The 202,670-nt window shown below is 60.3% G+C and overlaps 60 protein-coding genes across 60 annotated transcripts; 35 read left to right on the top strand and 25 right to left on the bottom strand.

Annotated features, from left to right (window-relative positions):
* Window positions 1-5,565: 5,565 nt before the first annotated feature.
* PLICBS_008412 (uncharacterized protein) lies at window positions 5,566-6,718 on the bottom strand (the record flags this gene model as incomplete). Its single annotated transcript, XM_018324070.2, has 2 exons — window positions 5,566-6,283; window positions 6,342-6,718. The coding sequence occupies 2 exons, from the start codon at window positions 6,716-6,718 to the stop codon at window positions 5,566-5,568; spliced, it is 1,095 nt and encodes a 364-aa protein (XP_018177249.2).
* A 4,346-nt stretch (window positions 6,719-11,064) lies between these two features.
* PLICBS_008411 (uncharacterized protein) lies at window positions 11,065-13,518 on the top strand (the record flags this gene model as incomplete). Its single annotated transcript, XM_018324072.1, has 6 exons — window positions 11,065-11,117; window positions 11,300-11,316; window positions 11,404-11,564; window positions 11,738-12,934; window positions 12,995-13,432; window positions 13,492-13,518. The coding sequence occupies 6 exons, from the start codon at window positions 11,065-11,067 to the stop codon at window positions 13,516-13,518; spliced, it is 1,893 nt and encodes a 630-aa protein (XP_018177251.1).
* A 1,391-nt stretch (window positions 13,519-14,909) lies between these two features.
* PLICBS_008410 (uncharacterized protein) lies at window positions 14,910-15,895 on the top strand (the record flags this gene model as incomplete). Its single annotated transcript, XM_018324073.1, has 3 exons — window positions 14,910-15,388; window positions 15,503-15,605; window positions 15,704-15,895. The coding sequence occupies 3 exons, from the start codon at window positions 14,910-14,912 to the stop codon at window positions 15,893-15,895; spliced, it is 774 nt and encodes a 257-aa protein (XP_018177252.1).
* A 621-nt stretch (window positions 15,896-16,516) lies between these two features.
* On the bottom strand, window positions 16,517-19,029 carry PLICBS_008409 (uncharacterized protein; the record flags this gene model as incomplete). The annotated part of the gene is made up of 2 exons (XM_018324074.1): window positions 16,517-18,879; window positions 18,963-19,029. 2 exons carry the CDS (start codon window positions 19,027-19,029, stop codon window positions 16,517-16,519), a joined length of 2,430 nt encoding a protein of 809 aa, XP_018177253.1.
* A 3,114-nt stretch (window positions 19,030-22,143) lies between these two features.
* On the bottom strand, window positions 22,144-24,741 carry PLICBS_008408 (acetyl-CoA synthetase; the record flags this gene model as incomplete). The annotated part of the gene is made up of 7 exons (XM_018324075.1): window positions 22,144-22,206; window positions 22,262-22,666; window positions 22,728-22,988; window positions 23,040-24,202; window positions 24,382-24,408; window positions 24,569-24,592; window positions 24,681-24,741. The coding sequence occupies 7 exons, from the start codon at window positions 24,739-24,741 to the stop codon at window positions 22,144-22,146; spliced, it is 2,004 nt and encodes a 667-aa protein (XP_018177254.1).
* A 4,419-nt stretch (window positions 24,742-29,160) lies between these two features.
* PLICBS_008407 (uncharacterized protein) lies at window positions 29,161-30,079 on the top strand (the record flags this gene model as incomplete). The annotated part of the gene is made up of 2 exons (XM_018324076.2): window positions 29,161-29,560; window positions 29,631-30,079. 2 exons carry the CDS (start codon window positions 29,161-29,163, stop codon window positions 30,077-30,079), a joined length of 849 nt encoding a protein of 282 aa, XP_018177255.2.
* A 1,420-nt stretch (window positions 30,080-31,499) lies between these two features.
* Window positions 31,500-33,617, bottom strand: PLICBS_008406 (uncharacterized protein; the record flags this gene model as incomplete). The annotated part of the gene is made up of 5 exons (XM_018324077.2): window positions 31,500-31,991; window positions 32,074-32,328; window positions 32,402-32,547; window positions 32,763-32,965; window positions 33,016-33,617. 5 exons carry the CDS (start codon window positions 33,615-33,617, stop codon window positions 31,500-31,502), a joined length of 1,698 nt encoding a protein of 565 aa, XP_018177256.2.
* A 632-nt stretch (window positions 33,618-34,249) lies between these two features.
* Window positions 34,250-37,579, bottom strand: PLICBS_008405 (uncharacterized protein; the record flags this gene model as incomplete). Its single annotated transcript, XM_018324078.2, has 5 exons — window positions 34,250-34,550; window positions 34,615-37,239; window positions 37,293-37,337; window positions 37,387-37,429; window positions 37,483-37,579. The coding sequence occupies 5 exons, from the start codon at window positions 37,577-37,579 to the stop codon at window positions 34,250-34,252; spliced, it is 3,111 nt and encodes a 1,036-aa protein (XP_018177257.2).
* Window positions 37,580-37,950: 371 nt separating this feature from the next.
* PLICBS_008404 (mitochondrial 54S ribosomal protein uL16m) lies at window positions 37,951-38,812 on the top strand (the record flags this gene model as incomplete). The annotated part of the gene is made up of 3 exons (XM_018324079.2): window positions 37,951-38,382; window positions 38,440-38,581; window positions 38,634-38,812. The coding sequence occupies 3 exons, from the start codon at window positions 37,951-37,953 to the stop codon at window positions 38,810-38,812; spliced, it is 753 nt and encodes a 250-aa protein (XP_018177258.1).
* A 352-nt stretch (window positions 38,813-39,164) lies between these two features.
* On the top strand, window positions 39,165-40,345 carry PLICBS_008403 (replication factor C (RF-C) subunit; the record flags this gene model as incomplete). Its single annotated transcript, XM_018324080.2, has 3 exons — window positions 39,165-39,251; window positions 39,319-39,941; window positions 39,997-40,345. The coding sequence occupies 3 exons, from the start codon at window positions 39,165-39,167 to the stop codon at window positions 40,343-40,345; spliced, it is 1,059 nt and encodes a 352-aa protein (XP_018177259.1).
* A 1,140-nt stretch (window positions 40,346-41,485) lies between these two features.
* On the bottom strand, window positions 41,486-42,266 carry PLICBS_008402 (mitochondrial matrix cochaperone; the record flags this gene model as incomplete). The annotated part of the gene is made up of 2 exons (XM_018324081.2): window positions 41,486-41,917; window positions 41,979-42,266. The coding sequence occupies 2 exons, from the start codon at window positions 42,264-42,266 to the stop codon at window positions 41,486-41,488; spliced, it is 720 nt and encodes a 239-aa protein (XP_018177260.2).
* Window positions 42,267-42,877: 611 nt separating this feature from the next.
* Window positions 42,878-44,278, top strand: PLICBS_008401 (26S proteasome regulatory subunit rpn6; the record flags this gene model as incomplete). Its single annotated transcript, XM_018324082.2, has 3 exons — window positions 42,878-43,059; window positions 43,129-43,211; window positions 43,272-44,278. 3 exons carry the CDS (start codon window positions 42,878-42,880, stop codon window positions 44,276-44,278), a joined length of 1,272 nt encoding a protein of 423 aa, XP_018177261.1.
* Window positions 44,279-44,936: 658 nt separating this feature from the next.
* PLICBS_008400 (uncharacterized protein) lies at window positions 44,937-49,790 on the bottom strand (the record flags this gene model as incomplete). The annotated part of the gene is made up of 1 exon (XM_018324084.2): window positions 44,937-49,790. One exon carries the CDS (start codon window positions 49,788-49,790, stop codon window positions 44,937-44,939), a length of 4,854 nt encoding a protein of 1,617 aa, XP_018177263.2.
* A 913-nt stretch (window positions 49,791-50,703) lies between these two features.
* PLICBS_008399 (uncharacterized protein) lies at window positions 50,704-51,760 on the top strand (the record flags this gene model as incomplete). The annotated part of the gene is made up of 3 exons (XM_018324085.2): window positions 50,704-50,792; window positions 50,869-51,593; window positions 51,651-51,760. The coding sequence occupies 3 exons, from the start codon at window positions 50,704-50,706 to the stop codon at window positions 51,758-51,760; spliced, it is 924 nt and encodes a 307-aa protein (XP_018177264.2).
* A 302-nt stretch (window positions 51,761-52,062) lies between these two features.
* On the bottom strand, window positions 52,063-54,707 carry PLICBS_008398 (uncharacterized protein; the record flags this gene model as incomplete). The annotated part of the gene is made up of 7 exons (XM_065601387.1): window positions 52,063-53,307; window positions 53,362-53,674; window positions 53,896-54,107; window positions 54,158-54,286; window positions 54,344-54,411; window positions 54,467-54,589; window positions 54,677-54,707. The coding sequence occupies 7 exons, from the start codon at window positions 54,705-54,707 to the stop codon at window positions 52,063-52,065; spliced, it is 2,121 nt and encodes a 706-aa protein (XP_065457459.1).
* A 639-nt stretch (window positions 54,708-55,346) lies between these two features.
* On the bottom strand, window positions 55,347-55,843 carry PLICBS_008397 (ubiquinol-cytochrome c reductase core subunit 1; the record flags this gene model as incomplete). The annotated part of the gene is made up of 3 exons (XM_018324087.2): window positions 55,347-55,421; window positions 55,499-55,613; window positions 55,731-55,843. 3 exons carry the CDS (start codon window positions 55,841-55,843, stop codon window positions 55,347-55,349), a joined length of 303 nt encoding a protein of 100 aa, XP_018177266.1.
* Window positions 55,844-56,314: 471 nt separating this feature from the next.
* Window positions 56,315-58,429, top strand: PLICBS_008396 (uncharacterized protein; the record flags this gene model as incomplete). The annotated part of the gene is made up of 4 exons (XM_018324088.2): window positions 56,315-56,882; window positions 56,948-57,137; window positions 57,193-57,785; window positions 57,852-58,429. 4 exons carry the CDS (start codon window positions 56,315-56,317, stop codon window positions 58,427-58,429), a joined length of 1,929 nt encoding a protein of 642 aa, XP_018177267.2.
* Window positions 58,430-58,635: 206 nt separating this feature from the next.
* Window positions 58,636-59,592, bottom strand: PLICBS_008395 (uncharacterized protein; the record flags this gene model as incomplete). The annotated part of the gene is made up of 1 exon (XM_065601386.1): window positions 58,636-59,592. One exon carries the CDS (start codon window positions 59,590-59,592, stop codon window positions 58,636-58,638), a length of 957 nt encoding a protein of 318 aa, XP_065457458.1.
* A 1,097-nt stretch (window positions 59,593-60,689) lies between these two features.
* On the bottom strand, window positions 60,690-62,307 carry PLICBS_008394 (uncharacterized protein; the record flags this gene model as incomplete). The annotated part of the gene is made up of 5 exons (XM_018324090.2): window positions 60,690-61,024; window positions 61,089-61,593; window positions 61,651-61,785; window positions 61,847-61,933; window positions 61,996-62,307. 5 exons carry the CDS (start codon window positions 62,305-62,307, stop codon window positions 60,690-60,692), a joined length of 1,374 nt encoding a protein of 457 aa, XP_018177269.1.
* A 1,540-nt stretch (window positions 62,308-63,847) lies between these two features.
* PLICBS_008393 (amidophosphoribosyltransferase) lies at window positions 63,848-65,844 on the bottom strand (the record flags this gene model as incomplete). Its single annotated transcript, XM_018324091.2, has 6 exons — window positions 63,848-63,884; window positions 63,944-64,359; window positions 64,412-65,348; window positions 65,400-65,446; window positions 65,531-65,617; window positions 65,674-65,844. The coding sequence occupies 6 exons, from the start codon at window positions 65,842-65,844 to the stop codon at window positions 63,848-63,850; spliced, it is 1,695 nt and encodes a 564-aa protein (XP_018177270.2).
* Window positions 65,845-70,442: 4,598 nt separating this feature from the next.
* Window positions 70,443-71,378, top strand: PLICBS_008392 (uncharacterized protein; the record flags this gene model as incomplete). Its single annotated transcript, XM_018324093.1, has 1 exon — window positions 70,443-71,378. The coding sequence occupies one exon, from the start codon at window positions 70,443-70,445 to the stop codon at window positions 71,376-71,378; it is 936 nt and encodes a 311-aa protein (XP_018177272.1).
* A 1,088-nt stretch (window positions 71,379-72,466) lies between these two features.
* On the top strand, window positions 72,467-72,628 carry PLICBS_008391 (uncharacterized protein; the record flags this gene model as incomplete). The annotated part of the gene is made up of 1 exon (XM_065601385.1): window positions 72,467-72,628. One exon carries the CDS (start codon window positions 72,467-72,469, stop codon window positions 72,626-72,628), a length of 162 nt encoding a protein of 53 aa, XP_065457457.1.
* Window positions 72,629-74,974: 2,346 nt separating this feature from the next.
* Window positions 74,975-76,642, bottom strand: PLICBS_008390 (uncharacterized protein; the record flags this gene model as incomplete). Its single annotated transcript, XM_018324094.1, has 3 exons — window positions 74,975-75,347; window positions 75,399-76,339; window positions 76,400-76,642. The coding sequence occupies 3 exons, from the start codon at window positions 76,640-76,642 to the stop codon at window positions 74,975-74,977; spliced, it is 1,557 nt and encodes a 518-aa protein (XP_018177273.1).
* A 3,150-nt stretch (window positions 76,643-79,792) lies between these two features.
* Window positions 79,793-80,984, bottom strand: PLICBS_008389 (uncharacterized protein; the record flags this gene model as incomplete). The annotated part of the gene is made up of 2 exons (XM_018324095.1): window positions 79,793-80,281; window positions 80,745-80,984. 2 exons carry the CDS (start codon window positions 80,982-80,984, stop codon window positions 79,793-79,795), a joined length of 729 nt encoding a protein of 242 aa, XP_018177274.1.
* Window positions 80,985-90,435: 9,451 nt separating this feature from the next.
* Window positions 90,436-90,998, top strand: PLICBS_008388 (uncharacterized protein; the record flags this gene model as incomplete). The annotated part of the gene is made up of 3 exons (XM_065601384.1): window positions 90,436-90,686; window positions 90,778-90,892; window positions 90,942-90,998. The coding sequence occupies 3 exons, from the start codon at window positions 90,436-90,438 to the stop codon at window positions 90,996-90,998; spliced, it is 423 nt and encodes a 140-aa protein (XP_065457456.1).
* Window positions 90,999-92,333: 1,335 nt separating this feature from the next.
* On the bottom strand, window positions 92,334-93,155 carry PLICBS_008387 (tRNA methyltransferase, has a role in tRNA modification; the record flags this gene model as incomplete). The annotated part of the gene is made up of 1 exon (XM_018324096.1): window positions 92,334-93,155. One exon carries the CDS (start codon window positions 93,153-93,155, stop codon window positions 92,334-92,336), a length of 822 nt encoding a protein of 273 aa, XP_018177275.1.
* Window positions 93,156-95,389: 2,234 nt separating this feature from the next.
* PLICBS_008386 (D-xylose 1-dehydrogenase (NADP(+))) lies at window positions 95,390-96,725 on the bottom strand (the record flags this gene model as incomplete). Its single annotated transcript, XM_018324097.1, has 3 exons — window positions 95,390-96,072; window positions 96,135-96,572; window positions 96,662-96,725. The coding sequence occupies 3 exons, from the start codon at window positions 96,723-96,725 to the stop codon at window positions 95,390-95,392; spliced, it is 1,185 nt and encodes a 394-aa protein (XP_018177276.1).
* Window positions 96,726-98,175: 1,450 nt separating this feature from the next.
* PLICBS_008385 (uncharacterized protein) lies at window positions 98,176-99,690 on the top strand (the record flags this gene model as incomplete). The annotated part of the gene is made up of 2 exons (XM_065601383.1): window positions 98,176-98,999; window positions 99,054-99,690. 2 exons carry the CDS (start codon window positions 98,176-98,178, stop codon window positions 99,688-99,690), a joined length of 1,461 nt encoding a protein of 486 aa, XP_065457455.1.
* Window positions 99,691-102,160: 2,470 nt separating this feature from the next.
* PLICBS_008384 (uncharacterized protein) lies at window positions 102,161-102,819 on the top strand (the record flags this gene model as incomplete). Its single annotated transcript, XM_065601382.1, has 2 exons — window positions 102,161-102,171; window positions 102,219-102,819. 2 exons carry the CDS (start codon window positions 102,161-102,163, stop codon window positions 102,817-102,819), a joined length of 612 nt encoding a protein of 203 aa, XP_065457454.1.
* Window positions 102,820-103,481: 662 nt separating this feature from the next.
* Window positions 103,482-104,460, top strand: PLICBS_008383 (uncharacterized protein; the record flags this gene model as incomplete). The annotated part of the gene is made up of 2 exons (XM_018324099.1): window positions 103,482-103,736; window positions 103,804-104,460. The coding sequence occupies 2 exons, from the start codon at window positions 103,482-103,484 to the stop codon at window positions 104,458-104,460; spliced, it is 912 nt and encodes a 303-aa protein (XP_018177278.1).
* A 270-nt stretch (window positions 104,461-104,730) lies between these two features.
* Window positions 104,731-105,916, bottom strand: PLICBS_008382 (deoxyhypusine synthase; the record flags this gene model as incomplete). Its single annotated transcript, XM_018324100.1, has 3 exons — window positions 104,731-104,796; window positions 104,862-105,641; window positions 105,704-105,916. 3 exons carry the CDS (start codon window positions 105,914-105,916, stop codon window positions 104,731-104,733), a joined length of 1,059 nt encoding a protein of 352 aa, XP_018177279.1.
* A 2,508-nt stretch (window positions 105,917-108,424) lies between these two features.
* Window positions 108,425-113,878, top strand: PLICBS_008381 (uncharacterized protein; the record flags this gene model as incomplete). Its single annotated transcript, XM_018324102.1, has 2 exons — window positions 108,425-111,631; window positions 111,686-113,878. The coding sequence occupies 2 exons, from the start codon at window positions 108,425-108,427 to the stop codon at window positions 113,876-113,878; spliced, it is 5,400 nt and encodes a 1,799-aa protein (XP_018177281.1).
* A 473-nt stretch (window positions 113,879-114,351) lies between these two features.
* PLICBS_008380 (uncharacterized protein) lies at window positions 114,352-114,951 on the top strand (the record flags this gene model as incomplete). The annotated part of the gene is made up of 3 exons (XM_018324103.1): window positions 114,352-114,468; window positions 114,607-114,669; window positions 114,808-114,951. The coding sequence occupies 3 exons, from the start codon at window positions 114,352-114,354 to the stop codon at window positions 114,949-114,951; spliced, it is 324 nt and encodes a 107-aa protein (XP_018177282.1).
* A 778-nt stretch (window positions 114,952-115,729) lies between these two features.
* On the bottom strand, window positions 115,730-116,676 carry PLICBS_008379 (Rho GTPase; the record flags this gene model as incomplete). The annotated part of the gene is made up of 3 exons (XM_018324104.1): window positions 115,730-116,095; window positions 116,151-116,354; window positions 116,422-116,676. The coding sequence occupies 3 exons, from the start codon at window positions 116,674-116,676 to the stop codon at window positions 115,730-115,732; spliced, it is 825 nt and encodes a 274-aa protein (XP_018177283.1).
* A 1,354-nt stretch (window positions 116,677-118,030) lies between these two features.
* On the top strand, window positions 118,031-118,664 carry PLICBS_008378 (uncharacterized protein; the record flags this gene model as incomplete). The annotated part of the gene is made up of 3 exons (XM_065601381.1): window positions 118,031-118,166; window positions 118,246-118,294; window positions 118,520-118,664. The coding sequence occupies 3 exons, from the start codon at window positions 118,031-118,033 to the stop codon at window positions 118,662-118,664; spliced, it is 330 nt and encodes a 109-aa protein (XP_065457453.1).
* A 1,764-nt stretch (window positions 118,665-120,428) lies between these two features.
* Window positions 120,429-121,669, top strand: PLICBS_008377 (uncharacterized protein; the record flags this gene model as incomplete). The annotated part of the gene is made up of 6 exons (XM_065601380.1): window positions 120,429-120,526; window positions 120,574-120,653; window positions 120,711-120,733; window positions 120,795-120,813; window positions 120,868-120,987; window positions 121,050-121,669. 6 exons carry the CDS (start codon window positions 120,429-120,431, stop codon window positions 121,667-121,669), a joined length of 960 nt encoding a protein of 319 aa, XP_065457452.1.
* Window positions 121,670-121,853: 184 nt separating this feature from the next.
* Window positions 121,854-122,679, bottom strand: PLICBS_008376 (uncharacterized protein; the record flags this gene model as incomplete). Its single annotated transcript, XM_065601379.1, has 2 exons — window positions 121,854-122,270; window positions 122,323-122,679. The coding sequence occupies 2 exons, from the start codon at window positions 122,677-122,679 to the stop codon at window positions 121,854-121,856; spliced, it is 774 nt and encodes a 257-aa protein (XP_065457451.1).
* A 2,200-nt stretch (window positions 122,680-124,879) lies between these two features.
* On the top strand, window positions 124,880-126,937 carry PLICBS_008375 (uncharacterized protein; the record flags this gene model as incomplete). Its single annotated transcript, XM_018324107.1, has 1 exon — window positions 124,880-126,937. The coding sequence occupies one exon, from the start codon at window positions 124,880-124,882 to the stop codon at window positions 126,935-126,937; it is 2,058 nt and encodes a 685-aa protein (XP_018177286.1).
* A 721-nt stretch (window positions 126,938-127,658) lies between these two features.
* Window positions 127,659-128,369, top strand: PLICBS_008374 (uncharacterized protein; the record flags this gene model as incomplete). The annotated part of the gene is made up of 1 exon (XM_018324108.1): window positions 127,659-128,369. The coding sequence occupies one exon, from the start codon at window positions 127,659-127,661 to the stop codon at window positions 128,367-128,369; it is 711 nt and encodes a 236-aa protein (XP_018177287.1).
* Window positions 128,370-128,911: 542 nt separating this feature from the next.
* PLICBS_008373 (uncharacterized protein) lies at window positions 128,912-130,691 on the top strand (the record flags this gene model as incomplete). The annotated part of the gene is made up of 3 exons (XM_018324109.2): window positions 128,912-128,965; window positions 129,027-129,128; window positions 129,198-130,691. 3 exons carry the CDS (start codon window positions 128,912-128,914, stop codon window positions 130,689-130,691), a joined length of 1,650 nt encoding a protein of 549 aa, XP_018177288.2.
* Window positions 130,692-131,058: 367 nt separating this feature from the next.
* Window positions 131,059-133,706, top strand: PLICBS_008372 (uncharacterized protein; the record flags this gene model as incomplete). Its single annotated transcript, XM_065601378.1, has 2 exons — window positions 131,059-131,065; window positions 131,146-133,706. The coding sequence occupies 2 exons, from the start codon at window positions 131,059-131,061 to the stop codon at window positions 133,704-133,706; spliced, it is 2,568 nt and encodes an 855-aa protein (XP_065457450.1).
* Window positions 133,707-134,409: 703 nt separating this feature from the next.
* Window positions 134,410-135,378, top strand: PLICBS_008371 (mitotic exit network component; the record flags this gene model as incomplete). Its single annotated transcript, XM_018324110.1, has 4 exons — window positions 134,410-134,749; window positions 134,802-134,895; window positions 134,946-135,079; window positions 135,137-135,378. The coding sequence occupies 4 exons, from the start codon at window positions 134,410-134,412 to the stop codon at window positions 135,376-135,378; spliced, it is 810 nt and encodes a 269-aa protein (XP_018177289.1).
* Window positions 135,379-135,931: 553 nt separating this feature from the next.
* On the top strand, window positions 135,932-136,967 carry PLICBS_008370 (ATP synthase F0 subcomplex subunit OSCP atp5; the record flags this gene model as incomplete). Its single annotated transcript, XM_018324111.1, has 4 exons — window positions 135,932-136,093; window positions 136,246-136,557; window positions 136,654-136,746; window positions 136,854-136,967. 4 exons carry the CDS (start codon window positions 135,932-135,934, stop codon window positions 136,965-136,967), a joined length of 681 nt encoding a protein of 226 aa, XP_018177290.1.
* Window positions 136,968-137,490: 523 nt separating this feature from the next.
* Window positions 137,491-141,029, bottom strand: PLICBS_008369 (uncharacterized protein; the record flags this gene model as incomplete). Its single annotated transcript, XM_018324112.1, has 8 exons — window positions 137,491-137,839; window positions 137,897-139,138; window positions 139,189-139,648; window positions 139,707-140,334; window positions 140,462-140,558; window positions 140,617-140,734; window positions 140,792-140,830; window positions 140,906-141,029. 8 exons carry the CDS (start codon window positions 141,027-141,029, stop codon window positions 137,491-137,493), a joined length of 3,057 nt encoding a protein of 1,018 aa, XP_018177291.1.
* Window positions 141,030-143,283: 2,254 nt separating this feature from the next.
* On the top strand, window positions 143,284-144,516 carry PLICBS_008368 (cis-prenyltransferase; the record flags this gene model as incomplete). Its single annotated transcript, XM_018324114.2, has 3 exons — window positions 143,284-143,502; window positions 143,563-143,822; window positions 143,877-144,516. The coding sequence occupies 3 exons, from the start codon at window positions 143,284-143,286 to the stop codon at window positions 144,514-144,516; spliced, it is 1,119 nt and encodes a 372-aa protein (XP_018177293.1).
* Window positions 144,517-145,758: 1,242 nt separating this feature from the next.
* Window positions 145,759-147,940, top strand: PLICBS_008367 (uncharacterized protein; the record flags this gene model as incomplete). Its single annotated transcript, XM_018324115.2, has 3 exons — window positions 145,759-146,951; window positions 147,001-147,797; window positions 147,873-147,940. The coding sequence occupies 3 exons, from the start codon at window positions 145,759-145,761 to the stop codon at window positions 147,938-147,940; spliced, it is 2,058 nt and encodes a 685-aa protein (XP_018177294.2).
* A 5,893-nt stretch (window positions 147,941-153,833) lies between these two features.
* PLICBS_008366 (uncharacterized protein) lies at window positions 153,834-155,723 on the top strand (the record flags this gene model as incomplete). The annotated part of the gene is made up of 2 exons (XM_018324117.1): window positions 153,834-154,317; window positions 154,387-155,723. 2 exons carry the CDS (start codon window positions 153,834-153,836, stop codon window positions 155,721-155,723), a joined length of 1,821 nt encoding a protein of 606 aa, XP_018177296.1.
* Window positions 155,724-156,454: 731 nt separating this feature from the next.
* PLICBS_008365 (H(+)-transporting V0 sector ATPase subunit a) lies at window positions 156,455-159,266 on the top strand (the record flags this gene model as incomplete). Its single annotated transcript, XM_018324118.2, has 5 exons — window positions 156,455-156,583; window positions 156,643-156,721; window positions 156,778-158,808; window positions 158,858-159,037; window positions 159,094-159,266. The coding sequence occupies 5 exons, from the start codon at window positions 156,455-156,457 to the stop codon at window positions 159,264-159,266; spliced, it is 2,592 nt and encodes an 863-aa protein (XP_018177297.2).
* A 201-nt stretch (window positions 159,267-159,467) lies between these two features.
* On the bottom strand, window positions 159,468-162,665 carry PLICBS_008364 (endoribonuclease ysh1; the record flags this gene model as incomplete). Its single annotated transcript, XM_018324119.2, has 4 exons — window positions 159,468-160,799; window positions 160,880-162,011; window positions 162,323-162,420; window positions 162,513-162,665. 4 exons carry the CDS (start codon window positions 162,663-162,665, stop codon window positions 159,468-159,470), a joined length of 2,715 nt encoding a protein of 904 aa, XP_018177298.2.
* Window positions 162,666-163,375: 710 nt separating this feature from the next.
* On the top strand, window positions 163,376-165,350 carry PLICBS_008363 (uncharacterized protein; the record flags this gene model as incomplete). The annotated part of the gene is made up of 2 exons (XM_018324120.2): window positions 163,376-164,612; window positions 164,671-165,350. 2 exons carry the CDS (start codon window positions 163,376-163,378, stop codon window positions 165,348-165,350), a joined length of 1,917 nt encoding a protein of 638 aa, XP_018177299.1.
* Window positions 165,351-166,003: 653 nt separating this feature from the next.
* PLICBS_008362 (carbon-nitrogen hydrolase) lies at window positions 166,004-167,356 on the top strand (the record flags this gene model as incomplete). Its single annotated transcript, XM_018324121.1, has 4 exons — window positions 166,004-166,018; window positions 166,096-166,188; window positions 166,493-167,253; window positions 167,311-167,356. The coding sequence occupies 4 exons, from the start codon at window positions 166,004-166,006 to the stop codon at window positions 167,354-167,356; spliced, it is 915 nt and encodes a 304-aa protein (XP_018177300.1).
* Window positions 167,357-180,871: 13,515 nt separating this feature from the next.
* PLICBS_008361 (uncharacterized protein) lies at window positions 180,872-181,637 on the top strand (the record flags this gene model as incomplete). The annotated part of the gene is made up of 3 exons (XM_018324123.1): window positions 180,872-181,126; window positions 181,216-181,343; window positions 181,412-181,637. 3 exons carry the CDS (start codon window positions 180,872-180,874, stop codon window positions 181,635-181,637), a joined length of 609 nt encoding a protein of 202 aa, XP_018177302.1.
* A 174-nt stretch (window positions 181,638-181,811) lies between these two features.
* On the bottom strand, window positions 181,812-182,971 carry PLICBS_008360 (uncharacterized protein; the record flags this gene model as incomplete). Its single annotated transcript, XM_018324124.1, has 2 exons — window positions 181,812-182,633; window positions 182,699-182,971. 2 exons carry the CDS (start codon window positions 182,969-182,971, stop codon window positions 181,812-181,814), a joined length of 1,095 nt encoding a protein of 364 aa, XP_018177303.1.
* Window positions 182,972-183,856: 885 nt separating this feature from the next.
* Window positions 183,857-186,951, top strand: PLICBS_008359 (uncharacterized protein; the record flags this gene model as incomplete). Its single annotated transcript, XM_018324125.2, has 4 exons — window positions 183,857-184,353; window positions 184,413-184,747; window positions 184,801-186,761; window positions 186,823-186,951. The coding sequence occupies 4 exons, from the start codon at window positions 183,857-183,859 to the stop codon at window positions 186,949-186,951; spliced, it is 2,922 nt and encodes a 973-aa protein (XP_018177304.2).
* Window positions 186,952-187,387: 436 nt separating this feature from the next.
* Window positions 187,388-188,482, bottom strand: PLICBS_008358 (uncharacterized protein; the record flags this gene model as incomplete). Its single annotated transcript, XM_065601377.1, has 3 exons — window positions 187,388-187,899; window positions 188,050-188,221; window positions 188,366-188,482. 3 exons carry the CDS (start codon window positions 188,480-188,482, stop codon window positions 187,388-187,390), a joined length of 801 nt encoding a protein of 266 aa, XP_065457449.1.
* A 705-nt stretch (window positions 188,483-189,187) lies between these two features.
* Window positions 189,188-192,160, bottom strand: PLICBS_008357 (uncharacterized protein; the record flags this gene model as incomplete). The annotated part of the gene is made up of 1 exon (XM_018324126.2): window positions 189,188-192,160. The coding sequence occupies one exon, from the start codon at window positions 192,158-192,160 to the stop codon at window positions 189,188-189,190; it is 2,973 nt and encodes a 990-aa protein (XP_018177305.2).
* A 699-nt stretch (window positions 192,161-192,859) lies between these two features.
* Window positions 192,860-193,963, top strand: PLICBS_008356 (uncharacterized protein; the record flags this gene model as incomplete). Its single annotated transcript, XM_018324127.2, has 1 exon — window positions 192,860-193,963. One exon carries the CDS (start codon window positions 192,860-192,862, stop codon window positions 193,961-193,963), a length of 1,104 nt encoding a protein of 367 aa, XP_018177306.1.
* A 1,366-nt stretch (window positions 193,964-195,329) lies between these two features.
* Window positions 195,330-196,963, top strand: PLICBS_008355 (uncharacterized protein; the record flags this gene model as incomplete). Its single annotated transcript, XM_018324129.2, has 2 exons — window positions 195,330-195,737; window positions 195,800-196,963. The coding sequence occupies 2 exons, from the start codon at window positions 195,330-195,332 to the stop codon at window positions 196,961-196,963; spliced, it is 1,572 nt and encodes a 523-aa protein (XP_018177308.1).
* A 698-nt stretch (window positions 196,964-197,661) lies between these two features.
* Window positions 197,662-198,516, bottom strand: PLICBS_008354 (uncharacterized protein; the record flags this gene model as incomplete). Its single annotated transcript, XM_018324130.2, has 1 exon — window positions 197,662-198,516. The coding sequence occupies one exon, from the start codon at window positions 198,514-198,516 to the stop codon at window positions 197,662-197,664; it is 855 nt and encodes a 284-aa protein (XP_018177309.2).
* Window positions 198,517-200,413: 1,897 nt separating this feature from the next.
* PLICBS_008353 (uncharacterized protein) lies at window positions 200,414-201,013 on the top strand (the record flags this gene model as incomplete). The annotated part of the gene is made up of 1 exon (XM_065601376.1): window positions 200,414-201,013. The coding sequence occupies one exon, from the start codon at window positions 200,414-200,416 to the stop codon at window positions 201,011-201,013; it is 600 nt and encodes a 199-aa protein (XP_065457448.1).
* Window positions 201,014-202,670: the final 1,657 nt, after the last annotated feature.

Genomic DNA, 202,670 nt, shown 5'->3' with positions numbered 1-202,670 from the left:
CCCTTCCCAACCCCGGCCGCCGCGAAAAGGCAAATACGTAGTGATGCTTTTCCCAAGGCCACTGGGGCCGCGCCGCAGGGTCTCAAGTCCCCAGGCGTTTGGTTTCTGAGGCGCTTCACCTCCTTCACCCTGTAACACGCAGCCCGGCTGTACGTAGAAAGACGGAAGCTTCCGCTTAGATCGCCCTGGCTAGGGAGAAACGCAAGACGCGAGGAGAGCTTGTGCGCCGCTCCCCCCCTGGCTGAGGATGGTGGAGCTTCATCGCACATTTGTTGGCGTTCGGCCCTGGGCCCGTGGGTATCGCAGGGTCTCAACCGTCGGGTCGGCGGGGCCGCGACAGATGACGGTGGGTTCCCGGACTTGGTTCCCTGGAAAGGATGCCCGGTTATTTCCTTCGATGCCAGCCATACAAACTCGTATACTGTCCCTGCTGCAGTGATGGCTGCTCATGGGCACAAAGTTGCCATTGCTGCGGTCCGAGCCCCGCGCGTTGAGCCGAGGCAGCCATGAGGGACGTCACGCATTTTACCCTCGGAGGTTGTGTGCATCAAGCGCGGCGGGTGACGCCAGGAACTGCTAGAATGTACAATGCAGAATATCTCCGTGCGTGACGGCCCAGCGGTTGCCGAGCTTATTTGGCAGCTTGGCTCGCAATGCACACGCAAGCTTGGGTTGGCTGCCAACCTCGGTGACTGTTTGCTGCAGACCGGACACGCGCCCAGATGTTCGAGCGGCTCAACAAGGCGGCAGCCGCCAGGCTCCATCGCCTAGTACCGTGACGATGTGGCGAACGCGCCCTGGGACAGCCCCATTCCCACTTACCGGTTGCCGATATCTTGAGGCTTGGGTGCCGATTCTCCGATGCAGTCATCATCGCCGCTGAACAGGGCATGGCGGACGACTTGGAAAGAATTTAAGCCACCCAAATGCACTGGTTCTGGCGTCGGTCGTGGGCGCCACCAGCGCGTAGGGCAAGGCAAAGCCGAGACCTGATGTTGAGGCTGCCCCTGCCAGGCACTGAGATGCGTGGCCGAGGCCGGCCAAAGTGCCAGAATGGACTGGACCGACAGTCAAGGAACCCCGTACGTAAAGAGGTCGCACCCTCATATCAGCGGCCTGAAAAAATGCTCCGCCCGCCTGGCCTCCCGCCCGCTGGACGGAAAATGGAAGACTGCCGGTGCTGACACACCCGGCCGGCCCCAGCGCCGCCGCCCAGCAACCCCCCTCAACCCTGCGGCGACGGCGGCGGGGCCTGGGCAGGCTGTCTGGGCTTGGCTGGGCTGGGGCAGCCCGCTGCGTGTGTCCTGCGTTCAAGGTTGTCTGCCTGCCCGCCTGGGGGGCCCGGGGACTGTAGCCGCCACAGCTCAGGGCTGGCCCGAGTCGTGCGGCGTGAGCCCACCCACAATGCGCCCACACGCACGCCCTCTCCCCCCTTCCTCACCCCAGCGGGCAGCAGCAGCCTGAGCCACGCCCCCTCCCCTTCCATCGCCTTCCCATCATCCGTCATCATCGTCGTGGCCTGCGTGCGGCTCCACTCCCTCGCATCCCCACACCAGCCCGCGCCGCCGCCGCCGCCGCCGCCGTCGCCCAGAAACAGCACAGAGCACGGAGAGCCCAGCGGCCCAGGCAAAAAAAGAGATGCCCCCACACGAGGTCCCAGTCCCAGTTCGTCTCCAACAGCAGCAGCGGCTCCACCCTCTTCTCGGTCTCTCTCCTGAGTCGCCCCAGACGCCCGCTGACGTGCCACGCCCAGCCGCCGACGGATCTGGCCCTGCGCTGCGGTGCGGGCTGCCTGCAGGCGCAGACCCCCAGGGGGCCCGCCCGCCCAGGAAGGTTCCTGCCCCAAGCCCTGGCCGGCGACGGTCCCTGTCAAGCCCATCCTGCCCTGTCCGACATCCGCAGAAGCCAACCTTGGGACACCAGCACCTCCAGCGGCGGCGGCGGCGGCAGCTCCAGCAAGTCATCAGGCGGCTTCTGAGACGTGCGGTTGCGTCGCGTTGGCGTCCGTTCGTCTCCACATAGCTCCAGGACGACAGAGCCGCTGGAGGGCATGCCCGTCTCGGCGGCGGTCCCACAGCTGGAAGCTCAAGCTCACGCACGCTCACGAGGGCTCACGACCTGGCAACGCCTATCCATTGTCACGCCGCCGCCGCCGCCGCCATCGCGCTGTGACACCCCAACTGAAAAAAATGCTCGCAAGAAGGGGGGGTTCGAAAAAGTGACACACAACCACCATCCACGCCATGTCGACAGCCACGAGCAGCGCGCCAGCGAAGCACGAAGCACGCCTGGCTCTTAGCCCTACATTGGCCTCACCCGGATCGTTCGATCTCGACGTGACCGAATGCGTCAATCGCACCGCACCTCAAGCCTCGGTGACGCCTCCACACCCACGCAGCCAGTGTTCCTTGCGTGGAGAAGCAGCCACAGCTTGCCCTGTTCGTTCGTCACTTTTCCATGGGTATGTACGACGTGCTGGCACAGCACCTCATACCCGACGGCGCACCCGCTCCCGTGCCGGAACATCTCACGGCCTGGCCGTTGTCCTTCCCCTTGTTTATTTCCGCCAGCTTCGTGTGGGCGACTGACTGACCCGCGGGCGGCTCATCACGCCTCGCACCCCAAAAGCCGTTTGGGAAATGCTACGAATTCTCCGCACCCCAACAGTCTCACCGCGCTCGAACGCCGGGCCAGGGGCCATGCAGGTCCCATCTTTTGCAGTTCTACGGGGCCCGGTCACAGCGGGCAATAACGCCTGCAGCGGACCAGTTCCACGTCCAAAAAACCGGACTTGCTGCTGATGATGCCTCGCCGAGGCCAGCGGCAGGCCCCCTTCCCCAGATCCCCGAGGCGCACCGCGCATTGGGTGGATAGATGTTCTTTCATCAAGCGCAACCTTGCGCGGGCATGTTGCATCGCGCGTTCGTCGGCGGCGACCAGGCTAGGCAATTGCGTTTTTGTTGGCGCCCGATCACCTGCGCATCGGCGTCCGGTCCCTGGCCTTGCCTGCCTGCGTCGAACGCGGACGGAACCCCTGCAAGCACATCCATCGGCTCTGGGGGCGCGGCGCGGCCCACCTCACCTCCATGGGGGTGGCATGGGACCCGTCAAGTCGGGGCTTCTTCTGGAGATACACCAGCGCAGATAGGGTCAGGGTCAGAGGCGAGAACGGCCGGCGGACTGGCCGTGGTGCGCAGCAGGTGCGCCATGCCCTGCTGATGGGCCTTCGATGAGCCATCGACGGGTGATGCCATGTGCGTGTCTGCGACGTCTGCCCGCCCGCTCCCACCTCGTCACGGGCCGCCCGCCATGCGTGACGGCGGCGCATGCGCATGCGAGTAGGTACCGTACACACGTCCTCGTATATCCTCCCCCGTCCTCGATCCGTGCTCGACGAAGTCCCGTATGCCTCTGCCTCTGCCTCTACCTCTGCCCATACCCTGCCCTGCTCCGCTCGGCTGCTCTGCGCCAAAAACAAGGGCTGCTGTGGGTGCGACCCAGACCCTGGAATGCCAGGCCGCCAAGGCTCAGTGTCTCACCGTGTAATGACCTGCCACGGGGATGTTTTGGGGGCGCTTGGGATGTGCATCTGCCGTGTGTCCAGAAAAGATGCCTGTACGTAGGTAGTCAGACTGTGCTGCGTGCCACCAACAGCCCGCACACAGGGGGGGAAGGGGGTTCGGCGTGGGCACGTTGACACACGGTCGACTTGCCAAATGCAACGCCCCAGACATGGAAAAAAACCCTTGTCGGCGTTCCAGCCACACATCGTCAAGCCATGCATAATGAATCTGGCCTGTCACCACCGCCTCACATCCCCGGTACGCAGAGCACCAGCCACAGCAGCGCCCACCCATCCATGCGTCCGGTCGCATAAAGACGGTTCGCCGTCGAGGCGAACGAGGGCCGACGCGGGAAGCCCAGCCCCAGGGTTTCAGGGGCCGCCGAGCTCCCTGCGTCATTCCCCCCGGTCCCCCGTCTCCGTTCCCCAAGAACGACGCAACGCACAACGCAGCCAACGGGCTTTTTTTTCGCTTGTCGCAGCAACAACTCTCCCCCCCCCCGGCCAATGGTGGCATTGGAAACGCTTCAGTTGTGGCTGTTTCCATGTACGTACACGTACTTGCCTACGTACTTGAAAGCCTCCCCGATCCGCTGGCGTCCCCAGGGCTCCACGGAGCGGAAACACTGCACGATGGGTGCATGGGATGGGATGGGATGGGGATGCGGACAAGGCCTGCGAGGTGAAACGTGGGTGAAGGCAGGACGCCAGATTCGGCCGGTTTCGCGCGCGCCTTTTCCTCGCTTGTACGTACATAATACCGTTTCGCTCGTGATGCGGCGCCACTGCGGCAGACGACGTTCGCGGCGGCGCGGGCGACGATCATCACCCCCCTCCCCCCGGGCCGTTGCGATTGTTCCTTTTTGGACGCGCGCGCGCGCGAGCGCGCTTTCCTTTTATCGCGGCAAGATGGGGGGGGATGTCGTTGCGGCGTGAGTTCTATTGGAGAACATTCGATATACGGAGTGCCCGCCACCCGGATAAAGGCAGGCAGGTAGCCAACCTTACCTTACCTTACCTGCCCGGTGACAAAAGTATCCCGGCCCCGTATCTCGAAGATGTAGTAGGTAGAACTCAAGACAGAACCACCCTGAGATCCGCTCTCCAGCCAGCCACCCCGGGGAGCCCGGTTTGCTTTCTTGCTTTGGCAGACATCATACGATGGGCGAAGCAAGCGCGGGCTTGTCGTCTTCCTTTTTGATTTTCGTCCTTGCTTCTTGGCCTCTTGTCCTTTGTTCCCCGATGCCATTTTGTACAACAAGCGTGTGGCCCAGTCTCTTGGGCGGGAGCTGCTGCGTCACGCGGCCGTGACTGGCAAGGCGGTGTCTCAATTGCAGCACCATGTGTCTCCGGGTTCTGGCAGGCAGGCCTGCCTGCCTGGTGGACGGGCGGACATTTAAAATGCGTGCGGCACGGCGCGGGGCGGGACGTAGTCTCAGCACGGTTGTGATGAGGATGGTGATGATGGGTGACTGGGGCGGGGCCCCCCGTGCCGACGGATCGCTGCTGTCTTGGCACGGTTGCAGCGACAGCTCATCAGCTTCCTTTGTGCCTTACCTACCTACCCAGCTCGGACGCTTAAAGTATGTAACCCAGACACATCTCAAAAATAGCCACATGGGCTCCGGATGAGCAGCGTTGCAATTGTTACGACTCGCAAGCCGTTTTATCCAACTACCCTGTACCACCGAGCGGGTAGCAACGACTTGCAATATCTACCTACTATCAGGCGGGAGGCCACCACCTCGGGAGTTACACACATCACTCTTGGACGGTATGTCTTCTATTGCTCGCATTGCATTGTCGCTAGGAATGAAAATGACCGCCCACCTATCCTCTGCTTTCTCAGACCTCGGCCCACTACGTTACTAGGTAGGTAGCTTGCCACACGCACATCACCTTCCATACTCTGACCCGTGGGTATCCTCATACTAGTGGAACATAGGAAAGCCAAGCGCAACCAGAACACGGAACCTTACACATGAGCCCCCGATGCTTTCCCATCAGTTCTTGCCAGGCCCATCGTCATGGTCCGGCTCGAACTTGGTCTCGCCGAGCAGCTGCCCCGGCTGCGACGTCATGGCCGTCTGGGTGCTCGACTGCGGCTGCGCCTGGACCGTCGGCCCCGAGGGCTGTACGGGGGCCGGAGGAGGTGCCCTGCTGGCGGCGCCGGCCGTCGCGGCGTTGAGCCTCTGGTCAAGAGCTTTGAGGGCGATGGCTCTCCTCCGCTCCGCCTCCGCGCGGGCGCTGCCAGGCGTGCCCCGCTGCAGCGCCCTGTCGCCGCGAGCGGCAGACATGCCCGCCTGGGAGAAGGGCGTGCAGATGCGCACCGCGACGAGCACATCGAAAATCTGATCGGCCAGTGCGGCCACAAACGGCTTGACCGGGCTGGGGAAGAACTCGGCAAAAGCAAAAGTCTCGCTTGCGTCACCGCGCAGGGACGCCGGCTGCGACGAGTCGAGGTCGGGGAAGACGGTCTTGTAGAATCGCAGGTACGTCCAGCTCGTGAGGAGGCCGAACAGGGCGAGCCAAAAGGCTGCCCGCGACAGCAACGGCGTTAGGGAGAGCAGCGTCACGATGCCCATGTACACCAGCGGGAACCGCGGCACCCTGAGAGACAGGATGCCGCGGAAGAGTGTGACGGTATGCGCAGGGACGAGCTGGCTGAAGGCGACGAGGAAGGAGATTTGGAGGGACACGGTTCCCGATATGACGGTAAGACTGCAGACATACGTTAGCTCGTAAGTGTCGTCGCGTATGTGAGGCGGATTGAACGTACGTCCAGCTCTCGTTCCGAGTCAAGCTGAAGAAGAAGATCATGACGAGAAAGGTCAGGACGTTCGGGACCAGGCAGACCAGGACCACAAATTTCGCGAGCTCGGCCGACGACCAAGCCCGCTCCAGGTACCGGCCGCCATGGTATAGTGTCAGGCCCGCGATGGCGAGGGTAAACACGTTGCCCTCGACGAGCGCCGATGTGAGGAAGGTCCAGGGATATACAAGGGAGAGCTGCGGCACGAGCGTCAGGTAGGGGATGACGATGTGAGCCGTCTCTGTCCACTGTCGGTACCGTATCGCGGCGCTGAGGAAGGACTGGAAGAGGAGCGCGCCGAGCAGCGCCCTTGTGACGGGCGGGATGTTTATTCGCGGAGGCATGTCGGGCGAGCGGGCGTAACGGGCAGCGCGCTTCGCTGTGCTAAGATGTCATCCGTCCGGGGAGGGTAGCTGGCCGTCGCGTAGCTCGGTATCGTGGTGGCCAGCTTGGCGTCAATGAGGTTGGGAGTTCGGGGGCGGCGTAGTCCGTAGTCACGAGCAAGCTCCAAGGTACAGCGAGGCGCACAGGCCAGTCTAGCCACATTGAGCACACGACGGACCCTTGTTGCAGCCTCAGGCAGAAATAGTTGGAATGGGGAGCGACATAAAGGAAGCCTCGGCTCGCCGATTTTTGCGAAGAGACGGGACATTATCCTTGGCCGCGAGCGCAATGACGCGGTGACATGAGGCAACATGCCAGAATACTCGCTGACAAGGCGCCGAGAGCTTCTGGCTTTCCGCGTCACTGAGGCGCTGCCGGATCACGCTTTGGCGATGCAACCTCAGTCACGTGATCAGCGATCTCGAAGAACGGACTCGGGACGGCAAGAGGCATGGCACCACGCAACGGCGCGGGTGGAGCAGCCACAAGTTAGCCGCTTCGCGCGTGTCCGGGCCCCCATCCGTCCGAACTCGAACTGCCACGGGCAGCCCGTCCCAGCAGCCCCTCCGGTGTGGACTTCAATGCCATCTCATGTCAAAGTAACTGTACTGTACCCTCCTGCGAAGCAGCGCACGTCGTTGCGTCGAGGCTCAACCAACAAGCGGCCTGGGACACGAGGTGGCGGCGGCGGCTACATTTTACGGCAACCGCGCAGTGGCAGGATCGGACGGACATTTGACAGGGACGGGGGGAAATGGAAGGAAAAAATGGAGGCTTCGCTGTCTGATCGTCCCAGCCAGGGCCCGGCCTGGGCGCTCGGGTGCATGGAGGGGGCTCCTTTTTTGATGAGGGATCGCAGCCGCCGAACGGCATGGCGCAGCGCAAAGGGGTCGCCGGAAACGCCTGGTGGGGAAGCGGGCAACCGCGCGATCGAGGCTGGCCACCTCACGCCCCGGACACGGCTGCTGCATCGCCGACGGCGGCGCCGCAGGGTGACATGTGCCGTACGTATCATGTATGCCCGCATGTTTGAAGGATAAAAACACGCGTGTGTGCCTTTGCGTGTGCATTGCGTTCGGCGGGCCAGGGCAGCGTCATCATGGTCATGGTCTCGGACGAATCGTGCCCATCCCTCTGATCCCTGTGGCCGGCAGAACCATGCCTGGTCTGGCCACGCTATCCCTGCAGATTTGTGCGACGACGCCTCCGGGGAGTTTGCGAGGCTCGCTGGCCGACATTGGGGGCACGGGACGCGCAGGTGGCGTCACCGCCCCGTGCAAGTGGTCGCAGATCGCTGGCCCCCTGGTGTTGCGAGGAAGCTGGGCTGGGCCAGTCGACTGCTGGGACACACGAGCGATGTTCGTTCCCAAGGTACCTCTGCCGGGCAGCGCCGCCGAGCCCCGTACGGCGATCGCAGGGCCGTTGTCGCGAGAAGCGGCCGTTGCATGGGAAATGGACGAGCGGCAGTGCGTCGCTTGCGCCGGGGCTGGGGTTGTGCGGTTCGACGGGGGGCGCAGAGGAGTGTGCGGGAGTGGTTCTGTTATGGATGAGCCGGGAGAGGGACTGTCCTGCACTGGTACGAGCGGTACGGGTGCCTTGCCCTGTGGGCGCGGCCAACTGGTGCCAATGGCACAGCCGATCTGCATCAGTCTCAGATTCCACAGAAACGCCTGGTTGGGGCCGGGTCTGTTTTAGAGGCCCGGCCAGCTAGCCCTGGCCCTGGGGAAGGAAGCGGAGGGCTGGAGAGGGAGGTGGTGCGTCGTGCAACCCGGCGCCTCCAATCACAGCCGGCTGTCAACGGGTGCGACACGGTTGGCCGTTGGCCCTGGCGGATGTGGTTTCTCCCCAGGTACCTGGGATGCCTGGTAGGAAGCCGCTTTGCCGCGCAGTCAGGATGAACCTCGAAAGCTCATACAAGGTAGTCCGCATTCGATGCAGACGCGACAGTCCTCAGTCCTCGCGAACGTATGCACAGAGTACGAGATGGATATTGAGCCTGCCATGGGCGGCGCCCTGTAGGAGATGCGACGCCATGGGGTGGGCAGGTTCGGGCGGACGGCGGACGGCGACGAACACGGCGGAGCACCCTTGGCTGATCCGAAGAATTCGTGGTGCTTGTCGACACATTTTGAAGAGGAAACCAAAGTACCTAGTAGTAATGGAACGTCGGTGTTCGAATTACCCGTGCACGAGCGTCCGTACCTCTGCAAAGTACGGTTGCGCTGCGGGCTGACCCAGCTGACAAGATGAGCTTCCCTACTGGTACGTCGCCTGCGTGCCTGAGTGCGCGTGTGCGTGCATGTCGCTGGGGCCGCGGGGATCATCGGCGTCTCGGCAAACGCCCGTCAAGCTCAAGCACTTTATCTCGCCTTGGCGTGACGGAGGGCAGCCAACGGCCAGCCCTGTCGTCACGCTTTCGCCCTGTCTCCTCGGTATGTCACCGTGGCGCGAGCGAGTTGCAGTCCTCAGTCCCGGTGGCATCCCGGCAAGCAGGAATCCGATGAGGTGCCCGCTGTGGGGGATGCAGGATTCGCGCGCGTGTATCGTCCGTACCGTACCTAGGGACGGAGTATTGCAGAAGCGGTCCGTTTTGGCAACTGTCGGATGGGATGGAAGGACTCGGGCGAGTCGAGGAACGAACTGCCGCCTCGTCCGCCGCCGCAGAGGGCGCTAGCGCCAGACGTTTCCGCTCCAGCTGCGAGCTAGCAGTTTTGGGTTGAATGGATGATTGCTCGATTGACGGCCCGAGGGGGATGAAGCTAGTTCGACGATGCCAGACGGCGTTGAGGATCCAAGCGATGAGGTTGCTCCGAAGGCAAAGTTGAATGGAAAATGCTGCCTTCATGGGGCAACGGTGACGGCCTCGCGCGTCCCGTTTTAGGTACCGGAGGTGGCGGCGGCGGGCACGGCGGAGGAGCGCCGAGAGCGAGTGCCGCGTCGAGACAAGGACGATTATGCGGCTGCTCGTGGTGGATGCGCGGATGTGGATGCTTGCTTGGCGGGTGTGCGTGCGTGCGTGCGTGCGCGCAGTCGAGCAACAAGCGTCAGCCAGGTCCATCGCCAGCACGCCGCCAGAGCCCCGGTACGTACCTCGGTCCCCAAAACCCTCCACACCTCAGGTGGGCTGTGGACCCTGCCATGCCCAGTGCCAATTGTGCTCCAGGGCTCTCCAGGGCTCCCAGGGCTGTCCGTTCCATGAGGTGCCCGTCTGGCACGCCCGCGCGCCCACCACCCACAACCTGGAAGGTAGGTGCGATTTGATGCGCCCATGCACCCATGCACCACCACCCTCAAAGGCACCCACCCTCCCGACAGGGCCAGGAGGCCCACGGCCCATGGGCAGTTGATCCCTCGCGGAACCTTGACTTGCTTGAGCACCCTTGAGCACCCTCCAAACTCGTTCCCCCCCTTGTCGCCTTAGCGCACTCCGGCCCACCACCCCCCGGTGCCAGTCGCCTGTTGCCAGTTGCCAGTGCCAGTCGACGAGCGCGAACGCCAGCGAACCCGACGAGTGGAGGAGGATGGAAGATGGGAGGGAGGGCAGGCCACCCGACGCGGCGATGCAAGGCCAGCCAGGTGCCAGGCATGCCAGGGTACCTTCCCGCCCGTACCTCCACGCCTGCAGGTGAGGTGCCTGTCCGTTCCTCCTTAAGCCTCCGCCTGGCTGTCTGGCCGTCGGGCGGGTTTTGGCCTGCCCGGGGCTGGATACCCAGCGGAAACACGCCGGGGGCCGGGGGTACCATCGCCAGGTGCCCGCCAGACGGGAGTCTGGAAAACAGCCCGGGCGAGCAAGGGACGGAGTACTGAGTACCAGACAGAGCACAACAAAGTATGGGGTACGCGCTGGGCCACAAGCCAAGGCAGGCGTGCCGCCGCCCCCAAGCCCCAAGTCCAGGCCCAGCTGGGGACGGGCTCCCGAGTACCACGGTACCTCTGCCGGCCACGGGGCATGGCAAGGTACCTGGGCTGCGGTACCTTGCCTTGCCTCGCCTCGCCTCGCTACGCAAGGCCTGGTGAGATGTGGATTTCATCTCGCGCTTGAATCTTCACTCACTCACTCACTCCCGCACCCTCACCCTCACCTCTGCCTCAGCTCGACGCATCTCGTCGTCGCCGCCGTCGCCGTCGACATCGTCGCTCCCTGGCTGCCGCCCTCCGCTGCGAGGCTCGCCGTTGTCGAAGCCCTCGTCCGCCTGTCGCCTCCCTCGACACCCGCGCCTCTCCACACCCCGCCCATCAGCCGCGACCCTCGCCAGGACACCGCCGTGACACTGCCGCCACCTGCGGCGCGCGCGCCTCGCAAACCATGGTGGTGAAGGAGTTCCTCGACTCGGATAGAGTCAACTTTCTCATCTGGAGGTACGCACGCCCCTTCGGATCGATCCCCCGGCGCCCTCGTCGTCGTCCTAGGCCGACTCTCTCCTTTCCCCCCCGTGCCTGCATGCCCCGTTGCACTGGCTAGGCCCGACGTTGATGGGGCGCTGCCTATCGGCGCCGTCCCCCGGCGAGACGTTATTTTTCGCTGACATTCCGGCACACAGGTATCTGTTGGAAGGGAGTACGTGGCACCCCGACCCCGAAATGCGTCATGACGCCAGCCTGGCAGCCCGAGCACGCTTCTAACCGCCTCTCACTCACTTTGCAGACTATCGCGAGACGGCCGCCAAGTTCCAGAAGGAGTGGCACGTCAAGGAGCCGCACCGGGATTTTGACTTTGCCCGCCACGTCAAGGGCCACGCTCTCGTCTCCGTCGTCAATCGCGGCCTCCTCTACTATGCCTTGGAGCGCGACTGTATTCTCAATCAGGTGCGTTGTCTCAGCTTTTTGCGCCGCTCTGCGCCTTGATCCGGCCTTGCGCGGCGGCCGCCGCGCCTGCGCAGGCGTCGGGCAATCTGGCCCTTGCTCATGCCCGTTTCCCGCTCCCCCTTACCGCGCTGCCGCGAGACGGAGACGCCGTTACTGACGGGGAGGACGTGCAGCTGCCCCAGGAGTCGACCGCTGCGGCCGAATCGTCGCAGGTGGGCATCTTTGGGCCTCTCACGGCGCCGCAGCTTCCTCCGACTAAGCGGGAGGAGGCCGACGACGCTGCAGTACCGGCCGGCGAGGATCCCGACGCGCTGAGAAAACGGGCGCCCGAGCAGCAGCAGGTGCCGAATGGGTCGCCGGCAAAACGCCCGCGCCTCAGCAATGGCTACGACAACGGGCCCGATGCAGCACCCCTCGCAACCGCCACAACCACCACCACAGCCACGACGCCTATGGACGTCGACCACCCGCCCCATCCCCTCGACGACCAGCAAAACCAGGACAGCGCCACCAATCACGCCTACCCGTCACCGCTCGAGGGCGAGCAGCTGCCGCCTCCCGTCCCGCAGACCGAGGGCCCCGAGCAAGGCACCCAGGTCGACAAGGTCGAGGAGCTGTCGCCTGTAACCAGCTTCATCCGCCTCACAGACGAGGACCACGGCGCCGCAGCCGACACGACACCATCGCCCTCGCCCGCGGGCTCGGAGAATGCGCCTGTCCTGCTTCAGTGCGAGTGGAACCCCAGAGACCCATCCGTTTTGGCGGCTGCTGGCACCGACGCGCTAGCCCGTGTTTGGACGGTTTCGCGTGCCACTGCGCCAGAGCCTGGCCACGATCACGTGTCACCCCAAGCCCACTCGCTCATCGACCAGAACGCACCCAAAGCGACGACGGTGACGGCGCTGTCGTGGACGTCGGACGGTTCGGCCATTGCGGTCGCAACCGATACTGGAACGCGATGTTCCGTGAACATCTGGTCCCCCGACGGCGTTCTTGGACAGACGCTCGACGTCAGCGAAGGGCCCGTCATCAAGCTGACCTGGAACCCGACCAACACGGCCTTGCTCGCCATTTACCCAGCAAAGGGGGGCGGCGCGATCGTCAACGTGTTCGCGATTCCGTCGGAAGCAACAATCACGTACCATCTCCCAAGTCATGACATCGCCGCTACGCCGCTCGATGCAGCCTGGACGAGCGACTCTGACTTTCTCCTCTGCGGTGGAGACCTCTTGCTTTGCCTCCGATGCGTGGACATGAAAATTGTCCAGGTTCGCAAGTTTGAGACCAAAGACGACGATAGCTTTACACAAGTGCTCTTTGACTGGCGGTCGAAGCTCGCCGCGACGGCAAGCGACAAGGGCTCCCTCGATGTAAGACGGCTGAACCTACAATGATGTGCTCTGATTGTTGATACTGACGGATTGGCTTAGCTGTGGGATGAGCATGGGCAGCGCCGATCAATACAGGCCCATCAAGGCGCCATCACGACGATGGCGTGGCAGCCACTGCCGCCTTCACAGCCCGAGGCCGACGACGAGCGCCTTATCGCAACGGGCGGCGACGACTGCGCAATCCTGATCTGGAATGCGCGAAAGCCCGAAGCCAAATCGAAATGCTTCTTGACTATGGATTCGCCAATTGTTCGACTTGCTTTTACGCCGGACGGCGCCTTTATTGCTGGCGCAACAACGCGGCAGGTGTTGATCTGGAAGGTGGACAACTTTGCCATGCCGCGAGCGAGCTGGAAGCGACCGCCGCACCCCGGGTGGCTTAGCCCCAAGGGCTCGTCCGACACCGACGAAGAAGACGAGCATTGTTTGTGTTGGGACATGAGCGGACAAAAGCTGGCCTACGGCTCCAATAGTAGAGTGAGTGGCCCGATGCTCGTTGCGATTGATGTGTCTGTTTGCTAACCAGTTCCGTGCAGCTTGCCGTCATCAACTTCAGCCGGTAGCCAGACGCCGCGTGGCTTGTTCGAGTGCCAGCAGGCTCTGTGCACATGCAGGCGGCTCACTACTGCCTGCCAAGATGCCGGCGCCGGTCGTGAACACGATGCCTGAGAACAGTGTTGTACGATGATGTACCGCATCGCTACCCGCGGCCCGAGGCGTGCCATGCCACAGGAGCACGAAAGGACGGCCGCGAGGGCCGAATAATGTCTATTGCGCTCCCGCGACGGCGGCCATGGTCACCGGACCGTTTGTGACGAGGCACGCTGCCAACGCGTTGTTTCTTTTGTATACCGACTGTGAGGCGCGGATCACGATCACGGATCAGGGTCGGATTTGGGCTAGGATCGTGACCTTGGGCCAGGTGACGAAGTGACGAGACTAGAGGACGTTTTGGAGTTTAGCTGCATGCATTGTTTATGCTTCGACACGGCGCGAGACCGTTGGCAGGGTAAAGCCATGCCTGGAGGTCCGGATGGGGGAGGGTTTCTGATCGGACTGTGCGATTGTCTGGAAGTTTAAGCGTGGGCACAGGAAAACGAAACATATGTGTCGGATAGTGTACAAGTATATACCAGGACGGCGCACAATACGAGGAGTCATTCAGCACATTTTGGCGGAGGCAATGGCTGTTGCGTGAGTGTGTTGGAAGCTTCCCGCACAGCTTTGTGGGCGCCGTATGTGAGCCACGGATCGGGACGCGGAGGCTTTATCGGACGGCCGATGGAAGAGGGGCTTCGGAAGTGGTGGGGACTCTTTCTCCGCAACGAAGAATGCACGTTGAACATATGATGGTGTTGGAGCGTTGCACATCTTGCGTCCCTCCTGCGTGGTGTAGTAGCACCTATGCGGACGTACGTACAGTGCGTGCGCACGCCACACGGGTTCATGCAGGCCCGCCCCTCAACACCCCCGACCCCAGAACTCGGGTGTCTTGTAACTTAGGTACCTAACTCCCAAGACTCTCTCAACTCATCTCACTCATCGAAAACCTCATACGTATCGCCCCGGCGAATATAGGCGCGCCCGAAGCCCGCAGGTTCATTGGCGCTTACGGCAGTCGTGCAGGCGCGACGGACCGCAGCTGCGCTCTCTCCGCTTGCGCAAGGTGTGAGGGCTAGGGGGGGGGATTCGTCCCGCTGTGGTCCAGACGAGAACGACGGACCTCGCACTGCTCAGAACTTCGCCTGACGAAGAGAAGACGACTCATCCGCCACGATCAACTTGATTCGATCTCCGCGGCCACACTCACTTCACCAACCCGCCCCGTAGTGAGGGCAGCGACGACGGCCGTTTGAGCCCGCTATCTGCGCAGCCTGCCAGCTAAATACCCCCAGCGGGGGAGGAGGACATCAGCGAAAGAACCTGGCCCCCCCCCCCGCGCCGACAGCCAGCCATGTCCTCGTCCGGGACCGCTCACCATCACCACGGCGCGGGCGGCAGCTCCTCCTCCGCGGCGACAGCAGCAGCAGGAGCAGCAGCAGGAGCAGCAGCAGGGGCATCCTCATCCACGCCGCACCACCACCACCACCATCCGTCCCCCTACGCCGCCGCCGCCACAGCAGCCAGCACGCCCGGCCCCGCGCCCATCGCGCGCTCCGACTCGGAGGGCGGCTACGGCGACAACAACGACGGTGACGACGACGACGACGACGACGACGACGACGGCGGCGGAGTGACGCCCGAGATGCGCGACCGCCAGGCCCGCGGCAAGGATCCCTACAAGGGGAATGGGCACAGCGACTTTGACGACGAGGAGGACGACGGGGATGGGGATGGAGGGGATGATGGGGATGATGATGAGGAGGAGGAGGATGATGAGTTGGAGGTGGGAAGCGATGGCGTGACGCGCAGGCGGATGAGGCTCGGAAGGGGGTGAGTTATCGCCCAGCACTCCCCTCGCCTGCTCTCTCTCTGAGGGCCACATGTCCCCTGGCCGATGTTGTGCGACACGTCCGGCTGACTCTACCTTTTTCTTTTTGGAAACAGCATCAAGGCAGAGCCGTTCGAGGACCGCGAGCGCAGAGGCTTCGCCCTCGCCGTGCTCGACAGCCCGGAGCAGCTCATGATGTACGCCCAGGGCGCCGGCGACGTGCGTTTCCAACCCCCTCTTCCCCCTTTCTTTCTTTCATCCGCCTCACATCAATCCTATTTCCATCCAGCTGACGCGAAGGACAAACCCACGCACAGAGCATCCCCAGCCAGCGCCGCCGCTTCAGCGCCATGCTCGCCGGCTTCGAGCCGCTCCCCGCGTCGGCCGATAACAGCCTGTCGAGCGCGGGGCGGTTCCGCCATAGGAAGAAGAAGACGCCGCAGCAGCAGGGACAAGGGCAGCAGGCGAGGAGGGACGCGCGCGGTGGTGGTAGGAGGACGGCTGGATAGAAGAAGGAGGGGATGGGCCGCATCGTGTGTGGTACGGGAGCAACAGCGTCGCGGCAGACGTTGTTCCTCGGATTCTTATTACGCCATGCATCATGGTAGTCACAGCAAGGACGGGCACATGGGTAGGCAGGCCGGTAGCATACGACCGCAATGACACTAATGAATCGTATAGTCATGACGCTATTGTCCCGTCCCGTCTCTTTCTTTATCCATCCATCTATCTGCGACGCGAGGCCGGGCCTCCTCCGACCCGGCCCCGGCTCTCGATACTCCAAGACGACGAGGAGCACCGCAACTATGTGCATACGTACAGGGTTGTACACAAGATTTGTACGAGACGAGGAGGCACGTCTCTGCCTCTGTCCTCGCCTGCGCGTCGTGGCTGCTCATAAACCCCCAAAGCGCGAGAGAAGAAGAATTCTCCGCGATCCTGTATCTCCCCATTGCCGATGCCACGGCGTTGTATCCCAAAATCATTCCCAGTGCCCCTTGCAAACGCCGGTGTGATGATGCCCTCAGGGAGGAAATAACCAAAGAGGTCTCCCTGTGTGTATCCAAAAAAAATAAGCAAGTCCCCCCAAGAATGAATGATGCCGCCTCCCCTTTTCCACTGGCGGTGTTCTATGCGTATCTCATGCTTCGCTGTCGGTTCAGCCACCTCTCCCCGTCGTTGGTCGGCGGAGGGGGAGGCGGGTACGGGTAATAACCCTGAGGAGGGCCCTGGCCGCCTTGAAGCGCGCCGGAGGACTGCGCCCATTGCTGGTTCTGGTTCCATTGTTGCGGCCCGCGGTTCGGTGGCCCGCCACGGTTGTATGACGACGGCCAGTTGCTCATCTCGGGCGGTGTGGGCTGCTTCCGGCGGTACGAGCGCTTGCGGATGGCGCTCACGATGCAGCTGAGGATGGCGATGAGGATGAGGCCGCCGACCACGGACACGACGGGGATGAAGATGGACTTGTGGTTCTGGATCCAGTCGCCAATCTCCTTGGCCGTCGACGCGCCCTTGCACGCGCCGTTGGAGCACTTGCCGCCGGCGCCGCAGTCGGTACCGTCAAGGAAGTTTTGGTTGTACGTGACGCACTGGTTGGGCCCCATCTCGGGAGACGTGCAGGCGAGCAGGCAGCCGCTGTCCGGGCAGGCCGAGGTGTTGTTCATGCCCGAGAGGCTGCTGGCCATGTTCTTGCACTGCAGGTCCCGCGACGTGCATTGTCCGGACGCGCACTGGAGGCCGCTGCCGCACGAGTCGCCGTCGCTCTTGTGCTTGTCTTCGGGGCAGCTGGCGTGGTTGCCGGGACACGTCTCCGCGATGTCGCAGACGCCCGTGCTGGCCCGACAGACGGTGCCGTTGGTCGCGAACTGGCACTTGTCGGTGCAGCAGTCCTCGTTGCTCGCGTCGCAGACGGCGCCGCTGAGGAACTTGCACGTCTTGGGGTTGCAGCACTTGTTGTCCTTGCAGCCGGCCTCGCCGCCGCAGTCGCAGTCCTCGCCGTTCTCTACGATGCCGTTGCCGCACTGGCTGCCCGTGATAGTCTTGACGTTCTTGTTGTCGGTGAGGCAGTTGCCCTTGATCATGTTGGACTTGAGCCCCGAGCAGATGTTGCCAATGCTGCACGCCGAGAACTGGGTGATGCCCTTGCCCGTCGACGGGTTCATGATGAACTTGCCCCCGGCGTCGCAGCTGCTGCTGCTCAGGGGACAGCATGGCTGCGTCGACATGTCCGCTGGACACGTGGAGCTTGTGCAGTCATGGACTGCGCCAAACGTGTGGCCTGTTTCGTGGGCAAAGATCTGCCACTCCGTGTCCGTCCGAACGACGACGTTGGTCGCGGCAACAGTCTCGTTGTTGCCCTTGCCATCGCTGTTATCGCCGGAGCCTGTACGGCACAGCTGTCCGCGCCACGCCAGGCCGACGGCGGAGTCCGTGGCGCATTTGGTGAGCAGCGACCAGTAGGCATTGTCGTCCTGGAACTGACCACGCCACCTGGAAAAGGTATTGAGGCGATCGCTGATGGTCGTCTGCGGCCCGCAGGCGACGTTCCACGGTGTCGCAGCCGCAGCGGTGGCGGGACACGCCTTGTCGAGGATGGTGAGGTTCTGGATGCCCAGTGAGATCTTGAAGGTACTCTCGTACACCTCGGACGCCTTGTTCACCATGCTGATGACGTTCTTGGTGAGGTCCTCCTTGTTGTCAAAGCCCTCCCAGTAATTGCAATCCGTCGCGATGCCGACAAGGGCGACCTTTCTCGTGGTGGGACATCCGTCGACGGAGCCGATGGAGCTGACGAGATTCAAGCCCGAGCCGCTACCACCACCGCCGTCTATGGATTGGCGACCAAACAAGGAGCGGAACTCGACAGCGCGCAGCACATTGCGGCTTTGCGTCTCGGTGTGAAACTTGCTGTTGAAGTTGAGGGTATCGGCGTTGCACAGAGGCTCGTCGCCAACGCTTCGCTTCAGCTCGTTGTGCTCGTCGGAGGAATCCATGACGTCCGAGTCGCGCCATACTACCATGCGTTCCTCGCCGTCGGAAAGGCTGTCGATGACAGGGTCGTCGTCGCCCCGGAGCTTCTGGTATTGCTCCGCCGTCTGAATGTGGTGGTTGTCGCCATCGATGCGGAATGCGCCGTCGAACACGGGGTGGTCTCCATCGCGATGGACCGTCACTCGTGCCCACCCAGCCTTGGACCAGCCTTCGTGGCCAGGCCGCTCGATAAAGGCATCGCCGCGGTATACCCTGTGTTCCGTCCTCGGCACCTTTTGCACCTCACGCACGATACCGTCCTGGCCCATGATGGTGATGGCGAAGTCATCGTGTAGAATATCGTCGTTGGGCTCGAGGGCCAGTCGTATGCTCTGGCGCCCATTGTGAAGGGTGAATGTGAGGTCGAACTTGGAAAAGGAGTGGACGCGGTGAGAGGGGGTCTTGATGACCGGGTCGTCGACGAGGGAGACGTAGCCGACGGGGTTTCGCTTGACAGAGTATGCTAAGCGTGGGAAAGGTCAGTGCGATGCTGCGGAGGGAGCAAGGCGCGGCGGCACCGCGGTCAACGGCGGCAACGGGACGTACCCAGCGACGAGTAAGCACACAGCGCGACGCTGGCGAGAGCGGACGCCACGGTCCGCAGCGTCACCATCGTCACGCCGATGATGGACAGAGTCCCCGAGGATGGGAGGGAGGAGGACGCGGCGCTACTGCATCCAGGCTCGTTTTCGTATATATGCTTCCGTCGATGGTGATCGCTAGAGACGGGGAGGGGCCAAGGTATGCGTCAACCCGGCCTGGAAAGGATAGTGAGACGGTGAGAAAAGCGAGACCGATGTTCGTCGATGGCGGGCTTTCCCTGCGGACTGCTGGATGATACGGTAGATACTGGAAGCGGAACAGCGCAGCGACTGCCGGGGGGAAGCTGCTTAAGAAAAGAAGGATTCGGGAATTTCGGAGGAACGAGGGCGAGGAGGACGAAGGGTCGCAAGCGAGAGACGGCCAAGACGGACGGACGAGCAGACGGGCGGGTTGTTGACGGAATCAAGGGTGGACGGAGGAAGGCTGAGCACATCCATCAGCGCGAGCGCCCAGGACGACGGGTCACCACCCATACGAGCAGCAGCGCAGCGCAGTGCAGCTGGAGCGAGAGCGAGAGCACTGCACACGCAGCATGGATGGTAGTGAGCGTCAGGGGTGGGGGGGAGAGGCGAGCGCCATGGACAGGATCCAATGGGAGGCGACGGGCAGGGAGGCTTGGCTGGAGGGGCCACGCGGTCGCGGGCTTCTGTTTCGCCGCTTCAGCGGGTGTTCGTCCGCGGATGGGGGGGCCCGGGGGGGAGAGGCGCCCCTCTGGGCCCCCCCTTGGCACTTGGCGGGCCGGTACCTAGGTAGTGTCTCCAGCCTCCACTGGCAGCAGCCAGCCCAGCCCAGTCCTCCCGTCCTCCTCAGCAGCATGGTCGGCGCCTGTGAGAGTCAGTCAGGTCGCCGGGGGGCATGGCTGGCGGGCAGGCTGGTGGGTGCGCTGCGCCGCATGCGGATGGGGAACGTCCCGGGACGCTTGGGTCTTTTTTGGCACGACGCCTCCTCTGCGACCCGAATCCGCCCAGCCATGGATAAGGTGGGATCCATCCGAGCATCCATGCATCTTTTCGGCGCTGCTGCCCGTGCTGCTGCGGCTGCGGCTGGCTGGCTGGTCTGGCGGGATTTGTCCGCAGCAGCGCCCGGGATTTCACTATTACTACCATCACCCATCTGGCAGGGTGAGTGAGAAAATCTCACCCGAAAAAGCCCATCCAAAATATTACCTGCGCCCCATGTGCTTCTTTTCATTTGTTTGCCCACCGCCCACTTTCCCATATCATCCCCAGGCAGTATTGTCCATTTTGTCCCGAAATAGGCGCCATAAGGCGAGGCGAGGCGAGGCACGGCAAGGCAAGGCAAGGCCACGACGGCACGCAGCCAGGCCGGCCGCCTAACCGGCCAACCACCGGCCGCTGCCACTGTGCTGCGTTGCGATGCTGCGTGTTGGCCGGGCCTCTCCGCCCGCCTGCACGCAATACCTTCCTTACCGTACCGACAGACGGGGATTATTACGCCTGCTCACAAGCGACATGCCAGCCAGCCAGCCAACCACCTTCGCCAAGTGTCTTGTCCATTCGTAATCCATCCTGCCCTCTCCGTGGAGCGCTGAATGGCTGTAACTTGTCCCCGTCGGTCGCCGTGCCACCGCGTTTACAGTTGGCCATCCATGCCAACCCGCAATTCCTCGACAAAAGATGCAATGCAAAACCACAATGCAGCAGTTTCCTCTCGTCCCTCAGATTAAATCTCCTCACAGGATCTCTTCGAATGCACATTTTTTTTCTTTCTCTCTCATGCACGCTCGAGCCAATGTCCCAGCGCCCGGCATCAAATAACACGGAGGCTCGCCCGCCGGGAGGCTCAAACTGGAACTGTTTGACGCCTCATCCAGCTCCGGGCCCGCCAAAGGCCGCGGCCGTTGTTGCTGCTGCTGCTGCTGCGACCTGCATCTCGGCCGGCGTACCTCCACCATGGAACGCCTCACGCTCTCGGCGCGCTCCTGCCAAGCTCTCTCTCGTGCCGCACCACAGGCAATCCATGGATAAGGTAGCTATCGCAGGCATCTACCCCCGGAGGTTCCGTGTCAGCAGCACCGTCATCAGCACCAGCACCAGGTACCCATGATCCTTGGCACCGTAGACGAAGCTTTCCCATGTCTCGTACAGGGCCTTAAAGCCCAAAATAAAGCACCACCCTGTCAAGCCCATTGTCTCTCGACCGACCGTCGTGAGACCTACTGTGATCACGGCAGACATATCATCATCTAGCTCGCATGATTCCATCCGCTGTCGAGCCTGACCGCCAACCCCCCCATCCCCGCGCCCGTGTCTGACAACGCATCGAGTTCGGGGTCCTCGACCACCGGCCACACCACCAGGGTGCCGAGCCACGCTTGGCCTTCATCCAGAATGCCCCAAGTCCAAACTCTCGACCTCAAACACCACCTTCCAAGAGACCAGCCCAAGCCAATCGGGGAGTTCCCTGCCAACGCGGCGATGGTCGACTAATGCTCACTCACCTCAGTCCCGGCTCGTTCGTTGCTTTTCTGTCTCGAGAGAACCCACAAGCCACGCTTCCCTCGATGACGACGACAGTCTTCTGTCCCACCGCCCCGCTGTCCTTGGCCGGCGTCGCGAGGCGTCCCACGACTCGAGCAGGGCTCTGAGGGCTGCCTGCTTTTGCAGCGCCGTTTCTAAACCCGAACCCTAAGTCCGATACTGTCCATTCACCCATCGTGGCCCAGTGGCGAGACAGACATTCTTCCTCATCACTTGTTCTGTCACAAGCCGATCTGGGGCCTAACGCCAAGAGAAGCATGCACCCCAACCTTAAACACTATCCCAACGGCCGTCCCCATTGTCCTCGGTCATCCGGGCCCCACGTGGATTTGAGCTTCGTCAATTCTGAGAGCTGGCAGTACTATACTATTCACCTACAGAGATTCCGTCGCCGACTACTCGAGACTCCGTTGCGCGTCCAGCTCCGCCACACGATCCATGTGCTATCCACAAGACTTAACTCACATAGATCATGCAAGGCATGCCTTGGCCTATCCAAAAGGCCGACACCGACTTCGCTTCATATTCGTATATCAACAGCGTGCCTCGTCAGTTGGTCGTAACGCAATAATGGTATCAGCTCGTCAAATCAACCCGGATTAATCCCTCGTGGGTTTCGCTTTTCATTTTCCCTTGGCCTCGTGGACCGTCTTGATGATCTTGTCGACGATGCTGGGATCAGAGAGCTGCACAAATCATTAGCCCCTGGGTCCGTCCGGTTGCGCAGCCCGGATAACTTACCGTCGTGATATCACCCAGCTGATCCTCCTCGCCTGCGAGCACCTTTCTCAGGATACGGCGCATGATCTTGCCACTTCGCGTCTTGGGCAGATCGGGCACGACATAGATGGCCTTGGGAGCAGCGAAGGGGCCGATGCTCTTGCGCACCTGCATGATGAACTCCTTGCGCAGCGCATCATTGATCTCGTTGCCATCCTTGACGGCAACAAACGCGTTGACAGCCTGGCCGGTAAGCTCGTCGGCGACACCCACCACGGCAGCCTCAGCCACGGCGTGGTGCTCGATCAGAGCAGCCTCAATCTCAGCCGTCGACAGACGGTGACCGCTGACATTGACGACGTCATCGACACGGCCACGGATCCAGTAGAATCCCTCGTGGTCGCGGCCGGCACCGTCGCCGGTGAACTGGCAAAGTGTGTCAGTGACAGTTGCGGGCAACATCAGAGCACCCGTGAGGTAAACGTACATAGTAGCCCTTGTACACATTCAAGTAGGTGTCCATGTACCGCTTGTGGGCACCATACACAGTGCGGGCCATGCTGGGCCATGGCTGCTTGAATGCGAGCACACCGTCGACGTCGTTGCCGTGGATCTCTTCGCCAGAGACGGGGTCGATGATGGCGGGCTCAATACCAAAGAACGGCAGCGAAGCGGATCCCGGCTTGGTCGGGGTGACGCCAGCCAGGGGCGTGATGACGTTGGAGCCAGTCTCCGTCTGCCAGTAAGTCTACAGAACGTCAGTACTCACGCGTGTTTCTTTCAATTGGGGCAGACTCACGTCCACAATGTGCGACTCCTCCCTACCAACAACCTCAAAGTACCACTTCCAAACCTCGGCGGCGATGGGCTCGCCGACGGAGCCCAGGACTCGGAGGTGCTTCATCTCGCCCTTGACGTGCTCGTCGCCGGCACGCTTGAGCAGACGGAGGGCGGTCGGGGCGACGTAGAACTGAGTAACCTTGTGCTTGTCGATGATGTCCCAGTATCGAGAGAAGTTGGGGTAGGCAGGAGTGCCCTCGAAGACAACGGTCGAGACGCCGAGCAGCAGAGGCGCATAGACGACGTACGTGTGGCCGGTAATCCAGCCGACATCACCGCCACAGAAGTAGCGGTCGCCGTCATGGATGTCGAAGACGTACTTGCCGGTTATGGCAGCGCCAAGCAGATAGCCGGCGGTTGTGTGCATGACACCCTTGGGTTTGCCCGTGGAGCCAGATGTGTAGAGGAGGAACAGGGGGTCCTCGGCGTTCATGACCTCAGGGGCGATGTAGCTGGGCCACTTCTCAACCTCCTCGTGCCACCACAGGTCACGGCCGGCCTGCATGGGAACGTCGGCGCCCGTCCGCTTGTAGACAAGAACGTTGGTCACGTCGGGGCACTGCTTGAGAGCGTCGTCGACGATCTTCTTGGTGCCAATCAACTTGCCACCACGCTTGCCCTCGTCCGTGGTGATGACAACCTTGGACTTGGCGTCAATGACACGGTCGCGCAGGGAGTCGGCGGAGAAGCCGGCAAAGACGACAGAGTGGACGGCGCCAATACGGACGCAAGCCAGGATCGCGATGATGGCTTCAGGAATCATGGGCAGGTAGATTGCGACAGTGTCCCCCTTGCGGACGCCCATCTGCTTCAGAGTCCAAGCCGTCTTGGAGACTTGGCGCAAGAGCTCGCCGTAGGTCACGTTGCGGCCATCTTCAGCCTCGTCCGCCTCGTAGATAATGGCGACACGGTCGGGGTCTTTGAATGCATGGCGGTCAATGCAGTTGTACGAGGCATTGAGCTGGCCTTCGACAAACCACTTGACGTCGCCATCGGTGAGAGAACCGCTGGAGACGGTCTCGAAGTCGCGGTACCAGGTCAGCAGATCACGGGCCTGGTTAGCCCAGAACTTCTTGGGCTCGGTAATCGACTCCTTGTACAGCTTCTGGTACTCTTCGAGGTCTACGGACAGGCGCTCGTGGTCAGCGCGTGCCTGAGCAGGGGGCGTTGCGGACGAGCGGAAGAGCATGAAGTGGGAATGGCGTCGCGAGTCGCGACCGAAGCCGGACGACCGCGGCTCCCAGGGCGACGGCGCCGAGGACCGGCGCTGCAGGCGGGGCAGGGTGGACAGGTGGACTTACTGGCAAGGTGGGGCTTGCTTGGGTGCTCTGGCAATCAAAAGGCGTCAGCTTGGGTCATTGGGGGTACAAGCATTGGCGGAGCTTTGACGATGAGAGGTGTCGCTACTCAGGTGGCGCGGTCGCTGCGGAAAGCCATGACCACGCGCCGGGTCGTCACCTCGTCAGGAGGGATGGGGGGATGTCATACTCTCCAGCATCTTCTGGGGAGGATCTGTGCAAGAAAAAAATAGACGCGTTAGCAACACGCCCCGCGGCTCTTGACCAAGCTGTCCGCCTGGGTTTGACGCGGTCAATCTTACGGAACGTGTCCACCTCGTGCGCCTCGTGGACGCGAGGTCCCTTCTGCTCTTCGGCGACCATTCTTGCTGGCGGCTGCGTGCTTGATCTGTGCGCTGCGCGGGGCGGTTTTGCGCTTCACCGACGAGGGGCTGCCGTTTCGATGCTGCTGCTGTGCTGTTACGCGCGCAGTGCAATGCAGTGCAGTGCAGTGCGGGGTAGCTAGCTACCTAATTTTTGTTGCTCCCTGTCAGCGGCTGAACTGGATGCGCTCGCTGTGACGTTGCGCCGGCGCGGTGCACGACAGGAGGTATAAGTCCGCGAAGCAGGGTCGCACGTACTTTGGGCGCGCGCTTGTTCAATGCAAGACGCGGTCCGACGGAACAGCGTTTGCGGGACGAGAAGCTTCTCGCCGACGTTGGCAATGGAGGAGGTGAGGGAGGAGCGACGACAAGAAGTGGAGAGGAGGAGAGGAAGAGGAAGAAGGAGAGGAGCAGATTCGAGGAAGCAGTCGAGGAAGAGAAAGGAGGGTTGCGGCAGAATGGTGGGGGCACGCGAATCTCTTTATACGGTGGAGGCGAAGACGGCGTGGTGGTGCCGTGCGGGTAGGTATTGGGATGGATGTCTCTGCCGGGGGGACGGACGGCTGTGAGAGCAGCATCGGCAAGTGAGGGAGGCACTGATCAGAGGTGAGATGGATGCTCGCTCGGATGCAACGCGGGAGGCAGGGCGGGCAGGGTAGGTACGACGCGGCTGGACGGCCATGTCAGGTACCAAGGGCACGCATCGATGCAGAAAGGGTACCTGGCTACTTCCATTGCAGAATGCGTGAGAGCCTGGTTCCTTCCGTTGCAATCCTCGCCGTATCTGCCCAACGCGGGAAGGTTCAGTCCAGGGCGATGTTGCTCCCCATGCTCCCCGTCCGCCGGCGCGGGCAACAGCGACCGGGCCAGTGCGAGCCAGTCAAGCCAGTGCCAGAAGGTGCAGACGGTCACTGCTACCCCTCCGTGGGGTATGGTGGGCATGGTGGGCATGGTGGGCGGATGGGATGTGAGCTGGATCCATTCGGCGTGGGAGTGGGTGGGTGTCCCGCCGCCGCTCGTTACCTCGACGAGCAACGAGGCCTGCCATGCCCTGTCAGGCAGAGCCTTTGTATTGGGTGTGGTGCAACGCCTCGCCGCGGGCGTGCCTGCGGTGCCCCTCCCGCGGGCGTGCCTGCGCGCGCAGACGGGAGTGGATGGCGATGCAGTGGAGGCAGCGCGCCGGGCCTGGACAAACAGGTGCTGTACGAAGTACTTCCAAGTTGGCCAGCGTGCCTTGCACCCGGTACCCCGTACGGTCACAGGTCACTCACTCACTCACTCACTCACTCACCCACTTCGCTGACGACGACCTGCAGTTTGGCCCAACACAAGATCGGAGTCGCGGGCAGAGAAACGCAAACCTGGAAAGGGCCGGCCCAGCGAGCCGCCAGCTCGGGGCGTCCAATGGGCACCCGACCTACCTGGGTCGTTGGCTCGGGCAGCCGGGGGAAAGGGTGCTGGCGCCATCCCTGCCCCAACGCCTCCGCCGTCGATGCCCGTAGGTCTCATCCTTTCCCCCGAAGCCAGGGTTCCGTCTAGCAGCTCTAGCTCGCCCCCAGCCCGTCCCCCCGTCCACTTTAACCACGGGTATTTGCAACGCAGAGCATCGGCGGTGCGCACCGGCGTTCGTCTGCCAGACGCGGAGAACCGGGAAGCGTCCTCTTTTCGGGAGCCTAGATGCTTGGCCGTATCCCCTTACCCAGAGACTTACCGAGGATCCAGAGTGTTTGCGAGTCGAATCCGGGGACATGGGCCGCCACCTCGTCGACCTCACGGGCCCGATGACAGTTGTGCAACGCGACAGCGGAAGCGCCTCGCCGGCCGCCGGAGCTGCGGATCGCAGCGACTCGCCGTCTGCCGCGCGAGCCACCCGGGGCTGCCGCTGAAACGACCCCCGAGCTCCGTGCCTCGCTCTGTCGGTGCCAACAGGCTCGGCGTCGATGCCAGCTGGCCGCTCGTTGCTCCGCCGCCTCAGACGCGCTCGACACTTGACACCCAGAACTCGGTGCTTATGCCAGGTGCGGGCTATAAAAGGATCTTTGCTCAGCTAAGCCGCTGCAGCCAACCTGCATGTCCAGGTCAGGTTGGCGAGGAGGCGCCCGAATTGCTCGTTTCTGCTGCGGCAGGGATCGCCCAACACACCGTCCACGAGGTTGCACAAGTGCATCCAGATGTCCGGGGCATGCCAGCCGACCTGCGCCGCCTCCGCTCCTTCCCACGCAAAGAAGCGGCGAGGCGATCGAGGCCAGCCCATTCGGCTGTTGCACAAAGACAAGACAGACCCGTGGAACCCGTGGCGACAGCCCTGTCGTTTGGAGCCATGAAGCCGCCGCCTCCCCACTCTGTTGTTGCATGCACCCTGACACTAACCACTCCGTCCGCATCGCGCATCTGCTCAATTTCGACACGGCACGCCGCTATTCGCCCGCCCATGCTGCGGCCCTCGGGAGCCGCGTGGGCGTCTCACAAGGAACCCTGCGGTGCCGTCCCTCTCCACACTTTTAGCCCTGCCTGGGTCGTCAAGGATGGCCGTTGTTGTATGTCAGAGAAAAGAGGCACGGCCATGCGACAGAAAAAGACTCACGCTCAGTCAGGAACCCGCCCCAGTTGTTGTCGCCCGCTCTGGCACTCATCGTGGGGCACGCAGTGTCGCACAGACGAAAGGAATTGCTCGATTCGTCCGCCCGCAGTCGCAAATTTGCCATGGTGCATGTAACGAGACCGGCTGTCGATGACTCCTTCGTAGGGCGCTACAGGATACAACCATGTTTACGGTACGGCACGAGAACCGCCTGCCTGTTTGCCCAGCAACCACTGCGGCTGGGCTTGCGGCGGCCAGTGTCGGCGCTCCAGAGCACAACACTCGTTTGTGCTTCCTGACCGGAGCTGTGGACGCCCGGGGCGCCCTTGATGAGCTCCTCCGTTTCAGGAATGACGGCCTCACTATTTGCGCAACTGACTGATTCGACAGCCCCTCCCTGCCCCTTCTCCGCATTCTATGCCGTCACTCAGCCGCTCCGAGCTGATGTTGGATTTCTTGGCCTGCGTAGAAGCTGCACGCTGAGTCGGGGACTCCTGGTATGCGATGTTGTTTACCCGGTCACCCCGGACTGTCCGTGATTGGCACCCGGTGGCCCGGGAAGAGACCGGCAGGGTGGGCGGCAGCATGGGGGAGGTTGGATTTGGATTAAAGCCTCTACTGAACCGCTCTGCGGCGGCCAACAGGCAACACCTACAAATATGTAAGGGCATAGGGCCGAGGTGAGCATGCACGCCGCCCCGGATGCCCAGATTTCGCCACGTCCGCCGGTACCAGGTACCTGACTGCGAACACGATGCCAAGGGCGACGCCTCTGCCGCTTGGGGCATCGATGGTTGGAGATCCTGTTCCCATGACCCCCCGCGCTGCGCCACCGACTCTGTCTTTACGTCTTGGTCCGAAGGGGGGTTGCCAAAAGCCGGACGAACGATGGAATGAGCCAAACCTTCTTTTCGTCCCAAGCGGATGCGTCTGGAAAACGTCAAGGACGCCATTGTCGCCCACGATGGTGGTTTGGCGTAAAGCCACCGGCGTAGATGGCGAGGCCACTGACGACCGTCACACAGGGTACCTGGCGATGTCCATCGCAAGCCCAGCCAAAAGGTGTACCATCGGGGCAGATATGTCTCACACATGTCCGCAGCTATCGGGCTACCAGCTGGAATCTCTGGGGACTGGTCCAAGCACGGCAGATGGTCTTGATCCTCGACTGGACAGGGTAAGCCTGCCTCCAGGGTAGGCAGGTATCGCTGGACAGACCACCGCGACTCACCGAGCCGCTTCCTTTTCTTGTTTGCATCGTCGGCCAACGGGGCAGAGGCGACTCCCCTCGCGCGGGTGCCTGCGCCCGACGCCGGACTCAGCGTGGGAGCGTCTTGTTGGGTTTGAGCAAGTCAAGCCACGCCAGACGTGCATGCTGGGCACCCCACACTGGGGTCTCGCCAGCCGGCCCAGCCAGACTGCTAATAATGGAACGTTCAGATCAGATAGTGATAGTCGACGGAACTCTCGTCGTAGCCGAGAAACCAACGGCTAGTCACTGAATCGAGGTGGCTCACTCCCAGCTTGCTCAGTGTCGTCCAAACGGCTTGTTATCGTACATGAGAATGCCTAGCTGCGCCGAGGGCGACAGAGCGGGCGGCCCTGCCGTCTCCCAGAGCACGAACCACCCGACTCCCTTGAGTCCAAGATGGATACACTCGGATGGCGCAGCTGCGAATTACACTCGGACCAACACCCCCATGAATCGTGGGCGTTGTGCCTGCCGCTAGGGGCATTGAGCGTATCTGCTGCTCGTGGTTTTCGCCCTTTCTCGCTATCCTGTCCTCACCTGCTTGAACGACTTCAACGACGGGGATAGATGCGTCGACACCGGCCCCGATGGAGATCCCGATCATCATCCTGACACTGGCATCCACGGCCTGGTCAGCGAGCCCACTATGCTACTGGCCGAACGGAGACGTCGCCATCGGCCAGTTCCCGTGTGGCACCGGCGGCCACTCGACGTGTTGCGCGACGGGCTACGCGTGCCTCAACAACCACATGTGCCTGGCGGTGACGGACGAAGCCTTGATAAAAGGGCCGCTGTACGCGCGAGGCGCTTGCACGGATTCCTTCTGGGAGAGCTCCAACTGCCCGAGCTTTTGCAGGGCGACTGGCTACGATGTTTTGAACGGGCAGCAGGCCATGCACAGGTGTGACAACAACGACTTGCTCTTTTACTGCGAGTCGCGGTCGAAGCCCGACTGCGAGCACACTCAGCGGGTGATTGTCTATTCGAGTCAGTCAGCTTCCAGAGGCGTGGCAGCGTCTATCTGTTTGAGACACGTTACTGACTGGAGATCCGATAGCGACGCCCACTCCTCAAACGACCATCACGGCGACCGCGCAGAACCTCGGGGTGACTGGCCTGGGGACGTCAACTGGGACCCCGGCAAGCGCAACGCCAACGACGTCGAATCCCGTGGCCAGTGATTCGTCGAGCAGCAACGGCGCGAAAATCGGCATAGGGGTTGGCGTCACACTTGGTGTTCTAGGGCTCATCGCTGGCCTCGCGGCCCTCTTCATCATGAAGCGGCGTCGGGGCCGCGGACCAAATGGCGGGTCCCAGCAGAATATCCCGGTGCAGGAGCTGCCGGCCGACCCTATATTGCCGCCGGCCTCCATGACCGCCTCGCCGCCTCCTTCGAGCCCTCCTCCGGTGTTTTGGCCGAGCGACTGCAAGACGCCGTACACGCCCTCGTCGATTACGACCGCAGAGCCTTGGTCGCCGAACAGGCAGGAACTTCCGGGGCACTGACAGCGCCGATGAACTTGAGTTGGCGGTTTGGGTATTATCGCGAGGGAGATTATTGTGTGATGTTGGCAAATGGTGGTTAGGAGGGGCGGCGTTGGAGCGGCAATAATTCGTGTATATTTTACGGAGTACAGTACTTTCGGATGTGACATTGCGGACAGCTAATGAGATATGATCTTGCCTCAAATCGCCACTTTATCTTCGAGCCATGGAAGCCCCTCGTGATGCTCCTCGCCGTAGTCGTAGTACCTCTTCCGGACCACTGCGATTTTACATGCGGCGGAACGCCGGAGAGCCATCGTCGCCAACTCACGCTGTGCCAGATCTCCGACGCGACTGAAGACGACAACTCGCGAGTTAGACGGGCGCCGCCAAGCTCGCCGTCGTCCTTTGCCGGGATCACGGGCGCTACCTACCTACCCACGCAGCGCAGCGCGGCAACGTCTCAGCTCTCTCTCATCACTGCTCAGAGACTGGCGTGAGCGTTCCGCAGACGTCCGCCGCACGTTGGACGGCACACGCACGAGGAGCAACACCACACTGCGCGCGAGCGAGCGAGCGAGCGCCGCCCACGCGCAGCACGGGACACGCAACGCCCCAAGGACCCTGCACATGTCTGCATGTGCGTGTATCGTGCGGGCGGAAGGGAAATGCCCCCTTCCCGCCGTGTCACAGCCCGTCTGAGCAGCTGCATGTCTAGGCTGCCGTGCCTCTTCTTCCCTCTCTCTGTCCCTCCGTCTCTCTCCTTCTCATGCGCGCGCTCTCTCGTCTGAATCGAGGTGACTTGTGACAAGAGAAAAGAGTCTCGAGGCCTTTTTGTCTCGGCTTGAGGGGCACGATTTGGGCGTCACACATGGGCGGGGCTTTGCGCGGAGTATGTATGAGCATGTATGTCTGGCAACGCCACGGTATGCATGCGTGAGGTTGTGAGGGGTGGGTATATAGACGCGGGAGAAGAGGCCAGACGGTGACATGTCTTGGGCATGTCGTCGCCCGCAGAAAGTGAGGTCGCGTACCGATACCAAGAAGAAATAGCCGTACGAAGCGCCATAGACGATGGCATTTTCAATGAGTAGTGCTATTTGTAGAGCCGACTTTTGCTATTATGTAGTTGTAGAGCATATAGGAGCAATAGCAACGAGAGCAACGAGAGCAACGAGAGCAACGAGAGCAACGAGAGCAACGAGAGCAACGAGAGCAACGAGAGCAACGAGAGCAACGAGAGCAACGAGAGCAACGAGAGCAACGAGAGCAACGAGAGCAACGAGAGCAACGGGCAGCATGGGGGTTAGGTCGCGGCCGAGAACACATGCACAGGGCTCTAGTTGGCTCTACGAATCACACTCCTCAAGATCAAGCAAAAGGTCTCCAACAACAAATCCTCGCTCATCCAACACCATTGTTCCTCCTCCCCCAATCCTACTCACTCACGCCCCAGCTGGATCACACGCTCGCACAGCGCGTCGATATCGCCATTAAGCTCCGTGATGCCCACGGCGCGCGCCATGTCCACCACCGCCTGCGTGAGGTTACGGTCCACGCGCATCATGTCCGTCACCTCGGCCCACAGCTTCGCGGCCTGGCCCTCGAGCTCCTCGGCGCGCGCCTCCACGCCGCGCAGCCGCGCCTCGACGTACCGGTAGACCCCCCTGCGGCGGAGGCGCGCCGCGTCCTGGCCTCGCTGCGCGCGGAACTCCACGGTGGCGGCGGCGAAGGCGGCGAGCTGCACGTGCGGCGCGCGGCGGTTGATGCGCTGCGCGTAGGCCCACTGGCTGGCGAGGGCGTCGGTGAGGGCCTTGCCGGCGACTTGGAGGCGCTGATGGCGCTCGTTGAGCTCTTCGAAGATGTCTTCTGCTGCGATGCCGTCCAAGGAGCTTGGGGCGTCGGGGTGGGCGAGGGCGGCTCGGATTTCCTCCTGCGAGGGCGAGGCAAGCCAGGTCAGCGCCGGTCCATGGCTCCAGAGGTTCTAGACAAGGGAGGTGACGATATAGTCCTACTTCGGTGATGGGTACCATAGCATAGGCGTGGGCGGCGTTTCTCAAGCGCTCCTCCTCCGCATCCGCCCTGCCGGGGTAGTGCTTCGTGCCGCTGGCCGGCTCGACGCCCTGCAGCCAGCGCTCACAGTCCGAGTTGCCGACATAGCGAGGCGTCGGCCATGCCTTGGCCTCTTCAGCGGCATCAGCTCGCTGTCGAGCATCGGGATCAGAGCCCGCCTTAGCGATGCCCGAGTTCAAATCAGACTCGTCGGTCTCCTGGCTGCGGTTTAGTCCATCACCATCACCATCATCATCATAACGCCACACAAGCGGCATTCGCAACACATACATCATGGTTCTGTACAGCAACTCTGTCACCAGGACCGGTCGCACGCTCGCTCTCGTCCGCAGCGCCGTCGGCCCATAGGCGGAACGTGCAGGGCGAGATGCGTCCGTCCGCAACGTCGTCCTCGCCATCAGACACATCATACAACTCTACAAAACTCGGGCATCAGTCTTGGGCCGCCGCTCTCCGCTCTCCGCTCAGTGGCGGGTCGGAGTGTCGGTGGCCTGCTTACCGGCAAAGGAGGGCTCCGTCTTCTGATGATCCGGGCTGCTCTAGAACTCGGCATCCGAAGGGCCTAGAGGAGGGAACCCGACATGGTCAGCGTCAAGTCGCGGCTTTTTGATGGGATGTAGAGCGCCTTTACCGTCAATGTCGTGCTTGCCTCCGAGATGGGCCTGGCGCTTGATGCCTCGAACAATGTGCTCCGGGAGGCCAGGGTCATTGTCTTTGTTGGACGCCGCGTCTGCAGGAGGCGTGATGTGGTCGTATTCTGGGCGAGGGACAGTGAAGACGTCCTGCGTTCTTGGGCCGTCGTTGTTTGGCATCTCAGCGTCCACCGCAGCCGAGCTGATCACACATTAGCATCTACATTTCTTTGGCAGGAAGGGAAAACGTACAGCATATGATTGTCGACGATGTTGGCTTCATCCATCGACGCTGCAACGGCAGTGACAGCCTGGTCCGCGGAGCCTGGGTCGGTAACGGTCTCCCCACCGCGCATGGCGTTGTACGCCACCATCATCGAGTTGCTCATACGCCATTCACCGCCGTTATCCGAGCCCGCGGTGCAGCCCTCGACCCGAAGGAACGATTCGTCGCTGCCGGGCGGCGAGGGGCCAGCCGAGGTCGAGCTCGAACAGTAGTCCGGCGACGCGGGGATCACCGTCTCCAGCGTGTCTGCAAACCTCACAGTCTTTGGGGTCGAGAACGCCGCCGAATCATCAAACATGTCGTCTCCGGCGAGGTATTCAGTCATTTCTCCGGCTCCGTTACCAAGCTCACCTGCAGAGGCAGCGTGGTTGGTGGTGAGGGACGTAGTGTCAAGAGAGTGGAGGTCGTTGTTGTCCGTCGCCATGGCGGGATCGATGAGGTCGTCCTCGGAGACGTGACCAGCGGTGAAGCCCATGGAATATCCTCTTCCCTGGCTGTAGCGGGCGCTCTGGTCCGTACTATCAGGAGACCGAGCCGTGTGACGATCCTCGTTACCGCGAGGAGCCATCATGATGCGTTCTCCTTTTCGTAGTTCTGTCGAGAGTCAGCGGGAGGTTCGACAAACGGACACTTCTGCAAGATGACAAACCTCTGTCGGCTGCGAGTAGCGGTGCGTTGGAAGGTTGGATCGATGATTGTGAGCTTGAAGTATCAAGTGCGGCAAGGGAGCGGGAAGCGATCTTGGGTTGCAGCAGCCACGCGCGATGAAGTTGTGATGGCAGCGTCCAAAGAGCAGCGCGTGAGGTGCAAGGGAGAAACACGGTAGGACTGGTTCAGGTGCAGACGCGACTGGAAGTACGAGGAAAACAGAGGCGCCGGTACAGAACCGGTTCGTTGCTGGGGCATGCTCCTGGCTGAACAGGCCCGTTGAACATGCGCCAGCAGCATGGCAACCAGCCGCCTCGCTGGGTGCTCTCTGTTCACGCCGTCCAAATTTCACAAGCAGGAAAACACACGCCGGACGGTCCAACAAATGTTGACACTGGTGTCAGAGTTTGAATACCACGATGCTGCGCCACCGTCAACTCCAAGATCCCATCCCACCCATGCCCACGACTCGCAGTCTCAACACACTGCGCCCAAGACAAAATATGCATATTCAATACAGATGCAGTACCCTGCTCCAGACGGGGGGGAGGCTCATTTCTTTCCTTTCTTGCCCTTGCCTGCCTTAGGCTTGGCTTCTCCGCCGTCATCGTCCGCAGCATCCTTGGTTTTCTTTGCCGCCTTCTTGGCCGTCTTCTTCGCCTTGGGTTGTTTGATGTATTTGTCCTTCTTGAAGTCAATCTCGTCATCGTCTACATCGGGAGGCTCGGCCACGTCCGCCTCGTCTTCTTCTTCGATGGCCTCCTCCAGGTCGGGCGCCTCTTTGGTCTGCTTTTTCGGGGCCAAAACGTTGCTGGCCTTCATGAAGGGGACAGGGTGGTTCATGGCATTGTATCTGCAACACACGTTAGCTCAAGGATCCTTCAAAAGAAAAGGAGGGGGATGAATCAGCAACTGACGTTCTAGTAAAGGCAGCCTTTGTCTTCGTCTCGATGCTGACCTTCTCCTCCGTCATGGGTCCGACGCCGAGCTCCTGGATCGCGTCAAAGTCCTCGCGGGTGAGGAAGTAGCTGTCCATCAACTCGATGACATCGTCAACGCAATCCGTGCCTTCATTCTGTAACCGGTTGACCATTTGATTCCACAGCACGGGCATGTACTCCTGGCGGATCTCGTTATGATCACCTGAGGACTTGAGGCGCATGTGAGAATGTATCTCTCGGACATATCTGCCCAACTTGCCAGTCTTGCTAAAGTTGCCCAGCCAAGACGTGAAATTTGTGCCCATGAGTTGTCCGGCAATAAAACTCGCAGGACGGACGGTACTGAAGACGGCATGGGTTGGCATCAGGCTCCAATGCTGCTGCGGGCCATGGATCATGCGATCCACCAGGTCGCCATCGCTGATGCTCTGCGCCGCGTTGTCGAACAGCTCCAGAGCCTTGAGATTCTCCTCCCGTCTCGTGTAGCCCTTGCCGTTCAAAGCCATGGGTTTTGTGCGCAGATAGTTCTCCTGGATCATGAGAAAGCTGAACTCGTGGTCGTTGAAATACAGTTCAATCTTGTCGTTGAGGGTTGCTTTGCTGGCTGGAGCAAACAGCCCACCGGCAAGCATCTTCTGGCAAATATCCCACGGCTTCAGGACGACGTGCTTCTCCCAGGCTTTTGTCATGGCCTTCCCTTGGTCGTAATCCATGCTGCTTTGGTCGAGTTTCGCCGTCGAGATCATGTTGATGATTTGGCGAATGTCCTTGTTGCTACCCTCGATGAGTGCGTCGACCACAGGCACAGGCAACTTCAACCCTTCCCGGTGGCAGATGGTCATGATGCGCGACCTGACTTGATCGACAGTCGGCCGGTTGAATCTGATGTCAAAGGTGACATGATCGAAAGGCTTCATCTTGGGCAGCTTCCGTTCATTGCATATCAGGATAAGGGGGACTTCGGTGACTCTGCAGAATTTCGCCAATGCGCCGACACCGCCTCGATCGCCAGCTGACATACCGTCCACTTCGTCCATGACGAGAACGATCTTCTTCTTTGACGTGTCCACGGACTTCCCATCACCTGCAAAGTACCCGAGAAGCGATGTGTTGTTCATCACGTCGCTCACACCAGCCTCGACAAGCTTCTTGCTTCTGGTGTCACTGGCATTGCTCTCCAGAACATCGTAGCCCTCCAGCTTAGCGGCCAAGTGCGCGGCGGTCGTCTTGCCTATGCCCGGTGGACCAGAGATGATGATTGCACGTGCTCCGCCCATGCCGTCTGCACCCCGTCGCTGGAAATTGTACTTTTTCGACTTTGGCCAGTTCTTGAGCCAGGACTGGATCTTCTCGACCTGGCCCTTGTTGCCGCAGATGTGGCTGAGTTGCGTCGGCGCATACTTCGAGGTCAGCAGCTGAACGGTTGTCTTTGCAGCTTGTGGCGCTCGTCCGGTTGTGCCTCGGGAGGCTGCGGCTTCCTTGGCCGCCTTTGCCTCGGCGGCCTTCTTGGCCTTTTCTTCTGCTTCCATCTCGGCCACTTGCTGCTTCACCTTTTCTTCCTCCGCCTTCTTCTTCTCCTGCGCCTTCTGTGCACCTTTGCCAGATCCACCGTAGGCGGGTAGCTTGCGAATAAGGTCGAAGAGTCCGTTCTCGTCGATAGTCTTGATGTCGTGTGATTTGATCTTGGCCAATTTGCTAGGGCCAGCATCTTCACCAAGAACCACGAAGCTCGTTTTGCTGCTTGGTTGACCAGTCACCTTGCCGCCATAACGCTTGACGAGCGCCTGGGCCTCGTCGCGCCCAATCGTTTGCAAAACGCCAGTGAAGACAAAGGAGAGGCCACTCAGGCACTCGTCTGCTCCATCCGGGACATCCGCCATGCCCGTTGGCTGGGCTGATGCGTTGCCCCCGCCAGCAGCTGCCTTTCGCCAGTCGAACTTTGCGTTTGGGTCCTTCGGGGGAGGTGTAGGGGGACGGACTGTAGCGACGCTATCTAGGATGTCTTGGATCTGGGAATCTTCCGGCTCGTCTGCTTTCTTGGCCTTCGGGGCTCGAGAGTTCGCCGTGGTCGGCTTCTTTCTTGGTAGTTTCTCTTCTTCCTCATCATCAGAATCTTGCGAGGGGGTTTTACGTTTCCGACTGGCAGCTGTAGTCTTGTCGCTTTTGGCGGGTTCCTTGGTGACCTTGGGCCCAGTAGCGTTTCTTCCGCGAGGCGCGACTCTCTTGGGTTGCGGGAGGACCTCGTCCTCAGATTCTTCCTCGACGTATTCATCATTCTTGCGCTTGCTCCGTCCCTTGACATCAGCGGCATAGATATCATCGGCATCTTCGTCTGCATCCTCCATGTATGCATCATCATCCTCCGTTTTGTGTTGCTTATAAGACACCCCTTTCTTGGCTTGAGTGCCGTTGGTAACGGGGCCGTCTTGCTTCGGGGCGGACTGCTTCGTCCGAGGGCTGGACCGAACAGGGACTTCCTCCTTCACCGGGACCCTGCTTGAGCTTTTCTTCGGGGTCGTCGAGACTTTGGACTTTTTGCCGTCATTGGTCGACGCAAAGTAATCGTCGGCAGAAATTGCTACTCCCTTTGGTTCGACATCTCTGCCCAGGCGTCAGAGAACATCACTGCTTATGGGGGTGAAGCGGAAACTTACGCCTTCTTCTTCTTCGGTGCTGCCTTGGCTGCAGGCTTCTTCTCTCTGCTCAGGGTCAGCCAAGGAATAGGCGTTGCTATCAATATGGACTTACTGGACAGCCTCGTCGTCCTCGCTGTCCTCGACAACTTTGCGACCTTGGAGCATAATTAGCATGCGGCGATGTAATGGCTAGAGGGGCAAAGCATACCTCGCTTGCCCTTTGTCGGCTCTTCTTTTTTGGCCGGAGCTGGCTTTGGAGCAGTCGCACCGCCTTTCGGTGCAAAGAACGACCGGATGTCGGGCATCTTGTCCCGAGATTGACTTCTTCGGTTGTTCAAGGGGCAACTCAAAAGCTCGGGTTAGGGCCTCGAGGTCCTTTTATCACCATTGGCGATATGCTGCCTGATGCCCGAGTGCTGTCGTTGAAGGCAGCACGGCAGCCTGGAAATTGATGGCCTGGTGACGTGCACGCCAGACCCGCTCCAGGACGCGAAGCTGACGCGAGGTCCGTGACTTGAGCTTAATTGGCCTGTCCTCAGGCCTGAGAATTTAGGCCGTCGAGCCACCACCAATTGTGCTGAGTCAGCCATTTTGATGGTTCTCGGCTTGACTTGCGGGAAGATTTTCCGAAGCTCTGCGACGAACAGCGTCAACGACGGTACGACCAGCCGGCACGATGAAGCCCGTCAGCACAACAGCATTGCTCAATGCCTTCCAGGGGCTGAGGCTATGCAGCTCCTCGCCGCTGCAACAGCTCAGGGCGCCGATTCAGCACGCATCGAAAACCATCGCCATCGCGCCACGACTTCAGAATGCGAGAGCTTTCTCGACGACCGCCCCGGTCCTGGGCACCTGGCTGGAACCCAGCCTGAACCGCAAGAAGAAGATGGCCAAGGGACGTCCGCGTGTCGCGACGGGCGGCTCTACAAAGGGCACGACGGTCATCTGGGGCGACTACGGGCTGCGAATGATCGATCATCACCGGAGAATCAGCGCCAAGCAGCTGAAGATGGCCGAGGACACGATCAAGGTGCGGCTTCGAGGCGAGAAATATCGGCTCTACAAGAGGAAATGCTGCAACGTCGGCGTTTACGTGAGCGGCAACGAGGTACGAACTAGCTTGCGCTCGGGCGGAACAGGGACAATCATTGACCTGCGTCGGTAGATGCGAATGGGTAAAGGCAAGGGTTCTTTCGACCACTGGGCCACGCGCATGGCCGTGAGCCAGGTGCTTTTCGAGATCAAGGGACGAATCCACGAGCAAATCGTGCGAGATGCGTTCCGTCTGGCGGGCAACAAGCTGCCTGGTGAGTCTCAATGCTTAATACGTCAAGCTGATTATTGCTGACAATGTCGCAGGCCAATGGGAGTTTGTAAAGAGGGGTGATGCGCCGATGGTCGGCATCACGAAGCTCGATGGAGTTACACTCGAGGACCTCAAGAGACCAAGGCGGCAAATCGCGCCTGCCGAGCTGCTAGAGGCTTCGTCGCCGACGACCGTGACCGAGGCTGGAAGCACGTCCGAGGCGTCACGATGATTGTTTAGCTGTATTCGTACCAAAGCGCGGTCATGTACCATAGATTCTGTAACAAATGAGGCCCACAGTAGCCATGAAATCGAACATTTCGACCTTGCAAGCTGCAGACTAGCGGGTGAAGCTCCAGGCGATGGCCGTGGTGATTCCTCAAGTGCCTATTTGGGGGTTGTCCGGACGGGAGTGCACGGGCCACCCGCCTGGACAGTGCGAACCTAAGTGCCCGCCCGTGGACCTTCACTGTCACCCAGCCCACCTGCCTGCCTCCAGTGCACTTAACGCGCCGACGCGTCTCCGACCAAAAAAGCACCACGCCAGCTTCAACCTCCCAGCACGGGTGCCCTGAGTCGCAAAAATGGCCCTCATCGTCGACAAGCATCGGCCGCGGTCGCTCGAGGCCCTGACATATCACAATGAGCTGTCGGAACGGCTCCGGTCGCTCGTAAGTCGGCCATTCTGGTCGTGCGCGAGCCGTCCCGCGAATGCACCAGCTGACAAGCGTTCCGCAGGCTCAAAGCGGCGACTTCCCCCATCTCCTGGTATACGGTCCCTCAGGCGCCGGCAAGAAGACGAGGATTGTCGCTACGCTCAAGGAGCTGTACGGCCCGGGCGTCGAGAAGATCAAGATCGATGCGCGTGTGTTTCAGACGAGCAGCAACCGCAAACTCGAGTTCAACATTGTCGCCTCCATCTACCACCTCGAAATCACCCCGTCCGATGTTGGCAACTACGACAGAGTCGTCGTCCAAGACCTGCTGAAGGAGGTGGCTCAGACGCAGCAGGTTGATCAGTCGGCCAAGCAGCGGTTCAAGGTGGTGGTCATCAACGAGGCCGACCACCTCACGCGCGACGCGCAGGCCGCGCTGCGTCGCACCATGGAGAAATACTCGCCCAACCTGCGGCTGATCCTCCTCGCAAACTCGACGTCCAATATCATTGCGCCGATTCGCTCGAGAACGCTACTGGTACGCGTTGCGGCACCCACGCACGAGGAGATATGTGACGTCCTCGCCCAATCGGCGAAGAAGGAGGGCTGGGAGGTCATCAAGGGCCTGCACAAACGCATTGCGGAGGAGAGCGGCCGAAACCTTCGAAGAGCTCTGCTCATGTACGAAGCCGTTCACGCGCAAAAGTAGGTTGCCGTTCTTTGGCGATTATCCGGATGGGTACTGACATGACCCCTGCAGCGAGAAAGTAACAGAAAGCACGCCAATCCCGCCGGCGGACTGGGAGGCATTAATCGGACAGATCGCCAAGGAAATCATGGAAGAGCACACCCCGGCCAGGATTTTGCAAGTCCGGTCGAAACTCTACGACCTCCTCACGCATTGCATTCCACCGACGACGATTCTCAAGACCCTAACGTTCAAGCTGCTGGCACTCATCGACGACGGACTCAAGGGAGAGGTGATTCTGTGGTCCGCCTTTTACGAGCACCGGATTAAGACGGGCACCAAGGTCATCTTCCACCTCGAGGCGTTTGTGGCTAAGTTTATGCGGATATTCGAGATGTACCTGATGAGCATGGACATGTAAGGGGGACAGGGACCAAGTGTCGTGGCAGGTATTGGAGTCTGGCGTGTGTTCTGGCATTTGCAACCAACTACTTGTTTCAAAAGACCTTTTCGAGATGGATTGGCGCTCAGAACGGGCCGGGGCCTTGTGGCGGCCAAAGGTGTGTCCTTGCACGCAGTGTCGTACATAAGTATGTGCTATCCCTTCATCCCACCATGTGCACAGCATGATCTGGGAATTGAAAAGAGGAGTGCTATTCGTAGAGCCAACTTTTTGCTAGTTGTAGAGCCCTGCTACACTTTTGTTCTCGGCCGCGCCATACTCCCATGCTGCCCCAGTGATTTTTTACTGCGCACTGGCGTAGGCATGGGACGGCAGCGGCGCGCTGCCTATTGCTTTCGTTGCTTTCGTTGCTATTGCTCCTATAGGCTCTACAACTACATAATAGCAAAAGTTGGCTCTACAAATAGCACTACTCTTGATCTTTGTCGAGGAGAGAGAGAGATTCGCCCGGATGAATGGGCATTGGAAGACGGAATGCACAGAGGCTGGTCGTTCGACATGTCGCGACTGGCCGGCCGGGCGTCGCGGTGTGCTGCTTGTGGGACACTGGACATGTTTGGTCGACTGGCAGGGACTGCGTGGCGTCAAAGACTTTGAACGTCGAGCATTGTGGATTTCAAGGACTGAAGACGTCAACAATTGTGGACGGCGTCAAGACAGGAAGGACTATAACGATGGATGGTGGTATACATGTGCAACGAGTGCACAGGGTGGATTAGGAGTAGAAGGTAGTCTCGCGCGCGTCCGTCCCGGCCTGGGGAACAAGGGCGCGTCGTGATGCAGGCCGCATGCGCATGTACATGGAAATACCACTGTCCCTCCGAGTTTCTTTGCCCCCCCTTTATTTCCAAAGATTGTATCGTCGTCTTTCTTTTGGTTCACCCGCCATGCTAGACGCAAAACCCACGAAACGAAACGTAAATCCACCGTCATGAGAGGAGCATGATAATACATCTTATCCAACAACGCCGGCCCGGAGATCCCCCGACAACAACAGTATATAATAGTACAATGGTTCTTTTTTGGTGGCCCGGCTACCGCGTGGTGGTGCGGGCGAGCCGTGTGTTCATGTCATGAATGAATCTGACTGCGAGTCGTCTAACTGTTCTTGACGACGCCGACCTTGGCAGCGCGAAGAACGCGGCCGTTGAGCTTGAAGCCCTTCTGCTGGATGTGGAAGACGGTGTTGTTCTCCTTGTCGGGCTGCGGGGCCATGAAGGTGGCCTCGTGCTCGTTGGGGTTGAACTTTTCGCCATCCGGGTCTAGCCGCTCCAGGCCGTGCTTGGCGAGCGTCTGGAGCAGGATGCTCTCGGTCATCTTGAGGCCGTCGTAGAGGTTGACGAGGTCCTGGTTGACGGCGGCGTCGAGCTTGTCGGCGGGCACGGTGGTGAGGGCGCGGTCGAGGTTATCGACGCTCTCGACGAGGTCCTTGGCGAACTTCTGGATGGCAAAGTCGCGGGCCGTCTTGACCTCGCGCGCGGTGCGGTCCTGGAGGTTGCGGAAGTCGGCGACGGTGCGCAGGCACTTGTCCTATTTCCTCTCTGTAAGCACCTGGTCTATGATTATTTGCGACAGGGCAGGGGGCGCGAACCTTCCACTCCTTGGCCTCGTTCTCCTTAGTCTCGAGCGTCTTCTTGAGCTCGGACAGCGCATCGGCCTCGCCGGCCTCCTCCTTGGCCTCGGGCTTGTCCTTTTCACCCTCGGCCGGCGCCTCCTTGGCCTCACTGTACCAGCGAGCGACGGAGGGCTGGGCTGCCCGGGCGACGAGCGGTGACGGCATAGCGGACTGGAACTGGGACCGCAGCATGGGCTTGCCGGCGGCTAGCCTGGGGGCGGAGCGCAGAGCTCTGGAGGAGGAGGAGAGGACCTGTCGGAGCATTGTGGCTAGGCGAGGGGAAATGTGTGGTCGAAAAGGGTATCTGGGGGTCGGAATGGCGGTCAATTCGTCTCTTTTACGGCTGGGAGGACGAAGGGGAAGCTATCGCGTGAGCGGCAAAGGCAGCAGAGACAGCTTGGGATCGGCCCAAGACGGACGCTGAAATTTCAACGCCGGGCGCCGGAGGCGGGCGCAGGGGAGGCGGCGGATCAACGACGGTCCGCCACAGGGCGCTCGCTAGAAGCGGAAGGAAGCCGGCGCTGTGGGAGGAAGGAAGGTTGGAAGGGAGCTCGGCGCCCCGGTTTTCCGGGAGCTGCCATTGACTGCCTGGCCTGCGTCGCCGGGGGTGCCCCAGTGGCTGACGCGCGCTGTGGCTACCTGCTGCACCACCAACGAGGCTGGACGCCGACAGCTCAGACACTGGACTGCACCATCACCATCACCACCACCATCACCAGCCGTTACCAAACAGTCCGCTCCCTGCATCTACCGACGACGCAGCGGCGACTGATCTAGCAAAGCCCCAACTCGCGTGCCACCTCTCGCACTTCTCACACACTCCTCCTCCTTCGCCGCACCCGCCCGTCCGCCCGAAGAACACACACACATCCACAATGGCGGCCGGCGACTCGAGCCGGGTCCAGGAAGCCCAGAAGCTGGCCAAGACGGATCCCCGGCAGGCAGAGGCCATCTACAAAGACATCACCTCCAAGGCGCCCCAGGCGACTTCCGATGCCGCCACCAGAGAATACGAGACGGCCTTGATAAGCCTGGGCGAGCTCTACAGGGACGAGAAGTGCGTCTCCTCCACCGCGCCGTGCCACCGTGGAAGCTCGCAGAGATTGGACCGCTGACACCCGGACAGGAAGACGCAAGAACTGGTAGACTTGGTGCGCGAGAGCCGCTCCGTGTTTTCCTCTTTTGCCAAGGCAAAGTCTTCAAAGCTCGGTGCGTGCGGACCTTGACACTCTCACATGGTCCAAGTAGCTGACTTGCGCGCTCCCTCAGTCCGGCAATTGCTCGACCTCTTCAAGGATATCCCAAACAGCACCGACACCGAGGTCTACGTCACAAAAGATTGCATCGAATGGGCCACGGCCGAGCGTCGCGCCTTCCAGCGCCAGGACCTCGAGGTCCGCCTGGTCGCCCTCTACATGACCAAGCAATCCTACTACGATGCCCTGACCCTCATCAACGGCCTGTTGCGTGAGCTCAAGCGCCTCGACGACAAGCTCCGCCTCGTCGAGGTCCAGCTCCTCGAGTCCAGAGTCTACCACGCCCTTGGCAACATCCCCAAGGCCCGCGCCGCCCTCACCACGGCCCGGACGAGCGCCGCCAGCGTCTACACGCCGCCCATGCTGCAGGCCAACCTCGACATGCAGAGCGGCATGCTCCACGCCGAAGATAAGGACTTCAACACGGCCTTCTCCTACTTCATCGAGGCCCTCGACGGCTACCACAGTCTCGACGAGAGCGCCAAGGCCCAGGCCGCCCTGCAGTACATGCTGCTGTGCAAGATCATGCTCAACCTCGTCGACGACGTCAACCAGCTCATGGCCTCGAAGCAGGCTGTCAAGTACGCCGGCAAGAACCTCGAGGCCATGAAGGCCATTGCCCGCGCGCACTCGAACCGCTCCCTCGAGGAGTACGAGCGCGCCCTGTCGTCGTACCGCTACGAGCTGGGCAGCGACGCCTTCATCCGCAACCACCTGCGCCGCCTCTACGACGCCATGCTCGAGCAGAACCTCATCAAGGTCATCGAGCCCTTTTCTCGCGTCGAGATCGACCACATCGCCAAGATGGTTGGCCTCGACACCCAGCAGGTCGAGCGCAAGCTGTCCCAGATGATCCTCGACAAGGTCATCATCGGCGTGCTGGACCAGGGCGCGGGCTGCCTCATTATCTTTGACGAGACGCAGCGCGACGAGTCGTACGACGCGGCCCTGGCCACCATTGAGAAGCTGAGCAACGTCGTGGACGTGCTGTACACGAACCAGGCGTCCATGCTCGAGTAGACGGCCGGCTGGAGACGTGGGGGACCGGGATAGCGGGTGTCTTTTTGTATTGTATTATGTCACCGGTAGATATGCGGCGTTCAAGAAGGGCTCGCCCGACGAGCTGCGTGGCGTGGCGTGCAAAACAGTTGCGCTTGCATCCTCATCCGCCCTTTCGTGAGCCTTGCTCGAGAGCACCCACCTTGTGGTGAGGCACTGCTCGTGATGCGATGCGATGCGATGTAATGTGATGGGTATTGGCTTCAACGATTCATACGAACCAGGGTACAATGGCAAGTAAGGTATCTCCAAACAAGTAGCTACGTTTTGCCCTTATCCAGCCTGGCAGACGGACAGAAAAATGATACGAAGGTGGTATCTCGGAAACCAAAAAAGCAACCAAAAAACATCATACTCCCCAAACATTTGTTGGAAACCGCTGATAACAAACGCCTCGCCTCATGATGCGTCTCCCGTTGTGAAACGCTCAGAACCCAGTAAACGAGTGTAACAAGTAAAACCGACACTGCCAAATTCAGGTCCCTACTAGGCCAAGCCGAGCCAAGCCAAGCCGAGGCAGAAGGCAAGGCAAGGCAAGGCCCAGTAACCAAGAGAAAAGACGAACGCCAATTATCATAAACAAGATTTGTGTGTGTGTGTGTGTGTGTCATCTTCGTCGTCAGTGAAACATGACCCTCCCGGCGGGCATCATGGCAGTCGTCCCCTCGGCCGCGGCGGCCCTCTTCCTCTGCTCCTCGCCCAGGATGAGCGCAAACAGGCGCTTGGCCAGGGCGCCCTCGTCCCAGCCGCCGACCTGGGCGCGGAAGGCGTCGACGCAGTCGAGGTGCCAGCGCTCGAGCCGCATCGCCTCGCCCTGGCTCTTGACCGTCTTGCCGAGGTAGCGGTCGGCCCGGCGCGGGTAGGGCGTGCCCAGGGGGGCCTGGCGCCGGCGCTGCAGAATGGCGTCGAGGAGGAGCCAGTGCCTGCGGCTCCAGACGGAGAGCGAGAGGGGGCCATCATCATCATTCTCCTCCTGTTGCTGCTGCTGCTGTCGTTGCCGCAGCTGCTGCCCTCGGCCCGCCCGTTTCGGTGTCTGCTTCTGGAGGGCCGGTGGTGGTGGTGGTGGCTGGAAGGCCACCGCGTCGCTCATGAAGAGGTCCTCCGTCTCGTCGCTGGTGCTGTTGGAAGTGCTGTTCTCTTTATCTTCTGTGTCGACGGCCGCCGCAGCAGCCGCCGAGCTGGAGCCGACAGATGGAGCGGCCGCCTCGGAGTCCTCCTGCTGCTGCTGCTCGGACAGGAAGGAGTGAGAAATGCGGCGCTCTTGGCGCACCCGGGCCTGCTCCGCCGGCGAGAGGACGCTGCTCGTAAACTCGACGACTCGTCCGGGGGTGCGAGGCTTCAGGGGCGACCGCAGGCTCGACTTTGTCGGCGAGGCGTTCTTGGGAGGCAGGGGCCGGAGCAGACCATCACGGTGGCGGGGCGAGGACTGCTCGCTGGCGTTGGACGTTTCCTGCTGCCAGCGGTGGATGTCTTCGTGGGACAGCTGCATCCTGGGCGGCGTCTCCGTGTTGGTGCGCTGCGACGACGGCTGGAAGAAGGTCTGGCTGGCCTGCCGGGGTCGGGGCGTGAAGTTTTGCTTCTGCGCCACCGTGATTGGCACGGGGATCCTCTCTGGGGTCGCGGGAGACGACGACTCCTCGTCGGCGGGAGAGTCGGCAACAACGACGGCGGGTGCTGGCCGTGGCGGCGGTGGCCGTGCCTCGACAGCGGGGGCCGGCTGAGAGCGGGCTGGCGAGAACAGGTCCCTGCGCGGACTGCTGCTGGGATGAAACTCCTTCTGTGGTATCTGGGGGAACATGGAGCTCGTCGGCATGGCTGTGGCTTGCTGCGCCGACGCCGGCTGGTCTGGCTTGCCCTTGCTGGTTGTGGCAGCGGCAGCCTTTGCTGGGAGGAACTTTTGCGCCAACATGCCTGGAATGGCAGCGGGAGAGGAGAAGAAGGACGACAGCTCAAAGCGGCTGGCCTGCTTGGACGCCGACTCGAGATGCGCTGCTGCGGCCGCGTCGTCCTTTTGCTGCTTTGACGCCCTCAGCAGCGAATATTCGTCCGCCTCGCTGGGCTGTGCCTGCGGTGCGGCCTGCTCTTTCTCAGGGACGGCAGGAGTGTCCTTGGCCACCAGACGTGCTGCAACTTCTGCAGGCTTCTTCCTCCAGGGGCTCGCCATCCCGCGACGGCGTAGGCTAGCCGCCGTGGTGGTTCTCTTCCCAAACGGCTGCTGCCGAGTCGTCGGCTTGGGTGGCGACTCGCGCAGGGCCTCGAGCTCCCAAATGTCCGTCTCATCGTCTCGCACGCCCGTGCTCAGCTCGTCGGGCTCGTCCACGGCCTCGTCGGGCTGTCCGTGGGACGCGGAGCTCTTAACCGCGCCGATGGTCGACGAGTGGGAGGCGTGCTGCAGCGGAACGTCGCCCCTCAAGCGTGGGCTGATGGGGCCTTCTCGCACGACCCAGCTCATGGCCTCGCTCGCGGGGGATATCCGGATGGAGCTCGCCGCGGACTCCCTTGAGCGAGGCCGCTGTTGTTTCTCCAGCGAAGCATTGCCTCCAGTAGGTGATGCCGCCGAGTCACCGTGCGTCTCATCCGCATGGGTCTCGTCCTCAGGCTCGTCCTCAGGCTCTTGTCCCACGTCAACCTCTCTCGCCGGGCTGCTCGAGGCACCTGCGGGCTCGCTGAAGGCCATTGGCTGAAGAAGGTGATGCTGCGGACTCTTGCTCCTGTGCTGGCTGTTTTGACTGTCCCGTGAGCCGTTCCACGACTCCTTACTGCCGGAGCTCCTGAAAGGGCTGCCCAGCTGCTTCTCACGGCCTTCTGGCGATGGCGGATCTGAGGTGATGCTCTGGAGCATTCGCCCGGCCCTGACAATAGCGGATAGAGCAGGCCGGATTGTCTTGTCCTGCAAGGTCTCTTGCTGCAGCGAGTGCGGCTCTTGCATGGGAGATGAGATTTGATGGACTGGGGTGGCTTCGACTGAGTGCTCCGACACAGCAGCTGCCCCCTCTGGTGACTGTTCCGGCTCTTCTTGTTCCTCTTCGAGAGGCTCTGGGTGATTGTCAGGGTCAATCTCGGCCAGGCTGAGCGCCGCACCGGTAGACGCCGCATTGCCAATGCGGGATTGCATAGGCGAGGCCAGCTTCGAGGACGCCGTAGACCCTCGGACTGACCGTTCGAGCTCGGGTTGGTCCTCGGCATCCGGCTGTGAGAGGGTGTCGTCTGGTGTCGGCAGACGCCCAGCATCGGACCGTGCAGCTGAACTGCCCACAGATGGAGCATGCAGCTCTTGCTCGTGCTCCTGTTCCTGCTCAGCCGATTCCATGTCTAGCTCATGCTCATGGTCGTGGTCCTCCACCTCCAACCCATCCTCGTGATCGGCTTCCTGTTCATTCATCTCCATCTCCTGCTCGTGGTCGTAGTCGACTTCAGGACTGCTGCGCATAGTCTCCTCGCGACGAACCTCTGCTTCGTCTGATCGCAACTGCTCCGCTGCCGCCTCTTGGTAGGCTTCCTGCAGCTCGTCTTCCTCCACCTCCGGTGAGTCACCATGGTCTTGTACTTCGTCCATTTCCATTTCATCGTCAGATTCGTGCTGTGCCGTCGCAAGATGCCTCCCTGGCGTAGCCGCCTCAAGGATGTCCTGTGGAATCTCGGAGAACGAATCATCGTACGCGTTTGACGCCTCGGCATCGACACGTGGGGATCTTCCCTTTGCGCGACCCGATCGAGGAGTGCCCGTTGTGGCGACCTTCCGAGGGGATGGAGAACCCTGGGCCTGTTGTGTTGTGGCTCTGAGCACACGGTATCGGAGCGGAGAAGACGCAGGGCCTTTTCGAGGGCTGCTGGACCATCTGGGAGCCGGAGTAGGTCTCGCAAAGCTCCGAAGTCGCGGCAAGGTAGGGGAAGGCTCTTTTGAAGCCAGCTCATCCTCGTCTGCTTCCAACCCCGCGTCTTCTTCTTGCTGAGGCAGATCCATGGCCAAATCATCCTCCTGATCATCATGGCGCGGTTCAGATCCTCGACGGGGAAGCTCGGAATGCGGAGAGTCCAGCTGCGCAGCAGTGGCCTCCTTTTCCGGTTCTGGCGCCGCAACCTGATCGGAGGTTTCCCTTTGCACAACGCTCTGCCGCAAGGTTTCGAGCGTGTTGTTGATGATGAGGCTCGTCTCTTCGCCGAGCTCCTCTTCTTGGGCGGCTGGCGCTCTAGGCGGGATAGAGCTGTTAAAAAACCCTTGTAATGACGGGATCGAATCCATAAAAATCATGCTAAAATCCTCTCCTTGTGCAATGGTATCGTTGGTGGCACCCATGGGTTCGTTGACAGAGGATACGTCGCTCGGCGCGGGGACAAGGTCGAGATAGTCGCCCGCCTGAGAGCTGTTACCCCTGTTTTCACTCTGCTTTCGTACATGCCGTGGTGATTTCGAGGCACGCCGCGGAGTTGGGGAACTTGGTGCTGGTGGTTGTTGTGGCTCCTGCGTCGCCGCTCTTGGTGTCGCATCATCGTCGAGCGCATCCATCCACATATCCGGCCCCGGCTCATCGTCGTCCGACACCGGTTCTGCCATTGGCGCGTAGCTCGCGGCTTCCGACGGCGCGGCCACGAGTTCCATCTCGTTCTCGCTCGGCGCCCCGGCTCCGGTGGACAGTTGCGGTTGGCTCTGATTTGCCGCCGCATCGGCGAGCTCAACCAGTTCCTCGGGCGCGAGCGCATGTCGCCTTCGTTTGCTCTGTCTTGTTGCGCCTGGGGTGGTTTCCGTGCCGGTCTCGCTTGGGGCTTCGGGCGCGGGGTTCTTTCGCGGCCGTCCCCGTTTGCCGGATTTGGGTGTAGGAGCGATGCTGGCCTCGGACATGGCTGGGTCTTCGTCGTCGGTCTGCGCGGTCCGAGGGCGTCGCGGCGTCCTGGACTTGGCAGGGGTGCCAGCTCGCCTCTTGGCCGCGCTGGGCATGGGTGTGCCGTTTGACTTGCGCGGACGGCCCCTTCGCCTCGGCGTCATCGGCGCGTCGCCGAGGACGTCTGCCTCTTCGGTGGTATCGCGCAGAGGCACGGTTGTGGTGGTGACGGCGGGCGTCTTGCGGCGGCGCGTCGCGGAACGGGGGGTCGGCGACTGGAACAGCTTGCGCCGGGGGCCGATGGCGCTGCTGCTGCCGGGCGCGACGACGGCAGACGCGTCGGCGCCGTCCTCGGTCTCGACGGTGACGAGCAGGCGCTGGGGGGATCTCCTGTCGCCGACCTGCAGCTCAAACATTTGCTTGCGCGGGGAGCTGCTCAGGGCGAGGAAGCGCTGGGAGCGCTGGCTGCGCGTGACGCGGCGCGTGGCCGCCGACGAGGGGGGCGCGAAGAAGTCGCCGCCGGGCAGGGTCTGGTCGTTGAGGGGATCCGGCGACGACATGATGTCGGCGCTGGGCGTGGCAGGGTCGACGACGCTGTGCCAGCGCAGGTTGAAGGATTCGGGCTGGGAGCCGGAGTACCGCGGCCGGGGCATTGGTGACGGCGGCGGCGGCGGCGCGTGAGGGTCGTCGACGGCGGAGGGTTATCGATTTCGTCAGACATGGAATGTTGTCGCTCGCTTGCGAGGACCAGTGGTGGACACCAGCGAGCGCGGGGTGGTGGTGGTGGTGGTGGCGGCGCGCGGGATGGGCCAGATAGGGTTGAGCAGCTCAAGCGTGCGTGGCGTCGCTGCAGAGCGCGTGCGACATTCTCACAGTCCTCGCACGGTTCGGGGGTGCGGTGTGGTGGGGAGTTTTTTTGGTGTTTACTTTGCGCCCGACCGGGACTAGTGCCCAGCGTTGTCTGGGACGAGGAGATCCAGTCGTTGCGGGAGCAGGGCTCCACTACCGGGTAGGCAACTCTTGTCCAGAAATGGCGGTCACATGCGAGCCAGCGCGCCCGGCGTCTTCCACCACACACACCCACGCCCACCCGACGCCCATCCGTCCCACTGCCGGGCTTCCGCGGGATAGAACGGTGCGGTCGGCACAGCGCATGACTTCATCTCGGCGCCCGCACTTCTCGAGAGACGCAAAAAGTGGGACGCGACATCCCGCCTGGCGTCCCGCCCAGCCCAGTCGGCTTCTTGGATGCTCATCCCACCAGTGACCACCACCAAAGCCACAAGGGACCTCGGCTCGAGCAAGGGGGAACCACTGCGGAATTCGATTGATCTTCGCCCTCACGTCTGTTAAATATCTTGGGACTCCAACTCGGCTTCGGGTGCTCGCGGGTTTGAACTGACGCCCTTTCCTCCCTTTTCCCTTTTCTTTTCCTTCTGAACTGCCTGTCTGTCACTGCGACCTCGAGCCCTCGCGGATAGCCTCACCCCATCGTCACTCCCTCACCCCAACCGCCTCAACCACCACTATCACCATCATCATCATCCTCTGCAGCCCGTCATCGCCATGGCAGCCAAGGCCCCCATCCCGCAGAACGACAATGTCGCCCACGCCCTCGCCGGCGCTGGCGGCGGCATCCTCTCCATGGTCCTGACGTGCGTTGGCCCACCGGCCCCGGCTAATCGCCTGACACTCTTGCGCCGGCGCAGACACTGACACCGTCCACCCCAGGTACCCGCTCATCACGCTGTCGACGCGGGCGCAGGTCGAGTCCAAAAAGGCAGAGACCAAGTTCGTCGAGGCCGTCCAGAAGATCATTGCCCGCGAGGGCGTCCCGGGCCTGTACTCCGGCATCAACTCCGCACTCTTCGGCATCAGCGTCACCAACTTCGTTTACTACTACTGGTACGAGTGGACCCGCGCCAGCTTTGAGCGCGCCCGCGCGAGCAAGAAGCTCTCCACCATCGAGTCCATGATCGCGGGCGCCATCGCCGGCTCGGCGACCGTCATCATCACCAACCCCATCTGGGTCGTCAACACGCGCGTCACGACCCGCAAGCAGGACGCCGAGGTCGACGGCGATGTCGAGGCCGGCACCGTCAAGCGCACCAAGGCGCCCTCCACCATCGGCACCCTCATGGCGCTGCTCAAGAACGAGGGCCCCCAGGCCCTCTTCGCGGGTGTCATCCCCGCCCTGGTGCTCGTCATCAACCCCATCCTCCAGTACACCCTCTTCGAGCAGATGAAGAACGCCGTCGAGAAGAGGAGGAAGATGACGCCCACCATCGCCTTCTTCCTCGGCGCCCTCGGCAAGCTCTTTGCTACCAGCGTCACCTACCCCTACATCACGGTCAAGAGCCAGATGCACGTTGCCGCCCACGGCAAGAAGAAGGAGGGCATGTCGCAGACCCTGAACCGCGTCATCAAGGAGGAGGGCTATGCCGGCCTCTACAAGGGTAAGCGAAGCTTCTGCATATTTTCTGTGTACGGGATGCTAACCAGTTGCTTCTCAGGCATCGGCCCCAAGGTCACGCAGAGCGTCCTGACGGCAGCTTTCCTGTTCGCCTTCAAGGACGTCCTGTACGAGCAGACCGTCAGGCTCCGCTCCCGCAAGAGCGCGTAAGCCTCTTACAAACACCAGTGGCCCCATGCGCGCACCGCTACCTTGCAAGCAGGGGCCCGCAAACCAGACAATACCACTAAGCTCCGAGAGCAAAGCCAGTGGATATTTAAAGACGTCGTCTTTATCAAGACGATGCGCTTGTATGATGACATATGCCAGAGGGAGTCAGATACCACGGAGAAGAGAGGCGTAAGAAAAGATTGGGCTCGGGGTTGGATACCACAAGATACATATCGCTACAATAGTCGTTATAGACCAATGTGGACTTTATTATGTACTGTAAAGCCTCCGCGGCACCCATCTTAGGGCGCCACCGGAACAATCTTTGGCACGATCCACCACTCGTGATATGCCTTGTCAGGGGTCGGTACCTCGGCCTTGATGCCCAGGGGGCCACCCTTGGAAGTCTGCCTCGACAGTGCCTTTTGCACGCTAGAAATCGCGATGCCCGCGGCTATGGTCGACCGCAGGGCGCCTTTAACCGACGCAGCCCACCGAGTGTGCGAGCCTACTGAGAAAGATTCCTTGGCCGACAGCTTGCTCAGCGCCTCGTAGCCCCGTTTGGCACCCGCCGCGGCCCTCTCTGCGTACTCTAACAGCTCCTGCGACGAAGACTCTGACTGCGTCACGCCTGCGGTGAACTCGTGAAAGTTGGGTAGTGCGGGGAAGCCGACGGCCACAAAGGGCTTCATGCGCAGGTCGTACCGCAGGTCGTCGTTGCTATACGGCCTGGGAGGCGGTTTGACCAAGTCGAGGCGGCCCAAGACCGTGTACAGGCAGCACAGCGCGTCAGAAAGCTCCCACGTCACGGCGGCGTCCAGAAGAGACAATCGCGTGTGGGCAAGTGATTTCTGCAGCTGTTCGTCGGCCATAGGGTCGGGTCTCTGCGGCTGAGATCGTGCCTCCTCGGCCTTGTGAACGATGAACCCCTTGATGCGCTCCGAATGCTGCAGGCGGGATTTGGATAGGTAGTTGAGGTACCAGTACATCCCGCCTAGTTCATCCGGTTGATATACCTCTAACTCGAAGCCCAGCTGCACGATCCATTCCATCTGCCGCAGCTTGTAGAGGTAGGTCCAGGATGATAATGACAGCGCATACGACTCAACGGGCGGGGCGCTCATCGATGGCTGATGCACCATGGGCTTCTCCTTTGTCTTGACTTGCAATATCTGGTCAATTTCCTCGGCCTCGACCTGGAGACTCTCCCACTCCCGGATGGTGTGGCATAGCGTCCGTCGTACCCGGCTCCTGTTCTGGCAAGCGGTCCTGAGAATGTCCAGAAACGGCTGGGCCGCTCGTTGTCTGAAGAACTCCATTTGCTGGGACATGGCGAACCGCGGATCTTGTACGGCCTCGATCTCGTCGTTGACGCGGTCCAGGAGTACGCTTGCGGGCAGGGAAATGATTGAAAAGTCATCGTCGAGGAGTTGGCGGATGCTCATGGATCCCAGGATTTCCATGGCGTTGAATAGGAAGGTCTGCAGCAGTGTTCTCACATAGACCAAAGGCTGAGGTTTCTTGGCCTGGAATGTAAGGACAAAGGTCTACCGACTGTCAGTATACTGTGCAATACTAGCGTCTTTGGTGAGGCGGCTCACCAGGAGACATTGGGAGTCGACATAGTCGAGGATACTGATGACTTCCAATCCATCTGCAAAGAGACGGCTCAAGTGGCCGAATGCGTCGTCGAATCCTAGCTCGACTATCGGCCGCGGAGGCATGGTGCTCGCGAGCTTCCGCTGCAGCTTTGCGCTGAAGGCCTCGTCGACCGGCTTGGCCAGGGCGTGGGTCGCGCTTATCTTAGGCAACACAGCTTGGGCCTCTTCCCAGGGCTGCCGTGCCTTTGCTGCGTCCTTGACATGCTGGGGGCACTCGGCTGCGTCCAAAAAGATCCGCCGCAGCTCTAGACGACTTGTGAGAGCGTCAGTCAGCTCCTCTCCGATTGAGGCACGCTGTGAGGTGAGGAGGCCCTTTGCTTCAGCCAATGCCTGTTGGATAACACTTGTGGGTATATTGATGAGGAGTGTGCGATGATACGTGTTTGTGACGAAATCCTCTTCCTGGATCCATAGTCAGCGTCGGTTGGTCGTTCAAAGAGTTCCGGTTAGCATGCCTCGTAGAAGTGCTCCGACTTGATGCGTTCATTGACATAGCCACATGCTTTGAGCATGCCAAGACAATACGCTCTCAGGACCTGGAGCATCGGCTGTCGGTTGGCGTCGAGCTTCCCATGGCGAACAAAGTAGGCCTGGTCTATCGAGGAAGGGACGGGCATCAGGAGGGCCTCGACGTAGACGCTGGTAAGGATTGTCTGTGCCAGAGGGTACCCCATGTGCCAGGACATCTGAACAAGTGTGAGACGAGCGACAATACAAGCTTCGAGAGAGAGCCAACCTCATGGCAAAGCAGCTGGTCCATGACACCGAGGACCTCCTGAGGATCCAGCGCACGTGATACGTCGAACAGCTCCTCAAACTCATCCCCAGGCTTGACGCAACCGCTGTCCATCTTTGGGTCCATGATCTGCTTTTGGTCAGACGGGCACGTCCATATGCTGATGGCCAGCGGGTTAAAACAAACCTCAAGGGCCGAGACAGACTCGAAGAGCGTGAAGAAGCCATCTTTAACCAGCTCACCCGGCGCCAGGGCTGCGAGGGATACATTTCAGCAACGTTCACGCGCGAGGGATTCTTCGTCTCTTACTCTTCGCAGCCTGGGCAAACTTTTGCGTTATGTCGACGGCGACTATGCCGGGGCTCGTGATGTTGGGCGGCGGCGACGGCTCTGGCTCGGCAACATCCTGGCCGAGCGAGAGCCTCGCGATCTCTGTTGCGGCGTGTCAGACCAGACCAGACCCGACCTGGGGGAAATTTTGGCGGCGGCGGCGGGAGCAGCCGGGACCCGCGAACGCACCGTCCGTTGCACCTATGCCATAGTCGGCCATTTCGAGGGACGTGCTGCTATAATAGGCCCCCCATGGGTGGCTGCGTTTGCTGCTGCTCCTGCGGCTGCGGCTGCTGTGGTGAGACGGAAAGCGATGGGGGGGAGCTTGGCTGGCGGGTTGGAGTTGGTGAGTGACTGAGTGTGAGTGAGTGACAAAGCGCGGGCGCTGGAATGACTGTGTCACAGAGGGGCCTCCTCCGCCTAAGACCACGGCAAAGCAAAAGTCAACGCCGGCAGCTGCGTCACCGACGACATCGGTCCCATGAATTTCATTTTCGAAATCAATTCTACTAGTACCAATACTTGGTGGTTTCACGCAAAATGCACCCGAATACTATTCACTGGCCTGCAGTCGAGCATCACGTCGAGGCACGACACGTTAGGTCGTAAGCCCGCCAATCTTGAACAACCGCACACCAGTCACCGTCACCAAGACAATTTCAAGGGGTCGTCTGCCTCCTGGTAGATTGTTGTTCATTGCAGCAATCGTTATGTTACAAGGGTAGAGGCGCCACGGGACCGAGCTACCCAGCCTCGCCGTGCTTGTCTATCGCTTCGAATGCATCCGCCGCCGTCCTTCGACTTCAACACGTCGCACGCCCCCAATATCCTCCGCTCAGTTTCTCATGGATCGATTCGATTAGGAGGAGGCGCTCTCGGCCATGGCGGCAGTGTTGGCGCTGGCGAGGTCCTTGATCTCGCCCTGCTTGCCACCCTGCGTGCGGTAATTTAGGCGTTAGCTGCGAGCCCACGCGACCCGTCCCGTCCCCTCGGCGTGCGTCGGCGACGTACCTGCCACTTAGCGAAGCGCAGCTCCATCTCGCCACGGCGCTCGGCGGCGATTCTCTTGTCCTCCTTGAGGCTGCGGCGGACAGCGCGGGCCGCGATGGCCAGGTAGCGGTTGTAACTGTTTCGGCGAGGCCTCGTTAGCTTCTTGCAACACCCCGTCTTTCGCTCGTCGGCTCGCGGCGCGTGGGGAGGGGTAAAATCGCGGTCGGCGCTCGGGGGGTGTCAATTGACGTACGTCAAGCCGGCGGCTTTCCACGCAGCAGTCATCTTGGCGGAATTGAGAGGTTGCGTTCGGGGTTGAGGATTGGGGGTGGTGATGTTGCCGACGGAACGCTCGCCAGAATTCATCGCGGCCCGGGTCAAGCCGGTGGGGCCTGAGGCATTCAGATCTGGCCGTGGCGGCACGTGACTTGACAAAGCGCTGTCTCAGCACGGCTTCCCCACTGTTGGCTGCCAGCCTGACTCTCAGCCCAGCTGAACCCTGGCAAGCTGTAGTATGGCGATGCCCAGATGGGATTAATTCGACGCCATGCTGCACATTGGCTTTCTGGCCAGCGGCCGATATGGAGCAGCCGTTAGCTGCAGGGACAAAAGCTTAACATGACCGAGGGCAGCAGGGGAAGGGTCTTTTCTTCTTATTCTTCGACGTGTTCCATACGCTCTTTTGCGGCTCGGTGCCTTGCACAGCCCTCTGGCAGAGGCTTCGTCGATCTTGGCTCCTGTGTCTGGATTCCTCATGCTGGCACCAGCCTTGAGCAAGCTCTTTCAACTTGAAGTTTTGAACGCTCTGTTGAGACGTAGACTCGTCCACGGCCCGCAATGTCGACGACACCAAGGGGGAGGCGTCGCCGCCCGCAGGAGTTTACCCTCCCAGACGGCAAGAAGGTCATAGTCTCGCTGCCCGAGGACATTGACGCCCTGCGACGAAAGTACAGCAACAACCAAGAGCTCCAGACCGAGGTGGTGATCCAGGGGTCTACAGAGCACGCCAACTACCTCCAACAGTCGCGGGAGCATCATGAGCGCCGCAAGGAAGCGCTGCGGAGCCGCCACGGGCCCGCCTTTGACGAGTGGGAAGACGTCAACGACCAGCTCAACTCCGTCACGGCCGAGCTGGAGCGCCTTTCCAACCAGCAATCCGGACTGGGCAGCAACTTTGGCAAGTTTGGCTTCGACGCGGCGATGCGCGCCTACGACAGCGAGCACGGCGGCGACGGTCCGGGCTCCTCGAGCGCCTCCGTCTTCTCGGAGGAGGCGCGTCCCGCCGAGACCACCAAGCTCTTCAAGAAGCCCGTCGTCAAGCAATGGTTCCATCGCGGGCTGCTGTGGCGGGCTTCAGAGCAGACCGAGGTCATGGCCATTGAGCTCTTCTTTGATCTTCTTTACGGTGAGATGAGACAGCCAGACCTGCTTTTTGTGATTTCTCTTCTGACTTGACTTAACTCGATGCAGTTGGAATTATCCACACCAACGGCGAGCACATGACGGAGGAGCCCAACGGCTACGAGCTGCTCCGCTTCTCCGTCACCTTCATCATGTCGTGGAAGGTGTGGACAGACATCACACTGACCCTGAGCTGGTTCGAGTCAGACGACGTCTTTACCAGGCTGGAAATCCTCTTCATGATTGCCTGTTTGCTTGCGTACGTGACCTCATCCCTGAGACGGTGACGGCGGACCAAACGCTAAATCGAGCAGATTCACGACCAACATGATAAACAGCTTCAGCGAGGACCCAAGTACGAATACTTACGTGCAGCTTGTAGCCTATTATCTGGCGGCGCGCATCTTCGCCGCCCTCCATTTCGCAATCACCGCCTTCACCCTCCCCATGGTCAAGGGCGTCATGATCTGCAACGTCTTCAACATACTCGTCCCGGCCGCGCTCTGGATCGCCAGCATTCACGTGGAGATGCCCGCGCGGCTGGGGCTCATCTGGACGGCCATTGCCCTCGACCTGTTCGGCTCGGGCATCTCGACCTCGCTGTTCCGATGGGCGCGGTCCCACGGCCAGGACTCGAGGCTGGGCGCCCGGCTGAACCGCTTCTTCGAGTTCTACCCGGCCATGAACATTGAGCACAGGGTGGAGCGGATGAACGCGTTTGTGTCTCTTGTGCTGGGATACTCGGTGGTCAGCATCTTGTTCCAGAGCGGCGGCGGGTACAGCATCAATGCGTTCCTGGGGAAGGCTGTGATGGGACTGGTCCAGGCCTTCATCTTCAACTGGATCTACTTTGACGTCGATGGGAAGAACCTCAATTTGCATGCAATCCGTCGGTCCGCCAATACTGGTAAGTCATACTTTCACAAGAAAACAAACATCTACATACAATGTGCTTGGGCTGACACTTCGGCAGCTATTCTTTGGCAGTTTGCCCACCTGCCCTTCATCATGGGCTACATCGTAGCCACTTCGGCCCTCACGACGCTGGTCCTGGCTTCAGACGTGGCGGACGCCAACCCCGCGGAGCTCGCGGAGCCCTACTCGGCGCATTCGGAGGACCACTTCGGCAACGCCGTCCGCTTCTTCTACTGCCAGGGCCTCGCCATCGCACTGCTCTCCATGACGGCCATCTCGCTGAGCCACGACCACCGCGCCCCGGCCACACTCCGCTGGGCGAAGCGGTACAGGCTGGCGAACCGCGTCGCCGTCTGCATCATCATGTTTCTGCTGCCGCTGGCGCACTCGCTCGACTCGCTCGAGCTCATCGGCACGACCCTAGGGCTGTCGGCCTGGGTCCTCATCGTGGAGCTGTTTGGCGACTCGTGCACGGACGATCCGTTTATCGGCGAGAAGGAGGGCTGCCACGTGCGGTACCTGGCGAGATGCAGCAAGAAGGACATGGAAAAGGTGGCGCTGGCAGAGCCCGATGCCCCGGGCGTTCGAGACGCAGACGTTTTTGAGCTCGACAGGCACGACAAGACGGCGGTCTAGAGGACCCTAGGCTCATACAACTAGACAAAGACATTGGTGGCGTATTTGGTATTATTCAAAAAGTGAGAGACAAAAGAGATCCCGTCTATGGGTCCCCTGAGGTTGACAACTTGCTAACAAAAACAAAAGAGGTATCTGCATTCAATCATCCGTCCGTCCGTCAGTCCAATCTTGGAATATTCCAGGGCCACGGCCTCCTCCCACGTTTACGAGCCGCCAGATGCAGCGCCCATAATGACAATCATCTGGTGCATCCTCCGGCGGTCCACCTCCTTCTTGAGCATGGTGATGCAGCTCGCAATGACAAACACCTCCATCTGGTGCGCCGCGCCCTTGGTGTCCGACCACCCGCGCAGGTCCATGGTCAAGCGCCCGCCGTTGCCGGCCGTGCTCCCGCGCGTGCCCCCCGTGCGCAGCTCCTCGTTGCGCACCAGCTGCGCGACGCGCCGCCGCCGCTCCTCCGTCTTGTTGCCCCCCGCGAGCGCCACCGTCGTGACGAGGTCCAGCACCAGCAGGCTGTTGGCGCCCGCGGCCTTGCGCTCCGCGCGGCTCGCGTACCGCCACTGGAAGGTGCCGAGGTGCGTGCGCATGTCCTGCGCGCGCGTGTGGCACCCCCGGTTGTGCACCTCGTAGACCTCGTCGCACGCCACGTCGCCGAGCAGCTCGATGCGCGGCGGGCGGTTGGGCCCGAAGCGGTACGTCGTGCTGCACAGGATGCGCTCGTCGGTGGGCTCGTCGCCCGCGCGCACCAGCACGCAGTTGCCGGACCCGCGCGTCGTCCGCAGCGACTCGTACGCCAGCGGGCCGACGGCGCCGTCGGGCAGCACGCTGTAGACGGGGATGGGCACCGGCTTGGTCGGGAAGGGCAGCGCGATGAGCGGCAGGCCCTGCGTGTCGATCTGGAAGGCGGCGGTGGCGGCGCCGAGGCCCGTGGCCCCGGGAGTAGCCGCCGCGGATGATGATGACGATGATGGTGTGTCGTTGCTGGCGACGGACTCGTACGCGGGGAGGGAGTCGACCGACGTGGTCGCCGAGGGCGCGTAGCCGCGCAGCTCGACGTACTCGCCGTCGGTGGCGTCCTGATACTCGGGCGGGAGGGAGGAGCGCCGGCGGCGGAGGAGAGAAGCCTTGCTCTCGGCAGTGTGAACCTCGACGCTCGTCATTGCTGCGGCGGGGTTTGTCGCTGGCGTTGACTTGTAGTAGAAGTGATCCGCGTGGATTGCGTAAATGCGAAAGGCGCGCTCTTGGCGTATGAGTGTATCTTTATATGTGATGTGCTCGGGTCTCGAGTTGAGGTTGATGTCGTGTAAGTCGGGGGCCCTAGGAGGAGACCACTTCCTGTGGGATCAGGTTGATGATGAAATGTGAAAGATGTCGGGTGCTGGTATGCCAAAGCTGCTTCTTGTATCGCAAGAAAAGCCCTTTCAGATATCTCCCCCAAGTCAACGTCCCGTCCGTCCCTCTATATACCCAAATCTCCCCCGGCGACAGTCTCGTCTGCATCGCATTCCCGCCGATCGTCACCAGCTCCCGCCTGCCTGTAAGTTCCAGTGGTGCTCACTGGCTCACAGCCAGTCATCAGCGGTGGTGGTGGCTGCGCCAGCGCCCCCCGCGCCCCCTTCTCCCCCGGGCCCGGACCCGCAATTCCCCAACGCGAAATACGGCGCCCCCTTCGGAATCGTCGTTTACCCTTTAAGCTCCCTGTACCGCCACCGCCGGCAGCCGCCCCCATTGGCCCGCTGCCGAAAATACGACGGATGCGAAGGCGACCGCGCCGGGCGGCGGCCCAGGTGCATCGCGAGGCAAAAACCTTCTAGAAGGTGGCTGTGCAACCTGACCTTTGGCAGGCGCCCAGCCAGGCACAAAGGCTGTAGCCATGCAAGCCATGTTCCCAAGACCCGTGTCATCGGCCGTGACGATGGGTTTCAACGCCCTGACAGGGATAGGAACACCGTGACAGTGCATGCTTTTGTCCACGGCCCGTCCGTGCGGGCCCGGAGCGGCACTCCCGTCCTGCAGGATGCCCACCCAAGTCCGCCGCCGTATTCGTCGGCTCGACGCACGACGTCACATGGGCACACGCAGGCTTGCGGAATCGCGGCACTGATATTGAGCACAGCCCGTCCCAGGGCGTGCCTGCCTGACCAAGACACTCAGTCCACCAACATTGCCCTCTGCCAACGCCAAACCACGGCCGCCCTCCGAAGACGACCGCGAGCCCGTATCGTACACAGCCAGGTCGATCCATCGCCAACACTCCTCACAACCTCTTTCCGAAGAACGTCATATCCCGGTCCAGCTGCTCGTCGACCCACATCGGCCACTGGTTATACAGCTGGTGCTCGAAGTCGACCCGCGCGTTGAGGTACTTGAGCCATCTCACGAACCCTGGATCCATATCGTTATCCTGCTTGATAGGCTTCTTCTCTCGCAGGTCATACTCCCGCTCTGTGATAAACGCCATGATCTGCGCCAGTGCGATCCAGTGCGTGTGCAGCAACACAATCGTCTGCCGGTTAAAGTTGATGAGCTCCTGGAACGAACCATGCGGCAGCATCATCCACCACGCATACTCTCTCGAGTTGGCCTTGTACGCTGTTTTCGACTCCAAGTCAGTCTCCAGATTCCAGACGACGTCGTATAAGTCAGGGGGGCGCACCGTCAAACGAGTTCGTATACAACTTCTCCGCAATCCCAATCAACTGCTCATAGTACTCCACCTCAATGGGGTCGAGACAGAGCGGCCGCAGATTCGAAATGGCTTCCACCGCGCCGTCCACCCATCCCCGCTCGATCAGCGGCATGTCCTGCATCAGCGGCGCCATCAGCTCGTTTTGCTTGTCGTCGAACAGCGTCGTGAATACGGGTTTTATGCCCTTGAACATCATTTGCATGCCCACGATCAGGATACCGCGTATGAACGTCATGTACTCCGCCAGCCCGTCATCCAGGCTCACAGACTGGAATGTCAGGGCGAAGCACGTCGCCACGAGCGCGTTGGCTTCCTCGTACGTCGTGTCGGTCCTCGACGACTCGGTGAGACGCTTCTTGATAGCTTTGATGGCCTTGATTCGGTGGTTCATCGCCGCCGTCACGAGGCTGCTATCCGTGGATGTGAGTGACGACGCTGCAAATCCTAGAATCGCATGCATCAAAAATTCATGCTGTTGAACCGAGTCAGCAGCCTTGTCCTAAGCAATCCAAGGTGATTTGCCACATACGTTGTGGGCTATGCAGGGGATCTCGTGCGTCCAGATCTCCTCCTGCTTTAGTGGGTGGTGGGGGTAGCACTGCGTTAGGAAGTGTTGGAAGAAGCGCATGTCTTGCAAGCTGAAGAGGGGGATTTGATTGTGAGGCTATTTCCAACGTCAATGTCGGTCACAGACTTTACACGGGAAGTGGACGCGCATGTCTTACCTGATGTGTGATTTGGGGCATGGAGGGGTATTCGCACTTGAGCCCGGTCTTGACGCAGTGACCGCAGGCCGGACGAGTCTCTTGACACTACTCGATGCTCAGCAAGGCCACTCACTTCTGTGCAGAACAAGCCTTGGCGTTTCGCATACCTTGATGCGCCGCCTCTTGCAGTTGTAGCACCCGCGGCGGCTCTTGGTGTGGCCCCGCCTCTCCAGCCTCTGCTTCTGCGTCGGCTGCCGACGTGCGACAGCGTCCGTGGCACCGCTCGCCGTGCTTCTGTTGTCGGAGCCGGAGCTGGGCGGCGTCAGCTTGCCCGACGACTCGGACAAGTGCCCGCCGGAATGGCCACCGTGCGACGGGTCATGAAAGGGAATGTCCTCGCCCTGGAGGAACGACGAATAGTCGAACTCGGGCGGTTCTGGGTACGACAAGAGACCCGGCGAAAACTGCTGCAAATCCATGGCTGCGATGTCACTGAGTATGCGAGCGGTGAGCGTTCTGAGCTGGCGGAGTCGCTGTGCGCGCCCGTCGGGGTTCGATCGCGAAATGCGAGGCAGAGGAGAGTCGATGGACTCATTCACGGTCGAAACCAGAAACGGACCCGGCAAGAGGCCATGGCCCGTCACGTGTAGCCAATCAATCCAGCCCTGCGAGCGAGTCTAAATGGGAGACGACGACAGCCGGAAGCCCCCTGGTCGGAGAGTTGATGCCAGAACCGTAAGAGTGGCAGTGAACCGGGCCATCAATACCCCGGCTACCATGGCATCATGCCCTCTTGCGCGGCGGCCATGAGGGGCTGCGGCGGTTCAGCCCAGTGGGCCACGCAACGCGCCACTTCTGCTGCCAGCCCGCGGCGAGCCTAGTTCGTTGCGCTGTCGCCTGCCGGAAGGAGGGTGGGAGGTCCCTGGAACGCGGCTTGGGGCTGCGCTGTGGTTGACGACGCCCGGCCGGTAAGGGCTGTGGGGGCTTCTTCGGTGGGTTCGGTCGGTGGGTTCGATCGCCCGTCTGATGGCGGTGGGCGAGGGTTCGAGCCTTTGAGGATGCCTTCTGTTCTGCCAGGTGGCGTGCCGGTCCAGAGAGAGACGTTGTGCCGCCAAGTGACAGCTCAGCCCAGTCCTTGCCATCCTTGCCATCCTTGCGACAACATGTCCTGCTCGTCTCGCGGCATATTCAGCCCTGTTGGAAAGCCGGCCGGCTCTCGCTGACTCCAGACCCGTGCAGACTGCAGAGAATCGCAGGGCGCGGGACAAGGTTGCGGCTAGCGTCGAGCGGCGTCGATCACTCTTCTGTGCAGAAACCAAGTGCTGATGTTCAGATCCCATCGGTCATTGGCTTTGATAGACGAAGCAGGTCTTGGCGGACAGCGATACAGTCACACGCAACGAACTTTTGGATCGCGGAGTGGTGGCAGCTATGGTCAGTGACCACGCAACACGAAGGGGCAAGCAGATGATGGCGCTCTCGATTCATGGCAGCCTGGTGGCCTGGCAGGTACCGGCGCACATTGTGTCTCCAATCGGCAAGACCAAGGCACCATCACGTTGCGCCTTCTCCAGCTGCCAGTAAGCAGACAGCAGGCACCGCTGAGGAACACCGCGCTAGCACAAAACGAGCATCAACGTTGCATTACGCGAAGCTGTGCCAACTCCAACGGCTCGACCAGGTTTGGACTACCCTGCACGACCGCGAATGAATGTTAGCAGGAAGAAAGGCATGCTTCGGCCTCAAATCGGTGAGGCTCCTCGTTTACCAATTGCGGTAAGGCGAGGGCGTCTGCACACGCGTTCAAGAGTTCACAGCCGGGAGCACCACTCATTCACACGGTATTATGCTGCTTCTACTCGTAACTTGACTTGACATGCTTTGTTCTTCATCTTAACGTCAGTCCAATACCCTTCGCTCTGCGGCGTGCATATCTGCAACGTCTCAAGCCTTTCTATATGGGTAAGTAGCACATCCGCATCGCACTTTTGGTCGTCGCCAACCCGTCCCATCCATCGTCTATCGAGTTTCGGGGTCCATCGCCAGGTTGTGGAGCCTGATAGGTGACGTGTTAGCAGACTGTTTGACAGCATGATCCATGGGAATGTATCTCACCCAACATCTTCACGGTGCTCGGGGCTGCGAGGCTCCATCCTGACAGTAACGGGTGTCGTCCTGCCGCCGTTTCCATTAACAACGGGCGAACCGTCGGCGGCCGTTCCGACCGGCCCGCTGTTGCCAGCGGTGGCTGGTTGATGCGCCCCCTCGACGGCGACAGTCTTGGACTTTTTGCCCCGCATCTGGTTCAGGTGGTCGAAATAGCCATCCGGAACTGGGGTCTTGTACTTGCCGCAGAAGACACCCACTTCAAAGTCCTTGATCTGGTTTTGCGGGGACGCTTCCGTGCACGCGGCTTTCAGGTCTTGCAGATCCTGATAGATGACGTCGTCTGCCTTGATGTGCCTCGCAATATCATGCCTTGTCTTCTCATGCGCGATGAGCTCCTGTGGGCTGGCCAGGTCGATACCGTGCTGGTCCGTGTCAGCTTCTGTGTCTTGTTTATACAGTTCAGGAAACGCTTACAATGTGGGGATGCGTGATGGGCGGAGCGCAGCTGGCGAAGATGACTTTTCGCGCACCAGCTTCCCGCGCCATGCTGACAATCTCCCTGCTGGTCGTGCCGCGGACGATGGAGTCGTCAACCAGACAAACCACGCGGCCCTGAAACTCAGAGTCCATGGCACTCAATTTCCTGCGCACACCCTTCTCGCGAGCCTTTTGTCCAGGCAGAATGAACGTCCGATACACGTATCTGTTCTTGACAAATCCGTTGGAAAACGGCTTGCCAAGCTGCTCCGAGACAATCGCCGCGGCCGTGTTGCTCGTCTCAGGGACGGGAATGATCACGTCGATGTCGTTGATGCCATCCTCTCCAAGCGTGTCCTTGAGCTTTTGGGCCAGCTTGACGCCCATGTTCTGTCGGCTCTGGTGGATCGAGATGCCATCCATGACCGTGTCGGGCCTGGCAAAGTAGACGTACTCGAAGATGTCCGGCGAGTAGGCCAGCCTCTCGGCAACCTGGTGGAATTGCGGCTTGCCGCCCTTCTGAATGAAGACCGCCTCACCGGGGAGAATGTCGCGCATGTTCTTGAAGCCCAGCTGGCGAAGCGCAATGCTCTCGGATGCCAACATGTAGTCGGTGCCGCCCTCGACGGTGGTGGAGGGCCGGATGCCCATGATGAGCGGTCGGATGCCATAAGAATCCCGGAAGGCAAAGATGCCAAAGCCGGCGATCATGGCCGTCACGGCCCATGCGCCCTCGCACTTCTCATACGTACGCGACAGAGCCTTGAAGATGTCGTCAACATTCACTCGCGCCTTGCCGGTGTCGTTGAGGGCGTTGGCGAAAACGTTGAGCATCAGCTCGCTGTCGGAGTCGGTGTTGACATGGCGGTGAGCCTCCTGGTCGAGGAAGCGGCGCAACTCTGGGGCGTTTGTGATGTTGCCGTTATGGGAGAAGCTAACCTGATCAGTGCCTGCCGGGCCGGATTATTCGACGAAGGAAACGTACCAGATGCCGTAAGGCGAGTTGACGTAGAATGGCTGAGACTCGGCGCTCTTTGTGGCAGTCAGTAGCTGTTGGATATAACGCGGGATGCAGCACAGTGTCACCGGTGCTCCCAACCTCTGGAGGCAACATACCGAGCTGGTTCCCGCGGTAGGGTAGCGGAGGTGGGCGATGCCCATGTATCCGGGCAGATCGGCACAACGCTTGCCATCAGCAAAGACCTGGTGCTGTTAGTGACATATCCTGAGAAGCCATAGGCGCAACGTGCCTTGGCTACCATGCCATTGCCCTTGCACTGGTATATCCTGCCACCAGACCCGCAGGTCGTGATGCCGCAAGCATCCTGACCTCGGTGCTGGAGGTAGTAGAGGCTCTCGTGCAGGTCAACGGCCGCCTCGACGCCGGGCGAGTCGGTGTCGGCAAGGATGAGACCGACGATGCCGCACATTTTTTGGTTCGGTCGGGAACGCTCGGGATGATGCTGTCGACGGCTTCGGACGATGCGACGGGGAGGAGATCTGCTCTGTCACGGAAGAAAGCGCTAAGCGACGAGTTTGACGTGCAGTGATGCTGGCTGGTGGCGCAAAATGTTGAACTCGACGGGGCGGATGCTCGATGGCGGCGCCGAAGTCGCTGGTGGTCGATGGCGATGGCCCTGGGGTGAAACCCGGTGGCTACAGAGGGACTGAACGGGATGAAAGCCGAGAGAGAGAGACGAAGGCCTTGGAAAGACCACGATCAGGTCGTCGCGATTGCTTGAGCGCGGATGCGTTGAACGGAGAAGGGAGATTACGGCTCGAGGAGCGGGACCTGGAGCCTGGTGGAATTGTCCATGCTTGGGCTGGGGCCCGAACATTCTGGCGGCGACAAATTTTTGGCACTTTCCACGTTGGAGGGGTTCTCTCTGCGCGCACTGCAGGAGCCGCCGCCGCCGACGCGGGGCCAAACGCTAACCCGCTCGCTAACCCCCAATGGCGGGCCCAAGGGGAAAGTGAATCTTATCGGGACGCCTTGCGAGCTTATCCATTGGCCAGGCCGGGGCGTCGGGACCCGGAACCCCTTGCCGCTGGAAACCGCGTGCGTGTGTGCCTTCCCGCCGGGGCCGCGACGCGTGAGCCGGGCCCGGATGGCTTGCATCGAGGGCAGGAGAGGCGTCGATGCAACCTGCCAAAGACCCGAGGTGACGCTGCATCTGCCAAAAACAAGCCACTCCGTCGCTGTGTCACCAAAGACCATTTGGCGGGGTCCGTCACCTTTTTTGTTCTCTTACACGGGCATCTCGTTCCGTGGTGTGACGCTGTGACCGACCTCTTAACTTTGACTACTTCATGAATCGCATTGATGACACCAATCCACTACAGAGTTCGCCACGCCTTACTATGGGAAGCGGTCTTTGCAGAGACAGAGAGAGGCCTTTTGCGCCGCCTACGACGATGGATTCTTTGCCCTGCATGATGCATTGAGCAACTCGAAACCCTGCCCGTCGTCGTTTCGAAGCTCACACCTATTTCCCCATCACCCACAACTGAATATAATTGATGAGACTAAAGCCATCAGGCAGACGGAAGACGTCTTTTCTATCTGATGAGCTGGTTCGCATAGCATTTTGCACCTGCGGCGCCGGGTACATGTGTTGCCTCAAACACAGTCGCCGATGAGTCGATAAATATGACCATGCTCACATCAGGACGGCACCTTCAACACGAGACACCTACGCATCGGCGTGCTGGGGGTAGCATCGTGTCACCTGCGCCCCAAGGCACACTGCAACCTTGTCACACCGCCGCCGAGAACCGTCGCCGCACAAGCCTCCCACTACGGCGCGGCATGAGGTCACACGGCGCGGGGTCACCTTGGACTCCAGATCCAGGTTGATCGCCCAGCCCCGACGTTCCAAAATGCTGTTCAGACTTCGGAGCCTCTGCGGTCGGGGCGGCCACAACACTTGGCAAACAGACACGGCAACAGTCTCGGCTGTAGGCGATGCGCTTTGCTCGGCAGGCAGACCCCACCTCGAGCCGCCCGGTTTAGTTGACCACAATTGGGCTTTCGCGATTTGAAGGCATCGCGAGCGTCCCGTGCAGTGGTCGAATAATTGTCGAAACAGTCTCTAGCACTGGCCAAGTCCTCGCTCTTCAACAGCCTCGACAAGGGTGTTGCTTAGCCAGGGAGAGATCAGAACGCTGCAATCGAAATTGCGCTCATAGTGACGACAGAAATCGTCAATGCCACACGAACAGCACTTCGACAGGATCGCCTTCTGTCAATGCCCTGCTTGGCAACGATTTCGCTCCCTCCTGAGTCCCTGAGCTCTGCCAAGAGCCAAGCTAAGACGAGAGACAGACGTCTTCCGGCCGAAGGCTGTCCTCGAAACGGTGAAGACATGGGCAACCGTGTTGGTCCTGGGAAGCTCTCGTCACCTCGAATGTAAGCGATTGGTCCCGCGCTGGAAAAAAAGTAGGCACTGTTGGCTTCCCCTTGAAAAGCTGGCCGTCCTTAATAAGTTGATACAGAAGATGTGACACGCTGGTGCCAAAACTTTGCAATTTGCTCCTCCTCAAGCGCCACGCGTTCATCGCGCCAGAGACTCCCGAGGAGGCAAAGGGCTCTGCGCGGCCTGGATGAACAGGCAACGTACGGTATTGCACTACACTCGTACTGTTCTGTGCGACGAGGAGCCCAAGTGCCTGACGCGGCCGCGTCTCGTCTTGCTTGGAGATGTGACATGTCGCATGCGATAGAGATGCTGTGACGGGTTGGCCGAGGCCACGGCCGGGTCGACGATTCGCTTATCCATGAGCAGCTCGGACGAAGGCCGGGCTTCGATCGCGACACGGAACGGGAAGAAACCGTGCCCCTTGAAGATGGTGGTTTTGCCGAAAGAGATCCGATGCTGGCCCTGACGCCGTCAAAACTTACTTACAGGAAGGGTAGGAGCCGTATCCGTCGGGGTTCGGCGGCCAGTTGACCAATGGAGCGGCCCGAAGCGCATACGTCGGTTCTCGGATCGCACGGGCGCGCGGCTCCTTGGACCATTTGTTTTATGACAAGTGCCATCTGAACGGGGCTGTTTGCTTGTGGAGGCCGCATGGCAAGGCAGGGAAATCATCATGGAGGGACAGAACCAACGGCGGCTGGCGGCCATAGGTCGCTTTCCGTGGCGGTGGGTGCATCACCTCTCCGCACGTGGCCGCCCGAAGGATCGACACACCAGCCTGTAGAGCAGACCCGGCGACTCGAGCGAGCGTGATGCTGGGCGCAAAGGCTGCGCTGCATACGAAGCAGCATTGGCGAGGCGGATGCGACTGCAGCGCGTCGGCAGTTGCGGACTCGGTCTCCGGTGCTGCGCTGCGCTGCGCTGCAACACAGAAGTTGCCGAGCTGGGGTGTCGATGCCTCAGGTAAAAGTACGGAGCTTCCAGGTTGTCACTCTCCTGGCAGCGATGGATGCATCACGGATGGCATGAGGTGCCACACGCGAAAGGGGGCGCGGACCAACCAGAGGCTTGTGCCTGGCAGCAGTGGCGGTGCCAACGTCCAACGCTGGTCCCTTGATGTGATCTCCTGCCGGGGGGGTCGACTGGTTTCTACATAATAGTGGAGGGGGGCTCCAGCACTCCATCTAGCTCCCCTTGCAGCGGCGAGCCGGCGGGGCGCGTGCTGCAGCTGCATGCCTGAAGGCTTCCAGCAGCATGGCGGCGTTCCAGGTGCCAGGGTCCCTAAAAGTAGGTGCTGCAGGGTCAAATTGCCCCACCATGGACGAGGACCCCGGCCCGCTGCCCGTCGACGACGACATCCGCCCATTCGGCGACGGCACCGTTGCACAGACACGTCCTGGGTTTGCTTCACAGCGGCCAGAGACGCAGCTCCGGCGTACCGGGCGCGGCGGCTTCGATTTAGTACAGCTGTTGGTTCGTCTTACAGGCAGGCGCCCGCCCAGGAGCAACCTGGAACTGCGCGATGCCCTCTCGCGAGGTGAACTCGGCCACGCCGCCGAGCTTGGTCGCTCAAGGCTTGGAGGAGCACCAGGCGCCGCCTCATGCGTCCTCGTGTTCCCCGAGTCGCATCAACAAGTGCCTCTAGTCTCGGTATCCCGTGTTTCCTTCTGCACCTGCCGACGTCACCAGAACGTCGGCTGCCAGCCCGATGCGCGGCCGACCGTGGAGGCAGGGTCCTCCCCACGGCCCTGCCCGCGTGGCCGTGACGCCTCTTCTTCGGCGCGAATGCTGGCGCGCTCGTGCCGGATAGCAAACCCGGTGGCAGCTCCGCCGCTTTTGTTGCGAGCGGTCAGTGCCTCCAGAGTGCTTTGTGCCATGGGCGCCTCTTCCGCAGAGGGCACAGGCCATGACCCACGGGCTTCGTCAAGAGGACCCGGCCTGGATGCGACGTCTTCTTGACGAGAGGCATGGCGATGAGCAGATACAGTACTGTATCCTTCCTGTACATACGGATTAAGGAGTAATGCGCAATATCATCCGCCATACAGACCATGCTGTGCCTGCCTGATGCGCAGTACTGGATCGTACCTAAGGTACCTTAGGTAGGGTACCTCATAGGTACTGCGCAACCGGGCAGGTCGCAAGTGCTCAGTGTTCGATCCAACCGCAGCTGCCCTGTTCAGGAGCGGCGGCCCTTTCACAGCTGCCCAGCACCCAACAACGGTCCGCCTCCTGCCTTACCCGGAGGCTCGCCTTCGGTACCCTATTGTCTCCTGCCTTCGCACTTCCTCCTCTTTTCTCCCCTCTTTTCTCTCCTCTACTCTCCATCATCGTTTCTTTCGATTATATATTTGCGCACTCCTTCGCCCTCTCGTCTGTGACAGCCTTTCTCTTCGATCACCGACAGCTTCGCCTTGACCGCAGTTGTCTTCCCGTTCGCCTTTTGTGCCATCGTTCCCTTCCCTTCAATCTCCTGCAATTTTCCGTTCAAACTCTAGGTGAGAGTGAATCACATATACATACCTAATGCTTTATTAGACGCAGCAACAAAGAGACAAGGCTGATCACAACTCGCGGCTTAGACTTGGAAACAGTCCGATTCACTCACAATGCTCGCCAAAACCATTCTGGCCCTAGGCGCTCTTGCCTCCTTCGCCGAGCAGACCATTGCTCTCCCATCCGACTACCACGTCAGCATCGTCCGCGACGAGGTTGATGTGACCGCCAAGATTGAGGTGAACACTGGCAAGGACCATAGCACCGATGGAGCTCCGGCCGAGGTGCTCGAGGCCCTCGCAACCAGAGGCGAGGGTAATGGCAACGACACGTCGATCGGGTCGATGCCCTTCTCCAAGCGCGGCCTGGCTTACAACGACGCTGGCATGGCTAATGCCCTTGGCGGCGCCTGCAAGAAGTGCGGCTGGGGCTGGAACTGGGACCAGACCCCTAATGGCTTGGACGGCCGATACAGCTTTGTTCCCATGCTTTGGGGAGACCGCCCCGTCCACACTAACCGCTGGGCTGCCAATGCTCAGAAGGCCATCCAGAACGGCGCCAAGGCCTTCCTCAGCTTCAACGAGCCCGACAACGGCGGCCAGTCCAACATGTCGCCCCAGGCTGCCGCCGAAGCCCACATCAAGTACATGAACCCTTATGCCGGCAAGGTCAAGATTGGCGCTCCGTCCATCACCAACAGCGGCGCCTCCAACCAGGGCGTCAACTGGCTCAATGCCTTCTTCAAGGCCTGCAATGGTCGATGCAGGGTCGACTTCTGCCCCGTCCACTGGTACTCGGACGCTCAGTGGGCCGACACCCTCATCACTCACATCAACTCCGCCTCCAAGGCTTGCAGCGGCAAGCCCGTCTGGCTTACCGAGTTCGCCCCCACCGGCGGCGACGTCAACGGCTTCCTCCGCAAGATGCTCCCCAAGCTCGACGCCCTCGGCTCCCTCGATGCCTACTCGTACTTCATGGTCGCCCAGGGCAAGCTCATGTCCGGCAGCCGAAGCCTGAGCAGCTCCGGCCAGCTCTACGCCACCCTGTAAGGCACCACGACGCGCATGGGCCCGGCTGTTGGTTTGTACACTAGCTAGACGCCGTCCGGGTGTTCTACTTTTCTTCAAGGATATATTCGCGATTGTCAAGTCGCACGGCCCGTGGCAAGCTCATATTTTCGCCGTACATGTTCGACCCATCATCTTCAGCGCCCGGCCTTGGGTGCAACGGCCCGACATCTTGCGAAACTTATAGCGGCGAGAGGTATCAGCGGAACCGAGCCGCATGTGTCGTGGATTCTTCTGAATGTCGTACATATTCGGAAATCCGCAGGCATCATATGGTGTTTGGTCGTTTCACTGCAACAGAGAACGGGGCAGCAGACCGAGGATGCGTGCTTGTTGTATATAGACTGGAGCCCCCACAAGCAGCATAAAAACTCTTTAGCATGGAGCACTCGTGAGATTGCACTGTATGTGGATGTCTGGTGATCTCGTGTGTCTCATGCTGAGCTATGGCTTGCGAGTGTAGCCTAGCACGGCTCTTCTCTAACTACCCTGGTAGCACTCTTATGCGCACGAAGCGTACTATGGAACGGCGACATCATTTTTGGGCAGTGTTGGAGGTTCGTGACTTGATAGGCGAGCGGCCTTTTAGAAGTATGTGTCTGTGTCTCGGCAGCGCCCGCACGCCGTGAGACACACGAAAGTCGGCATCTCGACATGGCCGACGACGAGACACTCGCAAGGCGAGACAGTCCCGGACCGAACCATTAACGACGAAAAGTGGTCTATAGAGGAGCGTAATACATATGTTTCCGGTAGGATCCAAGGATTTGCTATCCAGCACTCTCGCCACAAGGTTGAGTTTCCTACTACGGCTCCCATGCGCGCTTTCCCCTCTTGTGTTCCAGGTGGCAAAGTCTCGGTGGGCAAATTTCTAGGGGTTCGGGAACGAATGGTTCGACTTGGGGTCGACGTCAGGGGATGGCTGCACCTGTGTAGTCCCCGTGGCCGCCACCCTCGGAAAGCAGTAGCTTTCAGGAGCGAAGGGCCCGCAACTCGACTTCAACGGCGGCGGATGATCTGCGAATCTCACTTCGCCGCTCTTTCGCGCCTTTCTGTCGTACGCGGACGGGATGCTCGGGTCCGTCTCACGCCTGATCCTCGTCATGGGGATGGCTTCGGGCGGTGCCTCGGGATCGCCCGGACCGTCCGTGGGGCAATCGCGAGAAAACGAAGGCCGGGGTGAGCTGAGGACGGATATATCGTCCACGGTAATGAGCGATCTCCTGGAGTAGTCGCATGGTGTCGTTAGTCTGATGGAGCTCGGGCTGATGCAATCGGGCGGAACTGCAGCTCTATGGCTCGAGGATGATGTGCTGGGTGTACTGCCCGCGTTATCTCGAGAAGTGACCCATTGAATAACGAGGGCCGAGAATAGAACTGCAGACAGCGTTAGAGCGGAATCAGCAGCGTGGTCTATTCGTCTCATACTGTCGCAATTGCAGCACATCAGACAAACCCAACCGGGCTCTCCGTTTAACGCCATTAGCACAGAGAGGTTGCTGACAAGATGTGTCAGTATCCCTGACACAGACGGCTAAAGGAGATGAGACTTGCACAATACTGCTGATCAGCGTGCAGATGGCACCGATGAATGTTCTAACTGCGACTGTGCGTAGACGACGGTTTGCTGGCGTACGGGCCATATTCTTGAAACTGTACAGCCCTGTCTCGTGTCAACCGTGTTGGGTCGCGTGCTTTTGCCACGGAACTCACTGCTTAGGGGTACGAGGAACATCAGCGTCAGGTACACGTTGGCGATTGCGTCGAAAGATATGAGGGGGATCATGGCTGGGCTCCTCATGCCGATGATGCAATGTCCATCCTTCAAATCGGCAATGCGACTATACTTGTCAGCAGCCTTCAGAGAAGGCAGTTGGGAACGGAATGATAGGCTCACAATATAAAGTTTGGTATTGCTACGACGACATATATGCCGAGCATGCCACAGGAGTTGAAGAGGTACAGTCTGGACTGTAGCCTCCCCTTTGGCGTTGCGCGGACAATGTGCTGCAGACAGTGTCAGAGAAACAACTCACGCTCAAGCGAGGGCACGCACGCTTTTCTCGACCAGGAAGAGGTATATGAACTGAAAGACAGAGTCAATATGCAAACCCATTCAAGGTCACAAAGAGAGCCGCTCGGGTGGCTCACAATCTGCAACAAGATTCTCAGTTAGCCGCGTTGTGTCGCTCCAGTCAGGGGTTGCTGCAGTCCAGAACCTTCGTCGTGATGTAGCACGCGAGACAGAGCAGTATGGCACTATCGCACGTTTTGTGGTTGGCGTTTATGCCGAGAGCGTGCTGTAGCGTAGCCGTTCCGGTGACGAAGAGGTATGAATCGACGTAAATGGCAAACATCACTTTGCATCCGTTAGCAGGTGCCCAGGTGTCAGGGTAATGGAGAGTCTCCGCGGATGGCCTCTTACGCCACACGACGAGCGGTAACCGGCGCCATGATCGAATGGCCAGAGCCCTCTGTGCTGTAGTCCAGTGTTAACCCCAGCCAGTGGACTCCTGGAGGCAAGGTACAAGTAAGACATGGGCGAAGCTCACTAATGAACAAGGTGAGGATCGTCGTGGCCGCCAGGGCGAGCACCATGCTCGCGATCCGACCCCCTTCGGGTACGCCCACAGGCGGCATACCCGCTACCGGCGGTATCATGTCTTCATCGGGTGAGAGTCGAGGCGGCGCGGCGTCTCGCGGCGTCGTGGAGCTGGCGAAGTCCAGATCGGCACAGGGGGGACGACAGGCGACAATTTGGGATGTCTGAGGGTTCCAAGAGAAGTCAAGGATGTTCCAATGGAGAAGAAGAAGAAGACGAAGAGAAGGATAAGACAAGGACGTAGAGGCAGCTCAGGAAGCCCAGTGCTGTCGCCCGTTCGAGTCGCTCTGCCAGACGGTCGCTGGTCAAGGGAAGAGGGAAGATGCTTCGAAGCGTCTCTAGGTTGATGCCGCAGACAAAGGTATCTCGTTTCACCGGGCCGCAGAGATGGCTTGATCGACCAGCCAAGGCGGCGAGCCATTTGCCAAGATGGTATTTCGTGCCGTGCCATGAAAGAGGAAGGCACGCCTGCTACGATACGAGTGGATATCGGGAAGAGCAGCTGTTGCAGATTTACGTCGCTCTTTCCCGACGCTGCAACAAAGGGATAAACAGCACGCGACTCCACAAGACGGCTACGATAGCTCACGCAGGCTCGACATACCATAGCTTGCCTGGCATCACGTAAAGAAACTGTACCGTGCACAGACTACCTGCGCGGGAAAAGGACCATGTACTCCGTATATATTCATTCTGATTCGAGCACATCTCCATGCCCCGATATGCCAAGCAACAAAACGCCGTGCCATGCTCCGAATGCTCCTGTGCCCATCCCGTGTTCTTGTTGCTCCCAAACGCCTCTCATAGCAGCATAGCCAAAGCACCGAAACACGCCCACGACTGCGTAGTCCGACGAGGAGCAGCAAGGGCCCAGATGTTGGCGGAGTCCAGCCCGCCAAGGCCCGGCTATCCTGGGTCACCGTCGTTTCAGCAGCCCACACAACCTCGTGCAGCCTCTGCTGCTCACGCAGCTTCCTCAGCTTCGACTTTCTCGGCGGCGCTGCGCGGGCTGGGCGCGGGTCCGAATCCGAAACTTGTCCTTGAGCTTATCAGTCAGGCGCGCGCCATGCGGCCTGCTGTCGGCCGCGTCCGCTGCTTCTGGCTCGTGAGCCTCATGACCATGTTCATTCCTCTGAGCCCTCATCTGTCGGAGGGCTTCGATCCGCTCTTCCACGGGTGCTTGCCGCAGCCTGTTGACGTCGAACAGACGCGACAAGCGGTGGCTATGCGTGCTAGACGAAGCATGCTCGTCTTCGCCCTCCATGGCCAGGGGAGGGGCAAGGGATTCGTTATCGCCGGCGGTCGAGCCTTCATTGGCGTTGCCCTGATTCGGACGAAGATCCAGTCGACTATTTAATGTTAGGAACTGTTGTAGTATCGAAAACTCTCACGACACTTACCAGAGCGGACATGTCCCGGACACGTTGACCAGCCAGGGGTCGACGCAGTGGGGGTGGAACTGGTGGTTGCACGGCAAGACTCTGACGTCCTCTCCCACCTTAAAGTCTTCGGTACAGATGGAGCAGCCCGGGTGGCTGTCTTCGCCATGCCCGGTGTCCGTCACAGCGGAGGAGTTCCGCGTGGACCTCGATGTCTCCCCGCTCGGTCGTCGGGACCCAGGAGCGGCCGCTGCGCCGGTGACTGAATCGGGTTGCCTGTCATCCACGGATCGCTGTGTTGCAGCATCGTGACCATCCGTCGTGGCCGTGTCCAGCTCGAGCTCGGGGTCCGGCTTGGTAGGCTGCTGGTTCCCGAACTTGACAATGGGGATGGTGTCGAGCACAGCGCGGGCCAGCCCCTTGGCTCGGCTCTGCCGCGGCCTCCCGCCGAAGGCGCCCCTCGGTCCATATCGCTCCGGGTAGCGGTGCGCCCTTATGGCGCCCGTGGCAATGATGATGAGGAACAGCAGGGTGATCAGGCCCGTGATACTATACAGAATGCTCATCGCCACAGCGGAGTTGCTACCTCCACTGCCGCTGTCGCCGCTGGCGCTCTGGTTGTCGGTAGCATTACCGGAGATGAGGACCTTGACGTCGCGCCCAGCCTTGGTGCCGTTGAGAAAGTTCAGGACCTCGCTCGCCTCGCCCGCGTCCGCCATGGTCAGTATGCTGGTGTAGGGGAGAGAGTCGGTGTCGCTGATGGAGCACCAGTTCTTGTTGGTCGAGTAGAGGACGATGGCCTTGGGCTTCTGCTTCATCAGGTCGTTGAGCATCTTATCGGGGTTGATGAAGCTGTCGTCGCTTGGCTTGTCACAGGATAGATATGCGACGTCGTCGTGGTCTGTGATTTCGTTGAAGTTGGTCACGTTGGCAGGCTTCATGTTGCCGTATATCCGGACAATCTGTCATGGCGCCACGGTCAGCAACGAGGCTGTGTGCCAGATGGCCCGAAGTAGACTCACCCCGCGAGCAGGACTCGACTCGTTGAGGCCGAGATTTGACGTCAGCGGGATCGTGGTTAGCTGGAGGCCCGGCTGAGCGGACAGCGTCAACTGCAGGGCATTGTTGGACGCCCACTCGGGGACCTCGCTCTCCGCCTCCGTGGTGACGCCTCCATCATCGGCTCCAACAAAGGCAGCAGCGAAGAGCAGGGCGGAGAGCAGCGTCGTCAGCCGGCTGGCTCGGCCGAAGGACGGCACGGCCATGGCCGATCGGAGGGTCGCGAGGAGCCGAAGCGGCGGACCTGCCGGGCTGTGTGCGAACGTCGATAGGACGCTTAGGAGGGATATCGGCGTCCCGGAGATGTGGTGCCGCAGACGTCTAGGCGAAGAGGGAAAGTTTGCGTATGAATAGCCAAGGCGGCAGTCGAGAGGAGCCGCGGAGGCCACGGACGAGCTCGGGCTCTGTCTTAGTGGGAGAGGAGCGGCGACATTGGGCGAGCGATTGGCGAGTGCCGCAGCTGGATTCGCTCGCGACGAGATTGAATCGGGCGCAAGACGGCAGAGACGCAGACGGAGTCGGGGTCGTAGGAGATGGGCGAGCGGGAGAAGGGTGGATTAGGGGGGCCGAGTGGTTCGTGCGGTCGGGAGAAATGTACGACGGCGATGCAGGAAAGCGGATGGATCGAGCCCGGAGATGGATGGGACCGCAGCGAGCGGACTTGAGAAGGGGGGGGGGGGGGGGGGGCGCAACGGTGCCGTGGAGATGGAGTGCAGCGCAGTGCGGCACAGACGAGCGGGGAGCCGAACGGCCGGCAGCCGGCGCCGCGCAGGCCATTCAGCGAGCATCAGCACCAGCGCCCAGTGGGAGTTGAGCCCCTAGGAAGGCGGCGCAGTGTCAGCGTCCATGGGGAGGTGCTGTGGAGTCGGGGCCCCGGGGCCTGCTGGAAACGGCCGCTAAAGGTTCGTGGGAGCGCTTGGCCAAGGCGCTGGGCGGCAGTGGTACTCGGCCCGGCAGCCATTCGACGCCCGCAGCGCAGGTACCCCGCCGGCAGCGCGCCACGCATTGATGTCTGGGCGCCAGCGCCCGCGACCACTTACAGCGCCGGCCCGCGGTGCAGCTGCCCACCGCTGCCAGACGCTACAGGCTCGGCGCGACACTCGGGGGCGGCACTACGATGGCATGCCAGAGGCGACCCAATGGCGGCCGGGCCGGGTGGGCCGGCACTGAGGCTGGTCTGGCGGGCGGCGCAGTCCCATCACCATCAATCGCGCGCCCGCGGATGTGACAGACGAACCCTCGCACGCATGATTCACGTCGCTCCTTGGCACGAGAGAGGAACTGCCGTAATATCACGCAGAGCGCACTCTAACGAGCGGCATCGTCACTCTACCTTTCGGGTGGTCATCCAATTGCCTCTGGGCGGCCAGACTCATCTCACCGAGTTCCGCGTGTGGGCGGTGCGTGATGCAGTTCCAACACGGATGAGCGGCAGCGGCGGAGCGCTCGGAGTCGTCGACGCTCGTGACCGGGCGCCATTGGAATCATGATGCAACGACGTGAGATGACGACGGGAACGCTGCCGCCACGCGCGCGCCCGGCGCCTCATCCCCAGAGCCCTATCCCGTCGCGTCTGCAAGGCCCTTGCGCAACGACACGCAGAACCAGCCGCAGCAGCCACAGTGGCACATCCGTCGTGCTTCGAGTGTCACAGCCACCAGAACTGGGCGCGGGCGTCGTCAACGCGAGAGTCTCGCAAGTCTGCAGCCCTGGGTGAGCATCGCGATGCAACCCGCTTTCCGCGCGCGCCGCCGGCCTCTGCCGCCTCCACACCAAGGACCCCCAGCACATGAAACGGCCGCCCCCTAGATTGTAGCACGGCCGGTGCCGTCGACGCAGCAGCTTCCGGGCCTTCGGAACCTCCACTCTTGCGCCAACAATAGACCCCCGTCGTCCCGCCAGGTTTCCCCTCAACAGCAACCGAACCGAGTCAACCGACCCACTGCGGCACCTTTGTGTACTTTGTACAAGTCCACTCGTGCGAAGACAACAGGAGGAACGTCTAACTTGGTGACCGTCCGTTCAACGAACTGTTCATCCTCGCGCTGCGGGGCCTTGGTACGTGGAACGCGCGAGAATCCTTCTTCTCCATGTCATCTGCGACGTCACCACCGGGCGTGGCCCAACGACGCCCGCCGTGTGCGAGACACGCTTGGTGAGACTCTGAGCAGCCCGAAGTGAGACCTCGAGGGCCACGAGACTAGGTTTCGGACGGCAAGAAACAGGCTTGCCCAACCCGCCAAAGAAAGCAGCGGAAGCACGTCCAAGACCCCGTAATGAAGACTTGCACCCTCTTGCGGGTGCACCTCCCGCGCTCCGCTGCGGAACAAACAGGACGTGGACGCGCCGTCGTCGTTGGACGCGCTTCGACGCCGCCTGGGCTCAGCCAGCGGCCAGCTGCCGGCCATCAGACGACGGCGCGCGTCGTCTGCGACAACGGGGTGGCCGAGCCCGAGACTTGCTCTAGTCTCATGCTTCGAATGCGTGAAAACTTGCCAGTCGGGATGCATGATCGAATCGTTCAAGCATCGTCAATGGCGATAATATGCTGCGGCCGAGGGATGAATCTCGACTCCCACTTACCGCCGCCCGGACCCCCGGCTATCCGCCCGGCCCGTCAAGTGCCGGGTCTCGGAAGCGTCCCATGCCAACTACTTGGCGCCTCACACTTCGGCAACCCACCTCCCTTCACCATGGATACCTTGGATACTTGCGAATATCGCGGACGCTGCACACGTCGCCCGATACAGTACTGAGAGCGATATGCCACGGACGCTCGCCGCCAACATTGTTCCACGCCAGTCGGCCTAGCCGTTCCCGCACAAAAGGACCGTGACGAACTGCCGTCCCGTGCGCCTGACCTTACGGCGCACCGCCACTTTTTGTTGTTTCCCAAGAGGGACGACAACGTTAAAACAACTAGCGTGGCAGCCAGTTTCTTTTGCCGCGGGACTATAACAGCCTGTGCGTTGCCATTCACGCCACATACTTGGCTGATGGGTTCGTGTCTATCAGACCTGGTTGCATGGCGCGGCGAGACAGACCGGCGTATGTCTGTAGAAATAGCAAGGACGGCGTGGAGGCCTGGCCGACGTGGCGCCGAATGTGTTCATTAGTCACGCAGCCTGGACTCGATGTATAAATCTGCGGATCAGGAAACACAAGCGTTGCCCGAGGTAAATGTGCATGAGCTCGTATAACACTCGTGGATCTGATCGACCGAGGCCCTGAACGGCGGCGGCGTGACGCGACCACTGCCGAGGCGGTTGCCCGGTGGATGCCCTTTGTGGCGGCGTCGTGAGGTTGTCCGCAGATCACCGCCAGTGGCCTCGCCCAGTCCACCCAGGTCGGCTTGCTCAAATCTCTTCCATATCCTCCAGGTCATCCAGCGGCGGGAATTCACCCACCTCGACTCTTTCTGGCCGCACAAAGACACCGTGCTTGAGCTCGGATGCCTCACCCCAGTATCGGGTTCCCGCGATGCTGCCGTCATTCTTGCCTACCGGCTCGTCTAGCTGTACTCCGACCCAGGTGCCTCGGCCGGCGGGAATCTCCTTGACCTCACCCACGTATCGTACCACGCCGCGGCGGGCGTCTTCGCTGCCGACCCGGCACCGCCTACCCACTTCAATGCCGCGGCGGCGCACCTCGTCGTCCAGGGCTGCGAGCTTGGCCTGCTCGTGGTCAGGCGCGTTCGGGTCGAACCGGCCCAGCTTCTGCGCCTTCTTCCATGCCAGCACAGAGTCCGTCTTTTTCTCGTACTCGTCCTCGGGCATCACGTACTTGTCCACGCCGGACGTGTCGGTGTAGTTGGGCCTTGCGCCCGGCGGTCGGGCATCTCCCACCTGCAACGCGTCCGCTCGCCGTCAGCCTGTGTTCTCGGTCATCCCGCACAATCTTCATGACCAGACTGGCCCGTAGCAGTAGTGCAATGGCGGAGACGAGTGATCCGACTTGGACCTGGGCGCATGGAGAATTCGTCGGGCTGGAAGCCTCATGCCGACCCATGCATCACTCTGCCCCTCTTCTTGCCTTTGCAGGCGTGTCGTTTCGCGTCATCGACCCGCCTGGTCATGCGGTCGCTGGCCCCTCCGCTGCGCCAAACCGCCTTCATGGCGAAACGTAGCATCGATTCAGCAGGCAGAGCGGCCGCATGAGACATTTTCCGGCATGCACGCATGGCAGCACGGTGAGAGCCGGGCACGACGGGACGGTGCTCGAGGCCGGGACGAAACCCCAGGATCCTGGACGCGGTGCCGTCTCGCTGGGGGCGGGAGCAAATCAGAACAGGGAGAGGCCAAGACTTACATGCAGCTCGGCGTAGGGAGCCAGGGGGAAGCTGGACAGGTGTATGCTGTCCTCGTCGGCTCCGTCAATGGGGATGCGTTCCGCCCCTGCTGACGGCTGGAGACTCAGTATCTGAGACGAAGGGGGAATGCCAGTGATGGTCTCGAGCTTGGCGCGGAGCTGCGTGATGGTCCACGACGGCGTGATGCGGCGCTCAGAGGCCGCATTCTCCGAGATGACCTGGAGAGGGACGTCGGCCATGATGTCTGCTTGCTGCGACGGAAAATCAACCGGTGGTCGGAGCGGTTCTGGACGATGGTCTGTCGTCGTCGCGGACGCGGGTTGGAGGTCGTCGCCCTGTCTCGGAGAAACAAGGTGGGGTGGGGGCTAAAGGGGGGAAATCAGGGTCTCCCCTCTGGAGCCTCGTTGAGTGAGTGTGAGTGCTCGGAGCGCGGCGATGGCGTGCGGGCAGCTGGGAGCAGGGTATAGAATGCAGAGCCGGGCAAGGCAGAAACGAGGGCGCCGACGTGGGTTTGTTTGTTCTCGAAAGCGACAGCGTCGGGTGCACTTGCCGTGATAAGCTCTCCCACTCGAGGCACGCACCCAAACGAGGTACCCAAGGTATAAAGTACCGCGTGCGGTCGCGGCGCTGCCCGGTTCGCGGCGCGTCGCCATTGGGCCCCTCCAGGGCTGCCAGGACGCTGAACCACCTCCTGGAACCGCCCACAGTGCCGTGGTGCCTGCCGTATGGAAGGCGACTGACGATCTGCGGCCCGCATGAGTCTTCCACGGGCCCTTGAGCAGCCCTATGAAAAGTGCAAAATGCCCATGGGATTAGTACCTGCCCGGCACTTTGTCGCCCGGCGCCTGATCAAGAGACGGTGACGAGGTGGTCCCTTTTGCCCTGCGACTCCAAGGACGGGGATTGCCCCGCCAAAGTCGAGATGAATCACATCACCGCGGGGCTCTGTCCTTCAGTCCGCTCAGCATGAGCACCAGGCCTCTGCTGCCTTGCCCCGCGAAGGGGCCAGGTCACGGACTGGGCTTATACGCACCGCGCTGTTCATCTGGACCTCACCTCAGGTTGTTGTTGTTGTTGTTGTTGTCTCAGAATGGCGTCATTTCCATTTGCTGCGATATTGCGCCGGTTCCTCACCCTCGAGCGCAGCCGTCCAATGCCCCTCGCTGCCCCTCACTGCCCCTCGCCAGTCAAGCCCATCTGGGCAGGACCCTTCACTAGCCACGATTATTAGGTTGCGAGCCACAGCGCACACTACGCCGCCTCATCTGCTGTCGGCCAACTGGAGCAGTGAGGGCTTTGTCTGTACATAATACATAATACGTGCCCACGGCAACCCAGCAAGCCTCCTCGCCTTGCATTGGTTCTGGCGTCACCGCCCACCGTTGCTGTACCCTTCACCATCGTCACAGTCGCACAAACCACGTCTGCTGTTCGGCAAACTCTGCCCTCCTCCTTTGCTTCACCGCATGTCCACCACCACAAGCTCTTTGGGCTTGGGTTGCGCTGCGGGATCGCCGCCAGCCATGCAGAGACGAGGCGATTCTACGCCCTGACGTAGCAGTCGCAATGCAATCCGCTGTGCTCGGCCGTCAGCTCTGCCCTTGGTGTCATGCTGTGTGACCAGGCCTCAGGTTTTGAGTACGCCCGCCCACCGAGATGCCCCATGCCAACAATACTAGGTAGGTAGTCGTCTCAGGGCTCTCTGCTCTGGAAACCCATGACACAGGCGGGTTGCTGGAGGCCAAGGCCGACATGCGGCATCGATGCAGCCCGCTAGGCATTGACAGCTGCACGCGCGGCGGATTTGGCACTGCAGGTTAGCAAACGATGATATACGCATGTTCCATGCCCATGCTGCAAGCGTAGAATCGACCGGGCTCCTCGGCAGCGACGGGTCCCGGTGCCCTGAGTGCAACATCATTTGCCTGCCCGGTCCGCCGGCTAGCCGTGTCGCCCTGGCCTTCCGGTGCCGCTGCACTTTGCTTTGAGGATCGAAGCGGTCTGCCGCGCATTGGGCCAAGCAGTCGACACAGCAAGCAGTAGCTGCTCTTGCGCTGCAAGTGCACAGGCTTGAAACACCACCTTCACGACCACGGGCAATGTTGTCTGTCAACGTGCTTCGTCTGCCCCCGCGTCAGGTGGCAGCGACAGGACCGCCCAGCCTTCTTGAGGTGTCACCCAGACATTGGCATTGGGTAGGAGCCGAGATAAGCCTATAGCGTCCCAAGGAATTGCTTTGCATGGAGCCATCTCGAACCAAGAAACAAGGCAAAACACCCGGGGTAGAAAAAGCAAGTCGTCCCTAGTAGTGGCAAGCACATTAGTGAAACGGGACAGCGAGCCCCCAAGAAGAAAGTCTTGACGGCCCAAGCACCAGCAGTTCGCCGTCTGAACGAGAAAGATGGCATGCTGCGTCTTGATACCTGACACTTGGGAGATGCCCAAGGTCAAGAGGCCTCTCACCGCCACGTTTGCGCGGCGTCGTGGGCTGAAGCGCCAGCGTCATCATCGACGTTGGGCTGTGCTCGCTTCTGCCGTAGAGCCCTGTCCTCCTGACTGCGCCCCGGCATGTCCCTGTTATAGAGGTCTGCAGTCGTCGTACCGGGTGCCTCGAGGCGGTGGCGGTTGATGTCATATGGCGTGTGGGGTGCCCATAGCATATGAGTTCATGATTTCTGTTGCCGCAGGGGCGTTCGCATCACCTCCTGCTCACCGATTCCACCGCTGGAGTGGGCGATGCATTTGGAGGCGCCATGCCGTGCCTCACCTTGAAGATGACGTCGGATGCTCAATGCACGGGGGTTGAGCTACCGCTCCGCGGAGCCATCCCGCACGTTGCCTGAGAGCAGAAGTGGGTGTGATGCACGCTGGCCAAAGTAAGTACATTGCCTTGTTGAACAGCTTGGCGCCTTGCTCACCGGGCCGGCCCAAGCCCGCCTCCGAGTTCGTCCCCTTGAAAGCCACGTATGTGTATGGGAGCCCAACGGCCCGTTCACTGGAACTCGACACGCCTGCGCAATTCTGTGCGAAGTCCACCGTAGGCACGTGTGGGTGTGTGCGTGTGCTGGTGCAGCGCGCTTGTTCGAGGTCGCTCCTAACAGCCGCACGCCACCCTCCCGGATTAGTCCATGGGGAACCAGCCTCGCGCAACGATAGGCCACGGGAGAGCGGCCGCCGGCGCTGCATACATATGCCTCGACTCACTTGACTTGGCCGCGGGCCTGGGTGTGTCGGGCCCTCCAGGCACAATGCCTGAGCCACCAGGTGGAAACCGAAACTCGGCTTCTACTGTGCAAACTCGCTCAAACCATCGTGACTTGTAGCCTGGTCATAGGGCCTTGTCTGGCAGATACAATCCGAGGAAGGCAGTGATTTGGTCTCCGCCCGGCACGCCAAACAGAGCGAAACGGGCCGGGCGTGACGATTCGTCGCCGCCATCCTCGCTTGGGCATCAACACTTGGGCGTGGAGCCGCGCTTCGCCTTTGGGCCCGAGGCATGACACCCACGATGCCACGCATCGCATTGCACTAGAGCCACGGGACGGGATGACCGGGAGCGACGGCCACTCTCGCTGCAGTCGGTCTGTCGTTGCCAGTGATCGACTTCTATATATGGCAGTGGGCTTCGCCTCAGTCGCGACTTACACGTGTTAGCCAGGTGATGCGTTTTGGGCCGATAAGGCGGTGTCGAGTCCGTCGACCACATCCGTTGCCCTGTCGTGGCGGTCACGGAAGAGGGGCTAGCCACCGGGGAGGTGGACCTTGTGGCGTTGGTGCAAGGGGACACTGAGTTTGCAGGTCCGGTTACAGAAGAAGGAGGGGGGGGGGGGCGTCGGCAACAAACGGGCGGTTCCAGGGCGGCGTTGAAGCGGGATGCGTTCGATCTCCAGTGTGATGACGCTGGTAGCTGCATCCATGTGAAGCGCCAACGGGCGCCGAGCGAAGGCACCAGCCTGTTGGTTGCCATGCGCGTGCTCGGCCTGCATGTTGGTGGCCCGGGGGCATGGCGGTGATGAACAGGCGTTCGTGTGGCTCGCAGTTAAATCGATGAACCCTTTGGCATCCCTGGTCTGACGTGGACACGGCGCAACGCACCGGGTGTCCGCCCACACCCATCGCGAGCCTCCTGCCTGCCTCGCTTTTTGGAGGATTCGTACTCGCGCCGCAACGTGTTACGGCTGACCGCCATTCCCACTCTGTGCATCCACGATTGGCACTGCTCCCGCCTGGATGGCGCAGTCCCGTCTGCCAGCCGCTTGCCCTGCCCTCGAGCCGAGTTGGAGCAAGGGGAGGCCATTGGGCGCCCCAGGGCGGTGATGTCTTCCCCAATGCTGACCATGATCCTTGGGAGCAGGCAATGGAGGGTTTTGGGGTCGGGAAAGCTTGAACCGAAAGACATGAACTGTGGTGTCAGCCGTCGGCGCACAGACATCGATGCCGGCCGCGACATTTGCAGCTAATTTTCCATCCGATCAGAGAGGCAGTGAAGCATGTCCAGGCATACCGAGCAGGCTAAGATCGGTTCCCCCATGCTGCCCAGGCCCTGCACTCCACGAGGTTGCAGGCAGGCTGCAGGATGCGAGCCTTTTCACATTCGATGCCAGGCTCGATGCGAACAGATGCCCGCGGCGCCTACCAGAAGGAGACGGCATCGTGGATGATGTACATACAAGTGCGTCGGGGCGAGCGTCTGGTGACAACGCTGCACCTGGCCGGAACGGTGCCACAGCAGCCAGTGCAGCCAGGAACTGCAGATGGTGCGGGCCAGATCTTCGGCGGCCATGGACGGAGGCAGCGTCTCGGCGGTGAAGGGCCAGCCGCGTTGCCGTCCAAAGCGCGCTGACACGCCCCCCCGAACAATTCCTGGATCGCATCGTGTCGCATCGCATCGCTTTGGTCCTGGTCCGCTGCAGTTTGTCGGGGTTCATGCCCCACCCAAGGACCGGTCAACGGCATTAGCAGTTCCTTTTCTTCCGGAGTAGCAACTTTTTCCTGGGCGGTTCAACGGAAACGCACGGGAGAGGGTGCAGCCCCTGTCGTCGCTGCCCAGGTTAGAAGGTTCGTGTCGAGTAGAGTGCAAGAGCAGGACCATCAATAGACCTGCGACGGCGGAACGCGAATCTGGCTCGGAACTCGAGGCACCCCCTCCTCCGTTGGACGTCCAGCCGCGAGGTACAGTACTCCATGCTCAGTGAGTCCAAGCTGGGCCTCTCGGTGCAGCGAGGTAGGGCCAGAGTGTCCTGGTGCCAGCAAATATCTCACCCTGTTATTACGAAGCATGGCCCCCTCCATCCCAGAGCGCCTTGCGTGGCTTCCATTGTAAGGAAGTGCATGCGACACACAACAGACGCGTCGCAGCACCTACACGCCCCCTCCAGCTGCTGCTGGCCAGGTCGCCCTCCACGGTGCGCTGGGATAGACAAGGCGATGACGATGGAGCGTGGCCAGCCAGACACAAGGAGGTACGGCATCTGGAGACACGAGCATGCATGGCTTCGTGGCCATGCGCTGGCAAGCAAGCGAGCTGGTAGGGAGGGCTCTGGGCTGGGACCGGCGGCGGCGCCCAAGATGGGTAAAAACTGGAGCGTTGGAGGGGTCGAAGGCGAAGATCAGCTGCAGTGCGGATTGCGAGTGGACGGCGTGGACTGCCGCTGACAAAGGACGCCTGCCGTGACATTGGCGGGAACCGTGATCGGAGAGCGTGCGTCCGTCGGGAGACGGTTTTCGTTTGGAAGGATGTATGGCGGTCGAGAAGCAGAAACGAACGAGTCGTGGAGAGCAGATGCAGCAAGGAAGAGCCGACAAGCAGCCGTCGAGCGCGAGTACCTCACGTATAACAACAACAGGCTCGTCTGGCATCGGGAAGGCGCGCACGAGACGAATGGAGGGCGAGCGCTTGCCTGTTTCGAATCTTATGCGTGGCAGAAGGCCGCGCGGGTACCAGGTACCGTTGGGCACCTGGGCGGAATCTCGAGGGGCAGGCGGGCGAACGCCCAGGGCCGCCAGCAACCACTTACACGCCCAAAGTACCGGGTACGACGCCGGCCTCTCATTGAGCGCTTCGTCGACGGGCGCGCCACAACCAACGGCGCCAGCCTGAACCGTTCCTTGTGCGAAGTTCGGCGTACCCTTGGGGTGGGAACCTCAGTCATCCAGATGTTGCATGACGGCGCCAAACAAGACGCCCAGAGGAGCTTGGAGGCGCCTTAACGCAGAGAGTAAGGGACCGGGATGCCCCTCCGGACGTCGCAGCGCCCGCTGCTCTGGCTTGTGTGGCCAATTTGTCCTGGGCAATCATGGCTGGCAACAGGTCCGAGTAAGCCTGGGTTTGGGGCTGTAGCGGAGCCACCTTGGCCGCGCGCACACGCGTTGACCCAACATCAGGATCGCAGAAGGAATTATACGACGCATGTCTGATGTGAGCGCCGAAGCGCATGGCCTGGTTCAGCCGGCGGCTCATTCCACATTGCCTTGTCGGTACGAGGGCCTCCTGGGCCTCCTGGACCTCATCCTCATGCGCCCTGGCCAGTCGTGATCCGCTCAGCGGAATGCGCGCAGGTCCCGTGCCCGTGCGCTGGGGAGGGCCGGCTCTCCCCCATGCCTGTGCGCAGGCGGTTGTGCTTTGTGCGGACGCCGACGTTGGTGTTTTGGGCCGTCCAAAGAAGGAAAACGCCCTGTGGCGGGCGAGGCGGGCACAGCCTGGGAGCGCGGGAGCGGGAGGACGGGAGCAGAGAGGCCCAAGTTGAGTTATAGTACTTCATAAGGTACCTACCTTACCTAGCAGTAACCACGGAGCAGGTACCTGGTGCATGCAAGCTGGCCTGGCCTTCCCGGTCACTGATCGTACGGGACTACCGCGGGTGGGCACGTTGGATCGACCGAACTGGAGGCTTTGGTGCCAGTCATTACCAAGCGCCTCACGGCCTTTACCCACCCGGGGCAGGCTGGGCTGCCCGGGCTGCCCGGGCTGCGGCTGCGGCTGCGGCTGCGGTTGTCAGTCTCGCTGTCGCTGTACTCGCAGTCGTCGCTGTCTGGGCAAGGAAGGATGGAAGGAAGGAACGAAGGGGATGAGGATGGGGCGAGAGAAAGGGGACAGACAGAGACCGGGGAGGGGGGGCGTGTCTGCAGCGCAGCCTGACAGGTACCTGACTGGGTCCTGCCTGGCCTCACGCGCAGGGTAACTGAACTGACTTTGCCCACTCTGATGAGGCATGAGCGACCCGCGAGATGGACGTCACGGCATTATCCCTCCCCTCGCCGTTAATTTCTGCTTTTTACTTTTTTTTTCCTTCTCTGAATGTCCTTACCACTGAGTGGCCCGGCCTTGGCCTCGCACCCGCACGCATGACTGCCGGGACCCGTCTTCATCAAAGCCCACGGGGGCCATGGACGCACGCACTCGGGCGTTCATCCGCGGTCCTCGAAGCTCCTGTCGCTCCACGACAACACGAGCACAGCAACGGCCACCCCGTCCAGCAGCAGCGCCAGCCGCTCCAATACACGCCTACTTTGTACAGTACGTCAGGGACTCCACGCATGCACCAGACGCCAGGCACCAAATGGGAGGTGCCAGCGGCCAAGCGGCTGGCAGGCACGCTGCGCGGATGTTGGGTGACGCCCAGGGCGCTCTCAGGGCCAATTCAGGGCCTATGACGAGCCGTGGCCGTCGTCGCCCCGTCCCGACCAAACGGCCGCCAATCCGACGCACACCCCACGCCGCCGCCACGCAACGCACCGCACAGCACAGCACAGCCAGCAGAGCACAGCACAGCACAGCACAGCACAGCGCTGCGCTGCGCTGCACCGCGGCTGTTGCACGGTGGGTGGCCGCCCGTCTGTTGCGCCTCGCAAATGGGCGGTCGCGAGCACCGGTAAAGGGTGTTCGACAGCCGTGGTCCACGGTCCACGATCCACCCGACCCGTGGCTGGGCTCGCTGCTCGCCCTCGGCCCACGCCCCTCCCTCTTGGTGCATGAGGGACCCCAACATGGCTGTTCCCGCACGCCCCTCATGCATGTCTCTCCATGCCCTCTGGCTTGACGTTCATCATGCATAGGCAGCTAAGGTTGTTGAACTTGGATAGCCCTATACAGGCCCACGCGCTCACACACCCGGCCTTGCCAACGCGGCGTTGTATCGACGCACCAAGGCCATATGTTGCTATACTTGGGGCTGCCTGCTCAGTCATGCACCTCCCGGCAGGGCCAGCAGACCCAGCAGACCCAGCAGAGCCAGCAGAGCCAGCAGGGCGGGCAGGCGGGCGCGCCAGAGGGCCAACCTTGGCTCTTCTCATCTGCCAGCGCGGCAGTCATTATGCTGCCCCCGACCGCCCTCCTCCCCCCCACGGTTCACCCTCGCCGGCGTCGATGAAGTGCATCGATGCCTGCCAGCCGAGCCGAGCCCCTCCAGACCCAAGGACCCAGCCTGCTGGGGCCCTTTTTGCTTTCTTTTTCGCCTCGACCGGCCGACCCCTGCCCCCGGCCGTCGCTCTGTCGCCGTGCCGCCTCGAGCAAGACGTCGCCCACCTCAGGCAAGCGTCAAGTACCAGCAACCTCTCGGCCGGACGTCCGCCTCGTCCCTGCGCCGTGGCAGGCACCCCTGTCGGCGTTGGTGCCCCATACTCGCGCTCGTAGGCGGCCGTACGGCCCATGCAGTACCCAAGCCCACCTCATCTGTCCATCCATCCATCCATGCCTTGGCTCGTCGGCTCGTATACATACCTATCGTCCCCTCTGACGTTGTCCCTCGTCTGCCGGGGCTGGGGCTCTTGCAAACCCTCGACGCCGTGCCGCCACCTGATGTCTGTGTCTGCTTTGCAGGAACCTGGTCTGGCCTTTTCATGTACTCGTACTGGCCCGTTGCCGCTGCTCACTCTGCTTCATCTCCAGCCCATTGGCCGACAACTGCTCGCACGGCACCAATCACAGCCCGGACTCGCCTCCAAACACGACTCCAGGAGCCGTTGTCTACTTGGGTCATCCCCAGACACCTCCAGGTCTCTTCCGTTTCCTTTTCTCCTCCTCTTGCCCCCCTCTCGTCCCGTCTGTTACCTGCCCCGAGCTGGGCTGTCGATATCAGTGCGCCGGCGCGGACTCTCGACCGGCCATCGCCAACTCGCTCGCAGTCTCCCTCTTCGCCCTCGTCTCGCCAGCTCGAGAGCCCGCCTGGAGCCACCTGCCGGCCCAACGCCAGCCCGGACCTTGACGAGGACCCGACTGCCGTGTGATCCTCCGGAGCTACGTCCATCGCTACACCAAGGCAGCTATTTGCTGGGCCTCGCTACACTGCGTCGCTTGGACAACGCAGTTTGTCCCCAACCAAGTCCGGGAGCAGCCAAGGCCGCGCCTGGCAGCCAGTCGCGGAGCTGGCCCAACTCAAGAGCCAGACGCTGCTCTGCCTCCCGCGGGCGGAGCCCTTGTTCGACGTCATTCCCAACAGCGGCGACGTCGGCCTGCACCGCGGCTCCTGTGCTCCAGCCCCAGCCCCGGTCCCATCACGCCTCGCAGGCAGCAGACGGCAGGGTCACGCCTTCAACGTGGATATCGGCTCCTTGCTCAAACGCTCCGACTCAAATGAGTCTCCCGCGTATACCCAACAGCCTCGACCCGCCCTCGTGCCGCCATCGACGGGTGCCGCCCCAGTTCATGGGCAGCTGCCCGCGCAGATCGCGCCACCTGCTGCGTCCGGCCCGATGCCCAACGCCAGGCGCAACATGCCTCCCCTAGCATCTGATCAGCCCGTGAAAAAGCAGAGCAAATGGTCGCAGGAGGAGGACAGCCTCATCATCGAGCTCAGGGGAAGTGGCATGAAGTGGGAAGACGTCTCCAAGCGACTGCCGGGCCGAAGCGCCATAAGCTGTCGACTCCACTATCAAAACTACCTTGAACGGCGGAGTGAGTGGGACGAAGAGCGCAAGAACAAGCTGGCAAGGCTTTACGAAAGGTAATTTTAACTTGAGCATTTGCCTCATCCACGAAAAGGGGGACGCGCCTCGCTGCGTAGCGTCGCGACACACTTGCTGACACTGTTACAGGTTCAAGGCGGAGATGTGGGCCAAGGTGGCCGAAGAGCTGCAAGTTCCCTGGCGAGCGGCCGAAGCTATGCACTGGCAGCTCGGAGAAGTCGATATGGCCCGTCGAGCCGGCGTTGTTCCGTTCTCGCTGGCGTCAGGCAACGTCGAAAGCACGGCACGAGCAGCGGTACCACGGCCCGCCGCCCACTTCCAGCATCAGGAGAGCCTTGGTCACCATCTGACGCCTCCATCGCCACGGTCTATATACGCCCGAAATCCCGCCCTGTCTGTCATGCCGGTACCCCAACGGGTCGAGGCGCTACCACCAGCACCCCCTCCTCCCCCTCCGCCGGCAGCTGCTGGGCCGGGATTCCCTCCCGGAATGCCGCAGGAGCACGGAGAGCTCTATTACACTTCTGGTCCGGGCCTTGCACCCATCCAGACTCAAGGGCAGCCTCGCAATCCGGGTCCGCTGCCAAGCCTTGCCGAGCTCACGACGGGCGTCAGTCCCTACGGAACTCCAATCGAGCGGCCGCGATCCGGCCCGATGGGGCCGGGCTCGGGGCCAGGCCCGGGGCCAGGCCCGAAACACGGACCGAGCCTGCCGCCTGCGCAGGGTTACCTTCCTCCAGAACCTACAAGGGCCAAACGGCGAGCAAGTCCAGAAATGATGCAACGAGAGAACAGCCACAGGAGGCGGATTGGATGAAGTCCGCCACAACATTCGGCAGCGAAAGAACAAGAGAAAACAAAGCACGGAATAGAATGTTGCCGACTGGGCCACGGTTTAGTCTCCGGAGTTATAGATTTGATGATGGGAAGACGGGCAGAGAGGGCCTGCAGATACACAAGGACTGGATGATCCTTTTCATTGCGAGCGAGCCAACGATTTTCACGTCCGCATTTGTCCACGATGCATCGAGCGAACGGGACCACAAGGCCTCCGAGGAGACGGAACACGGTTGGGGCGAGGCCATGGGTGGGAGCATGTTTTACGAGTCCATCTTGTACTGATAGAAGGCGTCGGTGGCGCACGACAAGGGGTGGTCACGGAATTGGGCATTGATATTTTGCAACTGCGGGCTGTGCAGGAATGGGTCATGGGTCATAGAAACGGTCGCCAGCGGTGGCTAATGGTTGCGGTGCCAGTTACACCGCTTAGATCGATCACGGAGGGCGGGCTACCCCTCCGTGGGCTTGGTCGGACGTTTGGGCTGGAATCAGCTCGTTGGGGGGGTTTGTCTTTGGCTCGCGGCTTTGATCGTCGAAATAGATAATGACAAATACGATCTTGCATGACACGGCCGGGGGCGGCGAGGCATGGAAACTTGGACACCAAACGTGATGCTCTTATGCATGCTGCTTGGGCAAACACCCTGCGTTCGGATGTGACGTGAATGCACGCCTGTAGACGGAGGGACCGAGTCACTGGTGCTACGCCCCCTCCCCAGCATTTTGATATGTACTGACCGCCGCAACCTGCCTGCCGCCTTGGGCCGACCCGTTGGCCGACGTTGACGTGGACCGACGCGACATCATGTCTTTGCTTCTTTATTTTGATCCAAAGGAGACAACGCCTATCTACTACAAATCACCCACCAGTTGTCCTTTTCGTAGCCGCTCTCGCAGCACGTCCCGCCGGCGGCGCGCACGTCCTCATCCAGCTCGCCTTCGCGGTATAGGTGATAGTAGCGCTGGAAGGTGGCGTCGGGCTCGCCCTTCCTGCGCATGACCCAAGGCACCAAGGTGTCCTGCTGTGATGACTCGTCCCAGCCGCGGCGGCTGCTGCTCTGCTCCAGGGCCCAGGCGTAGACGAGCGCGCGGGCGCCGGGCCCGGGGCGGAGGCAGGCGAGCAGCGCGGCGATGGCCTCCTGGCGGCGGCGTCGCGTGGACAGGTGGTGCACGACAGCGATGCTGATGACGAAGTCCACGGCGGCGGGGCGGTAGGGCAGGGCGAGGCCGTCGGCGACGGCCACCTCGCCGGAGCGCTGGGTGGCGGCCAGGCGCACGAGGGAGGCGCTGCGGTCGGAGCCCAGGATGAAGACTGAGGGGTTGACGGGCAGGTACTTGCCGTTGCCGCAGCCGACGTCGAGGCCGACGCTGCCGGGCGGCTGGGAGAGGAGGAAGCGCTCGACGAGGGGCCAGGGCTTGTGGCGCGTGGCCGAGAAGTGCGGCGCGATGGCCTCGTACACGCTGTGCACGTGTGTGTCCTCGTATGCCTCTGCTGCCTCGGGAGGGTGATTCGGCTGTTGCTGCTGCTGCTCCTGATGCTGCTCCTCTTGTGACGTATGCCGGCTTTCAGGGACCTCAGACGGCATCAATACCGGAGGCCGAGGCTGTGTGTCAGGATGTGTCGCCGTCGGCCCGCCCCCGGAGGAGCCCAAGTCTGGCTGGCTCATGTTGCCGCCCGGATGAAGCTCCCTTGCGGAGCAGATGGGCAGGCTCCTCGGACCCAGACCCGACCACAGAAGCTTCGATCGGAACCGTCTCTCCGGCCAATGCTCGTGCTGTCAGATCCAGGCAAGGTGTGTGAGTGGGCAGGTGTCGTCGCCGCGGAGCGCAGATGCTAGACACGTGGACCGCGGCTATCTCTGGCCGGGTATCTCACTGACGTAGAAATGTCTTTGAGCCCCCCTGGAAACGGGCCGAGCTTCCTTCGCCGGGCGCCTGGTAGTTGCTCGGGCTTGGGTGGCCTCTCTGGTGCTGGCTCGAACAGTGGGCGGGCAGGCAGCCTGGTCGTGCGTTTGTGCTCCGGTTGCATGAACGTTCATCAGCCGTGGGTGGGCGCCAGGATGGGTGTCGGGTCAGGCTCTCCCTGACGGATTCTGACGGATGTGGATGGGTGTGGAGCCGGGGGTGGGTGGGCGTTCGAAAAATACCGGCAGTCGCATAAAGTTGGCTCGCAGCACCTGAGATTACACGCGCCGAACCATGCGCGGCAGAGGGGGTCGCGCCGGCCACGGGAATCCTTGCGCGACGCAAAATGTACACCTGTCTGGCTGGTGCTCCGGGTTGAAGGGCGCGCGCTCCCTCTCTCTCTGTCTCTATCTCTTTCAGGGCCCCAGGATTGGCGCAATCTAAATTGGCGGATCGGTGGACGCAAAAGGGCCGTTTGAAACTGCGTCTGAGGCTGCCGGAGAAGAGGTGTGGTTGAAACTGGGCGTCACGTGAAGCAGGCTGGGGGTCGTCCCTGGCAGGTAACCAGCCAGGCTACGTACCTACTTCCGGGTTGAGTGGACGACTAGCGGCCGCCTGGCGGGAAGGAGACGGCCGGCCCGCTTGCCCGGAGCCCAGACCGTTCGTGACGGCAGGGCAGGAACGGTGGGCGCAGCATGGAAGGCGCGACCCAGCAGACCCGGCAGGCCCAGCAGGTCCAGCAGGCCCCAGCGGGCTCCGCCAGGATGGGATCGAAACGCCATGCAGTTTCTCATCGTCCTACTTAACCTTTTGCCGAGTCAGCATCAAAACGGGTCTTGCGTTCCCGGGCCTGCGCCGCTACGTACCGGAGAGCGTGCGAGTGAGTGATACAGACACAGGCGTACGTATACGTCCGAGCCGGCGGCATTGAAACGAGCACGGGACACGAGACGTCGTGCAGCGAGGACCAAACGGATGGTGCCCGCGTTGACGCGCGAATCGAGGGCCGGGTGCGGGCGGGCGACGGCACTTTGGCCGTCATTCTCCGATTTTCGTCTGCTCGCACGGCGTTTGGGTATACAGTAGGCGATGGCGGCGGCGGCGGCCGAGTGCGCGCTCTCTCCCTCGAGGCAGGCAGGGAAGCCCAATGATGGAGCAGCTGACATCCAGTCAGTCCGACTCCGGGCCCGACACTCTAGAATTCCACCCGCGACGAGGGGCGAGGGGGGCAGGCGGCAAAGGGAAACCGGAATCCCACGGCGCACGGCATGGTTCACGCCACGACTCCATCCCTGTCCGTCCCCAAAGTTCAAACGCTCACGACCCCAGAGCTTCATGCAGCTCACGGCCTGGGCGGGACGAACGCGAGCCACTCCCGCGCGAAACAACCCCCAACCCTTCCCCTTCCCGCCTTGTGGAACCCCGGGCGGGCGGCCGGTTGACGGGCCAAAAGTATCCTGTACTTGGGCGCTTCCGCGCAATGTACCGGCTACAAGGGCCGCGCGGAGCTTGCTTGCTTGCTGCGTGTGACAGAGTTGCGATCGCAAGCGCCCCTCCTTCGGCCCCGTTTCTGCGCAGGGATCGAGGAACATTCCGTGGCTTTGAGTGACGTTGCAGGGGTCCTGGCCATGCATTGCCAATCTCCCGAGATTCGGCCAGGCCGAGTCGCGCCATGCGTCAGTTGGGTCAAGCGGCGCTGCTCAAACGCATGGGCCTTTCGATATAGCACCTGGAGCGCCATGGCGGCGGCAAACAAGCAAACAAGCAAACAGCGTTGAAGACGAGACGCATGGAGCAATTAACGCACCTTCGGGGCCGCCGAAATGAGGTCCTTCAAAGCTTATGCATACAGCGGGACGACGAATGCACATGCATGTGCGCGTCACGCCTCCGAGTCCGACGTGGTATGTATTATACTTGAATACAGGGAGTTCATCTCCAACGTGGCGTTCATGCCTTGAGCTCTACTCGGTCCACGCATGCGTGGCTCCTCTCTCTACTGATTTCCGGTGTTGAGCGGGCTCTTGGCGTCATAGACGTCGGTCGTGATGAGCTCCGGGTACTCGACACCTCCTTGCTTCAACACCTCCTCCATGGTCTCCATGATGACGATGCTCTCGGACCATGGCAGCGTCGCGCTCTCCTTCTTTCCGTCTCGCACGCAACGGGCGCACTCGTCGGCCTCCCAGAACATGCCGTGGCCCCAGTTCCGCTTCGGGTCCTTGGGAATGGGGCAGTCGACGACATCGACCTTGCCCTCCCTGCCCTTCTTGATGACGCGGAACTCGGTCGGTCGGAAGGCGGGGTGCGTGACTTGGATCTCGCCCTTGGATCCTTGAATCCGGATGGCAGGGGCCGTGGTGTTATCGTCGGGGTTGCTCGCGACGAGGATGGAGGTGGTGGCAACGCCCATGCTCTTGTGGCCGGGGAACTGGCAGATGATGCTCGTCATCTCGTCGGCGCCAGTCTTGTACTTGTTGATGGCAGCGACAACCTTGGGAGCCTCCTTGTCCTTTTCCGGCTGGACGTGATAGAGAGTCTGGAACACCCAAGTCAGGGCGTAGATACCGAGGTCCAGGAGAGCGCCTCCAGCGAGGTCCTTGTTGACCATGCGGTGCGTGTCGGGAAAGTTGACCGTGCCATCTTGGCCGTCCTTGTTCTCGTTGAAGGACAAATCGGCTGTGTCTGTCAGCGCCACTGTCGTTCTGCGACGTGTGAGAGCTCAGCCAAGGTAGACTCACCCAAGGTCCTGTAGACGGTGCCAATCTCGCCCGAGGTGATCAGCTCTCGGATCTTGATGCTGAGGGGGAAGTAGCGAGTCCAGACGGCCTCCATGAAGAAGAGGTTCTTGGACTTGGCCTTTTCGACGAGCTTGCGCGCCTGAGAGGCGTTTACGGTGAGTGCCTTTTCGCAGAGGACGTTCTTGCCGGCGTCGAGGGCCAGCATGGCGTTTTGGAAGTGGTGGCTGTGCGGGGTGGCGACGTAGATGATGTCGACGTTGGGGTCGGCGACGAGCTCGGTGTAAGAGCCGTAGAGCTTGGCCGAGGCCGGGCCGTCAATCTTCTTGACGAAGGCGGCGGCCTTGTCGACGGAGCTGGAGGACGAGACGGCGACGATTTCGTGGCGGACGTCGTGGACGTCGCGCGAGGCGGGATCGGTGAGGAGGTCCTTGCAGAAGACTGCGCAGGTTGTGAGAGTGTTGTTAGCGGCGGACGTCATGCATGGGCCGGGGCCGCGGCCGCGACGTGATGGTTTGGGATGAGCGTACCCTCGGCGATCCAGCCGGTGGCCATGATGCCCCATTTCAGGGTGTGAGGTGCGCCGGAAGCCATGGTGGAGGAGCGGTTTAATCGACAGGCACAAGAGGAGCGACAGCAATTGAGTAAGGGCGTATGAGGATGAGGAGCTCTCGGTGAAGCTCTGGAGGGGTAGAGTGAGGTGCCGTGTGGCTTTTATGGATCTACGCAACTACTACGTACGTGCTGTCACTAACGTTAGTTAGGAGGGGATGGGAAGGCATCCGGCGGCCGGGCGGTTTTTGTGTGGAGCGGGACCGCGATGGAGAAAGCCCATGGCTAGCTTGCAGCTCGCTAGTGGCAGGATAGAGCGAGGGCAGAACGTGGCACGCCTTCGCGGACATCGTATCAGCGGGAGGGCTTTTACGCGTGGCCCGCCCAATGGGTTCAGCAGTAGTAGCAGTGGTGGTTGTTGCCGTTGCGGATCAAAAGGGCATCCGTCGGCTAATGAGTGATGATGGATGGGCTTGCGAGAGCCACGCCGCCGGAGCTGGAGCCCTCCTGATATCGGGGACGGACCGGCAAGCGGCACCATTGGCGCGGATGGCGGAGACTGTGGCCGGTTCGGTTCTCATGGGGGCACGGGACGGGGGGCATGGGCTTGTCGTTGACTGCCGTTGCTTTTCGCGGCGAGTCTTCTTCGCCTTTGATCATCGTCGGCTTCTTTGTGCCGAACGTAGCGTTTTGCTTAACAATCAACTGCCGTTTCGGCGTGACTCTTACTTTTCCCATCCTGACGTCTCCATACGGTTCTTATATACTGGGACGCTGCAAGGTGGGCTGAAGGGCGACCCCGCGGTGAGGGTGAGCCTGTCCGGTCTGGAGAACATGGAGGGGTTCGCACTCTTTTTTCCTTCTGCGTGCGACGAGTCGATGGTGGGGTAAAGTGGATGGACGGGAGGGGAAAAGTCGCGTGTGGTGGCGTCGACGTCATGGCCGGGCTGATGTTGGGCTCAGTGGGCTGTTAACGTTACTTCGACAGCGGCTGGGGATTCTCTTCCACGCGAGCGCGCGCTCTGGAGACTGGGGTTTCACACTAAGACTGCAAAAGGGAGGTTGCTTCGGTGCCGTCTTTTGACTACAAATGTGCCTTGATGGGCTGTCGCGGCTCTGCTACCCCGTAGGCTCGCTACGACCGGAGCAGCCGCAGTAATTACGTCTAGTACTGACCGAGGCAGGGCCAGTGGTCTCGATGAAGGTCTGTCCATGGGTGCCTTCGTTATGAACTCTGCACTTTCGTATTATGTACACGGCGTGTCAGCTGCAACGGTGGTCATGTCCACGGTGATTTTATTTAACGTGTGAATGCAGATGAAATGCACAAAATCCATGCTAGCAGAGTCCGGCTACCCCAATCAGGAGAGGCCGTGCCCGTTCGATGTCTCATCAGGCATCGCCCAACACGGCGCGTGTCTATACATGCGCTTCCCACCGAGCTCACTATTCCTCTCGGATCAGCGAACTCGATGGCCACAACCGCGTCGCCATGGTGGCATCCTATGAGCTATACGATGATGAGGCCTGGGGTCGTGGCGAGGCCATATTTGACGCCCTGCGAGGTACAATCTTCAATCAAGACCTCTACTACGAAATTGCAAGGTTCGTCACAAAACACCGAAAGGGTGGCAGGCCGACCAAATTTCACCCTCCGAAGCTGGGAGGATTCAATTTCCACTACCGCATAGAGTATTCTGATGGCGACTCTGCCATCATCCGCTTCCCCTTGCCGGGTTACTTCCAGATAGCCGAGGAGAAACTCCGTGCTGAGGTTGCTGCGATGCGATACATCGCCGATCACACCACGATACCCGTACCGTTTGTCCTCCACTATGGCATGACAGACGAAAGCCCGGGGCGGCTCGGGCCCTTTATAATAATGGAGTACATTGACAACGCTGGTGACATGGTCGATGTGCTGAGGGCAGCAGGGCACACGCCTGGGGAGAAGCCAGTCCTGGATCCGGACATAGACGAAGAGAAACTGGAACACATATACGGCCAGATAGCCGATATCATGCTTCAATTGGCCTCGTGCGACTTCTCCAGAATTGGTTCCCTGGGGACGAGAAGCCGCGATGGCGACGACATCAGTGACCCAGACGCCATATGTCGGCCGCTTTCATTCAACATGGCCCAGCTCGGAGAGGTCGGGGGTACCCCTTTCTTCGAGTTTCCCGACACATCCAAGACCTTCTCCACCTCGTCAGAGTATTATTCTGCTTTAGCCGACATGCATCTACAGCAACTCTCTTATCAGCGGAACCAGGCCGTCAAGTCAGCGGACGACTGCCGCAAGAAGTACATCGCCAGGTGAGGATGCTGCACGCTCAGCTCCAAGTACGCAATTTCTGACGGCTCATCCAGGCAATGCTTCCGCAAGGCAGCTGCCAACCATCGGATGGCTTCACCAGACACGGACGCCGGTCCTTTTAAGCTTTGGTGCGACGACTTTCGGCCGGCCAACATTCTCGTTGACGCAGCCCATCAAATTGTAGGCGTGATCGACTGGGAGTTTACCTACGCCGCCCCTGCCGAGTTTGCGTACTCGCCACCGTGGTGGCTTCTCCTCATCATGCCCGAAGAGTGGCCAGAGGGGCTGGATGATTGGGCGGCCAAGTACGAGCCGCGGTTGAAGACTTTCCTCCGGGCCATGGAGGCCAAGGAGCGCGAGTTCATACAGCAAGGCCGACTCGACGAGTCGCAGGTACTGTCCACGCGAATGCGCCGCAGTTGGGAGACGGACGACTTTTGGGTCGCCTACGCGGCGCGCAAGTCCTGGGCATTTGATGGCATCTTTTGGAGGACCCTCGACAGGCGATTCTTTGGAGACGACAAAGGCGAGTTCATGGAAAGGCTGAAGCTTCTGTCGCCAGAACAGGCTGCTGCGATGGAAGGCTTCGTTGAGCGGAAGCTGAAGGAAAAGCAAGAGTGTACTTTGATCGACTGGTATGGCGAGGAGGCCGAGTCGATGCCCCCGTCGAACATCCTCGATGTGGGCTGACTGGAGCTGTAGCATACCTGCTCTCACACCTCTGCGGTAAGGAAAAGAGAAAGGACAGCCCTCATACATGCTCGAAAGCCGTGCCCGTCTTTTGCCATGTGCTATGAGATTGAGCAGTCCAATGGCCGCCCTGACCATGACAACATAGCTGCGGATCGTTGTCGCTCGAGGTGACACCACTGTCCAGCAACCGGCAGTGCGCCCGTGGCACATGTATGCATCCTGAACAGACTGCCTACACTGAAACGCACCCACAGCCTTTGCCACGTCGGCAGCAAGCGGTCCAGGTGACTGGCCCGATCTTTCTCCTGGCATGCCCTTGTCCTCAGGACTCTGTGACGATAGGACTCAGGTTTGAGTGGACGCATCGAGCTCCAAGGCTTTGATTGCCAGTGGGGGCTAAGGGTCATGTCTTCGTAAACAAGGATCATTCGGAGATAGTCCGTTGTCAAAGGCCTGTTCGAAGCCAATATTTGGAAGTTGGAGTTGCCACACCGCTCAAGACACTAGGGTATCTACACTTTGACACTGTGAGCAAGGCACCTCGCGTCAGCCCAGCTTGCCTCACTCGCTATACCCTGCCGTCTGAAGTTCACTTGAGAGTAAAGGGGTTGAGTGGAGAATCTGTTAGATCACATGGTAGCACAACAATTGCTGTCAAATGGACACGAGAGATGTTCGCATCAAGCCTCGTTCCAGAATCCCTTCTTCTGCTTGTCACCATTGCCAGTCCCCCTCCCAAAATAACATCACCCAGCGCCACCCACGGTGACTGTGATTGGACAGAACGCGAAATGGCACGCTGTCAGGGACCAGGCGACGCGCGCGTGAAGGGAGGAACGAGTGGGAGGAAATGAGTCTCTGCGGCCGCAGCTCAACGGGTCGCGCGCGTCGGACCAGGATGGTTCTGTGATACAAGAAAGATGCAAGGAGATTGCCCTGCGCGCAATTTTTTTTTTCCAACGCTGGCTAGCATCATAATGTGCGCGAAAGGCTTTAATACCACAAGCGCATCGGTGCCTCCGTGCTTGCCGGACCAGCTTGAGGGAGCGGCCATCTCTCTTTTTCCCTGACTGCGGTCCAGCAGTTCCTATCAAGTGTACCACAAGGTCTGGTGCCGTGGATGAGGAACAGCATCGAGAGGCATGCTCAGCTGTCGGACCCTGCACTAGTCGACCTTTGTCTCGCCAAATGGACCTTCCAGAAGATCAGATCAGCTTCGAGTAGGGTTGTTCTGAGACTCGCTGGGTTCAAGGGCGCGAAAGGAGAGTGCCTGTAAGTTTGGAGCTGCCTGATCTAACTGCCAGTTCTGTATGTCACAAAGCCGACTAATCATGCTACTTCAATAGCAGTCTGACTCTATTGGCCTACGGCACATACCGCGCTGAGGTTGCTGTAGAGTGTATGCGAACTTCGAGACGTTGGTACTCCAAGCGTGGGTCATCCCTGAGGTGGGAGTATACCGTTTCTTGCCAGCTAACAAAAAACATATGATAGAAGCAAAGTGACATCTCGCCTCGACAGTATCGGTATGCAGCCTACCAACATGAATCCGTGCGACTCACCTTGTATCGCCATGCGGTCTCGCCGTATGTCCCTGAGCTCTGCGCTTCTAACTGCAAACTCAGGCGGGAGAGGCACGTCGTCACCGGAAGACATTCGAGCGATCCCGGTGGGACAATCGACCGAGTCAAATAATTTTTGGAAGAGCAGGGGCACACAGACGGACTCGAACAATGGAGTCAGCACACAACTTGATGTCCGTGAGCTCTGCGAACTGGTGCATCAACTGCGCCAACAAATGCAAGAATCTGATAGAGCATCGGTAAATCGTGATTACCAGCTCAGCAAGAAGATCAACGACAGAATGACTAGATTGTCGAGAGATATCCTCCAATCACTGCAGTTGAACCACTTCGCAGGAGGAAAGGGTACATTACGGGCTCTGGGCCAACTAGAAAAGCCAATGTCGCTCTGCCCAGAATTACCCCCCATGACAAGCGCTCGTCACAAGGAGACCGGTGATGCTAATTCTACTGATTCGTCTACGGACCTGGAGAGCGATTCATTGAGCCCTCATGCGCCCAAGAGTGGTCCGGGGAGTCGTGCAGCAGCGAGTCTTTACGCCCTCTAGCCACCCATAATCGGTCACCGCTTTCGTCCCCCGACCCTATCGCACGGCTGACGCCCAACCTCGGATTCGGTCGCGCTCAGCCATGGAACACTTCTTCGGTGCTTTATGCCCCATTACCAGCAAATAACAGAACTCTCTTGGGGGTGGCGAGGAACAACTTGGCGACAAGGATCTATCGACCATCAGCCGGAGATAGTCCAGCATCGGTCAGAAACGACCCTGTAGCATTGAGCGATGAAATCCATCCAAGTAGCCTCGAGTCCTCCCCTGCCAAAGGCGCGTCGTCCACGGACAACACTTATTCTCCCTGCTCGCGTAGCAGCGACACCGCGTCGGATGTCGCCGAGGTATGGACTGCTGACGATATACCGTGCCATGACCGCCGTGGAGCCAGCAAGCTCGCGGTCATGCTCCCCGCGCCAGGCCCATCATTGAAGCGGGAGGTGGATGGTGCGTGGCACAGCTTCAGCGCCGAGCATCGGCCGGTCAAGAAAAGGAAAAACTGGATCAATCCGAAGAACCCGGGGAGCAGACCTGGTATCGCAGACGGAGCAGCTTCTATTGACCCTGGCAGCGAACAGATTTTGATCAGTCGCATTCTCGACAGGAAGATGAAGAAGAACAAGACGACCTATTACTTCGTCGAGTCGCCGGACGGAAACAAAGGCTGGCAGCGACCCGAGAACCTGAAAACTTACGACCCCCGCGTGCTTGAAGACTTCAACAAAGGCTATCGAGGGCATGATGCGGGCATCTTGGTCCTAGACGCGAAGCAGGATCCCACTGGGGCTCAGTGGGTTCAGGTGTATTTTGTTAGAACCGGCTGCAATCAAGAATGGCGAAACGTTTGGGTCAAGTCGAAGCTTGTGAATCCTAGCAAGCTGAGGGACTGGTCGGCCAAGCTGACTGGGGGGGCCGTTGAGGAGGTGGCTGATTTGCCTGCGAGCAACTGCGTGTATAAGCGTGATATGGTGGGCCATGCGGACATGGACTAAGCAATAAGGTGATGCGTAGTGACGAACGATTTGCTTCAGGAAATATAGACTACTAATCTTTTCCGTTTTAATATATAGATTCATAGAATGAAACACCTAACACAGCAGGTGACCTGGGGCGTAGGCATAAGTAAACTGTCGAGCTATGGAACAATACCGTTCTCATTAATGGAGCCTAGAGGGTTTGACTCTTTCCTCCTGGGGCCCTCCGGGGGCGCCTGCGCCGAGGTATTTGCTTTGCGGTAGCGAGCTTTTTGTGGCGACGAGCTCTTGCTTGGGAGGAGCGAGATTCCCTGCGGCGGCGAGCGCCTTCCAAGATACTGCGCTAGCGCTTTTTATGGCATAAGCATGGGACAGCAGCGGCGCGCTACGTATTACTATTGCTGTCGTTGCTGTCGTTGCTGTCGTTGCTGTCGTTGCTGTCGTTGCTGTCGTTGCTGTTGCGGAAAGTAAACCCCAATGGGCTCTATTTGATACTTTGTCGCTACAGTAGGTACGTAGCTCGGCAGCTTTGCTCTACGCCTACGCCACAGGTCACCTGCAGCGTCGGGTATTTGAGTTGCCCGAATCATCAATTCGGCCGCGGCCAATTGCCGTCCGTTCATTTGCAACTTTCCCAAACAGCGAGCAAAGACTGCGTCCGACAGTCGGCAATCGTCATCATGACTTCGCCCGCGGCAGCCACCGGCCCGCAGACGTCAAGCCTCATCATCGGCAACGCCTTGTCCATCCCGAAGCTCATCTATGGCACAGCCTGGAAGAAGGAGCGCACTGCCGACCTGGTCTATGCCGCGCTCAAGACCGGCTTTCGCGCGGTCGATACAGCCGCGCAGCCGAAGCACTACGACGAGCGCGGCGTTGGCGAGGGCATCGGGCGCGCCATCTGCGAGGGCATCGTCAACCGCAAGGACCTCTTTGTAGGTGGTCACAGCCCATACAAGACCGCGCCCCGCGGATAGCTTTGTCTAACAAGAAGGCATTCAGATCCAAACCAAGTTCACGCCACTCAATTCTCAGAGCGAGACGCTCCCGTATGACCGTTTCGCACCACTCGTCGACATGGTGCACCAATCCGTCCAGTCGTCCCTCAAAAACTTCACTTTCGTTGGCCAGGAGCCGTACCTCGACGGCCTTATCTTACACGGACCCATGGATACCATAGATGACACCATGATAGTGTGGAAGACGCTGGAGTCGTATGCACCGCATCGCATCCGCCACCTCGGCCTCTCCAACACGACGCTAAGTACACTTGAAGCGGTCTACGCGCGTGCGTCGCTCAAGCCCGCGATCGTGCAGAATCGCTTCTGGAGCCGAACAGGCTTCGAAAGAGCACTGAGGTCCTACTGCCGCGAGAATGACATGGTGTTCCAGGCCTTCTGGACCATAACCGCCAACAGGGAGCTCTTGGAAAGTGAACCAGTGCGCTTCGTCGCGCAAAACGCCGGCGTGGACGCCGTGGCGGCGTACTATTCGCTGCTCGTCGCCTTGGGGAACCTGGCGGTGCTGGACGGGACAACGGACACGGCGCACATGGCTGCGGACCTGGAGATCGAAAAAGTCGGCTTGTGGGCTGACAATGAAAACCGTGCCTGGTCGCAGACGCTGAAGACCTTCCAAGCCATGCTAGGAGACCTGTAGCGAGAGTGTACAACAACGAGGGCAACGAGGGCAACGAGGGCAACGGAGGCAACGACAGCAATATCACTAATGGTAAGAACAATAGCGAATGATCATCAATAGGCAGAGCGCTGCTATCGTCCTATGCCTGCATACTAAAAATCGCTGGCGGAGCATGGGGGCAGGGCGCGGCCGAGGAACAAGTAGAATAGTTGTATAACTAGCAAAACGTGGCTCTAAGAATAGCACTACTTTTGTTCATTCAGTCGTAATTATAGTTTAATGCTGCCTCTATATGTCCTTGGCAAATGTATTGGCAACAATGAACGGGAAGCAGGCGGTGGCCTCGAGATAGACCTGGTGCAGAGTTAATTTCGAAACGACAGGCCCTCCCTTACACAACTGGCCAAAGAAGCACATACCTTGACGTTGTCTGCCCCAATCTTTATCTTGCCCCACGAGACGGCCTCGTCGGGCCTGGCGCCCGCATCGCTGCCGTCAAACTCCTGCGCCGTGTTGATGTAGACGGCCGACTCGGCGCCGTTGCGCATCAGGCAGGCGTTGGCAATGTGGTGCTTGACCAGGCCGCCGCCGAGGATGATCATGCCCGCGCGCTTGGCGCGGACCGAGATGGTGTTGATGCGGCGAATGTCCTCGACGATGTCAATCTTGAGCTGCAGCGGCGACGACTTGAAGGTGTGGAAGTAGAGCATGTCGCCGAGGCTGCCGTCGGTGAGGGCGGGGCAGAAGACGGGGATGTTGTTCTTGTAGGCCCAGTAGTAGACGGATCGCTCGTCGTTGATCTCCTTGCCGAGGCGGTGGATGACCTTGGACGGCGTCCAGTTGATCTCGTCGTCGGTGCCCTTGCTCGCTTCCTGCTCCTCCAGCATCTTGTCGAGAATGGGCACGACCCAGTCCTCAAAGGCGCAGTAGTTTGCGTTGGGCACGATGAGGTTGCCGATGCGGTTGAGGCCCTTTTTGCGCAGGTCGGCGCCGACCGCGCTGAAGGAGCTCATGTACGTCTGACCGAGGCACTTGATGAAGTCCTCCTCTATGCCGCCTGCGGTGGTGACGATGCACGAGACGTGGTTGTGCTCGACAAGCCAGCGCAGGACGCCGCGGAGGCCCGACGATATCAGGTTGGAGGTGTAGCCGAGGAAGATGGTGGTCTTGTCTCCCGTCTCGGGGTCCCTCCACGCCCGCTTGTTTAATGCCTCACTCAGTATGTCACGCTGAGAGGAGGAGCGAGTAGGGAAGCACTTACCATGTCGTTGATGATGCGTATGGCTTCTGCCATGGACGAGGCCTGGAAGCCCATGTGGCGCATGCCATCAAGCAGGTCCTCGGCCGTGACGGGGCCCTTGAGCTTGTTGAAGTCGAGCTCCTCGACCTGCTGCGACCCCGCAGGCATATCCTCCGACTTTACGAGGACGGCATCCTTGGCCCCCGTGAGGACCTCGCCGTCGGAGTTGGCCATGGCAACGCAGGGGTGGTGAGAGGCAGCGTGAGCTGCAAGATTTTTGGTGTCGTGGTTTCCTTCGAGATGGCCCGGATCGACTCGAGGAAACTGGTCAAATTGTGCGTAAATATATGCGTGATGAGATAGATGGCGGCGTGGACGTGCCAGGAGAACGCGGGACGGAATGGCACGTTCACAGCACCGTCACACTGATAAAAAAGTCAGTCGAACGATTGTGAGTGTGAATGACACCGTCGTAGTTGTCGATGGACCCTGGATTTTTCACCCGTGCCGTCCGTCCAATCCAATGTAAATGTCCGGCGCGCCGGCGGTCCGTCCAGCGGACTCGGGTGGCCACTAAAATGGCTCGCTGGGCAGCCACTACGGAGCCGGTGGCAGTGGTGACGCGGGCGGGCGGCGGAGGTGGAACGGGGTTGGGGGTCCCGACGCGAGAGGCTGCCATGCTGGCCCCTGGCGACACTGGGCTGCTGCAGGTGAATCAATCTGGGCGGGCTCGTTGTCTCGGTTGGGTTGGCTCGCCTCAGTGGCCCGCCATCTGGAATACCCGACGTTATTGTGGGGGGGCATGGCACGGCATGCGAGCCTGATGATTGACGACCGCGGGCAACCACCCGACCTTGTGAACGGAGGAGCCTCTACTAGGTAAGGTACTCCAGGCGCTAGGAACGGGCTTGCAGGTACTTCGTACTGCCCAGGTGCCGCGCAGCGCTTGCGTACTTGGGTACGGGCCCGGCCCCCCTGATGAACGGCCCACCGTCGGGGGCTCCAGGCGTTCCATCCGCTGAGCTGGATGGGTTCGCATTTGCCCAAGCGTTTCCGTTGGCGGTTGCACGCGCTACGCCTGCCGGTTGGTGACCCCTGGCCGCAGCAGCAACAACCTGCAGCAGGCCCAGCGTACTCGTACCTGGACGGCAGGACCCGACATCACCGCACGCAGGCACGCAGCACTGAGCCAAGTGCGAACGCGCAAGGCGGGCGGGGTTAAGAAAAATCCAACGTCTGCAATACCTTGATCAAATCTCTCTCACGCCACTCCCAGTCTCTCTTGCACATCCCGCCGCCGCTGCGTAGCGCGCGCAAACGAACTCTCAGCAAGTCAAACAAGTTTTGAAGGCATCGCCAAGTGCCCGCTGCAACTACAGGAGAAGGTACTGCCGCCGCAACGTCGACGAGGCCACCGGCCGGCCGCGCCCAAAGAAGCCTAGCGCGCGGCGGCAGTTTTGGCCTGACCCAATCCAACCAAGCGCCACGCGATCCGGGCGTATTTTGAAGGGCTGACGGGCCGGGGAGCACCATCTCAACCTTCAATCCTGCATCCCATCCCATTCACCCTCACTCTCTGCATTCATCTCCTTGGCCCCCCGTGCCAGCCTGGCGACCCGCCCGGCCCTCACGCGCTCGACACCTCGCCGACGGAGCACCTTGCAGCCCTATTGACGCCTCCGAGAGTCCGCGCCGACCCTGCCCGTCGCCTACCTGCTCTTCGCCGGGCGCGCGCCGTTGCACGGCCTCCTTCGTCGAACCACGCACCCACATAATTGCCGAGGGTCCAGCGCCGGCCCCGAACCCTCGCCAACCTTGTTCCTTCTGCCTTCTCACGCCCGTACCCCCCGTTCCCGTTCCCCGGATGGGACCATAGCCGCCTGCGCATCGAGTGTTGGGCTCCTGCCCGCCATACGTTATGTACGTATTGTCCAGCCTGGCGTCCTGACCCTTGCCATGGCCCGAGTCCCTCGCAATGGTGGCCGGGGCCGCAACCACGGCAGTGGACGCGGCCGCGGTTTGCGCGCGGGATTCCTTGAGATCGGCCAGGAGCCGCCCGCCCCAGGTGCATCTCTTGCTCACAATGATTTACCCTCCAGGGCGTCCAGGTACTCGAGGTACGAACCCGACCGCCGGTCGAGGTCTCCTAGAGATCGGTCGCCAGACCGTTTCGACAGGAACTCTCAGTACGGTGATGGGGACAGGCGGCGCTCTTCAGCCGAGTCGAGGCCAAATGCCCCGGGTTTTCAGAGCCGCGATTCATTTGGCCGGGAGCCGCCGCGCGGGCCCAAGGCGCTCGTCGACGCTCCCAGCGGGCCTCGTGGTGGAGGCTTTGCCGGCGACTTCAGAGGCGGTAGAGGTCGCGGCCGTGGCCGAGCCTGGCCTGCGCGAGACGAGTCTCGGGACCGCGGTAGAGAAAGGGACATGGACTACCGAGACAGGTACCGCGACGAGAGGAGCCGAGAACGTGACCGAGACAGGGACCGTGATCGCGAGCGAGATCGTGACCGAGATCGAGACCGTGACTGGAGAGAGACGAGAGACTTCCGATCCCGACGCTCACCCCTAGGTCGAGCGCGATCACCAGCTCGAGACTTCCGAGACCGAGACCGAGATGGCCCGCCCATCGCCGACGCAGACAGGTCCCGACGCGGGTCCCGGGACGGCGGTCCTCCCTCTGCAGGCTCCACATCCTCGGATCCCCAGTTCGGACTGCCTCCTTTTGGGCGCGGTGGAAGTTTCATGCGGGGTCGCGGTGGTAGGGGCGGTAGGGGCGACTGGTCCTCAGACAGAGGCCGTGGCCGTACCCCCTACGACGACCGAGGGGATCGCTACCCCAGGAGTCGCTCCCAGGAAGGGCGATGGGGTCGAGACCGAGACGAGCGCGACCGCGGCGACAGATATCCCCCCGAACCTGATGTGCGACGAGACCCTCGCGACGAACGAGAGAGGGGCGAGCGCGACTTAATACGGCCAAAGAAGGAAGCCCGGCCGTCTATCTCCCAGGAACCCTCTCAGATTCGAGACGTGTCGCCGCCACCCGTTGCTCCATCGGCACCGGCATTTGGCTCTGTGCCCAGTCGCAGTGCCAGTGGAAGTGACGCCCCGGCAGCTTCAGGAACTGGTAAACCCCCTCCCACCGCTCCGCGCGCATACAGCGAGCGACCCGTCTCCGCTGGCCACGACTCGGCGCCTCCAACGGGACCGTCCCGAAAGTCGGTTCACGATGCGCCTCAGATTCCTGTAGGACCGCGGGCGCAGCAACCACACCCCGGCAGCAAGCAGTGGGTCAACCCCAACTTGAAAAAGGGCCCGGAATCGCCAAAGATCATGAGAGCCCAGACCTTTTCGCAGTCCGGACCGGCCACGCTACGGCGTGGAAGCTCTCAAATCGACCAGACCGAGCAGAGTCGGCCTCGCAGCAGTGATGCCAAATCGGACACACGGCCGTCGGAGTTTGAAGACAGGTCTCGCTCCCACTACAGCGCTGAGCCCGGAGAGATCGTTAAGTTCGAGCCCGAATCTCGTGATCAGAGCGATTACAAAGATCGAAGCGCAAAATCCGCCTCAGCCGGGAACTCTCCTGCTCTTCAAACCTTGTCCAAGTTCCCCAATCGAAAAGTCGCGGAGCCAGAAAGGCCGAGCAAGCAGGCCGTGGAAGCACCGAAGCGACGTCGGAGAATGCCGACTGTCCCCGTTGTGCGATTCGCAGTCCCCGCCAAGAAACCGCCAATCCAAGAACATGACTCTGAGTCGGACGACGATGACATGGCCGATTACTTCGACATGGAGATACAAAAGACCGAGGCCGAGCTCAGCAAACTTCCCAAGCCAAGCCTACCGCGGGGTGTAGTGGCACGATACGCGGCCATGTCTCACGGTGCAATGGCCGAGTTGCTTAGCAAAAGCGAAGGCTTGACCGAGATGCTTGGTCCGATTCCCGAAGAAGTCAAGATAGCTGAAGCAAAGCCCATCGAGCAGGTGCCCGCTAAACCCAAAGTCTACGACGAGATAACGGCTCCGGTTTCCAAGGAGGAAGAGCCGACTACGTCCGACACATTGGCCAAGATACCTGAGCCTACGGAGGTTCCCGAGTCTCAGCCAACGACAGATGCGATGGACGTCGACGTGCCGAGTGCTGATGCAGCCCCCGCGGCACCACAGGTTCCTTCAGCTGAGCCCAGAGCCGAGGAGGAGGCCAAGAGAGGCAGCGTTGGCCCCACCGCGCCAGCGAACGATGTCGGTGCCATTTCTGGCGAAGCCTCGCGACAGTCTGTTCCATCAGAAACGACAGGCGTCGGGTCGAAGCCCCCGAGTACTCCGTCGCAAATCCCGGACGAAGATGACGACGAGACCGAATCCGAGGATGAGGCGTTTGTGGATGTCGAAACCGTACGCAGGTACATGAGGACTCCACCGATCGATAGTCTTCCAAACTACTTCACGGGCCAAGACTGGTCAAAGGACGAAGACTTTCTCGCCACGCTCGACTCCGATCCTGTTATTGACAATTTCGTGGCCAAACATCTCGACAAGATACATATCCAGGAGAGGGAGGAGCAGACCAAGGCACAAAAGGCGTACGAGGACAACTATGTCCAGTACCTCAACTTTACCCTGTCCAGCGACCCCGTCGCCGTCAAGAGCAGAGACAAGTTCTCTGTTGCAGCTCCCGTCCCCGAGGTCCCTGGCACCGCGACTCCTGAACCCGTGGCGAAGCCAGAAGGACGCGGCGCCCGAAGATTTGCTTCTGAGCGCGATCTTGAACGCGTATTGCAGGCATCGATGCGAGAGGACGAGGAACGCAAGGAGCGTGAGCTTCGGGCTCAAAAGGAGAAGTATCGCAGCGACAAGGAAGCCGTGATCCCTGACATGTACTGGGACGCCGAGCAGCGAGCAAAGGCTCAGTACACCGATCGTTCAGGGTATACGCCCGTGGAACGCCTTGTTTCAGCTTGGCAGGTGCTACCCCCGGTCAACAACTTCACGCCAGAGGAGGCGGAGCTCTTTGAGAAGGCCTATCTGGAGTTCCCGAAGCAATGGGGCCGGATCGCCGACGCCGTCCCGAACCGTGACTTCCACGCTTGCATACAGTATTACTATCTGATGAAGAAGGAGTTGAACCTCAAAGAGAAACTGAAGAAGCAGCCAAGACGACGCAAGAAGGGCCGAGGCAAGCAAAGATCTAGTGCATTGGTGTCGGAGCTTGGAAACGGGGAACAGGATGGAGAGGAGACCCAGGACACTGGGGACAACGGAGAACGGAGACGACCACGACGCGCCGCGGCGCCCACATGGGGTTTCGAACAGCCGGCGACCGACAGCGAGAACGCGACTCCCGCCGGGACCCCTGGCCGTCGTGGCGCCTCGGCCGCGGCAAGGGCAGAACAAGGCGACAAGGTGGATGGCAGAAAGGGCAGACGCAAGGCTGCCAAGGATAAGGACGCCAAAGGGGCAAAGGCGAACCAGAACCTCGCCGCTGCAGCCACGCCATCCTCCGCGCGAGGACGCTCACGATCCAGCTCGCGGGTGCCGCCAAACTTGCCGCCAACTGCCGAGACCCCGGCGCCGGCTCCGGCTCCGGCAGAACCGAATCGTGCACCTGTCGCATTCGAGCAGCCGCCGGCCCACGCTGGGATTCAGCCGCCGTTCCCAGTGCAGCAGCAACAGCCCGTTCAAGCTGTTGAGCGCCCCAAGCCTGTTGCTGCTTCGTCCATATCCGAAGTCATGGCAGCACCCTCGCTGCGGCCAGAACCGCCGCCACCGCCGCAGCAGACGTCCATGACCTCCTTCCACCTGGCTCAACCCCAATCCGAGCGCAAGACTACCACGCAGGCCTCGAGCTACTGGAGCGTGTCAGAAGCGAACGACTTTCCGCATCTGTTGCGGGCCTTTGGGTCTGACTGGACATCTATCGCCGCCCATATGGGTTCCAAGACGGCCGTCATGGTAAGTTGCACTCATTCCTCGTTCTTGTAGGCTGTGGATCTAACAATTCTCCAGGTGAAGAATTATTTTGTCCGGCAAAAGGACCAGGGAAAACCCGAATGGGAAGCACTCGTCCAGGAAGCGGACGCCAAGCGGTCGCGTGGCGAGAAGCGGCCTGATCCGCCACAGCCGACCGCTGGCGGGCGAGGCAGGAGATTCGAGAACACGACAGCTGCACCTGGCACATCTAGACCCTTGGCCGTTGCCCCAGGTGTGGATGGTCAAGGAGAGCCTTCGCAAGCCAAGATGGACGTCCAGCCTCAACAGGCTCGACCCCAGGGTTTCTCGGGCTACGGCGTGCCCATTGCACAGGCTCCTGCCCAACAAGCCATTGCGCAGCCTGGGCCTCAGCCTGGACCTCAGCCTGGCCAGCAGCCGATTGCTATGCAACAACACGCAGCAGCCGCCCCCCCTCCGGCCACGCAAGCCATGTCCCCTGGAGCTCGCCCTCTCCGCGCCCCCCTTCAGCCATTTGGCTTTCCCGAGCGCGATCACGAACCTGCTCCTCCGGCTCAGCAACAACAACAGCAACAGCGGGCACAACTTCCTCAGAAGGCCGGGAGCTCCGCGGTACCCGAGCTTCGCGAGCAACGACCGCTTGCGGCCGCACAGCCCCTCCAATCAACCCGTCAGGAAGCGATGATGGAACGGCAGAAGCTGGAGATGCAGCAGAGGGAACGGGAGCGAGAACGGGAGAGGGAATTGCAACGCCAGTCGGAGCGCCAGGCCATGAGGATGACGCAAGAGGCCGAGCTCGCAGCCCAGCGCCACTACGAACCGTACGGTCATCGTCAACAATCGAGCCTTGGAGGTGGTCCGAGGGAGCCTTTGTCGCTCGCAAGACCGCCTTCTCAAGAGCCGTCTCGATCCGTTGCTGGGCAGCCGTATCCTCCTCCCATGCAGCAACAGGGCGTCCATGCTGCTCGGGGCATGATGGGCGAACTCGGCGCAGCTCAGTCGCCACCTCTGGGTCCCAACACTGGCCGGCCGGCGTCGTCACTCCAGCAGAGGCAACCCCCTGGGCCCGGCTCGGAGCAATACGGCGTTGCGCCGCCTGCAGCGCCTCCGAGTCGACCACCAGAGCCACGTAAGACGTCCAACATCATGTCACTGCTGAACGACGATCCGCCGCCTGCAGCGAAGAGAGTCAGCGACGTTGCGAGTACCCCCGGACACTCGGCGACGCCGCCGCCTCAAGGCATGGGTCGCCCTCCACCTGGGTCGGCGCCGCCATCGCAAATGCGGCGCGAGCCAGAGCCGCAGTACTCTCCCTATGGTCGAACCCCGTCTGGTGGCCCGAGCATGCCTCCGTTGAAGCCGACGTATGGAGGCTCTCCGAACGCTCCACCACCAATGGGTTCTGCACCGTCGGAGAGAGAATACTATAGGCAGCACGCATACCAGCCACAGCCAGGACACCACAGCAGCGGCACCAACTCGCCTCAGACATCGCAGCGGTATCCGCCTCCCGGACAGCCGGGCCAGGGCCAATATCCGCCGCAGAGTGGCTACCCAACGGCATATGGCGGTGGTGGTCAAGTGCCCCATGCTGCATCTCCGCCGCCGCCTCAGTACGCGGTCCATCAACCGGTGCCTCGAGGTCGCGAAATGCCTCAGGGTGGGCGCGAGAATGCATGGCCGCAGCAGGGCCATCAGCAGCAGCCGCCGGCAATGCAGCAGGCAACCGGATGGCCGACGCAGCCCCCGAAATCTCAAGCACCTCCGCCTCAGCAGTCGTGGCCGCAACATCCCTCCAGCACTCCAAAGCCGTCAACGCCGGCCCCGGCGTGGTCTACCGCGCCTCCACCCCAACAGCCTCACCCGATGGCGATGCGGGACGAGCGCGGCGCATCAATGTACGGTGCCAATTCTCAGCCGCCTCAGCACCGTTACGGCCCACCTGCTTCTCGAGGCCCCGAACAAGTGCCGCCGCCAGCTCAAGCCTACCCTCGGTATGTCTCGACGCCAGGACCCGTCGGACCGCGAGACCCAAGGGAACAGGGCAGGAGCTACACACCCGGCGTGTATGACGCGCGCGGGCCTCCGCCACCGGCGCCAGGCCAGGCGTACCCAGGACCTGATCCGAGGGAGATGTCGCTCCGGGACAACCGTGACCCGCGCGATCCCAGAGATCCACGGGAGATGATGGCCAGAGGGCTGCGGCCCCACGAATACGAGCGCCATCCGGATAACAGATACGGGCGATGATGGGCCGAGCATTTGGCAAGGCCATGGCGGCACGTCATCGGACGGACATAATCACTTACTCTTGTACAAATGACGAATGGGGAGGGGGTAGGCTTCAGGGGGGACTGCGTTGGCGTTGGACAGGAGTTGTATTGGACAGGCGGCCGATAGGGCTGCATGAATCTTGCGACGATGGGCGTAGCTTGCTAGTTGGTAGAATACGGAAGCGTATGTGTACTTTGTACTAAGTCAATCTTTTCTCATGCAATGGTGTTGGTGGTTTTGGTGGTGTTGCTCCGGAGCGAAGGACAGGAGCCATCACTGGCGTAACCCCCCACTCCGGGACAGAGCCGCAGGCAAGGGACCCCACCAGCGGAACTCTGCGCAGCGCGCGTCATCCACGTCGCGACGCGGGGACTGAAATCACCAACATCGACGACCCAACTCCGTCGACCAGCATCGGCTCTCAACCTCATCCACTCCCCCCCTCCACCATGGCGTCTTCCCACCAGCGCTCCGCCTCCGCCATGGACGCGACGGCGGCGCCGGCGACGCGCGAGAAGACGTACTTTGAGCAGCACCGCGAGGCGCTCATCGGCGACATTGCCATGGTTCGTGTTCCCCGTCCTTCTCGTTTGTCCTCCTTCCGTCTCCATCTACGGGAGGGGAGGTGCTTCTTCGTTCCCGTTACCACAACTACACCACGCGCGCAGCAGCGTCACTGACTTGGGTGGGTGGCGCGGGTGCAGAGCTTCGAACACGTCCTCGCCAACATTAACAAGCTGAACCGGTCCCTGGAGGCCGTCATCGCGGTGCGTTTCTACGACCTTCCCCCTTCTGGCTTCCCTTCCTTGGGCTGCTGCTGCGCGGAGGTGTGCGGCCCCGCGTGCGTTGCGTAAAGTGGTGATGGCGGCAGTCGGGCTGACAGCGGATGGGGCGCGTTCGTGTAGGTCGGCAACGAGTTCTCGTCGGTCGAGGCCCTGTGGTCGCAGTTTGAAAACGTCATGGCAAAGGACCAGGATGGAAGTGGCACGGACAGCGGCAGACAGCAGGGCGAGCAGCAGCAGCAGCAACAGCACGATGGCGAGCGGTAACGATACGAGTGGAAAGTGGGAGATGGACGACATAGATATACCCCGTGACGGCAAACTGCCCGGGCCTACGCCAGAGTCACGACACGATCACGACACGACAAACACACACAATCAATCAATTATGAGGATGAAATTTTATTTCCCTATGCCAGTCCCGGAAAAGAAAACGCAAGAATCGTCAGCAGACAACAAAAGAAAGCCAACTGCATCGGAAACGACGAGGCCATACAATGAGGAACAAAAAACAAAGAGAAAAGAGCAAACTCGCAAAAACATTCAACGTCTCGTCTCTGATGGACCGACTAGCGGTCTCGCGTAGCCGCCGTTCCATATATGCCCATGCCCATGCCCCTTCCCATGCCGTTTTCCCTTCAAGCCCTCGCCTCTCTGTAGGCGAGCGCCGCCAGGAGGAGGGTCCGCACCCCTCGGATATATTCATGCTGCGCCCGGCACAGCGACAGCGCAGCAGCTATATACCATAGTTTTGGAAGGACGACGCCAGTGCTCAACTAAGGAGCCCTGTAGAGGGGCCCCGGCGCAGGCTTCATGTGTCGTCGCTTCCGTCTTCCCCGACGTGCAGTTGCGTCATGGCAACTGTCGGAAGCTCGTGTTGTGTTGTGCGTGTGTCCGTGTTGGTCGTAATAGTCCAGTCGTGAAAAGACAAAAGATTCATGCAATGGTCATTACAAGTCTGTAAAGGGCCCGCAAGTCGAATACCAAGGCCACAGGAGGAGGTCCGTGGCGTTTTCTATACCGCCGCGGCCAAGGCGTAGAGCGCTCAGAGGAACTGGCACTTTCTCTTCTTGCGCTTCGGCATGCCCATTCCTGGCAGAGGCGTCCGTGATCGCTCGCCCGCAGAGGTCCGGGGCGGCGCCATGGCTTCCTGGTTCCTCCTGTCGTTGGCTACGACGGTGAGGATGGCGCGCTCAAAGATCTCGTCGACGCCGCGCATCTCCTTGCTGCTGCACTCCATGTACTGGGCACCCATCTTCTTGGCGACCGTCAAGCCCTGCTCCGTGGTGACGGGCGTGAGGCCCTGGGTCTTGAGCATGTCGATGCACGTCTTTTTGTGTCGCAGGTCCGACTTGAGGCCAACAAGGACGAGGGGCGTGTAGGGGCAGAAATGAAGCACTTCAGGGTACCACTGTTGATGGTCAGCAGGGCGGACGAGGTTCATGGGGGCGACGCGGCACTCCTACCTTGTCGAGGACATTGTCAAGAGAGTTGGGGCAGTCGATGGCGAAGCAGACAAAGATGAGATCCGTCTCCGGGTAAGACAGCGGCCGAAGCCTGTCGTACTCTTCCTGGCCGGCAGTATCCCACAGGGCGAGCTCGACCGTCTTTCCCGTGGGTGGGTGCGTCGGGAAGGTGATGTAGTTCTCGAAGACAGTTGGGACGTATTTCTGTCACGGCGCGAGTGCGCGCATCGTCAGTTGGTGTCGGCGCAATGGTCTGGGCAATGGTTTTTACCTCAGGGAAGTAGCCCTGGCTGTAGCTGATGAGAAGACATGTCTTGCCGCAGCCGCCGTCGCCGACGACAACAATCTTCTTGGAATAGGTGGGTGCCTCGGTGATGTGCGTGCCGGCAGACTCGCGGCCGGACGAGGAGCTCATGGTTGTGCTGACGGTGCCCTCGCTGGAGCGTGTGCGCTGGTCGCGACGCGGCGGCTGGTCATATGCCGCGGGTGTGTAGTATGAGTTGTTGTGTTGTTGATACGACGCCATGATGTGCGACGCTGGCTGTGGAGGAGGTGGCCTGGAGCGGCTCGAGGGAGGGAGCGACGACTGCGTTGGCTGACGCCGGCAGTGCGTATGGCTGGCGAGGTGATTGATGCCTCTGAGATTCCTGCTCGCGCACGTCTCCGAGCGTCAAGGCGAGATGATGTTGGCGCTGCCTTCCCGTGCGTTCTCCACTGGTCGTCTGGCCGCCCGAACGTTTCTCTGTTACAGGGTCGAAAGCGACGTTGTCCGGACTGGGCAAAAGCTTGTTGTGAGAGAGGCTGATGGTGGCGCTGCGAGAAATGAGACGCGGCGACGCGGCAGTTGTTGGTCAAGGTTCCAAAGAGGAGATGCTCGATGGAGGGGGGTAGGTATGTTGACGGGGTCGCGACGAGGCAGACGGGGAGTGGAGATGGGATAGATGGCCCGCGACACGAGGAAGATGGAGTTGGTAGGATTGAGATGGGGGGAGGGAGGGGGAATCGGGCGGGCAAAGAATGGAGAGATACGGGGGGGCCGCGGAAGACGGAGGGAACGAGAGATGATCGATCGAGGAGACGGAGCGACGACCACGACGTTCTTTTGGGGGGAGTGGGGGGAGCTGGCCGCCCTTGGTCTCGTGCCGGGCAACAGGTGGGACGCAGATGAAGATGACGAGGGAGACGGCAAAGGCCGACAATAGGATCGGAGAGAGGGCAGAGAAAGAGCTGGGCTGTGCCGTTGTGGGTTGCGGGTTGCGGGTGGACGAGGCGACGGACACGAAACATGGAGCGAGGTAAACATGTTGACAGGGCAACGGGCGGCAGGTCCGTCGCCCGTGGCGGGGCGTTTGGGGGGGCGCTTCTCCGGGGTGCTCCAGTGGTGTCAGCGCTGCCAGCCGCCCAAGGTCGCAACCTGGTTCCAGCCATGCAGGGGTTCGGGTCACAGTGGGCTCCGTGGTGGGCGGGGCTGTCCAATCCTTCCAGGGGGTTCCAAGGCACTGGTGAGGTCGGGTGTTTCCAGGTTCCTGGCCCGGCTGCCCGCGTCGCAGTGGAGGGGCCCCTGGAGGGCCCTGCCGTTCGCATTGTGCGCGCTGCAAACAGCCCTGGAAGGGAGGCGCCCAGTGACCCAACAGTGGAGGCGCCAGGACCTGAGCTCTGGCTGGTTCTATGGATGGCTGCCATTGGCCTCTGCCGCTCGCCTGCACACGGCCCGGCGAAACGATTATTCGCCCGGGCTCCACCCGCAAAATCATCCACGCTCCAACCGCAAACTTCACGAGCTCCTCCTCACACTCTTCGAAAGTTCACCGTTCGTCAAATCTCTGCGTCGAACCCCCTTGCGTCAGACCGCCGCCCCTCTCCAGCGGCCAGCTCCCGCCATGGCGACGACGATGCAGGCCCAGGCGCCGCCCAGCAAGTACGTCACGCTCGTCTCGGCCGATGGCTTCGAGTTCGTCGTGCTGCGCGAGGCGACCCTGGTGAGCCCGATCCTCAAGGGCATGCTCGACCCGAGGAGTGCGTGACGACTTCTCCCTCTCGGATCCTTCCCTCTCGCCCTGCGCCCGTCAAGTGACTCACCGCAGCTTGCTCGCAGGTCAATTCGCCGAGGCCAAGAACGCGCGCTGTGTCTTCCAAGAGATAAGGTGAGCGAGCATCCCGCGCTGCACGCACGTCCTCTTCCCGTCGGCTAGCATGACGAAATCATTGCTCATGATGGGAGCCGCCCGCTGCGGCTGGCTGGTTCCTCGTGATTGTCGCAACTACACTTGACCTGACTTTGGCCTCAACTCTTCCCCTTCTCTGCTTGTCTTCGTTTCGCTGCGACCGGTTGCCCTCAGCTAGAGCTCGCGGCTGACGCCCCGATGCAGCGGCATGGTACTCGACAAAGTGGTCGAGTATTTTCACTACTGGTACAAGTACCGCGACAGCGAAGAGGTGCCAGACTTGGACATTCCCGTCGAGCTGTGCCTCGAGCTGCTCGCTGCGGCTGACTACCTCGGCTTGGACCAGTAAGCCAGCTCCCTCTCGCCACGATCGAGGACCGCGCATCCTGACGTTTGTGGGCAGAGCCAACATGAGCATGAAGTAATGACTACTCAACGGGGCGTATCGCGGACACGGCGGCGTTCTGGCGTTTGGGTACTACTGCTTACTATACCGTGAAAACAAGATTGCCTGATGAGACCCCTCGGACTCGAATCTCCTCGACAGTGATGTTAGTGTGAAATAACTGCACCATTTCAGCATATGCGTTCTGCTCCTCTACTCCTCCGTGGGCCGAACGTCTATTAGAGATGGAAGATGAACGTACCTCCCCCTCACTCTGCGTTGCTCAGTTGACGCATTGGGTTTTCGCTTTTTCTGCGGGGACACATTTTGTCGTGAGACCGACCCGCGTGTATATGTATGACGGTTTCGAGGTCTGTCCGTTCGTGGCACATATCGTGTGCACGTAGCTTGAGGTTGTGCATGGCGAGGCGACCCTAGCTGGGCCGCTTGGCTGTGGCTGTCGTCCGGAATTCAACCTTGCAAACTCGTACCTTTGCTGAGGCAAAGTTCCAAAGTGAGGCTCGTACCTAGATCTATGATTATTTGCAGTATGCTGCTCTAAAGACAGTGGCTTTAGACAAGACCTCTTTCGTTCTGTTGAGAAACACGACTATCGGAGTGTGACAAGCCCACGAAGCACGCCTTGTAGTCCGAAGCAGCAGGGTACGACAGACTGCGATGATTTCAGGCAGTGCCCGCTGACTAGATCAGACCAGGGAGGAGCCAAAAGAGGACTTGAGGCTGGCGGTTGGCTGCATCTATTGATAGAAAGCATGCCTTTTGGTCTGGTGGCTGCCGGTCGTATGTCGCTGAGCAAGCCGCGGCGAAGAATCGCGGATGGAAGATGACGTCGATATTGGCTACACAACATCACAGCTGACGAGGCGTCACGCATGTGTACGAGACAGCACGACTCTATTCTACCTTCGGACGCATGCGAGGTAGCCAGTAGAGCAAGATCGTGCAAGCCAGTTGGTGAAACGTGATATGTAAAGTGAATCCCATGAGACTTGTGAGGCTCGTGACTGATACTTTCGGCCTTCCTTCTGCTCACATGTTCTCGATCAGGAACACAAATTTTGCTCAACATATTTTTAACGCCACTGAAGGATAGGGCGGTGAAGTTTTTCTCAATTCTCTTGCTGGCGAATTGCTTGAGGCAAGTTGGCGCACCGTCGCAACTGGCGGGACTAGGGTTGAGATTGGCAAACCTAACATCTTGGCTAAGCACTCACTTCCAATGTAGCCATCTAGCCAAAATACGTCTTTCGGGCCTCTGAACGTCACTCTTCTATCAAAGGATTCGCTCGACAAATGAGTTTTGCCTAACGGTGCGAATTAACAGGGACTGACCGGCTGTCTACGTACGAAGTAGTATACCATCAATGTGCGAAGCCTGGGAGTCTTATGTGAAATGATTACAACGAGAGCGACAAGGATGTGAAGTACATAAAAGGTAAACCCGGCAACCGCTGGCGCCACTTTTATGCGAAGAACAGTGAGTAATGTAAGGAGGCGGCGGTTGGGTTGCACTCCCCGGCTCTGTGTGCCAATAAAGAAGCACAGTGGTGATAATGAGCTGCAGCATGGAAGTTCCACGTAAATGCCGAAGCCGAGTCTTCCCGTGAGCGAATCTGATCTTGTATAAAGGGAGATGGCATTTTAAGCAACGGTCTTTTGCATTTGTCCCGTTCATGAGCTAGCTAATGCTTCTGTCAGAGACACACGATGCCGAAGCAACCTACCTTCGTTACATTCAGGGGCCACATCCTTGAAGTGGATCCCATCAGGAACACCGATGATGACCATACAGAAGGATCCAAGAGGTGAGAGACATACCAAGTCCTTTTGTCATCTATTTGACCTACATCAGGTCTAGATCCGGCGCGGTTGCGGCGCCAGACGCCATGTTGGCTACGAACGGCCGGACGTATCATGGGTACAACCCGGGTTGTATGTTTCTCAACCTTCCTTACGCATAGCCTATCTATGGCTGATAACTCGAGGTAGCATACTATCTGCCAAACGATGCTGTTGGTCTTGAAACAACCTCACTGTCTTGCGCCGTGGTGCTGACCATGCGACTGGATGAAGGAGGAACAGGACCGCCTTGGTATAGCACCCTGATCTTGCAGACATCAATCATTATTGACAGTATGCGCCATAGATCTCCAGCACGAGATGTGCCTACTCCTACTTGATGCAAAGTTGGGCCTCGCACCCGTGATCGAGCCAAAGTGTGTTCTCGATGTCGCCACTGGGACCGGTATCTGGGCAATACAATATGGTACCGCACCATCACCCTGACTCTACGATACACAGCTTTAAACCAAGCATTGACGTGTACAGCGGAGAAACATCCTGAAAGCATCGTTATCGGCTCTGATCTCAGCTGCATCCAACCTGCCTCTCCCCCGCCCAATTGCTCCTTTGTCCAGCACGACGTAGAGCGCGACTCGTGGGCCTCGTTCGGCCGCTTATTCGACTACATTCACTTGCGCTTCGTCATCACTTGCTTCGACGATACGCACGGCGTTATACGCCGCTGCTTTGAAAACCTGCGCCCCGGTGGTTACATCGAGCTGATGGATGTCTGCCATGACACTGTTGACTTTGACGGCTCCGCTCGCGGCTCGAGTTTCGAGCGCTGGCACAGGGAGACTCAAGACGCGTGGAGCAACAGGGGTCGAGACTTTAACAGGTCGAAGCAGTACCCGGGTTGGTGCCGAGACGTGGGCTTCGTTGACGTGACGGAGGAGCTACTTCCTGTCCCGCTCGGGTCTTGGCCCAAGGATCCACGATTCAAGACCATCGGGAGGCAGTGGATGCTCTCCGTGACGCGCGTGCTCGGTGCACTTGGCACATCCTTCCTGTCAGAGGGTTCGGTGCCCGACGAATTCGAAAAGCTCGAGGAGGCAGCGATGCGCGACTGTCATGATCCGAATATTCACTTGGGCTTTGTGATGTGAGCTGTGACTGATGTGGTATCAAAGCCTACTCTCGCCTCTTTAACTAACTCCATTAATGATTAGCCGTGTTACCTATGGACGCAAACCTGCCTAGAGGCAACACCCGACGCGTCGGGGTGGCTGTATCTGCCAACAAGCAATGCTCGACGGACTACTTGCTCCGGAACACCCCCTTCGAAGAGCCCTAGTGCCGTCCTTCTCGAATTGATACCTCAAACTCTTCTTTTATAATGACCTCGAAGTCCTGCTGCTCTTTCGGTTGATTGAACAAGTCCCAGGCGCGGTCAGCGATGAATTCCGAGTTCAACTGCTTCTTCTCTGGGTCGACGACGCCGCAGACGGTCACAAGGCCTACGCGCACGCCTTTTGGGCCAAACGTTTGCGCCATAGACTGCGCCATGTTGCGCTGGGCCGCCTTGGTCATGGAAAGGACGAATGATTCCGGGTCTGGCTGGTGTGGGAGCTCTGAGCTCGTGATGAGAAGCGAGGGCCGAGCGGAGAGGTCCGTCTCAGCGAGCTTGATGAGCTGCGGGACATAGTGCTTGGCCGTTGCGTGGAGGCTTGTGCACGTAACCTTTCGCACGAAATTTGACACATTCAGCTTCCCCCGGCATATACTTCGGTTCATATCTCATGTCAGGGGAAGCACGCACCTTAAAGTCCTGCTCCATGTCGACCTCGCTCGTCTCCAGCAGGACCGAGGGCCGGACCGTGGCGGCGTTGTAGAACACGCACTCTGCTGGGCCCATCTCCTCGTCCATCTTATTCAGGATGTTGTTGAAGGCCACATGATCAGTGATGTCGGTCGCGTACGTGCCGACCTTGACGCTCGCTCCGGACGCGGCAGCCTTCTCGATGGTGGCGCGGTCGCTGTTGAGCTTCGCCTGGTTGCGCGCGACGAGGGCGACGCGGTTGAAGCCGCGAGTCGCAAAGGCCGATGCGACATGCACGCCGATGCCCGGCCCGGAGCCGATGACGACGAGGAGGCGGTCCTTTTGGTGCGGTGCCATGGCGGAGGGTCGTGTCCCCGTTGCCGTTGCGATTGAGAGCTGGGGTGTGTGATTGACTTCTCGCCAAAGCAATGACTGGTCACAACACAGATAAGTATATGGGTCAAGAGAGGCGGAGAGGAGGCTGGGAGACGTCCTCGTGCAGTAAATGACTTATAGGGCTGCAGGTGACGCCACAGCAACATGATGGAGCCCTTGCCCGATTGCGTCTAAATCCGGCACATCCGGGTTGCACCGACATATCCCGACGGGCTCGTAGAACGACCAGAGCCTCAACTGCAGAATATATCCTCACTGAGGGATTGGCTTATCCAAATAGAGATACCACGCTGGCATAAAGAATCGTTTCGGGGAACTTGATCACATCGCCTGTTGAAGAGGCGGCGGCGACAAAGATGACGTCGGCTCCGAAGATTGCCCCACAAATAGTTCCCGGTCCGGAGGACCCACCCGGAGAGGGCTCCGGGGCCGCGCACCACCTCCACTGTCAAGCGACGTGCCGACCGACCCCGCATCCCGGCAAGGCGTTCGCCGCTGCAGCCTGGACATTGCTAAAGCATGTCGTTCGTGCCGATCGGCGAAAATGCGTGACTCACTTCGGCGTTGTCCTTTTTGGGGCTCGGTGCCTGTCGCAGGCGTTTGCTCCCCGGCTAGGCCGCGCGGATATGCCTGGTCCGTGTGTCTGTGCGGTCGGTTTCAAGACGGGGCCTGGCCAGGTGCGGGTTTCGTACGCGAAATCTTTGGTGGCTTTGCAGCTCGTGCTTTGCCCCATTTTGCCGGCGAACTTGTCAGGAAGCGTTGCTTGGGCCAGATTTCGTCCACGAAGCACACCCACAAGAATAGACATCACACGTGTTCCAGGGCTGCCAGATATAGAAGAACTTTATTCAGAATATGTTGGAGGCAATCATACATGGCGTATGCCGTCTCTATTTCTCTTTAAATTCTCTTACGCTGCACTCGACGAAATGTTGCGCGACCCTGGCAGCATCTCCCATTGACAATACTGAAGTGATTCGAAGCGCGAAACGATGAAGACCAGCCTCGGCCTCGTCTTATACATTCTTTGCGCCGCGGCTTCAGTCGTAAGCGCAAACGTGATCACGAGGGATAAGCCACCTGATCATGATGAGTGGTCGTACAACGGAGTGAGTGGTGCAGCAATATCCCTGGACATGTCTCGGCGTTGCTGACGGACTGGTACCAATTCAGACCTGCGACGAAAAGTCGAATACCTGCACGTTCAGGAAAACGTGCCCAGGCGGCCGAAACTGGTGCCGCCAGAAGGGCGATAAGTGGGAAAAGTACTACTTTGATGCGAAACCGTACACGATGCCTTGCTTCGAAGGCGTGAAAGAGAGGGTACGAGAGAGAGCACACGCATCTTACCCCAATGGCCGTCCATCACGGCCGGTTGGGGATGCAGGGTTACAGGTTGCAATTGAGCTGACAGATATTATCAGTGCCACAGGACGGGCAATTATTGTAACGGCCGCGGAGAGAAGTATGCGCAGACCTGCACCTAGACGGGCGAGTATGTCTGTTTGGAAGGAGCCTTGCCAAACCTACTCATGGGGTCTTGACATACCTGCAAGAGCCATGGTTTTTCCGGACGCTCTTATGTCGAGTATGGACCAAAGTAGGGATGAACAGGGCATGGAGCTGGTGTGGGCGATGGCAAGAGTGGTCAATCATTCTTTGCGCTCTGCCTTGCTTTGAGTCACACACTTTGATGCATCAACTGGAGTCAACCATGTATTCACTTATAATTTTACTTACAAAGTCCGCCCTTGATTATGACCGGCTGCAGACCCCCATTGATCCCTACAAGTCGCCCCCCTCCAGCCGTGTGGGCGAAGGACTCGGCTCCCAGCAAGCGCTTACATGCGCCCAGGGTGCCCTTGGGGGCCTTCTGCCTGGCTTCTGCCTGCGGTTGAGGAGTCCTAGGCATCCCTGCCCCCAATGAGAGGGGGATTCTGCGCCTAATTCGGGAACGGGATCCGATATGTCTGGCGCCTGGCGCGCGGCCCATGCTGGGTGCAGGTTTGCATCCGTTTGCCTTGGCATATGTCTATAAAAGAGAGTGCCGCCCCTCGTTTCACATTCATCTCTCATCAACACAAGTTCTTCACCATCTGGGACATAAACAAGTGCCAAAAAGGGGACCATAAAGTACACTATACTTCCTCGTCTCTAAGCCATGGCACGAGGCAAGTTGCAAGGCCGGCGGGTTGTCCGTCCCGAAGACCTCTACTCGGATCCCCCCGATGAGGAGGAGCAGCAGGAGATGAACGCCCTGCTCACCGAGGAAGACAAGCGCCGGCGCGAAGAGCTCGAAAAGGCCCCCATGCGCGCCGAGCTGAAGCACCTCGAGAAGCGCTGGACCAAAAAGGGCCGTGGGTACATCACCGAGCCCCGCGACGATGAGGAGCTGCCCGACGAGTCGTTCAACTGGTACGACAAATTTGCCCTGTGCGTCACGCGTCGCTACGATCGTGCGAACAAGTATGTCGAGAGCACCTCGCTGCAGGTCAACTCGCCGGTCCTGAAGAAGATGCTGCGCAACATCATCGGTCACTACCCTGGCGTGTCGTTCCACACCAACGACATCTCGATCCCATTCCCGCCCCGGTGCCTCTATCACTATCGCCCTGAGTTCAAGGCCGAGCTGGAGAGGCTCGTGGCCGAGGACCCTGATTCGGATGAGGCGAGGCACCTGCCGATTCTGATCGACTTCATCAACGAAGAGTTTCGCGACACAATTACGGAGGGGGACAACCTCCGCGACCAGGGGCTCATGTCGTATGAGCATCTGTGGACAATCTTCAAGCCCGGCGTCTTGGTATACAGCACCAAGCTCTCGCAGCCGCGAGGGTTCGAGCTCCTGTCTGCTGACTACGTCGGCGGCACCTGCCCCGGATTCCAGCTTTCCGTCGAGTTTGTGGACTTTGACGGAGACGAGTTCGGCACGCGCCAAGCCAACCTCAAGATCCCACCGTTTGGCGGGTCAGCTCCAATTCGAGGGCTTAACGCTATACCCCTGAAGTGCAGCCCCAACGAGGCCGTCATCAGGAAGCGCCTCATCGAACGCGGACGCCGATGGGAGGCCCACGCCGGCCAGCACTTCCGCCACTACCGCGGCATCGCCCTCGATGTTCAGGGAAATCGGTACAATGTTGATTCGAGGGTCATGATCGATGCTCGCACGTTCCACCGTCTCGAGGCCGACTACGCCTTTAGCGTATCATCGTTGAGTGACGGAAACAATGACTGGTCAGACGACGAGGCAGAGCTGATCCCGACGGAGAACAAGGACTCGTTCCCAGCTCTGACGGACGAGCAATGCTTGATGGCGGCATCCCTGGTGCGCGGCTTCTCGATGACAGAGAAGAAGTTCCTTGACTTCTTCATCGATAACGTCTCGGATATCGAGTGGAACACAAAGTGCTTTGAGCAACTCGTCTTACCCCAGAGCCAGAAGGATCTTGTTCAAGCGCTGGTGGACGAGCATACCAAGCGCGCGATCGATCCCAACTCCGCGTTTGAAGACATCGTCAAGGGCAAGTCCCGTGGCCTAATCCTGGTGCTGCACGGACCTCCCGGCGTGGGCAAGACCCTGACTGCCGAGTGCGTGGCCGAATTCAGCAAGCGGCCGCTGTACATTGTCTCATCGGGCGACCTGGACACAAACCCATCGGTGCTGGACGAGCGGCTTGGCCGGACACTTGACCTGGCGAGCACATGGAAGGCGGTGCTGCTCATCGACGAGGCCGACGTGTTCCTGGAGCGGCGCTCGCTGCACGACCTGCAGCGCAACGGGCTAGTCAGCATCTTCCTGCGCACGCTCGAGTACTACTCGGGGATCCTGTTCATGACGACGAATCGCGTGCGCACCTTTGACGACGCCTTCAAGTCGCGAATCCACGTCCCGCTCAAGTATGGGGAGCTGCCGGCCGAGTCACGGGCCAAGATCTGGCGCAACTTCCTGAGTGGAGTGGGAGGCACCAACTGCAGCGCCAACGGCCAAGATGGCGCGTCCGTTTACGACTCCATCGGCGACTCGGGGATCGCGGCGTTGGCCGAGGCGCCCCTCAACGGGCGGCAGATCAAGAACGTGGTGAGGACTGCCAAGAGCCTGGCCTCGCACAAGAGGCGCAAGCTGGACTTGGACCAGCTCCAACAGGTCATGGAGATCCAGATGGCCTTCGAGCGTGACCTAGACGGGGAGGGGGACGTCGACGTCGTGGATCGTCCCTGAGAAGCGCGCTGGTCGCCTTCGTGTCCGAGAGGGCAATGCTCGAGCCCATGATCACCTGCAGCTCGGGCAATTGGCAAGGCGAGAAGTGAGCGGTATTGCATGTTGGCCCGGCGATCTCTTGCTGCGCCCAGGCTCTTTGACCGACCGTTGCTACGCAGATCGGGTAGCCGGCGTGGAGACGTTGGGAGCACAGTTCGCCGTGCGGCCAGCATAGACACCAAGGACCTGCAGCTCTAAACGAATCCAGAAGTTCTGTACATGGAGCGTTGCAGTGCGAACAGTCGGCCCGGACCAAGTCTCGCGTCAGGAACATGATCGAGGTGCAATTAGTTACAGTACAGTACAGAAATGGGAGGAATCGAATAGATATGGATGCTTCTTTCGGTATAGTTCTGTATGTACTATACAGTACAGTAGTGTTGAAATGTTCGATATGTGGACGGCGATCTGTACATGACATACGGCCCGAGGGCGACGGCCCGAACGTAGAGCTGTATGCATTCGGATTATCGGCCTTCTATACTCTTAAACCCGTCAAACTCCTTCAACCTTGTGCGTTGGACTCGACATATATAAAGGCTACATTGAAGGGTTGCCAACCGTTCACTCCCCTGCTTCCACTCAACACCCGATCCATCGACTCCAGTCAGTGTTGACTCTTGTATATAAACACCGTCAATCCGCTGCCCGCTCTCTAGCTGAAGCCTCATCAACCGTCGCAATGAAGTCCTTTGTCGCCGTCACCACCTTCGCCGCCGTGGCGCTCGCCACCACACCTACTACCGCGGAGAACTGCGCCATGCACTGCAACTTGGCCATGGACGGCTGCGTAGCGACTGGCTCGCCCATCTCCGTCTGCACTGACGTGTACATCGAGTGCCTCGGCTACAACCCCTACGACGAGGTGCCCTTCACGAAGCCCACCAAGTGCCACCTGGTCGGTTCCCCTGAATTCTGCGCCGACAGGTGCAACTCGTCCATGGACGGGTGCGTCGCCGCCGGCAAAGCCATCAAGGACTGCACCGAGACTTACGTCAAGTGCCTCGGCTACAACCCTTACGATGAGACGCCGTTCACGAAGCCCAAGGCTTGCCGCGCCTCGCACGTCCGCCGTGACGCTTGCGCCGATCGGTGCAACACGGCCATGGACAAGTGCGTCGCGGGCGGCAACGCCATCAAGGGCTGCACCGAGACCTACGAGAAGTGCCTCGGCTACAACCCTTATGATGAGGTGCCGTTCAAGAAGCCCACGACTTGCCGCAAGGAGCACCTTCCTCGTGACGCGTGCGCCCGCAGGTGCAACTCGGCCATGGACAAGTGTGTCGCCGGCGGCAATGCCATCAAGGACTGCACTGAGACTTATGAGAAGTGCCTCGGCTACAACCCCTACGACGAGGTTCCCTTCAAGAAGCCCACTTCTTGCCGCAAGTAAACGGATGCCGAGCGAGTCGAGGTGGTGGTGGTAGGGCAGGGTGAGACGGTGGTTGGCTGCGAACTGGGCGATTGGAAGATGTCGAGCAAAAAATGCAAAGGCAGAAGAGAGCCCGAGACCGATATCGAGATGATCAACCAGCGACTACCATTGGCTGCCGAGTGTGGACGGATCGCGGCTGGCACGATGAGGCAGGAGAGTGGTTAGGTTGAGTTACAAGCAAGCTCGCTAAAGCCAATGACAATAACTAGCTGTCGTCGCCAGTATGATTTATTCCACATTTCGGGAAGTAAATGGTTGCGCATTTTCGTCAACGGGTGGATGCGGGAGCCTCGTAGTTGTTCATCGGGTGGTTTGATGTCGATTGGCAGGCGCACTCGACAGGTGCTGTGCCCCTGGCCAAGCGCCACCACCCACGCCTGCCCGCGTCCGCTACAGCTCACTGTTCAGTCTCACCAAAAAGTTCGTGTCAACCACCGCCATCCATCCCTCATCACCGCAAACTTTCACGTCTCCCAGCACGCCGAGCTCAACCACCAACCATGGCCGCCAGCACTTTCGAGACGCAGGGCGTGCGGGTTGCCGTCGAGGGTTGTGTAAGTTTCACTGTCCCGGCCGACGATTTGTAGTGGCATGCGACTGACCGACAACCTCCAGGGCCACGGCACTCTCCACGCCATCTACGACTCCGTTGCACGGTCATGCAAGGAACGCGGCTGGGATGGCGTCGACCTGCTCATCATTGGAGGTGACTTTCAGGTATGTCGGCTTTTGCGCGCGCGCGTACACATTCATCCTTGACCCAGGCATGTGCTGACCACAGACCAGTCCGTTCGCAATGCCTCAGACTTGACGGCCATGTCGGTGCCCGTCAAGTACCGCCACCTAGGCGACTTTCCCGAGTACTATTCTGGGGCGCGGACTGCTCCCTACCTCACCATCTTCATCGCTGGTAACCACGAGGCAAGCTCGCATCTTTGGGAGCTGTACTATGGCGGCTGGGTCGCTCCCAACATCTACTATCTCGGCGCCGCCAATGTCCTGCGGTTTGGCCCACTTCGGATCGCCGGAATGTCTGGCATCTGGAAAGGGCATGACTACCGCAAGCCGCATCACGAGCGGCTTCCCTTCAATTCGGACGATGTCAAGTCTTTCTATCACGTCCGCGAGGTTGACGTCCGCAAGCTGCTGCTGATCCAAACTCAAGTCGACGTTGGTCTGAGCCATGACTGGCCGCGGGCCATCGAAAAGCATGGCGATTCGGAGCGCTTGTTCAAGAAGAAGCCAGACTTTCGAGCTGAGTCGAGAGACGGAACTCTGGGCAGCGTCGCAGCAGAGTACGTCATGGACAGACTTCGCCCGCCATACTGGTTTTCTGCCCATCTGCATGTCAAGTTTGCCGCCTTGAAAAAGTACGACGGCGCGGACAATGCTGTCGACCCTGCGACGAACGGCAAGGAAACTCCGCCTCCCGTGCAGCAAGATGCCGAGCCCAATCCCGATGAGATTGACTTGGACATGGACGATGATGACACTGGAGCTAGCGAACGCAATGGCAAACAAGGCCATACGGACGCCAGTCAGGAGGAAACCAACCGGGTGTCTGATGAGCTACGAGCTCAGCTACCCGCGTCCTTTGCTCCTCCTCCACCACAGGTACCGAGACAAACGCCAGGTCAGCCAGTTCCTCCTGGCATTGCCAACAAGGAGGTTCGATTCTTGGCCTTGGACAAGTGCCTCCCCAAACGGCAGTACCTCCAACTGTGCGAGCTTGTCCCGTACGACCGAGAGGCGTTGTCGCTTCATCCTCCTAAAGACTCGTCACCTCGCTATCGGCTCCAGTATGACCCAGAGTGGCTCTCTATTACGCGAGTATTCCACTCATCCCTTTCAATTGGCGATCGAAATGCCCAAGTGGCCGAAAATCTGGGAGAAGACAAGTATCTGCCCTCGATCGAGAAAGAGCGGGAATGGGTCGAAGAAAATGTCGTCAAGCCAGCCAAGTTGGACGTGCCGGAAAATTTTGAGTTGACAGCACCGCCTCATGTTCCCGGAAGTCCTGAGATTGTCCAGGAGCAGCCAGAAGAATACACAAACCCCCAAACCGCGGCGTTCTGCAACCTTCTCGGAGTCGAGAATCTATGGGACGCCACGACAGAGGAAAGAACGGAGCGGAAGGAACGAGGCCCACCGCCATCTGCTTTCCGCGGAGGCCATCGTGGTGGCTTCGGCGGTGGAAGAGGTGGTAGGGGTGGTAGGGGTGGTAGAGGCGGACGCGGAGGTGGTCGGGGAAGAGGGCGCGGTAACCGGGGAAGGTTTTAGCGCTTCTCTTACTTCAGGACCAGGTGCAGAGGCACATGTTTCGTCCTACGGCATGGCACTCTGCTTGCGAAAATGAGGACCCGGGAGTAAATGCACGCTCTGGAGAGGAAGAAGTGGGAGTCGGGAGATGTTTGGGGGCCGGCGACAGCATAGGGTAGGGTTCTATTTGGCGTTTGAACTTTGAACCCTCCAAAGATGGGCTTCTACCGGATTCAACTTACAACGATGCGTAATTTGTTACATGGCCAGGCGGCACAACTCATATAATTCCAATTCTCTAGTTGCGATCGGCCTTGAGGGTGAAGTAGACGTGATGTAGGGCATCCCGCGTTCAGCTGCGAGCACCCCTGTCTGACAATGTGTCGACATGACCCGTCGCCAACGGCTGAACAACGCAGCACGCTAGACACTGACAAACAATTCTCGCACATCGCCGGCAACGCGCAGAGTGCAGAAGCAATGACCGACCCATTGCCCTACGTGTATGAGCCCCTGCCGAGCACCTCGCACATCCGGCTGCTGAGGCGCGAAGCGACCGGGCCTGATGGGACGCTGCGCTTCTCGCTCACAACGCGGCGCGTTGCCGACGCAAAGGGCCCCGATTACCACTGCCTGTCATACACATGGGGTAACCCGTTCGCCCACGGACGGTACTTTAGCGAGCACTTCGAGTCGGTGGCGCCGCAGTACGAGCCGGAGAGCACGGTGGCCATTGAGCTGGATGGGCGAGAGCTGCGCATCCAGCGCAACCTGCACGACGCGCTGAGGGAGGTGCCGCGGTCGGCATACGTGGACTATCTCGACAGGCCGCTGGCGGGGAAGGGCGGCAGGACGTATCTCCATGACATCGCGGAGGGAGGCAGCGCCGAGCTGGTAGAGGGATGGCTGTGGAATGGAGCGGCCGTGGGTAGCCTCGACGATAGGGGCAGGGCGGCGCTGCACTATGCGGCGGAGAAGGGGCACGCGGCAATCGTGGAGATGCTCTGCAAGGCGGGCTCGGTTCGTGCTCGGATGGACAAGAACGAGAAGAGCGCCTTGGATCTGGCGAGGGACGGAGGTCACGGCGATGTGGTTGTTCTACTCGAGGGCTACATCGGACAGCCGGATCCTCTGCCTCTCGAGTCACAGTCTCCAAGGAACCCTGACCCAGCCGACAGGTTGATATGGGCCGACGCAATCTGCATTAATCAAGCCGACATTGACGAGAAGAGCGCCCAAGTCAGCATGATGGACCGCATCTACTCCAACGCCGCCTACGCAGTCGCCTGGCTGGGACCACCGGACGAGCGCTCGTCGCTCGGGCTACAGACCCTGAGCACCCTCACAGAGCACCTCGAAGGCTTCAGGGCCAGCCGGATAGAGCCCTTTGGCGGCTACGACAAGGCCAACTACGCGGACGCGGGTGTGCCCTTCATCCCCTGGGCGGAGTGGGCGGCGTTGGCGGGCATTTACCAGCGGCAGTGGTTCCGGCGGGCGTGGATCGTGCAGGAGGCCATCCTGCCTCCCATCCTGCTCATGTACCTCGGCGACACGTACATCTCGTGGTACGACCTGGGCAACGTGGCGGACGCGCTGCGGCACAGCAAGGCCAAGCTGGGCGCGAGCGGCTCGACGGCCTTTGTGCCGCTGCACGACGCCGCCGTGGCCGTCGAGTGGAACATGGGCGAGGTGCACAAGTATAGGACTAACAGGAACATGGCCCTGCGGCGGGACGTCGACGCCGCAGAGGTGCGCGCGTCGAGGTCACTGTTTGTGCTGCGCGAGCTCGTCTTCAACTTCTGGACGTTTCTCGCGTCGGACCCAAGGGACAAGGTCTTTGCGCTCTACGGCGTCATCAATGCGTTTGCGGATCGCCGGCTGATGACCGACTACCGTCGTTCGCTGGTTGATGTTTACACGGCTACGACGAGGCAGTTGATACTGGACGCGGGCAACTTGTCGGCGCTGTCTGCGTGCGTCTATCCGGTCCAGAGGCGCGACGATCTGCCCAGCTGGGTGCTGGACTTTAGCCTTCCTGGCATCAACGGGGTGCCGGAAATCTTTTCCGCTGACAAGGGGCTGGAATACCAGACGCCGAGAGAGGATGCCTTCGACAGCCCGGTTCTTGGTGTGCGAGGCCAGAGGATCGGGAGCATCTCGCTGGCGGCGGGACGCCCGAATATTGGACCCTCTGGAAAGCTACAGTTTGACCCGTCATGGCTGAGGCTGCTGCTTTCTATCCGAGGCCAGAACGGCTACGGCGAGCAGCCTGTCCTGTCCGAGATCCTCTGGCGGACGCTGTGCATGGACATGTCCTCCGGGAGCCTGTTCGACTCCAAGGTCTACGGGGCGCGGGCGCCCGACGAGTTCGGCAATCAGTTCCGGATGTTCATGCTCCTCATGGTCCTAGCGGGCGCGGACCGCATGGTCCTAGACAAAGTCGGCGTCGAGCCCAGCATAAAGCACACCTTCACCGTTAGCGAGCTCCCCTACGACCCCATGAAGGCGGACATGGAGGCGACACTGGCGGATCTCGATGCCGTTGCCGCGCAGGATGGGGAGCTCAACTACCTGCCGAGCCGCGAGGAGGTGCTGTACTTTTGGGACAAGCTCGAGTGCACCATGGTGCGCAACACGGCCGTGGACGCCGACGGCGGGCCCAACGACTTTTACGTGCCGCCCGAGGTGCGGGCCGGCCGGAGCCGCATCGTCGGCTGCGGGTATGTGGTCCGCGGGTCGCGCATGTTCCAGCGCTGCGAGGGCTTTGCCAGCGCGTACAGCAGCGTGTACGGCGGGCGGCAGCTCGTGACCGTCGACGGCGCGTACCTGGGCATGGCGGCGTTGTCGGCCGCGCAGGGGGACGAGGTCTGGGTGCTGCCTGGCTTGACGGCGCCGGCGGTGCTGAGGCTGGTGGCACCGGGGAATGGGACCGCGCCGCGGTATCACTTTGTGGGCGCGTGCTATGTTCACGGGTTGATGCATGGCGAGGTGGCTGCCAGCGGGCGGTCTGAATTGGTGGACATAGATTTGGTGTGAGCCTGGCTGCCTTTTGGGGATTCGCCGTGATGAAATTGTCTAGATTTAGCACTGTCGATGGGCCGTCAATTAACCAAGGCATATAACACTAAGCGATGTGGTTGGTGGTGACAGATAAGAATAGAGAAACGGATGACTTGAGATGTTTTATCGTGGTGTTTCAAGTGGTGGCGACAATAATACGTGGGACACGCTGAGTTGGCGGGGCGGAGACCTGGCACTGCAGGCACTGGGGCAGGCGCCACCTGCCCGCCCCTAGCAACCACACCAATGAGGAAATACCGTAAACAAGCAGCAGCTGGCAGCACCCAAGGCGCTACGCTACCCCTGCATCATCATCATCGCCGCCCTGCAACCGCAACTTACGCTTCATCACCACCGCCATCATCCATTACCAGCACATTTCTGCGACCTCGAACTCTCGTCTGCATTGCCGTGGCGCGCCGACCCATACGACCTGCAGAACACGCTCCGAGGACCGACGTCCCTGCCGTCGCGCAGGTATGTGCCTGGCGCCCATCGCCCGCGGTCCCTCGCCATTGCTGTCATTGCCCCGCTAACCACTGGAATGTCGCAGGCCCCCGACATCACGACCCTTCGTCGGCGCTGCCCAACGTCGCCGCCATGGCTCAGTTTCTCACCACAGTGTTAGTCCTCTCCCATCCTCCCAATACCCAAGATCAATCCTGCAAAAGCAAACACCATGGCCGCCGCTGTCGCCGCAGCCGCGTTTCGCTACCTGAGCCCCAAGTCGGTCGTGACCATGTCGCGCATCGACAACACCATCATCCCAGTCCACGAGGATCGTTCGGCCGGCCGGCCGCTCTCCGACTCTTCTATAGGCACGATTGCTAACGTCCAGCCCCTGACCGACTGCAGTAACCAACGGACTAAGAATCAGTTCCGGCCGCGCGTCGGCAAGGGTGGCGCGACGAGCTACCAGCTGCGACAGTATGCCGAGGTCACATTGGGAGGCGGCAGCTTGAGAAAGGTTGTCAAGCTGCCCGAGGGCGAGGATGAGAACGAGTGGCTCGCCGTCAACAGTAAGCTAGGAGCCCGCGCATGACATGCAACAGCTCGCTGATGCCTCTGCAGTGGTCGACTTCTACAACCAAATCAACCTGCTCTACGGCGCCATTACTGAATTTTGCTCTCCGCAATCATGTCCCGAGATGAAGGCGACGGACGAGTACGAATATCCGCGCCGCTCCATATTGAGAAAGCAGCTGACGAGTGCAGGTTCGAGTATCTGTGGCAAGACAGCGAAAACTACAAGAAGCCGACCAAGATGCCCGCCCCGGCGTACATCGAACAGCTCATGACGTGGGTGCAAGCCAACATTGACAACGAGTCAGTGCTGCCAAGCAAGATTGGTTCGTTAAACCCCTAGCCATATTTGGCTGACGACCACCATGCTGACCACAATCCAGGTGTACCGTTCCCCAAGTCATTCCCGGCGCTGGTCCGCCAAATCTTCAAGCGCATGTACCGGGTCTACGCACACATCTACTGCCACCACTACCCCGTCATTCGCGAGCTTGGTCTTGAGCCGCACCTCAACACAAGCTTCAAGCAGTACGTGCTCTTCATCGACGAGCACGGCCTCGCCAGTGGACGCGACTACTGGGGCCCGCTGGGTGATCTCGTGGACAGCATGTTGCGGAGCGACTGAGCCGGAGAGCCACCTCTCATCAAGGAACGCATGACTTTGTATAAATAGTTTTGGGAGCTCCGGCGTTGTGGCTTTCGAACATGATGACGGATATTAATGCTTGCAGAGTTGGCAGACACAATAGAGTCAGGGTTTCACTTTCCCACTTGGTGTGTCGAGCCTTTTGCTGCCGATCGGGATGATGTCAAATTTCATCTGCCGATGTCGAAATGATGGGCCAATGGCTCGAGTGCGCTTCGCCGCCGGCCTCGGGATATGCGTAGTGTGACCGCGGCCAACGGCGAAGAAAACACAACCCGGTTCACCACGGGCAAATTAACCCGTTGAGTAGGCACTGTAGCCGTGCAACCGGGCGGTGGTGGAGGTTTTGGTGGTGGCAGCGGGAGCTTGGCGTGGTTGTTGCCTTATGTAATAAAAGTTGGTGCCTCACAGCCGGCAAGGCATCAACTTCCAAAATTGCCGACCGCGAGAACCTCAACCGCCAGCTCCACGACTTGCCTCACCCACGTCGAACGCTCTCCTCCACCACCCAATTCCGCCTCCCACGCCCACCATGTTCTCCCGACAAGCCCTCCGTGCCGTCCGGGCCACCGCCCCCCAGCGTGCCCTCGCCCTGCGCGCCGCCCCCGTCCGGGCCTTTGCCGCCGCCGCCGGCACCGAGGGCCAGCCCCCGATCACCGTCTTCGGCCTCGATGGCACCTACGCCTCTGCCCTGGTACGCGACGGACCTCCCTCCCTCTCTCGCTCGGGATAAGCGCGGCGGACGGCCCCGTGGCCAATTGATGCGGTGGCCGCCCGCTGGGACTTACTGCGATGGGCATTGGAAAGTGAAGGGACATGGAAACTAACGGTTGCGCCAATTTACAGTACACGGCCGCCTCCAAGTCTTCGTCGCTCGACCCCACGGCCAAGGCGCTCGCCAACCTCGGCGCCATCGTCGAGAAGGACACCAAGCTCTCGCAGATCCTCGCCGCCCCGACGCTGACCCCCGAGGACAAGTCGGCCATAGTCGCCGAGCTCAACAAGCACGCCGGCGGCAGCTCCGCGACGGTCAAGAACTTCCTCGACACCCTCGCCGAGAACAACCGCCTGGGCCTCCTCCAGGGCGTCTGCTCCAAGTTTGGCCAGATCATGGCCGCCGCCCGCGGCGAGGTCGAGATGACTGTCACCAGCGCTCAGGTACGGACACGCGAGCCCGCCGCCGTCTTCCTCTTTCGAGCGGTGACGCATCATGGACGACGAACATGACGCAGAGAGCTAACGGATTGAATTTAGGCCCTTGACAGCAAGACTCTGTCCCGCCTCGAGACCGCCGTCGCCAAGTCCTCCTACGTCGGCCAGGGCAAGAAGCTCAAGGTCACCAACCAGGTACGCGACCAGTCCCACCCGGGAACTCCCGGCATTCCCCCTCCAGTCACAAACTTGGCAACATCGCCAAGTATTTTCAGGACAAAACTTCTAACACTTGTTTTCAGGTCAACCCCGACATCGTTGGTGGACTCGTCGTCGAGGTCGGTGACCGCACCATCGACCTCAGCGTCTCTTCCCGCATCGCCAAGATGAACAAGCTCCTGACGGACACCCTGTAAATGTACCAACTAAGACCTCAACTGCATGACCACCTTAACAACAAACCATTTTCCTTTTTGCGTCAAGCCCTCCCTCAACTTTGATGTCGTGGCGGTCCCTCGTTTCGGGGCCCGAGCAAGAAGCAGAGCGGAGGGGGGCAACGGTTCGGGTGCCCTCGGCGGTGGCCGGACGGTGTCGGCGCGGGTGGCTTGGGAGGCTGCCCGGCCGTGTAGAAGGCTGTTGATAGTGATGTCGAAATAGAAAGCATTGTCTAGCCTTTCTGAATGTCTAGGACGAACCTGCTCCCAGTGTGCGGCGCGCCTACGAGCGGACAGCCATGTCCTCCAGGTGCAGTCTGAATGGTGTAGAATGATATGTGTCAAGTCTATCTATATGTATCCGTTTTGATTAAGCTGCCCCCAATCCGTATGCTCCCAGTCCAATCGCGTCCCATCCAACGCCAGACCACCACTGTCCGCTACCTTCAATACCTGGCGTGCTTTATCCGCCAACGGTGCCAAGAGACAAGAGACCTGGCGCACTTTAGGCCTGGGTTTCGAACTCGTCCTCGTGCTCAAAGTCGCCGTTTTGGGTCTTGTACCGTGACAGCTGATCCGCAATGTAATGATGCATATGCTCGTCGGCCTCGGCCTTTTCCTTTGACCTGGTATCGTCGTAGACGGCCGAGTCACCGTCGTCGTCCGCGCCGTTGACAGACGTGTCAAAGTCACTGCGAGCACCGATGGAGCGGGCTATGGAGGACCGGCGGACGTGCCGCAGGCCACTGGAGCGGGGGGTTCCGCTGTCGATGGTGCGCTGGAACATGTCATCAAAGTAGTGCGCCATGGCGACAGACGGCGTGCGGGGCGTTTGCGGCAAACGGCAGTTGACACTGCGCCAGCTGTTAGCAATTTGGTCAAAAAGCAGGGCTATTCCTCGCAAAACTTACCCAGTATCGTGGATCATCCGCGCAATCAAGCCTGTCCATCCACACTGATGGGACGCGCCCAGGCCGCGACCCGAGTCGCCGTCAAAGAACTCGTAGAACCAGAGATAGTCTTTCCAGTGTTCATCAAAGTCGAGGCGATCGTCTCCATGGTTGACGCTGCGTCTGCCGTCGTCCGTCCGCGCGAAGAGGTGCTGGAGACGGTGCTGAATCTCCTCAGAGACCTTGCCCAGATGCATGTAGTCGCCACTGCCCGTAGGGCATTCGACCTGGAGTTCCGGGCCGTAGAAGAGGAAGAATCTCTGCAGAGATTCGACGAGAAGGAAGTTGACGCACAACCAAATCGGCCCCCTCCAGTTGCTGTTGCCACCGAAGAGACCGGTGTCGGAATCCCCCGGCACGTATCCGACCCGGAACTGCTGCCCGTTGACATCCATAGAGTACGGGTGTTCCTTGTGATACTTTGACATCGAGCGGATACCGTGATCGCTGAAGAACTCATCCTCGTCCAGCATACGCTTGAGAATCTTCTCCAAGCGATCTCTGCTGACGATTGAGAGCAGGATGCGGTCGCCCTTGCCCCTCTTCCTGATACTGGCCATGTTTCTCTCAGCCAGGTCGACACGGTTGTGCACGAACCAGTCGACCCTCTTCTTGAATGACGGAAGCTTGTTCAACAGCTCCGGCTCCAGCGTGGTCGTAGCATAAAGAGGAATAAGACCAACCAGCGACCGGACAGGGAGCTGCTCGATCCACGGGCCACCCCAAGAGATGGCATCGTAGTAGAAACCATCTTCCTCGTTCCAGAGGGACTTCTCGTCCTTGCCCGCCCGGAATGTCATGGCATCGCTGATGAAGATGAAGTGCTCGAAAAACTTGGAGGCAATATCCTCGTAGATGCGGCGGTGCTTGGCCAGCTCGAGGGCAATGTTGAGCATGGACAGGCAGAAGAAAGCCATCCACCCAGTGCTGTCCGCCTGCTCCAAGACACCACCGGTGGGCAAGGGCTCCGATCGGTTGAAGAGGCCAATGTTATCGAGGCCGAGGAAACCACCCTCAAACACGTTTTTGCCATCGGCGTCCTTTCGATTTACCCACCAGGTGAAGTTGAGCAGCAGCTTTTGGAAGACACGCTCGAGGAAGTCGAGGTCCTGTCGTCCATACATTTTCCGCTCAATTTTGAAGACTCTGAAGGTGGCCCAGGCGTGAACAGGCGGGTTCACATCGCCAAAGTTCCACTCGTATCTAGGTAGCTGTGAGCACGAGTGGCCGCTAGACTTCAAGGGGAGACTCACGCTGGGAGCTGGCCGTTCGGATGGCAGTACCACTCCCTCGTAAACAAGTCGAGCTGTTTCTTGGCAAAGTCGGGGTCGAGCATGGCGAGCGGGATACAATGGAACGCGCTGTCCCACGCAGCAAAGAACGGATACTCCCAAGAGTCCGGCATCGATAGGATGTCGTCACAGTACATGTGTTTCCATTGCGAGTTGCGCACCCCGATTCGATCCGGTGGAGGCGGGGGCATCGACGGGTCGCCGTTGGCCCACTGGTCCCAGACAAAGTGATAATGCTGCTTTGTCCACATCATGCCTGAGAAGGCCTGCCTTTGGATGTTCCGCAGGTCGTCTGTCATAGGCATGGGGCTGATTCTGTAGTAGAATTCGTCGGCCTCTTCTCTGCGCTTCTCGATGATGTCGTCGAATTCTTCTTCGTCCAAGAAGGTCATGTCCTTCTTCGTGAATCGAAAACGGACCACTGCGCTTGTCAGCCGGGCTCTCGTATGTCTTGTGCTACGTTGAGAGCAAGTTCGTACCTGCGCACTCTCCAGGATCAACACCCCCGTCCTCATTGAAGTTGAACCACGCAGCACACTTTGTGCCGGTCTGAGCGGGGTTGACGGCCGCCTTCTCTCCATCCACAATGTATCGATGGAAGGCATCCTTGACGTAGGGCTGCTTGTTCTCCTGGTCGTACAAAGCCTTGAAGTTTGTGTCGTTCTCGGTGTACATCAGCTTGGGCAATACATCATCTCCGCTTGAGCCCACTCCGGGTGATGGTGACAGCAGAAAAAAGCGATCGCCGAGGCTGTGATGCTTTGACTTGGCGGCAATCTCCGTATGCGTCGCAATCGAAGGTTTTCTATCCTCTGGTTCCCTACCCCAGCTCCAAGTGTTTCGAAACCAGACTTGCGGGATAATGTGAAGCGGCGCGGGGTCCGGGCCTCTGTTCCACGCCGTGACACGGAAAAGGAGCTCGTCGGGATCGTCCGACTCTTTGGCCGTTTCGATGAAGATGTCCCAATACCTATCCTCGTCGAACACTCCAGTATCGATGATCTGGTATTCCTTATCCTCTCTCGACCGGCGAGCATTTTCTTTGAGCAAATCTTCGTAAGGAAATTTCTTCTGCGGGTACTTGTATAAGAACTTCATGTAGGAGTGCTGTTACGCAGATTAGCCGTTGTCGCAGCGATCGGTGTCATCGGAACGGGATCGTACCGTCTGTGGAACGAAGCAGGTTAGCATACCGACACATTGCCGTTGAACAAGAAACTTCATTGGGACTAACCGGTGTGTTGTCAAGGTGAAAGTGGGCTTCCTTGACGCTCTCGCCATGGTTGCCTTGGGGGTTGGACAAGCCAAAGAGGCGCTCCTTCAGAAAGTCGCTGTGACGGGTTAGGCACGAAAGCTCTTCGATATTATCAGAGGGATTATTTTTCGTACTCTTCCTCATTCCAGAAGCTGAACCCGATGTTTTGCAGGCCATGCGTGTCGGAGACGCCGGCGATGCCGTCCTCGCCCCATCTGAAAGCACGGGACCGAGCGTGGTCGTGCGGGAAGTCTGGGAGCAGAAGTCAATGGATATGGTCGAACGAAACGGATTCGAATGTCAGCATACGGCTCCAGGCGTCTCCATCAGCGCTGTAGTCCTCTCTCACTGTCGGCATGTCAGCTATATGCCTCATGGCAGAGCGTGCCGTGATAGCTCCGGTCAGCGGAAGCGGGTGGTTACCTGTTGCCCACTGGCGTTCGGCGACGTATGGACCCCATTTCTTCCAGTACTTTGTGCGCTCGCGATCCTGTTTGAGGCGCTTCTCCTCCTCGGTGAGGTACTCGTGGCCGTCAAAGACCACCATGGCGGCGGCGCGTGCAAAGGCGGTGCGCGGGAAGCTCGATGCACGGAAGCTCTGGAGACACGAGGCAGCGAGCTTGAAGTAAAGGAGACAGCACAAGGAAGCCTGGCAGAGTTGCCACACAAAGACCCGACGCGAACGGGAGTGCTTCGAGCGGTGCTGCGGAGGCAATTGATTTGCGAACGCTGAGTTTTATGGTGTTGGCGGTCTCGTCATGACATCGACGATGGAGTTGGCGACTAGCTGCACTGGCACTGCGTCGCAGGCGTGGGGCAAGCTGCCGCTGATACGGGCGGCGGGGGATTCTGGCTATTTGCTTTGCTTTGGGCGAGCTGTTTTTCGCTGACTACGGGCTGACCGGCCAGTGAGCACTGACAGGGCGGCATGGGCTGCTGTTGGTGGCGGTTGCCGCATGTGCCAGTGCCAGTTTTATGCTGGCGGCGGGCGGAAGGCCGCCCAGTCAGGCCTGGCCTGGGCTTGTTCCTGCCTCCGCTGAGGTGGTCCGTCGTGTGCCACAGGTACGATAAGCTTTTTGTTACGGCAGCGCCGTCTGCCAAGTTTCTCCGGTCGCGCTTTTCCTCCATGCCATGCGACTGCTGAAAGGCTCGGACTCGGAGTGGTGCTTTCGGCGTCGCATCTCCCTTGCTCTACCTCGCCTTGCAAAGCTGGTGGAACAAAGTCGCGATGTTTTGCTGCCGGGAACTCGGAAACTCAGGTTAGAGTTTCAACGTGCTCGGGAATTTAAACGAGAACTGCTCCCACGAATCGCAGTGGGCGGAGGAGCCGGCGCGGTCGGAGACTTGATGCGGCACAGAAGCTACGGAGCCCCGGGAAGCCCAGTCCGGCAAAACAATTGTTGCTGACGACAAAGGCCGTGTTGCGCATTGGATCCGTGCAAGGGTCGGGAGTCGGGACGAGCACTTGCAGAGCATGTGGGTTTCTTCTGCACGCGGCAGATGTTTGTCCGTCCAACCGCCCGCCGAGCCGCATTGCATCGGTAGCGAGCCAGCTTTGCGCTCGGGTGTGAGGGCAACGAGGGTACCGGGAATCCATACACGCATCGGAATGCACTCGGCCGGCGGGACGGTGTGGAAGCTGAGCTTTGCGTTCTGCATGGAACCATTCGCGGTGTCCACCTGCGCATGAGGAGCATATCCATCTTCGGAAGATTCCTCGACTATCCCGCCTGCGACTAAATTTAGATGAATGCGCCTTGGGCGCAGCTGGCAGAGCTGCCGCGAGACAGTCGGCTCGCCTTTATAAGGCCCAAGTTCGGAACTCGGCCGCTTCACACTCACAGGGCACCACAGATGCCGGACACGAATCGTACGTGATGAGCATGACGTACGCCTGTGCGCACGCTATGCAGCAGCATGTTTCGTCGAGAGGAGAGATCACCGGTCATCACCCAATCTTCGGCGCCGCGTGGCAATGCGCCTCAATGAGTGCCACAGATCTGAGCCACGGCGGGCGGAGACGCGCTGTCACGGCCACACTTGGCAGCCGCAACGGCGCAGTCGTGGGCGAGTCGAGTGAAACGCGGACGGCCAACGTCGCCTTCCGGTATGTTTTGACATCCTAAGTACGTTTAAAAAAAAAAAAAAAAGGTGCGCCCCCAAGGACCGCTCGCAGCATCTTGACACTCGCCAAGTGAAAGCCTCGGCCTTTTTCATGAGACACGACTGGCAAACGGCTCCCACAATTCACCAACAGGCAGGGCACTCGCAACTGAAAGGCCATCCCGTCCATAAATCGCCAGCCACAGAGGCCTTCTGACCAAAACGCTCAGGTGGCCCAGCGCCCGCCCCGGCAAGGCGTCCAATTGCAGCCGGCGAGCACCGCCCCCAGCCCTTTTCAGGCAACCCACCCCCCTGCAACCACCCATCCCTGGACGCCCGTCATCCTTCAGCGCCAAGGGGCCACCTTGCCCCTAACAAGCTCTGCGGGAGACCCGTCTACTCCCGTCTCGTCAGCTGGAGCCAAAACTTCCCATCCATCTGGCCACCACCTCTCGACACCTCCCAAGGCACCGCCAACACTGCCCCGGGCTGTCGTGGCCCTTCCTGCTCGGTCCTCCCCCCTCTCGCCGCGTACATCGCCCCTTTGCCGCCGCCCTCATCATATTTGCGACCATGCTGCGTAAAAGCGACGCTTCCCTCGCCTGCTGATCCCAAGACCCGTCGCGCTCCTCTCCTATCCCGAACGCAGCCTCGGCCTTCCGTTTTCTCCAATCGACGCCCTGCCCTGGTCGCCCATCATGTCCAGCTCTGTATCTTTACTACGCCGCCTGATCCTCGAGTCGCCGCCGGGAGAATGGGCTCTGAATCAGCTTCGCAGCCTGCTCATTGGCGCTCTGAGGCAGGGGCCTATTCCTCAACATGTCGCATTCGAGATGGACGGCAACCGGCGCTACGCCCGGTCGCATCGAATGGAGACTGTCGAGGGCCATCACCGTGGCTTTGAGGCGCTCGCCCGGGTGAGTACTCTTCGAGTCTGTGCTGGAGTCCGGGACTCAGAGACCTAATCCACTCCCTAGATCATGGAAATCTGCTATCGGTGCGGCGTCAAGGTCGTCACCGTCTACGCCTTCAGCGTCGAGAACTACAACCGGCCCAAGCACGAAGTCGAGGGGCTTATGCAGCTGGCCAAGGTCAAGCTGGAGCAGCTGACCACCTACGGAGACATCCTCGACCGCTACGGCGCGTGCGTCCGCGTCCTCGGCCAGCGAGAGATGATACGGGAAGATGTCCTGCAGGTTGTCGACAAGGCCGTGGCAAGGACGAAGCACAATAACAAGTGAGCCAAGCCTGCGACGCGAAGCCTCTTTAGTCATGGCTAACATTTATCCAGGGCCGTCCTCAATATCTGCTTCCCGTACACATCAAGAGCCGAAATCACGACCGCGATCAAGTCGACGGTCCAAGAGTTCCTGGCCCCGCCGCCGCCCAAGAACACGCCGTTCTCCCCGTCACGCATAAGGCAGAAGATTCTGTCCTCGCAGCTCGACGGACGGGACCCGTTGCCCACGATTCAGGATGATTCGCCGGACGATTCAACGGCCCGGGAAGGCGATGAGCCAGATAAGGAAGTCGAGGTCGACATGGACGGCGGGGACTCGTCCTCGGCAACGCTGCCACCGGACTCGCCCAAGTCACGCCTGTGGTCAGGAGAGGGATCGTACAATGCGCCCAACCTGCCCAATCCCGAGAGCATCACGGTGGAGACGCTCGAGAAGCACATGTACACCTCGCAGGACCCGCCCTTGGAGCTGTTCGTCAGGACCAGCGGCGTTGAGCGGCTTAGTGACTTTATGCTGTGGCAATGCCACCAGGATACGCATCTCTTTTTCTTGCAATGCTACTGGCCCGACTTCGACCTGCAGCATTTCATCTGGGTCATGCTGGAGTGGCAGTGGAGGCAAAAGCAAAAGGAGCGGGACGATAATGCGGAGCGGGCGAGGAACGGCAAGGCACGACGGCTGGTGGAATAGACGTCGCATCGATACCCAACGGTTCTTTTCAGCGGCGGTACATGTCCTAGAAAGGAGCATGATGTTGGCAACGCGGTTGATGCTGTGCAAGGGGGCAGCATGGGAGAGAGGTTTCATAGCGTCGTTTCGTCTTGTCTCTGCGCGTCCGGTTTGGCGCCGCGGGTGTTCAATTACATGAAGCCATACATCGATGGACTGTAGCAACTTACGTGCCTTCTCTGCAAAGTCAATTGTGTATGCGCATGGACTGGCGGGCCGCCGCCGAACCGCCGTGCTGGTTGCGCTCTCAGGTCGGCATCACAGGGGGCATGTCTCTCGTGCCCATGATGACGACATGCTGGCACGCTTTGTCGGCCAATACAGCTCGTCGGAGCCGGCAGCCCAGTCTTGCCCCGAACAGCCAATCAGGCAATGAAAGTGCAGTGCAGTGCAGTGCAGTGCAGTGCATCTCGCGAACCAGAGCGCGACGACGCACCTAACGTGCGCCCAAGGCACGGTGGCCGACTCGCCCATCGCGGCGAAATCCATGGATGGTCAGGCTACCCAGGTTGCAAGGCTGCTTCCTGGTGCGGGCTGATAAGATAAGGAAACAGCTGAGCGGGCGCGCCACTGCAGCTGGAGGCCGAACCCGTCGCAAGTCGCAATGGGGTGGGCCGTCTCTCAGCCTGGCATTCACCCACAGGGCCTGGAGGCCCCACAATTTCCTGCCCCGGGGCACCTGAGGCTAGCGGCGCAGGCCTGTGGCCCAGGTGCCAAATTCGAATGGAAGAACTGGCTGGGGCGGCGGCGGCATCTGATCTGCATCTCTCGTCGTTCCGGCTCGGTCGTCCTCCTCCACCAGCACCATCAGCAGCACCACCACCGCTGCTACCCACGCCAGGTGCACCACCGCTTCCTCCCTGTTTCTTTCTTTTCACCCCTCCTGGTCACGCTGCCTCCCACCCCTTCGTGATCCCTCCGATCGGGCGCTGAGCCCTTGCAAGAATGGACTAGACTATCCTCAATCTCAGGGCCTGCTTCTGCGTTATTCTTTTTTGAATCAACATCTTCGCCTTTCCCTCCATCTCGCAAAACCCCCGCCACACGCGCAGAGAGACCGACCGAGGAACCCTGGATCAGGCTTCGACGACGAGAAACACGAAGCCTCGCCTGCGAACCCTCGCGACGAGCTCGAGCAATCAGCCCGACACCCTCACAACCCCTCCCTCCCACTGCGTCGCGAGCACCGCGCTGCCCGACACGATGAAGTCGGCCAGGCCGTCCCTCGTGGACGCCCCAGCGCATCGCAGAGCCCAGCCCGTCCGACAAGCGCGCACCAACCCATCGCGTGGCCCAGCTCATGCTGGCCGTCACGGCGCCGGCGGCAGAGACGGCCATTCAGGTCCCGCGGGCGACCAGCCCATCGACATCTTCCCGGCAATAACGCACTTCGCCGACACCATCACTGCCCTCCCCAAGGAGCTCGTCCGACATTTTACACTGCTTAAGGAGGTCGACGCCAAGCTCTTTGGCCCGGAAGACCAGCTCTTCAAGCTCGTCGAGCAGGCTGCGAATGCTCCCGCACCGGAGCCACGACCCAGCAATGACGCCACTGGTGTCGGCGCGTCCTCTTCGGCGCCCATGAGCACACAGAACAGCTCCAGCGGCTTCGGCCCAGGCCGTGCCGTTCGCTCGGCTCCCCCGTCTGACGAGCCCAACACGACCGCTCCGAGCAGCGTCTTCGATCCCTCCAATATTCCTCGCCGCCAGCTCTTCCGACAGACGGCTTTCAAAATCCAGGAGATGCTGGTGTCGCTCGAGGAGAAAAACCACGTCATATCGACTGCCAATGAGGCCCTCAACCGCCAGCTCGCGCGCATCGAGGACGTGTGGCCCTACCTCGAGAGCGAGTTCAGCGACGAGGCGAAATGGGGCAGCACCACACACTGGGCCTACCCAGAGAACAGAAACGGCAAGGCTGCTCACGCCGAGCGCGCACGTCGCGACGGCGCCGCTGCCATTTCTGCTGCCGCCCAAGCCCTCGCCGAGGAAGCTGCGGCTAGAAGCGATGCGAGGAAACAGGCCGTTCAGGCGAAGCGAAACCAGAGAAATCAGCACCACGACTCGGACGCCGACGACCTCGCCGGCCGGCACAAGGGAGAAGGTGGCAAGAAGGCCCAGAGCAGCAAGTCTAGAAAAACTGCAGAGGCCAACGTCGGTCTGGGCATCACTGGAGCGACTGCGAATGGAAACCCGCCGCCAAAGCGCCGCAAGGTGGAAAAGACTACGAACGGCGGAGAGCCCATGGAACGCGCCATGAGCAGCGTCTTTGGAAACGCCGCGCCCAAGACTAAGACGAGCAGCCCGCGAGGGACACCGGCGCCAGACGGGCCCAAGAAGCGCAAGGCCCTCCCCACCGGCAGCGGCCAGGCCAAGAAGAAGCAAGTGCCCTCCAAGTTATTCGCGTCCACACGCGCTGGTATACTAACAAGAATTACTATTCAGGAATGGCATGTCTCCCTCGGTCACGTCCTCACCTGTTATGGGTAACCTCCCCGAGCCGAAGACACAGGCGCGCGCATCGCCTATACCTAGCAGCGCTCCCCGGCCGGCGTCGTCGCGTGCGCGGCAGAACTCTATACAATCCAACGCGGATCCGAATGGCAGAGCGAGAGCGCTGTCGTCAGCATCCACCAAGCCTAACGGCAAGGAGCCCAGTACTCCAGACATGTCCTCGATGAGCGTTTTCCCACGCCCCACGAATGAACCCAAACCCGTCAAGGAGACCATCGTCCCCCTGAAGCCGGAGACGATCAAGAAGGAGGCAGACCGACCAGAGAGTAGCTCTAGGCCGCCATCCACCGTGGGAAAGAAGGACAGCAAAGACGAAACGGACAACAAGAGCGAGTCCGTGCCGCCACAGCCGCAGACCACGGTAACGGTGACGACAAAGAGCGGTAGGGCGAGCAAACCGTCGACTCCGGCGCTGGCGACCTTTCAGGAGGCAGCACGGCCGCGATCGTCTAGGAACACGGACAACGGAGGGGCGAGCAAGAAGAGCCATAAGAAGGGTGGTTCCGTGGCGCAGGCCATCGCACCCCAGGTCGTTGAGTCGGATGCGAACAGCAGCAGCCTGCAGGGCGACGATGACGATGATAACGACATCGATGCAGACGAGCCGACGTACTGCTACTGCAACAGCGTTAGCTACGGCGAGATGGTGGCGTGCGACGCCGACGAATGTGAGCGCGAGTGGTTCCATCTGGCGTGTGTTGGCCTCAAGGTCGCGCCGGGCTCTAAGAGTAAGTTATAACCCCTGTTTCAACAATCGGCGCCCTTCGAGCCACGTCGGTCCGCTGACCCGGGGTAATCTACAGCGAAATGGTACTGCGAGGACTGCAAGAAGCGCCTTAAGATGGGAGACAAGAAGGCCAGCAGCCGATAGACGAGGAGCGGCCGCAGCTATTAAGGTGGCTTATGCCGGGATCGGGGCACAACCCATCGACTTGATCCGGCGCGCAAAGCAGACCCTCGCTCGGTATGGCAGTGGCAGCGATGAGCCACATTCATGATGCCGGCGACTACACCAAGCAGTCGCATTGCTCGAGCACTTGGTCAGGGACAACACCCATCCAAATTTGGGGACATAAAGGGTTCGACTACGAACAGCACTACAGCGAAACCTGGACACCATGCATTGTACATCACAGGGAGCCTCTTGAGAATTGAGGAGTTGTTTCTTTCACTTCGAGCACGTTTGCCCCTCCTTGTTCATTTCTGTCTCTTTTGTTTCGCGGACCCTGTTGGAGTTTACGGATATCCGGAGCTGAGGACGTTGTTGCTCTAGCTACGCCGAGTGGACGTGGGGCAACTGGCCCGTCTGTCCAAGGCCTGCGATGGGAGCTGGAGGCGGGCAACGGACGCCGCCTTGTCAGGACAGGGGTTGAGCCTGATCACCCAGGAGGGAACCCAATAAGTTGGCATTTGTCGTGGCCACGAGCCATAGAGGCAGAATACTGTACTGTTGACCGGGAATTGATGAATCGGTTGGTGTGATGAATAACTGCTTCGCTTCACCGTACGTAGAGCCCCATCCGGGCTGGCTGTTTCGGTCCGCGGCCCTCGGAAGGACGCAATTGTAGGATTCCCGTGCGGACCGTCACTCAATTACCATTATGTAAAGCGGCCGCTGACTTGATGAGGTGGGCACAGCTCCCCACGTCTGTTGTTGGGGGTTTGCTAGCGGTGGCATCGTGAGCGGCCAGTCCAGAACGCAGGCAGTCCCCTTTGTTCTCCAGTCCACGATGAACAGATGACCGCTTCGTAAGCAGGATGGTACGAGTAGTCATACGGAGAACCAGCGAGCTTCGGTCGAGGATGCCGCTCTGGCTCATGCAAAGGACACGACAGCCCCCAACAGTCAACAGTCACCCGCGATGCAGAGTTGCGTCCCATGCTTTCACGCGCGTTCCCAACGGGGAAGGCGGACGGCCAACCCCGGACCGGTGGCCTGGGGCACGCGCACGCGCGGGGGGGCAAGCAAGGCCCTGCTCGGCAAGCCACAGGAGCTAGCCCCCCCCCCCGGCTGGGCTGTTGGTTCCTCCTCCCCCACGGCCGCCGCCGCCGCCGCCGCGAAATCCGGGGTGGTAGGTTGTTGAGCGCAGGGCCGAGAAGTGCCTGGAACCAAAGGCGGCGACTGTTGCTCCTGCCCCTGGACAGAATAGTAGACGGTTTCGGGTGTTGGCGGGAGAGCACGGTGTACGTGCATACTTCGTACAAAGACATGCAACACCACCTTTGTACGCACGGTATGCCGTCTCGTGTTGCGCAGGTGGCGGACTGATGAGCATGCAAGATGAGCGAGCAACGCACAGCAGGAAGCAGGCAGCGGGCGTGCATGATGACGTTACTCGGTGTGCACAGCAAGGCGCTGGTCTTGTACGCTGCCTCGGCAGTGTCATCCGTGGGCGAGACCTGGCAGCCGGAGAGACGTCGTCGCACCGCCGACGTCCCGTCCCTCCCGTAGCGAGCGAGAGCCGTGAATATACAGTATGTATGTATGTATGTACGATTCGTGCCGTACTAGGCAGGCGAGAACGACTTCACGCACAACGAGGAGGAGAAGGGGGGCCAACCCAATACGAGCCACGCAGACGCCCCAAACGCTGCCGTGTTTGAACAGACGGGGGAGTCGAGTCGGCACCCCGATCTCGTACGGTCCTTGCAAAAGGGGCGGGTGGCCCGAGGGGAGAGAGGACACAGCACATGGCAGATGAGACGATGGCGGGCGACGAAACGAAAACGACGGGCGAAGGCGACGACGATGGTGCCAACTCATCAACAAGAAAGGTGGTCTCGTGACCATTGCCTGACGTCGGAGCGAAGGGATTGGAGGGAGCTGTCACGGGGTGTCGTCGCGGCCTGGCCTGGCCTGGCCTGGTCGGCTGAGGCGGCTTCTTTCCTTTCTTTGTGCTCTCCAGCTCTCTCTCGTTCTCCCACCGTGCGGCGCTGCTGCTCTGTGCTCGTACTGCTGCTGCTGCTGCTGCCGTGACCGGACGGACAAGTGCGACGACGATATATTGAATGAGACCCCGTGGGGCAGCGTCTGTCCAACAAGAGTCCCTGCATTGGCAAAGACTTGCGGTGAGACGGACGACGGCGGCCCAGTGTCGTCGACGAAGTGCATGCCATTTCGGTACAGTACAGGGACAGTGAAAGTGAACAGTTTCATGGGTCCTGTCCCTGGCCTTCCGTTTAGAGTACCAAAGGTTCCAGGTGCCTTAGGTAATTTGTGGTTTCTCTCTTCTCCACTATCTTCTAGCGTCCAAAGAACCAACATCCATGCCTCATCAGCAACCCTAGCCTGGGGGGAGCAAAAAAAGGCGGCTGGCTTCGGTTCATGGCCGCCCGAGACGAGGACTGGCTGGACGTCGGAGGAGCCCGTCGCGGCCGCTACGTTAGCCTTGGGTTAGCGCGCGCGGGCGCGGCGAGGCGAGGCGAGGCGAGGGGAGAGAGAACGACGACTCTCGACTCCATCGCCCGTCGCCATCTCCACTGTTCTTCGGCCGTCGCTCGCTCGCCCGCCCGTGTGGATGCTCGCTCATGCGCTCGCAGTATTACAGTACTTCGTGCGTGCGTAGGGAAACCCGGGAGTTGCGGGCGGGCGGGTAAGCGGAATGAACGGCTCATGTCGCCCTGGTTGCACGGCGGCAGCGCCATCGAGGAACAAGGACGACGGAGCAAACCAGCGTCCATCCCGTGGGGTCCTCGCCCGGATCACCGGCTCGGTCGTGCGACGAGGGCTCCGACCGTACATACAGGCCAAAAAAAAAGCAAGAGGCTCGTACTCCGTACCCAAGGGCTCGGAGCCCCGGACGGGGCCCTCCCGCTCTGGAGTCTTGCTCTGGGGGTCTGGACATGGCTCGGCGTCTTCGGTGATGCGCTCGGCGCAAGTCGCACGGGCACTACGAGTAAGTACAGCAATTTACCAACAGTAGAGGACAGATATGTATGGACGAGGACATGGAGACAGTCGAGGATGAATGGGGCCACCACGGCTGCCCTGGCCGCGCTCGTAAGTTTGCCTCGCCGCATGAATCCCATCTCGGCCCATTGAACGTTGGGCTGCCGCTCCGGCTACCGGAGCCCTCCTAGAGCGATGTCGCAGACCTTGCGGCTCTGTCTCGCTGCCAGGACCGCGATGCAACGTACGACGCTGCGGCCGGGGGGGCAAAGGCTCTTGGCAGGTCATGGGGGCCGACAGCAGGGCTGTGCACGGAGTGCGAGGCGGCCCAGCACATCTCGTACATGCCCAGCATTTCGTGCGCTCGTAACAACAGACCACGCGTTTGCGCGAGGGAGGTAGGTACCGAACAGGTTGGGGAGTGCGGTGAGTGACTACGGCGCGGGGGGGCGCAGGAGCCAGACTCCCGACGCCATGTCGCGGGACGCTCGTTTGTTGCGACGACAGTGCGCGAAGGTGGATGGCGCGGGCGGGCGGGAGAGGAGAGACGGGCGAGCGAGCCGGGAAGTTTGCTGGCTGGCTGGCCGGCTTGCTGGCTGGCCGCAACTAACAAAAGTCGACGACTCGATTCGACGCCGACTCGACGACCTGAGCTCGAGGTGCGGGGAGCGCGAAGGGACGGAGGTGAAGACCCTTGCCCGAGTTGGAATTTCCATTACCACATCCTTACGCGCGCCTCGTTGGATGGCAGCACGCGGCGCCGCTCAAGCTGAAGGGGGCAAGCCCCGGCGCGGAGTTTGCGGACGGGAGCGCCTTGCTGTTTGGGCGGCGGGCCTCGTTCCCCGGGTGTGCGTGGCGCCCGTCCGGCGACTGGGACGGTGGACGGTGGACGGTGTACTGGGGACTGGCATCAAGCAGACGTAATGGCGGCCAGTGTGGCTGATGAAGAAGGGCAAAGTGGTGTGTGTCGGCTCGCCGGCAGCAGCCAGCAACAGAGGAGGAGCTCTTCTCGGGGTGCGGTTGGCACACAAGGGATGGCATGGGGGGTCCTGCGTGTGTGCGCGCCGGGAAAGCTCTCCGCGCAAAGGTGAACTGACTGATGACTGATGTGACGCGATGTCGTTGGAATCTTGTGCAACCGGGAGCGCTGGCGATGACGACGTTTGTCTGCGCCCGACGCGGGCACGCCGGCACGCCTCAGATCCCGTCGCTGTAAACCAACCCCCTTGGGGGCCGGGCAGCCGATGACGCCGCAGTGCTGCTCCCTCACCCTGGACGGCCGGGAGCTCCAGGGCCATGGATGGGTGACTCCGGGGAGGCTGCCCTGGGCCTGCGCCTAAGGTAGCTCCCTGTCCTGCAGTTGGTTGCAGCGGGCGGGCGGGCAGCCTGGGCGGCGGTGCGATTTCCATCGATTCCAGGGCTGCCGGCGGCGGGACCGGGGGGGGAGCCAACAACGAACCACGGCGCGGCACCTCACCGCACCTCATGCGAGCATGCGAATCCCGTCGCCCAACAAAGGCGATGCGGAATAGGCAACCGGGGACGAGGCAACACGGGCGAGGTCAGGCAAGGCACTGTAGGTACCGACCTAGGCATGTACCATCGATGCTTCGGTATGGAGCATGGACGGAGTACAAACCTGTAGTGTTACTGTATGTGCCAGTGCTAAGACGCGGCACCACGCAAGGTACCACGATAGGCGAGGTGTGCCCGTCCTCCACCCGCCGACGCCGCGCCTCGCCTCGTTGCAGAGTTGCATGTCTGGAGAAGCGAGAGGCGGCGCCATCCCAGTGGTGGCAGCACTGTACGTACTGCAGTCCTACGCGGTAATGGTAGGAGACGTTGCCGCCTCGTGCGAAGGCAGCTACTGTTGTAGGTTTGAGGGGTCCGCAACTCTGGCGACGCGCATCCGGCGACCTGGTCCAGTACGGGGTAACGGAGTCATACAGTGCGGTGCAGTGCAGCGCTGCGCTGCACAGCGACGTCAAGCAAAATAAGCGTCAGGTGTGTCTCGCCTTTTCTCTCGTCCGTGGAAATAAGCTGCCCGCCCGGGCAAACCCAAAGCGCAGGTCTCAGAAAAAATGGCCGTCGGCGAGGTGCTCAGGTGACCGCCGCTTGGAGCGCGCGCTGGGTTTCCATTACCAAATCTTGCCAGGTTCGGCGCTACCATGCCGCGCTAAAAGCCAAAGGTGCGGTGCCAGGCCAGCACGTTTTGCGCCCGGGGGTGGGAGCCATGGAGGGGTGCCCCCCTGGTCGCCACCACCTAGGAAGGGCCCGGGACCCCCTCAGAGCGAGCCCTGGGAGCGCCTGGGCTGCATTCATGGCGGGCATGGGGCGGGCATGGGGCGGGGGCCTGGGCTCCCTGCTGCCGTGTGCTGTCTGGCAGCGGCATCCGCACCGGTGGCGTGTGTGGATCCCTGTCGCGCGCCCGCATGCATTGGCTTCCAGTTCCCACCACGGACCCAGAATACGATGGACGGATGACTTATAACCCAAATTCTCGGCCAACGACTAGAGTTACCACCACCACGAACCAAAAACCTGAACCTGACCTGACCTGACCTGACTTGTCCTGGCCTGACTGGATTTATTTTATTTCCTTCCCACACACACTCACGTCGACAGCCAGACTCTTCCTCTTCACCATCGTCACTGCTGCCGAAACCACCGCGACTGACTCTTCCGCCCTCGAATCGCCACCCGCCTTCTCGTCTCGGACGCCTCTCCTCGTCCGCGCGGAAACCGCCTTGACAGAACTGCCCGAGCCGCTCGCGACGACACCCCACCGCGGCCCCAGCACGCCTCTTCTTCAAGCGGCAGACGCGCCTACAACAAACACCTAGACCTTTTCCTCGAGCCCGCCCCTTGCTCTTACATGGCCGTGCCCAACGGAGCCGGGCCCCGACGGGTGCTTGACTTCGACACGTCCATGATGATCAAGTCCAGCATGGCACGGGCTCTTTCTCCTTCCGACACCGGTTCACGATCTTCGTTCTCCTCGGTCCGCGAGAACGACGATGGCCTCGCCCAGACCTTCACCCGCTCCAAGGTCTCCTCCTACATCGACGCCCCCGAGGACGTCTTTGACGAGTCGCCCACCAGCGAGATCGCCCAGCCCATCTTCCAGCCGCCCCTGACCCAGCCGCAGAGCAAACTCCATGGCTTCTGGTACCCCTCGGACAGCTTCAAGGGCTGGAAGCAGATCCCCATCAAGGGCAAGACGGCGAGCCGCAGCTCCGAGGACCTGAGGAAGCTGTGCATGACCTGGGACAATGTCCCCGAGGTGACCCCCACGAAGCAGGCCGACAGCGAGCTGCCAGGCGAGTCCGCTCTCGAGCGGCTTCCCAGCGAAGTTTTGAGTACGTAAACAAACAATTCTTGCTCTGTACTTTCAAGTTTCGTGGATCTCGGAGCTAACCGTTCTACAGCCGTCATCATCGACTACTTGGTCGTGGAGATCCCCCCGAATGGCCTCACCACGCGCAACACCGATCTCATGTCTCTTCTCTTGACCTCGCGCGCCATGCATGCCGCCACTCTCACCACGCTCTACCGGCACATCACCATCCCGCACTCGCGCATCTTCCGCAAGTTCCTCGCCACCATCAACAAGTACCCCGCGCTCGCCACCATTGTGAGGCGCATGGACTTTAGCCACTTCAACCCGTCCTTCATGTTCTCCACGGCCAGCGAGCGTGCCAAGGCCCGCAACCTCACCGCCGAGACGCTGGTTCAGTGCCTGGAGCTCATGCCCTTCCTCCAGGAATTCCTCGCTCAGGAGTACATTGACGACGACCTTGGCCCCGACGTTCTCCGGAAGCTGCTGTTTGACATGCCTCAGCTCCGAGCCCTGGATATCTGCGGCTGCTCGTCAACGGCATTCAAGAACTCGTTCAAGGCCATTCTTGATGATCCTTGGCCGGACATGCTCCCCATTAAGAGGCTGTCCCTGCACAAGTGCATCAGCCTGCCACCTGCCGTGTTCGAGAAGCTTCTCCCACGCCTGGGGCACCTCACACACCTTGACGTCGCTGGGACGCACATCACGGACGAGGCGCTGCAGATGATCCCCGCCACGGCCAAGCTGACGCACCTGAACCTTGCCAAGTGCAAGGACCTCTCGGCAGAGGTCGTCATCAAGTTCATCTCGACTCATCCCGCTGCATCGAATCTGGTCTTCCTCAGCCTCGCTGCTGACGCTACCAACCATCTTCTGCTCGGCAAGGACGACGTGGACGCGCTCTTGCCTGTGCTGCCGCCGACTCTTCAGTCTCTCAGCTTGCGCGGCAGTCGGATGCACACCTCCCACGTACCCGAGCTGATCCGCCTCTCTCAGACGCTGGAGGAGCTCGCAGTGGGACGCGGGCTGGACATGAGCGACATCCATCGCATTTTCAAGCAGGATGACGCATTCCTCGAGCACAACCTCCGATATCTGGACATTTCCGAAATCGACACCATTATTGGAAGCGCTAGCACCCTTCTCGCGCCGGCGTGCGCCCCGCTCGGCGTCATTGAGATCGAGGAGCGCGCCTATGAGCGCGCCGCAAAGCTCAACAAGAGCCTCGAAAAGGTAGGCTGGATGGCCAGCGAGTTCGGAAGCCGCTACTGGCTGGTGCGAAAGCCGGCGCCCGGCACCGTCGCGGAGAACCCGCGTCGGAAGTGGAAGATGGGCGCCGAGAGCTGGGGTATGAGGAAGATCCCGGTTGCCGTCGCCGAGGTCGGAGGCATGTATGGGTCCTTTATGTTTGGCCGGCGGCTCTGATACCCCTCGCATCGCATCGCATCGCATGTGTTTTTGATGGTTATCGTTGATTGCATTGCACGACACGGACGACAAAGCGACACGACTCGGACAAAAGCAGCATCATCATCGGCGGCGCAACTCTCTGCTCATCTTTCTTCCTTGTTTTGTTTCTCATTGTCCGGAGTTTGGGGGGCTGGGAGATACCACCAAAACGCATTTGCTGAGTCGATACCTTGGCGGGCCTGAAAAAGGAAGACGAAAAGGGTCATTCTCGCGAATATGGTTTTGCAGACTGTGTATTGTTAATTGGGCAGCGTTAAGCATTCTATAGCGTTAAGCACGATGAAAACTATTCGAGCTCGTCTTGTCCGTGATGTTCTCAAACTTCTCACCGTGTGGCGATGCGCGGCGCAGAAATGCCAGATTGCCGTAGCGCAACATCCAATAAATCATGAAGCTCGGGCATCAGTCTGTAGACACGCCCTTTGTAATGATCAATTTCGCATTTTCTCGCAGTTGCGTATTCTTGGAGAGCTGCCCATGTCCGGCGTATGGATCACTAGCGGTGACGTCGTTCCACGACACGGGACCCATCACGTGACAGCGCCGGAAGAACGAACCGCCCGCGCGTCGAGCGGGTCAGCTCCTGCGCCGCCTCACCTGGGAGCCCGCAACCACACCTGGCTCGTTGACGAGCTCCAACTCAACCTTCCTGTCGACCGAGCCCTTGGCGCTTGAGCTGCATCGCCATGGCTCCCAACAAGGACACGCCGTTCCGCTCGGCGGACATGAGCATGGTGCAGCTGTACGTCTCCAACGAGATCGGTCGGGAGGTCGTCACTGCCCTGGGCGAGCTTGGCCTCTGTCAGTTCCGAGACGTGAGCAACCATGGCATTATCCCCCCTCGGCCTCGACGGCGACTGACAGAGATGCCCAGTTGAACGAGGATGTTAGCGCTTTCCAGCGAACGTATACACAGGAGATCCGACGCCTAGATAATGTCGAAAGACAGCTGCGTATGTCCGCACTCGGCAGCCGCCAAAGACCGCATTGCATAGCTGACCGGCTGCAGGATGCTTCTATGCTCAAATGGAAAAGACCGGCATCCCCCTCCGAAAGCTCGATCTCGACAACGAAAGGCTCGCGTCCCCATCGACCTCGGAGATCGATGAGCTCGCCGAGCGAAGCCAGAAGCTCGAGCAACGGGTCTCGGACCTTAATGACAGTTACGAGACCCTCAAGAAGCGTGAGGGCGACCTCACCGAGTGGCGATGGGTTCTGCGCGAGGCAGGCAGCTTCTTCGACCGTGCTCACGGCAACGTCGACGAGATCCGGGCCTCGACTGACAACGACGATGCGCCCCTGCTGTCCGACATCGAGCAGCATCACCAGGCACCCGAGGTCGAGCGATCCTTCTCTGGTATGAACATTGGCTTCGTCGCGGGCGTTATTGCGCGGGACCGCGTTGCGGCTTTTGAGCGCATTCTCTGGCGTACACTGCGCGGCAACTTGTACATGAACCAGTCGGAGATCCCCGAGCCCCTGATCGACCCCACAAACAACGAGGCCGTCAACAAGAACGTCTTCGTCATCTTTGCCCACGGCAAGGAGATCCTCGCCAAGATCCGCAAGATCTCCGAGTCTATGGGTGCCGAGGTCTACAACGTCGACGAGAACAGCGATCTTCGCCGCGACCAGATCCACGAGGTCAATGGACGTCTGGATGACGTGCAGAACGTCCTGCGCAACACTCAGGCCACGCTCGAGGCTGAGCTCAACCAAATCTCGCAGTCGCTGTCGGCGTGGATGGTGCTCATTGCCAAGGAAAAGGCCGTCTACAGCACGCTCAACCTCTTTTCTTACGACAGAGCTCGCCGAACTTTGATTGCCGAGGCCTGGTGCCCGACAAACGACATGCCTCTCATCCGGTCTACGCTCCAGGACGTGACCAACCGCGCCGGCCTTTCTGTGCCATCCATCATCAACGAGATCCGAACCAACAAGACGCCGCCAACGTACCTCAAGACGAACAAGTTCACCGAGGGGTTCCAGACCATCGTCAACGCCTATGGTACTGCCACGTACCAGGAAGTCAACCCGGCCTTGCCCGTCTTCGTCACGTTCCCCTTCCTCTTCGCCGTCATGTTTGGCGACCTTGGCCACGCCCTGATCATGCTTTCGGCTGCGCTTGCCATGATCTACTGGGAGAAGCCGCTGAAGAAGGTGACGTTCGAACTCTTTGCCATGATTTACTACGGCAGATATATTGCTCTGGTCATGGCCGTCTTCTCCATCTTCACTGGTCTCATGTACAACGACATTTTCTCCAAGTCCATGACTCTCTTCCCGAGTGCTTGGTCGTACGTGAAGCCCGATGGCTGGAAGGAGGGCGACACGGTCAGTGGTGTGTTGAACACGGACGGCTACCGCTACCCCTTTGGTATCGACTGGGCATGGCACGGGACCGACAATGACCTCCTCTTCAGCAACAGTTACAAGATGAAGATGAGTATCATCCTGGGTTGGGCACACATGACCTATTCGCTCTGCTTCGCGTACATCAACGCGAGGCACTTCAAGAAGCCGATTGACATCTGGGGCAACTTTATTCCCGGCATGATCTTCTTCCAGTCCATCTTTGGGTACCTGGTCGTTTGTATTATTTACAAGTGGTCCGTCAAGTGGATTGATTTTGAGGATGGCACTAATAACGTTCAGCCGCCGGGGCTGCTCAACATGCTCATCTACATGTTCTTGCAACCTGGTACGCTGGACATGGAGCTGTATAAGGGACAGAAGGTTGTGCAGGTGATCCTGCTCCTGCTGGCCTTTGTTCAAGTGCCCATCCTCCTCTTCCTCAAGCCGTTTTACCTCCGCTGGGAACACAACCGTGCTCGCGCCAAAGGTTATCGTGGCATAGGTGAAACGTCTCGAGTTAGCGCCTTGGATGGTGACGAGGAGAACGAGGGCCTGGTCAATGGGCACGGAAACAGCTTCGACGACGATGGCGAAGGCGTGGCTATGATCTCCCAGAACATCGACGACGAGCACGAGGAGTTTGAGTTCAGCGAAGCCATGATCCACCAGGTCATTCACACGATTGGTAAGTCGAACGCCGCGCGTGGTTCACTTCACATGCTAACGGTGCCCAGAATTCTGCCTCAACTGTGTCTCGCACACTGCTTCCTACCTTCGTCTCTGGGCCTTGTCCCTTGCTCATCAGCAGCTCAGCGTCGTCCTTTGGAACATGACTCTTGGGCCTGCTCTGGCCAGGCCTGGCGTCGTGGGCGTCATCATGATCGTCGCGTGCTTCTACCTCTGGTTCTTCCTGAGTAAGGCCGACCCTGCTACCGTCGTATCTCATATCAGTATGCTGACCACGCCACAGCCATTGCCATTCTGGTGTGCATGGAGGGAACCAGTGCCATGTTGCACTCGCTGCGACTCGCGTGGGTCGAGTCATTCTCCAAGTTTGCAGAGTTCGGGGGGTGGCCTTTTGTGCCGTTCTCATTCAATGCACTGCTGGAAGAGTCGGAAGACCTGAAGGACTACTTGGGATGAGACGGTCATGACCATTAGGCCGTACTGCATTGTTTCCTTTCTTATCGTGTAGACCTAGCCTAGCTAGCTAGCCCCTTTGTATCATATCATACAAGCAAAGCATTCTAGACTTGTGCTGGTCCATAATGCACCTATTGACTGCTCTGTGACCATCTTGACTTGTAAATGCCTAGATGTAAGATGCCATTACGTCGGCGAGGCTTACGCCCAGAGCGGAGCCGTGACCTCGACGGCACGCTCCATGACCGCCCTGACGCGGTCGGCAAACACCTTGTTATTGCACTCAACCTCGAGGTCCTCGAGCCAGACGGTGGCCTCCATCTTGTCCACCTTGATGCGCACGCCCGGCACAGGAATGCCCAGCTTGTGCAGCCGCTGAATCTCCTTGCTGCGGCGCTGCTCCAGCTCCGAGTCGGCGTTGGTGTCTTCGTCCATGGCGTCAGCGTCCGCGACGTCTTCCTCCTCCTCCTTCTTAGCCGCCGGTTCATCCTTGACGCCGTCCTCCTGTTCCTCCTTTTTGGCGCCGTCCTCTCCGCTTTCCTTCTTGGTGCCGTCCGCGGTCGACGCCGCCGCCATGCGGTCCTCGGCCTTGACTGGCGCGGGCGCGGCCGGCAGCTTGGGGTCCTCGACGGGGGCGACGTTGTCGGCGCCAAACTGCGCCTCAAGGAACCAGAAGAGGCGCTCGAGGCGCTCGGCCGGGGAGCAGTTGGCGTGCGGGTTGTGCCCGTGGGGCGGGCCGCCGTTGCTAGTTGCTTCCTCGCCGTGCGAGTGCGAGTGTTTGCTGTTGGCGGCGGAGCGCTTCACGGCGGCGGGGGAGCTTTCGACGGAGAAGAGCACCGCCATGACGGAGTCGGCGATGCTGTCGTTGAACATGTTGCCTTCCCACTCGAGCTCGACCTCGCCGTTGGTGTGGTACCGGACGGTGATGCAGCCCATGACGAGGTACGCGGCGACGAGCGTGCTGCCGATTTCCTCGTCCGCCTCTTCTTGCTTGGCGGTCAGCGCGTCGTCGGCGGCAGCCGCGTCTGCGTTGTCCTCGCCAGCGTCAGCGTCCGCCTTGGTGGTGGTGACGGCCTTGTTGGCGCCGCGCATCTCGGGCAGCTCCTCGATGGCGCCAAACATGCCCTCGAGCGCCCAGCGGATGAGGTCTATGCCCGCGGCGCTGAGGCGTAGGCGCTGCTTGCACATGATGGTGGTGGTGGTGAGGCCGGCGTACTCGCGCAGGTCCTCGGGCGCCATGAGGGAGAGCTTGAAGTCGTTTTGGACGAGCACGCCGGTGATGAGGGGCGGGTCGGCCGGCGCAGCGGTGATGGCTGCCGCGTCGTCGGGCCCGGAGCCGGGAAGGAGTGACGGCGGCGGGACCGCGGCCAGCTTGCCGACGACCTTGGCTGTCTTGTCGCCCTTGAAGGGGATGCGTAGCTCCTCGCAGTTGCGCGGGGAGTAGACCTTGACTTTTGTCGTCTTGCTGGCGTTGAGGGAGAGGAGCTTGGACTTGAGGCGCATCATGTTGTGCTGCTCGCCGTGGACGAGGATCTATATACCGTTGAGTCAGTGGATGCCCCTGACGTAGACGATGCGTTTACGTGAAATGGAAGGGGCCTATGAAAACGTACCACAACCGGCGCTGCAACTTCCTCAATAAACTCGCGGTTCTCAACGCCGTCGACGTGCGCGGCAAACGAGTACTCGGCGACGCTGCAGCGGCGGGGGATGAGCACCTTTTCGGAGTCGCCTCCGGGAGCCCTCCGGGCGCCGGCGATGCTGCGCGACATGATGGCCTGGATCTGGTCGGGCTCCTGCATAACCTGTCTCGCCATAGTGCCCTCGACACTGTAGCCCGTGATGATGACGCCGTTCTTCTCGCTCGGGGCCCAGCGCTCAAAGAGCTCCCTGCTGACGCCGCTCTGCAGCATACCGGGGCTGGCAAGCATGACGCAGCCGCCCACGTCGTCGAAACGGTCGAGGTTCTTGAGCGAGCGGATGTACTTGAAGTCCCAGGGCCCGCCCTTGCCGGCGACGTCGCCCGCGGCCTCAGCCTCGGCCATGCGCTCGCGGAAGAGGCGCTTGATGTTGTCGTTCATGGCGCCGACGTACGTCTGGTACACGACCATGCACTTGCGGGCGAGGTTGCTGGCATAGTAGATGGGGTACTTTTGGAACTCCGGGTGCTTGCCCCAGTACTCGTCGAGGATGAGGAGCAGCTCCTGCGCGCGGCCGAGGGCGAACACGGGCAGGAGGGCGCGGCCGCCGCGGTTGAGGATGCTGGTGATGGTCTTCATGAGGGCCTGCTCGCGCTCCAGCCGCGGCACGTGGGACGCGATGCCGTACGTCGACTCGGTGATGAGGACGTCGATCTTGACGCCCTTGGGCACCTCGGCGGAGACGAGATGCCTGTCCTGCTCGCGCGAGTAGTCGCCCGTGAAGAAGATCTTGAGGCCGGCGATCTCGATGAGGAACATGGCCGCGCCGAGGACGTGGCCGGCCGGGTAGGGGGTGATGCGGATGGAGGAGATGGTGTGCGTCGTGTGGTAGTCGATGGCCTCGATCTGGGGGAACGTGTTGAGGTGGTCCTGCTCCGTGTAGACGGGCTGCGTCGTCGGGTTGGACGACGTGTTGCCCACGCGGACGCTGTCTTGGATGAGCCACTTGTAGATGGCCTTTGTCGGGTGCGTCATGAAGACGCGGCCCTTGAAGTTGGTCTTTGCAAGGACATATGGTAATGACGCCGCGTGGTCGACGTGGAAACTAGGGGCTCGTCGTCAGCGTTGGCGTCGAGGAAACGGTCTGGATAGCGACGGCGGGCAAGACGGGGAAACATGGTAACCAGGGCGGGACGGCATCACTAGCAGCAGCGCAAGAGCAGAGGACAGGAAACTTCTTGTATTGATCTGGCATAGAGGACGGATGCCCGTGGAGGCATGAAAGAGAGCGCTCTCGTAACCGAGGGCAGTGCATCGGCCGGGCCCAGGGCGTCCGTCCCATCACAAGATATACCATGCATCCCCGCCGTCGGGCCGCGAGTCACGGTTGGGTGTTTGTGTAGGCTGTAGACTTACTGGCTGATTAGGAGCACATCGACGGTACTGAGATCGAAGTCGTCATAGAAGGGCAGCGCGGCTAGACCGTCGTACGCCGGGTGTTGGCCGGCGTCGAGCTATGCACGGCAAAGCCTCCATGTCAGTAAACTGAACGCTGTGCAGATCGGGGTCACCGCCTGCCATGTAGACGGCAGAGAGGGCATCGCACCATGACCGTCTTGCCCTTGTATTGAATGATGTGACATGACCTGCCGACTTCGTTGCCGCCGCCGAGGCAGAGGAACATGAGCTCGTCTGAGGGATCGACGGGCTCCTCGGCGGAGGCCACGTTCATGGCGGATGCCTTGCGCTTCGACGCCATGGTTGCTTGCGAGTTCGTTTGCGGCAATGGTTGGACAGGTCGCGATCAAGGGCGGCGCGAGGGTTGCTTGTTTGCTGCTGGTTAACGGTAATGGCTCCCGCGCTTGAACGATGTGTTTTCGCGGCCACTGCGGATTGACGACGCGCGCGGGTGGGCGACGACTCAATACAGCGCCGAGCGCTGCATGCTACGATTGTTGCGTTCCGACAATAGCGATATTGAAGGGAACGGGTTGTGATTGTGTAAGAGCTGAAGTCCGTTTGTCGTTGCAGGCCCAGGCGCGACGAGGCTGGCCAAGGTCACACCGGATAAAGGCCGGACCCGCCGCCCATTGGCTGCTCCGGCTCTGAGAGCTCCGACTCACGTGACTTTAAATTTACGCAAACCCCCTCTAGCAGAGGCAGCTCCATCTTCCCTCCCGGTCAAGCAAACCTCCACCCTGCTCGACGACGCTCTCCTCCGCCGCCTGCCCGTGCCTGTCGCATCGCATCAGCATCGACGACCGACCCGGCGACGCTCACACAGATAACTGCATCGTTAACGCGTGTCTGACACGTCCCGCGCGCGTCGGATGGGCCGCGCGACCTTGATCGAGGCAGGCTCTGTTGCCTGCTAAGTTTGCGGTCGCTGGCCACCCTTCCTGCGCCTCTTCGCTCGCCCACGCCCATCTCGCCGCCGCGATAGCACCGCCCCGGCAGGTTCCCGGCAGGATGGCGCAGCCTCAGCACCAGGCGCCGCCCCCGCGCGCCTTCTCGCCTCCGCAGCACTCGCCGTCACCGGCCGCCGGCACGCCCTCGGCATACGCCCTGCCCCCGAACAAGCGTGTCCGGACCGATGGCCCGCCTTCTCAGCCCGGGTCGCCGTACGCGGCCTCTCCGTTCGCTGCCAGCCCCGGTGCTGCCGGCACGCCTCCGATGACGGCCGCGTCGCCTACGTTCTCGGCGACTCCTCCGCTCTCCGCTACATATGCGACGCCCTATACCAACGGCGCCGCAGCGCCGGGGATGAATCTGCCCGATGGCCGTTCAAACAGCGCCACGCCCGTGCAAACACCCCACGGCGCGCCTCCGCAGATGGTGCAGCCTCAGTATACCAACGCCATGATGGCTCCCATCCAGCAAGCGGTTGCGTCTCCCGCTCCGTCCGCCAATGTCATGGGCCCTCCGCAGCGACCCGCGGATAGGCCCACGAAAGACTACGAATACGATGTCACAGATTCGCTGGCCGGCACGGGAATCGACTTGCGCGCCGAGGAGCAGTACATGTCCGACCTGTATTCGAATGCCCTGGACTCGAACACTGCTGATGCTCGGACTGGGTTTGCCTACAACCAAGCCGGTTCAAAGTCAACCTTTTACGGCGCAGGACCCGCCAATCAGCCCGCCGAGCCAACCTCCACGTCCAACCAGGATGAGGTTGCCGCAAAGGCCGCCGAGCGAGCCTGGGCCGAGTCGTCAATGCGACTAGCCGTGCAAAGGACCCAGGAAATTAACGACCCGTTTCTGTTGGTGGCTCTGCTCCATCAGCGCGCGGACAAGATCGCCCGAGAGCACGGCATCGGCCTCAATTTGGAGATGAAGAACCCGCAGCCTATGGGTAAGATGAGACTTCCGGAACAGTTCCCGCAGCCGCAAGTCACCGTCCGCATGGCGCCAGGCCCGGATTCGACCATGGTTCAAACGACGGGCTCTTACATCCCGCAGGAGTCCTTTCTAGTTGATCAACTCGCCCTCATGTCTATCGCGGCCAAGCACAGATTACGAGGTCTCGTGGAAGAGGCTGGCGTGATTGCCATTCATCGGCAAAAGACGTCTCACGGAGACGTGCCTGCGGAGTGGGAGCCCGCAGCTGCACCCATGAACGTCGAGGTCTTGGAACCCATGGACAAGCCGGGTGAACCCATGGAGACGGACAGTGCCGAAGACTCTGGCACGAATCCGTTGAAGCGTATGTCGCATCTTCGTAAACCCTACGCCGTGGTTTGTCTAACAGTGTATGCCAATAGGGTCAGCAGATGCGGCAGGCCTTGGAGATGGTGCGACGCCACCGCCAGTGAAGAAGCTTCCCAAGATCGGAGGATCCAACGTTACGGTGCCGATGAGAGAGCGAGCCAGGCAGGACCGCGAGTGGGAAGAGGCCCGGCTGCGGAAACGCCAGCACCGCAAGGACGGCGGCCAAGACGGGACAGCGACGCCAACGCGAGCGGGCAGTGCTGCTCCCGCAACCCCTGGATCCGTCGCGCCGGAGCCTGAGAAGGCGATGACCAAGAAGGAGATGAAGAAGAGCCAGGCTTTGAAGGCAGCGGAAGCCAACAGTCACGCCAACCAGAACCTGACAAGCAGCATGTTTGCAGGTCTCGGCGGCAAGGGCGGCTTGTTCGGGAAGAAGAAGACGGGCAAGACGTACGACTGGATGAACGTCGGCCGAACCGGCAGCGGCGCGAGCACGCCTACTCGAGCTGCTCCGGGACCCAAGGGTGCGAGCGGTGCGCCCGGGACGCCGGCCGGAGCCAACCATCCCCTCACAACCGAGGGTCGGAACCGACTCGGCACGTGGCGTGAAGACAAGGAGAAGGGGAAGAACATTCAGCTGCGGGACTGGGTGGTCGTCCTCGAGAGGGACGGGCGAGAAACCAAGGCGCTGTCGGCAGCCCACTCGCAGCTGGACATGTCTCTTCCCAGGTAATTCAGGGGCATGAAGCAGAAAATTGGATGACGACGATGCCGCTACCACCACGATAACACGGGTATACGCGTGGTACGAGGGGCGGGTTATGCGGAAGATACCCATCGCCGTGCATTGGTTTTGATTTGATTGCGATTTGCGTTAGCCCGGCGTTATACCAGGACAAGGCTGAATGGTCGTTTTTTTTTTCGGCAGCTCGGGCGGCATGTCGAGCTCATGGCGGGAACAGGGGGCACGCGGGTCAGCAGCGCACGAGAGAGAGAGCGCCTTTGTCCCAGGTTCAGAACAGGGTACGTGGAGCTGGCGCCTCACAATACCTAGTGGACGGGGCCTACGGGCCCGCGAGAAAGACGTTATAAAACTATTGATTAAGATGTGGTCGTTTTTGATGCGGCTTACATCGTGCTTTGCCTGGTGCTGTTGTTACGTGCTGGTGTCCAGGACTGCGCGTGGAGTTTGGGCAAGGTCGTTCGCGACTTCCCAGCCGCGCGCTGTCACGACATTTCGCCTTAATAAGCGGCGACTCCTCTTTCAACCTCACCCACCCCTCGGCACGCACTCTCTCGTCATACGCACTTGAGCCCATTACCGTGCCTACTTTTAGCCTACAAGAGCCGACTTGAGACCAAAGGAACATTCACCACGTGCACACCATGGCCGTGCTCGCAGTACGTCCAAGAGTCCAGGACACCGCCCGACCCCGACCGATGGGCTCAAGGCGAGAGGAGAGCTAACATGCTCGCAGGCTGTCGGGCAGATCTGCGCCACGGGGTCCCTCAAGGCCAACCTGGACCAGTGTGTGAGGCTCGTTAGCAAGGCCGCCGTCGGCGGGGCAAAGGTGAGCACGCCGATGAGACGGCGGCGAATACTAGACCAGACATCTCCAGCTCTCCACCGACGAGCGTCGGTGGGGAGATTGTTTCACAGTCGCACCCCAGCTGGGCTGAGCCCTCTCTGCCTGGCATTGTTTTGATTTCTCGATCGCGTATCGAGATATTGTGAGACATCTGCAGGGCGGCGTAGAGGGTGCCGACTTTGCCTGTGTCGTTCGTTACCAGACGCGAACCCCCCCGCCAGCCCCCGTTCAGTCGCGAGACAGGCAGCTACGCGAGAGTCGTCCACTGACCTGGCTCTGTCCTTAGATACTGTTCCTGCCTGAGGCTTCAGACTACATCGCACCCAACGCCCAGACATCGTTGGAGCTTGCGGTGCCGCAGGCGACGTCGCCATTCGTCCTCGGGCTACGTGCCGCCGCGAAGCAGCACGCCATCGCTGTTCATGTCGGCATCCATCACCCTATAGAAGCAGCCCCGGGTGCGCCCATTCGAAAGCTGCTCAATCGCGCCTTGTACATCAACGCAGACGGTGCCATTGTCGACGCGGCGACGTACGACAAGCTTCACGTGTTTGATTATGGGTCTCTCAAGGAGAGCAACACCGTTCAGCCGGGGCCGACGCTCACGGCTCCGTTTGACTCACCGGTAGGTAGGATAGGCAGTCTCATATGCTTCGACGTGCGGTTTCCCGAGACTGCGATTGCTTTGGCGCAGCCGGGCAAGTCAAGTAGATGGTTCAACCGCCCCGCACAGATCTTGACGTACCCCAGCGCGTTTACGATTCGCACGGGCGAGGCGCACTGGGAGACGCTGCTCCGGGCGCGGGCCATTGAGACAGAAAGCTGGGTGGTGGCCGCCGCGCAGGTTGGTCAGCACAACGAGAAACGGGCGAGCTACGGAAGGAGCATTGTCGTGGACCCGTGGGGCACAGTGAGACTGCGGCTCAAGGGAGTTGTGGACGCCAGTGGTGAGGCCGAGGAGGGGGCAGTGGGGGAGATTGGTTTCGTTGAGATGGACATGGACATGACAAGCCGAGTGAGGGAGGGCATGCCGCTGCAGAGGCGAACGTGAGTGTGCCGATCGTCGGCCGTCGTGAGAGTGCAAACTGACATGTCACGGTGCAGGGACGTCTACCCCGAGTTGCCCGGACGGCCGGACGGCACGGGCTGATTGTCGGTGCCGCCAACCAAGGCCGGGTGCGCACGTCGCGAGGGGGCGATGGGAATCTAACAATGTCCCATGTAGGGCATGCATTGTGCACAAGAATGCATGAGCATTTGTGCCACCTCTGGACCGCCACCCCCCGCATGATGTGGCCGGCATCTGCGCGTTCCCCGGATTTCCAGACGGTCGGGACGACCCACAGAGCGAAAGGCCACTCCCTGCGTACAAGTATGGAAGGATCGAGGTATGCGTCGGTACCCGACCGGCCTCGCCTGCTACGGCAGTCTAGCGGCAGCGTGGGTGCCGAGAGCGACGCCCTCGCGCGTAGGTCCAACCGGTGAGGGAAGCAAAGAACAGGCCAAGGTCGACGTTATGAGTTGGGACGTCGACGCAACCTTGGCCTGCGCCTGCACTTGCCGTCCCTTGTGGAGCGCCCATGCGCGCGCTTGTCCGTACAACGCAGATGACAGATACGAACAAGTGCCGAACGGCCTGGCCTCGTTGGTGTGACGGGACGCATTGACGAACACGCAACGCGAACGAAGCATGATCGGCAGGAAGAGGGTTGCCACGAGGCCATGCGGCCCATGCCCCGCGATCTGTCGCGTTCGGCCATGCTGCAGTACTACCAGGGCCAACCTTTGTAATACCATGGCTTTCTGGTTGGCGATGGCTTCATCACCGCCGTCTCACCCGGGCGAGTTCCGGTGCTGCTTGTTTCCCCTTGTCCCTCTTCTCCCACCGCTCAGCTCGCCCACCAAAACGAATGAAGAAGGAAATGCAAAATATCGAGTCGACTCTGGCTACATCACTCCGTAGTGAACGGCAAAGGAAACTTTTGTCCACCCAACGACGCAAGTCCAAGGCGCGTCAAGACACGTCAAGGCACGTCACCACCCGCGGAAGATCGAGCGTCGTGCCGGGCGGCCCCACCCCCTTTTTCCCCCTTCCTTTGCTTTGATGGTGATGGGTTCTCTTTTCATTTTGGCCGCTTTTCCTTCTGTCATCCCGCCGCGCCGTGCGCCCCGCCTCCAACCGCCCAACGCCCCGTCCCGGCTTTCTGGATCCCGCGCCCGCGCCCCCCTTTCACTCGCCGCAGGGGGAAGGGGGGGCGTGTGGGGGTGCGCAAAAAGGGGGCAAGGGAAGGGAAGGGAAGTGGTGGGGTTTTTGGGGCCTTGCATTAGCGGCAAGGGAGCGTTTGAGTGGCTGCATTTGCGGCGAGATGCGACCGCATGACGCTTGCCGCCGCCGCGAGGCTGCAAAGCTGCTGCACGATGCGAGATGCGAGATGCGAGATGCAGGGCGGCCGGCCAGGCAATGCCGGTGGGGGACGATGAATTGGGCGCGGGTTGAGTGAGGCAAGTAAGTCAATGGCCATGGATGCCTGCTTGTCTGGCTGGCTGCATTGTGCGCATTGTTTGCGCTCGCCTTCAGCTCCGACGTTGAACGTGTTGCTGCGCGACTCGAGAAACCTACAGCCGGTGGACACGGGGGCGCACTCTCACACGCGATGCGGCGCTGCAGAGACCTTGTTTGGGACCTTTACCGGCGATTATCTCTGCTGGCCCCCCTTGCGACCTCTGTCTTCAGCTGCGTCTGGGGTTCGCCTGACTCTCTCGGCCATGATTCATCACCATCTCACGACCCAGCGATACCGAGTAGATGCTACACCCTCCTCACCACCCCAGCCCCTCCCCAGGCCTGTCGCTCGACGCCCCCGTATCACGCTGTCCGGCGTCATCTCAGTCCGGGCGGGCCGCTATTAGATCTCGCAACCGAAACCCTAACCTCGCAGGCTCATGCTTTCTTTTTGCCGTCTTCGCGCCGCCCCCTCCCTCCCCCCCTATCCTGGCATATGGACGGGGGTTGCCGCCTCGCAGGTTTCTTTGCCACAAGATGTACAAGAGGGTACAGACTACCTACTTGCGGATCATGTAAGTCATGTTTGTATGTATGTGCGTAGGTAGGTATCTCAGGCGGGTGGGCACGCACCCGTGGCTGGTCAACGAACACCTGATGTGGTTCAGTGGCTGCGGGCGGTAGAGACGATTATCGCCGCGCAACGTCGGCGCCCATGCATGATGCAAGTGAAGACCGTCTTCTTGCAGTACTAGAGCGCCCAGCCAGACGCATGTTTGCTTCGTACGTACTTCGGGCGCGCGCGCGCACGCACACACACACACACACACACACACACACACACACACACACACACACACACACACATACATATACACATACACATACACATACACACACGTCCCATCCCGTCACCACCACCACCATTCTGCCGCGGCCCGATCATATCCTCCCGTTCGATCAAGCCACACCCGCCATCCGCTCCCGGCATCTTGGGCCTGCCTCGCCGATCCGAGATGGTGGCATGGCGGCAGGCAGAATGGCAGAGAGGCGGCGGGCGGTCGACAACAAGAGTCTCGCCGCGCCACCAGTGCTCTGGCCACCATCCTCCTGCACCGCGCCGCGAGTCTGAGACCTTGACTCGGTCGGCGTGCCCACTTGTAGTCGTCACCGAAGCCCCATGGGCCCCCCGTCTCCCCCATCCGTGCTGCGGTCCGGGGACTGCCGTGACCCTTCCCAGCTTGCCTCCCGGTCTGTCGATCACCTCGCGAAATCTCATCCTGGGGCGATTCATCATCCATTGCAAACGGCTTGGGCCTTGATTTTGTATCTAGTCTGATAGGAAAAAGTAAGCAGCATGCCGCAACTATCTAGGGTCCCCGCTCGTGCATCTCCAAGTGCACGCCGTGACCCGCTCCGTGACCAAATGTCGACCCGAATCCTTTTGATGCGGGTACTGTACATTGTTGAGATTAAGGAAAAGGGGTATCATCCAGCCGACATCCTGAGTCCAGCCCAGAGTTTGGTCGGGCTGGTCGGCTTCTCCATCGCCTCGCCTCCGCCTCGTCGCCAGCGCGGTTTGTCCGCGAAAATCGTACACTATCGCTCGAGGCTGGCCCCCTCGGTGATGTCGACGCCGGCCTGCTTCCGCGCAGCCGGGGAGATGGTGACGAAAGGAAAAGGAAAATAACCGATCCAAGCCAGGGCCCCAAAGTCTATATGCGAAAAAATGAAAATCACCAGTCCTTTTTCCCTTCCGTTCCCATTTTTAAACCACCCAAACCCCAACGGCAAGAAAGTGAATGATGAAAAGGAAATTAGAGCTTTGCCAATAGCTCAGCCCAACGAGGTGCATCGGCCGGGCCTGCGGCTCTCTGAGTCCTGTCATGAGCGGGCGAGATTGCCTGCCTCTCGGCATGAACCCCGCCACCAGTGGCCGATCCCAGACATGTCGCGAAATGGCCGGATCTGCATTCCGTTGGGAATGCACCACCCTTGACGCGGTTGGCGCGATGTCTCGAGGGGCGAAAAGATGAAATATGACGGGGCAAGATGCCTAGCTCGGCAGAAAAAGCAAAGAAGGAACAGAAAGAACAAGGAAACAAAATCAAAACTTCCTGAGATCCCGTCTATGGTCGAACGCCGCACACTCAGCCGTGCCAGAAATGTGAAGGTGAAAAATCCCATGCGTGTACTGGAAATGCAAAATCATCGCGCATTGTGTGAACCGTCCTTTGGTGTCCCTTGCTGCTGACAAGCAAGTTGGCTCCGAAGCCGTGGTGTATGTATACAGGCGACAGCAAACTGATTAAAAAAGGTTGTATCGAAAGGCGTTATACAGCATTGGTACAGTCGATGGCCATCCGGGCCAGGAGGAGAAAGGGCTCAAGGATGCCCAGTTGGATGTGGTTGTATCGGCTCAAAGCGCATTACCGCGGCTGCGGCCGGGGCGGTGGCTTAGGAACGCCAGTCGTGTCGTAGGCACCGCGGCCCATGTTGCAGAGGCTCGAGTCCTTGTGTATCATTGTGACGGGAGTGGTCGTGGTGGGGAGCTGATGACGCATGTGCTGTAAGCCGAGGTGCGATGTTAGCCAAGGTGACCACTTTATGCCAACCGGAACGACGCCGACATTGCGATTCTTATACACAAATGCTTTGTAAGGAATAAAATACCAGAGCATGCATGCTGGCAGGAGTCTCATCCCCGTGGCGAAGCGAGTCTTGCCTGGAGGCGAGCTCGGCAGGCCAACGCGAGTCGGGCGGGAAAGTCGTAGAAAACGTATAAGCGACAGTGACTCACAAGATCAGATGCCGTGGTGTGACCGCGGTATGAGGGAAGCTTGCCCAGGAAAGGGCAGCGGAAGCGGGTTGTCAAGGAGACGAGGTGATGTTCCAAAGGGACAGAAAGTCGAAAGACTGCCAAATCGGCGGCCGATTTGCGAGCGCGGCCAATATTACTGGGCTGTTTCGGGAGCGCAGCTGAGGCAAGAGCAGTCGTGGTCAACGAGGCGAGTAGATCGGCACCGGAGCGTTGGGACGAGGCGTTACACGAGCCCAGATGCTGTCGCAGATGTGGTGTGTGACACGGGAGACCTCGGTTCGGCAGGAGATTCTTCTGCACAAGGCGGACAAGATGTGGTGTCGTCCCGGGTACAACGGGTCTTGACGTGGATTCTGGTAGCCTAGGCTGCCGTATCGGCTCTTCTTGCGGTCCGTTGATTCTCGAACGTTTTTGTTGCTCGCGGCGAGAGTAGACGGAGCGTCGCGCAAGACGAGTCGGGTGTCGCAGTCAAGTATACGCAGGTGAGTGGGTCGGCGCGGACGGGAGCGAAGCTGCGCGGAAGGCGAGTTATGGAGCGGCTGATTAGGAGGACGGGTCGATTAGAGCAGTGCAGTGGCAGGCAAGCAAGCGGCAAGTAGAGCGAGGGCAAGGAGAAATGAGCGTGCAGGTGCCCAGAGAGAAGCCGACGACGGACGATGAACAAGGAGATCTAGGGGAACGAAGGGAAAGTGCAGTGCCAGGGAGGGAAGGGCGCTTTTGTATATCAAAGCGCAATCCAAGAGAGAGGGAAGGCGCGAGACAGAGACAGAGCGAGAAAAGAACGGACCCAGCCTGCCGTCACCTCACATTTTGGGGGAAAGAGTCAGGGCACTGCTTGCCAGACCAGGGAGGGAGGAGTGGTCAAGGGGGGCGTGCGGTTGGTATGCATGCATGGGAGCAAGGTACGAAGTACCTGCATACGGTACCTGCTTTGCCTCGCGCCGGTGGCAGGGTGCAAAGGAAGGTACGGTAAGGCATGTACATGGCGTGTGGCGTGGGCTTATACCACCACCATGGCACCCCCAGCTGGCGCGCGGAAGGTCCTCCGTAAGGCAGGTACGGCAGGTACCTTGTTGTCGGGTACGGAGTGGGCTACCTGACTCTCGGGTACTGGGCTGCACTGGCAGGGCAGGCGGACGGGCAAGCCACGAGTGGCAGGTACCTCGTTCCTGCGTTTCCGGGCCTGGTCCTGCCCGTCCCTGCTTTTTGCGCCGCCTTGGTTGCTTTGCCTTGCTTTTAGGTCGCTTCACCACGTTGCTTTGCCTGGCGCTGGCGCTGCGCTGCGCTACAGCGCTTCACCCGTCCGTGCTTGCCCCCAATGCGCTGCCTGTCTGTCAAGGGGCGGTCTCATCGCCCAAGCCTGCAGCGTTGCGGGCTGCACGATGGCTCGCTCGCCCCTTGGCCACAATGCTCGTAAATAGCAGCCTCCACCGGGGCGGCCTCGCCAAAAGCAGGCTTCCAAGGTTGAACCTCACCCGCGGGCCATGCGGCCGCGCGACGGGAAAGCAAGCAAGCAAATAGCAGGAGGGAGAAAAAAACTTTTTTCGCAGGCAGTGGCCCCGGGGGATTGGGAAATTTCCCCTGGACCCTGTTTTTGGCGGAATTGAGAAAGGAGGCATCCCTGTCCTCCGTACCCAGCAGTCAGGTCAGCCAGCGGCATTGGTGGTGCGCCGCCGTCGTCGCTCGACCACGAGGCAACGGCCGCTGGATGGAAACTGGCCGGGGAAGGGCGGCGATGGCAGCACTCCAGGGCATCCATCACCTGCGTCCCAGTCAGCCAAAGCCCAGCCACGCTACACGCTACACCTGCCGCAACCCCCCCTGTCGCCGCCGCCAATGGCCCTCACGCCAGATGCTCCAGCCGAGAGCGCTGGAACACGGAGCCACCTATGGACGTCAGGACCCCAAAGCAGCTCACATTACTCGCTCGTGTTGGAGCGACTCGCAATCGAAATGCTGGGGCCTGACCGGTGCATGGCGTCGGGCCTCGTGCGTGGGTGGCGATCTGCCAAGGGCAAAACACTGGTGCTCGTTTGGAGAGCCGTGCAATCCGTGCTCCGGCTCTATCGTCGGGGTACCTTTCGCGTGGAAGCCCACCCCACGACGACCTTCAGTTGCACACTGCCTGCGGTGCGGGTACCTGGTTGCCTTCCCAGCGGTCGGGTACCTGAGGAGCTTGGCGGCCCCATTCGTGCCCTGTTAGCTTGGCTTAGCCAGGCACAGCAATGATGAGAGGCCGCTAGCGGGCCATGCCTTCCAGGCTGGGCGCCATGACGCATGTTCTGGGGCCGGCCAGTCGGGGGGCCTTTGCTGTCTGGGCGGCCGCCCTGAAAGTTAGTACAAGGAAGAATGGAGTGCTTGTATTAGGTAACTTTACTAACGTTACGGAGTGCGGTGCCTAATGATTGTACGACTACTCCGTATTACCTCCGCAGTCGTGATGGACGAGGTGGTGTTCAGGTGCCAGTCCTGCCAGCCAACTCCAGGTCTCGCTCGCCTGGGCAAATGGTGCTCGGCCCAGCGTCCAAGCCCAGCCGGGCACCTCATACCGTGCCTGTTGGCGCTGGCGTTGGCGTTCGCGTGGTGGACGTGGACGGGGGCGTGGACGTGGACGTGGGCGTGGGCGGTGGGTACCTCCCGTCCGACCTTCAACTCGCGCCTGCCTGCCCCAGCCAAACAGGGATTGGCCTTCATTCAAAGGGGAATTGGGGGGCGTGGCCACGTCCAGCATCGCCATCCACCATCGGCCGCCAAAACACCCAGCGACCCAAACGCAGCCAAGCGCTTTCCCTCACGGGAGCATGACAAGGGGCCCGTCGCCTTGGATTCAGTGGTTCCGCTCCCCGGAGACCTGGTCCGCCTGGGCAGGTGCAGGGTTCCGAAGCTCCTGATCGCAGAGCCCGCCCGTCTCAGCTGCTGATGGGAATGGGAACTTTGTCTCCCCGAATCTGAGGACGGGAGGCCGGCCGGCCAGAGTTGCTTTTTGTCTCTGTTGGGGGACAATTGGTTTGTCTCCCGTTCTCGTACCTATGCTACCTAAGTACAGGACTGCTTGTGCGTGACAAGCGCCATCCGCAGGTACCTTCCCTTGCCGTGTTGCAGCTGATCAGGTACTTACAGGCCGCACGGAGGACGGGGCAACTAATATGGCAAGGTACGTGCCAACTCCACGAACGGACCTGCTTCATGACAGCCGAGACTGCAGGTCCAGGCAGGAGCTACCGATCAATGACGGGACAGCGCCGTTCTCCACTTGCCATTTCTCGCCTCTGCTGATTCCGCTGCAGCGAAAGCGTGGTACCCGTCTTGGGCCCTGTAACGTTAGTACTTCGTACGGGGTACAGAGCAGTCTATCTCATGTCCGTACATACGAGAGGCGTCTGGAGAGACGACTCGTAGAGAACGTTTGCATTTGCGCGCCTCCAATCTCGGAGTGCTCCGTGCTCATACATCTTACGCTCATGCGCGCAACGCCCGCCGTACCTATTGCACCTTCGAAGTCCGCGCTTTCTTATTGAAGCAAGAAGGCATAAACTTACATCTCCCGCACGATGATGCAGGCAAATGAACAAGAGACCTTCCTCGGGTTAGTTGCTGTGTCAAAAGAAGACCACACCACCTACACAATCATCGCTGGTCGTACCCTCCGACGGCACGGTCACGGCCTCGGTGAGGCAACTCGGATGCACCCTCTCCATCCGTCGTCGCTTGCGACTGCTCTTTCCCGTCAGGACCCCCAACGGCACCCAACGACGCACCGCGCGCCGATCTATCGGCTGCCAGTTGTTTGGATGCATCGCCCGTTCCGCCTCAGCCCCCTAGCCTTGCTTCTCCCAAACGCCAGGTCGACAGGGAAAAGCAGGCCGGGCAAGCAAGCCATCATGATTCGGCTGTCCAGACTGTCGGTTCCAGCCGCCCACCGGCGTCCTCATCGGGCCCTTCCTCTTGGCCCCGTTTTCCTGCTTCCGCCGTCGCTTCGTTTGCCCACGCCAATCGGCGCGCGCCCGGTCCCTGCTTGATTTCCCGTGCAAGGATGGCGATGACGGTCCCAGCGGCGCAGCAAGGGCACAAGGGCACCAAGGACACCGCGAAGCAACATGTCGGCCACCTCTTTTTTTTTTTTTATTGTTGCTCGACTCAGGCAGCCCGTCCCGTCCGCCTGTGTACCCGGCGTGTCCGCGTTGTACGGGCCCTCTCCTCCCTCGCCGATGCTCCTCTCGACGAGCCGCTATAGCTCCCGGTTCCGCGCCGACCCGTCGCTCCGGGAGGTCTTGTGTCATCGGCCGGCGCGCGTTTGCACCCCTTTGGCCAGATTGTCGCACTCTGCGTCGCGGCTGATCTCACTCTTGCAGATTGATGCGAGGTTGCCCATCGACAGGGTCCACCTGCAGCGGGCAAGCATCGTGGCAGGTCTCTCTTGTGCGACTCCCCTTGCAGCTTTTGTTTACTCGCGCCCCGGAGCCGAAGATGGGAGCTGACAGATCCTAGTCTCAGGTATCACCAGCCTCCAGGCGGAGAGCTGAACTCGTACAGACGTTCGGGCCCCAGCTATTCGAGCAATCCCAGGCGTGGTCGCGCGACGTGGTGTCCGCGAGGACATGTTTCTACGGCCGGGCAGGCCGAACAGTGCAACAACTTCTACTCCGGATACTTTCTGCACACAATTCCCCAGGGCGGCAGTGTTCAGGTGGCCCGCTTAACGTAGTGGTCGTCAGCAGGCCACCCCCGTTCACTCCCAGCGGCCCGGCTCTCTGGGTCCTTCGTCGTGCATGCCCGCACCCTGGACGTCTTTTTGCGGTTGTCTCTTCCGGAGGGCCCACGTCCCTAATTGTTCGACATCTTGCGACCCGTCTCATTCTCAGGGACCAGCCTACGAAAACTCTGCGCGCCTTGACTCGTCCCTTGCATGGCATCACACAGCAGCTGGTGATGTTGTTGGGGGCCATGATGCAGCCAGCTTGGGAGACAAGAGCCAACCAACAACAGGAGCGCGGATGGCGTCGCCTGGGCCAATGATAGGTATGGCAGAAGCACACCACCATTGCGCGGCTACGAACACCATGGTATTACTTTCCACACACAGTACGCTTACCCAGCATGTACGCATGGCCCCTACTGCAGCATGACAACGGAGCTGGCTCGAGCGGACCACGGAGCTTGTTGCTATTTCCGGTCGTGATACTCACGATTGACATCAGACAATCGTCAAGTCCCTGCAACAGGCACCCAACCGCACACCCAGCCGCGCACATGCGGACTCCATCTATACCGGCAGGAATGCATTGCCAAAGGCGGTTTCAGTCGCCTGGCTGCTCAAATATCTCCATTGCCAGGTAGGTGTCTCATGTCGTCCACCACCGGATTCTACGATGAGGCCCGATGAAGGCGTCGCATGACGCAGTTTCTTCTTAATGAAAGAGTTCTGCAGCATGATACCAGACACCACTTTGGCACCTCTGTCGTCGCGACGAGGGACTCATACTCAAATTACAAGGGCGCGTTACCCGTCGTCCCTGAGCCCAATCTTCCTGAATCCGCCCGAGCAACTCTCCAGCCTGGGGTTTGCACCCAAGGGCCTTGTTAAGGGCATCGACGCCATGCTGGAAGCCATCTCCAATTAGAAACGCCCCCGTATATAATAATAGCTTAGGTGGATGCTTCAGCTTCGTCCCATCATCATCATCATTGACAAGCTCAGCTTTCCAGCTCAGCCTCGCTGGATTGAGCATTACATGCGCAGTACTTTAAGGGACTCCATCGGCAACCCACCAAGTCAAGAGTGCATGCATAAGCCCGTCCGTTCTCAGAGCCGCGTTCTCCTAGCGCACCCGGAGAAGGCGCGACGACTCATGATTGGCGCCTCGACATGCAAGTGGCCAGTGCTGCATGTCCATGTACCGTGGAATCGACACGCAACGCAGCGGCTGGCGAGGGGGAGACGAGTGTTCCTTCTGGGCCGGCCCGCGTCGAGCATCTTCTCACGAAACCGCAACGCCTCCGAACTGTGCGACAAGTCCAGTCATGCAGGGCCATACGAGCACGGATTCTTCGCATGAGATTGACGGCGGCCTCTGAAGAAGACGGCACGCAGCCCATTGTTTCGAGTTTGCTGCCAGCCCTTGGATTTTCAGGGGCACCCCGGACGCCCGCGCCCCCACCAGAGACGCGTGGCTTCCGCGGTGGGCTAGGCTGATGCCTCGGAAGCTTTCTAGAAGGCAGGGGTGGCACGAATTCCAGTGCTCGTTGGGTGACTTTGGCCAGCAGTTCTGACAGGCACCACAACACAGGGAAAAGTCCCTTGTTGGGCTGCCGCTGGCGGGTAAGCATGTGCTGTTGTCCACCCGCGGCTATCTGGCTGACAAGGACCACATGCTACAGGGGGCGCCGTCCGGCCAAGCTGGTCAGCGCTGGGCCGGTTATGTGGACAGCACACTAGCAGCTTCGGCGGCTTATCCTCCCGCGGGAGCGCCAAAGGATCTTTACAATCCCTCGTAACCCGGTTGGCGTGGCTATGTTCCTCCGACATGCCAACCATGACCCTGCCCGGCCTTGGGGTGTGTGCGCGGTCGGGGGCGAAGAAGTCGCTCGCACGTGGTGTATGGTCTCACCAAGCGAGCATGGCGCGATGAGGCCCGTGGCACCGCGGGACTGGATCAGTCTGTCCGTCCGCCACGCCTTTCGCCTGTCGATATTAGCCTTGAAACCACGCCAGAGTATTTGCCCGGCCACTGGCCGAGCTCTGGCAGCCGTGGGCAACGAGCAACGGCCCGGTCCCGGACCTTGCTGGTCGTCATCCTATCCGGAGCGTTGTGGCTCGACGCTGTTAGCCGACAGATGATCAAGCTGTTGGCCGATCGTGCCACGCTTGACGTGGTGCTGCAAGGAGGATGGTATGTACATCGCCACGTCCAGGACTCCTTCGGTCACGGTGTGACTTGTCGCACGGACGGGGTTTGGCTAGGGCCCGTTTGTGTGTGGCTCTTCTTTCCAGGGCCGCAGGGTCACTCCTGGAACACTTGGAATACCTGAACAAACGCTCTTCAGTCTTGAAATGGCCACTGTGTCATTGTTAGCAGCAGGTGCGCAAAACAGCCGTCGCAAGCTACCACTTCGGACAGCACCAAGAGCCGCAGGATCATAGCGTTGTTTCGGCGTACCAAGGCCGGCGCGATGCGGCGTCCACTTACCCCGGGGCGTGCATTCAGGCAATCGGCAGCATTCGTCTGGAAGGGGAACTTGGGTCGTTTGCAGAACATCGTTGCGGTCGCCCGGCAGACGGAGCGGAAGGCCTGCAAACGGCACAGGACGCTGCTGAAGCCCCTGAGCTAGAATGATTCGTGGACAAGTCGTCGTCTGGTCCCATCAAGACAGATCCAGGTGGGATTATCCACAGACCTTTGCCTGACTCGGTTGGGGCAAATCAATTGAGAATTGATTGCCGGCTGAGCGCTTGGTGACAATGGATGAGCCCGGACGGATGACCCCTGTCAGGTTGTTCCTGTTGCCACGAGCACAAGCCTTCTCAAAAGCTTGGGGTGCCGAGTGGAGTGCATTAGCATTGACTCTTGACGTGCCGGAGGCGTACGAAGAGCTCGACGGAGGCCCGACTGCCCCATTGATCGGCTTGTGCCCCGTGTTGGCCGATGGCATGCTTGGCAGGTCGTCAATCGTCAAGTGTCCAGACGCCGGCCATCTCGTTCGCTGCTGGCAGCCAAACTTGCCAAGGTACAGAGCTCAATCCATGCAGTACAGTACTTACAATTACCCTTGGCTGAGGCTGCCCGCGAATGTCTTTGCCACGGCATTGACCAGCCGCCTCTGCGGTTCGAGACCCATCAACCACGCTGCTTGTCACATCGCCTCGGCTCGGCCCCATCACATCGTCGCGGTGAGGCGGCGGGACGAGTCCGGCCATGGCGCAGAGCCCAGCAGCAGGAACCCAGTAACCCCAGACAAATCGTCAGGCCGGACCCCGTTGCCGCCACCGCCCAGGTGGGAAAGTCTGCCTCATGGCCTTCCGGGATGCCGGGGAAGCCATCCGCCAGCAAGCATACCCTATTCCGCGACGACCTTTGTTAATTTTAAAAATTTTCCCATCCCAGCCAAGCCCAGCCCAGCCCTTTTTTTTTGCGGCGGGCTTGGACGCGACGCGGTCCCCTCTGTCCGGTCGAAACGGGGTGGGAGGGTTGCAGGCGCAGGGGTCCTCAATGCGGTAAGTGGTCTTCTGGAAGGCTTCACCAAAGAGCAGCTCCTTGTGGTGCTTGGATCGGCGGCGCCTCTCGCGTGCGGGCCCGCGTTGCCGGGGGGCGCGGGCTGGCGGGTTGGCGGGCCTGCAGGCAGTGAGTGTGTGATTCTCCCAAGAGATTTTGTCCCTTCATGCCGTCCGGCCACGTGGGGACGCTGAGGTGGGCGTGGTGGTGACTGTGACTGTGTCACCGAAGGGAGAGGGCCTCTGCAACCACTCGTCGATGCAGGTTTGCTGTGGCTGCGTGTTATTTGGGTGACCTGGGCTTCCGCAGCCGACATTTAGTGCGACGCCGGACCGGCTACGTAGCAGCTCTTTCATGTCCCGTACTTGATCTCCGAGTGCGGTTGATCGCGGGAGTTATGTCGGTCACCTATTGATCCCGCGTGGATGTGGTCGTGAGAACGCGGAGGGTCATTGCTGTCCACGAGGCAGGGACGCGAATGCCGACGCAGAAGCCGAGTCCCAGCTCAAGAATGCAAGGACATGTGTCCTGGTGAATCTGCAAGAAAAAGACCACCACGCTCTAAGAGCTGTGAGGCTAGCCAGATGGATTCTCTTCCCTTTGGCTGAAGATGGGTTGAATCCAGGGTAGGTGGGTGTTCCTCGACTGGGTGAGTATCGGTAGGGTTCAGAGCGCGACCCGCGGCATTGTCGAAAGATTAATGGCAGGAATTAGATGCAATGTCAACTGGTAGACACAGCAATGCCCATCACAGAAAGCTGTTGCCACCGAAAGGATATGGTGAAGCGTTTGTATACTCCCCTGATGAAGCTTGAAGCGAGAGCTCTTGAACAAGCTGCTAGTAGAGTACCTCCTGCAGTGTGATGAAGAGGAGTGAGTTAGGGTGTCTCACTAACCCATGCTGACACCAGCACTTCCATCAGACCTGCCCCACAGCAGCCTGCCAAGTCGTCAGCCGTGCCATCCACCCCGCCATCCGTGACGCAGCTCCTCCTATCGTGACATGCGTCGCGAATAGCTCTCGAGAAGCCACCGCTCGCCTCCCCGACGACCCGCACAGGCATCGCCCTCGCCCGACGAACCTTCCACCCCGCCGAACCCCCGGGCAAGCCAGCGCCGCGGACAGTCACCATGTCCATCATCCAGCAACACACCAGCGCGTCGCTCAGCGACGCCTGGCGCACCATCAACATCGACGCCCTGACCGAGGACTCGAGCGTCAACTTCGACACCTCGACGCTGCACCCCCCGCAGCCCGAGATCTCAGAGGCGGAGGTGCGCCAGCTCGCCGGCCAGGTCAGGCAGCTGCTGAGGGGCGGCGACGCCGAGGGCGCCCTGCGGGGATGCCTGGAGACGCCCGTCTACAACGGAACCGACGGGGCAAAGGTGCGCGCGCAGACGATCAGGGAACCCCGAGCCGGACCGACGAGGTCGCAGGGGAACAAAGCTGACTGACATCTGATTGCCCGTGACAGGAGGCCCATCTGCAAACAATCATCGAGGTCCTGCAATCCATCAAGGCCAGCGACATGAGCCCGCTCCTGCGCGGCATCTACGAGTCCCCCGGCGGCAGCGAGTCCCTGGACGTGCTCATGAAGTACATGTGCGTTGATGCGGCGTCCTTCCTTCCTCGACGAAAACTGAACTCGGCCACTAACTGACGGTGCGCAGCTACAAGGGCATGGCCATGGGGTCAAACGGCGGCGCCGGGCGCACGCCCTCCAAGGTCACGCCGCAGTCGACGGGCGGCTTCAGCCAGATTGGCGCGCGGCCCGGCGTGTCCAACGAGCCCGCAACGGCCGCCATGAGCGTCCTGCTGAGTTGGCACGAGAAGCTGGTGGACGTGGCTGGCCTGGGCTGCATTGGGCGGACAATGACGGACTGGCGCAGGGTGTAAAGGGGGGAAATTTGGCAACCGGTGAAATGGCGCATGTTACACGGAAGAACAGCAAAAAGAAGTAGAGTCGCTGCAGGGAATTTAGCGATTTCTCGATTATGCTACATACAACGTACTACATGGTCGTTTGGCATCGTCTCCTCTGCCTGTTGGTACAGCGCTCCGGCAGGGCGATTACTTCTTTTCCAAAATGTCCTTCAGATTTAGCTCGCCGCTTCCTCTTGCAAGCGGTTTCGGCTGATTCTCTCCTTCACGCCACCCAATCATGTATATGATCCTAAAGGTTGCTGGGATGGACCCGTCCGGGTTTCCATGAAGCTCCCTGTATATGGCTTCGTTGGCCATCAACACATCACGTCGGATGGGGCCCATCTCTCGGCCGAGGATGGCATTGTTCTCGCCCATGGACTGCAAGTCTTGCATGAGCGCAAATGTGTCCGGGTAGTCGACAATGATGTCGTCGACATCCACCGTCAACATCTTGAAGCCGGCCTTTTGTAGCAAGCCTCCCACGTCCCTGACGTCGGCCAACGGGGAGACGTGGGGAGAAATGCCGCCTCTGCGCTCCTGCTCCGCGAGCTGGAGGGACGTGCGCAGCTCGAAAAGGGTATCGCCGCCGAGCATGGCCCCGATGAAGGGGCTGTCCGGCTTCAGGACGTTGTTGATTTGTGACAGAATGCCCGGGAGGTCGTTGATCCAGTGCATGCTCAGGGAGCTCAGGACCAGGTCGAACGACTCTGCCTCGTAGGGGAGAGTCTCCTCGTCCTCCAGGACCTGCCGCGTGATGTTAAGCTTCTTGTTGAAGTCGAGGTCCGCATCGCGGTACAGAAGCGTCTCGGACGAGTCGGCGGCGACGAGTTCCGATATCCGCGTCGCCAGCGGTGGTGATTCTGGCGTAGACGGGTCCGGGTCCGGGTTCTCCTGCACCAGGGCGCGCGCAATGTTGCACGAGTTGGCGCCGAGATCGAGGACGCGGGGAAACTGCCGGTTGATGTCCTGCATACGGGAGTCAGCACGACGACGACGTGCGTCTTGCGACGGGTAGGCGAAGCGGTGCTCACCAGCAACCGGTCCGTGAGCCGCACGGCGACTTCGTCCTTGAGGTAGTCCGCCTGGCGGCCCTCCTCAGGGTTGGAGGCGGCGCGCTCCTTCTGGAGCCACTTTGTGCGCCTGTTGAAGACCTGGAACCGCGGCGCGCCGCCGGAGAGGACGGCGTACGAGCGTCGGCCGTTGCAGGCCGCGGCATTGAGCGCCAGGGGGGGACCGCTGAGCAGGGACAGGCGCTGCCAGCCCTTGCCCAGCAGTGCCGAGGCTGGCCACGCGCATGGCGACATTACATGCCAGTTCTGCAGAGCGCGTGCATCTGCCGACGGGTGGGAGTTGGGAGGTCGATGACGAAGTGGGAGCTTCTGCCCGGACTTTTACGATACGTCGAAGCAGCTTTGGGCGGCGGATCCGTGGTGGGGCGCGGCAGGACGGTCATGTTCCAATGGGCCTCCCTGGTCTGACAGGCCGTCCAGTGGAAGCTTCCATGCCAGTGGAGGGGTCGGTCCCCCAGAACAGTACGGGATGAACGCGGGCACTGGAGATCCAGGAGGCTTGGGTGGTGGGTTAGGTGCCCCCGGGCTACTGGAAAGCCCTCAACTGCGCTGTTCGCGCCCGCTCAATGCTATCCGCAGGGCTACCCTCCACTGCGCGGTGTGGCCCAATCCCATCAGCACCTCAGGTCAACCGCGTGTCCCGCTGCCGCCGCCGCCAGAGCTAACGACGACCTGGACCACGGTCCATTGCCTCCGCTCCCTTCTCCAGCATCACGACCCTCGACCGCTCGACGCTTGCACCGCCTGCGACCGTTGGACGGCTGCAAGCTTGGCCATCGATACTGCTGCAACGTTCGCGCAGGCCAACCGCTGCACGCTTGTCTCGGAAGCCCGCTGCTCCCTCAACCGCCAGGGCCCATCCGACTGAGCCGTTTCGCACACGACCCGAGACCCTGCAGCGACAGTGACGACGACGACGCGCCGTTGACGAAGGCTCGGGAACCAACGTCGAAACCCTGCCCGAGTATGCCAGCGCTCCGACCGCCGACGACTTGACTGAGGATTTCGGCCTCGCGTAACGCATCTCGGACGCACTCCATCCCTGCCTCCTCGGGCATCCATCGACCTTCGACGCAATAAGGGGCACCAGGCTGAGGCGCAGCCGCCGCCGCCATCGCCATGTCGTCCTCGGGGTCCGGCTTCCTCGGCCGCTCGAGCAGCAGCAATGCCAACATGCGCGGCCTGGTCCAGTTCATTGCCGACCTCAGGAATGCCCGCGCCCGCGAGCTCGAAGAGAAGCGCATCAACAAGGAGCTGGCCAACATCCGCCAAAAGTTCAAGGACGGCAACCTCAGCGGCTACCACAAGAAGAAGTATGTCTGCAAGCTGCTGTACATCTACATTCTGGGGTGGAACGTCGACTTTGGCCACCTCGAGGCCGTCAACCTCATCTCGGCCAACAAGTACTCCGAGAAGCAAATCGGATACCTCGCCATGACCCTCTTCCTCCACGAGAAGCACGAGCTGCTACACCTCGTCGTCAACAGCATCCGCAAAGACCTTATGGACCATAACGAGCTGTTCAACTGCCTGGCTCTCCATGCCATTGCCAACGTGGGCGGCCGTGAGATGGGAGAGGCCCTGAGCGGGGAGGTACATCGGCTCTTGATCTCACCGTGAGTGACCACATTTGACGCCGAATGGCGCATGTTCCTGTGCTTACTCTGTGCTGCAGGACCTCCAAGCCGTTTGTGAAGAAAAAGGCCGCCCTCACTCTACTTCGGCTCTACCGGAAGCACCCCGACATTGTCTCGCCGCAGTGGGCGGAGCGCATCATCCACTTGATGGACGACACTGACCTAGGTGTCGCGCTCTCTGTGACCTCGCTGGTCATGACGCTGGCGCAGGATAACCTAGAACAATACAAGGGAGCGTATACCAAGGCGGCGGCGAGACTGAAGCGCATCATCATTGACGGAGAATACACCACCGACTACCTCTACTACAAGGTCCCCTGCCCCTGGCTGCAGGTCAAGCTCCTCCGGCTGCTGCAGTACTTTGCTCCTTCAGGTAAGTGAGCTGGGCGAGATTGGCAATATTGCGGTATCTTACCCCCCTCACAGAAGATACCCACGTGCGCGAGATGATCCGCGAGTCCTTGGAAAGGATCTTGAATCTCGCCATGGAGGCGAACAAGAACGTTCAGCAGAACAACGCCCAGAACGCCGTCCTATTCGAAGCTATCAACCTTATTATTCACCTTGACACCGAGCACGCCCTCATGAAGCAAATCTCTTCTCGCCTTGGCCGCTTCATCCAGAGCCGTGAGACCAATGTACGGTATCTGGGCCTGGAGGCCATGACGCATTTGGCTGCGCGCTCGGAGACGCTCGGGCCCATCAAGCAGCACCAAGACATTATTCTCGGGTCTCTCAAAGATCGTGACATCAGCGTGCGGCGGAAGGGACTTGACCTTCTTTACAGCATGTGCGATGCGACTAACGCCCAAATCATTGTCGGCGAGCTTCTTCATTATTTGCAGAACGCCGATTTTGCCATCCGCGAAGAAATGGTCTTGAAGATTGCGATTCTCACGGAAAAGTACGCCACCGACGTGCAGTGGTATGTGGACATTTCGCTGCGTCTCATTGCCATGGCTGGAGACCATGTTAGCGACGAGGTCTGGCAGCGCGTAATCCAGATCGTGACGAACAACGAAGAGCTCCAGGTGTACGCCGCTCAGAACGCCCTGCAGCATATCAAATCGGAGCACTGCCACGAAACGCTGGTAAAGATTGGGGCCTACATCCTTGGCGAGTTTGGCCATCTGGTCGCCGACCAGGCACGGTGCAGCCCGATTGAGCAGTTCATGGCGCTCCGAAGCAAGCTTGCGGCCTGCTCCCCCAGCACTCGGGCCATGATCCTGTCATGTTTCGTCAAGTTTGTCAACCTCTTCCCGGAGATCAAGCCGCAGCTTCTCCACACGTTTGACGTGTACACGCACACGCTGGACTCGGAGATGCAACAGCGTGCATGCGAGTACTTGGCCCTGGCTAGAATGCCGACGGACGACCTGCTGAGAACCGTCTGCGACGAAATGCCGCCCTTCCCGGAGCGCGAGTCGGCGCTTCTGTCTCGCCTTCATCAGAAACACGCCAACACCAGCGACCGGCGGACGTGGGTTGTTGGAGGTAAAGATGCCAACGCCGACGGAACAGAGCTGGGCATGGCCAAGGCTGGTAGTCTCAAGAGGACTTTCAGTGCTGCTGTGCCCCTGAATGGCGGCAAGGGACACGGCGGCGCCAACGGCAACGCGAACGGTGCCACGGATCTCGCGGGGCTGGACATGAATGCGCCAACGCCGGCCGAGCCCAAGATGCTTAAGCCACCTAACCTTGCTAGCGCTGCGCATCTCTCTCCTGGGTGGGAGAAGGGCTTCGACAGGCTCATTCTACGGTCGGAGGGTGTGCTCTACGAAGATGGCCAGGTCCAAATCGGTGTTCGCTCTGAATACCGTGGACAGATGGCTTGTCTTATCGCCTACTTCACGAACAAAACTCCCGGGGCCATGACGTCGTTCACAACGACCCTAGACTTGGACGAAGCCGAGAAGGGCAAGCTCACCTGGGACGTCAAGAACCTCCCCGAAAGCACCATTGCCCCCGGAGCGCAGTCTCAGCAAGTGACAATGTTCGAGGCTAAGAGGGTGTTCGACAAGAGCCCGACAATCAGAGTCAGCTACCTGGCTGGCGCGCTGCAGGCGCTCACGCTCAAGCTGCCAGTGGCTATCCATAAATTCATGGACCCGGCTGATTTGTCTGCCGAAGACTTCTTCAAGAGGTGGAAGCAGATCGGCGCAGGCCCTCGCGAGGCACAGGAGATCTTTGGGTTGGCTCCAGGAAAGGGCAGTGGGAGGGAGATTACGGAACGGTTCGTCAACAAGACGATTGAAGGCTTCAGATGGCGCGTGTTGGACATGGTGGACCCGAATCCCAAGAACATTGTGGGAGCCAGCGTCTTGCACACTTCGGAAGGTGGCAAGTTTGGCTGTCTCTTGCGGCTGGAGCCGAACTACGGCAGTCAGGTGAGTGCCCCGAGGCGGCGGACCATATGTTTGAGCTGTTCTGTGCTGACCCAAATGGTAGATGATCCGAATGACGATCCGAGCCACGGACGAATCGGTCCCGTCTGTGTTGCTGAAGCTCATGCAGGATAGGATTTCCATGGGACATTCGACGTCACGCGAACAGCCCGGAAGCCCAACATTTGCATGAGATGTCCTGGCGCCTGTCGCTAAGAGTCATGGCGGCTTGAAGCTAGCAGAGATGTACGGCGAGAGGGAGAAATGAATCACGGGAAAAGTATTTGTGGCACGTTCAAGGTCTAGGATGATGCAAAGGCGCGAGAGCGTATGTATTGATGTCTGAGGCTGTTGGAGATGAAACTGGTGGAACATGAGTCGGGACGAAAGCATGCCAAGTCGGTAGCATCTATGCGCAGGGAGATTCATAGCGCACATACGCGATGGCATTGCGGCGAGGTGAGGAAGCAGAAGCGCCGTCCACCTTGTGGGTGCGGCTTCGGAAACACCCCCGTTGCTTCGCTCACATGTAGCTGCAGTCAACGCGGCCCAGGATTAGTCTGAGCCAGACAGGCGCTTAATACAGTTGGATGAAATCTATCATCTACATTATTAGGTGGTTTGACATTTTAATCCTTAATCTTGGCATCGGCCTTTGCGGGCCTCTGGCCAAAGATGGTACTCCCGACCCTCACCTCGCCGCTGCCCATGGCAATGGCGCCCTCAAAGTCCTCGCTCATGCCCATGCTCAGCTCGAGCCGTTGCGGGTCGAGGCCGAGCTCCCTGGCGACGAGGTCGCGCTGCTCGCGGAGGGCGACAAAGTCCTCGTTCTCGGAGTCGGCGGTGGTGGCCTTGCTGCGGGCGATGGCGCCGATGGTCATGAGGCCGAGGAGGTCGAGGCCGGCGGCGCAGTGCTCGAGGATCTCGCGGCACAGGGCGACGGTGTCCGGGCCCGGGGCGCAGCCCGACTTGGCGTCCTCGCCCGAGGTGTTGACCTGGACGTGGACGGAGAGCTTGGGGAGGGAGGGATCGGCGGCGAGGAGGGCGGCGCGGGCGGCGCTGAGGAGGCGGGCCTTTTTGAGGGTGTCGACGCTGGAGACGCAGAAGAGGTTGGGGATCTTGGCGAGGTTCTTGCAGTGGCCTGTTTTCCAGGAACACGGTCGACCAGTCAGTCAGTCTGTCGTTTAGCAACTCACTCACTCCGTTTCAGTCCACTCAAGTGAAAGAAGGTGGTTGTGGTGAGTGTTGAAGTTGAAGTTGATGTTGAAGAAAAGGGGTCACGCCAACGCACCAGACTGCAGGCCGCCGATAAAGTGCCACTGGATGGAGCGCGGCAGCAGGTCGGCCTTTTGGCTCAGCTCCTGGGCGTAGTTCTCGCCAAAGTGGGCGTGGCGGGCGGGATCCTGGTGCAGGGCGAGGATGTCGTTGGCGGGCTTGAGCTTGGACACGGCGACGAGGCGGACCTGCGCGTTTGTCAGTGGGAAAACAATTAAAGTGAAAAAAGGGGGGCACTCGTCATGATGGCAAAGGAAGAACAAGGCAAGTCTGTATATGACATGGGTCGCCGCCGACCCTCTGGGGTGGATGAAAGGCACAGTGATACTCACATTCCGGCCGCCAGCCAGCGCGGCGACGCGGTCCTTGACCGAGGCGAGCTGGCTGATGAGGGCCTGTGCTCTGGCCGGGTCGATGCGCATCTCTTCTTCGGCGGGCGGCTCGCTCATGGCTTTACGTTGGACGTTCCAGGTTGTGTGCAGCGGCGGCGGCGATGCCCGGTCGGTCGGAGGTGTCAACGAGCTAGTGCGGAAAACAGGCGAGTGAAGTTGAAAGTCGAGTTGGGAAAGGCGCCAGTGGCCACCGGCCGGGCGGGCCTCCGGTTTAGGCGAGGCGAGCCGGGCGGTCTTCCACTGTAGCACAAAGCTTACAGGAGGGGTCGCCGGGGTCCTGTGCGAGTGTGTTTTCATTGGACCTGCTGTGGCCGCCGTTAAGCATCCCCGTTGCCCAACGTCGTCACCACGCGCCCTTTCGTCGACTAACAACCACGGGAACATGACTGTCCGCTGGATGGAGCAATGATGGATGTGGAGAGGTGGCACGCATGGTATGATGCAGTGAGCTCCTCCTGGGAGGCACTTGCAAAAAGGCCCCAATAAAAGTCCATCTATGGGTTACATCTATGTATAGGCTTCGGTTCGCAACGTGAGACGATTGTCCTCTTGTGTTGGTCGCGTGCTCAAGAGCCACTTCATCAAGGCGGCGAGCACGATATTCAATCATACTCATAAACTTGCCCTTGAACTGAGACGCTGATATTTACCCAAGAGCTCCCATCGCCGAACACCAAACGACTTTGAACCTACCTCATAGTATGCTCAAGTTAGCCACGACTCTCCCTCACATACACACCTTTCATCATCGGGCCAAAAACACTACGCAAGCTTAACGAGCATCTCCTCTGGACGCGCCGCCGAGAAGGCGCAGTAACTCATCTTACCCGCCCCCATCCTCCGCGACAGCCCATCCGCCGTCCTCAGGAGCAACACCTCGTAGACGTCAAACACGCTGATACCCTGAAACCGCCCCGCGTCCCAGTGCGGATCGCCCTCCTCGTTCTGCGACTTCCGCGTCGACGGCTCGGCCGTCTCGTCGGGCACGATGAGCTTGCTGGGGCCGAGGCGCCACTCCTCGTCGAAGAGCGACTCCTGGATCTTGCGCGGCTCGTACCCCCAGTAGGCGTCCCAGCCTGGCGGCGGGGGCGGGATGTGTGGCAGGCTCCCGCGCGAGATGGCCGCGAGGTGGTACTCGCAGCCGTCGTCCTCGGTCGGGAGGAGGGTCTCGTTGTTGAGGGTGAGGAAGCCGGCGCGGTAGCCTTGGTGGTAGACGATGCGCTGCCAGGGGGGCCGGTAGTTGGCGGAGCGGGACTCGTCGTTGAGGCCGAGTTGCAGGAATCGATATTCGAGGGTCATCTTGAAGGTGGTGTTTGTCATGTCGCAGGGAACGATTGGCACCACGTGAGCGGAAAAGATAAGGACGCCGTTTGTGTCGGGGAGGTCGTTGATGTCCTGGCCGGGGAGATTGACGGGGTAGGTGAACCTGACCCCTGGATAAGCATCGTGAGAGTAGATGTGGCGGTTATACTCCTCGTCGTGCTTCACAACCCAGCCGTCCTCTCCCACGGCATCCAGGTGGCGTAGTGAATCGGCGTCGAGCTCCCTCAAGAGCAGCTTGGCTTTCGATACCTGCTGCGTGAAAGCTTGCACCTCCTCGTCCGTCTTATCCCCTCCGCCGTTGAACCTGTCGATGAACCACTGCGGACTTTCTCTGACGAACCACCGTATCACGGAGACGGAATCCCAGAGTACAGAGTTCTTCCACCCCCTCCCGCGGTAGGATACCTGGCCTCGCCAGGCGGCCCACGACCAGCTCGGAAAAAGAGCCTCGTCGTTCCGAGCCCGCAGCGTGAGAGGCTCCCTAGCCTGCCAGAGCAACGCCTTCTCGAACGCAAACGAGGGCAGCCCGAACCAAAACTTGGTGTTTATGCCCTGTCGGACGATGTGCTCCACGCCGGAGAAGGCGTTTACGGCGTCAGACTCCCACGTCAGCTTGCGCTTCGTGTAATCGTCCACTGCGCGGCGGTACAGATCCCAGGGCGTCGAACCGCCGTCCGTACCGCTAAGCGACCCCATGAAGTCGCGCGGCGCGTCCACCGCAATGTTAAACACGGGTGCTATCTTCCCTTTCTCCTCCAAACTCATCTTCAGAAACTCCTCGATGTCGACGTCGCCGGATATCATTATCGTCGCGCCCGCGTCCCGTGACGACAACCCCACGTTTTCGAATCGACTCAGTGACGGATGGGCCCACGCCAGGTACATGAGATCTGACTGCGCCTGGTCTTCGATCCTCGAATGCTGGAATGCCGGGTCGAGGGTCGGGACGGTCTCTTCGAGCATGACGGCGCCGTGGAGGCACTTGAAGACCATTTGGGAGCGGGTGAAGTGGATAGCCCGCGCCGAGAGTGCTCGCTCCTGGAACGTCCACGCCCGTGAGCTCCATACTGAGCTCTCAATATCAGGGATCGGTTGACGCGGATCGCTAAGGCCCACGGCCAGTGTTATGCCTTGGACTCTTGCCACATCCTGTGCGATGGAGCGATTTGCGGTGCCCATGCCAGGTAGACCGTCGTGGGGATTATCGTTGGCGGAGGCGACGATGGTCAACGTAGCGCCGCCGTAAATGGGACCCATCTTGGAGATAATGTTGGCCTTGTCCGCAGGGTCATCTTGGAGAATGCATAAAGCGTCGACCCATAGATACCGTAGTCTTGCTTCTTTGGTGACCGCGATCGCATCCTTGATCGTCTGAGGCAAAGCAACAGATTGCAGACCGTTCGGGGCCTCCAAGCTGTCTCTCGTGGCGGTGGTGTACTGCGTCTGACTGCCCTTTCCCCAGACATAAGACAAGCAGGCATATCGACACGGTGTTTTCACCTCACAGACGCGAAGCTCCTCTGTATCGATGACTCGTAACGAGGGCAAGTCGACAGGTTCGAGACTCCTGTCAGAGACCTGATGGGTTCCCTCGCAGATCATGAGCCATTGCCTCAGTCGGTCCATGTCGGCTCGATCCTGTCGCACAAATCGTCCCGCCAGAGGCTGCTGCGGGTTGTCCTCGACTCTCTGCACGACAAATCTGTCAACCGTCCTTCCGTCCCCTTCCAGCTCAATCTCCAGTCTGAGAGCGTATTCGGGGCCCTCGTCGATGACGTTGATGTAGAACTGCCCGTCTCTGATCTCATCGTCCGCCATTCGGGAAATGCTTCCGCCCTCGACGATTCTCCGCCGCAATATTCGGCAGAAGGCGCAATTGTTCCCACTCTCCTGCATGACTTTCCACATGCCGTGGATGTTGATCTGGGTGGGCATGGAAGGCACGTTGTTACCCGGTAACCCACGCTGGCTAAATAAAGCCGCGAAGTCGAGGTGTCGACACATCTCGCAGAGATACCCAGGGTCGTCCTCGGGAAGGACTTCTGGGTCGGCGATGAACCACTCCTCGTCCACGGGCGCTTCGGGACTGAGCGGCTCCCAGCGCTTCACGAATGAATGATGCTTGTATTGGTCGAACCTGTTGCGTTGCTCCTCGGTGGCCTTTGCAACGATGTTTTGGCTGTCCTCGCTGTCGCTCTTGAGGCGGATGGTGAGGCGCTCGAGGTCCTTGTCGGAGAGAATGTCGACGTCGTGTTGGTTCTCGTCTCGGGGGGCCTCCATGGCGGCCATGAGTCTGGCACCTCGCCGCCCAGAGAGTTCGAACAGGTCACTGTGGGATGCATCTGCACTGGCTGGTTGCTGGCCCGAGGTGCTGGCCTCTAGTGAGTTTGCCGATGGCATGGCGTCGGACATGTTGATGGTCACCGGCTCGCTGTTACTTATGCTTGATTGTCAACTTGTGCTGCAGGAGGGATAAGTCAGTGTAGTCTTGAATAAGTGAATTTTGAACGACGAGTGAACAGCGGCTAGGGAAGAGGATCCTAGTCTACGAAGAGACCATGGATCTCTTTAAGTATGTACAAGGCAGAAATGCATGTCAGCTGTTTGTAGAGCTGCAGAAACCGGGCTATGGGGCGGAGTGCGTCAGCACTGAGTAGGGGAGAGTATCGACGACATTACCGTCCATGTCACCGGTTCAGGAACTGTCCGCCCGTCAACCACATAAACCGCTCCAGCATATCCACTGCGGGAGGTTAGGCTGCTCCCGTCAGCCCTGGAAGACCTGCCCGATGTGACGCAGCGCCTGCGCCTTGCAGGGCCGCACTGGCCTCCGCTTCTTTTACAGGCGCCGGCGGCCCACTTTCAGCAGGCGCAACGTCAGTCACAGCGGTCACGGCACCCAGGTATCGGCTCATTGTCGGCTGTCCAACAGGCGCTCTAATACACGCCTAGCTGGCACGTCCACTGTTGGTCTCACTGTTCATTACATCAACGCTCTGGTTTACACACCCCGTGGCCGAGGACGACCTTCACATGGCCGCTTACACTGACAAGATTTAATCCGACTCTTTCGCAATTGAGGAAGCGGGGTGTTTGAGAGCGCAGTGCGCCATGGCCTCAGACCTGAAGCAGGGCCGCCGGCGCGCGGCGTCGTCGGCCTCACAACGCAATGGCCGCTCATCCTCAGCAGCGGCCAAGGCCATCGAGCCAAAGTCAAGCCACACCGCGGACGAGTTCCTGCGAGACTTTCTTAACCCGTCATTCGACCCGGCAGCGTATCTCAACGCAACACTGCCGCCCTTGGCGCAGAAGCCCGTCGCCGCCTCGGGAGGCTCCGAGGCCGTGCCCCTGTCAGAGCTGTCGGCGCAGGCGCAGACGCTGCTCTCTCAGCTCAACGCGCAGACGACGAGGCTGTCCAACACGCTCACGCAGCTGACCGACGATATCCTGAGAAGCGGCAGCAGGCTGGCCTACGAGGTGGAGCTGCTGCGGGGAGAGACCCTGACCCTGTCGGAGACGATGAACGAGACCTTGCAGGAGGACATCAAGAAGTTTGTCCCCGGCGGGCTGCCACCACAGGACAGCGCCGCGAAGGCGACCAACGGAGAGGACGATCACGCCACGGCACCATCTGGAGGCTCGGCCACCGTCGGCGACGCTGAAGACCCCGAGTACATCAAGCAGCTGCAGACACTGACGCTGGTGCGGGCACGTCTCGAGTCCGTCATCAAGACATTCGGCGACGCCATGGACTTTTCCTTCCCGCCGTCCGAGGTGTCGGTCAGCTCGGGTTTCCTCTCCGTGTCGGCGCCGGAACCGGGCTCAGAGCAGCAGAGCTCCGAGGAAAAGGGACAGCAGGTGCTCCGGGGCCTGCGCGACGAGATCACCAACCTGCTGCACCGCAGCGACGACCCCGTGCAGGGCATCGAGCGGGCGGCGACGCGGATCGAGGAGCTCAAGGAGCTGACGACGGTGTGGCGCGGCACCGCCGAGGAGAAGGGCCGCAGCAAGTTCATCGAGAGCCTCGCCAAGATGGTCGAGGACAGGCACCGCGAGCTGGTCAGGGATATGGAGCAGGCGGCGAGGCGCGAGGGCAGGGCGGCGCAGGAGACGGCCTCGGCGAAGCGCGCTGCCGGTGGAGGGGAGGACTCGAAGGCGTTGCCGGGCGGATTTGGTCTAATAAGCCAGTTACAAAAGCTGAGAAGCGGCTTATAAGAACGGCGGCCGTGCTACCACGGTTTGAACGATCGATGAGAAGGCATGCAACGTGATGAAGTCGATTTTGTGCCGCTTGCCGTGCTGCGAAACAGCGCCTCAACGATAGGCCCTGTCCGACTCAATGACGTACCGTTTTCGCGCAGAGTGAAGGACATCGACGTTATCCATTATTCAGAACCCATTATATCTACCAAGCAAGCCGCTGACTGGGGTCACATTCATGACGAGACACTTGCAATACATGCGCTACTATCATGGCTCATTTTGGAGATGCGGCAAACTTGATGACTCACGGTGCGGGTTCGACTGTATTGTTGCCTCTGCACGCCCGCATTATGTCTATTTTGTCGAATGCTTCTGTGCTATATTGCGGCGAGACGGACACTGGAGCGGACAACACGCAACCCGGTCACCTCGACATTTCCACGGCCATGCGCACAATTGAGGCGATGAGGAGTTGGCTCATGATTTACAGCAAGCATAGTCGATATTGAGGAGATTGGCACCGCTGCCGGAGCCTCAGTGCTGGTGACCATGGTGGTCGCGCCGAGGGCCAGGACGTAGAGCACTGTGTATCCGACAGTCGACGTAGCCCGTTCTGACCGCACATGACGTGTTTCCCTAAGCCGACGGGTGGCTGCTGATATACTATGCCTTTAATTCCATGCTCTAACCCTTTCGCAAGCAGACATATAGTCACATTGTCCGCAAGGAAAGGGAAAGACTGCGTCATGTATTTGATCCGCGTCTGTCCGGGTTGGCGTTGATACAGTGCACAGACTGTCCGAAACGGCCTTCGGCCAGGGCGACTGGCACTGTGCCAGCTTGTGAGTGCCGGCCTCCCCTTTCGGGCCCAGCCGCCCGTCCAAGGCAGGCGGTGAGGGCGGCGCTAACCCACTAACACTAACACGACGCCCCAGCAAGGCCATTCAATGCTGGCACAATCGCCGGCCGGCGCCTGACACTGAGACGGCCACCCGCTTGCTGCCGGCTGACCTTTTCCCCCTCGACCGCAACAACACCACCATAGCACCGCTCGTCCTCGTCGCGCACCGCTGCAACCTCGCCCGTTTCTGCTCTCTCCAAGCTCCCCTCGCCTCCTCTTGCCAATCTTGTCAGGCAAGCCGCCTTGTTTATTCTGCCCCCGTCTTTGTCTCGGCGCCCGCAGGGCTGCAGTTTGCCAACCGCGGACGGCAGCTTCGCTTCAAGCGAGCGGGCAGAATCCACACAGGCGCTTCCGGCCCCGTGGCCCTCGCGACAGCGGCCCCCTCCTGCGATTACCTGCCCGCGGCTGTAATCTGCCCGGGACCTCTGTCTATATTTCTTTTCTCCCGCCATACCCGGTCTCCGACACCGACGCGCAATGGCCGCCAGCGAAGCCGCCGTCTCCTCCGCCCTCGGCGCGAAGGCCGAACGACGGTCGCCTCCCCCGACCACGCAATCGAAGCGAGACCGCAAGCGACAGGCAGTCTTGGAGCGGCTCGCCGCCTTGAACGACAAGTTTCAAGATGACAAGGACTCGACCTACCGCGACCAGCTCCAAAAGATCCAGTTCGAGATCAACCACATGCAAAAGTTCGACCCCTACGCCGATGACGCTCTCGACGTCGCTTCTCGGCTCCAAGATGAATACAACCAGACCATGGGCACGCCGATGCACGCCGAGTCCGCCAGAAGTCTCATGGACATGGCCGGCGTCCAGCTGCCCCAGTTCATGTCCGACATTCAGGACCTCTGGGAGATTCGCGACTTCTCCCTCACCCAGGCCAAGGTGAGCTGCGACGCGGCCCAGCGTAGCGACTGACTGTGCTAATTACAATTTGCCATATACAGAACGAATACGAGCGCAAGGTACAAGAGTTCCAAAACACATTCACGTTCAAGATGGAGACGGCCAAGCGCGAGCACGAGGCGCTCAACAGCACCATGCGGGACCGCCTGATCAACCAGCTCACCAACAAGAAGAACCGCCTTGTTAAGGAGAAGGAGGCCTTTGAGATTAGTGAGACCAATGCGCTGCTCCTACATCCTTCACAGTTCAGCCTCGCCAACCCGGGCAGCCCCGGCGGCCACCCGGGTAAGCGCACGACGCGCAACCGCAAAGAAGCCGACGACTTCTCCGAGGGCAAGAAGCGAAAGCGCAATGGCGGCGAAGACGATGGCTCCCCCGCGCCGTCGCGCCGGGCTCTGGACCCAAACAACACGACGCCATTCTGGCAGTCGGAGAAGATGCGCAACGAGGCCAAGAAGCGCGGCGCCGACTACAGTATTGGGAGCCTCTTCACCGATAAGGAACTGTCAATGCACTACAATACAGCCGCCCTCGCCGCCCACAAGTCCATGGTGCGTCATCGCGTCACGGGCAGCGACTCGTCGCCCGAGGATAGCGACTCTGGTGACGGCGAGCAAGCTTCTTCGGCTGCTATGGAGCGACAAGTCTCGCATCAAACTAGGAGCACTCGGGGCAACGCCAACCAGAACTTCGTCGACGATAAGCTTCTCGGCATCGAGGGTGTTGCGAACTATGAGCTTCCTGCCAATCTGGACCTCATGCACTCCCAGGTGGATCCCAAGATCCCGGTCGGCCAGCCGAGCTACTACCTGAAGACGTCTCTCAAAGCCAGCAGCGAGAACAGCGCCATCCCTCAGACGCGCGACGACGACTTCAAGGCGGACATGCAGGTAATCACGGCCCTCAAGCACTACGACCACACCCGAAAACCGGGCAGCCACCTGGACAACCCCAAGGGTCCTCGCAAGACTTTTGAGACGGTCTCAACGCCCTACAAGTCCGGCAAGTACATGGGCTTCGCGGCGTTGGCCCGCGACCCGGCCGAGTTGGAGAACTACGCCGAAGTCCTCGAGGATGCCGCACCGGCCACCAGCAGCCTGCGAGAGACCCTGCAGCCGGCCAGCCGGCAGAGCAGCGTCGGCGGCGTGGCCATGAGCCGCCAGGGAACGGCCGGCAGCGGCCGCGGCAAGCCGCGCAGGTATTGATTGATGCGCAACGGGTATACCGTCTGCTATCTGGATATTACGTTGCATTTGCGGTCAATAAGCGTGGCGTCTCGGTTGTTGTTGGCCTGCCGGCAGGGACTGCATCCACACGGTGGTTTTGGTCTTGATGGCATGGTTTGCGTCGTCCATTTTGTTCTCAACTGCAGCGATGAGATAGATCATCCGACTGCTGATGACGGACATTGGCTGTCGAAGGGGGGGTTTCTTTGCACTTTTCTGGCGCTGCGGTTGGGGGTTGATGTGGCAATGTGGATTTCTTTCCTTGGACGGAGCCTGCCCCGTTGCTGGGGTGTCATCGGCCCGGCGGATTTGACTCGGTTTCCTTTCGTTTGGCTGTGGTTTATGTGGCTTCGGTCTTGCGTCTGACGTTGGCAACTTTCGTCACAAATACCAGGAGGTTCTGCTGTGCAGTTGTCGTTTTGCGCCTGGGCGGTCTATGGGACCGGACGAATCCGGCGTACTGCCGGGCGTCATGGAGTGCACAATGAGAAACGCGGGAGGCATGTGCATAATAGCTCACTCGGCAGAGACCGGCGTCATCAAAGATCTTCTATTACTGAAATTATGCTAGCTGTGCAACCTGGACGGTGACAAGAATCCAACGCCAACTCCTCATCCCTACATGCTCTCATCGTGTGTATCGTTTCATATTAGGCAGTGTGTCGCGTGCGCCTGGCTCACGGGCCAAAGACGAGCGCGCGCACCTCGATGCTCTCGCGGCCCTCGGCCTCGGGCCGGGTCCGGGGGTCGACAAAGGCCGAGTGTGGGACGCGGCCGCCAATCTTGGAGCCGGGCTTGAGGGACTCGCTATCGAAGCACTCGAGCAGGACGCGCTCGCTGCCCGTCATACCACTAAGGTAGTACCACTTCTGGGCGGGGTTGTGGCGGATGGCGGCCGTCTGGCCGAGGTAGCCGTCTGCGTAGCGGTGCTCGATGGGGATGACATCAGCGTCCTCGAGCGTCGACGTGGAGGCAAAGGCAAGCGGGAAGGACTCGACGGGGTTCTTGTTGAGGGGCCGCCAGACGTTGACGATGCGGTAGCGCCCGCGCAGGAGGGCCTCCGCCTCGTCGCCCTCAAAGTAGCGGCGCACGCGCTTCTCGACCGACGGGGCCGTCTGGTCGATGTGCACGCGCGTGACGGGGTTGCGCGACGCGGCCGGGTCAGCGCGACGGATGGTGTGGTCGAAGATGCGCACGCGGTTGGAGCCGGGGATGCTGTCGAGCAGCAGGCGCTCGACCTCGGGGTAGTAGTTGCGGCGGATGGCCTCGTCGTCGAGGAACGCGCGCTCGGCGGACTCGGGCACGTCGCGCAGCACCTGGAAGGCGTCGCGGTCGAGCGAGAAGGCGGACTCCTGGCCGCGCAGGTCCCGGATGAGCGTCTCGTGCGCGGCGTCGGAGTAGTTGCGCTGCGGCTGGCCCGCCGGCGGGGTGTCGACGAAGTTGAAGGGCGCGGCCGACTTGTCGGCCGGGGGGTTGTAGTAGTTGAGGGTGGCGGTGACGTCGCCGCGCGGGACCGAGGCGGTTACGGCCATGACGATGGTGATGTGGATGATTTAGGTGTGATGAGATTGGTGTTGAGAGAAGTGATCCTCAGAGTAATGAAGATGAAGATGGGATATGGCAGTTCTCTGTCTCCCAGCTGTGGCGAATGGCGTCTTTGAGGTTGGCGCGCCTGAGAGCAATTTTATACTTCGTCGCCAACTTATGACCTCGGCTTATACGAAAGCTCCAGGTTCTGTGCAGTGACGTTTTTCGTTGGTGTTGTTTGCTGCTACGTCTGCTCGCTGTCCGGCGGGAGTGCCACAGCTTTATACGCTTGCGTGAGAGAGTCGCACAGCGCGCGCCCTCTGCAAGTGTCATGTTTGACACTTTGACGATTTCCCCATCCGTCCTACCAATCCATTGCCAGATCTCAAATCAGGGTGTGCCCCCCTCTCCCCTCACTGCCTCAGCGCAAAAAACGGAGACGCATCGCCGCGCTCTGCCCACAGAGACGGGCGGGTGGGCGGGCGAGTGCCCAGCTTGCCCAGGCTGGTGGTGGTGGTGCATGGTGGGTGACCCGGTCGAAAGGGCGCGCCGAGGTGAGAGCACACTGGGAACTTGAGCACGTCACCTCACGCGGAGGGCCGCCGATTCGCCAGCCCGCTGGTTGACCATTTGTAAGGGCGCGGGGGATTAGTAACTTCCGTTGGAAGCGCTGGAGCCGTGGGCGGTGCCTGGGGGCCGGGTTTTGGACGGGCTGACGTCGGAGGCGATGGCGTGCTGGGGCAATGCCCGTTGGAAAAAGAGAATCTTCCACTGGGGTAGTCGCTGCGGGAGTCGGGGACATGAACTACATACATATCGTGCTAAATTACGTGCGTAAAGCCGGGCATGCCCGGCGGCCAGCCAACCTCCGGCGCGGACGGCGGATGCCCTCACTGGCCTCGGTACTTTGCCTGACGCTGGCAGGCCATCGCAATGCACGCCCCCCCCCCCCCCCCCCCGGACGCGACCTGCGCCAGTAGAGGCTCAGGGCCGGCCGTGCCGAGCCAGCCGTGCCGGGCCAGCCGTGCATTGAGCAGAATGCGAGAGACGTGTCTTGCGCTTGAGGCCGTGTACTGTGCGATGATGACGTTTCGTTGTGCGCATACGGCACGCGGCATCAATGCTTACATACGTGACCCAAGCTTTTACCATAGTTCAAGCAGAGCGGCGCAGACATGTGCCGATTGGAGAGCGCCGCGGGGCCGTCGCCCACGCGTGAACTGATAGTGGGTGCCAGACACCGCTTAAAGGCATCAACATGCGTAATTAGGTTGAGTCCCTCTCATGCGAAGCGCGCAACACCCTTCTCAAGCCCGGCAAGAGCGGACCGCATGAATCCTGCCGCATGCAACGGCATCGTGGACTTGGGGCCGGCCTATGCTTCTCTATTGTAGATGCTGGGCGGCCTGTCGATGCGCATCAGTGACCGCTGGCGAAGTCTGTTTTCTTTCGGCCTTGTCCGCGTTTATGCGAATCTCGCCCAACCGCCTAGTTGACGTGTAGGATAGAACATAGAGCTTGCTAGCATTGATGGGTATCATCTTGACTAGATGAGTCTTTATGCTTGGGACTCTAGTACCAGACCGTATATCTATCAATGTTATACGACTATACTATGGTGCTTTACTATATAATAAGTAGTCGAACTGACTCGTAGACGCACTTCTTGTCTCATGCATCCAGCGTAGTCACATTCAGTCTGCATAGTCACATTCGGCCTACACAATCTCAGTCAGTCAACACAGTCTTATTCAGTCTACACACCAGTGACTCTCATTCAGCCCACGCAGTCTCATTCGTGCAGTCAACACAGTCACATTCAGCCTTTGCACAGTCTCACTCAGCCCACACAAAAACCACGACAATTATCAGCAACCGCCTGCATAAGGAGGAAAACAAAACATGAAGACCTCGATTGCTACTCTCGCTCTCATTCAGGGGCTGGCTCTCGCCACTCCAATGGGAACACGAACCTCCCGCTCCGTGGCGAGAATCGCGCAGCGCAACGCCGCGCCAACAACCACCGGGGCTGCACCAACGAACCCGGCCGAGGTGCCGGACACAGCCATCTCCCACAACAAGGAGTCTGGTAGAGGCGGTTCTGGCAACAAACTCGCCGACGACGAACTCGCCGACGACGAAATCACGGACAACGATAGCTGGGAATATTCCAGCACTAAACATAGCGGCAGCGTATGGTCCGCCACCGATACTAAATACGATGGGAGTGGCACCCCTCCTCGCGTCATGGTCTTTAGAGGCATACACCCCCACCTCCGAAACAAGCCCGAGAAACCAGGGAGATATTATTACGGCGAAGACACCGACGACGAAGTCCCCGAACTCCCCTACGACGAAGACACCGACGATGAAGTCCCCGAACTCCCCTACGACGAAGAGACCGACGACACTACCAGCAAAGATGGCGCAGGTGCCCTAATCCAAAAATTGCCCAAACCTAATCGTGCGGGTGCTAGCAGCAAAGATAGCGGACGTTCCTAATTCAATAACGGGGCTGGCGGTAATGATGCATCTACTTTATCACGTACCCGTCTCGACGAACAACCCGACGACGAACTCTCTAAAAACGTCAAAGAATCGCAACGCGCCTCTACCAAAACAAGTCGCTTCTTATATAGTGCCTTCGATCGCGGCGACAATAAAGCCAATAAAGCGTGGACCGATAAAGTCCCTAATAACGAATTTTCTCCGAGCGAACCTCCCCAGGACAAACGCCCCCAGAGCGAAGTTGCCGACAGTAAAGTCCCCGACGACGATAGCAGAGATCGCGAATGCGCCTTCTTCGAAATGTGTCTCCGGGTTATTGGTGAAGGTGCTTATCCCGTGCCTACGGTCGCGAGTCGCGACGACATTACAGCTAAGAAAGCGTGGACCGACGAACTCTCCGACGATAAAGTCCCCCATAACGAACTCCCCCAGAATAAATTCCCCAGGAACAAACTCCCCCAGAGCGAACTTTCTAACAGCAAACTCCCCGACAATGACAGCGGCGAAGTCGAACGTTCCAGTGTCGAAGAAATTCTCAGTCTTATTCGTGCAAGTCCCAACCCTCCTAGCGAGGGTATTCACCCCATCGTATTAAACGCCTTCGTAATGGCAGAAATATGCCGCTATCTCCAAGACAAGCCCCCCGCCACACTTCAAAATTTCACACCGCGAAGTCTCCGAGCCCCCGACAAGGGGCTCTCTGACAAGGGACTTTCTGACATTAAACCGACGTCTTCGGTAACAAGGGACAAACGCTCTGCCGGCCACGACCTCGAGAAACTGGCAGTAGACGTGTTGCAAATATTGGAGGACCTATAGTCGGCTATGTAGAGGATGACCTATAGAGGTACATCGTATTTTGTTATTCCCTTTCTCTCTCTCTCTCTCTCTCTCTTTTTAATTTAGTTGTGCGTGCCATTTCCTAGATCGAAGTCTCATCGTTATCATCAATTAATACATTAAACCATTTCCTTATATATATGCCGGGTCTACGCTGGCGCGGCTTCAAGGTTCGGCGAGCTGACGCGGATGTGAACGTTCGGACCCCGGCGCCCGGAACCATGTCCTGTAGCCGCACTCGGCTATGGAATCATCGTGAAGGGTTGCCCGCCGCTGATGCTGCCATCATGCAGCCCAATGGCTGGCGCAGTCCTCTCACCAGACACGCGCAGCTTTGCGTGCGAAGTAAGTTGAGCTCAATAGTTGGCAGAGAGGGACAGGCTGCGCCCGCGCGTTGGCTCTCAGTGCCCGGCCCGGGACACCGAGTGCACAGGCCCTCCTCAGCTCCCCGTCAGCTCAGCTCTGCCCGCTGCTGACCCATCTGTGTACCCCCGGCTCGCGAGTGGTAGTGCAGGCAGTCAAATCCCCCGATGGGCCGCCGGCAGTTGGGCTGCGTTCATGTTTCAGCCCGCACAAAATGCGGGGAGGACCCGACGGTACGTACAGGAGAGGTTGATCGGGCACGAGCCACCCCGTACTCGCACTGTACCGAGGCTGCAGCCTCCCCGCCGGCCAGACAGTGCGCCGCCCCTGGACCCCTAAACGCTGCATTTTATCCCGCTTTGCTCCAGCCACACGGACCTAATTTACAACCTCATGTCCTGCATTGCATCTACTCTCGCTGCCTCTCGCCGTTTCCAAACGCGCAACC

This window comes from Purpureocillium lilacinum (genome assembly GCF_023168085.1).
Source record: "Purpureocillium lilacinum CBS 284.36 DNA, scaffold_6, whole genome shotgun sequence".
Classification (NCBI taxonomy): Eukaryota; Fungi; Ascomycota; class Sordariomycetes; order Hypocreales; family Ophiocordycipitaceae; genus Purpureocillium; species Purpureocillium lilacinum.
The sequence above is the reverse complement of the archived record's forward strand: the minus strand, read 5'-3'. Positions and strand labels throughout refer to the sequence as shown.